Here is a 247,227-nt window from a genome sequence, read left to right as displayed (position 1 = left end):
TATAATTTTCACTGCAGAAAATCACCCTCTTAAGTTTTAACAATTTTGCAGTCCGGACAGAGGGAGCGTGCTGTGCAGCTTCGTGCTGCACAGCGTGCTGCACGGCCTCCGGCGAGGCTTTTCCGGCATCGGTCCGACGATCGGAGACGTTCACCGCGTAGAGCTCGTCGAGTTCTACATGTGCACCAAAAATCAGCTCGATCAAATATTGTTAAGGTCCTCATCCGAACATATATAACTTGAAAAAAATGAATTTAGTAGTTTTGATCCAGTGTTTCGTATCCATTAGGATTCATTTTTTTTCAAGTTATATATGTTCGGATGAGGCTCTTAACGATATTTGATCAAGCTGATTTTTGGTCCACATGTAGAACTCGACGAACTCTACGCGGTGAACGTCTTCGATCGTCGGACCGATGCCGGAAAAGCCTCGCCGGAGACTGTGCAGCACGCTGTGCAGCACAAGCTGCACAGCACGCTCCCTCTGTCCTTGCAGTCCACTAGTTATTTTCTTATTTGAAAAGTAGTGACCAAGCAAAATTATTACAGTAGCCACGAACTTTGGTTTTACATAGGCCTACAAAAATAAGAAACACGCGGCTCCGTTGGTTTTGGGTTTTGAATGAGGTTTTTAGAGTAAAGAGTGGAGAGAGGTAGATATAAAAAAATTATTGAAAACTGTGACCAGAATTTTTGAGAACTCACAAATTTCCATTTATGAGCCATAATCTTGTCGATTTTGTTATGGTTATTTATTGTCAAGTTATCAAATTCTTTTGGTTAAATTATAGTAATAAATTTAGGGGTAAATTTCATTGACATCTCCTGAGGTTTGTCTTGATGACAGATACATCATTCACGCATGAGAAATAATAATGAACTCTCTGTGCTTTTCATGTGCGTTTCACCGACAGGCCAATTTACAATTATCAATCCAAACACGTGATGGAATGAGCCAAACGTGACTTATATTTAAATATTCACACTTTCTAATAATAAAGAAGTTATAAAAAAAAAACTATCAGCTCTCAGTTATTTTCGATCAAAATTACATTCTTTTACCCGTCAAAGGAGCTGTTTTGATAATAAAAAAAAAGGGGTAAAACTTGTTAATGACTATTTATTTTAACTACTACAATGAACCGTTTTTTGGTCAAGAATGATAAATTTATTACTTTGGGTCATAAATTGAAAATTGATAGCTTCTTATTATTTATTCTCTTATTAAAAATGGTGAATTCATTAATAGAAGACGTATTCAAAATGGTGAATTCGTTAATAGAAGACATTTTGGGGTAACTCTATCACGTATTTGGTCGAACGGTTACTGTTGGGTGTCGATAAAATAAACATTAAAATTAAAAAGGGTTTATAGTCATTTCTCAAACGTGAGAGGTATCTTTCTTTAAGACAAAACCTCAGTGGTTGTCGATGATTATAACCCATCTCTTGTGATAGAGTATATGCTGTGAATGTTTTTATTTTTTTGGTGTGTGCGAAGGGGCAAGAACTCTTAGTTGTAGTTAGTGAGAATTGAGTACAAGGTGCCTTTCATTAGGCCACCACTACATTAGCTATAGTCTGAATTATGAGAATAACTTATTAACGGAAGAGCCGTAAATAAGTAATTCACGGAAACGCTCAGTCTTTACTGTCCAAAAGTGTTTTGAATGATCCGGATTAAAAACAATCTCTTGCGATCGTTTATTAGAAGTTCCCATAAGCTGTACTAAATTACTTTTTGCTATCAGTGTTGTTTGCATTGTTGACACTCCTTATGCAATTGGTCAATGCGATACAAAATAATTCTCTTGCGATGCTTTATAATTTATTGGTGGTTAAGTAAATAAATACACTTGTTATCGTTGTGACCAAAAAAAAAAAAAAGGTAAATAAATACACTAGTAAATAAAATTCAGTATCGGTAAAATTGCCATGCATGAGAACAGGACTAAATCCAAATTAAAGAACAACACATCAAAAATTCCAATCCGATGGAGAATCGTTTACTGTATTTCTCATGTGGTTTAGATACTAGAACAGTGTACCACAAGAAAATCAACTAAAATCCCATGGCCTATAAAAGCATCCCTAGTACGTCTAAATGTAAATGGACCCCCGGAAACTCCATCGATCGGTCTCCATTACCGGTGGAGTATTCCACTGTTAGAAACAAGCAGGAAATGCAAGCTGTATCTTCCAATCCAGGTTTCCCAGCTTCAATCTTTACTAGGGTCTCTTGCGATTTCTCCTACTCAAAATACCGCCAATATGGACAACTGCATCTTGAAATTTACGGATTTTCATCAACCCCATGATCCCAGAGACCTCGTTTTCGGTGAAGAAGTCCATCTTGATAAACCTTTCAACAAGCATAACTAAAGTGTCCTCCATGGATAAAGCACAAAGCCCATCTGCCAGCATATGAAACGAATCGGAGTCAGGCGTAATTCTTTTCTCAGTCATTTCAACTAAGAGATCAATGGTCTCTCCAATAGGTCCGCCACCAGAACAAAACCCTCGAAAAACAGTTCTATATGACATGGCATCTGGAGGCGTACCCTTTTCTTCCATTTCTCTAAACAGTCTCATGGCTTCTTTTGTTCTCTTCTGTTGGAAGAGCGCGTGGATCAACGGGTTATAGGCTTGTGGGGAGAGAGTCATTCCTTTGGTCTCAATAGTTCGGAGGAGCCTACTTGCATTATCGATTAGACCCACTTTACACCATCCCTTTATTAGGCTTCCATAAGTGACTACATTAGGTTGAAGTCCTTCCAATATCATCTGATCCACAAGCTCCTCGGCCTTTTCCATTCTTTTACTCATACAAAGGCCCTCAATCATGGAGTTATAAACCGATGTATCTCTTGGAACAGCTTGTAGTTCCATTTGATAAAAAATCTCCTCCGCTTGCTCAATCTTCCTGTTTTTGCAAAATCCGGCTATCAGAGTGGCATACGTTACTTCATCTCGAGCGCAACCACTAGATTCCATATCCCTCCATAGACCCAAAGCTCTGTCTAGTTTTCCACTCGAACAAAGACCGTCGATTAATATATTTAATGTGTATTCATTAGGCCGGCACCCTAGTCTTTTCATTCCGTGGAGCAAGTCAATTGCCAAATCGTCATTCTTGGTCAAGCAGAGCCCTCGTATGAGGGAATTAAACGTATAAACATCAGGTTGAATTCCCTTGTCCGCCATAATACAAGCAATTTCAATGGCTTGTTCCATTTGTTTCTCCTTGCACAAGTTGCTAATCAGAGTGTTAAATGTCACTGTATCAGGGGAACAATCCCTTGAAATCATCTGATTGAGAACTTCCATGGCTTCATCACCTTGACCAGATTTACACAATCCGGATATCAATGTGTTAAACATGAAGATATCCAGATCAAACCCCTCCTGAAGCATTAAATCCAAAAGCTCTAAAGCTTGCTTAACATGTCCAGACTTCCACAAACCAAGCACCAAATAATTAAACGTAAATTGATCGGGACGAAATCCCTCAACCCACATCTCTTCTAAAAAATTAAAACCTTCCTTAATTCTACCCTCTTTACAATACCCAAGAATCAAAACATTGACAGTTTTTTTGCTCAGTGGGCATTGAGCTGCTATCATTTCCTCCTTGATTCTAAGCGCAGTTTCCAAATTCCCTTCCTCAATATATCCTTTCATTATGGTGGTATAAGTTATCTCATCCGGTGCCAAACCGTAGTTAGACATATCTTCGATCAACAAAATAGCATGCCTAATTTGATGGGATTTACACAGAGCCTTTATCGATATATTAAACGTGAAAACATCAGGTCTAACTCCTCTTGTAAACATCATGGAGCGAACACTTTCGACTAGTTTGAACTTGTTTCCATTAACAAGAACCTCTAACAGAGAATTATAAGTATCCCTCCCCGGTTTCATCCCAAATGCTTGTTCAATCATATCAAGAACCCCAATAGCATCATCATACAAATCTCGTTTCGCGTAACTCTCAATGAAAATCAAGAAAGTACCTTTCTTGGGCCTGCAATTGGAAGCCCTCATATCCTCCAAGATTTGCTTCATTGAATCGAATGATCCAAGGTGTCCAAGCTTTCGAATGATTTCCTCATATACGGGCAAAGTGGGTTTGAAATTGGGCTGTTTGGAAGCCCAATGGAAGAGGTTAAGCGCAGAGGTTTCATCATTTCGTTGGCTGAGGGCGTGGAGGAGCTGCTTTGTGGTGAAGTCTGGTGGGAGTTTGTGGGTTAGGGAAGCTGAGATTGAAGGGAGTTCTCTACGGGGAATGCTGCAAATGGGTTTGAGGGATCTGGAAGAGAGATTAAGTGGTGGGAGGTTTAGACGGTAGGGGAGAGTGAAAGGGTGGGACTGAAGAAGGCAACAAGATAAAGCCATTCAGACAATTCAACAAACACGTAGAGTGCTACATAATTTCATTGACTCCGCGGACAACGGAGACAGCAGTGAGATTGGAACGATTGAATACACCGTGGGATTGGCAAAGGCAGATTATAAGCAACAAATGAGATTTCAACAAATCGACAAACCAGGGTTGGGTTCTAGGAAAATATTTTGTTCAGTTAGAACTTGTGCGCTTCTACTTATCAAAAAAAAAAAAAAACTTGTGCGCTTCGACTGTTGGGGTAATTTCGGCAGATCCCCAGCTAATGTCCAAGCCCAACCAAAACCACGGTAGGCCTGTTTAGAGGACTTGGGCTGGGTTCCAGAAACAAAAACAAGAACTTATTTTTTGTTGAATAAGAAGGGTTGTTCCGGAAAATAAGAAGAAGGGTAATTATTTTGGTAGAATTTATATAGGTACCAATGGGCGGCGGGAGAGAAATCGTACCGGCGGCCGCGCTGGGCCGTCTCCGGCCACCGGAAGGCCGATCCGAGCCGTCCAAAAATTCTAAAAAAAAAAACCAAGGGGGCTAGCGCGGGAATCAACGGCATCCAAGGTGTGTAGAGTGCTTGATCCGAGCACCTCTTTTCCGTGTATATATGAATCATCATATATACACGAAAAATAGGTGCTCGGATCAAGCACCCTATACAGCTCGGATGCCATTGATTCCTGCGCAAGCCCCTTTGGTTTTTTTTTATAGAATTTTTGGACGGCTCGGATCGGCCGTCCGGTGGTCTGAGACAGCTCAGCGCTGCCGCCGGTACGATTTCCTTTCGCCGGAGCCCATTATCATAGCAACAGTCTTTTTTTTGTATGAGGCAACTTCAAGCTCAAAAATCATGTGTTTACGCAAATAATTTTCCTACTACTATGGATTTTGTTTGATAGATCTCATTGAGATCTTTAATACGGTGCAAAAAAAATTAAATTTTTTTTTCATTTACATTATTTTTGAGTTTGAAAATGTGAAATGAACTTTTTAAGAAGAATTTTGTGGAATGCCCCTTCTTATTTTTGAATTAGAAGTGGCAAAATAAGTACTTATTTTTTAAGAAGGTTTCCGGAACGGAGCCCTGGACATTTAAGGCCCTTCCGTTACTTTTTAGTTTTTACAGTAACTACTTATTTTCCCGTTTTACGAGTACATCATTTTTAATTCAAAAAATAAATTATTTTAGATGGTAGAACAAACTCTAAAACCAATACTCCTATAATCCTATGCACGCGTACAAAATCCATTTTGGACCCGTATTGGATTTCACAAAGATGATCGGACCGCTCATTTTTGTGTAAAATACTATGTATGAGATCCTTATAAAAAAATCCAATAAAGCTATGGGTACATACGAAACTACTTAATTGTTTAATTTCGCCCCTATAAATTCAGGAAAAAAAAATCTTTACCAATATTAGGTTGAGCTGATTTTTTACAGGGTTCCATAAAAAAATATTGTAAAAATAATGCACTGTTCGAATCATCTTAGTAGGACCCGAAGTGAACCCCACAAAATCTATATGTACATGGTAGGTATATTTTATATGTACATATAGCAGCATTTAAAAAATCAACTCAATCGAATAGTATTTCAAAACATCTAATTTTGTCTTAGAAGTTAGGCATGTACGCGAAGGTACATTTTTCCAAATCTGTACTTAGGGCATCCCTAGTGGGTGATGTTGGTGATGTTAACCCATTATTAGGGTCAGATTTTACTGACAAAAATCAGGTAGCTAACTTTTGCTTAATTTTTTGCTTCTTATGGTTGTGCCAAGGGCTTGATAACTTTAACAAAAGCTAACTGCACTGATAACTGTAGCAACGCAGCTAGCAATACGAATAGTAATGCTACCTGCACATACATCAGGAACAGCAGCCAACGTGGCAAAAAAAAAGGCCCCCACCCCCCCCCCCCCCCCCCCTCCCTCTCTCTCATTCTGAAAGATTCAAAATTTTTAGAATACTGTATAATTTTTGACTCCCAAAATCTTCCAAAATCCATTTCTGCTCCATCTCCCCGCACCAGCACCAGAAATCACCGCCACCAACAACTGCAAACCATCCGAGATGCAACCGACCGCCATCCAACGCAAGTGTTCTCTCTCTCTCTCTCTCTCTCTCTCTCTCTCCACTGACGACCCCCACTCCATCACATCTGAATCGCACGACCACTCCTACCACTGATGCCGATAACGACCACCACCCTTTCTCCGTCCCCTACTTCCATCTCTCACAAGGCTTCTCTGTCTCTATTTTTCATACGAAGGTTGTGAGGGCGCCGAGCACCTCCATCCCGCCGGAGAAGAGGGGCGAGTTTGGAGGTGAATATCGGGGATTTGGGGGAAGTTCTTTTTTTCTCTCCCCTGTTTCCAATCTTTAAGTTTTTCGTTTCAATTTTGGGAGAAAATGGGCGGGAGTTGGAATTGGCAGGGAGAGAATGGGCCCCACTTTTTCCCACTTGGACAGCCACGTTGGCTTGCTGTGTAAAATCTGTTCCAAATGTATGTGTGGGTAGCATTACTCAATACGAAAAGAAGAGAGAGAATAGGAGAAAGGGCGCTGGCATGGTAAAGGAGAGAGAAGGGACGGATGAGGAGAGAGAGGAGGCAAGGGATGGGTCCACATGAATACATATATATATATATATATATATATATATATATATATATATATATATATATATATATATATATATATTTATACAGTCAGTTTCAAATGAAGGAGTCCTTATTTTAGTTAAAATGTGGGCCTCCTCATTTCTCCCATTTTCTGATCGAATTTCGATGATCCGAGCCGCTCAATGTGTTCAGAACGTGATTTTAAGGGTACTGGCGAGAAATCGGCAAAAAAAATGACCGGGAAGAGCTTCATCTGAGCAGTTTTTGTTTGAACCGTTCAATAAAAAACAAACAAAAATTGCTCGGATGAAGCCCTTTCCGGTTATTTTTTTTGCTGATTTCTCTCAATTACCTTTAAAATCACGTTCTGAACACATTGAGCGGCTCGGATCATCAAAATTCAATCGGGAAAGGGAGATCCGCATTTTATTAAAATGAGGTGGTCCTTACAGGAGACGGACTGTATATTTACATCTCTTAACTTACACTATCACACATCTTTATCTACACCATTACAACACACATTCACTTATTTAATTTATACACTCTTAACAAACAATAAATGGGACCCACTTCATACGCTTTATGTCATATATATAACACACAATTTTTAACCAACCCACTAGAGATGCTCTTATATCGTTAGGCTACATTCTTCTCAACTTTTTTGGTTTTGTTTGTTTTTTCTAAATTTTGTTAGATTTGTTTTATATTTTTCTGATTAATCTTCCGTCTCAGCAAGAGAAGTTTAAAAAGTAAAAAAGTATAACCAAACTAAAAAAAGTTCAGTAAAAACGAATAAATTACCAAACATTTGTCTCTTTTGTCTAAAATATCGTCTTATATGAACTTTTTTTATATTTGGTTCACATTTTTATATTTTTCTGATTCATTTCAGCAAGACGAATGATTAATCTCAAAAATTATGATGAAAAATTAGAAAGTTATCAAAGGAAAAAGATACCAAAAAAAAAAGTTACCGTGGTAATTAGTAAAACTCTTGTTATTTGGAAGGGTTTTAACTTTTAAGATGCAGGGATTGGATAGCCAAAATACAATGGTTCAATATTTGTTTCCATTGAAGCTCTTCCTTTGTTTGTTGACGTACATGTTTTCATGTTGCTATTCTGCATCCAACTGGGGAAAGTGCTATCTATATATCCATCTTTCAAAATGAAATTAAAAGGATAAGTTATTGGACTGGCCTATCTAGCCATCTATCTCGGCAATGGACGGCTCGAATTTTCATCTGAATAAAAAACGGTTAAGATTTGTTGGAGCTAAAGCCCTTGAGGCATTTTCTTTCGGATAAAAAAAAAAAAGATTTGTCGGAGTTCGAATTAAATCCAAGCCGGTCAGTCGGATCGGCCGAGTGCAGCAGCAACCCCCAATCCTAGGAATGCACAATTTGGAAAAAAAAAAATGGTGGAATGAAAAATATAGCATATTTTTTTGTAAAGAAAAATTTAGGGAAATAATTTTCACACTTCCTCGTTGATATCCACTTTTTTTTGTTGTCTTTTACTAAAAAAAATACATACACTTTCAATACTTAAAAACAAAAAAATAGAGTGTGGATATCAAAAATCCAAAAATTACAGTTGTCCTTTCTAATGTCAACCTGTGAACCAAATTAGTTGGCAATGACTCCACACTCTATATTTTCCGGTTGAAAAAGGATAAAACCTGCTTCATCTTCTTTTTTCTTTTTCTTTTTTTTTTGTCATTTGTTAAATCTAATCTACTCTATCCTAGGGGACTTGGGGAGGGGGTGCTTACGGGAATCGAACTCTATCCAGAGACACCAACTGCACTCCACTCCACTCCACTTGCAAAACCCTTGCTTCACGTGTGCGTTTTATTTAGTCAGCAGAAGCATGGCCAAAAGTGTGTTATTATTTAGCCAAAACTATATGCATCGAATGCACAAGTACGGAAAAATTGTTACTCCATTAAAATGGGAATCAGCGGCGCGTAGGCAAACAGAAGAAGAGAGAAAAGGGAGGAGCAACAATAAGTGAGAGAAGTAACTTTGATACTGACTTGATCGTTGGAGGACATTCTCGGCCAACAACCCCGGCCGGAGCCTCCCTAACGACTTTCTTTCTTGTGTGCGCAGCTAACAGGGTTTGGTCATAGGTAGCAGGAGCATGAAAAAAGTTCTAAAACCATAAACTTGTCCGTTGTCATTTTGCCGAATGCTATGCATGAAAGTAAGAACAGAATTATGCGACATTGAATAATATTTTTACCCTTTATCGATTTACAATTAAATATCAAATGTGAAATTTTTACCTATTTTTCGGTATATTAAGCAGTAAAAGGAAACCTGTTGATATGGGATTAGTTCAATTTTGGGTAGCAATCGCAGCCCTCCAACATGGACGGCGCATCTCGTAACAATTCCACTCAAGCCGCTGCAGGGGGTTTAGTTCGGGATCACAATGAAAACTGGATAACGGAGTTCTGCAGGAATATCGGAACAGCTACAAGTCTAGCCGCAGAAATTTGGAGGTTGCGTGACGGATTACAGTTAGCGACTGGTCTTCAACTACCAAATTTGGAAGTTGAATCAGACTCCATGGTCATGATCCAGTTACTTGCTACAAATTGATATGAAACACACCAATTGAGTGCTCGATCTATTGAATGATTGCAGGTACCTCTTGCAGCAGTTAGGAGTGATGGAAGTGAAACATACCTTTCGAGAGGGCAATGTATGTGTGGACCGGTTGACAGATTTGGAACTTCAAATGGATGTGGGGTTTTATGTTTTAGATAATATGCCTAATTGTATTTCTATTCAATTAAGGGCGGACAACGCCCAGAGGGTTGCATACCCTAGACTCGTGTACTCTTCTAATTAGTTTTTTTCTATAATTCCAGTTTACCAACAAAAAAAAAAACCCTCCATCGTGCCACGTAAGACAGTTTGTAAGTGAGACATTTTACAAAACCGTTGTACAATATAATATAGAATAGGACGTCATGCGTGTATTTAAACACTGGCCTTTATTTTATTTTAATTTGAAATGTTGAAACATTTGCCGTTCACCAATGTCATTTTATCCACAGTTGTATTACGGAGCGCAAGTGTTTGTTTCGGGTGCTCTCATGTTGTGTATGGTTTCTTATACATCGGACACTCCAAATACAATTATGTCCGGAAATTTTGTCCTAGACTTTTTGGCGGTAAAAGCATATGTATACATATATATATGTATAGAAAAGGAACCAGAAACTGTTTAACAATTGGTTTACTGTGACCATGTGACTGCTTTCGGTGGAAAGTAATGGAGTTACTGTTGGGAGATGCTGCTGGTCCGGACTGTATCCTTGTGACTGATGGGAATCTTTTCTTTCGGTGGTTGAATAGTAAAAGTGGTTGAATGATGACTTCTATTTGTAATTAATGACTAATCTAGGTACACCTCTTTCAATTTCAGCATTTTTATTCACATAAAAAGCTGAGCATCCAGATAATGCTGGATCATGTACAAGTGTACAACATAAATGTACTAAAGTAGTACACAAATAAAAGAAACTAAGAAAATAAACTTACTGGTGAAGGATGAGGCTCAGTTCCTTCTAAAACCTGAAAATCTAGAGAGAAGGGGGAGAACAGAGTTGAAACTGAAAAAAACAACGAAGTTTTAGCCTGCCTATTACTGAAGTCTGTGGTTCCTTTTATAGAATAAGGAACCAGAAACTGTTTAACAATTGGTTTACTGTGACCATGTGACTGTTTTCGGTGGAAAGTAATGGAGTTACTGTTGGGAGATGCTGCTGGTCCGGACTGTATCCTTGTGACTGATGGGAATCTTTTCTTTCGGTGGTTGAATAGTAAAAGTGGTTGAATGATGACTTCTACTTTTGACTTTTGGAAATTTGTCCAAAGCAGAATGATTTCTTCGTGGCTTTGGATAATCAGGCAAATGGATCCTGAGCATCCTGGAATAGCGAATCATAGGGACTTTTACTGGTGACTGATTCTTCGGATGATAGAGTCTGAAGCTTGACTGGCCTGAGCAATTAGCTGTTGTGCTAACTCTAGTAATTTGGTGCTCTTAGATTTACTGGTCTTGGATTTGGATGTTCCAATTATACTTGGCGAAGGACTTCCAAGTCTGATTGTAGAAACCTCCGAAGGACTTGGGTGAATTGCTCTGACTGGTGTAGCCATAGTGTTGACTGGAAATTCTTGCTTAACTTGGTCAATCACTCTCTGATGTTTGTAAGTATCCCACCATTTGACTAGCATTTGGCGGGTGAGTATGTCTGACTGGATGTGGTATCTCCATTTGAAGATCCAAGGGACTTTGTACTTGGCCATGAATAGCAAAAATGTTGGTATTTTGCTAGTATGTTGATCTGTGGGATACACAGTTTTAAAATAGTTGACTTGTTCTGATAAATCAGAAGGTAATAATTCTGGGGTAGCTCCATGCTGTGACCACCATCGGAGAAACCAAGATGGTATTTGTGACTTGAATTTGTGGTCAAAAGATAAGAACCACGAATGACTGAAGGTTTCATTCTCATAGTAAAGAACTTTAGAGAATGCATCAATATAATCATAGTAACTATATGGTACTGGATGATTTGGGAGTTCTTTGAGTTGGGATGGGTGTCCCCATTCTTTTAGGCTGACTATATTGTGAATATAAAAAGAGTGGTAAATTGTCACGACCCTAGCCCGCCTCTAAAGGCTCTAGTCACAACAAGGCGCCAGTGATCACATCACTAAGGCCATATTAAAGTTAAACACCTCATTAGCAAATGACTAAAGGGACTTAATTAACGACAAGCGGAAGCAAATTCTATTTTATTACATATGCCAAACCAAAAGTCTTTACAAGGATCTCTACATTGCAACCACCCAGAGCTGTGCATTTTTACATGTCAAAAAAGTGTTTACCAAGAGCAACTCCCTATCTACAAGTCCATATCTACATAGCACGTCCAAAAGAAAGCTATATGCCACCACTCTACGTCCCGTTGCCTGAAAGGTGGGAAAATTCATAAGCCAAAGCTCGTATGGATGATTAATACACAATTCACATGCTTTCCATGGACAATGATAAAACCATTTAAAAAACGAATCAATTCTCATAGCAACATAGCATAGTAATGCACATCCTCTATTCATTTCATGTCTACCAGGCGTCCCCGGTAGTGGATAAGTTAAGACGTCTTTCGTTATCCGAAATAATAGCCATGCCTTGCTAGCCTTTTAGCACGTGTCCCCTAGCAAGCTGGGACGTGGGAGCATGCCATTAATAGATGTAAAACATGTCCACCTTCCATTGATATTCCATGGAGTTCATATCAAATTATAAAACATCATTGAAGCGTAAAGCTTATAACAAACCATGTGTTTTGGGTATTAATCACTCACCTCGTAGCCACGTGTCACCCGAACCTCCTAAGACAATTAGGCAACAAAACATGATTAGAGAATGTCAAACAAGCCTATTTTAAATGAACATAAGGTCCTATGGTAAGAATATGAAATTAGATAGCTAGCCTTAAAAAATTAGTCATAGAATCTGCAAGTTCATAACCTTTAACCTAAAATCTGACTTTGCACAAGAATAAATAAGACACAATCTTCATGCATTTTTTTAGGTCTATGAGTCTAGTTTCATAATCAGAAATCGGATCGCAATTTCATCGCCTGAGCTCAAAATTACAGCCGTTCCCGTAAAGTGCGACGATGCTGTCAGCACTGCAGATACCACAACAGCAGGTCGGTTAACGAATTTTAACTTCTTCCACATTATGAATCAGGTTCTGAAAATTTTACACAGTAAAGTAGACACATACAGGCATCTTCAGTAAAAATATCAAAAAATAACAAGGTCAGGAAGATGGTGAGAAAAATTCCTCAAGAACAAGGCAGATTCAATTCTGTTGGAGCTCTAAATAGCCTACCCACAAGCTATACGAATTTCTGAGGTAAAACCCTAAAATCCACATCAAAACCAACTCTAGAACTTCACAAAACATACTTAAACATGTAGATACAGTAGAGCTATTCTAGAAACATCAAATTCATGGATCAAAGTAAGATGTAAACATGAAATTCAAGGAATTCAATTAGGGTTCTTGAATTTCTTTAGGAGTTCTACCTAATTCAACTTGTGATTAAACTAAGACCCATAAAATTCATCACTTAGACATGGAATTCAAATACCCTAACATGTGATCAAGGAGGGAGAAGCATAAATTACCAAGTCAAGTCTTCAATTCAAAGCCAACAGGTTTCCCTAATTTTCCCCTTCTTCTTCTCTTCACCGCTTCTCTTTCTCTCTCTGTCTCTTTACGTTTTTTGATAAGAATAAGGGAAGACCGTAGTTTTGTTTTGCTAGGCTTAGAAAAATTATTAAGTGTGTGTGTGCCATATGCCAACTTATGCTCCAATTTCTTTTAGCTAGCAAATTAAACCCAATAACTCACATATTAAACCTAAAACACATCACATAATTAACTTAAAACATAATTAAAGATTAGGGGTATTACATAAATGGTGACATTTGGTTATTCCTATCTTGAATTGGTTTGATGACTATTGATTGGTGGTGGAGTAAAATATCTCTATAGTAAGCTAGAGTTTTTTGTGGATGTGAAGGGATGAAATGCCAATCAGGGGGAAAATAGGCTTTTGCAAGTTGAATAGGGTCAGTGATGGAGGCATGGACTGGTTCAATATGGAATAGATTAGAAAACTGGGGTTTTAATATGTATTCCGTTTTCCTTGCTAGGTAAGGGAATTTGGGTTGACTTGATTGAATTTGGGAAGCAAATGGGTCAGTTATTTGTTTTTGGTCTGAAGAGGAAGTTGTGGCTAATGCTGACTTGTAATTGGTGACTTGGTTGGGTGGTTGGTATCGATTGGTATGTGCTGGTGGAAGGGCAAGTTGCTTCTTCCTTTCTGCCATACCTGTCAATAAAATTGTTAGAAGCAAAACAATTACTAAATCCTTACTGCTCCCTCGATGCAAATGAGATTAATGTATCTTGCTAAATCCTCACTGCTCCCTTGATGCAAATGAGACGAATGGTTATTTATTGTGGAGAAGGAACTCTCTAGTGAGAAAATCTGGGATTGAATTTTGACTTCCTTTAATATATGTAATATCAAAATCAAAGATACTTAAAATAGCTTGCCATCTAGCAAAGATTTGTTTACTGGCTATATTTTGGACATCTTGTTCTAAAACATATTTTGCACTTTTGCAATCAACTCTGATTAAAAATTTTTTGTTTAATATATCATTCTGGAATTTTGAAACACACAAAACAATTGCTAAAATTTCTTTTTTAATAGTACTATAGTTTACTTGGGTTTTATTCCATAACCCAGAATGAAATCGAACAAGTTGTTCTGGAGAAGAGGGATCTATCTGTTGTAGAAGGATTCCTCCATAACCTGCATCAGAAGCGTCAGTCTGAATAATTTTAAAACTATGATTAGTAGGAATACCAAGGCAAGGTAGAAATTTAATATATTTTTTGACTTTTTGGACAATTGAAGTATGATTATTTATCCAGGGAGGAGGATTATCTTTTAATCTTTCAAATAATGGTTGACAAATTCTCCTAAGATCTTTGTAGAATTCTGTTACATAATTTAGTGATCCTAAAAACCTTTGAAGTTGATTCTTGTCAGTAATTGTGTCTGGAAATTTATCTGCGAATTGAATAGCCCTACTAATTGGGGTGATGGTTGACTGGTAAATATCATATCCTAAAAATCTAATTTTAGTCTGAAATAATTTAATTTTTGGGGCAGAAATAACTAATCCATTTTTCTTAATTATTTCTAAAAATGACTTTAAATGTTTCCAGTGTTCTTCTAAAGATTTAGAAAATACAAGTACATCATCAATATAAACTATGATATAATAACTAAATGGGTTAAATATTTCATTCATTATATTTTGGAATTCACTTGGGGCATTTTTTTAATCCAAAGGGCATGACATTCCATTCGTAATGTCCAAATGGTGTAACAAAAGCTATTTTGTATGTGTCATTGGGATGTAACTGAATTTGCCAAAATCCACTTTTTAAATCAAATTTGGAAAATATGACTGCAGCATGAATTCTGTTAATTAAATCTTTTTTATTAGGGATTGGATACCTAATCCATTCTAATACATCATTTAATGGTTTGTAATTAATGACTAATCTAGGTACACGTCTTTCAATTTCAGCATTTTCATTCACATAAAAAGCTGAGCAGGACCAAGGGGATTTACTTTTCTTAATAATGTTATTTTCTAGTAGAGTGTTAATCTCTTGCTTGCAAATTTCCATTAATTCAGCATTCATTTGAATTGGCCTGGCTCTAGTGGGTATCTGTTTTTCACTAAAGGTCTTAATGTATGGGAGGGTGACTATGTGCTTTTTCCTATACCAAAAAGTACTAGGAAGGTTAGTGTAACGACCCTGATTTTTGGTAAATAAAAATTTCGTTAAATATTTAAATTTTATTTTAATTACTTGGATTTGCTACTAAAAATTTCTTTTTAATTTTAATAATCCGTCATAATTAGATTTGAGATTTATAAAATTATATATTTTCACGCCAAGCAATCTAGTCATTTTCTAAAGACAAGTATGCTTGTAGAAGCACTTGTATTTTTTCTAGTGAGTTAAATAAAATCTTTAAATTATATTTCTTGGCTGGAAATCCTACTTGGCAAGTAGAATTAGTTTCCAATCCATTCGTTAGAAAACCCTAATTACCGTTTTAATCTAGTTACAATTTTCTAACCCTAGATGGACCTTTTTGACCGTCTTTGAGCATTATGAAACCCTTCGAACCCTATTGAACCATTAGACCATAGGAGTAATCATTTTATTCCTATGTTTAGTCATTTCAAACCTTAATTATTACCAATATTCCTTTACCCCTTGGTCCATAATTGTTAGGGGAATTTTTGTTCATTGGTTAATAGACCTTTGACTTGCCAATAAGCTTGACAAGACAAGTCATACATGGAATCTCATCATTTTGCTTTCAAAGGAAGCAAGACTAGCCTTGCCATGCATGCACATCTATGTTATAGCCTTAAGCCTAATTATCTTAGGTTTTACTTTCCTAGATGAATATATACATGTACTTATATATATATACCTATATATGTCTATACATAGAACAAGAGAGAGAGAGAGAGAGAGAGAGAGAGAGAGAGAGAGAGAGAGAGAGAGAGAGAGAGAGAGAGAGAGCCGAATGGGGAGAGAGAGAGAGAGGGCCGGATGGGAGAGAGTGAGATGGAGTGTGTGCTTGTGTTTTGATTACTTACACAAGTAACCCTTATAGCCTTAAGCCTATTTTTGACCATGCCAACCCATTTCTAGTCTTCCAAAGTGCAATGATGTTATTCTTTCTTACAAGCCAACCCATTCTAGGATTTGACAAGCCATAGAACCTTCATTATAACCTAAGATTTGGCCTATTATTGGATTGACATATGAGGAAAGGCTAAGACTTTGACTAAGACTTGAAATGACCACTCAATGGAGCAAATCCATGGGAGAGAGGGAGAGAGATATGGCTGGCCATAAAGGAGGGAGGGGGAGCTCAAGTGTTGGCTATAAATAGCACCCCATGCCTTCCATTCAACTCACACCCTCACTCAATTGCCATTTCCATTTTTCAGACAGCTTACTGCCCTCCACGAATCTCCATTTTTCTCCTGCTTAAAGTAGTTTTTAGCACCAACTCCCTTCGAAAAAGTTGTAGAGCACTTCGAAACCTTCAAGTTAGACCCAAGAACCATCCAAATCGGTGAAGAAATGACAAAGATATTGGCATCCAAAGTTCAGTAAAAATCTCGGATTCCTATTTCCAGACAGCATACTCTCTTCTCATTTATCACCATTTTTCTCCTACCTAAAGTAGTTTCTAGGACCAACTTCCTTCCCGAAAGTCGTAGAGCACTTCGAGATCTTCGATTTCAACCCAAGAACGATCGTATTCGGCCAAATATTGACCGAGTTACTGCCGTCCGAAGTTCGGTCCAGATTGCAAGTTTTCACTGCCCGTAGGAAATTTCCAAACTAGCTTATTCGGCCCCGACTAAGTTTCGGATCAAGGTAGATTTTCTCTACTCACTTCCCTAAAGTATAAGTAGGAATTCTAGTCCAATAACTCTACGTATAGTATAGAATCATATATTGAAAAGTAGTATGTCCGTAAGTTCAACGTACAACTTTCTTGATCGTTTTCTTTAGAATAGATAAAGTTATCTTTCGTTGATATCATTTGAAACGCATGATAGTTGACGAACCTATTTTCACTAATGGAGGTATAAGTACGTTAGAACAATCGATTGGTAACTCCAAATAAACATATGTTGTTTAGAATTTCTCAAAAAGTACGATCGAACGATTTTCAAAAGATAAGATTTTAACGCTTGATTTGAAGTATTCATATTTTGATCTTTTCAAGCATGCTTAGTAATATTGAGTTGAATGATCTTGCTAGTGTAGTTTCAATGAAGGATCTATGCTTATTTTTGTGAAAAGTCCTACCGCGGAGTCTATGCATGAAAACGTGACACGGAAATCGAGAAAGTTAGAAACATGACACCTAGGGTGTGGTTAACGAAGAGGCGTGTTTTAAAAGGGTGAAATATTTTGGAAACCACAATGTGGCCGGACATGGTAGCCCATTGTGTGGTGTGTGTTTTGTGTGCCAATGGGAACCCGGTGCGGCGGAACCATTGTGAGGATACTCGGGAACCCGGAACGGCGGAACCGAGGTTGGGTGTGTGGCTTGGTTATCCACGGAGAGGAGCCAATGCAAATGTGTGCCAATGGGAACCCGGGACGGCGGAACCATTGTGAGGATACTCGGGAACCCGGAACGGCGGAACCGAGGTTGGGTGTGTTAAAAACGGATTTTTGAAAATGTTGATTTGGTGATGAAAAGTGAAAATGGAGACACGGTCTACGATGAGTTGCGTAGGAGAAACACAGAAAAAAAAAAAAAAAAAAAACATGGACACCAACGATATTTGAATAGTGAATGTGGATGTGTGATTGTTACTATTCGTCGTATATGATTTACTGTTTGTAAGTTATGAGTTAGTGGGAAGGGTTTACTCTATTGAGCGTTGTAGCTCACGGTGTTGCCTTTTTGGTGACCCTGACATATTATATGGGTGGCGACGCCGGTATAATGTGTCAGATTTCTTAGATGAACAGGATAAGATGTACACCGTGGAAGCTTTTGGAGCAGAGGAGCTTGCTAGGATGGAAGAGCAAGCAAAGTAGTATTAGGAACCCTAGTTTCCTTCCTTGTTGAATAAATGTACCTCTTCCTTATGATGTATTTATGATGTAATAATGAGCCAGACTCTCTTTATTATATAATAAATGCCTCATTTAACGTACCCAAAATTGGGGGCGTTACAACTTGGTATCAGAGCTTTAGGTTCAAAACCTCGGCCATGGGTAGAATGGGTAGAACCATGAGATAGATTGACCATTGCACAAACGTGAATTGAGTTTAAGTTTACCGTCCCAAATTGGGTGGAATTCTGTCAAAACAATCCTCGGATTGAAGCAAGGCGCGGAAATTGGCAGTACCGCCGAGCTGGGAATTCCCGAACAATTGGATGATGACTTAAATCAAAAATCGAATGTGGAACTTAGAAATTCGAAATATATTTTTTGTGTTGGTAAACCTTTGCTAATTGAGCAAATTTTATTTACTAGTTTGTGGAGGAGCCGTTCTTGAATTAATATTTTAAGGGACGAGAGTAGGGGCCTAGCACCGAGTGAGTACCGGGCATAGCCCCATTAGGCCGGCAAACCCCACTCCCCCCCTAAACTTCAATTTTCAAATTTTAACCTCCAAAAACTCAAATTTCAAAATTTTAAACTTCAAATCTTTTCCCTCCTCCACCCACCTTTTCGGCCCCTATATATACCCCACCACCACTTCCATTTCTTCATCCCTCTCACCATCTTAACTCCTCCAAATCTCCATCCTATCCTATCGAACCGAACCGAACCGAGCTGAGCCATGGCAACCCGACGACGAGGATTTCCGGAAGACGCCATATTCCGAGAAATCGAGCGAGGCGAAATAACCCTAACAATCCAAACCCTATGGTTGCAACTTTTCGCCCTCATCATATTTTGTGCGGTGCTCACAATAGGCATGCCACGGTGGTTCGCCGTGAATAACCGCCTCAACACCTTCTGGTACGGGACTCTCGTCGTGGCCGTCGCACTCGCCGCAGTCATAAAGGAGTACGAACGTCAGTTGCGCCAAGCTTACAACGAAAGATGGTAGAGAATCTCGAGGATGGGCGAGACCCGAACCCAACGACGCCATTTAGACATATATTAGGCCGATTGTAATCCTTCGGGATGTAGGATGTTAAGGATTAAGATCGTGTTCAACTTGTATTAGGAATCTTGTTCTAATCTATTTGTTTTATAGTAGAACTCTATGTTTATGTTTGTAATTCTATGCTTATGTTGTATGATGTTCTTATCTATGAAAAACCTGCTTTACTTTTAAAAGAGTACCGTTGCATACTATGTTATTAAGCTACTTTTGACTTTTGAAAGATAGACCATTTGCAAAAGAAAATTTGTTTTAGTAAAAACCCCTTTCAATTTTCCCTCGTAGATCATGAATACGCGCCACGGATTTGGATACGATAACGGAGGACCCTCTGAACGCAGAATAGGTCTAACTAAGCTATGGTAGCCATTCTTAGCACTAACCAACCCTAGGCCTAAGCGGCCGGAACCATAGCCGAATTCAAATTGCATCCTATTTCATTGCTGCTTTGAAAATTGGTTCCCGTTTCAAAATCTCGATGGTTTTTTTCTCACCTCATAGCCCTTTCACTAGGAGTAAGAACCTTGCGATTTCGAGTTACGCGCCGTTAGGAAACTAGATTGTGAATAACTCCCTACTAACTCTAAAAAGGAAGGACTACGAGAACAAGTCAAGATGCCAGCACCAACGGTGAGGCCGCTACCGCAAGCAACAAGAGCGACATTGATGCAGAAGTTAAAAGAACATCCCAACGCAACGTTTAAAGCCAACAAGATCAACCAATACTCCTAGAGCTTCCGTTTTAACCCCTAACATCGTGAGATTCCTTAGAATCATAAACCATCAAGGGAAGGCGTGAAATTGTTCGAGGGCTGCGGACGCTAACCACCTATACCTGACGCAAACCGGAAACACTTAGATCGAAGAGTTCGTTTAGATTGGGAATACTCGAAGGAAACGACAATTTCTTCTGCCGGTTAAATTTTGGTAGGAAGCATATACCAATTGGCTAGTTATATCCGTACTATTTCCTAACTACATTGCTTCTCTCAAATCTTTGTTTGAAATTGACATTCTTGTGAAGAAAACCCTCATTGTTTCAAGTAATGAAATCATTAATTTTTTTTTTAACTCCTTACGACACTTGTTGATAAGAGTGGCGTAATCTTGGGTATCTCGTGTGACCCGACCTTATTGGCCAAGCGATGCACCCTATAGTGTTACTGATCCTAACTATTATCATTTAGAACCTTTCACTATCCCTCGAATTTTTCGTAACTCTTGATATTAACTCTGGAGTTTTGAACCTTGAGAATCATATCAACCATGTTCTTTCGATATAACTTTTATTGACACTTTTGATAATGATTGGCAATACCATTTCGCAATAACTAAGATTTGATGACTGGTCCATTCAATCATTGATAACTGTTCCATTTCGTCCGTAATCAGTAAATTCAAATCATCTCTTGATGATATTCAAATCATTTCGGAAAAACTCCTTGTTTCATTCTTATCATACGATCATTTCCTTATGAGATGGATACCCTTTCTTGAACTAACTAGGTATCATCGATTTCTTATCAAAAGCTTGCGCTACTTGAGGGCAACTTAACTCAGTCATTCCCGTCCCGACATCTAGGATTATCTTGGATTTTTGAAATTTTGTTTTCAAGATAGCCGTACCTCTGAAATTACTTCTAGAAGTCGATGCCATCCAGGTTTATTTTCCCGTGACTGCATAGGTTCTTTCAATGCCTTTGCTAAAATATTTGAACTTTTAGAATATAGTAGGGCTTGCTGATGTACGATTTCCCCCTGAATGAGAATGGAGTACTCATGCTTTACGTTTTTGGAGTGATCCTGTTCGAGTTAATCCGTTGTCTCATAATTTTGAAAACGAGATAGATGGAGAAGGATCGTGCGTAGGTGGAGAAGGAACGTGCTAAGGAAACGTTTGTGGGATACGAGTCCGCATGATGATTTGGTAGAAGTTTTGCATTTGACGTTGGTATCTACAATGGAAACTTCATCAAAGGCGTACTACGAGGCAAATTGTTCGATGACTGCAGCAACTTCAACCCGTCTTGTTAAGCAAGTGATGAGGCTTAATTTGATTAACAAAACATGCAGAAGATTGTGAGAGATGCCTGAAACGCTGTCGTCTTACTTCGAGATACTTCTACGACCTGCCGGAGCCTTAGACAGTAGTCGTGTGATGCCAAAGCGTTTTGTGGGTTGCCAGAGTATTCGAATCTTGATTAGATCGCTGATTAGCTTAAAACATACCTATAGGGTCCTTCCTGATTTTGCAGGGGCATTTTTTTTCATTCCTTGACATCACCCCTCTCCGTTTAGTCATAAGTTGAAATCCTAATTTTCGAGCCTAATCAACACTGCAAGGGTACCTATACCCATGTAGCATATTCTATTCTCTTCCAATCGAGAATCTACCCTTGGAATGAGAAGGTTTTTCCTCAGCTGTTTATGACTGCATACCTAGAAACTGAACCCATAGGATCGTTGTTGAACCTGTTATCACTTCAGGAGGAAGAATAACTGTCAACCTAGTCTACGAAGGTTACGCGATGGAGATATCCTCATGTGGCAAAGATGATCATTTCTACATCACGCTAGTAATTGGAGGTGACCTACTCCTATTTTAAGGGGGATAGACAATGATTCCAAGACCGATAAGCGACGAGATCTGATCCATAGCCACGCACCAATTTCGAGGACGAAATTATTTTAAGGGGGATAGTTTGTAACGACCCTGATTTTTGGTAAATAAAAATTTCGTTAAATATTTAAATTTTATTTTAATTACTTGGATTTGCTACTAAAAATTTCTTTTTAATTTTAATAATCCGTCATAATTAGATTTGAGATTTATAAAATTATATATTTTCACGCCAAGCAATCTAGTCATTTTCTAAAGACAAGTATGCTTGTAGAAGCACTTGTATTTTTTCTAGTGAGTTAAATAAAATCTTTAAATTATATTTCTTGGCTGGAAATCCTACTTGGCAAGTAGAATTAGTTTCCAATCCATTCGTTAGAAAACCCTAATTACCGTTTTAATCTAGTTACAATTTTCTAACCCTAGATGGACCTTTTTGACCGTTTTTGAGCATTATGAAACCCTTCGAACCCTATTGAACCATTAGACCATAGGAGTAATCATTTTATTCCTATGTTTAGTCATTTCAAACCTTAATTATTACCAATATTCCTTTACCCCTTGGTCCATAATTGTTAGGGGAATTTTTGTTCATTGGTTAATAGACCTTTGACTTGCCAATAAGCTTGACAAGACAAGTCATACATGGAATCTCATCATTTTGCTTTCAAAGGAAGCAAGACTAGCCTTGCCATGCATGCACATCTATGTTATAGCCTTAAGCCTAATTATCTTAGGTTTTACTTTCCTAGATGAATATATACATGTACTTATATATATATACCTATATATGTCTATACATAGAACAAGAGAGAGAGAGAGAGAGAGAGAGAGAGAGAGAGAGAGAGAGAGAGAGAGAGCCGAATGGGGAGAGAGAGAGAGAGGGCCGGATGGGAGAGAGTGAGATGGAGTGTGTGCTTGTGTTTTGATTACTTACACAAGTAACCCTTATAGCCTTAAGCCTATTTTTGACCATGCCAACCCATTTCTAGTCTTCCAAAGTGCAATGATGTTATTCTTTCTTACAAGCCAACCCATTCTAGGATTTGACAAGCCATAGAACCTTCATTATAACCTAAGATTTGGCCTATTATTGGATTGACATATGAGGAAAGGCTAAGACTTTGACTAAGACTTGAAATGACCACTCAATGGAGCAAATCCATGGGAGAGAGGGAGAGAGATATGGCTGGCCATAAAGGAGGGAGGGGGAGCTCAAGTGTTGGCTATAAATAGCACCCCATGCCTTCCATTCAACTCACACCCTCACTCAATTGCCATTTCCATTTTTCAGACAGCTTACTGCCCTCCACGAATCTCCATTTTTCTCCTGCTTAAAGTAGTTTTTAGCACCAACTCCCTTCGAAAAAGTTGTAGAGCACTTCGAAACCTTCAAGTTAGACCCAAGAACCATCCAAATCGGTGAAGAAATGACAAAGATATTGGCATCCAAAGTTCAGTAAAAATCTCGGATTCCTATTTCCAGACAGCATACTCTCTTCTCATTTATCACCATTTTTCTCCTACCTAAAGTAGTTTCTAGGACCAACTTCCTTCCCGAAAGTCGTAGAGCACTTCGAGAGCTTCGATTTCAACCCAAGAACGATCGTATTCGGCCAAATATTGACCGAGTTACTGCCGTCCGAAGTTCGGTCCAGATTGCAAGTTTTCACTGCCCGTAGGAAATTTCCAAACTAGCTTATTCGGCCCCGACTAAGTTTCGGATCAAGGTAGATTTTCTCTACTCACTTCCCTAAAGTATAAGTAGGAATTCTAGTCCAATAACTCTACGTATAGTATAGAATCATATATTGAAAAGTAGTATGTCCGTAAGTTCAACGTACAACTTTCTTGATCGTTTTCTTTAGAATAGATAAAGTTATCTTTCGTTGATATCATTTGAAACGCATGATAGTTGACGAACCTATTTTCACTAATGGAGGTATAAGTACGTTAGAACAATCGATTGGTAACTCCAAATAAACATATGTTGTTTAGAATTTCTCAAAAAGTACGATCGAACGATTTTCAAAAGATAAGATTTTAACGCTTGATTTGAAGTATTCATATTTTGATCTTTTCAAGCATGCTTAGTAATATTGAGTTGAATGATCTTACTAGTGTAGTTTCAATGAAGGATCTATGCTTATTTTTGTGAAAAGTCCTACCGCGGAGTCTATGCATGAAAACGTGACACGGAAATCGAGAAAGTTAGAAACATGACACCTAGGGTGTGGTTAACGAAGAGGCGTGTTTTAAAAGGGTGAAATATTTTGGAAACCACAATGTGGCCGGACATGGTAGCCCATTGTGTGGTGTGTGTTTTGTGTGCCAATGGGAACCCGGTGCGGCGGAACCATTGTGAGGATACTCGGGAACCCGGAACGGCGGAACCGAGGTTGGGTGTGTGGCTTGGTTATCCACGGAGAGGAGCCAATGCAAATGTGTGCCAATGGGAACCCGGGACGGCGGAACCATTGTGAGGATACTCGGGAATCCGGAACGGCGGAACCGAGGTTGGGTGTGTTAAAAACGGATTTTTGAAAATGTTGATTTGGTGATGAAAAGTGAAAATGGAGACACGGTCTACGATGAGTTGCGTAGGAGAAACACAGGAAAAAAAAAAAAAAAAAACATGGACACCAACGATATTTGAATAGTGAATGTGGATGTGTGATTGTTACTATTCGTCGTATATGATTTACTGTTTGTAAGTTATGAGTTAGTGGGAAGGGTTTACTCTATTGAGCGTTGTAGCTCACGGTGTTGCCTTTTTGGTGACCCTGACATATTATATGGGTGGCGACGCCGGTATAATGTGTCAGATTTCTTAGATGAACAGGATAAGATGTACACCGTGGAAGCTTTTGGAGCAGAGGAGCTTGCTAGGATGGAAGAGCAAGCAAAGTAGTATTAGGAACCCTAGTTTCCTTCCTTGTTGAATAAATGTACCTCTTCCTTATGATGTATTTATGATGTAATAATGAGCCAGACTCTCTTTATTATATAATAAATGCCTCATTTAACGTACCCAAAATTGGGGGCGTTACAGTTAGAGCATACTTCTTCTTCTAATTTTTCCTTAAAAGTAGAGATACGTTGGACAACTATTGGATCTTGCAGTTGTAGTTCAATTCTTTTTTGTTTGACTTCTTGTTGTAGCTGTTTTAATTGGTTATTTTTAATATCTAATTGTTTTAATTGTCTTTGTTGCTGTTTTTCCATGAAATGGAAGAATACCTGTTTGTTAAAATGATGAGTAGTGATACCAGAGTTATTAATTGTGAATGGGTATAGTAACTTAAGAAAAGGGGTTCCTGAAATTATATTTTCTGTAAGATTCCTGACTAGTAAGAAGGATGTTTTGAAGCAAACATTATTCTGACAAATGTGTACTTTGGGTAACTTGTACTCAATTTGCATTTGACTGCCATTAGCTGAGCTTAATTGTTCAGTAGTTTTATGATAATATTTGACTGGTATTAACTCTTCTTTAATACAGTTTAAGTCTGCTCCTGAATCTACTAGTGCTGGGATTTCTAAAGTATAATTTTGGATCACTATTTTGGGTTGAACATACCACTTATGAATGTTGATTGAAGTAGTAGGTGAGTCTTCTTTTTTCAACGAAATGATTTCTCTTTTGACCTTTTTTACTTGGTTTTGTAAAGTTTGGATTGATTCTTCATTCTGGGAAAAAACGGACAAAGAAGTATCAAAGTTCTTTAGTTTCTAGTATGGTGACTTTGGTAGTAGTACTGATATTTTTTTTATAATAATTTTTCAAATATGTAAAGAATTTAATTTGACTTCTAGTATCATTCATAAATTCTTTCCATTGACTACGAATTTCTGAACGCTGTTTCGTACTGTAATGGTTGCGGAATTTTTCTCTTTTTTGTTCATTTTTTGCCGACTTGTAATCTTTTTGTAATTTTGTAAGATTAATGGAAAAAGGTTTATGCAGGACTCTAAGGGAATTATCAATTGGATTTGACTGCGGAATGGTTGATTCAAAATCGGACTGTGTAGGGGACCCTTGAGGAGTTTCATCATCTTCTAATTTTGACTGTGTTGAATAACATGGTTTACTAATTTGGGAACTGGAATCTATTCCTCTAAGAGTGACTCTTGGGTTTAGTAATTCTGAATCTTGTCTAGGAATACTGGATGTACTATGTCTAGGTATGCTCGTAGTACTACTTGTTCTGCTTAATTCTCTAATTCTAAGAGGATTGAGTCTCTGTTGGTCAAAGCTGATCCTAACTGTGCCATCTAAATATTGTTGAATATAATCAAGGTTGACTGTGTCATTTTGTATTACCTGTGGGAAACTTTCATTTTCTGTAATCCAACTTGTGGGTAACTGGATATCATTCCAAGAAATTGTTTTGGGAACTTGTATATTAGCTTCTGAACTACTTTGAATTAAGACAGTTTTTATCTTTTGAACTTTTGACTAAGGCATGAATATTTAAATTAGTTTTCATACACTTATAATATAATCTGTAAATTAATGCAATTGAATGACTTCCTTCTAGCATATTGGTGATTGCTCCAGAAGTTTGAATATTCAAAGTTAATGATTTCAATAAGTTTTTATCTCTTAAGCTTAAAGGTAAGTCGGGGTAACAGTTGAAATAAACTGGTCCATTGTATAGGCTTGACTCCATTAATCCTAACAGACTATCATTAAAATTGGTGAATCTACTATCTCTTAATGACAGTAATATTGCAGAATTCAATCCTGTTCTAGTGAGTGGTTTGACTGCTACTTGTACTAACCCTACATGGATGTAATTGTAACCTCGTTCTAAGTGTCTTCTGATAGACTCCTTACTAAGAAGAGTACATTTTTCTTGCTTTTTAGTGAGAGCATAGACTTGCTCTGTAGTTTTTACAACTTGATCAGTTTTAAAAGTATCATTTAAAAAACTAGTTTTATATATATCTTTAATAGAGACCTTTGGTATATTCCAATATCCCAATTCACTATCTAAATTCTAATATTCACATTCTTCTTCGTGCACTGTATCCGGAATTTCTGACAACGAAGCCATAGAGGAAGAACTGGCGGAAGAATTACACCTAAATAATCTATTCATTATTCTTTAACTTCAAAATTCTAGACTAGTATTCCAATTTGTAATTGTTTATGTTTTGGAACATACCCCTATTCACACATACCCGATTCCGACCTAGCTCATACCGTCACATACACACATGCCATTTCGGTCTAATCCAAACCCTCAACTGCCCTACCCTGGGACTTACCAACGGGACTTTTACTGGGAGACCTACCCGAGGCGGCTTAAGTGAAACGGTGTCTAGACGATGGGTGGCTTTACTGGGTGCCCAAACTCATAATATTACAAACCAGACGACTTATCCAAAATTCTAAAATCAAGAACATAAACAGACAGCAGTAAGTGCAATTAAACTACCAAGAACCTCAACCTGGCTTTGATACCAAAAGGGGGCGGAAGCACAGATACAGTAGAAGAACAGAAGAAACAGAAGAAGAAAATACAGACAGTGTATTCAAAGGGATAATTCCAGATAATGCTGGATCATGTACAAGTGTACAACATAAATGTACAACAATCGCAGTCCTCTTCTGACAGTGACATTTCCCAAATCCAGCAACAATTCTCCGCTCACAAAATAAATAAATTAGTTACACCCACATTCAACCCAACAAGTCTAACAAAAAATTGGTATTCTCACCCCACCCCACCTGATTTACAATATGAAGAAATAACCAATCAGTTCTCAGTTTCTTCCAGTAAGCTTTATGAATGGAAGATAGATGGACTAAGTGAAAATCAAATCTTAGAAAAACTAAATCATATGTCAATGGTAGCAAATAGTTATCTTAGTAACCTTGATCATGGTCAGCCATAAATAGTAGAATTATTAACTTCTGGTTTCACTGGAATGCTAAAGGCATGGTGGGATAAATATCTCACCCATGAGTCAAGACAGGAAATAATACATGCCACCCAAATAGGTGAAGATGGTCTCCCAATTTTTGATAATGAAATAGGATAAGGAGTGCCAGACGGAATTAACACATTAATTTACACTATAATTAAACATTTTGTTGGTCAACCTAGTAACATTACCTCTAGAATCCATGACCAGCTAAGTAATCTGTATTGTCCAACATTAAATGACTTTAGATGGTACAAAGATGTTTTTATGTCTAGAGTAATGCTTAGAGACGACTGTACAAAGTCGTTTTGGAAAGAAAAATTCATTAATGGACTTCCCAATTTATTTGCTCACAAAATTAGAGATGTATTAAGTCAACCTACTGGAATAATAGAATATGATAAACTCACTTATGGTGACATAGTAAGTATTATCCAAAAAGAAGGATTAAGAATGTCTATTGATATGAAAATTAGTAAACAAGCACAAAAAGATAAGAATAAAGCTAAATACGAATTAGGAAATTTCTGCCAACAGTATGGTCTACCCCCTGTAGCTCCTTCCAGAAGTAAAAAGAAATCAAATAGGCAAATACAAAAGAGTTAGAAATACTCTAGAAATAAAACCCAGTCCTCAAAAGACAAATATTATGAAAAACCCAAAAATCACCAATCAAAGAATAAAAAGAAAATTACTACAAATGACAAAAGTCAAATTACATGTTATAACTGTGGCAAACAAGGACATTATAAAACCGAATGTAAAGTTAAAGAAAAAATTAATCAGCTTAATATCCCAGAAACTGATAAAAAACATATTTTAGAAATTTTCAGACTAGCAAATACAACTGAGTCAGAAGATAACCTAGAAGAATCATCCAATTCATCTGAATACCATTCTCTCGATGAAAGCTCTAGTGATAATCCAATTCAAATAGGATGCACCAATAATTGTTGTAATAAAGTCATAAGTACACTCAACCGAGAATTACCTGAAGAAGAATTATTAATTAATTTAATTAGTAAAATAGATGATTCTGAGTTAAAAAGACAATATATTGACAAGCTTAAAAAAGTAATGATTCAACAGAATAGAAAACAACCACAATACACTAAACCAGTAATAAATCTCAATGCTACCATAGAAAGATTCAACAAGACCCATAAAGAGGTCACTATCCAAGATTTAACATAAGAAGTAAACTTTATTAAAACCGAAATAACTAAATTGAAGGAAACAAGTCAGAGATTAGAATTAAGAATTCAACCAAGAAAATCAAAATCTCCCAAAAGTGATTTGTCCACTCCTACTGACCAAGATTTATCTGAATCATCTAATTCTAATAACTCTAATCATAGTAAACATACAGAATATTTCATGGAAGGATTAAACAATCAAGAAAATGAAGATATTAGAATAAAGATCATAAGTAGCATAAATATCCAAAAGTGGTATGCAAAAGTTAAACTCATAATAAATAATTTCGTTATAGAAGTAATAGCTCTAATTGACACTGGAGCAGATCTCAATTGTATTCAGGAAAGTTTAATACCTGATAAGTATTACCAATCAACAGCAGAAATGCTAAGTTCAGCAAACGGTAGTGCTATGAAAATAGCATATAAACTACCCAAGGTAATTGTTCAACAGAATAAAACAAATTTCATTACCTCATTTGTTTTAGTAAAAAATTTATCTGATAAAGTAATTCTAGGAGTACCTTTTATCTGTTTACTTTACCCATTTACAGTTTCCAGTAACAAGATCACTACTACTTTAAATAAACAGAACATACAATTTGAATTTCTTACTAAACCAAAACAAAACGAATTACAAAAACTCAAAGCTTATTCGATTTATCCCACTAACGATTTCTTGGATTGTTCTACAGATGACTCAGAAAGGAATAGCTTTCGGAGCAACCACACTACCAGTCATCCCTGAGAGAGCTAGTATTAAATTTAGAAAGCTTAGTCATTTAGAAAGCATAGACGAAACCCAACAATGTCTCTTGGATGCTCTCTGGAACTTGTGTGGGGATTATCGTTATAATAGTCATTACATCAATGCTTTAAATAGTTTAAATTATTACTTTTGTGAGCAAAATAAAATTAGAGAAAATAATGATAAATCTTTTATTTCAGTGATTACCGAATTACAGCATTCAACTACTAAACTTTCAAAAGTCTCACAGGAAAATGTTCAGCTCAAAGCTAAAAATTATATTTTACAGCATGAAGTTAAAAATATTCAAAAACAGTTTTCCTTGCATGTGCATCGAGGGAGCAGTGAGGTTGTAGAAAGACACATCAAAATGCATCGAGGGAGCAGTGAGGTTGTAGAAAGACACATTTTAGATAGCAGCATACATCATCTGCAGATGCCGCATGTGGCAAACAGTCATCTACCAATTCTATTACAAAATATTTCAACTAACCTCCTATCTCCCAAAAGCCATTTGTTTTTTCCCAAAAATGGCTATTTGTTGTAGAAAGCCACTTGTTCTGATAAATCAGAAGGTAATAAATCAGAAGGTTCTTGGTAGTTTAATTGCACTTACTGCTGTCTGTTTATGTTCTTGATTTTAGATAAAGAACATAAACAGACAGCAGTAAGTGCAATTACAGATCAACATACTAGTTGACTTGTGCAATTACAGATGGTATCATCCAGTCATTCGTGGTTCTTATCTTTTGACCACAAATTCAAGTCACAAATACCATCTTGGTTTCTCCGATGGTGGTCACAGCATGGAGCTACCCCAGAATTATTACCTTCTGATTTATCAGAACAAGTGGCTTTCTACAACAAATGGCCACTTTTGGGAAAAAACAAATGGCTTTTGGGAGATAGGAGGTTAGTTGAAATATTTTGTAATAGAATTGGTAGATGACTGTTTGCCACATGCGGCATCTGCAGATGATGTATGCTGCTATCTAAAATGTGTCTTTCTACAACCTCACTGCTCCCTCGATGCATTTTGATGTGTCTTTCTACAACCTCACTGCTCCCTCGATGCACATGCAAGGAAAACTGTTTTTGAATATTTTTAACTTCATGCTGTAAAATATAATTTTTAGCTTTGAGCTGAACATTTTCCTGTGAGACTTTTGAAAGTTTAGTAGTTGAATGCTGTAATTCGGTAATCACTGAAATAAAAGATTTATCATTATTTTCTCTAATTTTATTTTGCTCACAAAAGTAATAATTTAAACTATTTAAAGCATTGATGTAATGACTATTATAACGATAATCCCCACACAAGTTCCAGAGAGCATCCAAGAGACATTGTTGGGTTTCGTCTATGCTTTCTAAATGACTAAGCTTTCTAAATTTAATACTAGCTCTCTCAGGGATGACTGGTAGTGTGGTTGCTCCGAAAGCTATTCCTTTCTGAGTCATCTGTAGAACAATCCAAGAAATCGTTAGTGGGATAAATCGAATAAGCTTTGAGTTTTTGTAATTCGTTTTGTTTTGGTTTAGTAAGAAATTCAAATTGTATGTTCTGTTTATTTAAAGTAGTAGTGATCTTGTTACTGAAAACTGTAAATGCGGAAGCACAAGTCAACTATTTAGGTGTAAGAACAAGTGTAATTATATATGTGTGTGTGTACATTTTTTTTAAAGGAGATTATTGTCATCATCATTGTAATCGGATCCTCTTTATAAGTAATAGGATGCTCTCTACAAAAAAGATCCGAGAGGATCCTGTTACATATTAAAAAAGGACAATGATACACCCACCGCTCCGGCCACCGCACGCTTGTCGGGCCCACTCCGGCGGGAATCGAGTGGGCTCTCGCAGGAATAAACGGCATCCAACGTGTGTAAGTGCTCGATCCGAACTTCCAAAAATCAGATGATCCGAGACATTAAAAAATGGAAGATTGGTTCGAGTACTTATACACTTCGGATGCCGTTAATTCTCACGTAGGCCCACTCGGTTTTTTTTTTAGAATTTTTGAAAGGTTTGGATCGGCCGTCCGGTGGCCTGAATGGGCTCGGCGAGCGTGCTGTGGCCAGAACGGTGGTTGGTGGGCGGTGGGTGTATCATTTTCGATTAAAAAAACAAGACAATAAGTCACAGCAGGAAAAAGCACCCCGAAACAAACATCGATAGCTTCGTAATGCAACCACGGATATTATCAAAAAATTCAGAACACAATTGTATTTTGAAACCGTCTTATGTACCCGAGGAACCGCATGTATGGAATGATTCTAGATGAAGTTCTGTCCGGAGCTGTGTTATTGAAGACCTTCTCTCATTGGATTATCCAATTTCCCCTTTAAGCTAAGAACAGGACGTGTATTCTCTCGAGATTCTCCTGTCTCCACCAGGATTTTTTCCGTACCTCATATTTTCCATATGAGCTCATAATTCCCCTAAGCCAATCCCCCCCCCTGTAATTCTTCTCTCTCTTTCGAATTGAGTCGCTCTAATCTCACTTTTTTCTAAATGAAGTTATGTAGCAATCTACATGTTTGTTGAATTGTCTAAATGGCTTTCTCTTCTTGCCTTCTTCAATTCTACCCTTTCACTCTCCCCCACACTCTAAGCCTCCCACCTCGTTCTCTCTCTTCCAAATCCCTCAAACCCATTTACACCATACCCCATAGGGAACTACTCACTTCCATCTCAGCCTCAACTTCACCTTCTCCCTCCCTAACCCATAAACTCCCACCGGACTTCTCCACAGAGCAGCTCCTCCACGCCCTCAGCCAACAAAATGATGAAACTTCTGCGGTTAACCTCTTCCGTTGGGCCTCCAAACAGCCCAATTTCAAACCCACTTTGCCCGTATACGAGGAAATCATTCGGAAGCTTGGACACCTTGGATCATTCGATTCAATGAAGCGAATCTTGAAGGATATGAGGGTTTCCAATTGCAGGCCCGACGAAGGTACTTTCTTGATTTTCATTGAGAGTTACGCGAAACGAGATTTGTATGATGATGCTATTGGGGTTCTTGATATGATGGAACAAGAATTTGGGTTGAAACCGGGAGGGTATACTTACAATTTTCTGTTAAATGTTCTTGTTGATGGAAACAAGTTAAAATTAGTGGCTAGCGTTCACTCCATGATGTTTGCTAGAGGCGTTGAACCTGATGTTTCAACATTTAATATAGTGATAAAGGCTCTGTGTAACTCCCATCAAATTAGGCATGCTATTTTAATGATTGAAGATATGTTTAACTATGGTTTGGCACCAGATGAGATAACATATACCACCATAATGCAAGGATATATTGAGGAAGGGAATTTGGAAACTGCGATTAGAATCAGGGAGGAAATGAAAGCAGCTCAATGCCCACTGAGCAAAGTAACTGTTAATGTTTTGATTCATGGGTATTGTAAAGAGGGTAGAATTGAGGAAGCTTTGAAATATGCAGAAGAGATGTGGGTTGAGGGATTTCGTCCCGATCAATTTACTTTTAATACTTTGGTGCATGGTTTGTGCAAGTCTGGACATGTTGAGCACGCGTTAGAGCTTTTGGATTTAATGCTTCAGGAGGGGTTTGATCCGGATGTCGTCACTTATAACACTTTGATATCCGAACTGTGTAAATCTGGTCAAGATGATGAAGCCGTGGAAGTTCTCAATCAGATGATTTCAAGGGATTGTTCCCCTGATACAGTGACATATAACACTTTGCTTAGCAACTTGTGCAAGGAGAAACAAATGGAAAAGGCCGCTGAATTTGCTCATATTATTATGAAGAAGGGAATTCTACTGGATGTTTCTACGCTAAATTCCCTCGTAGAAGGACTCTGCTTGACGAAGAATCACAAATTTGCAATTGAATTGTTCCATGAATTGAAAAACCAAGGGTGCCAGCCTGATGAGTTTACTTACAATATGCTAGTCGACAGCCTTTGTTTGAGAGGAAAACTAGACGAAGCTTTGCGCCTATTTAAAGAAATGGAAACATGTGGCTTCACACCAAATGTAATATTGTATAACACTCTCATAGCCGAATTTTGCAAGAAGAAGAGGATTGAAGAAGCGGGGGAGATTTTTGATCAGATGGAACTCGAAGGTGTTTCAAGAAATAAGGTGACTTATAACTCCCTTATTGATGGCCTTCGTATGAGTAAGAGAATGAATGAGGCCGCGGAGCTTATGGATCAGATGATAACGGAAGGACTTCAACCTGATAAGTTCACCTATGACTCAATACTCTCTCATTTCTGCAGAGCTGGCAATATGAAGAAGGCGGCGGACATAGTCCAAACCATGGCTTCAAATGGGTGTGAACTGGATCATCTCACCTACGGAACCCTAATACAGGGATTTTGTAAAGCGCGTAAAATCAAGCCTGCAACTAGGCTCCTTAGAACTATGCAGTTGAATGGAATGGCTTTGACCCCGCAAATCTATAATCCCCTAATCGAAGCCCTCTTCAAAGAGAATACAGAAGAAGCCATGACACTGTTTAGAGAAATGGAAGAGAATGGTCACCCTCCAGACGCCGTTTCATATAAAATTGTTTTTCGCGGGCTATGTTCTGGCGGAGGACCTATTGGAGAGGCTGTCGATTTCCTGGTTGAAATGACTGATAACAGACTAACACCGGAATTCTCTACGTTCTGTCTGCTGGCTAAAGGACTTTGTGTTTTATCCATGGAGGACACTTTAGTTATGCTTGTTGAAAGGATCATGAAGGCGGACAACTTCTCCGAAAATGAGGTGTCTGTGGTAATGGGGTTGATAAAAATCCGTAACTTTCAAGATGCATTGGGCACTCTTGGCAGGATTTTGAATAGGAGATATCCCAAGAGAGGTTACTAGGGAAGATTGATGCTGGGAAACCAGTATTGCAAGGTACAGCTTGCATTCCTGCTTGTTTCTAACAACGGAATATGCCAAGGGGAATGGTGGATTTTGAAACTATGGAGTACTCCACAGGATGAACAGAGTTCCCGGGATCCATTTGCTTTCAGATGTACTGGGAATGCGTTTATCGGCACTGGTATTCATGCAATTTGACTTTTGTCTAAATTCAAACTCAGTTTCTTTTTTCCTTACCAGCAACGGAATTTTAGTTGCTTTTCTTGTGGTACATAAATCTAATATCTGAACCACATGATTGTGTGTGAAATGACATAATGGCGATACGGATAATGAACAATTTTCCTCGTATTGAAATTTTTGATGGGTTGTTCTCAGGCCCATCCCTAAGATTTTCGGGGCCCTAGGCGAGCTTGAAAGTTGGGCCCTATGTATATTTTTCAAATTAAAAAAAAAAAGTTCACTCAAAATACAATTTTCCTACAGACTATAAAACATGAAACATGTTTTGTTACTTATCAAAAATAAATAAAAAAAATTGAAACTTGTTTTGTTAGTTCACATTTGAATGATTTAATTTAGAACTCGATACTAAAAGTTTAAGCTGAGTAATTTTAGGAACTTTGTTGAATGTAGTAGTGATTTTATAAAAACAAGTATTTCCAATTATGTGTACCATTTATCTCATAAGACCTTAAAAGATTATGTTTAAAGAGAAAATACCTACGAACTTTACTAAAATGTTGCTTGAGTAAAAAGTAGTACATCCAAGTTTAACCCTTTTTTTTCATCATGTTCGCTTCATGTAGTGTAAATCGAGTTTCTAAAGAAGATACAAATATGCTATTGAATATCTGACCAACTAATAGTTGTGAAAAAACAAACAATCAAGAAAGAAAACAAAATATTAATTAATTGTAGAGGAAAAAAAAAGAAGAAGAGATCATTTGAACCACTACATGAGAAAAAAAAACAGTAGTGAGTCATAAAGATACAGTAATATATGAAAATTAGGTGTCTTCTTTACAAAGATAGTCACCCCATTCCACAAGTCCTCCACAGCTATCAAAGGTTATTCGTTTGCATTCGAAGGAAAATCCTTTATACCTGACATTTTCGTACACACCAAATACCACAACTGAGGTGTTGTTTCTCATAGCTTTTTGGATTTTTTTGGGCGTTTTGCCTTTATTCAAAAAAATTCGCGTTAATTAGTTTTGCGTCAATTTTTTGTAAATTATTGATTCATCTCAACGAGAGGAATCAAAAAAGGGTAAAATAATTTTAGTTATACACTGATATTTGTGGAAATATCCAAGTTTTACCCAATATAATATATATAAACCTATATTCTCAAAAAGCATGTGGAGAGAGAGAGAGAGAGAGAGAGAGAGAGAGAGAGAGAGAGAGAGAACTAAATACAAAAACATAACTGAGGAATTTGAGTATGCAAATTGGGTGAGGCATGTAGATTAATTTTTATATATGTACACGTGGAGAGAGAGACACATGGGCGATAGCCAGGGGTAGAATAACAGCCAGGGGGAAGGTTTAATATTTTGCTTCAACTGTGTGCTAGTATGTGTGTTATAGAGAGAGAGAGAGAGAGAGAGAGAGAGAGAGAGAGAGAGAGAGAGAGAGGAGCGCACTTGGAGTTTCACGGAAATAAAATGAATTTAGGAGAGGAGGACGGAAGGTGGTTGGGACAAAAGAGTTTCAGGTATGCATGACCAAAAGCTAATCAACAACAAAAACCTACCTTCGCAAAATACAACAGCTGATGCTACGAAAGAGTTTCAGAGACTAAAAGCTACAAGATGTTCACGGGAAAGGCTCGAAACACAGATCCCAGAACAAAAATAGAGCCAGGACCAATGCACGAGAATATTAACAGGGATACGTGCTTGGAACACAGACTAGGACGCAAATATATCCCAAAACTATCCCCATGCGCATTACCGCTCCAAACACATCAAACTCTAGCGGCTTAAAAAGGCATCACCATTACCAACCACAGTCCCAAAAGTTTAGTGTTCAACTCCGGAACATGCCCTGTCACGGTCACCTAGAATGCAGTCATACAAATGAGTTTGCCGCCGCCCAAGTCCACTGTGCCCCATGTGCCCGACGTTAAGGAAAAATTCCCTACACGGTTGCTCAAACTAACAGCTATCTTTAGCATAAAACACATTCCAAACAACTATGGACCACAGATAAAATCTCATCTGGGAATTGAAAAAAGGGTAAATCAATGATCTAGGAGGAAGAACATACAGCTGTTTTCCCAACTTCTTGACAAAATTCTCGCAACAAAAAGCATGCCATCTTACCACTCCAAAAGGGGAAAACAACAGGGACCAATAAACCTTTCAGCTTGTAGAACAACAGGAGTCAATAATTTTCAAAACAAACTAAAGGTTTTCCTACCCCACAATCTGCAACATATTAGCTTGTAGAAGACCTCTACAAGTGAGACATTAAAACGTTTTACAAATAACAAGCCAACATAATATACCGGAAACCACAAATGTTGTTCAAATAAATAGGACACTGCACTTGGATAACCAATACCATATGTAGCCAAGTTCACCATCCCATAAACTATAAGCATCCACTCGAGTAAGGAAACTGCACGGAGATCTCCGTTTCAAGCCAACAAATCTTATTCAGTTGACACGGCTTTTAAAAACATCAAGACCCATCTCAGTTGGATCAGTAGCTTGCAACTCTACCTGAATCCCATCTAGCTCTCTCTTGAACCTGTCCTTGGAGCTAGCGTAAATCATTTTGCTTCTGACCCTTGACGTATCGGGTGACCTTCATAACTCAAAAAGGAACAAATCAATTAAGAAGAAGAATTTGAATGCTATTCTAAAAGCAAGAACAGACATACCATGCAATGAAGAAAATCCTGCTTTTGGGAACATTCTCCTCAGTGAAGTAGTCAAAGTCAAAGACAGCATAGCGGCACTCATCCGCAGGAAGACAAGCGGTGAAATCTTCGTAGCTTTGGCCCGGTTCACCAACCTTTTCCACAATAACTTGCTTCTGCTTCTCCTCTATCTTGTAAACTATGAAGCGGTAAGTTCTTTTTGCCTTCAGCTCCATGAACCTTAATTTGCAGTCATCGTGCACAGCCATCCCAGAAGCTGCATTAGCCTGCAGAATGTATAACCAGCACCGATATCCATTACCTCTAATAACTTAGAACATGTTCTAGTGATCCAGGAATGTTAGCTAGTTGTAAGTTGAAACCTTAACGGTATTTGAAAACCAGATCCATCCACCATTTAAAACAATCTTAACTCCCAAGACCAGTTCCATAGTAAAATCAAGCACTAAAATAGGGTTAGTTAGAGTTCCTAGCATACATGGGTTAAGGGCAGCCATATAGCAGAAAGAATTATCCATTGTGCTCAATTTGATCGACGAGAAAATATAAAAGCAATCAACTGCCTTGACTCGTTTGCATCACAAACCAACTACAAAAGACTTGCAGCTATATGATAATCCAAAGAGCAGCAACTCCTTTGGAGATCAGGAGGATGTTAACTATGTCACATGCATATACCGATTGCAGCACATTTTAGGATACAACTACTCAAAAGAAATGCACAAATGGCATTCCTTAATAAAAGGTCCGTTAAAACTTCAGGATCATAGTGCTTATCTTTGTCAGTAGATACATGAAACTCCTGATCATTCACGTTGGTTTCATGAGAAATTCACAATGCTGTTTTTGAAACATTGTGGGGCCAAGAAAGCAACAAGCTACACCCAGTTGAACTCAAAGCAGCTATGAAGGAGATCGAAACAGGGGGGGAGCCAAGTTACATTTTCCCAAATAACTATCCAAATAGGGGGGAGCCAAGTTACGTTTTTCCAAATAAATATTACGCACCCGCAAGAAGCATATTAACAGCGGGAAAACCAATAAATCTGTACAAGCCATTTCCTCCAATGCAACAACATTTTTCAATTATTTAATATAATTTTGAATTAGGTAATTACTAATTAGAATCCCCGTGTATAATATATTAGACCGCCATTTTTGGCATTTCATTGTAACATAGAGTATACAAAAATCCAAAAATCAGAACATAACATCCGACTCATGCTAGTTATATAGAGGTTAATTTATAATACGTGAAATAGGGGGGGCCTCCCATCAGGGGTGGACAAAAGGGGGTACCGGCACGTGCCCGGGCCCCTGCACAACTCTAAATACTCCCACTAGTTGTACTAGTTTTTTAGGTCAATTTGAAAAAGTTCTAAGCAATTGACTCCCTTTAATGCATAAAAATTCTTAAAATTACACTTTTGTGTGGGGAAAAAGCCCGTAAAATTCCATGTTATCGTCCATTTTTTGGTCACCCGTATAAAATTAAATGACATATCCATATATACAATTTTGTCTCTTCATCAAACCTAGCAATGACAATATATACCTATAAGTCATAAAAACTAGACTTTATTATTAATGTGAAAATACATGTGATTCGGGCTCCCCGCTAAGTTCAAATCACATGTCCGCCAGTGCCTCCCATTACCATACAGAAAAGATCATTAACTCGAGGGCCAGGAAACTAATAGTATTTCAAAACGTTGGAGACCATTACTCGTAAGGGATAACATGAAACATAGAATCATTAGAAGAATTTTCTAAAAATCATCGGAGCGTCACGGCCACCTGAGGCAATACAGCTCCGTCACCGTATCCAAAACACCACAAATATCGCTTTCTTATCTTACTTTTCATTTCCCAGTAATCAGCAAATAAAAGAAGAAACACGTAAAATAAAAATAAAAACTCAGCACAAATTTTCAGATCCATTTTCCAAATAAAACCACATGACAACAAAAAAAGAAAAGAAAAGAAAAGAAGATCGATATCCTAAAGAAAAATCCAACCAGATGATGAAACTCGACAGATCAAACTCAACTGATCACAAACGAACTACGGTACACAAAAACATCAAAGAAATCAGATACATCTGGTCAAATAAATCGGCAGATCTGAGAGCAAGCAAAGCATCAGCAGTAAAAACAACGATCGGCTACAGACACACATAAACCAGTTCAGTTTACAACGGATAGCATCATCGACAGCCAGATCGAACACAGATCAACACAGCAATCACCAGACCTACTTACAGACGAATAAACGTAAAAAAAAAAAGGGCAAATAAGTAAAATCGTAGCAAGGAGGAAGCATCGGTCTCACCATTTTCGGAAGACAACTAGATCGACGGAGATTTGAGGAGGAGAAAATCTAGAGAGAGGAGAGAGAGAGTAGTCCGATAACGAGGGCTCTGTGAATGAAATCGTTTGCCCCTTTTTAATCGGTGGCTCTTTTCCTTGGGAGGGGTACGCGTAAGGTAGGAACGAGCGTAGCGAAAGGACGCGGTGTGAGTGACTCGTCGGACGAATAAGACCACGCCACGTCAATTTTTTTTTTTTTGGTTGAGTGAGTGGAAGTCTTGGGTGTGAGGAGGGGAGTCGCGGCTTCGGTGGAGCCGGCTGACGAAGATCAAACAACCGACACGGCGCCGCCAGACCGTTGCTAATGGTACTGCTTATTTTACTAATGAAATTTGGGTAACCTTTTTTTATAGTCCAACGTATGGTGTCCCAAACAGACTTGCACACTTGGGACGAATCTCTATTAGACCGTTCCATTTCCGTTTCACTGGCTTATGCGCGGCGTAAAGTGGTTCCATGAGTTATATTGATGATGAGCTGTTTTGACTAAATAAGTTAGTTGGCTTACTTTTTGTCACTATTTAACAAAATTTACATTTATTATTTTCGCGTCAAATGTTTTTGAATTATTGATTTGTTTCAACAAAAGAAATCAAAAAGTAAAAAATTATGATCAATACTCAAATTTTTTGAATAAAAACAAAAAAAAATTAACTTATTTTTGTTTTTATTCAAAATTTGACAGCCAAAATTTGCATTTCGATTATAATTTTTTACTTTTTCAATTTTTCTCGTCGAAACGAACGAATAATTTACAAAAATTTAATACAAAATTAATAAATGTGAAATAAAAAAATAAAGACACAAAATAAGCCAAGTTAGCTTATTTAGCCAAAATAGCCTTTGGGATTCAAACTAAAACCAAAGAGGGAGCCAAGTGGCTTGGGATGAAATCATCAAGGTGTGAATTATGTTGCCAAACCAAGACAAAGGTGTTACATCATTTCTTTATCGTCGGGGTGTTAACTCATCCCCTCATTTACCTGCATCCAATCGGGTCTTATGAGGATAAAAAAAAAATATTTCGGGGTCTTATGTTATCAAGACCACCGGATCAACCCATGGGATGTGGGTAATTATATTGGACCCCTTATGTCTTAAGTTTTCTAGATATCATTAAACTAGGTACCTTTAAATTTTAGAGGAGCAAACTCCCACAGTGTGAGTCAACCAGTAAAATTGACCAAATTGAAACTACTACTTGCTTTTTAAGTCTTTACTATTACTATTTTTTGCTAAACGCCATATTCTCATTTGGACAACTTTCTTTTGTGAAAAAAATTCTCGTAAATAAATGTCTGGTCAGTAAACCTAGGCCTTCAAATAGATGCATTCTTTTCGTTCAAAAAAATTGGAAAAAAATGCATGTTTTCAAAGGCTTAGATTTCAATCCGGATATTTAGTTAGGGATGGAGGGAGTAACACAAATCCTATCTTACTCGTCTCTTCCTCTCTCTATTTTCAAAGCATTGTGGTTGCATTCATCATCTAAAATTCACCAAATCCATGCGAACATCACAAGAAATGTCACCTCCTATTGAGGTTAGCCTTAAAACCTTTTACCCATTGAGATTTCAAGAGCATTCTCTATTTTGTAGTACAAATTTTCAAGTGAAACGACCCTCATGCAGTCATGCTCAAGGGCATACATGAAGGTCTTTTGCAAAAATTTCTAAAAGATGAGGTTTCAAGCTTAAAGAATTCTTTATTTTGTGTAAAAGACCCTTACTTTTTTGGAAATTTCATAATAAAAAATATTTAAAGATTTTGGATCCAACTTTAGAGCTAGCTACAATGGAGTAGTACTATCTAAATTTAACAAATGTGTTAGGAGACATGTTTAGAAGTCATCACATGGAGCTTGTTTGGGGAACCCATTGAAAGCCACAATCAGGCAAATGGTTTGTTAAACTATTAGGTGTCTCGCTCTACACTAGTAATTAACTTATGCAGCATAATTTTTTGGATTTGTTTTTATTCAAATTTTTTTTGCATTTAAGTTTTTGGATTTTTTCTTGGATACTTCTCAAAATACTTGTGTAAAATCATAATTTTTTACTTTTCCAGTTCTTCTCGTCGAGACAAACCAATATTTCATAAAAGTTTAGCGTAAAACTAACAAATGCAAAAAACTTGAATAAAGACAAGACCAAAAAGTTATGGTGCATAAATTAATCATTGACGGAAACGGGGAGTCGTCTTAAGATTGCATTGTGGATGCTCTAAGTCATCAGGTAATCGTGGAACACGCAGTTAGGGAGAGGGATAGAGGAGAAGAGGGGGGAAAAGAGAAAGATGTGCTCATTTATATTTCATATTCGTATTGTTTGAACTACGTAACAGTAAAACGTGCTTCAACCACACCGTTGAATCGTCCATTGGCTATTGTAAATTAACAAACAATTGTCCCATTAAAATACATGACTTTTTTTTTTCATATTTTTAATCAAAATAACAGTTAGTTTTAAGACGATCCGGACAAGTTATGATTTCCACAATAATTTGTCTGAGATCGTCTTCAAGCTATGATTCCAGATCTACCAAAACATACAAAGAGGCCCATTTAGTTTTTGTTAAGGAAAATTCTAAAATCTAGTGAGTATGTGAATGTGTATTAAAGGGTATAAACAGTACTCAGAAATACGTGTTTTTTTTGTCTTCTAGTGTATTTATCGTCAGCCTAATGGGCTGACAACAGCAAAACCGTTTTGTTAATAGGTTAATAGGCTTGGCTTGAGCGGCTGAGTCAGAAAATTAGTACTGTAGATCTATTGATTGGCATTCACATTTCTCTGGATCTTTTCTTTCTTCTTTTGTGACCAAACATTTCTCTGGATCAACAGTGGCAAATTTGGATTTTTTCTCTTTTACAAAACTTTTCTGAAAGTTTTATAAGAGATTGGAATGTCATTTGGGCCCATAAAATGGCTCTCGTTCAACCAGCGTCAACCCAACGCTACCCTCTCTCTCTCTCTCTCTCTCTCTCTCTCTCACAGATTTCCTATTCCACTAATTAGTTGGCAAGCACATTCATTAATAGGGAAGAACACGGGGTGTTTCCGCTGATTAACAAGTTGCATGTGGGGCTACAAGTTATTGGTTTTATCATCATTCAGATTTTTTTGTGTTTGTTAGTTTTATGTCAAAATTTTTGAGAAATGATATTTATACTTCAAAAATTGATGTAGATATTCTAAAAAATAAAGGAAAGTGGCTTTGGAGTTACATTGATTTGGAGTGCCCACATCAATTTTTGGGGTGCCAATATCATTTTTCAAATTTTAATGTAATATTGGTTTGTCTTGACGAGAAAAATCGAAAAAAAAAATTATGACTTTTACACAAGTATTTTAAAAAATAGCTAAGGAAAAACTCAAAAAGATAGCTTTTGGACATTTTCAAAAACTTGTGTAAAAGTCATAATTTTTTATTGTTCCGATTATTCTCGTCAAGACGAATCAATAATACATAAAAATTTGACACAAAACTAACAAATGCGATTTTTTTTAATAAGGACAACAACAAAATTATGGTCCACAATTTGTCGGTTAGTGAAAACACCCTTTGAGTCGACTCAGGGTTACTAGAAAAGAAATGAATTTACGCACATGGGCTGAATACGGGTCAACTCATTATCTTTTAAAATTCTTGGGTGTTGATCATTCATCAATATCATTTGTTTAAGCACTAAGATAATTATATCCTGACATTTTATTAAGGTTAAATTTAGCCTAGTGTAATGAATTTTATTTGATTTCTTTTAGACTTTTGTTAGTTTTAGGTCAAATTACATAATTATCTACTCTTGAAAAGGACATTTAAAAATAAGAAATAATAATTTTTTAAGAATACCAAAAGAAAGGTCAAAAACAAAAATGTTACTACTTGTTTTTATCTTTTCTGAACTTTTTTGAAAAATATTTACCTTTTTTCTCTCAATGAGAAAAATTCAAATATTTTTATCCAACATTAGTAAACAAATATAAAAATAATTAATTAATTATATTTTAATTAATTTAATTTAAAATTAACAAAATCCTAAAAAGACAAAAATAAACTCAATTTTAATTAATTAGGTCAAACTTTAAAGGTGCTTTTATGATGACTAAAATTTGGATTTCGTGGTGAGTTCAAAGCAAGGTTATGAGTCTCATATCGTAATAGTTGGTACCTGTCATGATCCAAATTCGATGGGTAGAAATTTGTGACATGGCTAGTGATTTAAAAATCACCCCAGCCTGGATATCACACAACAAAAAAAAAATATTATCATTATTATTATTTTTTTATTCAAAACTCCCAGGACCGTAAATTAAAAATAAAATATTATATTCAGAGCTATCTAGCGTGCTAACCAATTACAACTTTAGAATTACATAATTGTGGCTCGCACACATAAACGCCACTTATTAACACATTATTTCCTTATTTAGCCATAACAACTGATATTTTTCGCACGTAACGGATAAGCCTTCTTTAACCCTGATTTCCTGAAAAGGTTTTATGAAACACAAAACCAATTCAATAAGTTACGATATACTAAGACCACATATAAACATATGATTAATAAGAAAAAAGCATAACATAATAATCTATCAGCTTGCAAAATCATAAGAGATGGAACAAACATATTCCAGTTGTAATTACCACAAGTGAGACAAAGAGAGATATATCAATCATCATCATAATCATCATATTATCATTTTAACCATCATAGTTTCACCTTGACCATCATCTTGGGCGGTAATCCGGTAGCCCGGGGAGCGACCCCAGCAAAATAATGGAATTGATATCAATCCAATGGCTACCCGGCCGTATCCTTTCCACAATCCATAAGCGCCAATTCAAACTTAGCTCGTTAGAGCTCTTCGCCCAGATGTTACACCAATATCCATTAAACTTCCTTTTAAGAAAATAAATCCCATGTCTTTTTATAAAAATCTTTTTCTTTTCACAATTATACTTATATAATTTATTTTTATTCAACATAAGTTTTAATAAAACAATCACAAAACGAGTTTTAAAAAAATAATATGTACCCAGAGTATATTCGTAACTCACCTTTTTGCATCCGAAATTTACCGTAAAATCTAGCGAGGCGTAATGGTCCCTCTCGTTTTAATTCTTTTTCCCTTCCTCCCCTATTTTCCTTTCTTTCTCTCTTTTTTTTTTTTCCTTTTTTTTTCTTTGCTCGGTGGTTGGGTGCCTTGTGTGCAAGTATGGTTTGTGTGGTATGATGTGTGAAGGGGAGGGGAGGGGGCCTATTTATACTTATAAACTACAAGATCTAGAACATTCTATCATATCTAGCCATATCTTATATTATCTAACAAAATCTAGAATTATCTAATAAAATCTAGAGAAAATCTTATATAATCTAACCATATCTTATATTATCTAACAAAATCTAGAATTATCTAATAAAATCTAGAGAGAATCTTATATAATCTAATAATATCTAATAAAATCCAATATTATCTCACAAAATCTATATCAAATCTTAGTGAATCCAAGTGTATCCATATCAAATCAAATAAAATCTCCATATCAAATCTTAATGAATCTAATAAAATCCAAGTGTATCTATTAGATTTCTAGTCTAGAATAATCCCACAAGGTCTAATTCGATTCCTTCCAGATAATTCTTTGAACTTTACGATTATCCGTCTCGCGGGGATTCTTGCCTCACACTCCTGTGCTGCGATGAAGTTTTAGAGGATTGGAACTATATCGAAAAATACGCTAATTCTAACGGTAAGTGGGCCTCCAAATATTAACTCTCTATTCTCTTTTTATTCTTTTTATCGTCTTATTGCTTGTAAAATTCGGGGTGTTACAGTACCGTATGGTACATATTGGTATTGTTCAAATTCGGTATCCTACACCTCTAATTTTATTTCGGTTCAAATACCGGCTAGTTTCAGTCAGTACTGAAGATACGAGTTAGTACCGGCCAATAGCGGACAGTACCAGACTACTTTAAATTTTTTTTTCTTCAAGTACCAGACAATACCGGATAAATATCGAACTGCTTTTTTTTTTTTAATAAATGCGTATATTATATTGTACTATAAATTCTTTTATGCGAGAAAATAACACTAATAGCGATAAATCCAAAACAGTACCCGGTATCTCAATGGTACCGGCATGTATCGTACCAGTAGAAAAATCTGTACAATATTCAGAACCTTGGTTCAAAGTGTATTATTGTTGCGCAAGATTATCGTTTCTCTGCTTTCTCTCTATCTTTTCTCAAACTAGGGTTTGGTTGGGTGGGTGGGTGGGTGGGTGGGTGGGGGGGGCTACTGCCTCTCACTTCCCCCTCCATCCTCCAGCCGACCACCCTCCTGCACCATGCTGCCTCCTTTAACCCTTTCATTTGCCCCTTTCTTCCCCTCTACCCCAGATCTACTCTCTATTGGAATCGAGATTCATTTATCTCTGGAAATATGCAACATACCAAAAATAAACAAGATCAGAAACTTAATGGACCAATTTCAGGCGTTCGAAAATTGGCAATCGAGACTAGTATTTTTATGAATAATACTATATCCTTAAAACAAATTCGTCCCCCACACTGGTGCTCTTGGGTCTCTTGAACGTTTTCCTCCCAGGATTACCCGATTTTCGAAGAATGGAAGTAGCACTACAATCTGTTCAACGGGCAAGCGTAATTAAACTTGTGCAGTACTCTTTCTCAGACTCAATATGAATTCAATGTATGTGCTTTATAATTTTTTCGGTGTCCAAAAAGAATGCAAATCAGCCCTATTTATAGTACATATGGTGACCTTTCATAGAAGGGAGGTGACTGATCGAAGACACACAATCAATTGGGATACAATGGTTAACGGCGAATGGATGTGAAAAAGAGACACACCACTTCGGCAACCCACGAGGTAATTGCTACCATGAAAAGTTACACCCATTGGGAAAATCACTTTTACCTTTAGAAATGATAAGTTCTACACTTAAAATTTCCAAACAATTTTTGTAACAAGAATACATGTTTAATGGGTCCACCATTAAACTATAAACCCATGTATATTCTTTTGTTTCCCACCAACGTGAATTTGACGTCCACCCATACCTCAACCAAACATCATGTGATTGTTTTGGAGGTCAATTCTTATTCACTCCCTGATTGGCACCCAAAATTGTATAATCTTGGTGCTCAAATCCTCTAACTTGTGTCTTTATTCTATTTAAGTAGTCGTTTTTTATCTCATAATGCACGTAAGGTATTTTTGTGTGTGGTTCACGTAAAACGTACTAATAAGGCAATTTTGGACGCCAATGGATGTTCCGGGATGTAACCAAGTGTTCAAGTGCCCGCGGTACATATTTCATCGTCACCGGATCCTAACGGCATCATAATGAGCCTCGAAGGACGTTCGGTGGAGAAGATGGCGAGGAGCATGCCAAAGTGTTTCAAGCGACGCATGAGCATGGAGGATGGCCATTAAGGGTAACCAAGAGACCAAGGCCACATAGCACACCTCCGCTAAGTCCCGTGGATCGAGCAATGAAGCATCGAAAGGTCGACGGGGCACCACAAGCCATGATGGGCCGAGCTAGACTTGTTCTGCAGTTCTCACACAGAGGTACCGGTATCTCGTTTTCATGGTACCAGTACCATGTTGCTGAAATGGAAGACAATTGAGTTGGTACCGGTACCTTATTTTTGTGGTACCGGTACCAATGCCCTTTGACCAGCTTTTTGTGCTGAACATTTCAACCTTCCATATATGGAAAGTTTCTACTTTAGGCATGTTTTTAGGATATTTTGGGGGGTCTTATGTCCATTGTTTAGCTGATTTGTAAGACTTATAAATAGCCTTTTATGCCATATTTGGCCATTATGTAATTTTCTACACTTTAAGTTTTTTTTTTTTGTATTTTGAGAGCACCATAGTTATTGCTTCCAAGCTTTGTCTTTAATTCCTCAACAACTCAAGTAAATAGTGGTTATATGTTTAATTCTCAAGAGTTAATGTTATAGCTACTTGTTGGATCTATTCATAAATCAAGTTTATTTCCGTATTTATCGGTTAATCATGTTTACCTTTCCAAGCATAATTTCTAGTCTTTTTGCTATGTGTGAGTAGTTGATTAGGCTCAGCCATGGGGTGATTAACGCTTCATGACTTAGGTTACTCTTGCCTTTCTCAACTCAAGACTTGAAGTTTGGTATGAAAAATGAGAAGGGTTCACCTTTTATGTAACAAAACTTGCCGATGTTAATCTTTGGTGATCATGTGCTTGCTCACATGGTTCCGGAGCGATGTATCGGTTCGTGTTTGCCAAGAGAATGAAAGAGCTCAATCGTTTTCCATATTACACTTCTAGTCTTTAATGGTTTCATAGCTAAATCTTCCGGTTGATAGCCTATGCCGTGCGATTCAACCAAGTTGTCATTGTGAATAGTTAGATGACTTAAGTTACGAGTGTTATGAACTTCTATGCCTTGCCGCTTGTTTAATTTAGTAAAAACTCATTTTCTAGTCTTTTTCATAAGAGTATTTTCCACCTTTCAAAGCAAAACCAAAAATTGGCCGTCTAAACGCCGCAAACTCTTACATCTAAAAATCCTAGCAAGCTATAAAGATTATCTCTGTGGGAACGATTTCGGACTTTTCGGTTATTATGCTTTCAACGACCTAGCCCTATGCTCGGGGTAAATCAACCTTTTTCAACGGTTAGGTTTTGGCACAGCACTCCCAATCTGCTTTGTTCTCTTCACAATTCAAAAAGAATTTTTCAAAAAATACCTCCTAGATTCCCTCTAGATTTCCCCTACTTCTAACATTTCTCTCTCTATCTCTCTCCACTTATTACCCCTACTATTTTTCAAAAAAAATTTCAAAAACCAAACCAAACATAGCAATTTCCAACACTCTCTGCCACCACCCACGCTCGAAACCCTCTGTTGGTCATTACAGATCCCCTTCCGCCATCCCCTCTTCCCCTCTTCCACCTCTCTTTCGCGGGTTAGGGCTTAGTCCGATTAGGCATTATGGTGTAGTGAGGGTGGCTTGAATCCTCCTCTGGAGAATAGTGACGGTGACCGGAGTTTTTTTTTGTCTTTATTCCCTCCGATTTTGGAGCGGTCTATTCCTTGCGTGAAACCTTTTCCACCCTTTGTGGGAGTTTCTGTTCCCTTAGTGAGTTGCGCGAATGGGAGGATGATGAGGTTGGTCAAATTACCGTTGCCATCTTCATTACCGTTCGCCTATTATCTTTGCGTGGAACTTCTTTTCATGTGCAAGATGAGTGCCTACCCAACCCATATGGATAACCCGAATGTTGAGGTTTTGTTACCTAACAGGGGGTTTCGGAATTTTTGCATTTGTAGCCTCCAGACAATTTGTTGTTCTATAGGAGCATACGATTGTCTGTTTAAAAAAACAACCAAAAAAGGTGAGTTCAAAGTGAGCTTACAAGTTGTCAATGGTACTATATAGGCTAATATAGGGACAGTAGGAAGCATGTTCTCATCAGAAAGGGTGGCGGGGAATAAGTAATAGTACTAGATTCAATTGGTAAACTAGATTTATTTTTTTTTTTATCCGCATTGGTATACTAGATTAGCGGATCGAAAAAAAAAAAAATGGAAGTTCTGGATTAGAGGCGAAATGAGGCTTTCAAAATGGGTAGTGATAATACCAAAATTATTTTTATTGATACCAAAATTTCAACACATAAAAGTCTTGTACACTGCATATGGTGCATTTCTTTTGTACGCTAGAGATTTGACACCAACAGAAATAATTTTGGCATTATTATTTCCCCTCATAATTATTTAGAGAATAATTTTTTGAGGGCAATGTTCATGCCTTACTCCTTATCAAAATTGTTTATAGAAAAGGGCGATTGATTTTGACACTTCTTTAACTTTCCCTACTCCTTATCAAAATTGTTCGCACTGTATTGCACTGCGCACTGTCTCATCCGTTGGGAACAATTGAAGTGGGCGCGCACATGCAGTTCCCAGATGGAATCGGATCCTCTCCCGTCCAAATTTTGGACCGAAGGAAAAAGTTGTACAATCTAAATCATACATTGGAACTATCAATAGTTCGGATTTCCTCAATGAATCTCTGAACAAATCTAAACTATTGATTGCAGTAATAGACGGTCTAAATTGCGACTTTCTCCTCCAGTCCAAATGAGAGGATCCGTCTCCTTACTTGATAGTCTCGCCTTCAACATAATCTTTCAAAATGACTCGCGCTCTTGCTGTCAACTTTTGTACCATACTGACACTCTCAATCCTTACTCTTATGAATTTTAGTAGGTTATGATGTGTTTCAAAGACATTGTTACGCTCGCACTTCCGCTCACGCACGCGCAAACAAATTATGGGCTTAGAGCATTCACAATGTAATAATCAAAATTAAAAAATTGTTAAAATTAGCAATATGTGCTTAAAAAAGTGTTCACATTGTAATAATCAAAATTAGCAACCTCCTAACCAATAATCAAATTTGGGCATTTGAATAATCAAAAGTAATAATGTGAGACTTCACACTGCTAACTTTAACAACCCTCTAAATGAATAATCAAAAACTGACATGGCAAGTTTTGATTATTCACTTTTGATTATTATATTGCGGATGCTCTTAGGTCACACCCTTCTATTTTGTTTGCTTCGTACTCCCTCGTCGTCTTATATTACTTGATTATCCTATATTTTATTTTGAGTGTCTCATAGTAAAATGAGGCCCTATGCATTTTATAACAAGTTAGGCTCCGTTTCCCTAACCCAAAAGTAGTATAGATCACAACTTTTTGGTTATTCCTTTTGTCGAGACAATCAATGATACATGAAAGTTTGGTGCAAAATTAAAAATTAAAAAACAAACGCTTATTAATAAGGACAAAACCAAAAAATTGTAGTCAACTTTTTGGTTCGCACTATAACTTTGCGAAAAGGGGATCTCATATATAGTAGTAATAAATTAACTGCAAATTGATAGTAGTATTTATTAATTAAAAATCGTGTAATATCTTTCTGTTGATTCCTGTTACGTCGTCATCTCCGGTATTAAAGATTCATCCTCCATAATTTTGATTAGATATTCATGCACCAAGATTCGAACGATCTATGTGCCAGTTCTTCAAATTCTTCTTCCAAAAACTCTCAGATCTGGAGGATGGAAAGTGATGGAGGAGAGGGGAAAACTCTCAGATATGGGATCGAGAGAAGAACATCCACGCGTAAAGCCTTCTCCTTCCGCTCACGTATTAGAGTGGTTAAAACCCGGGGGTGAAAAAAACAAGAAGAAAAAAGAGGGGGTGCCGCAAGGGTTTCTTTGGGTTTCAAAGGGACACAGCTCCTCCCCAGTTCGTGTAAATGGATTGGACTGTCCTGTTAGCCCACTTTTTGGCGCATTGTAATGATTGAAATTGTTTACTTTTTAGATCTCGTTGAGAGCATTAACCACGTCAAAAATTAAGTTACTTGAATATCGTTTGATACAATTTCTGAGCATATTTATTTATATTGAAAAAAAAGAAGAAGGATTACGACACAGGATCAGTACCCATGAAGGATACAACACGAGAGTGGAGAGTTTTAAGAATGTCTAGAGAGAGAGAGAGAGAGAGAGAGAGAGGACAGGCCAGAGATGGAGGTGGATGGATCCCTGTGATCAAGAGCCACAGGGTTCAAACTACCAATGGAGGCGGGGCTCCGGAGATCTTTACGCTGTTTGTCGACAATATTCCGGACAACAAAGATGTACAGTGGTTACAACGAACATTCAACAAGTTCGGAGTAGTTAAGGATGCTTTTATCCCATGGAAGAGAAGCAAACGTACGGGGAATAGATTTGGGTTTGTCAGGTTTCATTGTCATGTTTCAGCTTCCATGGCAGTGTCTAGATTGAATGGGTTATGGGTGGAGGACAAAAAGCTATTTGTCAAGGAGGCAAGCTTCGGTCGGATTGCTAAGATGAAGGAATCTATGGTTCCTGAAAGCAGAGAGCTGGCTTACAGGAACAGGGGCGGACCAAACCAAACGGCTAATCAAGGGATGATTAAGAAGGCTGGCCAATTGGGGCCAGTGGGGTTTTGTAAGCCTACTGGCTTGTCTTTTGCCGATGTGGTAAATGGCGAGTCCTCTAAACAACCCAGCACTAATGTCTCGATTAAGATCAATCCCGTCGGGAATGGGTGGCTTTTCCGGAGCGCGGTGGCGGTTATGCACAGAGTGGTTCCATTGATGACTTTAAAGGTAAGTTTCGGATTGGAAACGGATAAGGTTGCTGATTTCAGAGCTCTAGGAGGGAGGTCTGTTCTAATAACTTTCCAAAGCCAAGAAGTTAGGGACGATCTTATTAAAGGGCCGTGGATGAAAAGATGGTTCGAGGTGGTGAAACCATGGAGTGGAGAACCAGCTAGCCATGAACGGTTTGTTTGGTTAGGCTGTCATGGGATTCCTCTCAATGCATGGGACAACACCACTTTTCAGAGAATTGGTGAAATTTGGGGTCATTTTATCTCAGTGCATGAGGATACATTGAGAAGTTTGTCTTTTGCACAAGGGAAAATTTTAATAGCAACGGAAGAAGTTTCCAAGATAGAACGGTGGATCCAACTGGTGGTTCAAGGAGTTCAGTATGACATTTTGGTTAAGGAAATCTCTTCGTTTGTTAACCCAGATGACGTTGAACTCCCAAGTCAGGTGATTCATCTTGCTCACAAATCGAGTTTCAAAACCCAGGAGCAGGTTGGCAATGGCTCTGTTGCAAAAAGGGTGGTGGAAGAAGATGATGACATGGCAATACTTCCAAAGGGCAGAACCAATGATATAGAAGGGGTAGGTGAGGGTGCAGGGGACTCTGACTATGCTACGGTTCAAGGGGAGGAAAAAGGTCATAGGGTTGGTGGCCCTAAGCATGTGGCAACAGATGGGCATTTAATGGTTGACAAAGGGGACATGGAGTTGGTTTCAGAAGATTTTGAATTGCTGGCAGAGGAGTCAGTTGGTCAAGAATCTAAGGTGGGCCTCTCGGTTGGTCAAGAATCGGAATTGGGCATCTCAGTGGTCCAAGAAACTGAATTGGGCCTCCTGGCCCACTTAGACTTAATTCCTCCATCCAAAGTCCAAAACAAAATTCAGACTTCTATTAAACCAACTGAGGGGCCAGCGGGTCATTTAGGAGTGGATGAAGAGCTGGATTGTAGTCAGAGGGGATGCTCTCCTTTAGGGCTTCGAACTGCTAGCCCTCAGTTGGGCATGTTGTCTCCAGTCTTGAAGTCAATAGAGGGCAGCTCTTCGAACCAGTTGGCGGTGAGAGCTTCTCAAATTCCTGGCATTAACCTCCTGGTGGACCTCAACAATATGGAATGCAGGAAAAGAAGGCGAAGACAGCTGAAGAATCTGCTAAGGATCCGTGAGGATTTGGATCGAGATCCTAGCTCGGAGGAAAGGTCTCATTCGTCTTCAGAGGATTTCAGCGAAGTAAGCCCGACAATTGTTAACGAGGTCAGAGCTACTATGGCCATTGGAGGTGAGTTGGATATCAATTTCTTACCTGATGATTCTGAAACTTTAAAAAGAATGATAGAAATGGAGATTAAGGAATACTCTCTAGTGAAGGAGAGGGCGGAAGGGAATTAGTTATCTGTGTAACTAATTTGTGGAGCTGTAAGAAAGGTATTATTTGTTTTAAATGCAGATTATAACTTGGAATATTAGAGGGTTAGGGAGTATTGTTAAAAAACGTTTTTTGGCTAAGCTTATTAAGAAACGGAAACCGGATATGATGTTCGTCCAAGAGACCAAATTGGAGGTAGTGGAGAGTTTGGCTATTCAAAAAATCTGGGGTAATGCCAATATGGAGTTTGTGTGTTCCAACTCGGTGGGTGCGTCGGGGGGTTTGCTAATTATTTGGAGTAAGGATTTCTTTATTGCTTCGAATGTTGTGGTCCAAAGATCATTTATTCTCATGACTGGACTGCTATACAATGAATTTCCGTGTTCGATTGTAAATGTGTACGCTCCTAGTGATTCTGTGGCTAGAAGGGTACTCTGGGGGGAATTGGTAGAGCTTAAGGCTGGTTCAAATGTCCCATGGTGCGTAGGAGGGGATTTCAATGAGATAAGGGCGATTTCTGAAAGGGTGGGATGCTCACGTCTCGATAGGGGTATGAGGGAGTTCATAGATTTTTGCAATGGCATGGAGCTGATAGACATTCCCATGCTTGGCAGAAAATACACCTGGACCAATTATCAAAACCATGCTATTCATAGCCGGCTGGACAGATTCTTGGTTTCTCAACAGTGGCTTGAAAAGTTTAATATTCTGCAATGGGGCTTGCCGAGGCCAATCTCTGATCATTGCCCGGTTACAATTAGAGATGATAGTAGGGATTGGGGTCCTAAGCCTTTTAAGTTTATGGATATTTGGCTCTCCAACCCGAAATGTATGAGTTTGGCCAAAGAAACATGGAATGAGGTACAAGTGGTAGGGTGGGCTGGATTTGTTCTCGTCCAGAAATTGAAGGCCATGAAAGCTAGGCTGCGAGTCTGGAACAAAGAGGAATTTGGGGATGTCAACTCTGCCCTTCAGGACAATGAAGCTAAACTCCATCAGCTTGATATTGTGGCTGAAGGCAGACCACTTGATCCAGAGGAAAAGGCATTGAGATGCAAAACCAAAGCAGAATATTGGAGACTCTATAAACTTTCTGAATCATTATGGAGGCAGAAATCACGAGTTAGGTGGCTCAAATTGGGGGATAAGAATACAAGATACTTCCAGATTATGGCAAATAACAGATTTAAGAGGAATTTGGTTGGGTCCATCAAATTTGATGGCAGAGTAATGGAGGACCCAATGGAAATTAAGGAAGCTGCCGTAGTCCATTTCCAAAATAACTTCGCAGAAGCAAGGAAGGTGAGGCCAACGTTAGGGGGACAGTTTCAGAGACATTTGCCCGGTGATGTATCATTACAGTTGGAAAGACCGTTTGAGGAAAGGGAAATTGTGGCGGCTCTAAAAGGGTGTAACAGTCTAAAGGCTCCAGGTCCGGATGGTTTCAACTTCTCGTTTATCAAGAAATGGTGGGAATTCATGAAGGACCTCATAACTCAATTCTTCTCAGAATTCCATCAGAATGGAAAGCTCACGAAAGGTATTAACTCTACTTTTGTAGCTTTGATTCCTAAGATTGATTGTCCCACTACCTTTAAGGATTTTAGGCCTATAAGTATGGTGGGAAGCATTTACAAGATCCTATCCAAAGTGTTAGCTAATAGGCTTAAAGAACCGCTATCTACTATCATTGGTGAGGCTCAAGCTGCGTTTGTTGGGGGTAAACAAATATTGGATGGGGTCTTGATTGCCAATGAAGCTATTCATAGTTGGAAACACTCTGTTCAAGGAGGTCTCATTCTTAAATTGGATTTTGAAAAAGCATATGACTGTGTAAATTGGGGTTTTCTACTTTATATGCTTAAGAAGGCAGGTTTTGGGGATAAGTGGTGTGGGTGGATCAGAGAGTGTTGTTCCACAGTTTCTATGTCTGTTTTGATTAATGGGTCAGCTACACAGGAGTTCCAAACTCAGAAAGGATTGAGGCAGGGGGACCCCTTATCTCCTTTTTTGTTTAACGTAGTAGCTGAAGCACTCAATATTTTGTTGGAAAGAGCTCGAGAGAAAAACATAATTAAAGGCGTCAAGCTAGGGAGTAATGGAGTGACTATTTCTCACCTTCAGTTTGCCGATGACACAATCCTTTTTTGCAACAATGATTTGGAGGAGATGGGGAACATTAAGAGAATTCTCAGGTGCTTTCAGTTAATGTCCGGTTTGAAGATCAACTATTCTAAAAGCTCCGTTTGTGGTGTAAAGATTCAACGGGAGGATGTTCAAGCACTTGCACGAGTGATGGGGTGTAGGGTGGAATCTTTGCCAATTAAATACCTTGGGCTTCCGTTGGGTGCTAATCCGAGGAGAATCAAAACGTGGGAGCCTGTTCTAGAACGAACTCAAAAGCGGCTAAGTATTTGGAGAACGAGAACCATCTCTACAGGGGGCAGGCTTACGCTTATCAACCACAACTCTAGCACTCTGCCTATTTATTTCATGTCCCTCTTCAAAATGCCAGTGGCAGTTGCAAAAATGCTGGAGAAGTTACAAAGGCAATTTTTTTGGGGAGATACACCGGATAAAAAGAAAATGCACCTGGTCCATTGGGAGAGGATTACTCTGAAGAAGGAAAATGGGGGATTAGGGATTAAAAGATTGCTTCAACAGAACTTGGCTCTACTTGCTAAGTGGTGGTGGCGATTTAGTAACGATAAAAATTCCTTGTGGGTAAAGGTTATTCGTGGGAAATATAATCTGGATCGGAGGAGTTGGCTCCCATATACTCCACTCTCTGGATCAGTTTCTAATATATGGAAGGACATATGCTCAGTTGGGGAAAATGACTCGGTTCTTGGGTTTTCTATTCGGGAGGGGTTCAAGGTGCAAGTAAACTCTGGCTGCGATACACTATTCTGGGAGCATATGTGGTTGGGCAATACTGCGATTAAGGATGAATTCCCAAGACTATATGGTCGTTCTACCCAACAGAATGAGGTACTAAGTAATATTTGTGGAGGAGGGAGTCATGGTGACTGGAATCTGTTGTTTAGGGGATCTTTGCGTGTACGGGAGCATCACCAATTTGAGGAGTTGAAACAAAGATTGAATGGGGTGACCTTAGATCCTTCAAAATCTGACTTGATGCAGTGGAACTGGACGGCAAACAAAATTTTCTCTGTTAAGTCGGTCTATCAGAAGTGGGAAATGCAGTCGCAATCACGCCATACTACTCTGGGATCGGTGTGGAGAAATTTGAGCCCTCCTAAAGTGGAAATCTTCTCATGGATGGCCATTCAGAATAGAATTGCAACACGGTCGATTCTTCTTGATAGGAATCTAATCCCCGAGGTTCACTTGGCTGCATGCCCCTTGTGTGCCCTTCATGTGGAAACTCCTCAACACTTGCTATTACATTGTCGATTTTCGTGGGTGGTATGGTCCGAAATTCTGAATTGGTGGCACATCCAGTGGGTTTGTCCAGCCTCATTGGAAGAGTTAGCAAGTTGGTGGTTTGGGAATAGATTCCGAAACTTGGAGAAAAATATTTGGGAAGTGTGTTTTTTTGCAACGTTATGGTCAATTTGGTTAACAAGGAATGGGTATATCTTTAACAGGGTAACAACTGAGGCTGTGGAGGTGGCGGACCTAATTAAAACTAAGGTAGCCATGTGGACGAAGGCCAAATTTGACATCAAGCTCTACACGGTAGAGGACTTCAAAGGATATTTGGATGGGATCCGAAAAGTGAAATTGTAGGGTGAGGTAGACAAGGAGGGTAGTCAGTGAGGTGTTCCTATCCAATCTTGGTTGGATATAGCTCTGTAGTTTCATGTAATAGTTACTGTTTTTGATCGATGTACCCCGTCGAATTTAATAAAAAGTTTCGTTTGCCGAGCAAAAAAAAAAAAGGATACAACACGAGATCAGTACATACCCATTTAACCTATTTACCAGTATAAATGTGCTCTGAAATTGTATCAAACGTTATGCAAGCAACTTGATTTTTGACGTAATTAATGATCTCAATGAAATCTAAAAATTAAAAAGTATCGATCATCGAAGTGGGCCCGGAGTGAGTCCAAAAGGGGCCGAATATCTAGAGATATCAGTTTATTCACACAATTTTTTGTTTTTGCAGATATGTGGTAGGTATGTGTTGGCCTATATCTGCACATGGTGGAGTCAAACCAAATACGAGTTTTTGAGTCTTTTACATGAAATGATGAGACCAAGCAATAAAAATTAAAAAATTGTTTACCTTTCTTCTTTTAACCAAAAAAAATTCCAAGAGCGAACATCAATTGTGGGGCAAAATCAAGTTTAAATAAAAGTATCTTATTTTTTAACATATAGTCATCAAAACATAAACGTTTGTTTGTTGAGCCAAATTTGAGTTAAAGAGTTGTATAGAGTACAGAGAGTCTTAAAATCAATGCGTTTAACTTACAAATAACGAGTCAAATTTTAAATAAGCTTCAACAAAAAAACTTGTTTATTTGAGTCGTACCTGACATTTTTGGGGCTCAAAGTGGACTCGTAAAATGAAACCTTATGTATTTTATATAACAACATCTCTATTATAAAACAGAAGGGTGTGGGGACAAGTTGTTAGAACGGCCTAGATTCATTTGATCCAATGGCTGTAGTGCATCTTCTCACTTCCCGGTTAAGTGCACATGGTTTTCACCTAAATCACACAACTGCCATGCCCTTCCAACCGGGATGCGTAGTGCCGTAGGCACGAGGTAACACTATATAGTAATAATCTCTATTATAAAACAGAAGGGTGTGGGGACAAGTTGTTAGAACGGCCTAGATTCATTTGATCCAATGGCTGTAGTGCATCTTCTCACTTTCCGGTTAAGTGCACATGGTTTTCACCTAAATCACGCAACTGCCATGCCCTTCCAACCGGGATGCGTAGTGCCGTAGGCACGGGGTAACACTATATAGTAATAAATTAACTGCAAATTGATATTATTTACTACTAATTAAAATCTACGTACTAATTTTCTGTCAATTCCTATTACATCGTAATCCGGTATTAAAAATTCATCTTATTTTGTTGTTTAAACAGATGTTCGTGCCCCAAGATCCGAACCATCCACGTGCTACTTCTTCAAATTTTTCTTCCAAAAAAAGTCAGCTCCCGCAAGTGAACCAGCAATTAATTTTATACTATTATAATACTGAATTTTAATACATAATATTTCATATCACTTTAATTAATTGGGGCCCCAATTTTTGGTAAAATTTTGAAGGTCCGAAGCGACCGCTTTGCCTCAGGGACGATCTAGTGTTTATTTTCTTACTTTCTCCCTAATGTTGTTTTTTGGAAAACAACCATCATATCTGCGATGATCGGCCATATTATTGTTATCAATAATAGAAAAAAATATTTACGTATTTATATAACAGATGCTTACGAAAGTTAATAAGCGATCTCGTCATTAATACTAAATTCTTCACAATGCGACAGAATGCAGACTTTTCCCTCGAAGAAAAACGTATCAGATTTTCATAAATCCTAATGGTCTCGGCGGACTGGTAGAATTTTCTATATAACTTTCTCGTTGGGAAAATAATTTCCTAGCATTCAACATTCTATTGATCTGAAAAAATGAAAAGAACTTCACATTCAAAACAGAACAACCAGAGGATTAATGCCATATTATTAGCAAACTAGAATAGAATCTCAAATTTTCTTGAAACGCATTAAACTGCAAACCATTCCAACGAAACCGAAATCGAAAAAAGGTACGGAGTACTAGACAACTTATTTCACGCTTTTTCTCGACGCCTTCTGATCAACGACACCTTTCTTCCCCTGGTCGGAAAACTCCGGCGGCGGCGGCTGAGCAACGTGACTTTCATGATGCAGCTGAGACTGGCCCTGACGCGGCGGAGAAACCTTGAACTCGCCACCTGTGTTTGGCGGCGGTGGAGCGGAGAGGTCGTCCGGCAGCGCGAACACGCTCTGGGATGCCCTCCTCTGGTGGCGGCTCACTTTCTGAGACATTTTGCTTTCAGATGAAGTGAAGAGAGAAGAGTGTGATGAGAGAAATAAGTACAGTGGGTGAATTTGGGTTGACTCTTTGTTTATATAGGCAAAAAATGGTGGTTAATGTTTGCGATTTAGGAGGCTTGTCCTATTGTATGGCACTAGTTAATACGGGACTTTGCTCTGATTTTTAATAAGTTGGAGTTTAGTGCTTTAAAAATTAATCAAATTTTGCATACGCTGGCTCGGACCCGTTGAATTTTCAAAAAAGAAATCTAGTTGTGTGTTTATCCACAGGCAGGGCTATAAACAAACTGAGCGACTCGCGAGCTAGGCTCGGCTCAACTCGAGTTTTTGGCGCGTTTAGTAAATGAACCAAGCCAACAAAAACTCGGCTCGTTGAGGGCGGCTCGGCTTAATTAAAGAGATAGACCTATTTAGTAAATCTGTAAATTACTAAACTTGAGTCGTTAAGGCTCGAGTTTGAAATTTTAGTCACTTAGTAAACTAGCCGAGCTTAGATGGGTTCAAAATTACTTAAGTGGGTTTATTGTAGTTGATAATATCTGTAGTGCCCTTCAAATCTTCAAAAGGTCATCTGCAATAACGAACTCGAACAATTTAATGCGGTCTTATCCACTAGTACTACTATGTTTCCTAAAATTGAAAAGCTATGTTATCTTTGTCAGACCTAACTAATTTTGTCATGTTAGTCAATGTGTTTGAGCCACTAAAAAACAAAAAAGAAGGCCGAAAAGCAAGGTTGGCTTTACCGTGATTGACGGGTTCAAATAATGTACTAAAATTTTGTAATTTTTGCAAATGTAAATTGATTGTTTTTGGTTACTGTCTGCGGTGAGTCATTCGTATGTAGCCAATATAAATAAACCTACTTAAATTTATTAATAAGTAGATAGTATAGGTCAACAAAACTAAATAAATCAGGCTCAATAAATTTTTAACCAAATAAAAGGCTTTAATTTAAAGAGTTACCGGTTACAAGGATTTTTAAGTGCGATTTTGCCGCAGCTAAACCGGAAGCTTCAGGGCTCAGGCTCCCCCCTGTCGATGTGTCGCGTAACTCGAGTTCATGGTGACCAATTTGTCAATTTGCATGTACTCCTACTCTGAAATTTGCATGTATTGGGCAGACCTGTAAAGGATAAGATCTTCACATGTACAATTTTCCTAAAAAAATGGGTTCACATATGGTTTGACCGCATGGAAAAAAAAAAACAGTAAGTGCTTGTCAATTAGGAGGGACGGAGCCAGGATTTTTACTTAATAGTGGCGGAGATGTATACAGAAAATAACATACTAGAAAATTTAACAATATATAAACATTTAACGACTTAGAAAGTTGATATAAAATCTATGTATATAGTAAATTTCGGGGCCCCAGAATAAATGGAGATGCGCACAAGCTGGTCCGGGTACATCCGATTATTTAAAAAAAAGAAGATCCACATGTAATATCATTCAACTAAAACGGTATTTGGGCTAAAGAAAATCATGCATTTTTTTTTTCAAAGATGGAAATCTATGTACTTTAAAGGGGAGTGATTTTCGCACTTTCCGAATTGTTAACTTTGCTTTGTACAAAAATCAATATAGAGTTGATTTTCGAACAATTTGAAGAATGCGAAAATCACTCCTCTACTTTGAAAAGAAACATTAATGAGGTTGGGAAATTGTGAGGAACGCGGGGGGAATTGGTAAAGCTTTTACTCCGCAGGAACATTGTCCTCACGCCGTTAATCGCGTGGGATATTAAATAGACGGTCACGTTCCAGATGAGGCGAACGTAAATGAACGAAAATTGATAACGATCCGTGACGATTACGTGATACAGTGAACGTGGGCTTCAACCCTCCGTTTCATGGGATCGGGTTGGCCAGTTGGGGACATGCATCCCTTTATTTGCTCGTTTCTCAATTCGGTCTCACTCTCCATTTGTTGCGTTATGATTTTTCGTGTTTACTACTCCTATTATTATTTTTTTAATCCGAAATTCATTTCATTAACAGCCATGAACAGCTAAACAACGAATCCATCAAAGTACAATAAAAGGGAAACATACAACAAACCATCACAAAAAAAATAACAAGAAAAACTTGTGACAAAGGGGCTACGACACAGCCATCACGAAAATTAGAGACTTGACCTGAGCACGACTCACCGCCTCAAAGGGTAGCCATCTATCACCTAGCTGCCCCGACCTAAAACACGATCCCAAACAGAGATATACAATATCGAACGAGCACACTACAAAACAGAGAAACAAAACGCAGCCACCGTGGAAAACCTCCACTGATGCACGTCGGTCAAGCCCCGGTCGAGAGAAGACCACCCGCCGCCTCCCGAACCAGACCAGTGGAGAAAAGACATCTCCGGCAAGCCCCCGCTGACATGAGCATGCTCCGGGCACAGAGGGACGAAGAAATTCGCTACAGGCTACGACCTCCGATCGAACCGGCCCACGGTGCCAATGACTGTGATTCTCCCCTGCGTAGATACTCCCCACAGTTGAAAACTGGAAACACCGGGCACTAGGGCCAAGCCTCCGCCCTTATTCGCCTACTCCGAAGCCAAGCCCCGCAAGTATTATTTGCCCACCATCACTACCCACCAGATCCGAGAGAGCCTCATGTTGGAAATTTTACGGAATTTCAGATGAATGAAATCGAGGCTACCGGAGGGTCTCTCGAGGCAACCGAGCATGTACCGGGTTCGTTGTATATGGACGCCCCATAATCAATAGACGTATTGATGTGTGAGATTTCGTAACTCCCGTAACCCCTGCCCATGATTGTGAATTCAAATCCCGTTACCTCCCTATTCATTGGCAGATTTGATTGGCAGAATTCATTGGAGAATTCATGGCTGCATTCATCATCTTGGAGTTACAATTGTCACCCTCCCTCTATAAAAGGAGGATCACGGTTTTGGAGAAAGAACAAGCAAACTCACAACATTCTAGCACACTCTGAAAATCGTTCTTGAGAGAGAGAGGTAGGCGGTAGTCAGTTCGCCAAGGCGGTCGACGGCGGTGTTCCGATGGCTTGCGGTTTAGCGGAGCCAACCCTGGGAGGAAGACACCAAACAAGAACCTACAACACCGACGGTAGGCGGCGAATCTTTCTTAAGGAGACTATAGTATCACACAGGACTCGGTTTGATTTTCTGAAAATTCAGTTTGTATCTCGACTATTTTATTCTGCTCTGCATTTGTATTTTTGTTTTGATTATGTAATTGTTACAATATCAATGAAGTTGTTCTCTGGAATTATGTATTATGCCGAAATTTTCCCAACACCTCGGACTAGTAACAAAATCGAACTGGGGAAATCAGTCGGTGAGAAACCGACCACGCCGGAGAAAAACAAATTAAACACATAGCAAAAACAAAACCCCAACACCACTCACCTCCTCCACCGAAAAATCCCAAACCCTCACCACCTCACAACCCATACCCCAACGCCACCACCAACACACTGGCAGATTTGAAAGGCCCAGAGGGGACTAAGCAAAATGGAGGATCACTGGCAAACGCCATGAACACCACGCCTGTCGCACCAGCACGAAACCCCCAAATCAAAGGGTGAAAAACAGATGCTAAGAGAAGAAGAGAGGAGAGAAAGAGAGAGATGGAAGAAAGGAGGAGGAGGAGAGATAGGAGAGGGGGGGAGACCGGGGGAGGAGGCAGAGGCGGAGCCTTCCCAAACCCTAATAAACCCTAATTAGAGGCGACTGTTGTTTCTAGAGAGAGAGAAGATTTCTAGAGAGAGAAAGGGGGCTTCGGCTAGGAGTATTGTTTACTACTAGTTTTTAGTCAACGAGATTTATATCTAGGCCTATCCCTACCTTAAAAATTAGGCATTAAAGTAGTAACCTCAAAAATTAGGCATTAAAGTAGTAACAGTGATTTCTCCAAAAAACTGTAAACAGATCATGGTATCAAACAAAAAAGAAGATAGGGATAGGCCTAGATGTAAATCTCATTGACTAAAAAATAGTAACCGTGATTTAAAACTGTAACAGATCATAGTATCAAACAAAAAAGACGATAGGGGTAGGCCTAGATGTAAATCTCGTTGACTAAAGAATAGTAACCGTGATTTCTCCAAAAAAAATTGTACAAAAATGATGCTCACGCAATAATCCAAACATAACACCAAACACCACCTTTCACATACATGTGGACTCCACACACACTACTATATATGGACCCCACATGTATGTGAGAGGTTGTGTAAATTATTGTGTTGGGATCGTTGTGTGAATAACATTGTTGAAAACTATAACAGATCATAGTATCAAACAAAAAAGAAGAAACCAAATTATTAATTGTTTTCTTCATCAAATCAAATAAATTGGTTTTGAATCTTTTGTTGAGTCTCTTTTTTTATAATCAGACGTTTGGGCCAGAATTTTTTTTCCTTTTGACCAAAATGTTCAGATTAGATTGTGCACACCTTGTTTAATTCTGAATCGTGTTTGATGGAGTTCCAAAATCAATATACAGTCTCTCCGTCCCACAGTTATTAGACAAAGGGTTTTATTTTTTATTTTTATGGATTAGACAAAGGTTTTAAAATACAAACAAGGATATTATAAATTACAAATTATAACAAATATTTTTGAAAAGTATATATATAGTAGAAATGGAATAATTATTTTGGGACGGAGGGAGTAGAATTCAATCGTCCTTTGGTGCAAAATGCACTCCAACCGAACTGTTTATGCCCATTATGAGGATGGTGTGAACTGTGATTTTTATTTTTAGAGCATGTTGTAATAGCTCACATATTTATATAAAATCTACCATTAATTGTGCACCAATTTGAAGTTTTCTCTCCGGTCTGTTGGGAGTTGTATTTCTATAATGCACAAATAGTTGTATTTAAATTTTTTGTTTTGTTTTGTTTTTATAAGCCAGAACATCACATGGATCAGAGTACGTAACGGCCCATTTAATATCGGACGAATAAGCCATTCACAGATTTGGATAACCTGAATAAGCTTATTCCGGTTTCACCCATATCCAAGGTTTGTTAGAGTCAACAATCAAGGATTGCTTATTCAGGTGGATAAGGAAGACCCCTGCATCTCCTCAAGTGAAACAGACCCCCCACCCCCATCACTAGCTTAATTTGGGTAGTACAAATTCCTGACGTGCCCCTTAAGCATACCAAATCGGCAAATCCTTTCTAAGACAGAGACTGGTTATTCACTTTTTCATCCAAAACCAGGCAGAGAGTGAGAGCTAGGGGGATGAAACCCGGCCACCGCGTGCCCTGTCACTGATTTCCAGCGACATCTCCGTCAAGGCACCCCATATCCCTTTGTTCTCTCATTCTTCCCCAATCTGTAACAAAAGAAGACACCGCAACAAAAGTCGACTTCCCCCAATGCACTGAGATATGCAACTATGGCCTTATGAATTTTATTACTCCTACTTAACAATAGATAGTTTTTGAAGTGTTTTGAGTCAGGGAGCTTTTACGTGAAATTGTTTTTTGTTCGTGCTCAAGTGGTATTTAGAGAAAAAGGTTGGGTGGAATAATTGTTGGGTGGTATTGAAAAAAGGTTGGGTATGAAAAAGGCTTGTACCTGAATAAGCTATGGGTGATGAAGAGAAAATTTCATGATAGTTGAAGAGTGATGAAGATCTCGACAATTGAAAAGTGATGAAGACAATTGAAGAGCGATAAGGACAAACACAGTTATCTTTTTGCATAATGTGACATTGTAAAGCACCCCTTTTTTTGTTACATACGCGTATGGGTTTGACTCTTATTTAGTGTTTTTGATTTCATGTCTAAACTTGGATCCTATAAATGCAACATGGTAGAGGTATGAATTTTGTGTGTTGGATTATAGTTGAATTTGAATCCTATCAATGCAACTTGGAATTTACGTGATTTGGACAATTTTTGGTATGTCGTGGGCACAGATCATCTACTAGTTAAACTACGAGTTTTCATATTGGGCTCATTTTGAATTCGGAACTTTGCTCTCTCTCTCTCTCTTAGCACGTATAAGAAATTAAAAAAATTCCTCAAAATCTACATAAAATTATACTATCAACGTATGAGTTATACATTCTTTGCTAACAACTTATATGTTGAAAAATATTTCAGTCATTCTTGTGATATAGTACGTAATCAGCAAAATCTCTCGAACAAGCTAGTAAAATTGAAGAAAAAATAGTTTTATATATAATATTGTAGGCTATAATTTTTTATGAACCTGCTCAATATGATATTTTTTTATAAGAAAAAATTTATTCAAGAAAACTTGACAAATGGTACATTAAGTCAGGGGAGAAAGAGGGAAATTCAATCAAAAATTAAATAAAAAAAAATCCAAATGGAATAAAGCTTAAAACACCCGGTGAGTCCAACCCGAAACACATAAAAGGATAAAGTCCTTACAACACCTTAGGGCCAAGCCCCAAATGCCCAATGGGCAAAACTAGACCGGCTCGTAAATTTGCCCTTAGAAAGGGTCATTTGGACCGGAGTGTTTTGGGAGCCCAAGGGACGCATTCCTGGGCTTCTCTTGCAAATGGTCCTTGGGCTTTTCTTGGATATGGGATTTTTTCGGCAGGCTAGGAAATCTTGGGAACACCAGTTTTTTTTATCAAAATACTTCATGAGTCGTCATTTTCCCTTTTTATTTTGCTTTTTAGGCGACAGCTTAAATTGTTTTGGGGTTTCACCCATTGGGTGTCTGGGCTTGGCCTATTAGGTTTTTTACGGGCTTTGTCCCTTGGGTTTATGAGCTTTTGCCAAGTGAGAGGGAGAGAGAAAAAATAAAGAAAAGAAAAGGAAGAGGGAAGCCAAAGTAATGGGGGATAGAGAAAGGAAGTGGCGGAAAACATTTTAACGTACTTTAATTCTACCACTATAATACTCATCTTCTCCCTAACTTAACGCATTCTTTAAACACAAAAGTGGAGCCCACTTTTTACACTTTTTTTGTCATGTAACAAACCTTTTTAACGCACCACTAGAGATGCCCTTTGGAGACGGTGCGTAGCGAAGTTGTGAAATCCGTTCCGTACCGGTCGGTACGTATCGTACCGGTATTTAAACAGAATACAAAGACTCAAGATCCATTCCGGTTGAAATACCGGCCTATTCCGGCCAATACCGGATGTACCGGACGATACCAGTCTGTTCCGGACATTTTCTGGTGTTCCGGATGGTACAAAATTACCTTCTCTCTCTCTCTTTTTTTTATGACATAAGTTGTGGGTTCTAAACTAATTAAAAAAAACTTATGGGCTTATATATGATTTTCTTCGATTAAGATCACAATGGAATCCTGATCTGTTTCATAACTTTGTTTTGAGTGTTTTTAGATAATTTTTTGTTGCCATATGTTTCACGGAAATGGTTTTGCAACCTGGTAGATATATATTAAATATATATAAAATATTAATTGCGGTAAATCCGGAACGGTACTGAGATACAGTCCGGTATTGGTACATACCATTTCAATAGTGAAAACGGTACGCTGACCGGTACGAGATTGACAACTTTGGTGCGTAGCAATGGTTGAGGCCTGAAGGGTGAAAGTGTACAGTTGTCTGTTAACATCGTTGAATCTGTTTTATACTCCTACTAGTGCTTGTTCGTGCCTACGGCACTACCCACCTCGATTGAAATTGGAATTACCTACCCCGATTGGAATTCCTAAAAATTAACTTGGTATGAAGAACTCTGCTATCAAAACCTAGGGCTGTAAACGAGCCCAAAATTTGAGCTCAAGCTCGGCTCAAGTCTTAACGAGCCAAGTTGAGTCATTTACTAAACGAGTCTCTTTAATCGAGCCGAGCCACCCTAAACAAGCCGAGCTTTTGTTAAACGAGTCAAGATGAAAACTCGGGTTCGAGCTCGGCTCGTTTAGTAAACGAGTCAAGCCGAACGGAGCCTTAACTAGCCAAGCTAGTGAGCTGCTCGGTTCATTTACAGCTCTATCAAAACCGTATTTTTCAATTTCCATGGAGAAGGCATTAACAAAGTACAAAATGACCAAATACAACCAAATAAATCAGCTTCAATATTCCATATTTATGACTTCCCCCTTCATACTACTACACTATTTCAATCGCGGTGGGTAGTGCCATAGGCACGGACAAACCCTTAAAGAAGTGTTTTCACACATAGCAAAGTAACTCGACGTAGGCCTAACGTACCCATGAAGTTATTGCTCTGATGGAGAAAAAGGAAACACACATCCAATGGCGGAGCCAGAAATTTGGTACAGATGGGGCACTTATTGTTCATGTTCTCGATTTCTTTTTCACAATCAAGTCCAATGTTATTTCCGGTCTTGTTCAAATTGAAAAACCTTAAGTTATAACATGCAGTCTACATATAAATTTTAAAAAAAAAAATCAAAAGTACATATTGTAATAGATCAACTTTGGAATTAAAACCATACATACCTTTCAAGAACACTTTATAAGTAATAGATTTGAGATGAAAATCAAAATCAAGCAAACAAACCGTAATTATTAGATATTCATAAAAAAAATGACTTGTAAAACTAAAGATGAGAGGTGAATTTGGAGAGAAAAATGGTGAAGCAAATTAATTTAGGCTACTTTTATGGGTTTTGAGGCTTATGAGAGTTGATGAATTATAATTTCTAACTATATAGGGCACTAGTGTAAGCATTTTAGGTTGTGAATGAAATTATACAAATAAATAGAGGACTAAAGTGTAATAGTTCAAAACCCCGAAGGGGGGGGGGGGGGGGGGGGGGGGGGGGCACACATGACCCCCTGGTCCTTCTTTAAATCTGCCTTTGCACACATCAATCCGGGGATGTTGCCAAGTTCGTGGAGAGCGACTGAAAACACACGACACTACTAAACTTTCAAGAAGAGTCAAAATAACAAAATTCGAATTGCAAATAAATCACCCACCCACACCAAAAAAATCATCAAAATTTCTTGAACACTTATCTTGGAACATGATTGAACAACAACTAGAATGAAATATCCCAATAGACAAATAACTCCCAAAAAATTTCACATGGCTTTCAAAAATTAGACGCATTACCTTTGCTTTCACAGAGGTTTCTAGGCCTAGCTTTTTGCTTAGGACGGGATTGCAGATCTCGGTGGGAATTCGAAAGATGACAGGAAAGAGAGCGGGCGGGGGGGGGGGGGGGGGCGGAACCCAAACGACAAACGACATGGGTTTTCTTTTTTATTGCCATCAACAAATGAAAGATCGTGGCATTTTAGTAAATTTTTTGAAAGATTGTGGGCACTTTCTTAAGAGAGTTGGAGAGAACACATCAATCATTGGATCAAATGAATCTAAGCCCTTCTAACAGTTTGTGTTTATATGGGATCCACACCCTTGTGTTTTATTAAGAGTGTGTATGTGTGTCTATATACACACACACTCTGAGGGGGCTAAGTGTCTGACTCTAAACGGTAAAGGGTAACTTGAAAATAAAAGGTAGTTGAAGGGGGTCTAATCTAAAATTCCCAAAATTCGAAACCTCTTTTGTCTCCCCTCTCCTGTATCGATCCCAAAGCCCTTCCTTCCTTTCATTCAAATTTGTTCTTTCCCTCTGAAAAACCTCTCTCTCTCTCTGGCGCGAAAATGGCGGAAGAAGGCTCAACCTTGAAGCTAATCATGGAGAAAGGGCCGCGAGAGGGCGAAACCCTAGAATTCCCACCCGGATCCACGTTCCAAATCGGCCGGGGCCGAGGCCGAGTACTCCGCAACGGCAAACTCCCCATCAACGACGATGGAATCTCCACCAGCCACCTCTCCATTGAGTCCACCGAATCCGGAGAATGGCTCGTCACCGACATCGGCTCCTCAAACGGCACCGTATTAAACGGCTCCGACCTCACGCCCAAGACCCCCTCGCATCTCGGAAACGGTGACGTTATCAAAATCGGCGAGTACACGTCCATCAAGGTGACGATCGAGGCGGCGGACCACGGAGGCGTCCGTGCTAGTCAGTTGCGGCGGAACCCTAGGCGCGGTGGTGGTTCAAAGGCGAATTTGGCTTCGATTGGTGAAGATAGAGAGGTAGGGTTAGGGTTTGGGGGAGAATTAGGAAAGCCTGTGGAGAATCCGAGGCGGCGAGGTCGGCCGATGAAAGAGAAGGTTGTAGAGAGTGATCCTCGAGAGAGCTTGTGTAATGTCTACGATGTCGGAGAATATGACAATATGGGTCCTAGTGGAACAAAACAGGGGCGGCAATTGAGTACTAGGATCACTCGCAGTTCGAAGAAGAAAGAGAATTCCAATCTGGAAGTTAAGATATCGGATCAAGTTGCTGATAAAAAGACCCGAGGGGGGAGGAGTCGAAAGAAGGTTTTACAGGATGAGCCATTGGAGAGTGTGAAAAATGAGATCTTAGATGAGAAAGAAGAGAACGAGCGGGAAAAAGTTGGAAAGGATTCAAAGAACAAAGAGAATTCCAGTGTAGGTGGAAATGGGTGTCAAGAAGTTGAGATTTCCGGTAAAATTGTCGGTAAAATGGCCGAAGAAGAGGGTACGAGGAGAAAGAGGAATTTACAGGGTGAGCCATTGGAGAGTGTAGAAAATGAGGTTCTAGACGAGAAGGGAGATGAGGAGTGTGAAAGAGTTGAAGAGAGTTTACTGGATGAGCAGTCGGAAGCTGCTCGAGGTGAAGTAGGAGAAGCTGGTGGGCTGGACTTAGAGAAGATGACATTGGATGAGTGGTTTGATTATTTAGAGGTGTATTTGCCAAAACACATACGTGATGAGACTGAAGAGATGATTTTGCAGATGAATCAGATGGCACAGCGAGTTCAGCAGTTTATTTTGGAGCAGAAAAGTGCAAAAGAAAAGGGTAAACTACCTTTAAGCTAGTAGGCGATTGACAAAAGCAGTTGTACTTTATGTTAATTGGTAACTGAAATTTTCAGCCTCTGATGTATTTTCTGGATTGCATTTTGTGTTCGCTTGTTTTGACATAAAAAATGCTTCAGTGTCTGATTATTTTGTACTGGTACAGTGGTACTAACAACAGCAATGGAACTATCTATTGAAAAGGTCACAAGAACTGTGAGTTCCAATTCTTTTGTTCATTAATTGATTGATCGGTCATATAGATGTCCAAAATGTGTCATTTTGTTGTCACTTGCTTAGCTCAAAGTCATTATGTTTCTGAGCTATATGATTATTTCTGTTCTTAGTTTTGTAATTTGTTGTATGTGAATTGTGAACTGGTCATGGTAGTTGGACTTGGTTAACATTAGTGTTCTTTTCTATTTTCATTACGTGTTGAACTCATGTGGTCATCTGGTTTTCTAGGCAATTTGTGAATTAAAGTATCAAGTATGTACTTGTCCTACTGATCCATGTTATTAGACTAACATTTCTACCTACTTAAATTCCTACAGTAGTCTTGTAAAATCCCTATTTTAAATGCCATATTAGATAAAGCTTAATTGATAAATAGACCCACTTCTCTGTTTAGTGTCTCATTAAGTTATGTGGGAAATTTTGGAAGACTGATCCGGACTGGTATGCCAATACCGGACAGAATTTTAGAAAATGGTGCACATGACATGTCATGCTTGCCATGTGTCTCGTTGGAATTAAAATGCAATGACATATGTGTGCTTGCTTCATTAGAAGCTCCTAAAAGTTCTATACAGGACTTGTGCTCAGTGATTGGAAAGAAACGAAAATCAAAAGGAAAAAGTGAACCTGTGAACCCAAATTCTATCTGACGCATAGCTTGCCAGCCTTGCCGGAAAACTTTCCTCTGTGGATTCTTTTCCCCTCCCTCTCGGTACAAGTTCAATGGAGTAGATCGCACGCATGATGAGCTAGATACTTCATTAGGTGAGGTACTCTAACCATACTACCATAGTTACATTGTTTTTTTCAAGCAAATTATGTTATGTGTTTCATATGCTCAAAGTTATTATATATGAACATGTTATCAAGAAAGCATGATTTGATAAAATGATTTATGCCCTCTCATTTTATGCCCATGGAAATATGTCATGAACTGTTTATTCAAAGATGATTTTATGAGAATGACTATGATTAAGAAGCGACGATTCTTTGAACTCCTTGCCATCTAAAGGTGAAGATGCTATGACATTATGATTCTATGATCTCAAAGAAATATTGATGCATCGGATTGCATCAAAACACTGTCAAGGGTCTGTGGGGATGGATTTTAAAGATACCATGACCAACGAAGGGGTTATAAGGGAGGAATATTATGTGGCACCACCTGTTAGTGACTTGATCATTTCACACCATGTGGGGTCACTCCCCTATATTCATGTTAAGTTGTTGGATGTTCATCCCAAGACTATGCAAGGTTTATATGATGCAAGTTTTCTTATGAACTTTATGATATAATTATGATATGCTATGTCCAAGAAGTTTACAAAGATTACTTCCATGGTAAAACTTATCACTTTGATATAGTATCTCACACGAGTGGTCGGCTTGTGAAAATTAATTATTTTCCTACAGGTATTGCCAAGTAGGAACAAGGTAGGATGCTTCCCAGGGGACATGTATATATCGTGTATATTCAGCATTTTTCTTGGACATTCCAAGGTTGGGAAATTGACTTTTTCCTGTTTTGTGTAAGGTCATATGTTTTAAAGTTTTTAAATCCTTAAGGCTCCGACGTTTTTTTTTATTTTTTTTATGTCAATAATGCTTCCACACTTCTAAATTTTTACAGTCTTTGCATCTTTTTCACTGAGTAATGAGACCTTGGGTGGAAGTAAGATCCACTGGCCGGTCACTATAATCCTATCATTTTATAGATAATAGATTGCAAATTTGATGTTCTGTTTCCATTGTTCCTTTATTTTGCAGATGTAGAAGTCCCAGTTGCTTGTATCATATTGGTATTCTTGTTTGCGCTCCAATATTATGGGACCCATCAATTAGGATTCCTTTTTGCTTCGATTGTGATAGCATGGCTTGTATGCATAAGCCCTACTGGAATCCCCATGTTTACAAAGCACTCTCTCCTTACTACATGTACAAGTTTTTGAAGAAGACCCAAAGGGGAGGTTGGATGTCCTTGGGTGGCATTTTGTTTTGTATAACAGGTAAAAGAGCAAAGTGAAACTGTGTCCTCTTGCCCAATAGACAAAGTGTTCTTATTTTTTTTGTTTTTAATTCTAATTCAGGTTCAGAAGCGATGTTTGCTAATCTTGGACACTTTTCACAGTTGTCTATCAAGGTAAATAAACTTGGTTATGTTTCCTGTCAAGTACTGCAGTTGATATGCCTCTTTTGTGGGATGAAATTGTGGATCAAACATAAAGTAGGCGCCCATAGAGTTTCAGTCAAAGTGATTTTTGTGTTTTCTAAATACAGTCGTTGAACTTTTCGGATAAAAGTATGCTTATTTTTTCCAGATACGGCATGTAGTTTCTGTTTTCAGTCAATGCAATCACTGAGACTAGAATTGAGAATCTTGTGTGCTCATAAAATTTACCGATCAAAAGTGTTTGCAGTAGTTTCTTTATTGTTGTCGTCCATGTTTGAAGGTCAGCCACTTATTTGGGTGTAAAATTTATCCCCTGCGCTGAATCCAACAGTTCACAAGGGATCTCACATCCATTGGGTTACCAATCCCTCAAGGATTTAGAATATCTAATAGACTAATACTGAGGGTGGTGTAGGAATTTTCTTCGACCACTACTTTGTAATCATGCTTTACACGTAGTCCCTTAATCAAATAGTCTCCCATCTGGCAAACCGCTCCTGCCCAGGAATAGAATATGGCAAGGTTTTGTGGGTTGTGTTGTCAAGCAGGCAACCGACAATCAAGAGTTAAAGTTGCATGCAAATGAGGATGATGTGGGGCCTGCCAGAATGTACTCCCAATCTCAACACCTAATCTGGTAATTAAACAGTGCTAGAAGTTCAAGCACTTCAAGGACAAACGCATCAAATCTGAAACAAATAGTGCTAATTCAGGAGAGAGTTGTTAATACACTGAAGACTACATTATTTCTCCTGCTGTCCTTAACATTTCGTTGATATAATCATTTGCTAAAGAAGCATTTCTTGCTAACTGCATCAGTGAAATCAACTCCTCACGGAGAGCTTACTTAATTGAAGGTTGCTTTCACGGTTTCACCTTTGTAGTTTACCCAGCCTTGATCCTTGCGTATATGGCGCAAGCAGCTTATCTTTCCAAGCACCATATTATTGAAAGTGATTACCACATTGGATTCTATGTATCAGTACCTGGTAGGTACTATGTTTTTGCTCTTTCTACTAGCCGTTTCTAGATTTTTCTCATGATAATTTGTGTTGGTATTTGTAGGCGATAACTAATCCAAGAGCCTTTAAGTTGAGTTTTAGCTGATTTTCATTACCTACTTGCTTTGTCCAAGCTAATACAATGGCCTGTTCTAGCATTAGCCATACTCGCAGCAGTTGTGGAAGCCAATCCATCATCACCGGGACTTTCTCCATTATCCGACAGTGTTCTGCTTTGGGTTGCTTCCCAAGGGTCAAAATAGTACACACCTCGCCCAGTATCCATGGCCGATCTACATTTCGGAGATCAACTGGACTTCAATGGTGTTATGTTTGGCTGTTACTATTGGTTTCAGAAACATGAAACACATAAGCAATGCAGCAGGTACTTTCTCTGAAATGGTTTCCTTTTTTTTGCAAATAAGAAGGCATTGCTCAATTGTTCTTCCCTTCCCTCTCTTGTGTTCTCTTTTTCAAATTCTTTAGTTTGGAAGGAATCTGTATTTCTTGACTGAGGGACTACAACGTACTAGTTCTATCGTGCATGGTAAGTCCCTATAAAGGACTAAATTTTATGCTACTTATTGATGAAATGAAACTCTTCAGTCCCCTATATTTTAATGACAAGCACCTCGAAATGGTGGAATCAAATGATCAGAATAGCTTTTCTTCTATTTGTATTATGACTTACCCGTATATATAATTATGATTGTTGTAAGTGGTGATCTATGAAGCACGGATACTCTATTTTGGCCTTTGTATCATGTACCGTACGCGCATCAGATATCGATACACTCGGATACACTCCGGATACATATCGGATACATTTTCTAGAGTATCCAGATTTTGGAATTAATTTTTGGTATCCTGATACGTTTCGGATACTCTTGGATACATTTCGGATATGCACGGGGTAAATTTGTTATTTCTTATGTCTGTCATCTCTCTTTTCTCTCTTTTCTCTCTCTCGTTGTTTTACTATGTATATATATACTGTATATATCTCGTCTCTTGTCTCTCTCTCTCTCTCGTCTGTCATTTCTTTAATCATTAATGGAATTTTAGGAATGAAAAATTATATATATATATATATATATATATATATATATATATATATATATATATATATATATATATATATATATGGAGAGAGAGAGAGAGAGAGAGAGAGAGAGAGAGTTAGGTTCCGGTGAGGGATCCCTCATTTTAATAAAATGAGGGACTCTCCTTCCCGATTGAATTTCGATGATCCGAGCAGCTCAAAGTGATCAGAACGTGATTTTAAGGGTCCCCGTGAGAAATCAGCAAAAAAAATGACCGGAAAGGGCTTCATCCGAGCAGTTTTCATTGAACGGTTCAAAAAAAACTGCTCGGATGACGCCCTTCCCAATCATTTTTTTTGCTAATTTCTTGCGGGGCCCTTTAAAATTACGTTCTGCACACATTGAACGGTTCGGATTTTCAAAATTTGATCGGGAAATGAAAGTCCCTCATTTTAACAAAATGAGGGATCCCTTACTTGAAAATTATATATATATATATATATATATATATATATATATATATATATATATATATATATATATATATATCGGGGCGGTTCCGGAGACACTTAAAAAAACCCTCCAAATCTTAATCTCATAGTTCCCGATCAAATTTTGATGTTCCGAGCCGCTCAATGTGTTCAGAACGTGATTTTAAGGGTGCCCGCGAGAAACTGACAAAAAAACTAATTGGGAAGGGCTTGATTTGAGCAGTTTTTTATTGAACCGTTCAATAAAGTTCAATAAAAAACTGTTCGGATGAAGCCCTTCATGGTCATTTTTTTTGCTGATTTCTCACGGGCACTCTTAAAATCACGTTCTGATTACATTGAGCGGCTCGGGTCATCAAAATTCGATCGGGAACTTGGGGGTTTTTTTTAAGTGTCTCCGGAACCGCCCCTTATATATATATATATATATATATATATATATAACCGCCCCAATATATACATATATATGTATATATATATACATATATATGTATATATTGGGGCGGTTCAAGGGACACCCAAAAAAGCACCCCAAATCTCAATCTCATAGTTCCCGATCAAATTTTTATGATCCGAACCGTTAAATGTCTGCAGAATGTGATTTTAAGGTGCCCGCTAGAAATTAGCCAAAAAAATGACCGGGAAAGGCTTGATTTGAACTGTTCAATAAAAAACTGTTCGGATCAAGCCCTTCCCGGTCATTTTTTTTGCTAATTTCTCGCGGGTACCCTTAAAATCACGTTCTAATCACATTGAGCGGCTCAGATCATCAAATTTTGATCGGGAACTATGAGTTGTTTTTTTAGGTGTTTTTTTGAGTGTCCCTGGAACCGCCCCGTGCATATATATATATATATATATATATATATATATTTTATATTCAACGTATCCCAAACGTATTGTATCCTACTTTTCGGAAAAATCACGTATCCGTATCCGTGCTTCTTAGGTGGTGATTGGTGCTTCAGTTTTCAAAGTCCCACCCTATGAACCTCCTCTAGGTTGTAGGATCGAGTCTAAGGACAACCACTTTGTGCATTTAGTGCCAAGGTTAGGTATGTACCCAGTCTAACCATCGTAGACACCCATTTATTTGGTTAGTAACTGGTCTTATTTTTTACCAATGATTTTGGTAAACTTATTACAGGTGCTTCTTTCATGGAGCAGGTTTGGCGGTTATAACTGTTATGCTGGTAATTACCCGCCTAATGTCTCTGGTTATTGTCTTTTGCTGGCGCAGAAATGTATTCATAGCCCTTTGCTTTATATTCTTCTTCGGTTCCATAAAAGCGCGCTACTTCTCAGCTTCACTCATCAAGTTCCTTGACGGTGCATGGGTGCCTATCGATCTCTAGCTCACAGACATATTCGTAGGTTGGTATCCTATGTCGTTTTGCATCTCTGGTTACTATATGATGTAGTAATTAAAGGACAATTAAAGGACATTTTGTGACTCTCTAACCCTTTTCTATTGGGGGTTGATTAGGATCCCTTGTAGGCTTCTACACCTGATAAAAGCTACAAAAAATTAGGATGTAAGGGCATTAACAAATTTTACACGTGATTCTGAAAATTTTGTTTACAAAATCCTCACTGTTTTCCTTCAAATATAGCTAATCACAAAGATCTTTATGGTTAGCTCTTTCTAAAGCTTCAACAAAGATTTGCCCAAGACAGTCATGATAGGGCGTAACCTGTACAGTCTTCTTTCAGAACTTCAACAAAAAAAGAAAAAAAAAACACACCTGAAATTGGGGAAAAGAGGTTGAAACCGTCGATATATCAGTCCTTTCAATTGAAATGATTCAATGATTAGCTCTTTTGGAGATCTGTTTTGCAGTACTTCATCATAGTGATTGGATATGGCTCTGGTCTTTCCTTGTTTCAGTAGCTTATTGTTTGCATATGAGGCCTGAATCTTGGAAAGGAACTTGTTTTCCTTAATGTTGACGCCAATATTAAGTAGGGTGGTGTTAGCTTCGCACAGTTGCGTTGGTTTGCTGCTTGAGTTTGGGCTCAACTGATGTTTTTTTAGTTATTTGGTTTTAAGTTGGAGCTTCCCACGTCAGATAGCTTGCCTTTCTTAGTGTCCGGCATATAAATCTTTAGTCACTAAAAAAAAGAACAAAATTAAGAGTGTCGATAAATTATTGTTCCACTGCTTTTTTTGTTCTTTACTCTTGAAGCACAGGTAAGTGGAAAGGGATTTAAGTAGAAATTGCAAATATAACATGCTTGGGGGTTGATTTGGAATTTGGGATTAGATTATGGGATTAGACAACTTCTGTACTTCCTTGTGGAAATAGAAAAGTAGAAACTTTTGAACTGAGTGTGCTGCTGGCCACTGATAAATGCGAGTGTAAAACTTTTAGGCTTCGTGGAATAATAGCTAAATGGTAGTGACAAAAAATTTTCAATATGACTTTTATAATGTTTCCTGATGCTTCAAAGTTACTATATTTGATTAAGAATCATGAGTCACTTCGAACAACTCATTTTGATTTTATTGTCATGGTTCAGTTTGGAGTGTTTTTACCGATTTCAAACATTTTCGTCAGGTTGGCAAAAGTCTTAGTGTGCGAAAATAGCATGCTGCTTTTTCTTCAGATGACTATCCTTATATAAGCAGGACGCTTAGTCTGCGGGATTCGTGTTCATCTCCTTTGTTTCAACTACCATAACAATATTACCTAAGCATGTGAAAAGCAGTATGCTTGACATGATAACATGCTTCTTGGAATTAATTAACAAATATTAACTCTAAGTGCAAAACTATTACTCCAAACAACTTACCATTCCCGCTTGGAAGTATAACTGAGAGATGAATATCATAATTCCTATCAATCCAGTCATCAACTGAGAGATGAATATCTCCCTGTGGATAATCACACACCCAAGTGAGTGAATCTTCTGATGGGTTGGGCAATCCATTAAACAGATACTCCGAGCATTATCAAGCTCGAATTGGCTGTCTTTTAAACCACTCTGGTAAACCTGATTGGGGTTCAACCAATATCTGAGTTCTAATTCACGAAGGTCAGGATTTGCATGCCTATCGCCGCATGCATTTCCTTTGTAGTCGAGTCCGTATGTAAGCCTAATGATTCACGTGACAACTTATCATCACAATCCCTAAGAAATTAAACAAGAAAATGAAGTCATGCATGATGCAAGCAGCAAAATGGGAAGAATGACAACAGTTAGTTCATGAATCCCTTTTTCTGTATCTATCTTTAAATTGACCATTGAGGAAGAATGACTGAGTAAGAAGAGGAGGTGTTATCAAGGACGTGCCATAAGTTACAAGTCTGACAGTATAAGGCTATATAAGATGCATTTTTGGAATGCACCTAAGATTAAAGTAACCGGTAACTATTACCCCAAATAATCCTTGGAAGAGCACAACACTACATTTCAATACCATTAACTTATGTTAACTTGTTGGATCTTAGATAGCAGAAAACTCCAGCAATCTATCTAAACTTGATAATTTTGGAAGCTTAGTATACTGTATACGCCATAACTAGAAGCTCTGACAATGCTAAATTCTGCATCTTTATAACTAATAGCCTTAAACAGGAGTATAATAGTGCTGAACGCATTCATATCCCAAAAACATGGGGATGTAGGAGAAAATTCTTCACTCAAAAATTAAGCAAAAAGTACCGGTTCAATTAAATTAATTTCACAAGCCCTAATTTTTTTTGGTTTGAACAAGTTACAGTTAAATTGAAGGCTAGAATCGACTGAAATTGTAGGGGTCCGACAACCCACAGAGAGGGAGACCTTGGTGGTTGGTAATGGCGCCGGTGTTGGCGTCGTTGCTGGGCCGGGGAGATTTTCGCTGTTGGTGGTGGTCGCCGGAGGTGGAGGGTGAGGCTTGTGGGAGTCGCAGGTGATGGGGGTTGCCGGTGGTAACCCCGTCATATTCCTCCTCTTTCTCTCTCTCCGTTCCTTCCTCTAGATCTGGGGAAACAAAAATTTTCAACGATTTTGTATATTTTTTTTTTGGTAGCTGCTGACGTAGGGCCCACCCGCCATGTCAGCATCAGGAGCCAAGTCGGGAAATAGGGTCGGGAACCGTAGACTTATTGTAAGCCAAACCCAATACTTCTTCCCCCTTCCCATCGAGGCTCGAGCAGTCTATATAAACCTCTTCTATCCCTTTTTTTTTTCTGTTGCGTAGACTACAAATTTCTTGAGGTTCTCCGTGTGCCGCACTACCACTCGTTTGTGTCATCAGCATACTCCACTTTAGCGGCTGTGTACATCCGGCGAATCCATTGACGCTATTGACGACTTTTGAGTTCACTGCGGCATCACCGGAGCCGGTGGCAGAGTTCTGGCATGAATTGCCGGTTGCGGAGTTCTCGCATGAGTTGGAGAAGGCCTTGGTGTTTTGACATTTCGGAGGCTACCGAACCAGATCCGCTGGTGTGCTACAATTCCACCTCTGAAAATCTCACTGCGGCGACGTGCGCTCCTACTCTATGCTGACATTTTAAAGGTGAAACATAGGGCAACATGGCACAGAAGGCCTTTCCGAAGCCGCCGACGAACAAGCAGCCGTCGCGGCTGTTCCATCTCGGATCTCTGTTGTCTTCTGAATCTCTGCCGTCATCTGAATCTCCCTCGACTCCTCTCAGACAACGGCAGAGATTCAGAAGACGGCGAAGATCCGGGATGGAACGGCCGCCCCGGCTGCTTGTTCGTTGGCGACTTTGAAAAGGCCTTCCGTGATGCCCTATGTTTCACCTTCAAAATGTCAGCATAGAGTAGGAGCGCATGTCGCCGCATGAGATTTTCAGAGGTGGAATTATAGCACACCAGTGGATCTAGTTCGGTAGCTCTGGAATGTCAAACACCAAGGCCTTCTCCAACTCATGCGAAAACTCCGCAGCGGCGATTCATGCGAGAACTTTGCTGTCGGCGACGTCGCCGTGAACTCAAAAGTCGTCGGTAGCGCCAATGAATTCGCCAGATGTACACAGCCGCTGAAGGGGAGTATGCTGATGACACAAACGAGTGGTAGTGCGGTACACAGGAGAACCTGAAGAAATTTGCTGTCTACATGACAGATAAAAGAGGGAAAGAAGAGGTTTATATAGACGGCTAGAGCCTCGATGGGGGAAGGAGTATTGGGTTTGGCTTACAATAAATCTACGGTTCTCGACATGGTGGGTGGGCCCAGCAGCTGCCAAAAAATACAAAATCGCTGAAAATTTTTGTTTCCCTAGATTTGGAGGAGGGAAAGAACGAACGAATACGACGCGGTTACCACCTTCGGTGACCATTAGCAGTAGCGAAAATCTCTTGGGCCCAGCAACGACGCCACCACCAGCGCCATTACCGACCACCAAGGTCTCATTCTCTCTCTGGTTGTTAGACCCCTACAATTTTAGTCGATTCTAGCCTTTAATTTAACTGTAACTTGTTCAAACCAAAAAAATTTAGGGCTTGTGAAATTAATTTAATTGAACCGATTCTTTTTGCTTAATTTTTGAGTGAAGAATTTTTTCCTACATCCCCCATGTTTTGGGCATATGAATATGTTAAGCACTGTTATAGACTCCTATTTAAGGCTATTAGTTATAAAGATGTAGAATTTAGCATTGTTAGAGCTTCTGGTTATGGCGTATACAGTATATTAAGCTTCCGAAATTATCAAGTTTAGGTGGATTGCTGGAGCTTTCTTCTATCTAAGATCGAAGAAGCTATCATAAGTTAATAGTATTGAAATGTAGTGTTGTGCTCTTCTAAGGATTATTTGGGGTAATAGTTGCCTGTTACTTTAATCTTAGGTGCATTCCAAAAATGCATCTTATATAGCCTTAAACTGTCAGACTTGTAACTTATGGTGCGTCCTTGATAACACCTCCTCTTCTTACTCAGTCATTCTTCCTTGATAGGTCATTTTAAAGATAGATACAGAAAAATGGATTCATGAACTTACTGTTGTCAATTCTCAACATTGGCATAAAGAAGTGTAACTTGAGCGAATCTATGCAATAGGCTTGTTTTTTTGAGTGCATGTTGATTCATTCTATTTGTTCCCATTTTGGTGCTTGCATCATGCATGACTTCATTTTCTTGTTTAATTTCTTTGTGATTGTGATGATAAGTTGTCATGTGAATCATTAGGCTTACCTACGGACTGGAATACAAAGGAAATGTGTGCGGCGATAGGCATTCAAATCCTGACCTTTGTGAATTAGAACTCAGATATTAGTTGAACCCCAATCAGGTTTACCAGTTTAAAAGACAGCCCCCCGCTTTACTGGAGGCTCTGATTTTTAAGGTAATTGTCAATGCAACTCACAGAAAATGAGACAAGAATGTGTCCAACTGATTGTGTAAGGTAATTGTCAAGGCAACTCATAGAAGATGAGACAAGAATGTGTCCTGTAAGGTAATTGTCAAGGCAACTCACAGAAGATGAGACAAGAATGTGTCCAACTGATTGTGTAAGAGAGTAGGTTCTTTCTATTTGTAAAGGAAATCACTACAGCTACTGATGTGTAAAACAGCAGAGACTTCTCTTTGTATATCATTGAACAAAGAATATGAGATCCATTTGTTTCTCTCTCTACTCTCATTTCCCTCTCTTCTTCTTTTGTAAGCAATGAACGACCATAATCAACTACGAGTGATTTTGTTATTTTCCTGCGTTTGAACAATTTGTAAGTCCGCTATTGCCCCAGGACTCATAGATTTTGCTGATGTGGAGGAAATTTTATGGCAGAAGCATGATCGCATAAATATTGTGAGAATTTAGTTAATTAACTTGAAAATTCAGAACTTTGGACAATCTCCTTATGTGAATTATGTCTAGAGAGTCTGACAAGCTTAGTTTTCCGTGTAATATCACCAGTTATTCTTTTCCCCTAGTTTAACTTGTAATCCATATCAATGTATGACAGGAATGAGTATTTAACATTGCTTACATTGTTGGGTTTTGCCCATGTGGTGTTAATGCTGTTTTGAAAAAGAAAAGGCCATAGTGGTTTGTTTGGTGTTGGCTGAGTTAATTAAATGTTTAAGGGAATTAAGTGGGCAAGTTTGTGCTTTGTTCCAAAGAGGAGCATTTGTGGCTAGTTCCAGAAGCATCTCGGCAGGTGAAGAGGCTTTGTGTGCCAGCCTTTGTCAAGCCAATTAATAGGGACATCCTGTGCCGAGAATTGGGTAAGAGTAAAAAAAAGGCAGAAAACAATCACCAAGAAAAGTCAATACTTTGTGTGTGACTGTGTGAGAGCCGAGAGAAAAGGGGTTGTAACAGTGAAGAAAAAGAGTGTGGGAAAAATATCAAGTGAGGGTGTATTTGTATCTCACCATTGTACTCTTTATTGTTATAGTGGATTACTCTATCTCTCCGTGGACGTACCCGAGTTTGGGGAACCACGTAATCTTGTGTCTCTTTTGTGTGTGATTATTTTTCATTACGCTTTCGTTGTGCGGGTGATCGGGTATTTTTACCCAACATACATTATGTTGCTAATGCCCTTTGCACTCCGTCAGAATAACCAGTCTGCTCCCGTATACATTACCATTGGTGATGGAGGAAACGTTTAAGGGTTGGCAACCACATAAGATCAATGGCCAGAAATTTTGCATTATTAACTTAACTGTCCACATTTTGAATGTTTGAGGGATTATCTAACATTTAAATCTTTCGCACTAGCAATATATAATTCAAGTTACTTGCAAAATCTTGGTAATACAGATTAATATGTGCAATGGTTTCTACTGCGATTATTTCTCTCCAAACAAACCTTACAAACCCGCAATGTGGACCGAGGCTTGGATTGGCTGATAAGTTGAAAAGCTAAGGTCTATCTTAAACCTACTCCGTTAGATCACGTATTTACTTGCTCTCTGGTCAATTTATAGATGGCCCAATTCAGCAGCGCCCAGCATATGCAGTGGCCTGCTTCATTCAAAAGGGAGGCACATTTGTGAATATCACATGGTCAGTGTCAATCCCATGTTATGTTGAAAGTTGAAACAACGTATTGTTGTGAATTTTTCAAGTGAGAAAAAGTAAAGAAAGGAGTTAAAAGGGGACTAACTTTCTTTATTTTCTAAGAAAAACATACCAGAAAATGAAGCTTGAAATCTAAGTCAGCTGTTATATTAAAAGATAATTGTTCAAATGTTACTAACCAATCACAGTTTGAAACTATGATCTTGTCAGCTATTTTTTGTGTCATTGTCGTTTTTTAGGTTTATTAGTCAGAAATCGAGAGGCTATTGCTCTTCGAAGCTCTCTCTGTGCATTTTGTTTCTTGTTATGTGCATTTCATCTTTTCATCAGGATGTGATCTTGTTGCTTTGACAGTATCAAGGAGGGACCAACTTTGGAAGAACAGCAGGAAGCCCTTTCATCACTACTAGCTATGACTATGATGCTCCAATTAGTGAATATGGTGAGAAAAGCTAAACACATCTACTAGACAACAATGGAAACTGCATTCTTAAATGTGTCTTAAATGTGAAGGAGCTGCATAGAGTTATTAAGCTGTGCGAGCGAGCTTTAGTTTCTGCTAATCCTACTGCTACTATGTTAGGAAGTGATGAACAGGGTTGTCACCTTCTTCAATTTCAAGGATGCTTAGCTTAGCAACTTTGAGTGAGAATGTATTCTAATGATGTGTTTGGATCATGGATTTTTGGAGAAGGAAAAGGAAAAGATAAGAAGATAATGAAGCTGAAAGCATTTCTTGTTAATTTCTCTTCAGTTCCCTTGGTCCACTAATCCATGATGCAAATTCGCTGACAGTTGCGAGGGTTAGATTTAATAACATGTACTATGACCTCCCTCCTTGGTCCATCAGCATTCTTCCGGATTGCAAAAATATCGTCTTTAACACTGCCAAGGTAATTAGAAAAAGACACACCTACTAATTTAAGAGTACTGCTATTTACACCGACCGGAGCATACCGACGGCCGATCCGAGCCGTCCAAAATTTTTTAAAAAAAAAACCGAGGGGCCTAACGCGGGAATCAACGGCATCCGATGTGTGTAGGGTGCTTGATCTAAACACCCTATTTTTCGTGTATTAAATTTTTGGACGGCTCGGATCGGCCGTCTGGTGGCCGGAGACGGCCGCGCGCGGCCGTCGGTACGGTTTCCCTACAAAAATGGTCGGTACATATAGGATTTCTCCTAATTTAAGGTGGAACTGTTTTGTGTTTCCCCAAAATTTCTTGATCTAATATGATGCCTTCCTTATATTGCCTTATTTCACTTGGAGCATCCTCTCTTCACCACCTTCAGTACATCCTATGTTCTTCACATCAATAGACTGTCCTTTTCCAGCCTAACAGTTTGGAAACTAATTGATTTAAGACTAACGTTCCACATAGATTAATCTTGGACAAATTTATATACTGAAGTTTTACGAGTATGAGGTGGTTCAAACATCGCAGATGTTGCTAACTAATGCTAAGCTTCTCTCTTGGGAAACATTCAGTGAAGATTTGACTTCTGCTAATGATGATACCAACAATTGATCTATTGGACAACAGATCAACTAAATGTTAGCAGAGATATCAGAGACTACCTCTGGTACACGACTAGTTGAGAGATTGAACAGAATTGAAAGTGTATTGCATTTTGGAAGGTTTCATAACCTGCATTGGTGCTAAGTTTTCTGATAAGATGAACATTCCAGTGTTGATTCCGCCTGAATCATTTCTTCGTCGAGGCCAGCATATCACACTCACTGTGTAGTCATCTGGTGATGCATTGCATGTGTTTGCAAATGGACACCTATCCGGTAAATCGTTGAATTCTTCGTCTTTTAACTAATCAGTACTAAACTAATTCCAACTAGTACTCACATACATTATCAAGAAGAGACAATAATTTAGACGAATTTTTTGTTACCCTTGAGCGATAGTTATGTTACCCTTGAACTATAGGGTCTGCTTTTGGATCTGGGGAGAACAGAAGATTTACTTTTACAGGAAAAGTCAATCTGCATGCTGGAAGAATCAGAATTTCCCTTCTCGGTGTAGTTGTTGGATTGCCGGTTAGTTTGATAAATCTTACGTATCTGAATGAAACTTTTATAGAAATGCACTAATTTGATACGACACGGCCTACATATGCTGCATTTAAGCATGGGAAACACCAAGAATAGTCTCAAAATATATTCATCATATTATTCATTGTCCGTCATATTTTTTTCTAAAAGAGATGTTTTGCACTTTTGCTTTCAATTAATACTGTAACTAATGACATAAGTAGTTGATGTCTTTCATTTAATTTGTTAGTTTACATGAAATTTACCAAGATTTGTTTGTTGTTGAAGAACAATGGGGCCCATTTTGAGACATGGAAAACAGGAGTACAAGGAGTTGTTCTACATGGTTTAGACAAGGGAAAGAGGGACTTATCCTGGCAGAAATGGTCATACAAGGTTAATAAATCCTATTGACTTGTGTATAATCTTGTGAAATTCCTTCTTTAGAAGCTTCACCTCATTAGTGCTTTGATTCCTCAGGTTGGGCTTAGAGGAGAAAGGATGAATCTAGGTTCTCCGATTGGAGTTTCATCTGTTGGCTGGATGCCCGAATCCTTATTTGCAAGAAGTCCACAGCCCCTTACGTGGTATATGGTATCGGAAAAATGGAATTTCTCTCATAGTATACATTTAGCAAATGTTAGGATGGCAGCGAACGGAATGTGTCCTGCTCTTTGTTGTTTCTGAGTAAAGGTTGAGATGTTGTGCCACGGGTATTAAATTGCCAAATACACATTTGAAGTAAACATGGCTATTAAATTGCCAAATACACATTTGAGGTAAACGTGGCTTATATATAACTAATCTTGTGGTATACCACTTTGAGTCCACACCCCTTTTGACCCGCCATTGCCAAGAAAGTTTTTTTTTCTTTTTCATCTGGCCATTGCAAAAAAGGTTGATAGTGTATAATATCTGCAAAAGAAACCACTAGATATGAACCAATAGGAGAAACAATCAACCTTTGCCTCTATGATCCCTCTTAATGTGCACGGGTGATCAACTATCGGTTGATTGCACAAACTGCAATAATAAACATATGTTTCTTTATTACAAAGTGATAGAAAGTATATAAGTATTTGAATTTTGAAGTATATCAAATGAGACATAAGCTCACAATCATACTAAAGCTCAATCGATACCGCATCAACCAATGTACAAATGACTAAAGAAGTAACTCATATTCAAGGAAGGAAATAATGAAATCTTTGCTCTTGAGAAGAATTGATCCCTTGATCTTTTCTATGGAAGTGTGAAGGGTTCCAATAATTCCGTTGCCACTAAAAACACACGTTAAGACTTACAATAGTTTTTTGTTTTTGTTACATTAATTGAGCTTTTGTGGCCTACGCTCGTGGGAAGGAAAGTGGTTGTAACTTGTTTATAAATGGGCAAAAAGCATCACTCCGTGATTGAATCATGATATGGGCGACTGTCAACTTGAATTGATGTCTCCCAATGAAAGATATAGATTGGCATGAAAGATACTAGATCGGTTCCTTAACTTCCTATATACGTGGATACAAATAGTCTAGATATACAACAATCCGACCACAACTCCTCACATACATGTGGGCCTCACATGTAGTGAACAATGATGGCTTTGGTGCTATCATTATGCGTTTCATCTACTGCCTCAACCGGCATTTTGATCGATCTTGATATATGAATCTATTTCTAACTTGTTACTGGACTATCACTGTTGCTGGAAGAAGTGGAATTCTAACATATGGGAGTGGTGATTTCTCTGCACAGTGTAACAGAAACATTTAAGCCATTTAGTCACCGGTGCCAAACCCCTTATAGGGCCGCCAATAGTACCTCTTCTTTTTGGTACTCAATCAAGAGAGCTTCAGCATATATCATTGTTTTATCTTCCTATTCAGCTTATGGTAAGAAGCATGTTGCTTTTATTTCGTTTCGAATGCAAATCCAACTTCTAGCCAATTCATTTCCGGTGTTCCATATAAATTCTAATGGATAATGGTAACCTCTACATATCGATGTGTTTCAAGTAAGTATACACCCCAATATCTATGGCTGCAAGCAGAGCTTCCGAAGGTCAATAGGAGTGAGACACCGTGGTTGATTGTTCTTATGCATGCGCCATGGTATAATAGCAACAATTATCACTATATGGAAGGCGAAACCATGAGAGTGCAGTTTGAGTCGTGGTTTGTACAGTACAAAGTTGATGCTGTGTTTGCTGGTCATGTTCATTCGTATGAACGATCTGTAAGTCCACTATTGCCCCAGGACTCGGAGACATTTTCCATGTGGAGGAAAATTTTACGGCAGAAGCAAAGACACATAAATGTCAAATCATGAAATTTTAGTTAATTAACTTGGAATTTATGACTTTGGAACTTCTTGCGTAAGAATTACATCTACAGTGTCAAGTTACAACTTAGTTTTCTGTTTAAAATTACCAGTTAATCCTTTCCCCCAATTTAACTTGTAATGCGTGTATGATAGGAACGATACTCGAACATTGCTTACAATATTACAAATGGCCTTTGCACTCTTGTGAAAAACACATCCGCTCCCGTATACATAACCATCGATGATGGAGGAAATATTGAAGGGTTGGCAACCATGTAAGATTAATGACACAAGCTTCTTTGATTGTCGCTTACATTTTTTAGGTCTACCCGAAACTACTTAACGTTCTTGTGTCACTGTGTTGTGCAGCTGAACACAGAGGCACAGCCAAGTAACTCTGCATTTCGCGAGGCCAGTTTTGGTCACGGTGTTTTTGAGATTAAGAACCAGACTCACGCTTACTTTGGTTGGCACCGTAATCAAGATGGTTATACCGTGGAAGCTGATTCTCAATGGTTTTTCAACTGGTACCGGTACCCGGTGCCCAATCCTGATGCCCTTATCTTTCTTGCTCTCCCAATACAGGTTTAAAAACAAAGGAAAAGGAAAACAGAAAGAACAGAAGGGGTTTCTCTGGTTTTGGTCTCTGGAACAAAACAAAGGTGATTTTTTCGATCTCCAAAGTTTTTTTTTTTTTCCGCCAATCGGTAGGAGAGATAATCATGGAGCTCTTTTACATTGGCACATGATGTGCACTTCATTCAACATGTATACAAGTAATTTCCTCCTGTTAATATAAACATCTGTGAACATCAAATATCATTGTAGTAACAGTCAAGAAAGCAAGAGTATTTTCTTTCGGGATATTGTTTAGTTTTGCGGTGGAGGTGGATAATATTATCAGATATGGCTCTTAGCCCGTTTAATTGTATCCTTCGGCTTCGAAGGAAAAGGCTTGGGGTTCGACTTTATAGAGAGATGTTGAATCTCCTTTTAGTTGTTAATGTAGTAGTAGTAATTTTCCTTTGATCTCACTGATGTATATAAATATATAATGTTAGGGGGAAAAAGAAAAAAAAAACCCGTCCCTGGGGTCAGTTTTTTTGATTGACATAACTGAAGACTAGATTATCTTTAGTTTCTTGTTTGAAGTTAGAGAATTTTTTGGGTATGGGAGTACCACGTGGCCGTGCTCGCGTGGTGTCCGACCAGCTCATCCGAGTCATCCAAAAGTGTGTTGGATGGATAAAATCTTCTCTTACCCCACCACTTCTCTCCTCTTTCTCTCTCTTCTTTCTTTCTCCAAATCTGAGCCGTCCAAAGCTAAAATAGACGGCTCGGATGCACCGAGCGGAACCATGTGATACCCACCCTAAAATGAAAAATTTCTCAACGCCAGCATAAAATTTCCCATCCTCTCCTCTCTCAACCTGTTTCAGTTTACGATCAAGCTTTTATATAGTCTTTATTCTTTATTCGTACTTCATTTAAAATGTCAACGATTATAGGTTTAATATATTATGGACTAGTAAAAATTACTGATGCACATGCGTTTTTTTTATTTTTTATTTTTTATTTTTGATCAAGCGTTCAGACTCTGCACTCCTTGTATAAGAAAAATTATTTGGTGTTCTTGAGTCTCTTTGACACATTCCCGTGAAGTCCACTGCTAAGTTTATGAACTCTACTGAAATTTGTTGTTCAAAAAGATGATGTGGCACCACGTGGCAGTGCCATAGAACCACTGAATAATTATTCGTATAAAAGTGGCTTTCACGGGAACTTCAAGGGATTGGTTTGGAGGTCGAAGCCTGAGACTTGAGAGTCTGCTTCCTCCTAGAGTCTCAAGTTCAAAACCTTTCAGGTACAATCAATTCTTTTGGGTCCAGTCCATACAGAGCACCTGCTCCGGTTTCAAGTGAGCCTCACTCTAGTAGAAGATGGATTAATGATCTCCAGAATCAGTCGTAGCGCGCGTAAGCTGGTTCGGTCCCCTAGCTATAAGAAAAGAAAGGGGAAAATGATGGCCAATGACGTGTTTTGATAATTAATACCCATCAAGAACATTTTTAGCATTAACAAATGTTCTCATCATTACGATAGGAACTGCCTCTCTATAAATTACAAACCATTCCAAGGCCACAACCACAATATCACAGCCAAAGTTCGGGCCTTGATTCTCTACCAAACACTAATTGCTTCTTTCCTAAAGTGATGGCCTCCTCCCCGCTTGTGGTGTCCCCTCTATTTCTGCTGACACTCGCCTCCTCCTGTCTTCTTTTTCTTCAACCCCATCCCTGCAATGCCAATTCACTCATTAGTTGTCTTTTTGAGAAGATTTATAATTTTGGTGACTCGCTTTCAGATACTGGGAATCTAATTCGGCTAAAGCCAATCGGTCCAGCCACACCTTTCACAAGGCTTCCCTACGGTGAAACTTTTTTCAAGCATGCGACCGGTCGAGCCTCAAACGGTCGGCTCATGATCGACTTCATCGGTATGCCATATGATATGTCAGCAACAGTATATACACACACTAGAAACGTTACACTACCTGTATATATCATGCACAACCTCCAGATACAATCGTAAAATCTTTTTGGTCGCGCGTTAAAATTTTCTTGTGTTTGACTTTGAGTGAGTGAACTGCATTTTGTTCTGTAATTACATGCAGCTAATGCATCTGGCCTTCCCTTTCTTAATCCCTACTTGGAAAAAGATGCAGACTTCACACATGGAGTCAACTTCGCCGTTGCTGGTGCCACTGCGTTACCAGCAGAGTTTCTAGCCAAAAGGAATATCGTAAACCTGTATACTAACAACTCACTCAAAGTGCAACTCGATTGGATGTCTAAACATCTCGATTGCACACGCACCATAGAAGGAGGTTATTAGTTAGTGAATTATGTTCTGTGAGAAATGAAATTATAATTAAATTTTAAATTTTAACTTTTGAATTGTATATTTATCCAATTGAGTTCAACAAACTAACAGGCTGCTTGGAGAAGCGAAAGAACTCTCTTTTTGTGCTTGGAGAGATTGGAGCAAACGATTATGCCTACTCATTAATCGAAGGAAAAACTATGCAGGAGATAAAAAATTTGGTACCTGAAGTTGTTGCAACAATAATCAGTGGTGTTCGGGTATTTTTTCCTAGCTAGCAGATCTCGTTTTTGTTTTCATCAAGATCGATCGATCAAGTAAGTAGAAACTACGTACTTCCTTAACATGAAACTTAACCTCGATCGATCTTTTATATGAGTTGCAGCGGGTGATCATGAGCTACGGAGCTGTTAGGGTGGTAGTCCCTGGCATTTTTGCAAATGGTTGTTTTCCAGCCATCCTAACATTATATCAAACAAGCAACTCAAGTGCCTATGATAAGCATGGGTGCTTGAAAGAAATCAATAGCTTCGCGTACTACCACAATAAAAAGTTACAAGAAGCCATCCAGGAATTGAAAAGAGAGTATCCTGATGTTATTATCGTTTATGTTGATTACAACCGTGCCTTCCAATGGCTTTTCAATCATGCCGTACATCTTGGTGAGCTTATTTACCTCGCAACAAGAAGAACACGCCAATAGTATCGATTTACTCATTAATCATGACTAATATTGCATTCGGTTTTTTTTTTTTTTTTTTTTTAACATCTAGGATTTGATGGCAAGTCTACGCTGAAGGCTTGTTGTGGAATTGGTGGGGATTACAATTTTGATTTGACCAATTTGTGTAGTTCCGAGGTTCCGGTCTGTCCAAATCCTAATCAATTCATAAGTTGGGATGGTATTCATCTGACAGAAGCAGCATATAAGAGGATGGCTGAATGGCTTATTGACGACATGTTGCCCAAGCTACAATGTTGTGTTTAAGTTGGTCTTATTCCAGTTTCCCAATAATTGAGAAAGTAAAAAGTAATATATATGTGATTTTTTAACTTGGCCTAAATGTAATATCTTTATCAAAGAATAATGATCAAATTTAATGGATGGTTTTACGTAGTTGTTTTTTTCACTTTACATCGAATTGAATACAATTTCTTTTGTAATATACTAGTGCATTAAAAAAAATGTAATCGTTATGTCGTGCATGTCATCAAGAATTTGTTTGATGAATGGTCTGTTGTCCCAAATTATACCGGCTTAGATTAGAAGCTATACCTGTCCATTAACTAGTGCATGTTCGGCACGGCTCGAATGATCAGCACGAACAAATAAATACTGGACATTGAACCCAATATATCAATCCCTGCCCAATGAATTTAATTTTGTGAAAAACAATAACTCAAGCATATTAATTGACATGTTTAACTTAAATCAGCAAATAAAGAATAAATTATTTTTCAATCCCTAACTTTTGCATGCACAAACTCAAATGCATAAAACTTTAATAAAACAAAAAACACCATGCAACTGATTTCAAACCGCAAGTTATTGTTGAAGAGTGTACCACGACTCTCTCTCACGCGATTTCTGAAACTGCCCTTACCAATATCAGATTGAGCTAATTTTTTTTTTAGAAACCCACAAAAAAATATTTTATGAACAACTTGCTGTTTGAATTAAAAACTATAATTGTATTTTTTCATAATTTTATATTAAATATGGATCTCGTTTGGTAGGTCCATATTTAATATAAAACTTCCCTTCCTTATTTTATAGATGATTTTGTCCAAACATGTAGATTTTTTTTTCTCAATGTGAAACTCAATTTAGAGAGAGATTTGGCTACTCGGACTCATCTTCGTGTGGGGTTTGAGCTCTCAATTTATGTTTGAACTTTAGTATATTGCAAGCTCAACCACATGATATCTATCTTTTCTAATCTTCTATCTTATGTTTTACTAATCGTCTGGACTTGACAGAAACATCAAGTGGCAGACTTGTTGTTACTAGGATATGAGGAATCTATGTGGGGTTGAAGAAGAGGACAATGATTTTAGCATTAGTAAGGATGGAGCATGCATGTAAAGGGAAAAAGCCGCTTTAGTTAGAACACACTCTTTAAGAACAACGCACGTGACAGACTTGCCAGAACCCTAAAATCTACAACACAAAACACAGTGAGCGCATCTATGCCTCTCATCGGCAAAGGCCCTCCGAAGAAAATAGTAAGCAGAATTATATCTCAAAGCGTCTCGTTTTCCATTAGGTTTACCTCGTTTTTATAGTTTTTTCGTGACTTGCTTCCCAAGCACCTTCGTTGCCTTAAGTTTCCTATCCCGTATAGGAAACTTAGCTTTCTAGGACTCTCTGCCCTTATGAGCCAAGATCCCTTTCTCGTAGGAAACTCTCCCTATATGGAATTCGTTCCATATAGCAACTCTATTCTACCTTTCATGATAGAATATACTCTTCCCTTATTCGCGGGATCCCTTCTTATCACGTAAAAAGCTCATTCTCTGGACCACTCCAGCCGCCCCTCTCGTTGGTCGGCTGAATTTGGGTTAACACCACGCGGTAATACCCTTTGCTTGGCACTCATGTTGGTCTTCGCTACACGCTAACCCCGTGCAACTGCCCTGCTCAGCCTTATGCACCCTCTCGTGGTGCTGCCGTGCTGCCACGTGCACTATCTTGCGCGCACTCTTTCATAGTGTTCCCGTGCTCCGCACGTGGTTGGCTTTTATCCCCTGTATCGCACCCTTACGTGGTGCTTACTTAGCACGTGTTTGAGTGTATTTTCCCTACCTCGGGGAAAACCCTATTACAGAGCATCTCACTTCCGTACTCCATCTCTCAAGATCCCTCCAAACTCAATTTCTTAAGACCTGACATAGTGTTTAAGCATTTTGTCTGAGAAGTTTATCTTGGGCTTTGATAGACATTCAAATGAATCATGTTCGATCTATTCTGTCAAATGCACAGTTTAAGTGTGAAATCATATTTGGTGTCCAAAAAATACGAAAAGTTTGCATTTCCATCGATGTTCATTGAAATTGATTTCTCTAAAAAAATATTCTTTTTGTAGGCATCTATAAAATAAGTTGTCTGAATTAATATATGGGAGTCTCATGAAACCCAGAAAGTTAAGTTTTAAAGGGTTGGATGGAGGTGATCTTATAAGTTATAATTTTCAGAAATGTGCCAAGAAGAGCTTGGCACTGTTAAGAGTTTTTCCACAAGTATGTTAAAGCCGCTTTGGATTTAGCAAGAATTTCCACAAATTTTGTCATTAGTGGCCGCCGCTGGGCCATTATGTTAGTGGCCGTGGAATTTTCAGCCCCTTTGTAAATCTCTGCAAATAACATTTCATCCCCTTAATTCTTTCAAATTACACCAACAACCTCCTTAAGTAACACCATGACATACATCTACTATATCAATATAAATGTATTTTGAAATGAGAGTGAATGATATTCTATCAAAGTAATTGGGGGCAAGGCTGATGTGTTTTTCTACTTTTGACGAGTTTTGACTAATGAACGATTTTGACCATCTAAACGAGGAAAGGCCCAAAAAGAACTTGACCTCAATAGGACTGTTTGAGATTAGAGAGGATCTTATCCAGTGTTAAATTCCCATTGTTAATAGTAATTGATGCATAAAAGTACACCAATTGATCTGGCTTGAATTTGTAGGAGTTCGGATTAAATTCGAGCCCTTTATATCGAGATGGACAGTCGAATTCACTGCACTACAACAACTCTCAATCCAATTGATACCGGCATTAATATTTATGTAGTTTTTAGAATCGTTGTAAATTTATTTTCGCAAATTAGCATTCTCCTAATAGTGCAAGATCTACAATCCATCAATGAATTCTATCTAGTAGAAGGCCGATCTGTGTCGAAAATTAAGTACAATGACCACGTGGAATAATATATGAGTGGTGTTAGCACCACACCCGTTTTCACACCCAAACACAAACCCACCATTCACATGAGTGATGGATCTCACACACACTACACACTCTAGTATGTGTATGGGGCCCACCACTCATGTGAGTGTGAGTGTGTGTTTTTGGGTGTGAAAATGGGTGTGGCACTAGAATTATTGATATGTAAAGAGAAAATGGAAGTCCAAGTTTTTTGTGTTTTTTGAAACAGTCAATTCATTTCAAGCCCGAAGGCAAAGATTACATCGCAAAATACAGGAGTGCACCAAACTACTTACTCCGGGATTATAGAACACCCTGCAAAAGCAAATCAACACTAGGTGCCGATATGAGAATTTCATCCGAGACTAGGCAGAGAGAAATCAAACAAAATCCCAGTACAAACCAGTAAACAAAAAGTCCAAGTTCAACCACATGATATCTATATACCAGTGCATGTTCAATTTAGGGGTAGGCATGCCTGACACGAAAAACAAAATAAATTCATATAATTGAGCTAAAAATAAATATTTTTATGGGTAATTCTATACATTGGACATTAGTTTGATGAACTGTCAACTAAAAAAAATAAAAATTTAGCGAAAAGTAGGACTTTTTGCAATGACAACACAACCCGAAAATGACACGACCCGAACTTGACATGAAAGATTTGATAAGTTGAAAAATGTCGTGGGATTTTATAAATAAGATTTTGATATATAACACGAAAATGACACGAAATTACCTATTACCCACCCCCTCACTACAAGAAAATTGGACTATGCCAACACTTTTTCTACCGGCGCTTTTGAAAAGTGCTACAATAGGGGGTCTATAGCAACGCTTGCAAAAAGCGCTCGCATAGGTGCCCTTTCCCAGCGGCCAAGTGAAAGCCCTAGCATAGTCTGCGAAATAAAATTGTGTGTTTTTATAAACGAAAAATACTCCCATTTTGTTAATCAATTTGTGTCCCAATGAACCGGTTTCTAAATCCGATCGAGCCAAAAATTTACGTGAATAATTTAATGAACAAGTAGAACAACTTACAAGAAAAGTAAAAGTTAAAATCAGTGAGGAATTTTCGCTAAATGAGTATATTTGGTAACGAAAAAATAAATTTGTCACTGTGACGAAATTATTTCGCCACTAATTACACCTATTTAGCAACGAAAAAAATATTTTACGTTGCCAAAGATACATTTTACGTTGCCAAAAGCGTAAAATGGAGACGAAATTATTTTTTGTCGCCAAAGATAACCATTGGGTGATAAAAAAAATATTTTGTCGCCAAATTGGTCCCATTTAGCGAAGAATTTTTTTTTTTTAGCACCATATGGTTATCTTTGGCAATGAAAAATAATTTCGTCTCATTTTTTACGCTTTTGGCGACGAAAAATGTATTTCATCAGCGAATGGGTTCCTTTGGTGACGAAATTTATGAATTGCGCTTTGTCACCAAATGTATTTCGGGGCATAACTCTTTGCTCAGAACTCTGATTGAGATCTAATTCAAATTGGGTTTGAATAATAACACAAAAGGTTACAACTTTCATGTTACCAAAATTTGATATTTTTAATGTTTAAAGGTTTGAAATATATTTTAATGTTAAACCTATGTGTTATCTATTAGATATTTCAAATATATGTTGAAAGGTGTGTGTGGTGCAGTTGGTAGATATTTGTGTGCTAGACCTTGGAGACTTGATTCAAAACCCAACAAGCGTGAGACTTGGATTCAAATATTTTAATGTTAAATATATTTTTTTCCTCACCCATTTCTTATATAGGCGATGAAAAATTTCGTCACCAATGGGTCACCTTTGATGACGAATTTTCTCGTCACCTATGTGCTTACATTGATCAATTGCCTATCACTATTGGTGACAAAACCGAAACTGGGTGACAAATAATTATGACAATGGTGATGAAATATTTAGTCGTCAAAATCACAATAGGCGAAGAAGAAAGTTTCGTCACCAAGTCATTTTTCCGTGACGAAATATTTCATCGTCAAAAGGCACTATAGGTGACGAAAAACAAATTTCGTCACCAGATAAGAATTCTCGACAACCTTTAGTCGACAAAATTTTTTCCGTCACCCATACTATTTGTGACGAAAAACATACAATCTGTGACGATTTCATTCGTCACCCTATGTAATTTTTCTTGTAGTGACAAAATCAACGGTCTCGATCGTCATGATTGTGTTGCACTAGTGTGGCTATTGTACATTCAATTACAACACAAGACTTAGTTCATTATCAAGTGGAACTTTCTAAACCGGATAGAGCTAAAATTTTACATAAATGATTTGATCAACAAGCACAATGAAATCAACGGCCTTGATCGTCATGATTGTGTCCTGGTTGTGAGGCTACCATACGTTCAACTACAAAACAAGACTAAGGCCCCGTTCCAGAAACCTTCTTAAAAAATAAGCAGCTTATTTCACATTTTTAAATTCAAAAATAAAGTAAATGAAAAATATTTTTTTAATTTTTTTTGCATCGTATAAAAGATCTCATTGAGATATTCCAAACAAGATTCATATTGCATATTTTTAGATTTCAATAAGCCCATAATTTTTGAGCTTGAAATTGCCTTCTTAAAAAATAAGGACTTATTTTTTGTTCCGGAATGGAGCCTAAGTTAGTTGCTCAGTAGGATGAACGTATAGATTCTGAAGGTCATTGGCAAGTCTATTATTATAACGATTGATCTGAACCGTTATTCAAATTTATAGGCTTATTTTATTTGTCATTATTCAAATTTCTTTTGCATTTGGTAGTTTTGCATCAAATTTTTATGAATTATTAATTCATTTTGACAAGAGAAATCATAAAAGTAAAAAATTATGATCCAAACTCAATTTTTTTTTGAATAGAGACAAAAAATAATCCAAAAAAGACAGATTTTTTTTTGCTTATTTTTGTACTTATTTAAAAAATTATAAGCTTTGATCATAATTTTTTACTTTTTCGATTTCTCTCGTCGAGATGAATCAATAATTTACAAAAAATTAACCCAAAACTAACAAATGAGAAAAAAATTGAATAATTGCAAAAAATAAGCCAAGTACTGACTTATTTTGACCAAACAACCTATAACTCTCATAATTTTGATTAAGATAATTCAAATTGAATTTGAACAATAATATAAAGGGTTACAACTTTAATGTTTATCAAAATTGCTAATTTTAATGTTTAAAGGTTCAAAATGACGTTCAATTCAACTTTAATTGCTAATTTTAATTTTAAATATATATGTTATAGGGTAAATATTTCAATCATATATCAAAAAATATTTGTGGTGCGGTTGGTCAATTGGTTGCGCGAGAAAGTGTGACTTGGTTCCGGTGCATGGGTTCAAAACTCGTGAGAGGCAAGAAGTTGATTTTTTTCCATATGAACACGTCTATACAAGCGGCCAAAAAGCACTGGCATAGGTCTACAGGTCACACGGGTCTATCCCAACACTTCGTGGTACCTTTGCAGCTTTGCCAGCACTTTTGGCCATTGGTGTATACTGATTTTCATATAGTACCTGAAGACACAGTTCGAACGATCAGCACATGCAAATAAATACTAGATAGCCGTTGGTGTATATTGATTTTTTTGTAGTGCCTGAAGACACAACTCGAACGATCAGCACACGCAAAGAAATATTGGACAGTTGTTGACTCGTTGGTGTATGCTGATTTCTTGTAGTGCCTGAAGACACGGCTCGAACGATCAGCACACGCAAATAAATATTGGACATTAAACCCAATATATCAACCCTTGCCCAATGAATTCAACTTTGCGGAAAACAATAACCAAAACATATTAATAGACATGTTTAAATTGAATCAGCCAGTAAATGGCAAACAAATTTTCAATCCCTAAGTTTTTCATGCACAAATTCAAACACATAAAACTTTGATAAACAAAAAACACCATCCAAATGATTTCTAACAGCAACTTATTCTCAAAGAGTGTAAACCCCTCCCCAACCAATTCTGAAATAGCTCTTACTGATAACAGATTAAGCTAATTTTTTTCAGGAACTTTCAAGAACCCATAAAAAAATATTTTAAGAATAATTTGCGGATTGAATTAAAAACAATAATCGTATTTTTACATAATTTTATATCAAATATGGATCTCACTTGATAAATCTCTTCGAATAGATTTAAAAAATAGAAAATTTATAAAAAGATTAATATGTAAAAATAAAAGTCATAAACATTTTACTAATATTTAAAATAAAGAGAGAGAGGGAGAGATGGGGAACAGAGAGAGTTTAAGTAAAGTTGTAATCTTAGCCATCAAATTCAATGGGAGAGTTTAAGTAAAGTTGTAATCTTAGCCATCAAATTCAACGGTTGAGATAGAGCGTCAAATTTTGAACCAAAACAGGAAGATGTATTTCTGGGTTTTGTTAATGTGTGCCCCTAAGGCACATGATAAAGCATTTGATAAGATTCATTAAATGAGATCAATTAAATCCCACTATTGTAGAAAGTAGTTGAAACATTGGATGAAGAGTAAAATTTATTTTGGTGACTAAAATACTCCTTAATTTTTTCCTCCACTGCATTTCATTTGTGTTCCCTTCTTTTTATTTTGCCCTTTCATCTTCTTGTCTTTTGGCATTTTGGCTTAACATTAATTTGTCTTTCGAACGTAGCATTCTTCAGCAGGTGAGGGATATTCCAACTCCTCTCTTTTTCATTTGTCTGTTTTAAAGTACATATATTTATCCATTCATTTAAATGTTCAGCAAACTAAGTTGTACAATTTTTGTTTACTGACTTGTAGCTATCATTTTATTGTAATGAGGTTAATTTGTTTATATGCCAAAATTAAAAAGAGAGCTTTTTGACTCTTTTTTTTTTTTTTTTTTGTCTTTCTCAAAAAAAAAATAAACGAGTTTCAATAAAAAAAATTGTACTTTTTCGGCTCCTCTGGTCATGACGAATCAATAAGTCACAAAAGTTCGACACAAAACTAACAAATACAAAAAAAAATTGAAAAAAGACAACAACAAAAAAAAAGAGAGCTTTTTGACTTTTCTTTTTTGTCTTTTTCAAAAAAGACATGAGTTTCGATTTAAATTTTTTTTGCTTTTTTGGCTTCTTTCGTCAAGACGAATCAATAAGTCACAAAAGTTCGACACAAAACTAACAAATACAAAAAAAAATATTGAAAAGAGAAAAAAAAAGGAAAGAAAGTCGCTGCCTACTTATTAATCCAAACCCACTCTTCATTAGCCACGTTGTTTCTCTTTACTTGCTGCTAATGGGCTATGGCGTCACTGTGTATGACTAGTACAGTAGTACTTGTAGGAAAAATGTTACTACTTGGACGCCAAAAGACAAGAAGATGAAAGGGCAAAATAAAAAAGGAGGGAACACAAATGAAATGGAGTAGTGGAAAAAATTAAGGGGTATTTTGGTCTCCTAAACAAATTTTACTCTTCATCCAATATATTGCAACTACTTTCACTACTTTTTACAATAGTGAAATTTAATTGACCTTATTTAATGAACATTATCAAGTGCTTTGTCATGTGCCTTGGGGGCACACATTAACAAAACCCTTCCAAAATATCATTGTAGAATGAAGGGTGGAGATTCATTTTCCCTAAATACCTTGAGTATCATCATAACGACCGAGCTGATCCCAATTGAGCTGGCCCATCAAAACCCCAACCAAATGGACCGACCAACAAGCAAAGAACCCAAAACAAAAGCCAGGGAAACAATAATCGAAGCCCAAACAGGAATGCTCCAGTCAAGCCCACTACAACCCAGAATGGGTCTCGCTTTTATTTATTTAATCACTAGGTGAAATGCAGAATGAATCAAGCCCACCAGTATTGGTGCCAATCAAAACAAAGCCCAACCACAATTCAATAGGTAAAGGAAAAGGAAAGGGACTGCTTCCCCAAGCCCATTTAGAGCTGGATAACCCTAAAATCCCACCACACCCTCACAACACACACTGACATTGTCATTATCACATCCACCACCACCACCACCGCTACCTCCTCCACACCACAAGCCACAAACCCCCTGATCCAAACTCCGATCTATACCTAAACCCTTAAGAAAACCGTCAAATCTAATACTTCTACCCACCCTGAGTATGGCATGACTATGATTAACTTTTGAGAAACGGGATTGAAACACAAGTGGTGGTGTAGAATGGGTGAAATTTGCGTCGTTCTCCTTGTGTTAGAGTAAAGAGTGGAATTTACCGTGATGAATTTTATTAAGTTGATTACTTAGGGTCTTTCATCCGGGCACAAAGAGGGAGTTGAATGATGCCATAGTCATAACTTAGTGGTTAAGGGTATGACAAATCTCAAGGTAGTGATCCTAGATGATACATAAGTTGAAGAATAGTAACAAAAATCAAGCGTTATCAATTGCATTGCATTTTATCTTGTTATTCGTAAGTTATGGGTTTCAGGTAGGTTTTAGCTATTGAGCATCAATTGCTCACAGTACTACATTGCCCTGGTCTTCAAACGCCAGGTACTAAATACGAAATGGAAGAGCCGTACCATCCGACTGAGTTCAACCCTGCTGTGGACGAAGTCAAGGAGCCTTGGTTATCGTACGCTTGGTTGCTCTGACTAATTTAAATCGACTTTATTTTGAGAACTTCATGGTTTATTGGGATTTGTAATATTTTGTCAAATTCAAAAACTTAAATTAAATTCGATATGGTTGTAATATGGTGACATGCTTTTGGAACGATGACAAAATAAATCTATGAATTTCTTTTGGGAAAATTGTCTTTTAAATCCTTTATTAATGTTCCGAAATTCGGGGCGTCACAGTTACAATCCAACCTGCTCAATATTTTGTTTGAACTGTTGTAGTGGTTAAACTATGCAAAATTTTGGTTGTCAAACAAGCTGGTAAGAAATAAATGGAAAATAGCAGGTGTTAATATAAAAATTATTGATTGAACTGTTCTATTGTTCTCGTGCTGATACCCAACGTATTTCTAATTTGAATAACAACATATGCATCAATGTGGTCAAATGACAAATATAATTACCCAAAAAAAAAATGACAAAATTAAAGTTTAATGTTTTATAGAATGGAAATTTCTGAATGAAAGAAAATAAATGAAGCACTAAGATTCAAATAAAATTAAGAAAGTAAAAAAATCATCATTAGCATCTTTATGAATTTTTTGTAGCATTACAATAGAAATGGTTTAAAATTGTTACTATGCGGAACTCATAGAGATATGGACAATTTGAGATTTGGAGCATTGAATACTGAAAAGTAACAAAAATATGAAAGTGATTCAGTTTTTTTCCCGCAGTATTATAATTCTTCGAATGGGTAAATAAGAGAGAGAGCAAGTGGAGTGAGTGCAGTTGGTGCCTCCTTTATACTCTCATGCACATGGTAGGATTTGATTCTCGTCAGCACCCATTCCCCTTCTGAAAGTAGATTAGGTTTAACGAATAAATAAAAAAAAAACAAGAGCGGGGTGGGGGGGAGGGATTTGTACTAGATAAACGACATAGTTTTCTTTGCTTTGGGAGGTCCCCCTTTGTGCTTGCTTCATCCTCATTAAGCACAGTGAATCAGACTAATGATTTAGGGTGCTGCTAAATACAACTGCGAATTTACTACATGTAGCCAATTCATAAAAGGAAATTTTGGGATTCCCTTTCATGAATTAACTGCATGTAGTAAATTTGCAGTTGTATTTAGCCGGGCCCATGATTTATTCATTATGTGAGGTCATTTCAGGTATCACAGAATGATTTAAATCGCTCATTATTTTTAAAATATTTTTTCATGTATTTTTGCAAAAAATTAGTTCAGACCGATATCGATAAGGTTTTTTCAGTATTCGTAGACCAAAATACTAAATTTCAAATTAATGATTTTTTGATTTTTTTTTGTGAGCCCATTTCGGTCCTGCAAAAATGATTAAACCGCTCATTATTCTTAAAATATTTTCTTATAGGTCCTTGTAAAAAATTAGTTTCATTCGGTATCGGTAAGGGTTTTTTCAGAATGTGTTACGCACCCTACAAATTTTGAAAAAGTCCTTACCGATATCGGATGGAGCTAATTTTTTGTAGGAACCCATAAATTTTTTTTTTAAAGAATAACGAGTAATTTGAATCATCTTTATGGGATCCGAAATGACCACACAAAAATCAATAAATCATTAGTCTAATTTGTTGTGCCAAACGGAGATTAGGCAAGCACAAAAGGGAACCTTTCAAAGCAAAGAAAACTACGCCGTTTTCCTGGGCGGCACCCTCTTTCGTACCAAAGGGAAAACAGAGTCCTCCAGTCCAATACTCCAGTATTTCTGCCCACCAAAACTTAGAAAATTCACGCCTCATGCCTCAATATAACACACAACTTGGAATATGCAAGGACAACCTAGAACTTTCGCAAGAGACGATGACAATTAAAACAATTCATTTGTAACCAGGACACTGTTTTAACGCCATACCAAACTAGTCTTCATTTGGTGGACCAAAAAGGTGAAAAACTATTCAGATGCACTCTTCCTCTATATATAAGGAAGATATAGTTTAAAGCGCTTGATCCTAACCTTACGACGAATCCAAGATTAAAAGGGTGTGGTGTGTAGGTTCGTACCTACTTGTGACTGTGTGGGGTGGGTCTGGGATGGGAGGGAGTGTTAATGAAGGCCATACTTGGTAGTATATGAGAGAAAATAACGTACCACATCAGCATTTTCAGTCAAGGAAATAAAACGGAACTAATAGGAGGGGGTAATCTATACAATATTATGTAAAGCAGGGGAGGTTAGTATGATTTTTTGAACCTCAGGGGAGTTTTTGCATTTGTGAGAAACTTCAAGAGAGAAATATACCCAAACTTAGTAATTTTGAAGAATGACTCCAAAAATAAATTTGTTATATAGGCAGAATCAATTTTGAGGACTCCAAAGGTTAAAAGATGAAGACTTCAAATTATTGGATTTCATAATTAAATTAAGGGTTTTCCATTGTCAATTGCTACTAAATTAGATATGATTCAATTAAGTATTCATGAATGTTGCTTAGCAAAAAAAAGAAGAAGTATTCATGAATGTTCAATCAAAACTAGAATAAATGATTTTCACAACAAGGTCAAAAGAATGATCATCTTAAATTGTCAAATATGATCATATGAGTAGTAAAAAAAAAAAAATTTTGATTTTCACTTTTTTGATTTTGTCTTTATTTGAATTTTTTTCGCGTTTGTTCGTTTCGAGCCAATTTTTTTTGACTTTTTTATTCGTGAAACAAAAAAGTAAAAAAAATTTACTTGGGCAAATTTCACTGACCTCCCCTGAGGTTTCTGACACAATCAAAAACCTTCCCTGAGATTTCTGAAATATCACTGCCCTCCCTTGCTTTTTCTGATATTACCAAGACTCCCCCTTCTGTTAATTTGTTCACAAACGGTGCTAGCTTGGTGAAAAAATGACAACTATAACCTTATCCATCTCTCTGTTGTGTGAACCCACTACCCAGCAAGAATCCTAATAGGCTAATACCATTATACCAATGTGCATCATGCCTCGGCCGCAAAAACTACTGGTAATTATACCTTTTGGCTTTTACTTGTGCTTTTCTTTTTTCTCGTGGTGGGTCTGGTTCTTCTAAAGATAACTAATGGAAAAAATTTGCTAAAGCACATCAAATTCTTACGCTGTAATCGGCAATTTAAAGCTACTAATAACTAGAAAAAGAATAAAGCTGCTAATGTTGGATTAACTTAGGCCTAATTTCCGAAAAAAAAGCTTAGGTTTTTTTTTTATTCAAATTTTTATTACATTTGTTAGTTTTGAATCAAATTTGTGTAGATTATTGGTTCGTCTCGACGAGAGAAATTAAAAAAGTAAAAATTATGACTTGTACCCAATGTATGTTAGAAACAAACAATATTTAAACTTTTAGCACTTTTACCCTAAACGGGTAAAAGTCATAATTTTCTGTTTTTCTTATTCTTTTTGTCGAGACGAACTAATAATCCAAAAAAGTTTGATGCAAAACTAACAAATGTGAAAAAAATCGAATAAAGACAAAAAACTGGCCTTAGAACAACGTTAATACAGAAGAATAATGTCTGTGATGTGCTCAATACAAAGTATGGGTTGTGCACTTAACATTTGATTACTCCCTCCGTCCCCTTTCTTTAGTTTCAATTAACACTTTCTTTCATCCCAAAAAGATTGTAGGGACCCGTATTTTTTTTTATTCTTGAAATATTTATCAAAGGGGAAATTGGAAAATGTGGTTTGTTGGGTGATTATTCGAATTGAGAACTAAAGCGAAAGAATAGAGAGTGGAGGGAGTGTAAGTGTGAATAAAAGATATATGGGTATAAATAGAGGTGTGTGAGAAGTAGGAGATCATTTTATTTCCATTCCTCATCTCTCTGCCGTCCCTCCCTCTCTCCACCGTCTCTCTCTCTCTCTCTCTCTCTCTCTCTCTCTCTCTCTCTCTCTCTCTCTCCTCTCCTTTCACTTAAAACCTCACTCAATCTTGCAAAACCTTCAAGGATTGACCACCCTCCGACCTTCCGATCGTGTTTTGAAGCTTGAATCGAAGATTAGGAGCTCGAGAAAGCTAGGGCTTGTTCAAATTTCAAAGATTTTTGTTATCGTCTTGAGGTAGGGACTTCTTTACCTATGTTGTGTGTATATATGTTGAAATGGTGTAGAAATCGTGCTTGGATCGTCCCCCTTTGGTGCTTTGAATGTCTGTCAAAACTGTAGAAAATCGCCTCGAAACAGCGGGGTATTGATACCCAAATATGGGGTATCGATACCCCATCCTTCTCTGGATTTCCAGCTGACCAGGTATTGATACCTGATTTTGGGGTATCAATACCCCTTGTTGTTCTGGACAGCTTTGATGCTAGTTGTGTTTTCTTCGATCATTTCAACCCCAATCGATTCTAAACCCTTTTGGATACCTTCTAGCCTATCTTTTGCTTATCTAATTGACGTCCTATGATTAATTGATGTTATTCGTGATCCTTAGGCCTTCCATTAGTATGAAATGATAAGGGACTAATTAATTAAAACTTGTTATTTCGCGTATTATTGATCGGTTGAATGTTTATGAATGTTTGTGACATGTTTATGATATGGTTGGCATTTTGTAACATATTTTGTGTTGGATTGTGGTCTTGGGAGAGTCATAACTTGTTAGTCGAGTGAGGAAATGATCATTTGTGTCGGGAGTTAATTTAGAAAGTCTCGTAACGCAAGGGGTGGTAATACGAAGACTTAGACGGTCTCGTAACGCAAGGGGTGGTAATACGGTGACCCGAATTGTTAGGGATCACCGTGACGCAAGGGGTGGTAACACGGTAATCCACGTGGTGTTATACGGTAACGCAAGGGGTGGAAATACCAATAGAGGTGATTGGCTATAGTGAGTTGTGTCGAGGTTACTTAAGTTGTTTAACATTGTGTGAACTCGGTGGTACATTGAGCTATAGGCATACGTTAGGACGATCACATTGAACGTTGGAATGCACTTGAATCTATTGTTACCTATCGATTGAGTCGTACTTCTTGCCTTCACTTCACCTGCACATTTTATCATGTTTACATATAGAATTGGTAAAGATTTTTCTACTGGGCTAGTGTAGCTCAACCTAATCTTTCTCTTCAGGTTCAAACGCTGGATGGTAGATTGCATATGTTGAATGCTTAAAGTGCGACTTTTGGAAGCCAACCTCATGTAGTTACTTGATCATCTTTTGTAATGGACTTTATTTTGGTAAAGATGAGTTTGTAACTATTTATTTTAGAAATTCCTTTTGACTAAATTGTTTGTAACTTAAAAGTTAGTCCGTGCAAATACTTAAGTTCTATTTGGGGTTGGAGGGCCTAAGTTTTATAACTTTAATCTTGGGGACTAATTTGTAATCTGAACAGATGGGGACTTCTTTGGGGTAATATATCTACAATAAACGAAACTTTTTATTAAAATGTATTATTTAATTATGTTGAAAATCGAGGGCGTGACAAAGATTGTCCCATATCAAAACTAAATGGGTAATAGATAAGGAATTTCCTCTTTTACCCTTTCATTTTTTAATTAATAGTACTACAAAAATAAGAAAGTGTAATGACTGAAGAGTAAAATGAGAAAAATAAGTTTTCAAAAGTGTAATGATTGTGTTCCCTTAATTAGTTGAAATCTCCAAAATGAACTAAAGAATGGGGATAGATTGAGTATTTTACTTGAATAGTTCACTTTAATCGTTTTGCCAAGTAGGTATTCTATTTAAAAATTTAGATCGATTACCAGATGGCTTAAATCAAATAATTTTTTTAAGACAAATGTGTTCTCCATCTTAAGGTTTGACTTGAATTGTTTATAGGTGTTTGTTTCATCCTAAGGTTTTACGTTTAATTTTCCTTGTCTAACAACTTTTTGGGCACTTATCAAAAAAAAAAAAACTTTTGGGGCCACCTCACCCCACGAGTATGCGTATGAAACCGATGTGGAAGAAATGTAGAGATTAGTCCGAGGTGCGCGCAAACTGGCCCGGAACAATCATATTACCAAGAAGTTTTTCACTCTTCAACAATCAGTTCCCTGTGAATTGCAAAGGATGAAGATTAAAAATTCCCCACCTTAGCAAATTCTAGAAGTACACCCTCGGCCTTTTCTTGTGGCTGTTGTTCTTTAAAAAACGAATAATTACCAAAAACACATTTACGATATTTGTGAGAAAAATTACTTCGTTTCTCAAATGAACTCTAATTATGCATTTTTTTGGAGTATATAACAGAAGATTTTTTGCTTCTTGAATGACTTTAGTCATTATCTTTAATTGTTTTTTTAAATTAAAAAAATCACATCTGCAATTGGAAAACTTATTTGTTTGCCTTTTATGATATAACATAAGAAAAAACAATGAGCATTGTCATACGAGAAATAAAAATTTTAATTGCACTGTGGTTGGAAACTCAATGGATTTTATATTAGCAAAAAAGGCTAAAGGGGTGATAAAAAAAGAAAAGAAAAGAAAAAAAGAAAAGCTAAAGGGGAATGGCATTTTTGGCAGTTTGAAGGTCATACAACATGACATTAGTATGACTCATTCATTTCTGTCAAGACACCTAACGATAAGTTAATGGAAGGATGTATTTCGGTAATGTAAGAAAAAGTAAGGGAGGACAGTGATATTTCAAAAACCTCAGGAAAGGTTTCTGCTAGTGTCAGAAGCCCCATGGGAGGTCAGTGAAATTTGCCCAAATTACTTTTACTAAAATATTTTGAAGAAGAATCACTTTTAAGTAAATTTTTTTCACTTTTTCTACTTAAAAGTAGTCATTATTTAAAATATTTGGGTAAAATTAAATTTTTTTTACTTTTCTGATTCGTCTCGTTAAGACGAATCAACAAGTCAAAAATTTTTGGAGCAAAACGAACAAACGCAAAAAAAATTCAAATAAAGACAAAACTATAACTTTTAAAAAAAGTTTAGTGGAACGCCTTGGTGGTGATTTGACCTAACTTGTTAATGGATTATTCTTTTATCTTTATTCTAATATTTTTTGTTGGAGTTACATTTTCGTTAAATATTCTTGAATTATTTGTTCACCTCGATAGGAGAAATCAGAAAAGAACCAAACATGAACCAAAATTAATAAAAATCCCAAAAAAACAAAAATAATCAAAAGAAATATATATATATATATATATATATATATATATATATATACACGTTTTGAATTATTTATCTTTAGTGAACTTTTCTAAACTTTTACTCCCTCTGTCCCAAAAAGAATGTCAATTTTTAAAATTCGTGTCATTTTTCATTCCTTATATCTTTCAATTTATAATATTTTTCATGAGTTTGAAAACTGTGCATAATAGAAGTGATCGAGATCTATCAAACAAAATTCATATTACAGATTTTTCGATATCCATATTGAAAGATAAGTATAAGTAATTGAAATTAACACGAATATTGAAAATTGACTTCCAATTTGGAATGAAAGGAGTAATCCCTCCGTTACAAATTGAGAGTCTATTATTCCATTTTGGGTTGTTCCAAAATGATAGTCCTTTTCCAAAAATGGAAAGAGAAATTTGGTGATTTTTCAAAAGTATCCCTCACAGGTGAACATAAGTGTTATAAAATTGATAGAATATAAGGGTAATGGTGAAAATAATAGATATTATAGTTATAATCAATGCATGTCTAGTTGAAATCCCCAAAAGGGACTCTCAATTTGCTTTTCACAATCCTCTCGTCCAAACAAACAAAACAAATAATCTTACAAATATAAAAAAAATACTAATATAAAAAAGTACTCCCTCCGTCCCGAAATGCTTGTCTGGTCCGCAAAACAGAGTGTTAAAAATAATACAATTTTTGCAACAAAAAATCAAAAGTTTTTTAATAACTTACTAGATATCAATGAGTATTTTTTATTTGTGAAAAAAGTTTAAATTTTTTCTTTAAAAAATTGTATTATTTTTAACACTCCGTTTTGCGGACCGGATAAACATTTTGGCACGAAGAGAGTAAAATTTGTTGAATAAAGAAAAAAAATAATTCAAGAAAAAAGTCAAGCCAAATCTCACCCTTAACAACATTAAAAAAATCACAACAAAAAAAAATGACAGCATGCGAGCAGCTATCGTCACATGAGAGAGTGCGCTCTTTGTACGAGATATTCTAAATCGACACGCTTTTCCTCATGCCACGTCGTCTCTCACACGGGTCCCAGTTTTACTACTCTAACTGCTAATCAATTCCGGTCCCATCTAATAATAATATATTGTTATTTATCCATTCACCTTCTTGCTTCTTCCAATTCTCCTCGCCATCTTCATCTCTCTCTCCCTCTCTCTCTCTCAAAATTTGGCCGGGAACCCATTTATTTCAGTTTGGTTCGTTACCAAATAAACAAGACAAAACAAAACCCTTACTGCAATTCGATCCCCACTCGAACTGTATATATTTTCTTAGATACGTATATCCTCGCGGTCTCTTTGCATGCAGATCTGTACCCTTTCAAGTCCGTTTTAGAGGCGGTTAGTGCTCGCACTTTCGGATCTTCGGGCAAAAAAAAAATAATTCCCGCTTCTAATTCAGATTCGTGCGCTTTTTTTCGTTCCAATTGGATATTCACCAGTTGCGAAAAAAGGTTGGTATGATAACCTCTCGAGAATTATATCTTTACTCTCTAATTGGAATAAAGGTTTGGGCGTTTGTTAATTAGGTTAGACTTCTGGTTTATACGGTGTTCTGTGGCGGTGTAGGTTTGTGTGTTTTGAATGACAGTGGAGTATTGTTTTCTTTAATTTGAATTGATTATCACACAATAGAGCAAGTTCGATTACTCATGTGAATTAGAATTTGGGCAGATTCTGTGATAATTGGATTAGGGTTTCGTTTTCGTACTTGGATTCTACGCTTTGAATGCCTTGGTGGAGTTTAGAACTGTTGTGTTTGGATGGGAGAAGTGGAAGTTTCCATGGAAGTGATAAACGATGGGGGAAGGAAAGAATTGAATACCCCCAAAATCGAACCAAAGCACGACCATGAAGTCGTGAGAGGGGTTGAGGAGGGAGAAGTGGAAGTTTGTATGGAAGTCGTAAACGATGGGGGAATGAGAGAATTGAACTCACCGAAAATCGAAACGAAGCATGACCATGAAGTAGCAACAGGGGACGAGGCGGAGGGAGAAGTGGAAGCTTGTATGGAGGTCGTAAACGTTGGAGGAATGAGAGAAATGAATTCCCCAAGAATCAAACCAAGGTGCGACCATGATGTCGCAAAAGGGGATGAGGCGGAGGGAGAAGTGGAAGCTTGTATGGAGGTCGTAAACGTTGGAGGAATGAGAGAATTGAATTCCCCGAGAATCGAACCAAGGCGCAACCATGAAGTCGCGACAGGGGATGAGGCAGAGGGAGAAGTGGAAGTTTGTATGGAAGTCATAAATGATGGAGGAATGGGAGAATTGAATTCCCCAAAAGTCGAACCAAAGTGGGACTATGAAGTTGCCATAGGGGACGAGGCAGAGGGAGAAGTGGAAGTTGTAAACGATGTTGGAATGAAAGAATTGAATTCCCCAAAAATCGAACCGAGACGCAACCCTGAAGTCGCGATAGGGGAGGAGGTGGAGGGAGAAGAGGAAGTTTGTATGGAAGTCATAAACGATGGAGGAATGAAGGAATTGAATTCTCCGAAAATCGAACCAAAGCGCAACCATGAAGTCGCGATAGGGGATGATAAAGAGGTGGAGCCTTGCCCTAAGAAGCAGGCAACAGAAGCTCCAATTGATACTGAATTGGAGACTTGTACTGAGAAGCAAGTTAAGGAAGCTTCAAATGATGATGTTTGCTCAGAAGTTTCGAACCCTGTTTTGTCTCCGAGAGATATTGCTTGTAGTTTTCAGACAATTAGTAGTCAACCAGTTGAGGGAGGTAGCAATAACCAAGTTGGTTCGGGTGAAGTCTCCTCCACTTGTTCTGGGAATACAAGTACTGATGAGACCCTGAGTGAAGAAGATCATATTAAAGAAGAATCGAATGATACATCTGGATCAGTTTCCACGACTCGTTTTGTGCTTGAAATTCCTGAGCATGTTAGTTCTACTGGAATTAGGAAAATTACCTTCAAATTCAACAAACCAAAGGAGGAATATGGTAATCATTTTTCTGGGTCGGCTGTGCAGCATGTAAACCATTCAGTAGTGGGTTATACGAATGCAGAAATAACTGGCGACCCGTTGTTATGCCATCCCAATGTGGAACTGAAAATGTCAAAGAAGGTTCTTCTGGATGGCTACCTTACAAATGTGAAAAAGCTTTTGTCAACAGGAATTTTAGAAGGAGCTCGAGTGAAGTATGTTTCAAACTCACCTGAGGTATGTTGTAGTTCCAATTAGGTTTTGGGACTTTTAACTCTTATGCATTGCTTATGCGGGGCTCTTACTCCGTTGGTATCATTGGCAGGGAGCACTTCCTGGAATTATAAAAGGCTGTGGATATTTGTGTGGATGTTCTTTGTGCAATTACTCTAAAGTAAGTATATTATTTCTTTATCAATTTGTTGAGGTCATTTGGATTTTATGAGTCCCCGTGGCTTACTATGCGATTGACTGGTATAAGCAGATTCTAAGTGCATATGAGTTTGAGCTGCATGCTGGTGGCAAAACTAGACACCCAAATAATCACATATACTTTGAGAATGGGAAGCCAATATATAGCATAATCCAAGAACTTAAGACCGCACCGCTCAGTGAACTGGATGAAGTGGTAAAGAATGTTGCTGGTTCATCAGTCAACGAGGAATCTTTCCTGGTTTGGAAAGGTGATTCTGATAGCAGTCATTTTGTGCTTTTTCTAGTGCTTCTATATGAAAGAGGAATGTAATGGGCATTTTTAGGTGTTTGGTTTGCATAAGCTCTCATATTTGGCAATTAGATTCTTTTTCTTAACATGTACTCTGATCTGCAGAAAGTCTCCACCAAAACAGTGTTATGGTTAAACCGGAGAAGAAACATCATATCAAGGTTGCTGGTATGCAGTATTCTGCAATAAGGTACGCATGTATTGTTTTTTTGGGGGGAGCTGATATGCGTGTAGACTCTGTAAATATTGAGGCAGTTTAGGACAGCTTAGCATTGGAAATTTTGTTAATTAGTTACCCTTTCTTGTTAAGGTGGTTTCTCTTTGGCTTTCTTGAATTCGGTTTATTTAGCTGTATCTGGCCTAGTATGTGTCTGGTTGTGAGGGTATTCTTTAGTAGGTTAGGAGTTAGGACAGATATGCCTCTTGTTTTGTAATTGCCATTCAGGCATGTCTCTATGGTGTCGTTGTATTGTGTGATGAGCATTATCATACTTCTCTTTTTTGCAAATTGGGTGTAAAAGCCCCATTACCATGAATAAATAAATTGTTTAGGGGTTCTTCTAGGTGCCATTGTCAATATCTAAAAGTAGCACCCACTCATCACTTCATTGTATTGTATTGTTTTGTTGCAAGTTGGATTTGGCCGGTGGAAGAGCTAAAGTTCCGGGTTTCCGTGGAGTGCTTAGTTGGAGAATAAGTGTGAAACATATGTGGTTCTAGCCTTCTAGGCTTTTAAAGGCTTAAAGTGTAACGCATCTATACTATATACTAAGCAAATGTAGTTTCCAAAAATAAAATCAAGCTCTCTCCTTAATTCTCTCTCCTATGTGGCATTGTCTTAATAAAGTTCATTTTCTTCTTTTTTTCCACTACACTTTTCAGAATACCACAATTTTAAAAAAAAGAAAAAGAAAAAAGAAGCTTTCAAACCTTTCATGCTCAAACATTCTCTCATTAAAACTTTTACATTTCATGTTAAATCGTAAATAATGAGGGGTAAATAATATAGCAAGACTTTACCCCTAGCTACAAATAACATTAAACACAATATAATTTTTTTTCTTGCTGACACTTGTTAAGAAAGGATAAATGTGTAAATAAGAAGATGAATTATATCTAGATTGCAGATGTGTCATTGGGTTAGATTGCATCCCCATGAGATCTTTGAAATCATCACTAGATTCGTCACTCTCTTTGTCAGCAAGTTTGCCATGTTTATTGCAGGCCAAGCTCCTACTTTTTTAGCCCAGCTGCGCACCACAGAAAAACTGCTGAAGGTCGCCCGAGGAGAAGGTAAACTCTCTCCTCTCTATTCCCTCTCCCCTCTGATCAACTGTTTAGGTCTTCACTATTTTGAAGTTTTTTTGACTTCTTTGTTCATTGATGTCAGGGATAATGATCTGCATCGAGTACTTTTCATGCCTAACGGGCTACCAGATGGGGCTGAATTGGCTTACTATGCAAAAGGACAGGTTGTCTTTTCACTATGCTTTGTTTGATTTTTGGAGGTTTATTTCTATCTTATGTTTCCATTTTTATTTAAGCTACTTCATGTTATGTTGCAGAAAATACTTGGTGGCTACAAACAAGGAAATGGAATTGTCTGTAGTTGTTGTGACACTGAGGTAAAATTGTTGGCCTGATGCATAATATCACTTAAATTTTTGTTGTTGGCCCCTGGGAAAGATAAGAAAAAAAAGGAAAGAGATAGAAAGAAAAAGTGTCTCACCAGTGAGATTATTTTCTTTTCTGAGCAGGTTAGTCCTTCACAGTTTGAAGCTCATGCCGGATGGTCTGCTAGACGTCAACCGTGAGTAGTTTTTAAAGGCTTGCCACTAGATATCTTGTTGCATGTAAAGTACAATGATTTAACCTTTTTATGTTTCTTCCAGCTATCGGAACATATATACATCTAGTGGACTGACACTTCACGATATAGCCTTGTCATTGGTCAATGGACAAAAATTGGCTACAGGCAGCAGTGATGATATGTGTGCTGTATGTGGAGATGGAGGGGATCTGATCATCTGCGATGGATGCCCTCGGGCTTTTCATGCAGGTGGATATTTTGCTCTTTGCTTAATATGCTGTTATACTATTTGGGTTTTATGAATGATTTTTTGTTCCTTTTTATTTCATACTTTGTGGTTCATCTTTACATTTCATTTTGGTTTCTAATTCGTTTCTAAGGTGGAGATCTTAGATTTTCATTCCAGTAGGAATTGACTAACTTCTCTGTTAAGTAGAACAAGATATATTGTGTTTGACAGAAATTATTGATGGGCATAGATAGCGTACTTGTTACAGTTGGGTACTTTGGTTGAATGACATGACAATTGGTTTACACGTCAGTATGGTAGCTTTTCCTTCATGGACCAAAATTGAACAAATGTGTTGGCACTTTGCTAGTTATGCTTTGATGTTGGTGTGATTACTTTTTTTTTTTAATGACAATGGGGTTTAATGTTGGTGCTTGATTATGGGATAAATTACGGGCCAGTCCGAAAACTGTCCCTTAATTTCCATTAAGGAGGATGACCCATTTTTATTTAATTGTAAGTCTAGGTAGGAAAGTGTGGGCCTCTCCTTGATGGTGCATTTTTAGATTGGGCTGGAGTTCTTGGAAATATGGGCCAATTACCTAGACTAGCCCATAATTTATCCTTGATTATGTTACCGTGCATGCATGTCTCTGTGAAAAAATTGTTATCCTTATTCTACTTGTTGAAATCTTGAAGCCTACTTTTCCTGATGTCAACTTGTCTTATGCATCTATTTTGTGTATGATAGTTTGTTGACTAGCGAATTAACATGTGTGATTAATTTTTTTTAATCGTTTATGATTAAGGTGATAAATTCTATTCTGATAGAAGTTTCTGTTGTTGGGGTTCAGGGATGTAACTTGCTTATCCTAAATATTGTTACTCTTCTTATATTTTTCTTATTGTTTTCCCTTTTTAACTCTATTGTGGGTTCTTGCAGTTTGTTTAGATCTACAATGTGCTCCTAAAGGGGATTGGCATTGCCCTTATTGTAGAGATAAGTTTGGTCCAGGGAGAAAATGTGCTGGAGAGTCCTTAAATATGGGAAGACCTATTAAAATTCGTTTGACAAGGGTAGTTGAAGCACCGGAATATGAAACAGGTGGCTGTGTTGTTTGCAGGTTGGTCATTGTACATGTAGCTATTCACTTCAATTCTGGTTATGTTTTTTCCCCTTATATTTTATAGAAATAGCTACACTTTAATGGATTTTCTATTTTGCTGCTTTCCTAGGAAAGCAGTTAATTTATTTATTTTTCCTGTGTGTGTGTGATTGCCTCTTTTGGCATTATATTTCCTGTGTTTTCTTTAGTTTGTTAACATATATGTATTTGCAAGGTATAAGGTCAAGTTTATTAGGTCAGTTTCGCGTATAGGTGATGTGTGAATGGGTTTAATTTATTGTCAGGTCCATTTATCTCTTGATTTGGACTCACATTCATGGTTTTCAAATCCAGCAATTTGCTCTCTCTCTCTCTCTCTCTCTCTCTCTCTCTCTCTCTCTCTCTCTCTCTCTGTGTAGTATTTTTATCCACGTTTTGCGTTACCCCGGGGTTTCTTCAGTTGAGGTCACAAACTGCCATTAGGCTTTAATTCTTGAATTATGTTGTTATTGTGGCGACAATGAACATGAATTGAAACAGTGAGGCGAAAATTGGTTCTTTTGGGACGTCTATGACTACTTAAGAGTGCTAGTAGTTTAGCATCACTGTTTTGGAAGGGCACAGATGGAGATAGATGGGAAAACTTTGGGAGGAAATGCAGAAGCTATGGATTAACTTCTAATTATGTTAAGTCTTTTAAGTTTAACATATTGGTTTCTCGTCATTATGTATTCACGATTTTAAGGCTGATAGCGTTCTTTCTGTTTACAGGGCTCATGATTTTAGCGTTGCGAAATTTGATGAAAGAACGGTTATGCTCTGTGACCAAGTAGGGGCACTTCCATTTCTTCTTGTGTTTTCATACCCATGGGTGTTTTCTTTATTGATTAATGTGAATGTTTAATCTTGTTTTAGTGTGAAAAGGAGTACCATGTTTGTTGTTTACGGGACAGCGGGTTATGTGATTTAAAAGTGAGTTTTGTAATTGTTGTAATGCTTTTGCTTATGTACCTATGGAGTACTCAGTATAGGTCTCTGTTTGCAGGAACTCCCCAAGGACAAGTGGTTTTGTTGTAATGACTGCAATAACATCCATGTAGCTCTACAGAATTTGGTTTTAGTTGGAGCAGAGATGATTCCGGCTTCAGTTTCGAATGCAATGAACCGGAAGCATGTAGAGAAAGGATTTGCTGATGTATCTGCAAATGATGTTCAATGGAGGATTTTGAGCGGGAAAAGTCGATATCCAGAACATCTGCCGCTATTGTCTAGGGCTGCTGCAATATTTCGAGTAAGTCTTAGCTTTATTACAGCCTTATACGCTGTTTTGCCAAATTATGAGATGTAAGTGGTCATGTGAAATTTGTAAATGTGTGGCTAATTTATGATCTTATCTCTTCTGTTTTCATTTTTTGTTGCTTGTCTACATAAGTTTTCTTTTTTGTGTCCAACACATTTATGCATGCTTTATCTCTATTTCCTATTTCACTTTATTCAAGTTGTTTCACTTGTTTTGTCCAGAATGATGTACAGGAACCATGCCAATTTAAAATGAGTAAAGCTGAATTTAGTGATTTTAAAACACTTGGATACTTCATATTCATTTTCGCTCTGAGGATTGATAAGTTAGAAGTATTTCCATTCTTCACTTTCCCTGCTTTTTGCTTGTGGAAACTCTCATCTGTCGCTATCCCCCCGTCTGTGATACACTGTTTAGTTTATTGGTGGCATTGCATATTCAAGCTTTGCTTTTAGTAGGCAAGATTGTGGATCTAAGATGCTCTTTCTTATTCTTAACTGACATCATCTCAGATTAGGATCTGTATACCTTTTTCATGAGAGGAGAAATTTCAATTGGCGCGGTAACTGAAGCTGAACCTTGTTCTTCTCTGAGCCGTGTTGCTGCTCAATCCGCTAATTTAAAGGCTTCGAGTTTTGTTATGTGTTTTTTTTTTTTTGGTTGCAAACCTATTATTACGATTCTGGCATGGTGTTGGGATATTGGGATAGTTGTGTAGTAAGATGAGGGGAAAATCAGACGCAAGAACATATCCATGAGATAATGAAATCTGACAGTAACACCAATTTGTGATGATGTATAAAAAAGTCAAGTAGAACAAAGTAGGATGGTTTGATCAGCTGCAACTAAACCAATTACTATAGTCTATACCTTTTAGGATGTGGCACGGTATGTTTTGAGGAAAATACTGAAGGAGAGGAACACTGATGCAGGATGAACGAATAAAATGATGGAACCATAGGAATCTACACTTCAGGAACCCTAGAAATCCACATATAGGGATTGTATAGGCATCCACACCATTATGAAAAGAAATCAATTCAATGTCATAAAACTAAATTAAAAGATAATCTGTAGAGTCCTTTAGATAGATTCTTCCAAATGATAACTACAAAAAAAAGATAAGATCCTAATGGTATCATCTGGTTGATAAGTTCGAAAAGATAATAGCGTTGTACAGTTAACAGTTACACAGATAGATATCCTTCGTGGTCAAATGGGCAATCCTTGGGGTGATCACTCCTCTTCCTCATGGTAGCAAATCTAATGTGGGTTAACTGATGAGGAAAACCATGGCACCACTTGATTTTAACTGCTTCATGAGCGTTTAATAGAGTAGAATGCTGAAGCAAATTCATCTATCTGACTCCAAATAGTTGGGGCAGGGGTCCGTTGGGTGGTCTTTACCATGGATATAATGTAGTTGGTTCTTTCTTACTGCTGTTTATATTTTGCTGATTTTATTTGCAATGTTCATTTTCACTCTAGAAGATGATCACAAAATTTGATATAATACTTGATAGGAGGTGTGAACTAGATGTATTATGACATGCTAGAGGAAATGACCAGCTTTGTCCTTGGATAGTCCGGCTATTATGTGTCAGACCTTTTTCTTTTACTTTTTGTCTGTCTGTCTTTTGCTGCGTGTTGTAACTCTGAGGGCAGTATATGAAGATTTTAATATTTTGCTTTATTATTGGCTAATCCCAAGTGTATGTCCCATCTTTGGCAGGAATGTTTTGACCCTATTGTGGCAAGATCTGGTCGTGATCTTATACCCGTCATGGTCTATGGGTAAGGCATAGGTGTACTGCTTTCTTCTCATTGGTATATCTGAAAAGACTGGGGCCATGATAAATCAAACTGAAGTCCTCTGTCAAATGAACTTCTTTTATGAAAGTGAACTATATGCTTTATTCAGTAACTATCAGCATTCATATCACGTAGTGAATGTGGGAAGCCAAGTGTCTCCATCTAGCAAACAAGGCGCCTGATGCCAACAACATCTGGTGATTAATTCCATCAATTCACAAGTATACAGTAGTCATATGGACTACACTTTTAAGGCGGGAAATGGGTTGGGCTGATGAAATCAGTATAACCTTTTTGTATTTTTAAGCATCTGTTATTGTTGAACTCGCATGGTGTGTTTGATGTGCTTTCAAAACTAATCATAAGATTACGTTGGGAGCAAGGTAGGCCAAATTAACAATGGTTACATTGGGAATTGGTCAGTGCAAATGCATCATTTGCTGTTGTAGTTTTTAATCTTGTGACATCTATAAGGATGTGGTTTTGCCAGAAGTATTTATATGTTATGAAGAATAAGGTAACTAACCCAGATCAGGGAACTCATTTCAATTTGCTAATTACGTAATCTAAGGAGTATTATGTTTACGTTCGGTGAACTAGTCATGCATGGATTCAAATGTGCGATGACATCATTATTTGGTGGATTCATTTGAGCTAGACTTCATTGCATGTTCACCTCGAAAGACTTCGCTTACGTGTGTTTGTAAAAAGTTAGTTGGGAAGAGGGCGTATCCCTAATCACTTTTGCTCTTGGTTAAGGTTGAGAGCTTCATTCAGTACTTCAATTCTTTTCTGTTGAGCTGAGCTAACTGGAGAGAAAGGGAAAGCCTTTTCTGTTGATGTTAATGCGAGTTTTTGCTGCACGTTGCTCCTATGTTGTTCCACGTGTCTTGATATGTGTTTCATTGGTCTATCAACTAAGCAGATTGGAATGCTGTATATTGAAACGCTATATCTTGTACTTCATGCAGGAGAAATATTTCTGGGCAAGAATTCGGTGGAATGTATTGTGTCGTATTAATTGTGAAGTAAGCTGCTCCCCTTAAAAAGGCAGTCTTTCGTCAATATTAGTTGACATCTATTATTTTACTCTGACTGTTGTAGTTTGTTCGCATACTATTTCTGTTGGACTGTTAAGCGCGTAAATTGAATTTGCAGGTCAGTTGTTGTATCAGCTGGTCTTCTGAGGATTTTCGGACGAGAGGTTGCTGAGCTTCCTCTGGTGGCTACGAGTAGAGAAAATCAAGGAAAAGTAAGTCTGTTTAATGCCTGACCAGACAAGTCCTCTTGTCTAGGTGTTGGTTTCTGTTACATAGCGTCCTCTCTATTCTTTTTTTTTTCCCCTCTTTCTTTTTGTGTCAATGCAGCTTGAGTTATTCCTTGTTTTTCCCCCTCACTGTTGTTATACAGTTATAGCATATTCCGCAAGCCTAACAGAATTGGTTTTGTCTTCGTCTGTAGGGATATTTCCAAGCACTGTTTTCTTGTATCGAGGGGCTATTGCATTCTCTGAATGTTGAAAACCTAGTGCTCCCTGCAGCTGAAGAAGCTGAATCTATCTGGACGAAAAAGTTAGGCTTCAGAAAGATGAGTGATGACCGGGTAAGTGAAGCTTATACAATATTATGTCTGAAGTTAATGTCCTACAGGCTCTTATCTCGAACTCATGCAAGCATCAGTTAAATAATTCCTGAGCTGCACTGGGCATTGCACTTTCATTATTTTCAGCAATGAATTGATTAGAAATTTAGAGTTTGAACCTTTCATTGCTATTTTATATTGGGCTAGAAGCTGGACAAAGTTTTTGGTTACAGATGATGTAGAAAAGTAATCAATGTTATTGATGAATCACATCTTGTTACGTACGAATATTATCTTTCCCTCTTGAAGCTGTTTGAAATTGTCGTTTTCCACATTTTTACAACCTTTTGGCATAATTGTGCTTTCTGGAGTAATGACCGACTCTACAGTTCCACATGCCTAGTGCGGCTGAAAAGTGGATCATAAATTGATTTATGCCAAAACAATAAATGACAAAGTTAGAATTGAATACTTGAAAGTGCGATGAAGTGGCAATAATGAATTGAACCCAATGTATAGTCCCTTGGTAGTATGCAGTATGAACAAATGGTTAAATCCCACTTTGTTTGTGGTATGTGTTTGTCTAGGGATTGTAGACATAGTCTGGCCTATATTATTTCTCGTGCTATGAGAACCTCAAGCTATTGCCTAAGAGGAGTTACTCCCAAAGAGACTTCCAAAACTCTTTAAAGAAGCCAAATGTGGGTGGCTGTTGAGTCGTTGACTTCATCAGTAGTTGTAGAAATCTGGTTTTAGATTTTATACTGTTTCGGGAATCCAGATGTGACGGATTTCAGGTATATTGGTTAGTGTAACTAAATCGGATGGCAGAACTTTTAAATAAGTGAAACGATTTTGTTGAGCTCTAACTAGTGGTTAGAGAACAAATGCTTCACCTCACAGCTGATTACAGTCAAATTATAAGTTAGTTTTCATTTAGATTTCTTTCTGAAAAGTTCCACTTCTTTACTGGAAGAAGGTGTTGACGAAAGGGCTACTTTTGGGCTTGATCGAGTATCAACTTTGATACTTTTATGTGGATCTATTAATCAATGTTGGCCGCTTGTGCATCATAATTTTTTTTACTTGGCAGTTGTTGAAGTATACGAAGCACCTCCAGCTGACGAGTTTTAAAGGGACATCGATGTTGGAGAAGGCAGTGCAGCAGCAATTAGTAGATTAGTTACAAGCTCCGTTTCCAAATGATTTAGTCTTTTTTTTTTAATCATGCCAAATGATTTAGTCACAGATGCAGGGATTAGGATTTTTTTTTTTTTTCTTCATGTAAGATTGCGGCTATTTTTTGTGGTCACAGTAGCTGGCAAACTGATTGAAGATTTGTTTGATTGTTTCTGTTCATGTACAAACTGAAAAGTGGGGAGAGAGACGGTAAATATGTCACAATCGGCAATGCATGCTGACCTTTTATTATGCATGCGGAGGCTGTTTTCATTTCTACATTTTGGCCTGGTACCGGTCGTGTATATAGATGTTTTCAGATGGACAAAAGAAGGATCTTTTAAAGAGCACATATGCCTCGCAGGAAGCTATTAGATTTTGTTGTACATACCCATGCTTATTGTTTTTTGCTAGTTAATTGACAATTTGACATGGCTTGATTCAAAGGTGTCAAATGGGTCGGGCCGGGCGGGCCCATTTAGCTGTGTTTCAGGCCAAACCGGCTTACTTAATCGTGTTGTGTCGTGCCTTTGTTAGCCTAGTCCGTTTGATACCTCTAGCTTGATTCAAGGGCAGGGGTTTCCTTATCTTGTAGTTTGATTTTAGCCGTCATTTTCCCTTTGATTTTGAGGTTGGTGGTGGTTGTATGGTTGCTCTTGGAACTTTGAGGCATGCACAGGGCTACAAAGAGAATTGTGGTGGCACCCCAAGGATTAGTGATTCATTGTTTGTTATATAATTGTTGGGAAAGTGTTGCCCAGTTGTACAATCACCAAGCCTAGTCAAGTTCTTCCTTTATTATCAACCTCTAATATAATCATGTTGTTGCTTGATTCTGGAAAAAATGGCTCCAATAGTGGCAACATCATCGGTGCCTGGGAGAGTTGAACGATACCGATATGTCATCACTTGTTAGCATAGGGATGGTCATTTCGGCCGATCTGACCCTATCCGCTCCAATCCCTGCCTCAATTGGCTAGGGATGCGGGGATTTTTGGGGGATCAGGTAGGGATGCATATCTTTAATGGTCAATATACCCTTCAACCAATTATGTGTAGCAGGTGGAATAGTAAGTCCAATTATGTATCACAGGTGGAATAGTAAGTCCAATTATATGTATTACTTCTTGGGAACCTTCCTGAGTGGTGATAAAAGTATGTTGTCGTAAGTGTGTAGTATTATTGATGAAAAGTTAGGTGTGATGTAAGCAAGAAGATATTCTTGCTATTGTTTTCTCCTTTTATGCCTAGGACTCGATGATTCAAAAAAAATTCAGGGAAGGTGTAGGGGTGGATATGTGTCTGTCCTCGCACTGCCCCAAAATCCCCGTTATATATCAATGGCGGAAAGGAAATGAAATGAAAAATCAACCATAACCAAGACAGAAAAGGAAAAAAGGAACTATGTCAATAGCATTTTCTTATTTTTTTCACAAAGAAGGTAAGTTAGAAACCATATCAACAACTCCATTACTGAAACAATGTCAAACCAATACATATCAACCCCAAAGTCATTGATGCAAATAATTGAAAATAAGAATGCTCAGTTTGATGGAGTTGGATCCACAGATACAAACGCAAGGAACTCCTGATGATCTAGTAGCAGGGCCATCTCAGGTTCATCCAATGTTATCCATGCTTCCATCCCATCCCCTTCTCCTGTTTCCAACATATGGACCAAATTCATGAACATTGATCCTGTTATCTTGTGACTACTAACCCAAACGGGTTTTCCCCACCCGAAATCAGTCTCATATATTCCAAATCTGGACCAACTCGTGAACCCGTAATAATCCACCGGACCCTTGGAGCACAACTCAGCCATCTCTTCCACATTCTTGGAAATCATGGACAACCCACCCCCATTCCGCAGTTTTCTAACGAAATCGGCATCGATTTCCGTGATTGTTTCTCTGAGCTTACCAATCAGGGAATTCAGCTCCATCTCATCTTCAATCCTGCAGTGTGTACTTGGAATCCAAAGGAGATTCCCCATTGAGTATTCTTCCAGAGGTGGCACCATTCTTCTTCGCAAATCCACTGCATGGGACAGAATAGATGGTTTTCGGATACCTGATTTTGCTTCAGAAACAGACATGGCACATTTCCAAATGAAGGCGGTCACAGCTTCGACCCGAGACGGGGACCGGATACCCGTACCCATATCGCCTTTGCTCTTGAGAGCGGACAATGCTGATGCATCGAAAAGGAATCTCCTCGTAACGGAATTTCCCATTTTGATCATGGATCTCCCCAATGAAGCGATGGAGTCCATCGGAAGTTGATTATTTGGCGGGAACAAAGATGCTGCATTGAAAGAAGGAGAGACAGTCTTGAAGCACTTGAGAGCACAAGAAGCCCAACCTCTTAGAAATGAACTAGTTGAGATTCCATCAAGGACTTTATGCGAAAGACACAAACCAATAGCAATCCCAGAGCACTCGAAAACATTGACTTGAATCATAACCGGGTAAATTCTTGCAAACGGTTCGGGCTTAGTCGGATGGCAAGGGTAGAAATCATTTAGCAAGTCGAGATCCGGTTTCCTGAGGAAGTCTAACAGATGACAATTCACCAGGGCTTCCGAGTAGTACAACCCCTCGTCGTTACAATCGATGGAATGCTGGTCGCTGTCGATTCTTCCGGCGAGGGGGTAAAAGAGGGTTAAGGCCTTTGAGAGTGATTCCTTCAATACACCGGCGACATTAGGCGGCTGGGAATTATGGGAGTTATCTGGGAGATAGTAAAGGCCAACATGACTGAAGATAGTAGGATGGAGCTGATCAAGAAAGGAGAGCTTGTGGGCTTTTAAGTGGTGGGGAGTTGGTGAAGCTGGTTTGATAGTTTCTGTGGAGGTGATTGTGACTTTCACTGTCATGGTTATATCTTTCCCTCAAGATGATGATGGCTGCTGTCTGGAAGCAATACAGCACCAATATATATATGTATGGGTGGTGGTGATAAGTGCAAAAGAAAAAAGAAACCGAAACTTGCTATTCATGACTAGAATGAATTCATTGTGGAAGTTTAGTTTGTAGAGATAGATCAACATTAATTAATTTCATGAACCCTAATCTTAATGGTCTTTCAATAACCGCTCAACTCGTACAAGGCTGAAGGCATTTGCTGCGGGCGTACACATGTCACAACCAGAAGTCCAACGTATTCCTAAAAGAGATTACTTGTGAAAGGCAAACAAAATCTAAGAAAAACACACGTTTTCGGATGAATGAATCTAGTTTCAGCAAAAGCGAACGTAAGAGAGAACCCGGATCGAGATTTTTAAAATCGAGCTTCCATAATGTAGGGCTAGAAAAAATAAGACTATGAAGTGGGGCTTTAAATTAGGTTGTTGATTTTGTCATACCTTCTTTTGTTAACAGTATTTCCTTGCAAGTGTATTTTTGTACCAAAAATACATTTGCAAGGGAGTGCCGTTAACAAAAAAAAAGAAATGGCAAAATCATTTCCCTTAAATTAGCAGAACCGGTATATTAGCCGCTTAAAACCGATTTTTTTGGTACAAGGTAATGATTTTATTGGCGGTTTACCAAAAGGGCGGGTTTTACGAAAATAGTTTTGCGCCAAAATTTGGTAGATTATTGATTTGTCCCGACGGGAGAAATCGAAAAAACACACAAAGAGAATTTAAATAAAGAAAAAAATTAAAAAGTTTAATAAAAAAAAACTAAGAACTACTAATAATAAGAAAAACCCTAAGAGAAATACTCCCAAACCTTATTCCAAATTATAGGGGTGAGCATGAACCAGATTGGTTCGATTTTATAGTTAAACTAAAAACCAAACCACTATATACGAATTATATATTTGGAGAACCAAACCAACCCAAAAAAAAAAGTATAGAACCAAACCAAACCAATCAAATCCAAACCATTAGACTACGGTTCGATTTCGGTTTCGAATCACGGTTTACTTGAAATTAAGATATCATCTTCCTAAAGTATTTAAAGTACTCAAAATTGCGAAGATAAACTAAGGATTGGTTTTTATTTATAGAAAAATTTAGGAATTAATTGAGCCGTAAAATCAATATTCACTAAATGGAGCATTATATATCTATATACTACGTGCTTTTGAGATTATAGGAATGAGTTGTAATATATAGAAATTTATACTAAATAATTTTGGTAGTAAATGAATAATGAATAAAACAGTGGATTGAATAAATTATTAATTTAAGAAATTAGTTGAATATAACTTTTATGTATACTTGGTGTATCTAAATTAAATGAGTTAAATGCGGGACTTTCATTTTCCGATCAAATTTTGAAAATCCGAACCGTTCAATGTGTGCAGAACGTGATTTTAAGGGTCCCCGCGAGAAATCAGCCAAAAAAATGACCGGGAAGGGCTTCATCCAAGCAGTTTTTTTTGAACCGTTCAATGAAAACTGCTCGGATGAAGCCCTTCCCGGTCATTTTTTTTGTTGATTTCTTGCGAGGACCCTTAAAATCACGTTCTGATCACTTTGAGCGGCTCGGATCATCGAAATTCAACCGGGAAGGGGAGTCTCGCATTTTAAAAAAATGCGGAATCCCTCACTGGAACCCGACTGTGTGTGTGTGTATATATATTATATCTATATATGGATCAAATCGATTTGGAACCGAAACCATTAACGTGACCAAACCATTTAACGCGGTTTCAAAAATTTTTTAAATCGAAACCAAACCACACTGCTGAAAAACCTAACACAACCATTCGGTTTGGATTGATTTAGATTAGATTTACAGTTTTACCCCAAATTGACTTTAAAAAAAGGATAATACGACCGATTAGGTAAACGTAAACCCTCTAAAACCCCTGCAATAAGTCCAAACATTTACTGTATGTCGTGGTGGTTGTGGCAGGTGACGTGATTCCATGGCATTTGCTTCTGCTTTCCGCCGCATCTTCACGCCTTCATCCATTCTTCAATCGCAATTCACTTCGATTCGTCAAAATTCAACCCTCGCCACTCCAAAGCTCTTCGTCAGCGGTAACTCTCTCTCTCTCTCTCTCTCTCTCTCTCTGAATAATTGATGCACTGATACCCACTTGTGTTTGTGAAACTTGTTTGAGGAGGGTTTGATTTGCATGTCTTTCTGTTTCGTAATCGAACTGGCATTACTATCCGTGTAGTAAGAGTTGTTGACGAAAATAACCACAAATATCTATACATTTACGATTTTTGGATGAATTTTTTTTCCTCCTATTTCACTCAGTAAAAGAATGGATAAGTGGTCTTGGCTTGGAACACAGCCACATAGGTTTGTGCTTCATCCTAAGTTTTTAGGTTCAATTCTCCTTACTAGCAACTATTGGGGACACCTCACCCCATGCATAACCGTGTGAAATAGCAGTGGGAGGGGCTGGAAGGATTAGTTTGAGGTGTGCGCAGGGACACCTTGCATTGCCACAAAAAAAAAATGTAAAAGTAAAATGCGGGTTCAGTCTAGATGTTCGGTGTGTTATTTGAGTTTGAATTAATCTAGACTTTTGGTTTATTAGTTCAGAGACCATATAGTAAATAAACCAGGTAAATTCAAGTTAGGAACCATTTTAGAGACTGCAGAAAAAATATGAATTAAAAAAAATTTCACTTAGTAGATGCTGGCTTGAGTTTTCTATCTCGTGGATAAAAAAAATCATATGACCGTACTGGACGAAAATCGTGGAGTGGCTGCTAGGTCTATGCTAGGGTTGCATTCATAAAATAAACCTCAAAAGGCCATGTTTGGAGGGGTTTCTGAAGGCAAATAGAGTGTATAGTACATTCTCCATAAATGGAAGTTGTTTATTCCTTCTTTTTCTTCTCCTTCCGCGAATCCTTTCGTAATTCAAGATCATAATTTTTATAGTTTCTCAATTGGAAACCCATATGTGCATCATAAGCTGAGGATTGAGTTCCTTAATGTTGGTGGTTTCCAAAAAACGATGATTGGTCATATTCAGCTATGGTGGATCTTTTTTCATTCAACTAAGAAAAGAAAAAGAAAGAGTCGAAGAGAGTGCTTCTAATTGAGCTAGGTTCATTTTGGGTCCCTCTTTGTTGTATCTTTAGGGCGACGTAGGAGTGCCTTGTAGTTTGAGGTTTCTACTGCTTTATAGTACAGAACATTGTAGGTAAGAATTAAGAATTTGCAGGTAAGAATTAAGAATTTGCCTTGAGCCTTTAAGATCTAAATAAAAATTAATTCTGGATTTCCAGTAATTATGGCTCGAATTGCATGTGATATGGGGTCAAGATGAAGCCTTAAAGCAGGAATAAAATAGAGTAAGAAATTCCCCATTCTAAATGGTTTGATATCCAAAAAGTCCCCTTTCTGAGGTATACTACAATCTTCAATATAGCTAACTAAGGATGTGCTTCATGATGAAGACTGAAGACCTAAGGGATAGTGGAAGCTAGAAGCGGTTGACGAATGACTGTGTGAAGCCGTCTTAATCACAACCTAGTGGCAAGTTAACACAAGTAGTTGATAGCTACTTGCAATCAGCTATCCGGTTACAAGTAGTGTTCAAGCACGGCCTGCTAAGGAGGTTACGTTGGACTTCGAGCTAACGAAATTAACCATAGTACACCTAATGTATTAGTCACACTACTTAATTAAGATTAATTGAAATCCGGTTTCTAAAAGTACTTTGCCCCCTTCACAAAGCACAATAACTCAATAAGCTATCTTTAGTGCCGGAAAAAAAAATCGGATCTTTAACATGTCAATTGGCGTTAGGCACTTTAGATAATAATCTTCTGTTTTCTGTGTTTTCGTTCTGTTTTTCTAAACACAATGGGACAAAAATCAAAATGCTTAACTTCTTTATTTTTCACATTAGAGTGGTCGTTTCTTTTCATTGTTTTCCTTCTAAAAAGTGCGCACTGATTTTTTTGGGTGTTTTGCGATTTTACATATGAAAAATGCTTGCCTTTTTAATTCCTTGAAGTTAAAAACTGAATATTTGCTACCTTAAGAAGCCATCTGTTCGTGATTGCCCTCTTGGAACCTTAAAAAACCAAAACCAAAAAATCATCATTGACTGCTAATATTACCCATATTAAATGTCAGGGCATGTTTCTCTCTTTTATATGATTTTATCTCCTAGTTATGCAATCTCTATATTCTATTGTATGTTCGTCAGTTACCTAGACTAATTCGATACTGGATGTGGATCCATAGAATAGCAGGTAATCGAGAAGCCTATGGGTTTCCACGCCATTGTACTTCTCTTAGCCGTAATCTTAAATGATAAGTCGTTCAAAAAAAGTTCTTTAAGGATTGTATTTTTTCTTCCTTTTTGATAGGTAAGTCCATATTGAAAAAGCACAAAGGGATTATACGCCTGCCACTTTATCCTTCTTTTAAATGCTTTCTATAAGGATAGGTGTACATATAAGTAGAAGAGTGCTGCATTGGTCTTAATTTATTCCTGCCAGGGCTCCACATTTTCTTCCCAATGAGTTTGGGTTGTGGTTTTAAAGTTTCTGAGACTAAGGTGTCCCTCTAGTGCAACTGTCAGGTGAATTTTCAACTTTTACTAGCTTCAGGCTGCAACAGCTCGCTATTTTTCACTTCCTCCATGAAATCTTAACGAAAAATGCGATAAACCAGAAGGCTCGTTAATGGTGATGAAAACAAACGTTGAAGTTTAAATAATGCTATCCCTAGGCATAAAATGGTGGTGTTGCAAGTCTACCTTTATGTTTGCTTGCTACAAGCCTACAAAGAATGACACCATCTGGTAGGGGCACAGAGATGTTCAAGGACATCTCTTAGCCTCCAACCACTATATTTTAGGGGACCACCAGCAAGGCTGCTCCTTGTCATATTAAATCATGGCTGACAACAACAACATAACAACATAACATAACCCATCTAGTCCCCGATCATTAGGGGTATGGGCGGGGGATGATTGGAGACAGACCTAACCTTTGGCAATATATACACAAAGTGGCTGCTCTCAGAATACCACTAAAACAGTGGCCCCCCTAAACCTCCAAGAACCGAGGAGCTACAAGGACGTTTTGTTGTAAAACCATGCCCTCAAATCAAAGCCAAATAGCATCAGAGAGGGCAGGTCTAGAGACCCAAATCATGGCTGACAAGATGAGAAAATTGGTTTTACAGTTCCAACTTCAGAGCTACATGGAGCGTAGTGTGGTTAAACTCCCATCATGCAAAATATCGGCCAGATCTTGTAAGAGATGAACAAGTGTACGCTGGGGTTCAATCTAAACTACTAAAAGTGGCTTAGAAAAAAGATTTTCTGAGCTATATGAGGCTGCAAGCATGCAACTGCTGGAATTGGCCTACTTTGTTGACACTAGTGGATATTTTTGCGTTTGAAATAAAATCCATGTAATCATATACTGAGATTTTAGGGCACATGTGGATCTCCTCCCTTTTGTTCTTTTTCTTTGAAGTTCTTTAAATTTTTAATGTTCTCATATTCATCAAGAAAAGTTCGTTCCAGATCAAAAAAAGAAGAAGAAGCAGAAGAAAAGAACTGTTCGTTTAGTTTTTTCCTTAATTGCCTAGAAGAATTTCATTTTCATGTGAGACATGGGATGAGAATGGCATTATGGCAACACTAATGGAACTGGAACATAATACAATGTGCTCTAGAATGTGGTATGTTAGAGATAGCTTGTGTAGTAATCACCGCATAGACTTCTTGAGGTACTTCTAAGCAGTAAGCAACCGAGCAAATTTTCTAGAAACCATTAAACATCCAATAAGACAAAGCATCGAATTAATTTTTCTTCGTGTAAAATCATATCCGGGTAAAATATCAACATTACGTCCCTTCTTTCTAAATTTAATTTGTTGTATTTGGGATTTTGAGCTGTCGATGATGTATCTGGTTGCAAATGTGGGTTGTGGGTAGATAGAGAACAGAAAATGATAGTGTGGCAAGTAAGGACTACAAGAGCTCTTTGAGGTAGGCTGGTCCGAGGTTCATTGTCACATGGAATCTTAAAGGAGAGGCTGTAATTGAACATTCATGAGTGGTTTTGTCCATTTATACCACCCCTTATCTAACCATTATTCTGACTAGGTTCAATGTATGCAGCAGAATATCTTAGAGGTCTCTCATCAAAATGTCCCTTGCCCAATAGTCGATGCTCCATATAACCACATGAAAGAAGGGGAACTCAGTATAAATAGGGGGTCCGGGTTATGATTACTCTAACAAGCAACCAAGGCATGCATAGCAAAAAATATGCCAGGTGTCCCCTGGAGTTCCCCCTTGCACTTCAGTGAGGTCTCTGAGAACCTCTTTAGTTATTGGTTGCATGTAATTACTGAAGTGTTTGGGGGAACTCTGGTTGCCATCTGACACATGATTAGCATATATCTATCCTTCCACCTTGTTGGTATCAAAATGCAATTCTAACTACCAATGCTGCCTGTTTCAGGCACTTATATGATGAGTCTAGTTTTAGTAACTTGACGAAGTTTTATCAGTATAATTGCTCTACATTTGCATGGAATCTCCATAGATTGTTTCGTTTCATGTGCCTTTTCTGATGACTTGGGATTGTTTTTTTCTAAGGTACCTACCTAACCAATAGATTGGAAGCCCGTAAAACACGACTGGCTCGAAAAGGCCATCCTGGCTGTTTATAGAGCATGTGAATTGTTTTTCCTTCTTCTTTTTCAAACTTTATTGGTTCGGTGCTTTGCAGGTCTCTCAAGGTTGACAACAGATGAAAAGCTTAAAGAAGCGTTTTCACCATTTGGTCAGCTTGTTGAAGGTACCTAACCAAGACAGTTCATAGCTTCTGTTACTTTTACGTCCCACTCTCACTTTCTTCAATGGGGCTTCATCATTAGTCCTGAACTACTTGGACATATTATCGTAAGAACAAAAAAACAATGATGATGATGATAATGGTTAACTGAGGGAAGCACTTATCGTGCTCAAACCTTCATTTTCAGCAATTTGAAATGAGAGAAATGTCCTGATCATATTCTTGTCTGACATGGTCCACTTTTCTCCCTTGCAAACCATGAGGTTGGCTTTGCCAAAACAACATTAGGGTCCATCCCCTTCATACTTCTCATCAGCGTTTTTATGCATTTTAAAGTAATATTCCTAATTCTCCTCTGTACCACTCACCATGGAATCAAATTGTTTTGGGAACTGAGACTTTTGTGCGCATCTGTAAGAGAGATTGAGTCTTGCTATGTAATGCTATTGCGGCCTCTTACCTTCATCTGCAATTTCATTTTCCTTTTTTTTTCTCCTCGTCCTTTGAGAGTGCCTATGCCAACAATTTTACATTCCTTCTTTGTTTGATTTTATGGGAAATATCATCCAATAATCTTCCCATCTATGTGATAATTGAACCTAGATAGTGTAACTATTCACTTTCTGGTATTTGATGTTTTCAATTTCACTTCTTTACACTAATCAGTTTTTGTAATTCAATCTTACACTTCTTTACTATCTCTACTTCGATCATTGCTCTATTAACATTTCATATCATTAGAAATTACAGATTTAGCATTAACTCCTCTATTAGTTTCATCGATAAAAACTATCATGATATTGTACTGATTATGTTTAATCAACCCATCTATAATCAAGGCAAAAACGTAAGGACTCTCATGGCGGCCCTTGTTGTAACCGTACTTGTCTCCTGTCAGTGATCGAATTGTAGTCATAGCGAACAAGGATTTAAACTGTTTCAGATAGTCTAAATCAAGGCAGTATTTCTCTAGATTGGCATTTGTATTTAATTTGCATAAGAATTCTAGAGGGGGGTCTTTACTGTAAATTGCGTGTTTACAAGAAAGAAAAACAAGGAAGCATAAAGTGACGCAAGGTTGCTAATTAGTAGTAAAGGGAGGTTGGAGCGTGAATACGCCAATAACTTTAATAGAGTAACGACCACGCCAGTAACCCTTAGCCTAACCACGTGGCTCAAAAGGTTAATCTCGAGTTATACAGTAGCTGCTCGCGATTCGTTATATACGAATTGCATTTCCCATTACTTTCCGATGTGAGATGTTACAAATAGAAGTAAAGGGAGTACTAGTAATTTTATATTCTGAATCTCTGATCTACTGCTTTGCTATACAGTAGCTGCTCGCAATTCGTTATATACGAATTGCATTTCCCATTACTTTCCCATGTGGGATGTTACAAATAGAAGTAAAGGGAGTACTAGTAATTTTATATTCTGAATCTCTGATCTACTGCTTTGCTAATTTGCAGCAAAAGTCGTAACGGACAGAGTCTCGGGAAGATCAAAGGGGTTTGCTTTTGTTACATATGGAACCTTAGAAGAGGCTGAGCAGGCGAGGAAGGAAATGAATGCCAAGTTTTTGGATGGTTGGGTTATTTTTGTTGATCCTGCCAAGCCTAGAGAACACAGACCCCCACCTCAACCAGAGCCACAGCCTTCTGAAACTGGTTTCAGAGTGAACAAAACCATCGGTTGGTGTGGTTGATCTGCCGAAAAGGTTTTGCCTTGTCATTGTGCCAAGAATTTGTTAGATATTGATCACTATTGTCATGGGAAATGTTTCTATAGATTTGGGATTCGAAGGGATGTTTATCATTTTGTATGTGACCTGGCAAATTGGTTCAAGGGTTAAACCATATTTTGGTACCTAAGGGGGATTTTCACTTCTACTACTGTTGTGCTTATCCATTGGCTGGTTGTTGGAAGGAATTTGAAATGCTTGGTTTTGAAATTAAATTGAGGTGAATGCGGCCTGTTTAAGGTCGTCTATGTACGACTTTGCATTTTGTGACATGGAGGCCTTGTATGACACGCGATATTTTATTTTGCCTTTTCATTGAAGAGATTGGCGGAGTATTATGTACTAGTGTTAGCTCGTGCCTACGGCACTACGTATCTTGGTTGGAAGGGGATGACAGTTGTGTGATTTAGGTGAAAATCATAGGCATTTAACCGAGAAGTGGAAGTATGCACTACAGTCTTTGGATCAAATAAATCTAAGCCGTTTCAACAACTTGTCCCTACACCATTCTGTTTTATAATAGAGATTGCACCAGATCAAATACATATAGCATGATGGTTAATGGGATAATGAGTGTAGCTTCTCTCAAGTTGGAGAGAAAAACATGTTCCGTGGACTCATTACAAGGTTCACTTCTATAAATGTGTTTGTGATGGCTGTGGATAGAGGTTTTAAATTGTAGGGGTTGAAGGTACAAGGTTCGCTTTTGTTTACACTTATTTTTTGTCAAATTTTAAAAAAGAATTTGTTATAATGGATTAATGGCCCAAAATGTTATTTTTGGGCCTTGGTTGAATTAGGCCTTGATTGAATTGAGCCTTTGGATGAATTTATAGTAAGCCACAATTGAGTCAAATTGAATTTTAAAGGGTTGAATAGAATTTGAAAATTGATTGGGCTGTATTATTTTGAAGCATGGCCTAATTAGTTAAAGCTCAAGTTAAATTTTAGGGACTAAGCTGAATTAGGTTTAAAGTAAATGAATCATAATAGCTAAAGCTCAAGTCCAAATCAATCAAAGTAAGGCCTAGGTTCATTGTCAAGTTTGGGCCCATTTAGCCCAATTGATTAAATGCCAAGATTTATTTTCAGGTTTGGGCTAATTTGGTCCAATTGAGTAAAGCCCAAGATGATTTTGGGTTTGGGCCCGATTTTTCGAATTTATTCAGGCCTGAAAAAGAAGAAGTCTAAATGAATATGGTGGGATGAGGAGTAGGAAATAAACTACCTCAAGCTTGGGGACCCACCACCTAGGATCAAAAGCCAAGAAGGATGGCCTTCAAACTAAAAAAGAAGGCCATAAGCTGCTTAGTCATGCTTGGAGGAACAGCTCAAGGCCTGAACAACCGTCATTCTTCAACGTGAAGTAAGGCCTAGAACACATGGCATTCATGTAGCCCATATGGCCTAAGCAACTCAATCAGGTCTGCACAAGCTACACACAAGCAGCTTACTTAGGCCTGCTAGGTCTTTTATTACAAGAAAAGAGGGCACAAGTTCCAAAAATTCCTTTTGTTTTGAGTCTTCTTGCATACGAACCAATTTAGAAGCATCAAGGGCCCCACAAGGGATGAGTCTTCTTGCATAATGAACCAATTTAGAACAAGAAGATTTTGGTCTTTAACATTAAAAGTCCCAAGATTCCCCTTTTGGCAAATATTCATGCAAAAAGAGGCAATTCAGGCCTGAAATGGTTCCTTTTAGCCTGAAGTAAAGCATGCAGCTGAAGTTTTGAAGTATGGAGCAAGATATAGGGACACATGGCACTCTAGCCCAAGCGGCTCAGCCCTAGAGAAGGACACTTAGCAGCCATGCAGCTCGTGCATACAAGCAGCTCAAAGCTCAAAGCTTTGTTTATAAATACTAGAATTGAAGGGCTTAGCAAAGGTCCACGACTATCAAAGCCTAGCGCTTATGCAATTTATCTTTCAATTACCTTTACTTTCTTGCAAAGTATTTTATCTTTCAGTCCAATCTAGTCCAGCCTAGATTTTATTTTCTTGTACCCGAACTTTGTTAAATCGTTAACAAAGTTCATTTACTTTTATCGTTCACTCCTACTTTTTCTTTCCATTTTTCACAACGATTGAGAAATTTTAAGTCATTTTTCATTAAAGGCAAACCACGAACCACATACGGCCTCACCCCTTAGGTCGTATGCAATCGTTTTGAATGAAGTCAGGTTTGAGGCATTCAAGCCTTAGCACAAATTCGGACTGCAATCCACTCTTGACATGCTCACTACACATGGTTACATAATTTTGCTCATTTTGAGGAAAACAACTTCTAGACGTTTATGCGACATTATAGCTTCAAATTCTCTTGTAGATTATATATTTGAGATTTTTGTAAATGTTGATAAATTTGTTTATTATAGTTGTGGAACTATTGTAAACACTAGATTTTACCCCACTCATTATTCCACTACTCCTACAAGTTAAGAACGTTAGCCCATGACATGCAGACGTAAGTCATACCGAAGAAGAGTTTGTAGCTTCCAGTAAGCATAAAATCGACGTCGAAAGCATCATAATTTCTCACGGCAAGCCGTATGATCATTCAATTTTATAAACACCCTAAAACATCTGCATGTGCATATCCTATTCATAAGGCATGTCATCTTTGGACAAGTATTATCCCCTTGTTAGTTAAACGGTCAGAAAGCAGGTCCCACTAACTCTAATCTTGACCAAACAGCCAGCATATACTTCAGAATGTCTAGACTCAGATCAACACTGATAGATGTGCTCATTTCACCATTTCTAAATGACCTGCCAAGTTTCACCATTGGATCGTCATCAGGCTTTTATCGGCTACCGGGAAATTGCCCAATTAATTTGGACTCAAAAATCCGTAAGCAGACCAAATCTTTTCTAGACCTCACCAAACATCATACATAGTTATATTATGGTATTTTAAGACCTTTAGACAAGTTTCATGGAAAACAGAGCACGTTTGATATTTTTGAGCACATTATATTTTTCAAAACGAGCAGTATTTTGTTCACATACTTCGAGATCAAATTTCTTCAATCAAGCCCTAAAAGAATCCATATTCATCATTACGAAGCTCCCAATAAAATTTCGAGTCATCTGGACTTCGTCGAACTATCTATCACACATATTGCTAGAAATCGAACAAGAACATGACGATCATTTTTCAGCTAATCTAGACATATATTGAATAAAGGAATCCCTCAAATTGACGCCTAAGATTCCATAACGAGTAGATACTTCTGCAAAAGCATAATCGATTTTCTGGTGAAGTCTTTACCCAAAAAGAGCCACAGAGAAGGATAAGAGAGCAATTCGCAGGCTATCAGCACAATTTCTTATTTGTGGAGGGAAGTTGTATAGAAGGTCATACTACGGAACGCAGATCTTCGGCCTGCTGAATAGCAGTATTGGGCGATTCATGAGAGAATCGCGCACAGTTCCGTTTGACCTTAGGGATACCCTCCCGAGTGGCGCCTAGATTCAGGCTCCGCGGAGGGGGTGTGTGTGTATATATGTGTGTGTGTGTGAAGCCCACCCTATTTCATTTCACCCCTTCTTGATCTTTCACCTTCGAAAACTCTAACTTCTTCTAGCCTTTCTTTAGCCCACGAAGTAGGAAATTCACCGAAGCCCTACAGAATTCCCCGATCCTGAACCTAGACCCTTTAAGTTCAAATCCCGAGAAAACCTTGGGCTAGGATAGCCTAATATAGCCTTTCTAGGACGAATTTTGACCTAGAAATTCTCCTATTTTTAAGGTCCTGTGGAAACTCTACCCGATTTTTGCGGGCATTTTACCAATTTTTTCAACCCAATTAATAAGCTTTTTCCAAACTCATAAAAGCAACTCGCTATCAAATGGGCCCATCTGGGCCACCCCTTTTCAAAATCATCTGAACTACGCGGACCTGATTTCTCTTGCTACCAGAGATACGTAGGCAGCCATTGACCAGGCTCGGTCCCTTCCTTTCTTTTCTTTCCTCTCTTTTATTTTTCCTTTGAAAAGGTCACTTCTAATAAAACAGATACATGAATAACTTTCTTATACTATATAATGTCCTATTTCACTTTGCTTAAAACAAGTCTTACAATTGCGTATTAAAGGATGAACGAGTTACGAGTACCGTAAGGGCTATGTGGGATGCCTAACACCTTCTCCACTCGTAACAATGAATTACCAAACCTTTTCTTTTTCTAACTTCTAACTTTGCAGATCAAAACAAAACAGAGTCACTCTTTTAAAAATCGGGTCTTCGAGCTCACAGAATTAATTTCAAAACACTTGAGGTATTCTTTTGGATAATTCAAGAGGTGAGCCGACACACCTAAATACTATGCCTTGGGGTGAATATAAGTTATTTTCTAAAATCATTTCAGCGGTCACAGCTACAAAAACCCCTTTTTACCTCGAACTACGTCAAACTTGATTCCTCCTCGACCCGGGGATACGTAGGTAGCTCGTTGAGAGCTCGGTCACAATTTGTCACACCATTGATTTTCAACATAAATATAAAGGATTTTCATAAATAAAATTTCACAATAATCCGTACAATACCCCAAAAGAGATTAACATTTCCATTTCCATAATTAGACCTCAACGTTTGATAATTCCCAAAAGATTACATCTTTGGCTCCGAGGCCCAAATCGACGTAATAACCGAATACCAAGAGAGTTAAGAACTTACAATATTACTTAATCTAAAGATTTACAAATAGAGTTACAAATAACATCTTCCAAAAATAAATTACAAAGATGACTTAGTAACTCCTCAATGTTAGCTTTCAAAAAGAATGTCCACATCCATGCACTCCAAACATGAAGCTACTGCCCTGGGTAGTACCTGAAAAATAATGTAAGATTTAAGCTACAATAGCCAAATAGGAAACTCTAATCTAACAATATATGTAAATGAAATGCGGGGATGATTTTGTGACAAACAACGATAACAAACTTCGAAGAATGGACGGTAACTACAGCCATTAATCTAGTACTTCAATTTCAGAACCAACCATATAACTCGATGAATAACCTTTGAAAGTACCACGTGTCCATTTGTGTCTCGTACATGTGTCTTGAGCCGAAGCTCCTGCCGGGCCCGTTAAAAGACTCCGATGTCCTCTGCCAGGCACCTTACCTATTGGGAGGTCCTGAAGTATCCAATACGAGCATATAGCTCATGTCGAGCCAATTAAAGGACCCTGATGTCTTCTGCTAGGCACTCACCTATCGATGAGTCCTGAATGTTTGCACTGTGTCGATAAATGTTCAAGCATCACGTATCCTTGTGTTACGTGATTTTGATTCAATCACAGTTGATATGATAATTAATGTAAAATTTCCATTGAACAAGGGTAATATATGCAACGATACTTTACAAACTCAATGATTACAATTAACCATGTAAAGCGGTGTTTTGGAAGTGTTTGGAACAAGTTAAAAGTAATCGGGGGTCAAAAAGATGAAGTTTAGAACAAAGCTGAAAAACTGTCCCTAAGCCAAAGGTATCAATATCTAGCCAAAATGGTATTAATACCATTTGACCAAGAAACTTTTGAGACGCAAGGGTATCGATACCTAGGACAAATGGTATCGATAACAAGTGATTTTCTAGGTTTTGAAACACAAAGATATCAATAAAAATGCAAATGGGATCGATAACAATTCAATTCGAGTAGATTTTCATGGGTCCAACGACAAGAACAACCTCAACAACAACAACAATGATCAATGGCAAGATTCAAGCTATTGGAAAACAGTCATTAACATATATGGATAGTTAGAATTCCCTACCTCAAGATTGAAGAACGAAATCGAAAAATTCCTTCAAGCCTTAGCTCCAAACTTGAAAACGAAAAGGAATATGCCTCCTCCGAGCTCAAACCAGCGAAATACGAGTTGCAATACGCAAATGAATGAAAGGTTGAAGGCTATTTTGTGGAGGTTTTGAGTTGTTTTGGGTGAGAGCAAGAGAGAGGGTGAGGGAGCCAAGAGAGAGGAGAACGGGGAGAATGGGGAATTTTTATTCCCTACACGTACATATATGATACACACACACACACACACACACACACACACTAAGCACTAAGCACTAAGCACAAATCACACACTCATCCCTCAAATGCAACACCTTAACACATTAACCCCAATCTCTATATTCCAAATCAATTTCCTCCTTTTATTTCTTGTAAAGCATTTAAATCAATTTTATGAATTTACGGGTCTTTACACAATTCTTTTCAACCCTTTCTCATTTTTTACTTTGCAAACATATTTTCTACGGATTTTGTCTGAAACCCCTCCTTTTATAAAACACAAAACTCTTCTTCAAAACTACGTCGCATTCAATGAACTTGGATCAATTCCTGCATCTCGACGACCCTCCCCCGAATGAGGGGGAAAATTTTGGGTGTGACAATTATGATTAAGTTGTAGTTGAAAATGTTTACTGGCAAAAGTTATAAATTAGCTTCCGAGTATCTAGAATCTAAAATCTTATAAAAAAACACCTCACATCCAACTTCTCTATAATGAGATTTTATTTCCTATTCCAATTTCTAGAAATTCGTAGATTCTTAAATTTACTGATAAGAATTTTTTACAAACACTTACAATAGCTTTTTAAAAGCTCAAATCTCAAAATTTGCTCCTCAAATTGTTCGTAACCACCTACATGACTGTGTTCACAAAAGTTTTTTTCCCTTTGCAGATTTTGAGATTCTAGCTTTTTTAAAGTGTTTATCGAAAGTTCGGGATAGCAAATTCTCGGATTTTATAGATTTTGAAAAGCTAAAGGGCGTGTTTGCTCAAGCTCGCCGTCCATGCTTGGTAATGAATGGATCATATTTTATCTTGGCTGAATAGATCTCAACCGTCTAGCTAATTTGAAATCTGAACCGTCCATTGTCGAGCATGGATAATCTGGATGGGGAGGACAACAATGTCCCTGAGTTTGATAAACATTAACAGAGATCCATGGTAAGGGTGAAACTGAATTCCATTAATAATACGGGAAATTCAGGTACTTATAAGATATTGAGTTGAAAGTTTAGGGGTTGCTTTTGAATACGTGCATAAAATTCCAGTATTCCGATAAGAAACTTTCCTCATGGGACTGCGAACAAAAAGAAAGCCGGCTCTACTGGTATGTTTGATTTGTGGACCACGTGGGGTTAGTACTTTTTGAAGTTTTGGATGCTTATCACTTAAAATAATATTTTTTCCGTGCCAATTTGTTGTGTTTGTTCTTTTTTTTATTTTTTTGGACGAAATAATGTTTTTCCACTTTGAAAAAAAAACACAAAAAACAAAAAACTTTCCCCCAGTTGCCAAAAGCAAAAGCGGAGGTGGGGAAAATCTGTCCAAAAGCAAATCCGTTCAGAAAAAACCATACCACGTGCGACCTTTTTTTTTTTTTTTTTGAAAGAGTGCGACCTTCATTTCCCTGTATAAATAAGGAAAATTTTAAAATTAACCCAATAGACTGACGATAGTAAGTGTGTAAATGTGTATTAAAGGATGTAAAAAGTGCAAAAAATACGTGTTTTTCTTGTCTTTTAATGTGTTTATCGTCAGCCCAATGGACTGACAATAGCAAGACCGTATAAACAAACATATTCCTCCTCATGTTCAGAACAAAAATACAGTAAATCACAAAAATTCAATAAATATTCCGAGTTTGCAAAACCCTGGTAGGAGTAGTACTTACTCTCAACGGTCAAAACATACAGCAGAACAATGCCTGCCTCCGTCGCACAGTACGTCTCGATCAGATTCTCTGGATTCAACAGCCGTAAGGTCAGATCCTGAGTTACGAAAGTTTGTTTTTTTTGTTCTTCTAAACCGCTTTTGTACCTCTTGTTTGGTTGCCGAGAAAACACGGGGAAATGACAGAAAACATTTGGTTTGATAAACTTAGTACGCGAAATTGCTGTAGCCTGGGTTTGTTTAACTAGAAATTTGCATGCTTTGTTTGGTGCTTTGGTACGATGGAAAAGCTGGTCAATACAAGAATATGAATCGTGAATGCTAAAAGACAAGGTTTTTAGGGCATTTCTCTTCAAATTTATTTTCTTAATTATAAAAGTCTCGATTTTTAAGATGAAAAATGGTGAATTGTTGTGAGCTTTGGGGTGTAATTGTGAAATACACCAAATTGTCAATAAAACCGGTCAGGATGATCATTTTTTTTCCCAGTTTTTTGCTTTACAAAAATTTGGAAATTTTGTAGGAGTTTACTATGTCGCAGAGCTTAAACTCAGTTGGCTATTCGCGGAGAGATTTAAGGGTATTCGCAGTTGCGTCGACTGCAAACGAGGCCTGGAATTACATACCAGCAGCTCCAATATATCTGCCCGAAGGGCCATGGAAGCAGGTGAGGGACTGTCGTGGCGTTTTCAGTTTCCCTTGTGCGCAAATGATTGGTTTTGTGATTTGAGAATGCATGCACATGTAGATTTAAAATCTTGTTGCATCGAGTTCAATGTCTGTCTGAAACCAGTGTTAGGATGGGCTTCACTTGGGTTGGTGTTGCCGTGTTGGTAAGAGCTTCACTTGAGTCTTTTTATGGCAATTGATATCGCATGAGGGGTTTGTGCATAGAGAGGTCACTATCATTGACCTTCTGTACACCAGTACATATGTACACGAAATAGTGATTGTAAAGTAGCAGCTTTTACCCCTTCTGTTTTAGAGGCTTATTCCGAGACTTACATCCTCATCCAATCTGGAAATTCTAAATCTTGTGGGGAGTTCTTTTGTTGTTCTGATTAAGAAACTAAAAGCTATGATTCTGTAGATTCCAGGTGGAGTTACTGCTGCGAATGGATTCAAAGCTGCAGGAATGTATGGCGGATTGCGTGCTAAAGGAGAGAAGCCTGATCTAGCCCTTGTTACTTGTGATGTAGATGCCATATCTGCAGGTTAGCTTCCTTTTCGGCGAAGTTCTCTTGATTTAGGTTTTGAGTGGCATTCATTTTGGGCTTTCCATCAATCATTCTGTGTTTGGATGAGTTTTTGAAAAAATTTGAGTTTTGTTTTTGGGGTAATGATTGAAAAGAGAAATTAGGGTAATAATTGGAGATAGAGGTAATAAGTGGAGAGAGATAGAGAGAGAAATGAGAATAATGATTGGAGATAGGGGTAATGAGTGGAGAGAGAAATGAGAGTAATGATTGGAAGTAGGGGTAATGAGTGTTTTTTGAGTTGGAATTTTTTCCTCCAAAAGTTGTTCCGAACAAGGCACATATGATTCACCTATTTCAGTTTCAGTTTCCGTTAGTTATTTGTTTTTTGAAAAAAATATGTAAGAGTAATTAAGGAATGATTTTTCTAGAGATAATGTATGGTTTTCCATCCGTTGAACCTTTCTTGTCAATGTTTCTAGGGGCCTTTACAACTAATGTGGTCGCCGCTGCTCCGGTAGTCTACTGCAAAAAAGCATTAGACACTTCAACTACGGTAGGTTAGAGCAACAAACTATTATATTCAACTGAAAGTGAGAGATGCTGAAGTTACAGAAGTATGATGTCCACATGTTATACAACTTCTTCACATTTGGCTCTACTCAAGTCAACAAAGTCGTGGGCCCAATAGTTCGGGCCCAGGCACAACAAACAAGATATGGTTTGTAGAGATCATAAGCATGCTACTTTCTTCTCAACAACCTATGTTTCTTTATTTAAGCTTGATGTGCAATTTTGGATTGTTTACATAAATGTGATGAGTGACCTGCTTAATTGTTTACTTGGGGGTAATATAATAGTTCTTATCTAGCAGATAGTGGTTGCCGCTGCTGATATTTGTCATCTTGATTCATAATCAAGGAAATACTATGCATAGTACCAAACTTGTTTATGTGTCAGATGAGTTCTGACGCCAAAATTTCTAGATCTTCAATTCCACTAAATTTGGTCAAAATAAGATGATGCATGCTATTCTCTGTTTTCGTATGTGTTACCAGTTCATGAAACTGATTGTTTTCAGGTTTTTTTCTCCAATTTTAAGCCTGACTAGATGGGATTCAGCTTTGTTGCGTTGGATTGACTCTTTTTCTCATAATATGTGATATGTTGCCACAAGTACTTAAGAACTCGATTCTGTCTTAGACAAACTCATGTCTAACGATTCTGAAATCTGAACCATGAGTTTCTTCTAGGAGTTATGTGCAAGTTTTGGTTCTCATGGCTAATTATTCGGTTCTATACTTGCGCCAAAAAATTTCAATGCTTTTACTTTGCTCCATTTCATTTGATTCTATACTTGCACCAAAATTTTGCAATGCTTTTACCTTGCACCATTTCATTGTCTTCTAAAGGCATCTGCAACTTTTCAGGCCCGTGCGGTGTTAATAAATGCTGGTCAAGCAAATGCAGCAACAGTAAGCTCCATCAAAAAGCTCTGAATAATTGAGTGCTACATGTTTTGTGTATAACTTATGATTTCTTGTTTTAGAGTCTACGCGTTCCTTTTTTTTTTTTTGTTAGTTTTAGTTTGAATACAGCTTGAAATGTAGAATGCGTGCTGTTCTAACCTTGGAATTGCAGCAGAAAGAAAATTTAAAATACTCTGTCATCCTGATAACTTGTTATTACTGTCATAAGAAACTGTGTTATGTACCTCATTAATCTTAAAATAAATATCAGGGTGATGTTGGTTACCAGGATGTGATAGAATGTTCAAGTGCCCTTGCTAAGGTAAACTAATTATGGAATATTGGGTGCATCATTCTCATAGATATTTATCTAGCCATGGTATTTCATTCTCTCGTTATCGATCAAGTTCGCTTTCCTCGTTATAATAGCTACTCGAACTGAAGCCAGAGGAAGTATTGATTGAATCTACCGGGGTAATTGGTCAAAGAATAAAGAAGGTAAACACAGAGTCATTTCATTGATTGGAATTACACATATGCAATCTCATTTAGCATCTTACTTTCTTGGTAGATGAACAAGTAAGCTAGAGAATTTCACAGCATCTTTATATGACGGGAACATAATGGCTTATGCAGGAGGCTCTTCTCAGTTCACTTCCAAAACTAGTTAATCTGACGTCGTCAACTATTGAGGGGTTAGTCCTTGTCTTTTTGTTTGTTAAAAAACTCTTGGCTTGAAAAATTGAAATGGCTCCATGTTTATGAAAGACCAGGTTTTATGTATATCCAATGTTCTAAAAATCGCTAGGCGCTAGTCGGGCTGAAAAGGGACGCCTAGCGCCTAGGCGGGGACTAGGCGCCCGACTAGTCGGTTGCCTAATCTAGGCGTTAGACCACCGCCTAGCGCCTAGGTGGGGACTAATCAGCCTAGGCGGCCAACTTTTAGAACACTGTATATCACCTTCAGATCTTGCACGGCAAGTTGTGTCCAGTTGTTGTTCTTTTCATTTTTCCTAATTCATGCAGCCTTTTTTAATGTTTCCATTTCGATTTAACTTATTCTAAGCTTTTACGTATTATTCCATACAAATACTTTTGAATCCCATTGGTGGGTTTGCAGAGCAGATTCTGCAGCAGTAGCAATTACAACAACTGACCTTGTCAGCAAGAGTGTGGCAGTTGAGTCTGAGGTATGCAATGACTGTTGAAATCATGTGCTCTGATATTTATGACCAGTTGATCATTGGTGTAATCTCATAGAGGGCCAATGTGCAATGTACTTGATACTTGTTTGAAATGCCAAAATATTGAAATTCCTTTGTACATTTCTTGTATTTTCTTGGAGAAATGATATTTAGAATGTGCCTCGGGCATTTCATGCATAATATAAGAGTTCTATGCATAGTTCATCACAAAGTTTGAGTTCCAATAAATACATAGTTGAATGAATAGTTTTATGTTACCAACTCTTGTTCATGGTGCATTGCATAGGTCGGAGGTACTCGGATAAGGATTGGGGGAATGGCAAAAGGTTCTGGTATGATCCACCCTAACATGGCCACAATGCTTGGTGTATGTTTCCTTCACAATCTGCTCTTCTTGGTCCCTTAGGAGTGCATATTCGCTTTAAAGTTTCAATTCTTGTACATCATACAGGTTATAACAACTGACGCCTTGGTTACCAGTACCGTTTGGAGAAAGATGGTGCAGGTTGCTGTTAGCCGAAGTTTTAACCAAATTACTGTAAGTGCAATTGCTTTCAGAGGCTTATCTGTTTCCATTCCTAGACCTCCCTAAGGAACTTGTGGCACTAGTTTTATGTGGCGCAGATACTTGTTTTCGGTCATGTGGTGAATGGTTATGTCTTTATATGTTTACATATTTACGAGTCCATCCATCAGATGATGTTTATTACATCAGGGCAAAATTCAGTGGGAAGGCGTTGAGCTCGCACAAATGATGCGTCATCTTAATTTTGGAATTCAGAGGTTGTCCTAGAAATGCCATGCAGATGCGTTGGAGATTTGTTATTCTCCATTTAGTCTCCAGTCAATTAGCACAAGTTGACAAGTTGTACAAGATTGGTTTTTCTCTCAATCAATAGATGTATGTCTGATCGTGATTATTACAAAATACAACTTGAAAAGTGTCATTGATTTGAGAATGCTGATGAATGATTTTCAGCGATGTGTTACTCCCTTTGTCACTTTTTGTTAGTCTAGATCTCCGGAATCAACCCTTGTAGATGATTATGAATAGTTTTGAAAGCTGGGAGAATGGGGCAATGTTCAAAATGAAATGTAACTTTCTAAGGAGATATGCACTAAATGCATGCCCCCCTAAAAAGTTAGCACTCCCAAAATGGACTTCAACAAGGCATTGAGGGAGTAGTGTTCAGGCTAATAAAGATGCTATTCATTCTGTTATTTGCGACTTACATGTATATTTGTGGGGGCAAACATTCTGTCAGTAGAAAACAGGCATGTAATTAATTGATGGTCTAAAGCTTGTGACTTGTACTTGGTTATTAAAGCTGGTTCTGGTGTGGAGTAACTGCAGGTAGACGGAGACACTAGTACAAACGATGCTGTCATTGCATTGGCAAGTGGGTTATCTGGATCAAACATGATTTCTTCTTTGAACAGTTCTGAGGCAAAACAGTTGCAACAGTGTCTGGATGCAGTATGTTCTTTAACTTTTGTTCTCATACCAAACAACCAAAATATCCTGTCCTAGCAGGGCGGGAGTTTGGACCTTCATTTTGGGTGATCAAACTGAGAGATAGATTTTTATCCATCATATTTATGCATTCTTTTTGTTCCTATGTTGTAAGTTGTAGAAAAGTACATTGTTCTATTTTAGGAACCAAACATGCCTTTAATTATATTTGGCTATTAGATAAAAAAACATTGTGAGAAATACATCAAACGAGATTTTTTAGAGATCAATTTACTGATTACATCAAGATCTGTAAAATATACATGTATGTAGTACCTTTAAAGATGTGTAGATTTGTGGGATGCTGCGTCCCCTGCTTGTCTAGGTTAGCTCCACCCCTGTGTCCTTTAACAAAAGCACTCAATACATGTCCCAATACCTCCTGCGAGATTTTGATTCAATGTTGTTTCTACTGGATAGCCAACCCCAAGTAATAGGGACACAAGGCTTGGTTTGGTTTGGTTTTGTTGTTTCTACTGGATGGAAAAGTTTCATCGTTTACTTTATCTATTATTATCATCCATCTTCAGGGAAAACGTTATACGACTTTGAGAGCAGTATGATTTCAGGGCATCATATAAGATAATGAAGTGTTTTTTTTCGGCTTCCACCTGCATTGGCCTTTGTTTTTTGCTTTACTCTGACCATGATAAGGGGGTTTCAATTTTTCAACGGAGGCATACGTAGTTGCAATGCTTCCTGTTGGCAGGGTTGTTAATGATATGGGCCATCATAGTTTGGACACCTTAATTTCTTTAGTTTTGACTTACTCTTGTGCAGAATTTACAAGGAATTTGGCATTTTCCTTTTCCAGGTAATGCAAGGTCTTGCAAAATCAATAGCTTGGGATGGAGAAGGAGCAACGTGCCTGATTGAGGTCTATATCCTTTTCTAAAGATAAAAAAAATTTGAGCCCAATTCTATCTTATGGATGTTGGAAAAATGGAATTTGACCAAAGAGTATTTGGTTATTTTTGACCCTAAAAATAGTGGGACCCATGCCGCGTGAGGTGGGCCAAGTGGGTTTAGATACTCCTGAGTAAGGGGTTTAAACCAGTGAAAGAATGAACAAATTATATTAAGAGAAACAAGAAAAATTGTCTCTTCAAAGTGGGTGTGGCTTGAAGATGGAAAATCTTGATTTACGCCTTATCCTACATTGTTCAAAGTTATGAACTTTGATGGGTAATTTAACCCAAGTTGGACCTTTGGGGGTACCCAAATTTTCAAAATGAGGGAGTGCGAACGTTATGTGGGCTTTGGGCTTCGACCCATCAAACCACATGCACAAGTGTGCTACTGCCCGCCCAGACCGTGGTCCTTAGGCTTGGGCCTTCTCTTATCTTCTTACAACCCAAATGTTTTGGGTTTGGATTAGGGCGTACAAAATTGTGCACGGCTGATTAATTTTGGGTTCAATAACCAGAACAATACCCACGTCTTTTAATCAATTGCTGGATTAAATAGCCGTATTAGTTTTTCTTCCAGACATTAATTTCCCCTATTGAATACTGAGTCCCAGTCCCTTATTGAATTCTGGTATTAAATGGAAAGGCTCCTCCTTCACCTATAAAAAGGGAGCTTTTGCCTCTATTTTAGTTACATTGAAATCCACAGTTCATTCTTCATTTCTCCAATTCTTCTTTCATTCTAAGAGAGAGCACTAACATAGTTGGTTCAACGGGCAGTCCAGACGGTGCTTCTGCGATTGAGTTTCAGCCGACCCTCGAAGATGAACTCCGACGATACCTTGAGCACCTCCGATGAGGCAGTGAATTTGTCTCAAGGGCAACGTGTGAAATACGGGCCCCTGCTTGCCTTCCTTGTTCCTTACAATTTTTGTTTTGTTTAAATTCAGTTTCTATAATCTCTGTTCAATTTGTTAATTTCCAGAAACTTGTAAATTGTAGCTAGCAAGGGAGGATGGAACTCTCCTCCTTTCGCTTGCTATATATTTCCCACCTGCGCGTAGGATAGCCCCCAAGACAGGGCATAAAGAGGATGGCATTAGCGCAACCGAAGAGAAATTATTGTAATCTCTGTTCACTCTTATGATCACTTGCCTTGATCTGAAACTTTGGTTTCTTGGCAATGCCACCTTTAGGTCGTTCCCGAAGACTGGCCATGGTCCACCACATTGGCCTTGGCTGCATAGGTGCTCCCTACTTCCTTTCAGCAATCTTATTTGCCTCCTCAATGCAGAGCTTGACAATGAGATCCTCCATAGTCATGGCTTGCATTTGTGCTTCAAGTATTTGTTGATGTCTTTCCGACCAGGGGACATCTTCTCAATCATACATGTCACATGGAAAGGCTCACACAGAATCATCCGTTTGGCAAAGATCTTGTGCTGGATCACTTGGATTTCCTGGACCTGACTGATCAGTCTTTGAGTCTTTCATCTTGTAGTCCAAAAACCGGCAAACAACAAATTTCTTTGATCCAACGTCATCAATTTTGTACTTCTTCTCTAGGGACTCCCACAGTTCCTTAGCCGTCTTCTTGACACTATGCATGTTGTAAAATGCATCGTGTAACGTGTTCAGAGCATAGTTTTGGCACAAGAAGTCCGAGTTCTTCCAAGAATCCAATGCAATGAACACTTGATTGTCTTGCTCACCTTCGACAACAAGAAGAGCTTCCTCGTTAAAAACCTTGCAAGGTTAAGAGTCGTGAGGTAAAACATCTTTTGCCACCTTTTGGAGTGCACACAATTGAACTTCTCGGATTTCTCCCTGTGCTTCACAGAATCCGAAGGAACGGCTGTCAAGATTGGACAATTATGAGCCATCGTCATGGGGGTTCGACTTGCCATTGGTCCTATATTTTAATCTCAGCCGTTGGTTTTAAGGGTTTGAGATGGAGTGTCAAAACTTATGTCCCCGGAACCGGCATATATATATATATATATATATATATATATATATATATATATATACGAGTGTAATGCTCGTGCTTCGCTTCTGTGTGCACACTACTATTTGAGAAACTAGAAATTGTTTAGTTACCCAAAATTGTTTCAAAAACAATTCAAAGCTAGAAAAAAGGTTTTATTTCCCAGAAGCCAAACCAATATGTTCGAAACCAAATTCAGAAACAGTTTTCCAAAGAAAACAAAACTGTTAGGCAAAACAGTTTTCAAGAAAATAAAATTTCCTAAGATTGTAGGAAAACCAATGCTAAAAACAATAAACAATTTACTAGTTTATGGAAATTAAAAAATTGAACAGAGACTACAGAAACTGAATTTAAACAAAATAGAACTATAAGGAACAAGGAAAAGCATACCGAGGCCTTATTTTGCACGTTGCCCTTAAGACAAATTAGCCACCTTACCAGGGGTGCTGGAGGTATCGTCGGCGTTCGTCTCCTTGGATAGCTCAGCTGAAACTCAGTCACAGAAGCACTGTGTAGATTGCCCGTCGAACAAACTGTGTTAGTACTCTCTCTCTTTCTCTCGCTCTCTCTCTCTCTCTCTGAACGGAAGAAGAATTGAAGGAAGGACGAATGAGCAGTGGATTTCGATGCATCTAAAACAGTAGTCGAAGGATGAGCCTTTCCATTCAATACCAGAATTCAATAGGGGAATTAGAATTCAATAGGGGAAATCAATTTCTGGAAGAAAAAAAACTGATGCAGCTATTTAATCCAGCTAATTAGACGCGCACAATTGATTTTGTAGCTGGACCATCCAAATGCAAATCGAATCCAAAACCCAATAACGTCTGTGCTATAAAAAGAAAAGGGAATGGCCAAGCCCGCCCACCAGCCAAGCCCAGGCCCAAAGACCACTGTTTGGGCGGGCAGCAGGAAGGTGTGGTTGATGGGCTGAAGCCCAAAGCCCACATAGCGTGCGCGCTCCATCTTTCGGAAAACTTGGGTACCCCCAAAGGGTCCATCCCTTTAGGTCCAACTTGGGTTAAATATACCCATCAAAGTTCGCGATTTTGAGCAATGTGGGACAAGGTGTAAATCAAGATTTTCCACCTTCAAACCACACTCAGTTTGAGAGAATTTCTCATTCATCTCTTAATGGAATTTGTTCATTTCTTTCATTGGTTTAAATGCCCTACTTAGGAATATCTAAACCCACTAGAGCCCACCTCATGCGGTGTGGGTCCCCCCATAATTTTTATCTCTTTGGTCAAATTCTATTTTTCCAACAATGGATGCATATGTTTGTATCTTTTACATTCCTGCAAAGACAAACAGTATAACAGTAACTGGCATAGATAGGCAAATACAAAGCTGAATCAAGCAGTACATAAGGAAAGGTTACGTTCCTGAAACGTATTTTTCCTCCAGGCCCAATATAGTTCAGAAACTAAACTTTTGTCTTCACTTTTTTTAATGTGTTCTGATTGGCTTTATTTTTTTGCTTTAACGTTCCTCTTTTCCAAATAGCTTGGATGACCTTTCCATAATATTCCGTATGATCATTTCTTTCCTTGTCAGTCTTTCTTTCTGTTCTTTCTTTCTTTCTTTTTTTTCGGCTTTTCTTGTTAGTCTTCAATCTTACAGTAGTTAAGTGTAACTTTGTCTGTTTGCTAGTCTCTCTGTTTTGGATTGGGTTGTAGTTCTCCAATAAATTATAAAATGTTTTATCTTTTGAGTTATCTGATTAAGCATTTTGTTATTTGTCCCTTCCGTTTTGTTGTTAGGGCATACAGGTCATTATATTTTTTCACCTAGTTCTGAGTTAGATGTACAGGTCACGGTAACTGGTGCAGGCAGTGAAACTGAAGCAGCAAAAGTTGCACGTTCAGTGGCTTCTTCTTCGCTTACCAAGGCATGAATGTGTAAACGACATCTTTGATGATTGAACTATTTTTTGCGTCAGCGTAAAGCTAACTTATGTGAACTATGATGTTATTAGGCTGCGGTATATGGTAGGGATCCAAATTGGGGACGCATTGCCTGTGCAGCTGGATATGCAGGGATTCCTTTCGATGCAAATAAGCTCCGTATATCACTTGGAGATATTTTGCTAATGGATGGTGGGCAACCGCTTCCATTTGACAGGTACTTAGCAACCTATCTTCTATTTCGTTCTTTTTTGCATTTTTTTAATAATTGGGGGGAGTAGAGAGGGGGATTGGAAGTAAAATATTGACAGGCTTAATATCGGGCTCTCTGATTTTTACAATTTCACCACTATTAACAGCTAACTCTGCAGCATGCACGTGCGCCTGCGAATGTTATATAGATAAGGATCCTCCACTGGTTCTTGGAGAGCGGAAGGATTACTAAAGCTGAGGCCTTCCGATCCAATATAGGAGCCATCACTTTAATAAAACCTCCTCATAGTCGTGATATCCTCCCTAGACAAATGATTGTCTTGACCCAAATCACTTCTTTCAACTAGACTTTTTAGCCAATGCCAAACTTTGCATACCCTCCATCCTTTAGCCTCTCACCAGTCCCCTTTCTCTCTCCGAACACCCTTGGACATACAGCCACAACTTTTTGGAACAATCCTTGTCGATTTTCCCATCGCTTCAATCATTAGATCACAGACCTGTCTTGCTCACAATAAACCAGAAACAATTGGCATATTAGCCCGTACCCTCTCTACCACTCAACATCTAGACGCAGCAGTCTTCGGTCATTAGGTCCTTTTCATTTTCTGTCAAACTACTAGCTATCCAAGCTCTTCAGAACCTGACTAAACTGTTTGTATCTTTTTGAGTATTTTGCATGCACAGTGTATGTGCATGTGGGCATGTGTACAAGTGAGAGAAAGAGAGGGATAACATATTGGCTTTATCTTTGGTTGCACCGTGAGAAAGGAAGTGTTATGAGCTGTTTTACCTTTTTCTTTGTTGATTTTTATCTTGTCGTCTTCTCTTCATTCATTCTTTCTTTGATTTTCTTCCATCTATTTCTTAGCATACTCCTGTAATCTGTGAATTTCAAAATTTTCCAGGGCTTCAGCTAGTAATTATCTCAGAAAGGCTGGCGAGACGCATGGCACAGTTGAAATTCAAATCTCTATTGGTAAGCTTCCAAGAAGATGCAAAATATGCGTATTCCATCATGCACATTTTATCCGTAGACTGTGTTGCATATCTTTAAAAAAAAGTTGAATTACAATGCTTTTTTACCAAAGAAAAACTGTAGGCACGACCACTAGTTGATCCTGAATTACATTCACGCAGAAATAGCCATCTTCTTGCTCTCCAGGATTTTTATTCTGAATATTTTCGTTAATCTGCGTTGTTGATTTGTTGTTACAGGTGATGGGCCAGGAAGTGGGTTAGCCTGGGGCTGTGATTTAAGTTATGACTACGTCAAAATAAATGCTGAATACACAACATAGGCTCGGGTACTCCAGATGCTCGCTACACCTTTTTACCTCAACTTTCCCTTGTCCTGCTGCTCTGATTGTATAATGTATCGGCCAAGGTTGCCTTGTTACGAGGTCCATTAGACCATAGTCCTTTCCGGATCCGCAAACTGTCAATGTTAGATCCAGAATAGCTGATTCTTGGCTCGTTCAGTTCAATATAATACTAGTATTTAACTGAAAAATTCTCTTCTTTTTTTTGTTGATGCTTCTCCATGCAAGCCAATTGTAGACGCCGAGATTCTCAAACTTCGCATGATGTTAAGCTTGGGAGGAGAAATGGCGTAAATATGGTTAAGGGCCATAAAAAGTGCCATTAGTCAACAAAAATACTATAGCACAATATTCAATCCAAGTGCCATTAGCTAACAAAAATACTAAAACCCAAAAAAGAAAGAGAAATAATAATGTCAAAACTGTTTTTGTTTGTGCTCAAATTCCAGTGCATGAAAGTTTTGTACATTGCAAATGGTACACGCTTTTTGTGCACTACAATTTTGGTACCAACAAAAACGGTTTTGACATAATCATTTCCCAGAAAGAGAAGGTATTATTCCGACCCTCTCGATGCTAAACGTCCCCATTGTCATTCCAAGTGACATGCACCATGATCCAAAATGAAACACCTAATTGGATCCAAAATGAAACACCTCATTTTGGTTTTATATTAGCCGGTTTAGTAGCTGCAACCATTTGAATAATAGGGAAAAGGCTCACTAAACTTACGAAAAGGCAAACCTAAAGTGTCATACATTAGGTTCGAGAAGGGTACATTGCCAACACCAACTGAAACAGCTAAACCCCTCATGAAACAAGAAGGCAAACCTCAAACTATCATACAAACAAAACCTGAGGCTCGTTAAGGGTCCATTGCCAACAGAAGGAACAACAGAAAATATAACACAAGTCTCCGACATAGTAGTAGTCTTTTGTTCTGCCAGTGATCAACAAGGCCTCGAACTTATTTATGAACACTCAAAGAAAGGGACTGGAAACCTATGTAGCCTCTGCAATAGACAGGTGCAACCTTGTCGCAGATTTCTTCAGGAAACTACTCCCGCAATACGATTCTGGGCTCCCATCATCAAAATCCCCCAGCTTTGCAAAAGGATCATTGAATTCAACCACTTTGTTATAATAATCCAGCGATTGATAGAATTTGTTAGAACTCCCACCATGTTTTCGGACCTGCTTCTTGTCCTTGCTGCTGATCCCTTTAGAAGATTTGCCCTTGTGCTTGTTCTTTCCATTCTTCTTACTTTCATTCTTGGGCCGTGGTTTTATAAATCCCATGGTTGGGGTTGGGGATGGTGATGTAGGGGGATCATACACATCAGGGGCCCATTTCACATTCAGCCTTTTTGGTGGCATCCCTTGTTTCTCCCGGCTACCTTTCATGGCAGAAACAGGCTTCAAAGGAGTCTGCAAATGAGAAAATAAATACTGAACAGGGAAGAAAAAAAAAAAGACTTGAGGGATACACTAATACTCAGCATAGTCCCTTAACCAGATTCTCTGATCGATGATTGACAGCTATTCTCTATATCTGAAGCACAAGGATACTTCTGGCCATATTTACTACAGTAGTTACTACAGTACCTCTCACCACCATATCCTCAGAAATCACAATAATCTGAAAGATGTGGAAGCCATGGGGTGAATTCTCATAAGCCCAAATCTGTTATGGGAACGAAATTTCCTATGCGGCGTCTATTCTGGCAATATAGGTTGTCACTTACTGGTCACTTGGACCCAAACAATCTCTAATTCTACTGAAATTTGGCTCATAGTGAAGAACAAAATGGGATTGAGCAACATTTAAAAACCACCAATATGGACTCCCACAAGGGTGCACCAGCAACCATCCTCAACCACCTCCAATACCTCTAGGAAGCTAGAAGGCACGCCCCCCTGAAATCGCCCACCCCTCGAAAACAAAAAGGGAACATAACGAAATTACAGAAATCCTGATTGTGTTAAAAGTACACGCTACTGAGGTAAGCACCACACAAATACTCTTACCATTGAGGGAAGTGGACAAATGGTCTTGGGTCAAACCAGCATGAAACACACATGATCGCGAGACAAGCACCATGATGTTACCATATTGGAAGAAGTGAAACATGCAGTGAATGAGGGCTAATTCCATAATTCATGGACAAAACTAGGGCAAACCTACCGGCAATGAAAGGGGTTGAGGGTGAGCTGGTTTAACATATTCACAACCATTTTGGTTCCAGACTGCAGAAACTAAGTCATCTTTCTCCTTCTCATCTTCCACTTCCTCGTCTTCACCATCAACAGCCACGGCCAATGGAGCTTTCCCACCCTTCCCACTACCGCATGCAAGTGTTGCACCCTCCGATAAGAACTCTTCAGAGGTTAGGCAGGTTGATTCAGTCTGATGCCGTTCTTCACATTCATCCTTCTTCTCTAGAGTTGTATTTTCTTTTTCGCCAGAAGATAGAGGAAAAGTGGATTTCAGTTCCAATTTATGGCCATCCTCAATACGTAGAAACTCAGCCAGGTCATTCCCAAGGTCTTCCGGTGATGCATGTTTTATGATACATTGAGATGGGTCTGGAAACAGGTGCTTCAACTCAGGAGAGCTATTTACATCTGAAACTGATGTGGCCACCGGAGGATCGATGTCTGTCATTGAAATCAGTAGCTAGGAGAGAAAACTGCCAAAATACATTTAATCAGAAATTAGTAAACTTGCAAAGAAAACAAATGAACAAAAGCCAAAAAACTATACCACATAATGACACCAAGGTTTATGAACCATACATACAAAGTCAATTAACAGCATGGCAGCAAAAATCCAGACATTGGCAGTAATATATGGGCTACATTGTATAACAAGATGCTCACATTTTCTCTATTGTTACAAGTAGATAAAACTTCGAAAAAATACTCAAGTGAAGATAAGGAACCGATTAATCAGTCTGTCAAACTCTATTGGCCATTTGTCGAATTATGGTTTTACACAATCTTTGCAAGGGTGGAGGAACAGCTGACGGTTCCTCCTCAAGAGGTTCCAAATGTCATCTAATTGGCTTTCGCTGACTTTTGACAGCAACAAACAAAATGCCCACCTCATGGCAGCTGATGGTTTGTTCACCACCACATCCATCACAATGTCGACGTTTTAAAAGTAAGGCAGGGCTCATAACAGGCCTCTTCCAAGAATTCAACCGACTTTTTCAACCTACACGAGTAACTAATCATAAGAAAACCTCTCATAGACTAGAAACCAACCCATCCAAATTATCAATACCTTATATTAACAATGATCAGTGGCACCATCCATCTTAGCTTGATGTAGGACAACATGGAGGATGTTAGGACTTCGAAGGCGAGTCAGCTGACCAAAGGACAAGGGTTTCAGAATGAAACCAAGATTTTCTGGGTGCTGTGAATAGTAACCTTGCTCTTCTGCGTTCTTTTTCCCACAGGATTCTAGGTTCAAGAATTACTTAAGTGATGAATTTTGAATAACTACAATGCTTGAGGGACAAACTAATGTTAGAAGACATGTAATAAGGGCTGTAAAGCTATTCCGAATCCGAAATGGCCATAGCAGCCCTAACATTATCAGCTATAATTTGACAACAGAGGAAAATAAGTTAGGCCGGACTGAAAATTCATTTAGGTTTTTTACATAGCTGGGAATGCCAACGAGACTCCTAATTATTCAAACAAAAGAAAATGAATATCACATCAGAAAACATATAACCACCTTTACAATCAATGAATTATCCACAGGATGACACCATGGGGAATCTCCAAGCAACAAAAATATACAGGAAAAGGAAACCAATGAGAGGGAAATACTAGCATAGAAAAAACAAACAATAACAAAACAACTAACGCCCTTCTACTGCTTCTCCCTCATTAATTCCCTGAACTGACTCTTTACACCAAATAAATGCAGATTGACTATAATTAACACAAAAATACAAATTACCAGAAGTGGTAGTAGAAATTGAAAACTAGAATTAATTATTTATATCACAAGATAAAGGACGGATACATGGTTTTTGACGTGATACATACAAGATAACTAGGGCTGCAAACAATATGAGACGAGCTTTTTGACGTGATCAAGCTTGTTCATTGTTGAGGTTTTCGAGCTCGGTTTATTCACTACACGAGCCTCCACAAATGAGCTGAACTTCTATAATCAAGCCGAGTTACAACTTACAACTAACGGCTTGTTTACAAATCGAGCTCAAAACTCGAGTTGCTCGACTCATTTCCTAACCAGCTGAACCGAACCGAGCCAAGAGTTGCTCACATTCAGCTTGGTTCGTTTGCAGCCCTAATCAGATAACCGAGATTATATATCATGTCATACCAAAGTAAGAAACGATGAACACAGCACTAAAAATAACTACCTTTCTTCAACGACGAATCCAAAGGCAAGCGTAGTCCTAGTGCAGTACAGAGGTTTCACAAGCAGATCACTCTTTCCAACGGCTGGATCGCCGATTCGTTAAAGACTGATTAGGTTACTCACTAGACAAGATCCAGAAAAACAAAAGCCCAAATACGACACGAGAAACGGAGAAAGGAAGGAGCGTTAACTAAGATTACCACGGCGATCACCCTTTTCAAGACGTTTCAGACGGTGAGAGCTTGAACCAACGCCACAGAAGGAGGTCAGGTACGGAGCCAAAGGAATGGTGAGGGAGACAACGGGGAGCACCGAAGGCATTGTTCGATGCTCTTCCAAAACCTACCAAGGCCTACAGTACTGATATACTAATGGGAACGAAACCCTAGAGAGAGAGAGAGAGAGACTAGCCCATCGGAACGCCTAGACACGATGATGGGAATTGACACTAGCGTCACGATCCAAAAACAAAACAAAGGTCAGAGAGAGAGAGAGAGAGAGAGACACCGACGTCCTCTGCTGACAGACAGGCACTCCGGAGTTCTAAAATGGGCAGAAAGGCCAGGAAGCCGGGTCCCTGCGGACTGGGGGAGCTGCTGTCCCTTGAAGGGACAGCTGTCCCGGCCGAGGGGCCCTGCTTCGGTTTTGCTTCAATGATCGAAAATGTTCAACTTGTAGAGCTCGTCGAGTTGAACAAGTATGCAAACAATCAGTTGATCGGATATCATTAAGTGCCTGATCGGAACACATATAACTTGCCAATAATGGGCTCTAGTAGATTTGATCCAGTGTTTTAGATCCATTCTTTTCAAGACAAAAAGGTTTCGATTAGGCACTTAATGATATCCGATTGAGCTGATATCTATATATTTATCAACTCGACGAGCTCTACAAAGTGAACGTTTCCGATCCTTGAAACGAGACCGGAGCATACCCCCCTTGACCGAGACAATAGGCTGTTGTCCTTTTTAAGGGATAACAGCTCCCCCAACTCCGGTCCTGCAATGAGGCCTTTTGCGCTCTCTCCCTCTCTCTCTCTCATTTACTTGAGTCTGTGCCTGTTCAATGCACGCTAGTACGGGATAAAAAAAATCACATTAGTAGTTTTTGGTCCTTGTACATCGAACGGGCACAAGTCTTATTCTATGCATTGAAAGACACATGTTCGGTGTCTTTTTTCCGGTTCCGTGTTCGAAAAATAATTTTGGAGTACCACGTAATGATATTCCAGATGCATAGAATAATTTTTTCTCTATGTTCAACTCCGAGAGTCTCTCCCTCACTCTCCCACGTTCCCCTCTCTCTCTCCCCCACATTTGTCTCTCTCTATTTTTTTTTTTTTATAAAGATTCAAAACATAGAAAATTAGGATTTCAAGTTTGGAGGCTCACATACATTTTTATAATATATTACTAATAGATAGATAGATAAGCTCACTTCGAGATCTCATACGAATGATTTGAGCCGTTGAATAAGTTTAAAATAAATTTTTAAATAGCCTTGTAAAAAATTAGTTCACTTGGATAATTATAAATAATTGATCAAATCCTTAAAATTTTCATTCAAAATTTAGGATCTTAAATATTGAATTAATACTAAAGAAATGTTAGACAATTGTGTGCTCGACATCCTTGTGATCTGAATCGCTGATATAGAAGAAATTGTTGAGAAGAATCTTCGGGGGTTTTACGTGTAGCTCTTGTTTTGGACTCTCCAAAAAAAAAAAATGAAAATGCACCATTAAGGATTTTTGGTATATTTTCTCAAAATTGCCCCTATAAAAGTGTCTAAATACTAAAACTCTATAATAGAAAATTGAACTATAAAATTCTATGAAAGTGCATAACCTAAAACCTAGGGTACCCTATGAAAGTGCCTAAAACTCTAAACTCTATGAAAGTGCTTCATGGGATGGTTGTGAGTAGTTTTTCACATAGATGATGCTAAGTTAATGAAAAATATGGTAAAGTGTTGGAGTTGTGAGATTGTGGATAATGATTTGGGCTATGGCTATGGCAAGGGTTACCAGTTGGGCCCTATATCGAAACGGATTACCTGCGGGACCTAGTGATGTTAATTGTGGCGACTCTAACTTATGGTACGCAATGAGAAGTTCCAAAGGGTAATCATGCCCTTGCAGAATAAGCAAGGGGATTATCCCATGACATGGTCATAGTTAATGTTTTAAGTATTGTGGCGACCCTAACTTATGGTACACCATGGGAAGTTCTAAAGGGTAATCGTGCCATTTGCTATGGTCTTAAATGAATTCATGTTACGTACATAATTTAGGTGTACTTATTTAGAACCCCAGGTGCAAGACAAGCAAGGGGAGATTGTCTCATGACATAGTCATGGCTAGTGGATATGGGAAGAAAAGATCTTATGGAGAAGATTTTAGATTTCTAAGTTAATGGATAGTAAGAAAAAGATGGTGTGTTATGTTTTTGCAACTTTTTGGTATCAACTGTTATAAATGTTTAGTTGTAAAATATGGGGTTGGTAGGATAGGGATTATCTACTGAGTGTCGACTCGTGGCATTTTTACGCCAGGTACCGAGGAAGAGCAGTACATTCAACCTAAGGAACAGTACCCCGTTGAAAACCTCTCGAACTAGGAAGGGGAGTTCGTAGAACCGTGGGTGAACTACTAGATGAAGCTCTGTTTATTTTTAGTATTGTAATTTCAAATCCAAAAGTGCTTGCACAATTGTCAAACTCTATTACATTTTAGAATATGTAAGACCTAATTATGTCAACTTTAATTTTAATGACTAAAGACTTCCGCTGTTTAACTCTATTATTTATTTTAAATTTTGTTTTAAAATATTAAATCATTTAAAAAGATTTAATTAACGTTTCCGAAAATCGGGGCGTAACAATTATAGTCATTTACTTTAGTTGACAAATCTAATCAATTGATATTAAAGTAAAATATAAAATTAAAAAAAATATCTCCTGCATAATTTAAATTTAAAACAGTGCTATTACTGCTGATAAGCACCCAATATTATGCAATCTTGGTGCTTTAGTGCTCTTTTATGTCTTGCTTTTATGCTTAACTAGCTTGTTTTGAATAGAATTGCACGTAAGGTTTGTTTGAGGATGTTTTAGGTAAAACATGCTAATAATGCATGTTTGAACGCCAAGGAATACTCCGGGTGCAACCAAGTATCCAAATGCCTGAAGGCATGTGCCTCATCGTCACCGAAACCTATCGGCGGGAGGATGCCCAGAGACTCAAGTGTCAAATGGGCATTTCGAGGCTAAGGAAGTGAAGTCAAAGCATCAAGGATAGCTCTCGAGGGCATCCGAGAGACCAAGGCCACATGACAACACTTCGTCAAGTCTCGATGATCAAGTGAAGAAGCATCGAAAGGTCGTCGGGGTTGTCTAAGGAGTTTTGCTCCTGGCTGTGCTGATTTGCAGTTTTGCAGTAGAGGTACCAATACCTCAAAACATAGGTATCGGTACCTTTTGACTCCAGAAGTGAACAGACATGTAGGTATCGGTACCTCAGCTGTTCGTCCAAATTTTTGTGCTGACTTGTTCAATCTTCCATTTATGAAAAGTTTCCACTTTTGGCTTATTTTTGGGATATTTTGGGGTCCTTTTGGTCTTTTATAAGGCTGATTTTCAAGCCATGTAAATAGGATTGTAAGCCATTTATGGCCATATCTAGTTTTTCATGTTTTTAAGTCTTTTATTTGGCAAGAACTCCATAGCTTTTCTTTCAAGCTTTTCAAGTGTAATTCCTTAAGAACTCAAGTAAGTATTGTTAGTTTGTTAATATCTCAAGTACTAAAGTTGTTTGTACAGTTGAGATCCTTTATAATATGGTTAAATCTTTCCTAGCATGCTTCAATTTCCTAGCATGCTTCATCTTTCTAGTATGGTTGAGTAGTCACTTAGGCTTGGTTATGTGGTGATTTCTTTCCCATGACTTAGTGGTTTTGACGGTTTTTTCTATAACTTGATCATGGTTTTAGCAAGGAAAGACTTAATCTCTTATTATCGGCCAAACCAAAAAGCTGTTACCCTTTTTGATCGTGTATTGGTTGGAGTTTTAACCTTCGTGTCGCACATGATGCCTGGAGCTTTAAACGCTCTCGGTGTTTGAAGTAAACGTTTGCCAAATGAGTTTAAGCCATTTCCGAACTAAGACCATGATTATGCTTGGCTTTTAACGTTGAGTGCTTTGGGTTCAAGAGTGTCTATGTCTTGTCCTTGAGTTGTTAGAAAGAAATGGTTAAAACGGCTAAGTCACGGGTGGTTTAATCCCCAAGACCTTGCCGCCTTTTTATCAAGTTTAAAACCTCATTTCTATTCTTTTCATTAGAGTATTTCCACTTTAAAAGCAAAACTGACAGTTGGCCGTCTAAACGCCGCAAACCTTACATAAAGCCTACAATCCGAATTAGCTATATTCAAGCTCCCTGTGGTACGATCTCGGTCTTACCGAGTTATTCTACAAACGATTAGAAGCCCTACACTTCGGGCTAGACATCCAAGAGTACCATCTTCCGTCGTAAGCAACTGCGCAATAAGCATAGGTATCTTTCAAACTAGAATCTTTTGGCCAAATCGGTTGAGTTTGAATAATAAAAACAACAGAGAACTTTCTCTACATTATGAGTTTGTGAGTTTTGTTCTCGTGTTTGTTCTTGTTTTCATTCGCTTTCCTACATCAGTAGCAATGACGCTTTTAGATCATAGGTATCTTGTGCAGCCGTGGCTCGTGGATCCCTAATGCAGTAGTTCGTTAATGTGATACACATTTGAGCTCCTCATTCGCAGTGTACCAGTGGTCAATGCAAGTTCATCACTTTTTTTTATCCTTGATCTATTTTGTTATCCCACGAAATCATTCTTATGTTTTTTTTTTATCAACAAAATTATTTTATTAAAGGGAATAAGGGGAAGTGAATTCTAACCAAAAGTTAGAAGTACAGCCACCTTCGAGTTTGTTGCTAAACAACAGGGAAGAGTTTCAAATCTTTCGATCCAGGTCCAAAGGCAGTTCGGCCCTAAAACTTCGTGGAAGGAACACTATGGTCCTTGGAAAATCAAAAGCTGCAATCTACACCCTTAGGAGTTTTTATTTTTATTTTTAAATACAATCAAACCAAACCAAAATGATCCCAAAACAATCCTGGCCCTAAGACACATTATCTGCAAATCCAGGGACGTTTCTCCACAATCTTATTAACCAAGGAATTCAAAACCATACCAATCTGCTTGAAGATTCTGCAATTCCTCTTTTTCCATATGAAGTAAATAGAAGCAGCCAACCACAACTTATAGACGGAAGATCTCATAGACTCCCCTTTATCAAAGAGGAGTCCCTAATCGAAACTCAAAATCTAAGTCCAAAAAATGGAAAGCGAGGCCATATTTATGCTTAATATGTTGCCATACTAAAGCTACAAATTGGCAGCCAAAAAATGTGAGAATGCGCTTCAACACCCTTACGACACAAAGTGCAAGAACTATCAGAAGTGACACCCTAAGCACACAATTTATCTCAGGTAGAAAGCCTACCAAGCATAGCCGCCCATTGAATAATGTTTCATGTAGGAACAACCTTTTTGTGCCAAACCATTTTCTACCAAATTTCCCAATCCCTCTAGTTTGGAGGACCTGCGCGTTAGTCAGACTTAGTAGAACATTCCGTAATCCATCCATACTACAAATGACGAGAAGGTTTCAACCATTATTTGGGGAAATTCTGTTCGCATCACCTTTTTTTCCTTAGTAGTCACACATTCTTAATACACTAAAAACAAAAATTATCAGCCTAATTGTCATTGAAGATATCTAATTCCAAATCTAATAGTTTGTCACAGTCACGCAGACCACTATCATCGATTAAAATCGAAATGTCGAACATCATCCACAATTAATTAGTTCCATGAATACCCTCCAAAACATATAGGCGAATATAAAAAAAACTAGTATAGATTAGAAGTCGTGGCATACGCAACGCGTGTGCAAAGTTTATAAAAACAAATGTAACACTTCTCGAATCACTTAAGTTATTGCAACAAAGTTTTATAAATTCATGAGATATAATCACAAAATCGATACAAGAGGTGTAAAATTAAGTAAAGACAAAGCAGAAGCAAATAAAGTTGAGGACGACTACTTTAAAAAACGCTCATACAAAATGAAATGCAGACCTTCAGTCGAAAGAAGGCTACATGTAAGTCTTTAGGATTTCTATCTTGGTTCTGGACTTCAACCTAATTTGGGTAAGAGTGCTGTTCATTTTGTTTGTGTTAATATTCCTACTACTAAAAGCATCTTGCAGTCTATCCTTCCTATTCCTCAGGTGATCACCATTAGACTCAGTTGATTAATAAACAACTTTCATATGGTGGCAGAATTTAGTTGATTAATTCAGTTATGTTTAGCATTCAAATATATTGGAGTTCTATAATGGTAAGTTGTTCTTATTGTCTATGTGGATGACATGATAATGACGGGCAATGATGTGAATGAAATACTTCACCTTAAGGCTCGTCTCGCTCAAGAGGTCGAGATTGAAGATTTGGGATAATTGAGGTACTTTCATGGGATGGAGGTGGCCAGATCTGATAAAGATATTTTTATCTCTCAAAGGAAGTATATTCTTGATCTATTGGAAGCGACATGTATTTTGGGTTGTAGGCCTGCTAACTCACCTATTGAGGCTTTTTTTTTTAGTCAACAACTCACCTATTGAGGCTAATCATCATCTTAGTGAAGATGTTGGGCAGCATATAGATAAGGAAAGATATCAGAGACTTGTGGGCTGACTGATATACTTATCTCACACTAGACTAGATATTACATATGCCGTGTGAGTTGTCAGTCAATTTATGCATGATCCACATAGGGTGCATCTTGATGCAGTTTATCATATTTTGAGATATCTCAAATTAGCTCCATGTAAAGGAATTTTGCTCTCTAATCATGGCCACTTGAGGTTGGAAGCGTTTACTGATGCAGACCAGGCTAGTTCAATGGATGATAGGCACTCCACTTCCGGCTACTGTACTTTCTATGGAGGATATCTAGTTACTTGGCGAAATAAGAAGCAATACGTGGGCAACTGGATCCAGTACAGAAGCTGAATATAAAACTATGGCTCATGGTTTTTATGAGCTTTTGTAGCTCTAAACCTTGTTGAGCGATTTGGGGATTTCTGATGGTGGTCCTTTGAAGCTTTACTGTGACAATAAAACTGTCATAAACATTACTCATAATCCTATGCAGGATAATAGAACAAAGCATATATAGAGATTGACAAGCATTTCATTAAAGAGAAGCTGAGCAAGGGTTTAATATGTATGCCGTTTGTGAGCTAAGGACTTAGTAGTAAGAGTTTTCACATCATTGTGTTTAAGTTGGAATTGATAGATATCTTGCACCAACTTGAGAGAGTGTTATGCATATATTTGGTTATTTAACTTATTTGTTTGTTACCTAAGGGTGTATTTGTACTTACCATTCTTCATATAAATACAAAGTGAGAGAGAGACCTAAATTTGGGTTGACTCTCTTTTCCCCAAAGTTCACAATTTGCAATAGATATGTTTCCCCCAGTTCTACTAGAAAATGGAAATTTAACACAAGCATCGTCAACATACACTGATGAGACACAGAAAATAACAAACAAAGAACATAAAGACACCCATGAAACAGGTCCATCACCAATAAACTTAAATGGTACTGAACATTTCCATGTTTCAGATCAACAAGTTATCACATATTGTTATACAAACATCAAGATCGCAAAGTATAGGCATTGTAATGGATATAGATGTAACAGAACCAACATGTATTAACGGGTAGGGGGAAGCACAACAGGAAGACTCGAATCAACAACCTGAAGAGTACCCGCAGCTAACCTTGTTGTCAGATTCTCCACAGACATTTTCACCACATCCCTTCGCATGCCTATGTCAGCAGCATAGCGGCTTGCACAATACACTCCAACAGCAGTCGCTGCCATACCATAGACATTTGTGGTTACAAGACGTAAAGGCGTAGAAAAAACTGCCGCAAGGGGCCCACCAATTATGGAAACTGCCTGCCCACTCTGCCCCATTGTATTTTGGTCGAGAACCAATAGTCCTGTCTTGCAGTAAATTGCAAAGTCTTCACAGTTGTTCTTAAATACATTATAGCACCCAAACCCATTGTTAAGGAGGTGGTTTGCCCTATGGACCACGATATCAGGGGGATCAGAAACTGCTAGAGTGCAAGTTCCACCGCGTGCTTTTGCAAGAAAGAGAGTGGGACTCACAGAATACTCGAAGCGGTAAAGCACGCCGCCCAAAAGGAAACAGTTCAAGCATGAGGAGACAACACCGTGAGCTTCTTCTGGTGGGGTGCACGTGGAACAGGGGACTTGAGATCGGGCAGGCTCTGAGCTTACCAAAAGGATATCTAGAAATGTCCCCGTTCCAAATTCTTGCCCATGTCTTGTGAAATGAATGACTTTATTATCGCCAACGTATATGCCTGCGTTTGTATATATTAAAGGATGAAGCAATGAATAGTTGTCATATGGCTAGCATTATCATCACAATCTAATTTAATCTAGATAGCGAGAGAATGAAACCAAAATCAATGACACAATTATCATGACAGAATCAACAAACAATAGAGTAAATTAAGGTAAATGATATTGGCACTCCATAACCAGTGTAATTCCAAAGTCACTTTCCTTTGTTTTTTGGAGTGCCTCCATCAATTTTTGGAGTGTCAATATCATTTTCCTAAATTAATCTCTCCAGATATGTCTAATACAAGGAAGTATCTATCAAGAATAATCCGGAATAGAATGAGGACCCAAATGACTATGTTACAGTTAGAACACCTACATACCACTTGAGTTTCACGTGACTTTCCTTTATCTTTGATTGGTAAAGACGAGCAAGTATTCTCAACAAGAAACCCTATAAAACCCCAAGGGGTTGGCCTAGTGGTCAAGGCTTGGGACTTAAGGATTTTGCTCCCTCCTAAGGTCTCAGGTTCGAAACCCCTCTTAGGTGCTATCAACTTCTTTGGAGCCAGTCCATACAGAGCTTTGCTCTAACTTTAATTGAAACCCCACAAGTGGGTGATGGGATTGGTCCCCCAGGATTAGTCGAGGTGCGCGAGAGCTGGCCCGGACACCTGAGTTATCAAAAAATAATAATAATAAGCCCTATAATGGCGCTACATATTCTACTCCGCATGTTTAAATAGCCCAGCAGTCAACCACTTGATGTAGATACGTAAATCTAAGGACTACAAATGAAGTATCAAAGCAGATCATGAAAGAAGGTTAAGCACCACTAGATTTGAAGGGAAGCACTACATCAATTCTCAGAATATAATTTTATCCTGATGTGAAAACTATATCAAGATATCTCATTCTTATCATCTTTCGTCTTTGCATCTTATCTAAGAATCAATCTTCACAGATGTGCACAATGGTATAAACAAAACTGACAGTCACACAATGGGAATAGGAAGTATAGCTATGCAAAAGTAGCACATAATTATAGCTATGCAAAAGTAGCACATTATTGGTCAAAATGATGTATATAATATCTTGTTGAACTAGTAGTTCACTGACCTGCTAGTGATTCGAGGGAAGTTACCAAAACATAATGCATGTCCAGCATTATGTAGAAACTAGACACCAATATTATTGCATATACTTAATTTTGACCCCTTTTACTCCAAATTTCCCTTAGAGTAGTAAATGGAGTTTTAGAAGGCTTGGGGAAGAGCTTGTTCATTCATCTGACCTAATTTTGGAAACTAATTAGAAAGACTTTTCACATCGTGCTTTATGGGCAGAACAGAGCAACAAAGTGCACTGAATATAGTCCTTTATCAATTGATCTATAAGACAAGGTTCCAGAAAATTAAAAATAAGAAAAACTAAGCACAAAAACAAACACGGCACAGAGAAATGACAAGGACACGCAGAATACATGTATTTGCATAAAAAAATCTACAACCAAATATAAAAGAGCGAGCTGATGGTTTCTCCTACATAGAGATGAAAAGACTATTATGCTCTTAGAGTTATCCTTAATGGCATCCAATGCATTTAGTTAGCATACAATAGTCAATCTTTGTGGGTCCAACATAATTAAACTTAATATTCAATCTAGAATTTAGTATAGCAATATTGTGCCCAAAAAATTTAGTTGGATAGTCACTATAAAAAAAAACCTGATGTTACATTGATAATGATACAGATTGAATGTACTAAAATATGAGTCCTGACTAGTGGGACTCCATGTTTAAATTGAGATGCAACATGAAAAACTACACAACTATTTGAGGTGACCGAGATTAGAAATGGAGAAAATAGAAGCAACAATATTTATCACGTTTACGGGTAAAAGAAAAGTGAAAAATATGATGAATGTCACACTGATTGAGCGAATTGACCGTGTTTATAACCAAACATGGTGATAAGTTTTTAACACAATTGAATCCGCAATATCTGCATTTAAACCATAATTCTAGTAATATATCGTGACTAGTATCAAGCACGTGCGGAGTACTTGCCCAAAGCTATTAAAACTAAAAAAAGAACCGACAAGGAAATAGAAGCCAACACATAAGCGAGTTGTGGTACACTACAACTACATTTATAATTTATAAATCACAACTCATATTTTTGTGTGGTATTCGCTACAAAAAAGAGTAAACAACACTTCCCAGATAAAAATCACAAGGTCCCTTCAAAATGAAATGGAAACTTTAGCATCCAGTCCCAAAATTTAATTTACTGCACAGACACAGCGAGGCCAGCAGCTTAAGTTTGTGTAATGATTACATGGTTCCGATAACAGTAAAGAATTCAGCGTCAAGTTTCCCCAATTAAGTATCAACAATCTTGCTGGAGACGCTACCCAAAAAAAGAACTAGGGAATTTAGAATACCTAAAAAGGCTTAAATTTAAACATCTGAAAGAAGATGGTTTTTCGTCTGGTCCCAAATCTGGTTTTCCTTTCCCATGCATGGGGTCTAGGAATGGCATCCTCTAATGGGCACCCAATCAAGTCCACATTGATCTCTTGAATCTTGATTAGGCAGCGGCTAAGATGCACAGATAAGACAAGGTACACAGTCACAACGTGACACTTGGACATCATTTTTCAATAACAAGGACAAGAACATTGGGGACACTTTGAACATAAAACTACGAAGTGCATATTCTATAAGTGTCTCTAATAAAGTCATATAAAAATAAAAAACTTTATTTCTGTTGTCTTAGGAATAGGAGAATACAAATTACATTAACTTCATTAAGTCACAAATCAATAGTCATCCATATTCATGAATTGCATCAATGAAAATTTCAACTCTGGCCCAACTTTTAAAATTGCCTTGTGACTTCCTAACGAGACCCTAACATGTCCTATCATGGCCCCAACGTATCTATCGTGTCCCCAAAGTCTCCAACTGAAAGAATAATACTTATGAATTGGACATGCATTCAAGCACGTTTGATAGACTGACACATGGCCGAAGCGCGTCTTTTATCAACAAACAAAGTGAATTGATCAAGAGCTATGTTCCAGTGATCCTTCAGAATGTATACCATACCCATGTTGGACACTCGACACTTGAACAAAGGTATGGATCTGGGCTGGTCATGTTTAGTTGTACAATAAGTCAATAACCTAGCAAGCATATGTTCTAACTCATTTTTTTCATGAGCTATGCATCAAACTCCTACAATATGCATGAAAAGAGGTCTAAGACAAGTAGTAAACATCGGTTTTGAATCAACAAAATAATATTAAGAATTTCAAATATCCACGCGTTCTTGTATATCCTTGATATGAAAATTTGATGAATCTGCTACATAGACATATAGCCGCACCCAAAACATTCATACATAAATCCATGCAACATAGGCTTAACAGAGAAACAAAATAAGAGAGACCAGAAAGAATAGGCTAAGCTAAAGGAATGAAATCCTGTCACACATTAGCCATAGGCACACTAGACTCAGCAAGGAAAAAGTTGCTTCACAGATAAACTGTTTTAAATATCTTTTAATCTTTCCTCTTCCCAAGACCCCTAGCATTCCACATGAATGCTAAGTCCGTTACCAACAGCACTTCCATCTCTTTACTCCTAATAAAATACAGTTTTTAGCTTGATCCCATCTTCCACTAAACTTATCTGTCACAATCTCCTTTAATCTTTCTCCATAATTTTGATCATGCCTTCTTCCTCTGGCCAAAATTCCATAACCCAAGCAATTCTCTAATAGATCATACTGCCTGAGCTTCATTTAGCAATAAGTGATTCCTATTTCTGATCCCTTGGAAGAAACTGAGAGTGATATCACGGTTGCTCTAAACTCGGCTTGCTTTGGCTTTCCTTCCTTTAAATGTAAATGTAAAGAGGGGTGTTTCTAAAGGTGAATGCACATTGCAAGGCGTTTTATCCCTCTTGACAAGTAAGACTTTTAATTTTAAGTTTAAGTGAACTACAAAAATTATTTATAAACTAAAAAAATAGAGAAACATACCAAACCAAACCAAAATTGAGCCTTAGTTCCAATTAATTTGGGTCACCTACATGAATCGGTTTTCTCAAATGAGCTCTGTCGCCGTGTTCCATGAAATCCAAAAAACCTAGAACCATTGGAACAAGGTCTACTCCAACCCTTAGTGGTACCATCTACTATAACCATATCACTACTCCTAACTAACGCATCAACAACAGACATGTCCAAACCACGTAATTTATTTTGTGGTATCTTTTACCGGTGTTAACCCTACCATTCCACGAAGACTTTCGTTTACAATTCTCTTCGAAAACAATATGCTTGGTTTCTTGGCGGAAGGGAGTGGTGTGGTCAGCGTGTTGTTGCTGCTATAATCGGTGTCCATGGATGGAGGTGGCAGCATTTCGGCTCCAATGGTGGCTGCAGACAATGGATAGGGTTAGGGTTTTTGGCTTCCATGGGTTTAGGCTTGGACCAGTTAGGTGCTTGGGCTTCGACCATTAGGTGTGGGCTTCGGCCCTTAGGTGTGGTCTTTGGTTGGTTCCTTACCAATCGAGGGATTGCGTCTAAGACTGGGCAAAGGATTATTCTTAGCTTTGTTAGGAATATTCTTAGCTTTGTTAGGAATACAATGCCGTCTCCTTTGCCCAATACTTTGTATCTTTTTTCAAAGATAAATGAAATTTTTTCTTTTGCCATTCAAAAAAGAAAACAATAATGCTAGGGTCACTCCTCTCCACCACTCCCCCAACCACTCCTCCTAAGCTGGCTCCAGCTCAGCCCAATTACTCCCTCCGTTCCAATTTAAATGTCCCCTACGGTTTTCCGTGCATTTTCAAACTGCAACGTCCCATGCAGACTACTGACCCAATACCTTGATTTTAATCCACAAGCCACACCACATGACCCAAAAGCTTAAGCACAAGGTACTAGTAGTAGCCCACAAGGTTTATTATATGCCCAAGATCATCTATGTAGACTTCCGATGTGGGACGGGGTGTTACACAAATCCCCAAAAAATATACTTCTATATATTATTTTTTTATTTTTTTAAACCAAATTAAGTGCTTCCTCTGTCTCAATTTAAATGTCCCCTACGGTTTTCCGTGCATTTTCAAACCCTTAAAAATATACTTCTACGTATTAATTTTAAAAAAATGCACGGAAGGGGACATTTAAATTGGGACGGAGGGAATAAAAAAAAAAAACTAAAATCAAAAGCAAAATCAAAGATGTTCAATAATCCTTCCCTTCCACTTCCCCTTCCCTCTTTGCCTAGCTCGTCGCCGTCACCACAAAGTGATACCGCTCTCTAACTTCCCTCACCCTCTTTATCACTGCGTCTTTCCCCACGCCACTTGGCCCACTGATCACTATAATCAAAGGGTTTGGGTTTGGTGCTAATGGGTCAGAACTGAATGCAGACCCAACTGAAGCTTCAAGTGCTCTATACAACTCGGCCCGGCCAGCCGTCTCTGGGTTAGGAATTGGCACCGCCAGAGGCCGCCAGGTATCACCCATTTTGCAACTCAATGAATTTGAGGCCTGAGATAGGATTTTGAAGGTGCATGGGTTGAGAAATTTGGGGTTTGAGTGGAAAACAAGAAATGGGTTTGTGGGTTTTGTATGGAAAATCGAATATGCATTTTTGTATAAAGGGCTTTGAGAAAGGTCTTTGATTTGATCAAATGGAGCAATATGATCAATGGGAATGAGAAAAAGAAGGGGAATTTTGCTAGTTTTTGGTAGTTTGGAAGGGGAACTGGTCGATTCTAAAAGTAGGGAAAGCGCTAATGGTGGTGGGGGTCGTTGGCTGGTGATGGTAGCGGTCATGGTCTAGCTGGTCTGGTCGCTCCTCCTCCTCCTCCTCGTCTCTCTCTCTCTCTCTCTCTCTCTCTCTCTCTCTCTCTCTCTCTCTCTCTCTCTCTCTCTCTCTCTTCTTCGTTTTAGAACAGAACTAAACGTCTTTGATTTTGATTTTAGTTTTTTCTTCTTTTTTTTACTAGGCTGAGTAGGCGCCAACACAGCAGGAGCGGTTGGGGGAGTGATGGAGAGGAGTGACCCTGGCATTATTGCTTTGAAAATCTTACCACACATCCATCTCAATAGAGAGGAAACTTTTAATAGTTGATAAAACTTATAATAGTGTTGACACCCCCTTTGAGAGGCGTCTCCACACAGTGATGGGCGGATGAGCAAGACTACTTTGCTAGATTGAATGCGCCAAAACTGTGGACACCCCGGACAGTAATGAGCGTGCTTGTTTAGAGTCGCCACTTAGTTTTAGGAACCAAGAAACCAAACAGATATTCTGGACTTGAAAGTCAAATGTACGGTGAAGGGAAGGTGTTAGGCACCCCTCTCCGTCCAGCCAAAAAAGCTGGCCCGCACTCGTTCAACATGAAGCCTTCCATTGTTTTATTTGATTCCGCAAAATTAATTAATTATTAAGCCATTAAACAACTAATATGGTGATCACGATAGTAAATAAACCACATGGGATAGGGGAGGGTGACACCATCCAAAGCAAACAAAAAACAACAAACTAGCAAACTGTCCCAGCGGGTCTGTCGGCCAGCAGATCATGCTGGTTTAATGTATCGGCCGGCACATCGAAGTGCCGGCCAGTATTCTTCCTCATGCCAGAACAAAAAATACAAAAGTGCAGAAACAAGATTAAAATAAGAACGAGACAGAAATTAAATAAACCGAAGTCCCGTGGCCTTCCCACCTTGATCCCTTTGCTCGGATTTGAGGTTGATTGTTGTGATTGGTTCACAAAACCCTAAGAACTAGGTGGGTTCTTTGGGGGTTCTCTCTCTTGGATGCGGCTACTCACGGGTGATTAGGGTTTTTGCAGAGGGAGTATGATAGATGAATTTGGCAGAGTATTGGAGAAGGAGGTAAGACGAAAAGGTCTTGTATTTATAGGCTTTGGGAGGATAATCACAGCCAATTAAATTGCGAGATAAATATGGTACATTAGGGTTCAATCTCTATCTCTATGAGAACCCTAATCGTGCCCACCAAGTCAGCCGATTGATGCGAAGAGTTTGAGTTCATATCAAACACTCAAAGAATGTTCCAGAATTCCTGGGAAATCAATTTGGTAGCTGGTGGAAAGATCTACAGGCCGAGAAAACTCACTGAGAGATTTGAACTAAAAAGATTCCTCTGGGGGAAAATTGAACTGGCGGCCGATAGAAAGATGTCCGCAAGCAGAAAGATTTGCCTTGGAAACTGGATTTCAGCCTTTTGGGCTTTTTGACTCTGGATTGGGCTTTCTAATGTACTACAAAGACACACAAAGCTCCTCATGGCTTACATGAAGCCAACCACAACTACTGAAAACCTGCCCATCAGTGGGATTGTCCCAAGGTGGGACCCAAAATATCTGTCGAGCCAAATTAGGGTATCTACACATAGCTCTTCTAAACCTAGAAACACACACGTAACACCACACCCCCCCCCCCCCCCCCCCCCCCACACACACACACACACACACACCCCCACCCACTTATATATAAGACGAGTATGTAATTAAAGCATATTCGTTCTAAAATCAAAGTTATTTCCTATGCTATATGGATCCTTAAAATTATACAAAGTACCAGTGCCACACATGTAAGCCAATGACTTAGTAAGAATATTTTCTGATTTAAATTATTCAAGAGCTACGCATAAAACTCCTATAATATGCATGAAAGGGTCTAAGACAACTAGTGAACACCATTTAAGCTAGAAACTAAAAACAATAACCAAGAATTTTAGATATGGCGGCATGCCTTGTATCTTTGAAATGAAAATTATATGAACCCGATACTTAAAGACCCGCACCCAAAATCTGCACCGAGTCAATGTGACATAGGCTATGTGACTTATGTCTATCTCTCACCTCTAATAGTACACCATTTTTATAATGGAAAACATACCTACAACACTGGGCCAACGGTGACTTTGGTCACCTCTCTCTCTCTCTCTCTCTCTCTCTCTCTCTCTCTCTCTCTCTCTCTCTCTCTCTCTCTCGGGTAGTATACTTTATCAGCTACTAAATAGGTACCATATCACTTCCTATAATGATCGACATGATAGAGAGGGAGAAAGTTTGGAAATATCTATAGATCATGTGTTCATTAAAATTGCACACTTTTCATGAAATGCATAACAATACACAAAGGCATACCTTGTACAAATGCCCGAAAGAAAGGGATACACTTATGGAGAGTAACGAACTACTTCAAAAGCTTGAAGCATTTTGACATACTCTACCCTCAATGCGAGGCTCGGCTCAGCTCAGCTTTCGGAGAGTAAAGCACTACTTTGTTTTGATTAAATAGAGTTGATTTAACTTAGCGTTGGAAAGGTTGTGGCCATTGTAGTTCGAGTTGTGGTCGTACAATACAACCTAACTCTTGCGAGGTTCAAGCACCTCTTCAGCCTCTTGTTTTTCCCTCCTCTTTTTTTGCGCAAATAAGCCAAATAATATTCTTGGTTCTTACCCAAAACCACCATGATTCGTTATTTGTATTGTAGGCAGCGACACCCCAAGTTTCCTAAAGTTGAATTGCACCACAGCATTGCCTGCCCACAAAAACTAATGATACCCAATCCATGAAATTACTTTTCATTCATAAAAAAGTAAAAGAATAGTAAAACCCTCACACCGTGGAACTAAATGATTCCCAATTTTAAATCTGGACATTCAGATGTTACCTACTTGTCCCAGCAAAACTATCATCATTACGTCATATATAGGGGTATACAATTGCTTGTCTTTCTCGGACTTCTTTACTCTCTCATTCACACGAAATATGCACCCTAGTTCTCTCTTGCATGCTAATTCATTAACCAAGCACCCTAGCAAGCGAGAATGTAGTCCGTAGCTTGCATTTGGAAAAATGATTGTAGAAGTTTATAATTTCTCATTATGTAGCCATTTGCAAACCCAACAGCACAATTTGGCTGCATCAGATTCTATTGCCTCAGCAGCACAACTTCGCTGGAAGCCACAAACCCCTATTTGCCTTGGTTAATTCCGAAAAACCCAAAAGGCAAATGCCCAATCTCAAATCCGATACTGCACCTAGGATGTCAGAAGCTCCAACAACACAAGAATCACACAGAAATAAGGGGGCAGGTGACTTGGAACAGACAACACAAACAAAATGGGACAAGCATGTTAAAAGTAAAATCCCTAAAGCCATATCAACAATTTAGAGGATTAACAACAGGATCAAGCTAACAAGGGGTGGGTGTGTGTGTGTGTGAGTTCAGGGGTATGTATGAGAATGACCGTATGTATATTATAGCTCTGTTTGTTTGGACGTGAAATGTTTTCCGGTAAAATGTTTTACCTATTTTCGAGTGTTTGGTTGTATAAAAAATGAGAAAAACATTTTAATTAATTGGATGAAAATGACTTACCCTAAAATCTTTCATAAGTTATTTTCCGAAATGAACCCCTTCTACTACAATTTTCACTGCTTAGTTTTCTCGATCGCCAGTCTAGACCCATGTTTAATTCTCTTATTCTCAGATCTCTCTCTCTCTCTCTCTCTCTCTCTCTCTGGAATTGAATTCCACCATCTTATCCTCTCTTTCTGAAAATATTTTTCATGTGCCAACCAAACACAAGAAAATAAAATAAAAGTTTGAAGTTTGTTTTCTAAAAAAACATTTTACATCAAAACAAACGAAGCCTTATATCAATACCACAACATGCATTCATAACAGATACAAGTAAATAACATATAGACGGAGAGAGAGAGAGAAACCATGATGGGCGTAGATATAGGCAGACCTCCAGGAATAGATGTGATCGCCTGGTTTGAGGCTATCCCTATCAACTCTGTTTCATTTCCCATTCATTTATTAATGAGTAGATGGAACCGAAGAAAAGAGTTGTAATTGGGTTGCCGGAATTGAAAATCCATCGAAACCATACCTGTTAGAGAGAAGTCCCATTTTCTATCAACTTTCTTCTCTCTCCTCTTTCTCTCTCTCTCCAAAACGTACAAAGAGTTCCTCCGACGGACGGGTATTCTCTCCTGCTGAAAGGGAGATTCGGACAAGCAAGTGGGGAAATGAAACCGCTAGATCAAAAGATTACCAATGTGGAAGAACCAATTCAGCAATAGAATGAGAAACCGGAATAGGTAATAATATCAATAGAAGAAACAATAGACAAAAAAACCTACACGTACACGTTGGCTGTAATCAAGGAGTTTCCCCAAATTCTACGAACCCTAACTCGAAAGAAAAAAACTATACAGATTCGAAAAGAGAGAGAGATGTACCTTCAAATCGAGCCCTAATCGAGCCCTAATCTTCTGTAATCAAGCCCTAGTTACAAAAGGGAAAAATCGAAGGGTTAGGGTTTCTGGAACGAGAGAGATCGAGATAAAGAACGCGCGCGCGAGCGAGAGAGAGAGAGAGATATATATATATATACACACACCTGGAGTTCTGATTTCCGTTGGAGTGCTCTTCTTCTTCTTCTTCGTTAGAATCGTTACTGTCGCCCCTCTTCTCTCTCTCTCTCTTCGTTTGAACGAGGAAGGGAAAGTGGGAGGTTATAACCCGCGTGTTCTTGACCCGCAACCACTTGACCCGACTTGGGTCTTTTCGACCCGCGAATTGGCTTTTAAAATCAGAGCCGTTGGATGAGATCTAACCGCTGTGGCTGGACATCCGCACTTTAACTTGTTTGAGGTCGGTCTCACACAGAAGTTGACACAAGTTTTTCGTGGGATTCATTTTCGAGTTCCATGCAAATAATCGAAACCTTTCAATTCGTTTAAAACGTATTTTTAAGGGTTCTGGTAAAAAATCAACTCATGTGGATATCAGTAAGTACTTGATCGGTTCGTTCAGTTGGTCCTTGTCAAATTTTATAAGATAAAATTGAATAACTGACCCTTACTGATATCGAAATGAATTTATTTTTTACGGAGACTCTTGAAAACCTATTTAAATGATTTTTTTTTTCAACAATGTTTTTTAAAAAAATATTTTACTAAAAAAAACTTTTTTCCCTCAAAATTTGTTTTTTTAATGTTTTTATACAAAGAAATGTTATTTTTTTGGAAAAACTATTTTTTCAAGAGAGAATTTTTGAGAGGTTCACTATAGTATGTTTCTAACCCCACTAATCCACTTCTTAAGTTTCTAACCCCTCTAGTCCGCTCACCTAATAAATAATTCCTATGACAAAAATACACATTCAATATAACCACTCATAAAAAGAGAATTCCTATAAATATTTCTAAATTTGGACTCTCTCTCTCTCTCTCTCTCTCCGTCGTCCATAAACTCTTTGTTTTCCGTGGCCGCCGTCGATCTGTATCCAATCTCTCTCTCTCTCTCTCCACCGTCCATAAACTCTTTGTCTTCCGTGGCCGCCGTCGATCTGTATCCACAAACTCGTCGTCGTCCTTGGCCGTTACCACCATAGCCGAGTTCCCACCCTTCATTGCCGCTCGACGGTGATTGTGATCGACTACTCTTCGTTTTCCGTTTCTGTTTCTATTTGTGTTTTCTGCTTTTAGTGCTCTCTGCAAATCGACTCCTAAGTTTGTGAATGTTTCTCTTTGTGATCTGTGCGATCGACTGATTTTCATGTTCATCCAAGGTGCGTACGTTTCAGTTTAGTTGATCTTGTTCTATTTTTGTGATTGCTTTTGTTGTTGAATAGTGGTTCACGGTTCTGATTTTAGTATCGATTGATCTCGATCTTGTTTTTGTGGTTGAAGTTGTTGTTATCGATCTATTTCACTGCTTCAACCACAAAACCAAGGGAGAAGAACCATACTAGACCTCCGATTTCGTTTGGCGACTGAAACCCCAACAGATGCTGTTGTGAAGCATGTTATTTTGACCTCCAAAAACTACTTGGGGATAGCGACCATTGAGATTCTTAACGCTAGCACCGTCCACCATTGTCGTCGTCGCCGACCAACTCGATGCTTATGCCGATTGTTTTGAAAAAGAAAAAAAAGGAGAGAAAAAGGAACGCAATTGAGGAAAACTAAAATGAGAGAAAGGAAAGGGGGCATAGACAGAGGAGGAGAGGGGCAGGCAGCGCCGCCTCCCCTTATCGGAAACGTCGATTATTTTTTTAGAAAGAGTAAGATAGAGAGAGAGAGAAATCAAACTTTTGTTATTTCTAGATTGTAGATATTGTATACATAGGTATGTGTCTTTATGTGTATGGGCGTATCTCTATGTGTGAGAGGAAGAAGACAAGGACATTAAGGTCATTTACAAGTTCTGTTTAACAGATGTTGACGGTGCACTTTGGTCCAACAATCACATGGTGGTTATATGCTGATAATCGAACGTGGGAGGGTCAAGCCGCACATAAGCCAAACCACAAGGTTCAAGCTGAATTTATTTATTTTAATTCAAGTAGCGTGTCAATTCCTTATTGGTCAATCTCATAGCACAAGGATCGAAGTTGATTCACCCGCAACCGTCGATGATATTCCAATCCAAGGGCCACAACCACACACGATCCCCGTCCACAGCCAAACCAGATGTGCCAGTATTTATCTGACCCTCACGCGCTCAATCCCCTCCTTCACTCGGACAAAAATAGAAAGGCCCGTGACTCGGCTGTTTGTTGCCCGAGAAAATCGTTTTCTGGCCGAAACCCTTAGGAAAAATGGAGACTGGTGGAAAGGCCAAGAAGGGTGCGGCAGGAAGAAGGGGCGGCGGCCCGAAGAAGAAGCCGGTTTCCCGTTCCGTCAAAGCCGGTTTGCAGTTTCCGGTCGGGAGGATCGGCCGGTACTTGAAGAAAGGCCGTTACGCTCAGCGTGTCGGGACCGGTGCTCCGGTTTACCTCGCCGCCGTGCTTGAGTATCTCGCTGCTGAGGTTTACTCTCTCTCTCTCTCCAAATTTTTTAGGGTTTATTTGCTGGTTTTGGTCTTGCGTTTATGTTAATGTGATTTGAGTCTGGTGTTGAATTGTTGGGTTTTTTTTCTAGTATTTGTTTGGATTGAATTGAATTGAAGTTGACTGTGAGTATGGTTGTTGCTGTTTTTTATATGAGCTTTTGGTACTGTACGATTAGATCTGGTAGTGCTGCCCCTTTTTTCTAGGGCGCAATATGTTCTGTTTCGCCGAAATAAATGATCTAAAGTAAAGTGATTTTTGGAGAGAAATTAAAAAGATGCGACACTCTACAAGTTCTATGCTGACCATAAAAACAAAAATTGTCTTTCAAAACCTGAGGCCTAGTTCAAATGCTTTTTATGATTGCTTCTCTTGTTTAGAAATAAATTATAAAAAAATAAAAAAAAAAACTGCTGTGAAATATGCTCTAATGCTATTTAGAAATTATGATTTTCTTAAGATGGATCAGTTAAAATGGGATTAGTTACTCCATAAGAGTTACCAAAGCAGAAATCCATGTATTTGAGCCATGTTCTAAAAGTCGTTAGGTGTTGGTCAGGTGGTCGGCCACCTTCGAGTGATTAATTGAATTAATTGGCGATTAATTAGTGTATATTAATTAGTAATCGGCGATTAAGTGTTAGTCAGACCTAATTAGTCAGACCTAATCCGATAGGCTCCGCAGCAATTCATTGCTGATTAATTCCTTGTTTTAGAACATTGGCTTTGAGCCATGATTATTCACTCTATTTCAAGCTCAAACAACATAAAAGTAAAACCAGAGAATTTGGCTTCTCTCACTTTGTTTTCCTTTCCCGCAACAAATCATGGAACCAAATAATGTGTTAAGATAAAATTTGTTTCAAGCTCCTGCTATTCCAGGAGCGTTTTAACAATTCTACCATTGATATTTAGCTGGGATTGGTCTCCTTTTTTTTCCCTATATGATTTGGCAATGAAGCTGCACGTCCCTTGTTTTTTTGATCAGTCAAGCAACACATCCCTTGTAGTGGATTGCGTATCCTATGGCGATTGCTTAGATGTTGTGTGTGCTCAATTGTGTTAGGTTTTGGAATTGGCTGGGAATGCTGCAAGAGACAACAAGAAGAACAGGATTGTACCCAGACACTTGCTTCTGGCTATTAGGAACGATGAGGAACTTGGAAAGCTGCTTGCTGGCGTGACAATCGCTCATGGAGGGGTGCTTCCCAACATAAACCCTGTTCTTCTCCCCAAGAAGAATGAGAAAGCAGCGGCAAAGGAGTCTAAGTCTCCATCCAAGGCCACCAAGTCGCCGAAGAAAGCTTAACTTCTCAGAGTGCATAGGAAACCTTATCTAATTTTTAGATTGGTCTCTTTTTCTTGTTGTAAGTAAGTTTCATTTATGTTGTCTTGTGTAGGAGAGTTCATGTTGTCAGGAAAAAATTGTACTCTCGTGTTGGAAATGATTCTTGAAATTGATTGTTTCAAATCTCAGTTGTCAACTGAACGGATTGGTGTTTGTGTATCTGCTGTGTTCTCTTTAAGAGGATTTGGCTCTCTGGTGCTGATTTATTTGGTTGTTTTGTTTTCTTCTTTTGAACCTTATGAGTAGCTTGAATACTTGTTTTACGTGGATTTAACCGAGGAAAAAGTTTGAAGGCTGTTCAAGTTTGAAAACTTATTTATGACGAACTAACTGCTCATGCATTTGGAGCATCTGAGAATGTCATTGTATGTAAATCTGTGTACAATTATCAAACAGTATTAGAAAGAGTAGTACCTAATCCAAATGAGTTTTGATGTTCGTGATTGCCAGCACAAGCCGGAGAATGTTTTTATGCTGGATTTAATTGATCATATCCCGGATTGTTTTGACTTCGTTGGGTAGTTAAGGAAATGCATGCACTGCACGGGGTCTGATCATATTCATATTCATAACCTTGTGTAGAGACTTGGGAAGAATTTGCTTTAAAAGTGAGTTGTTTGCTAAATATATTTAGTTTCCTTAATATCTGTGAAACTTACAAAACGCTTATCAGCTTTGTCTATTGTAAATCAACAACGTAAACGCAATCAAACTCTCAAACAAGAAGAGCTTTTGTGGTGCATCGTGTGCGAGAGAGCTCCAATGTGGGGACAGCAACACAAGTTTCTTTCACACCTCCAAGGCTCTATCGTTGTTTGAAGAAGAAGAAGAAGAAACAAGGTTGAGGGCTTGGAGTACGTAAATGGACAGAGCGAGGCCAACTAAAGCTAATAGCTACTGACTACTGCAAAGAGCCATATTCCAACAATAGCAGGCTAGATCTTGGTCGCACCCATCTTATTTCCCCTCTCATGCACGAAGCTCAAGCTGCCTTTGCTAGAGGGGTAATTTTGCGAATTCTCCCCAGAATTGTAAGATCATTTCGGGCGCTGAAGATGCCAGCGGCTTGGCATTCCGGTAGGACATTGTTTGTGTTCAGAATAATTTTCAAGAGAACATATACTTTTCCAGAAAACCATTTGTGAAACTGTAACTACTCATCTTTCCACCCTGTAGTACTCTTGAGTAAACTTTAATTTTTTATCAAAAACATATTTTTCCCGACATGTCAGCCAAATGAATACACTGGAAAATGTTTTGCAAAAGAAATTCAGAACATAAGAACAGACTCTGTTTTTTTCATTTAATTTTTCCCTTGCGTGCCTAATTTTATTCTTCTTATAAATAGTGTAGAAGAAAACTTCGGCTTTTGTGCATTTTCAGGAGCTTCGGAAATAAAAACATAGATAAGAGTTCAAATTACAAACAACCAAATCATCTCAAGCAGATCCATCACCATGCTATGCCCGGCCAAGTGGTCTGCGCATAGTTTAGCTCGACTGTAAACGTGAGATAGGAGGAAGTTCCGACTTCCGCATCTTTCACCATTGCTCTACAGGGGCTGCTCGGGTTCGACATCAAAGAACATGACATTTTATAATTTTAAGAGTCCACTTCGGGGGACATCCGATAAAATGGAACAATCTTAGAGAGAGAGAGAGAGAGTCGAACAACAAATACAGATGGGGCTTCATCAGCTGATATTTTGGAGCCTCACAGATTTACCATCTCAACACTAAAAAAATAGTACTCCTATCAGGTCATGGAGAGTCATGGAGAGAGAGAGAGAGAGAGAGAGAGAGAGAGAGAGAGAGAGAGAGAGAGAGAGAGAGAGTCGGACAACAAATGCAGATGGGGCTTCATCAGCTGAAATTTTGGAGCCTCACACATATACCATTTCAACACTAAAAATAGTAAAATCTTATCGGTCATGAAGTCAAATCCATAACACATTTCTACTAAAATCATCCGGACAAGTAGAATGGATATTCTGATGCTTCATTTGAAAAAAATAGAAGAAACCAAAAACGCAACCAAAAACTTCAATTCTGGCAAGGTCTCTGTTTTCCTTGACTTCTTTATCATTCAGCTTATTCTGAAATAGCAAAAACAACTAAGGGATGCCAACAGAACCCTTCAAACTGCCGAAAGATGCTCAAGAAAAGAAGGCACTGTAAACCAAAATCTCTGTGCTGCCTTCCTCTTTGATATCAGGGCTTCTTTGCTTGACTCGCACCAAACCTCGACTAAACCCTGGGGATTTCAAAAGGAAAGACCACGAAACAAGCAAAAAAAGATGCTTAAGAAAATGGACGTGGCTCGGTGAAAATTAGTACAGCTACAATATAAAATCTTTCACAAATATTCAAGCATCTACATTTTTAGAATGTAGTATAGGTTGATAAGCAAGTACAAGGAGACTCCAATACTCATTTAAGTATCGTGTTGGACTCTTCCAAATGTAGAGAAGTACATGTATCGGATAACCGATCCGATGCTTGGGAAAGTTGTGGGACAATATGGGATATGTTATTGACGATCGCACTCAATTTAGACAACAGAATTCTACAATTTTTATCATATTAGGAAACAGAATAAACACAGATTAGCTAGAAAAGAAAAAATTTTAAACTTTCACAAGAATGAGAAACAGAAAAATACTCATCTTATCTCCATTTGATTTCGATGACATTTCTTAATAACTACAATATATGATTCAAGAATTATTCTACACTACAAGTGTGTGTTCATGACATTTCCCCCTACTCATATCTAACTTTTGGACACATCTCAATATCCTAAAATAGACCTGACCTTCTGAAGATTATCTTGTGGTTTCAGCTCATGTCATTGATTTCATTGATTTGTAGGCGAAAACACTAATTTGGTCAAAGAAATAACCAAGATACTTCCCAATGTCAGTCGCATCTTACTTTAAGGACAAGACTGAATGCTACAGAGGGAACAAGATCTTTCATGAACGCCCCATCTCTATCTAGGTTGTACACTCCAGTAACATGTTGAATCCAGTTTCTATCTTCGTCAGAGACCATGTTTCCATTAAGAGGTTAACAAAAAGAAACCGCTTACGCAGTGCCAATTGCCAAACCAAGTATATCCAAGATTATCAGAGAGATAGACAAATGCATAAAACAATACTTGATTACATCTAGAATGCATCTGAACTACTTTTCAAATACAGAAAGTCTTATAGCTAGTTTGGTGATGAAAAAGGAGCCAATCACATATGACTCTCAACCATCAATCTCCCGAAGTTCACCATGATATCCACTTCCTCTCGTAGGAAGCAAAAAGGCGGTCAATTTGAAGAAGTGAAAATTCATATCTTATGGTTCACAATCTTACAAACTAGCCTAATGAAGCACAAATGACTTCCAAATTGGGAATAACCATTTCGCAAGAGCCTTCTCAATTCTCAAATATAGACAAAATCATGATAAACAACTTGGACTCGAAGAGTATGACCAGCAAGGTTTCTAATGGATCCACATGTTCAGTTCAGGATCATGTTTCTACACACTTTAAAATGTTTCCAAGAGAATCTCTCGCAGGATTAGAGCTCACTTTTAAAACAGCTCTATGGTTACCAAGTTACCATGCATAAGAGGAATTGAGAAGTTCTTGCTATAAGCTAAACAAATCTGCAAAGATTACCACAAGACTTCAATCCACCACAACGTGGTATGTTCATTAATATCCAACACAAGAAAATCCATACGACTCTTTCATTTGTCCACAAACTAACTCGAGGATAATGGGGCTCGCCCTAGGCCCCCTAGCTCATTCGAGGCCTAAAGTGAAAAGCTGAAAATTCTACAAGAGGCTTTCCTTTCTCTCTTTCTTTTTTGTGCAAACGTCTGTTTCCTGATATTCTATCTTGCACGCGATATGAAAATACAATTTAAGCTCTTGTATTCAAGCTTTGCAAACATCTTTAATAAAGGGATCCATTTAAGAATGTGACCGTAGGAATTAGGCTCTAACATCCATATGGGCTTTCACAGATAACAAATAAATAATTTATCTTTGAATTTGAAGTCATAAATAGGGTAATTATTTAGAAACTAGAATGAGCCTCTGTTTAGGCCCAAATAAATACTTGACCTCAAATTAAGATTGTGCCTTATTGGGGGTATTATTCGTAATGCTAGGATATTTATGGTGGCGGCATGAGGTCACCGCTTGGGTGGCTTTATGTTTGAGCCGACACTGAGGGAGAGCAAGAAGTTACCATCCTTGATACCAAATATACTATTACTCTTGTGTAATGATTCCTTTTATTGGTATAATGTCATTTCATCATAGCAAAGAAGTTACCATCCTTTCACAAATTTTCACATTCAACTTGGGCATGTATGCCCCAACTACTAATAAGGGGAAACTGTTAGACTTGTCCCACATCACTCATCTAAGTCACCCAAGCTTGGTTAATAAATTCTAGAGGCTACTCCACCTATTGCCAATTGGTTTTAGGTTGGAACCCTCTAAGAAATCTAACATGGTATCAAAGTGGGTTCCGAAACCCTGACCTGTTTTCCAATCAGTCTTCTATCCTCAGATCTCTCTCCCTCTGTCAGCTACTATCGTTTCCTCTCTCTCTGTTTTTCAGCAACCCAAATCACAAAAAATATCCACAGCAATTGACACCCATCCCTTTCCAACCGCCGGTAACCTACCCACACTCCGACAACCTCCAGCAGCACTTGCCGGCACTGTAATAGCTCCGGCGACCTCTGTTACAACTCCGACGAACCAGTCTAAGGCAGATTGGTACTCTGATTTCGTGAGGAGCTACGACTTGTTCAGTTTCTCATGGCGCTTCGGACTCAGTTTGAGCCTCTTCGTGGGGCTATCTTGCATCGGTCTCCATTGCCCTCAGTAGATGGTGCTGTTCATGAGCTTATCGCTGAGGAAACGCGGTTCAAAGTACCTAATCTTGCACCTCCCTCACAGTCTGTCTTTGCTGCTCCATTTGCTCCATCTGGCCAATATCCGGCACATCACTCGCCCACTCCAGCATCTCATCCTGTCCAATTTGCGGCCAAGCCAAGGCCTCAAATTCCTAAAGATGAGTGTAACTATTGCCATCATAAGGGTCATTAGAAGCATCAATGCCCTAACCGTCCCAAGCCAAAGAGACGAAATGTTACTCAGTCGACTGGTTCTCACGCCCCTCATCAGTCTCGAGCACCACAACAGTATTCTCGCCCTCCTACAACCTTGGCAGCACCGGCCTCCAGTAGTGCACCTTCAGAATTTGATTATGAGCAATTTCAGTAGTTTCAGGCTTACATGGAAGCCATTCGAGGGGGTTCCCCCCAAGCTTCTACCATGACTATCACTCACTCAAGTTTGCGTGGTTTTCCCACCGCAGGTATCCAACCCACCACTTGGATCTTTGATTCTGGCTCTTCTCATCATATGACTCCTGATATGTCTCTTCTTAGTAATTGTGTGCCACCTGTTTTTCCTATTAGTATTGCCACAGCCAATGGTTCTCCCATGCATGTTGCTTCTATTGATTCCATTCTATCTTTTACTGCACCTTCACTGTCTATTCCTAATGTCTTTTATGTTCCTCAGGTGTCTTTAAGCCTACTTTCAATCAGCCAATTATCCGACTCTGGTTTTGATGTTGTTTTGTCTTCCTCTGGTTTTGTTGTGTAGGATCGGGATTCTAAGAAGCAGATTGGGGCAAGCCATAGAGTTGGTGATCTCTATCTTTTGGAGCACTTGCATCTCCCAATAAAACCTTCTTCCACTGCTGCGTCATCTTTTTGTTTAGATCATAAGTCATCTCCGTTTTATCTTTGGCATTCTAGATTAGGACATCTGTCTAGTGAACGTCCAAAACTTTTAGTTAAGTCAGGTCATTTGGGTCATATTTCAGCCAGTAAGAAACCACTAACATAGTAGCAGTGATTAAAAAATCGCGCCTAGGCGAGGCGAGCGACAAGGCGAGGCGAGAATGGAAGAAGCGACTGACTAGGCGGTGACGTGGCGCCTAGGCGCGAAGCGTGAGGCGAACAAAAAGCTCGCCTAGGCGTCGTCCAGGTCACAAACATAATAAAAGGGCAAAATTAGACTTACACAAGTAACACACCCACATCGATCGAAGCCGCCTCTCTGCCTCTGAGCTCCGAAGTCCTCTGTCTCTCTCTCCTCTGCGATCCAAAGCCCACTCTCTCTGCTCTGTGATCCGAAGCCCACACACACCCAGGTAAGCTCTCTGCTCTCTCTCTCTCTCTCTTCTGATCGATTGATCCCTCTCTCTTTCTCTCTTCTGATCGACCTCTCTCCCTCTCTATTCTGATCGATCTCTCTCTCTGTTCTGATCTCTCTCTCTCTCTCTCTCCGTTCTGATCTCTCTCTCTCGTTCTTAGAAACCATGTGCAGCATGTCTTCTTGTCGGTCAGTCCGTGAGTGTACTGACTGCTGAGTTTTTTTTTTGTGTTTTACATGTTCAGTGTTCACAGTTTACTGGTTAGTCAGTTAGTGGGTGTATATAATATAGTATATTCTATGAATCTATATACTCTACAGTTTTGGTCCATCTCTTTTCCGAACAGTTTCTGCATTTGCCATCTCTATACTCTACGGTTTCTGCATTTTGTGAATTATGTTTTATCTCCTTTGTTTGTATAGATATTGTAGATGTCGAATAGAACCGATCCTGCTTGGAAGTATTCGAAGAGACATGAAGATAATAAGTTCAGGTTCACATGTAATTTTTGTAACAAAGTGGTTACTGGGAGTGTTTACCGAGTGAAGCTACATCTTGCTGGAGGATACCCTGATGTGACTTCATGTTCTAATTGCCCAGAACCAGTTAAAGAGGAGATTAGGGCATTTATGTGTAAAAAAAAGGAGACGGCGTCTAGCATAACTCCTCTTCCAGATTTTGATGAAATGGGCAATGAGGAGGACATTGATGAGGATGAGTTTTATGTACAATCGAAGCCCCCTCCTAAGAGGCCTGCTGCCACTGCTACCTCCGGCTCCAAGTTCCAACTTAAGAAGCCCAAGACCAAAGGGTCTATGGATGCTTACATCACCCCTGACCTAGAGATCGAGGTAGGGAATAGGAGAAGTGGTAAACAACCTAAAGTTGACGATAATACACCGCAAAAGAAGTTATTGAAAGAGCGGGCTCATCAAGCTATTGCGAGGTGGATTTACGATGCTGGAATACCTCTCAATGTTGTCAATGTGGAGTCCTTTGAACCGATGATTGAGGCTATTGGGCAATATGGCCCTGGTTTAGCACCGCCGACTTATTATCAAGTGCGTGTCCCTCTTCTTAAAAAAGAGGTGGAAAATGTGAACAAACAAATGGAGGACCACAAGAAGGAGAGAGAGGAAAATGGATGCACTCTTATGTGTGATGGATGGACGGATCGAAAGAATAGGTCATTGATAAATTTTTTGGTTAACTGTCCTAAAGGTAGCATGTTTATTGAATCGGTTGATGCATCGAGTCGTTCCACAACTGGGGACAGCATGTATAGGTTGCTTAACGAGTATGTGGAGCGAATCGGAGAAGCTAATGTGGTCCAAGTTGTCATGGATAGTGCCGCATACAATAAGATGGCAGGTAACAATGAATTGCCATATGTTATTTACTAGTTACTACTCAAAGTCTCAAATATATTATTTCTTACTTTATTACTTACTCTTAGAATCTTATTGTACTTGTTCTAACTTATGATAGGGAAGTTGTTAATGGCAAAAAGACCACATTTGTATTGGACTCCATGTGCTGCCCATTGTTTGGATTTAATGTTAGAAGACATTTTTAAGTTGCCATATTTGAAGAGGACATGGGAAAGGGCAATCAAGGTACACGGTTATATCTATAACCGTTCGACATTGTTGAACATGATGAGACACTTTACCCAAAGAAAAGAATTGATTAAGCCAGCAAAGACTCGTTTTGCAACAGCTTGTTTGACTTTACAAAGGGTTCATCAACAAAAGAATAACCTAAGAAAGATGTTCACATCAGAGGCTTGGAGTAAAAGCAAGTGGGCAAAGGAGGCGGATGGTAAAAAGGTAGCAGAAATAATGTTGTCGCCATCATTTTGGAACAATGTCTTGCTGGCCCTAAGATTTGCATGTCCTCTTGTTAAAGTACTTTGTTTGGTTGATGGTGAAGAAAAACCCGCAATGGGATACATCTACGAGGCCATGGATAGGGCCAAAGAAACTATTATAAACACGTTTGGCGGAGACGAAGACAAGTATAAAACTGTGTTTGAAATCATTGATGCGAGGTGGGAAGTGCAATTGCATCAACCTTTGCATGCAGCAAGCTACTATTTGAACCCTGCATTTTTTTACAAGGATGGTGCAAGGATGAAAGCTGATAAAGAGGTATGGAAGGGTTTGGTGGATTGTATTGAAAGGCTGGTACCAACTGAGAGGATGCAAGATGAAATTCTTCATCTGATAGCATTATATGAGGAGGAGGAGGGAATCTTCAAAAAAGACATGGCAATTAGGCAAAGAGTTACAAGGTCACCAGGTGATCACAATTTTTTACTCTTTGTGCTTAAAAGCCTTAAATACTACCTCTTTATTCTTTATCCTTTGCGACAATATAACTAATGGATAATGTGCAGTTGAGTGGTGGAAGTTATTTGGTCGTGAAACTCCTGAATTGCAAAAATTTGCCGTCAAGATCCTTAGCCTTACTTGCAGTTCATCCGGATGCGAGAGAAATTGGAGTGTGTTCGAACATGTGAGTATTACATTAAGGGATTTCTAATCGTTTTGAAGGTGTGAATCGTGTGATATGAACTTAAATCCCTTTTAACTTTATTTTGCAGCTTCACACCAAAAAAAGAAATAAGCTAGATCAAAAGCGCCTCAACGACTTGGTGTTTGTTAAGTACAATAGAGCATTGAGGCATCGATATATGAACCGCGGCAAATTTGACCCGATTTCCTTGAAGAACATTGATGAGAGCAATGAATGGTTGATTGGGAAATTGGAAGATGAGCTTGTATTTGAAGGTGAAGATTTGGATTGGAATGTTGTTGTGGAGGCTAGTGGGGTAGAACAACCTAGCAAAGTAACTAGGTCAACTCATAAACCAACAAGTTCAAAGAAGCGTTCAAAAGCATCAAGTTTTTGTGCAGATGATTGGGAAGAAGAAGAATTTGATGACACTGTTTCAGATGAAGGAGAAGAGGAAGATGTGGATGGATATCGGTCAAATGATGATGAAGAAGATGAAGATATTGGTGATGAGTGATGAAAGGATGACTGATGATGTCTTGTTTGGAATATCTGGATTGTTAGTTTGTTACATTTTATGAGCGTATTTTATTAGTAATTCGTAAGTTGGAATGTTGGATTGTTGGTTATTATGCAATATGGTGATGTTTGTTCTTGTTTTAATGGTAGGAGTGAATATTGGTCGTTTATATAGTTTCTATTACTTTTTTTTTAAAACGCTCGCCTCGCTTCAATGAGGCGCTCGCCTCGCTCCGATGAGGGCTTTGTCGCCTCGCGTACGCCTCGCGTATTTAAATCACTGCATAGGAGAACATGAGCTTCCATTCTTATCTGAGATCCCAATTCGACGAAAGTATAAACTGAAGCATAGGCTTAACCAAGAGAGATGCAATTCTAATTATTGCTTACCTTGCCTGCCAATGGTAGTCTCAGTCAACATAACTAGGACTTGCTCACACTAACCTCATAATTTTCTATGACGAAGAGAGGCACACACGCACAGAAACAGAATCAAGAAGAAAAACTAACCACTTTTGCTTACGAAAACACAAACATCATAAAAGCCATTATCGAAATCAAAGCACAATGTGCCCCAAAACTCGATATCAGTCAACATTCAAAACACCGTGTAACCAATCAATACTCGTGAACGTTTACAACAGAGTAATAAACATGTAGCAATGCAAAAATAAGTGCATTCTTCTCACATGGCAACAAAGAAAGTAATGCAACAGACCCTGAAATTATAAGAAATGCTAACTTGACGAAAGTAAGCAGAGGCTTAACCAAGAGAAATGCAATTATAATTATTGCTTACCTTGCTGGCCTCAATGGTAGTATCAGCCAACATAACTTTAACTTGCTCACATCAACCTTAAAATTTACTATTAAGAAGAGACACAATTATGGGCAAAAATAAAATCAAGAAGAAAAACAAACTATTTTTACTTACTTTTTTTTGGAAGGCAAAAAAATTTCATTGATCTTTGAAGTTGCTACAAAGACAATAGGAACAAGGAGTCAACATCATATTCAAAGAATAATCCTGTGCTTAGTCCAAGACCCAAACCGCCGATTGACAAGAAACCAACTGAGGACACCCATAAGGACGAAGCCCACACCACAAAGGCCGAAGCCCAGCCTAGGAAAACAACCTAGGATACCCAAAGGCCTAAAAGCCTAAATTTGAAAATACAGCTCAAAAGAAAAACGGGCCAGGCCCAGCCCAAAACAGGCCAGGCCTAGACCAAACACCCAAAACCCTAATCTCATGCAGAACACCACAGCCACCGCACAAACACACGGGACTGACCACCTCCCCCGCAAGCAGCCCACCACCACCAGAAACCGCACCCCCCCCCCCCCCCCCAACGAAAACCACCGGACACCAAGGAAAACAGAACCACATCGAACAATCATAAAAGCCATTATTGATGTCAAAGAACAATGTGCCCCAAAACTCAATATTACTTAACATTCAAAAAAACCGCCTAACCAATCAATACACTTGAACATTTACAACAGAGTTAATAAACATGTAAACACCACGGAAATATATCCGTTCTTGCTCACATGACAACAACAAAAAAGCAATTCAACAGACCCAGAAACTATAAGAAATGCAAACAGAATAATACCAATAAATACAAAGCTTAAACAAAAACTGAAAGGTGGTGTATATCCAAACCTTGGAGACCCAGCATTCAGATTCCGATGAAGTATCCTCCCGCTTCCCGAATCGACCGATCCAATCAACTCCCTCAATCCCAAGTTACCCATTTCCTTTTCACACTCATCACCCTTTTCACTCTCCTCGTTCTTTTCCCTCTCATCACTTTTCTCCACACCAACAACCACCTTACCCCGAGGCATCCTCTCAAAGTAATTCCCATAAATGTACTCAGGGGTATACCCGTTTTCCTCATCAAACAACATTATGTGCCCGTGCCACTCCCACACCCGGTAATCCGAATCGCTCTCCCGGTGGAACCCGACGCATATGTGGTGGTCCCCGATCGCGACGGCCTGGCCGGAGTTGGGTTTGAGGGTTTCGATGTCTCCGCTGAGGATGGTCTTGATCACGTCCTTTTCGAGCTTGGATTCTTCTTTCGCTAGCTGGGTTTTGTTGCTGTTGGAGTGATGGTCGTCGGTTTTGTCGTCGTCATCGTCGGTGTCCGAGAGGGAGAGGTGGTTGGTGGTGGCGTCGAAGAGGAGGTCTTCTAGGGTTTGGTTGAGGAGTGGGGAGGAGGAGGAATGGAGGTGGTTTGGTGGTGGGCCGATTTGGAGGCGGCCCATTAGGGCTTGGAGGAGGAGGTTGTCGAAGTTCGGGGTGCTGCTGAATGAACTCATGGTTTGTTGGATTGATGATGACGAATACTGTATCTGGCGAGAGAGAGAGAGAGAGAGGTGTTCAGGGGGGGAGGGACAAGAGGGGTTTTGCGGTGGGAATGGGTTTATGCTTGGACCAAATGGAGGTTAACACTGTGTTTGGAACTTGGGAAAACAGAAATGCTACACACACATACAATCTGTGCACAGATTGTGTACAGATTTTGTTGTGGGGCCCACTACGGATCCCACACAAATTATCCAAGCCGTTCATTAAATGTAAAATATTTTTTCAAGGGTCCCCGTAAAAAATAATCTCAATCCGATACCTATAGATGCTCGATCCAATCGTATAACTTTTCATTATCTGAAAATCTGAATGAAAAGTTAGATGGTTGGGTGAAGTACCTATAGGTATTGGATTGAGCTTATTTTTTACGGGGACCCTTGAAAAAATGTTTTACATTTAATGAACGGCTTAGATAATTTGTGTGGGACCCGTGGTGGGCCCCACAACGAAATCTGTGCACAATCTGTGCACAAAAATCTGTACCGGTAGCAGGACTCGAAGGGAAAATGAGAAGAAAAATGTACAGTAAAAGGCTAGAAAATGAGAGGAAAATATAGAAGATAAAAGTGAGGAAAATTTCGCTGTGCATGATACTTGAATTTGCTATTTCTCCTTTCTTTCTCTCCAAAACAAATAATGGAGGAGAAATTAATTTAAATTTTATTTTATTTTATATGTTCCAAACAAACCCTCAATCCTAGTGTGTAGAGTAACCTATGGTTGAATCGTTTTTTCTAAAAAATTCTTATAAGCTCATGACAACTACATCAATTTGGATATTCAAAAATCATGTAAAAAATCAACATTAACTTTTCATAGGCACTGTAAATTGTAATATGTCTACTATTACGAGCACAACTCCAAGTGACGAGAGTCTTCAAACGAAGGAAAGACTCGAATCATTTATTTTTTATTGTCGTGTAAGCACTCTTGACAAACTGAATTAGCCTTGTTTGTTGGACGGAATCTTGGAGGCTATGAATGGAAAATGTGGACGTTTTATTACTGACGATGTAGTCAAGAAATGGTGACAAACTACTACAAACAATGGAGCAACAGGCTGTCACATGAAGTTAGCAGAATCTAACCATTTGGGTGATGGGTAAGAGAATCTGTCGAAAAAGATCTCTCAGGTAACTGTGCGTATTTTAGTTTTTGTCATGACAATTAATTATGTAAAAATAAATAATAGCTTTCATATTGAGGGAAAATGATTATTGAACACATTTATTATAATTTTTTTTTGTCACACATGATCAAATCTATTTACATCAAGATAAATCCATTCCCGTCATTTGTTAACCGAGAATAAATCTTTCCATCGCCGGTGTAAACATTTGTTTCCTCCAAATCAATTGCATTACAACACGTATCAAAACAGTAGTCTCAATTAATAAAACACGGCGACGTGGCGCAATGCAATTGATTTGAAGGAAACAAATGTTTACACCGGCGGTGTAAAGAATTTATTCTCTTGTTAACCTAATTGGTAGCATGATTGTTGATCTCGATAGATTTTATATGAGAATAAATTCTTTACATTGCCGGTGTAAACATTTGTTTCCTCCAAATCAATTATATTGCGTCATGTTGCAAAATAGTGGTCTCAATCAATAAAACATGGCGACGTAATGCAATATAATTAATTTAGAGGAAACAAATGTTTACACCGAAGGTGTAAAAAATTTAATCTCATTTTATATAGAAATAAAGAGTTGTGATTGTACTAAAAGGGGATCCACAAATAAAGAATAGTTGACAATCTAGCAACACTAGATTGACAAAGAAATAGAAAACTTGGGATTAGAAGTGGACAGACTGTTCAAGCAAGTCCACAAATAAAGAATAGTTGACAATCTAGCAACACTAGATTGACAAAGAAATAGAAAACTTGGGATTAGAAGTGGACAGACTGTTCAAGCAAATCCATTGGTTGCATTAACGAGTAGAGCAGTGCAGAGCGACCAATTTGACCGCTCATCTCTGCAATCGACGGCTCGAATCTTAACTGAGCAATGAACGATTCAGATTTGTATGCTATTTGTATGTGTTCATATTTGATTCGAGCAGTCCGTGCCAAGATAAACGGTTGGATCGGCCGCTCGGCAGCATCCCGGGTCCGCATTAACCAGGGGACACAGTGAAATACTGAAAAAAGGAAACTTTTGCGGCATTAAAAAATGAGTGGAGTGAAACATACAATTCCTTTCTACATTTTTATGCAAATAATACGACTTTATACGTTGATTGAAATAGATGTGCGCAAAAATATGTCCAAGAAAAAAAGAAAAGAAAAGCAGCGGATAAAGATCCGCCTGTGGAAAAACAAGAAAAAGAAAAAGAGATAAGCTTGACACACAAGCATGAAAAAGATATACTTGCAAGTTGCAACTTGGTCCCAGGCACAATGATTTGGAGTTTGGGCAGAATCAAAACTTCTAAATAGTGCACTGATGCCTGAAGCTTGGGTTGCAGATAGAACCTTCCAAAGGAGAGTGCAAAATTAACAGCAAAAAGAGAGACACACACACACAGGGAGAGAGAGAGAGAGAGAGAGAGAGAGAGAGAGAGAGAGAGAGAGAGAGTGAAATATTTTTTGTTGTAGGATCTCAAATTTCACCGCAAAGTAATTCAATCGACTAAGCAAGCGTTTGCATCTTCCCCATTTGCAAAAGACCTTTTCGGGGATATTTTTCAAGGTGAAGTCGAGAAAATGTCATTCAAGATTAATTATTTGAGTGTCGACCTTGTAGGCATGGAATTGCTGCTTTGTGGACGATTTCACAAAAACCGACAAGTGTGCAAATCGTTTTTGAAGAGAAGAAATAAGCTCATAATTCATAATGAGCTAAACCCTCCACCAACCTCTCTAGGCCTCATTCATGACATATAACTGAAAAACAAGCTACGTTTTGGAGACATTAGCCAGTCCAGTGGCAAAATGCACTTTGATTAGATATAAACAAACAGACAAGGCTTGTGTTTGGTACAGGTAATGGCAACAAATATGCAACAAGAAGAATATTATAAAAAACACTTATCCTTACAAGTTTCTCATTACAGCCATAACGAAGGAAAAGTACTTTTCGACATTATCACCATTTATATTTGAAACAATCCATCAAAGAAGAAAAAAAGAATGTATTGTGAACACACATGCAAAACCATGTGTGGAAGAACGTCAAGATTTTGAATCTTCAAGGTAACAAACAGGGGCCTGTGCAACTGCATCACTGCCCAACATGTGTGCGAGAACATGTGTGCGAGAATGAACTACCGCCTCAAGCTCTCCACGATGTAGTCAGCGTAGAGATCCCTTCATAGTACAAATAAAAGAGAGTAATGAGATCAACACCGGTAACATGTACATGAGATTGACGAAATCAAAGCAACTTTTATTCTTCCAAATAATTGTTTTTAAGAGTACAGGAAGTAACCCTAAGGCTGGGTTGTGAAGCTCTCAAGAGGGACGCTAAGGTTGTGTTTCGATCATGAATTGTGAGGAATATGGAATTAAAAGAAACTGTGAAGAAAAAGAAAAGAAATGAAGAGCAAATATTTTTCATTGCCATGTCATTGGCTTTCCCATGGTAATCTTTTACGAATCCATTATCCATAGAGATAGCGAGACTCATTCCTTGGGTGATTGTGTGCAGCAAAAACTCGAGTAAAAAAGGAGTGATTTAAGATGTATTGGGTAATCTGATCAAAACTGTGCAAATTAATATGGGAAAAAGAAGATAATTAAGGAGAGAAAAATCTTACATGGAATGCTGGACTACTTCAAAAGCATCAGAGGCAGGCAGAAAATCATTAACTGCAACTTCCTTGTTCTCATTTTTCTTGTCTAATTACTCGTTAAGAGAAACTAACACAATTTTTTCTCTAATTTTGCACCATTAGAAAGAGAAACCAAGCAGAAGAAATTGCTGTTGTTATCAAATGCATATGCACTCTCGATTACTCCTTAAATAATGGGAAGTTGGGAACTATTAAAAGGATACAGTCCTCAAAGAAACGGCGGATCTCAGCCAACCGATGTGGTGGGAGCTCATTGATATCAGTGTAGTGTCGGTACTCAGGATCATCAGCACATACTGCAATTATCTTGTCGTCTTTTTCACCCTATGTTCAGACCAAGGTTAAAATGCCTTCTAAGGGTAGAAAGAAAATCAATCCCGAGTACAGATCACACACAGTCACATACCTGATCAATCATAGGCATGAGGCCTATTGCTTTAGCCCGAAGAAAGCATCCTGGAAGAACTGGTTCCTGGACATGTTGTAAAGGGTTGCAAGCATTAGAAACCAAAGTTCTGTTTGCAAATTATAGTAACACAAATTCAAATTCTATGCGCATAACCTTTAACATTGTTTTGGATATTGGACCACAAGCTACATAAGATTTGGCATAATTCACATTGATAAGGAAAATATTAGAAAACAAGGTGCCCGCCTCAGCAGATTACGGCCACTTACATGTGATGCACCTCTAATTTTGCATCGATTAGGTCAGTTCCCAATACTACACAAGACCGGAAGTACATCTGGTTTTTTGAGCACCAGCTACTAAAGATTTGGCACAACCATCCTAAACTCTGCATGTCAGCCAAGACTTTAAAATGCATGTCCCATAATATACCTGTGGGATCAGCTAAATTTCCCTACTCATGTTGACTACGATAATTTATAGTTGGGCACGTTTGATTTAATAGGAGAGAAATTACTTACCAAAAAAAAAAAAAAAGGAGAGAAATTAGCTACAGTTAATATAATTAGTCCTCAACCCTTTCTAAGGAATTTGTTAACAAGGAATAAGGATGGAGTCCAGAATCCAAGATTATTAAGGCCAATAAGAAGGTACTAAACAATCAGATTTTCTCAAGGGCTTTTCCTTTCCTTATTTGGATTTTTTTTGGCAGAGTGAAAAACTTAGAATATAACTAAGATCAAAAGGGCCTCATTACCTCATATTTGGTACCTTTCCCTTATGATGCTCGCGACTCTAGATTATATAACCAAAAATGTTTGTGATTCTCATCATCAGTAATAACCAAGCAAATAAATTGATAACATATGCGTGAAAAATTCCTTGGCATGGTTATAGCATGACTCAAATTACATTCAGTGCACTAATGAAAGGATATGGCTAGTACTCCCAGCTATGCATAGATAATATGCAATCCTAAAAGGTGCAAAACTGCAAATGTAACAAAATGAGTATCAAATGGCATACCTGCATGATAACCAACACATCCAGGGGGTCATTATCCTCACAGAGAGTACGAGGGATGAAGCCATAGTTATGTGGGTAAACAACTGATGAGTAAAGGATACGGTCAACCTGCACATGTGAACAGGTTTCAGCAACCCATTGTGACCAATAAAGGCTCACTCCATTGAATTTTACGCATAATTACCTTGATCATTCCTGTTTTCTTGTCGAGTTCATATTTCACCTTACTCCCCTTGCTAATTTCAACCACCTGCAAAAATGAAACGATGATTATACTAGATCCTCTGTTAAGGAAGAGTTGATAGACATTCCTTTTCACATTGAGCATAGTTTATTGAAAGTGAAATCTAACTGAAACATCCAAAAACTAGATATTCAGAACAGCAAACTTCTACAAGGAAACTCAAACGAAACTGTGTGATTATGGGCTTGAACGGGAAAAACAAATTACCAGTTTCACAAGTTTCTCTAGAACATAACCGTATATAGATATGCAAACTGCAAGCTTATTCATATTATCAAGTAAAAGTTTTCTGAGGACATGAGAACCAAAAATGCTTTGTAATGCTGAGTCTCTTAACCATTGGAAATATTAATCCTTCAAAGCTATCAAACCAGGAAAAGGAGAGCAAGTAAGGGGTTATGTCACAACTCACACCATTATCATATGTGGTAACTGCCTCTGAATATATTTGTAATACCAAGGTACACAAAATTGGTTGTAATACCAAGGTACACAAAATTGGTTCTCAAATGAAAACAGAAGGTTAAAGTTGCCAGCTTGTTCTATGCATTCCAATTGTAGACTGCAGAACTTCATACACAGTTGTAATGTCAATGCAGTATTTTAATGCTGTGTATGAGCATCATTTAGTGCAATAATAACAAAAAAGTTGTATCTAGGATTCATGCAAATGGACCATGTGACAGTACCAAAGTACGCCCAGTTTGGTACCCGTTAACTGGTGTCTCCGACGGGTAGATAGGGTGCAAATTTAATCTTTGGCATACAATGCACAAAGTGGTTATCTTCAGGCTCCAACCCACAACCTCAAGGTTAGCAGGCTATCAACCACTGAAGTAGGGGAATATACTTCACATAGTACGATGTTCAAACTCTGCACTGAAATATATTCCAAATACAAGACCTACCTACATCTACTTATGTCATACAGGTAGTTACGCATGTTAATATTTTAAAAACTTGTTTGGTCCAATAATTAGAGCAAGTGCCTACTGTTTATATTTAAGGTATTGTTTCCAGCAACCTTTAATCAGTACTGCAACTGACCACAGTGTTGAAACTTCGAACAACCTTACTTTTTGTCAAGTAATGTCATAGCAAGAGAAAAATATCAATGCAGGCAAAAGTTGACCATTGAACTGTGAGCTGTATATTGTTAAGTATATGCTTACACAGTTGAAGATCGTGGGAGCTCCAGGTCCTGCATTGTCAAGAAAATTACATGCCAAATGGTTAATACATCTGCAATGGAAGCCATCTTCTAGAATTAACATCTGTCGCTTATAGTGAAGTTCAGTACCTATCTCAAGATCATGCCAAGGATGTGCAGCAACTGATTTTCTGGTCATTGACGAGAGTATTCTTTCATTTAAAGGTGGATGTGAAGTTTTGTGAGTGCTGACAGGTTTGTTTGGAGCCTCAATAGGTGGAGTCATGTTCAAAAGCTGCACAAAAAACAATAACGAATTGAAAATAAGGCACTTTTTCTTTCCCAGATGAAACCAGTGAACTAGTGAAGTTTGCTAGCAATTGCTGAGTAATATAGGACAAAACATAAATATAAAATGCATCAAAATGAACTTCTGGCTCGGTGTCCACTAACCAGCTCAAAAACAGAGACACAACCAATAACTATGGCACTATTCAGTGTTGTATTCAAGGTCATGTCGATTTAGGAGCAACCATTTTAGCTTATTGAAAGTTGCACAAAAATATTGAAGACAGGGCCTTCGATTGATCCCGTCTGAAGTATGAAATATGGGAAAACGATTATTGTATGAGTGGTGAGCCATAAACACAAGGCTTTATTATGCTTCTTTCCCTTGCTATTCTTGTTGTGGGCTTCTGGTTGACCCTTCATCCCAATACACAACTACAAGAAGTACACTAAATTTCTTAAACATAAACTTGTACCATCCTAGACAAGACATGTAGTTCACTTTAAGACTGAAATCTAATTTGTAGTCCAGCCATTTGGAACAGAAACACAATTGGAAAGTCAACTATACATTTCCTCATATCAAAGTATTAGGACCGGAGGATGTAGGAAAATAATGAACCCCTTGCATATTCGCATCTACAATTATGATATCAAGAAAATATGCAAATGCTACAGTTAATCACTTCCTCAAGACTTTCCAATGTGAACACGTGATATAGACAAGTCAATGAATATTTAAAATCAAATCTGCACATGATTAAACAGTTCGTGGACAGCCTAAATTACAACCTACGCAAAACAAAATAAGAATTAAAATAGTAAATAGAATCATGCCCAAAAAATTCGCTGCATTACAGATAGAACAAAGGTATGTCAGACTTCCACCCAGCATAAACTGAAAGTGTCCCACTGCAAGCAAGAGTATATTAACAAATCTGATCTTGAATGGTTTTGCATATTTACAGGACCATGAGAATTTCTAAAATGTCCTAAACTATTCAATGATCACTATCAAGCACCTATCCAATTGTTGTTGAAACGAACCAAATAACTAGGCTTGCATTTAAACATGAGCATCTCCAATTGGGGGGAAGTCAAACCCATGTGGAGCTCCACTTGTCGAAATTGGCACCACCAATTTGCTTCAAAATTGGCATCAAGTGCCAAATGCAAATTTGTGGTTTTTTGGAGTTAAAAAAAATTAGCGTTTTGGGGTTTTTAGAGCATGTGAGCAAATTTGACACCACGATTGGAGAGCACAATGTTGTGGATGTCCAATTAAAGGTGTCAAATTGCCACATAAGCCTACCAAAAAAACTTTACATCTCTAAATTTGAAGTAAATGTCAGTGATGCCCTGACATTTCCTCTTTTTCTTTCAACCCTCCAAACCAAGATTTTTGCGTTACTATTTTAACACAGATCTGCGAAACTGAAAGCAAATTACTACCTATTCAACGTCAAACAAAAATTACCAAAAAGACAGAGAGTATATGAACGTCTATAAGACTACATTGACGTCTACGAGTCTCACGTCAAAGATGAAATTGCAGCGATCAGCATTTACAGAAATTCAGAGAAACGTAAACATATGCAACTCAAACAAAAAGAACACAACACCAAATCGGTAGATATAGAAACCAGAAACCCTAGAAACAACGACCTGTTCCTACGAAACCGAGCTCCAAACGTACCTAGTGGAAATGATCAACGTCGTGAACAGCGAGGAATGGAACAAAAGACTCGAGGAAAGGCTCAGATCTCGAGACGAGAGAGAGAGAATGTAAAAATAAAGAAGGCGAGTGAATAATGCTTCTAGAGGTGCGAATTTATATAGACGGATACCTACGTAAATGTAGAGAGAGAGAGAGAGAGAGAGAGAGAGAGAGAGACCTTGCACTTGCAGCTCCGTGGTGGAAAGCTCAAGCTGTACGCGTTCCCGCTCTATGTTCAACTTGGACTTGACCATTTAAAGGCATAAAGCAAAAACTGAAATGGCCTTAATTACGCACGCACCCCTTTAAACTTCTCACCTTAGTTTTGTAAAATGGTATTTGTATCCCTTTGAAAAGTACATCATAACAATTTAACTCTTCTAGTCAACGTCCGGTGACCAATCAAACGTATACCAGTTCAACGTTAGTATCCTTAATACGAGGGCGGCTCTAGTATTTTAGTTCCTAACAATTAAAATTATACTACAATATTATGATGACTCAATATAATTTATGTCGCAAAATTTATTGGGCTTATTTTATTGATTTTTTTGGGTTATATTATATAGCTTCTCACAAATTTAATCAGACCTTCAATTGTTTTGGCATAGAATAAATGACACTAAAATTTTCTTTTCTAGTTATATGTACAGATATTTTATGATTGTATTCTTTGAGCCCAAACTATTCAAGCTTAATCAATTCATGTGTAAAAAAAGTTAAAGTATATTTTGAGCCCGAAAGGTTTACGCTCAATCCAATCGTATGTAGAGAAAAGTTGTTTATTTTTTGAGCCGAAACTATTCAAGCTTAATCAAATTACGCGTATAAATTTAATTACTAAACTCGTAAATAAGACTATAGCTGCCCCTGCCTAATATATATTGCGTGGAATGCCAATTTGGCCTAAAAACAATCTCTCATTCTCTCTTTTTCTCTCTCTAGTCACTATATCCACCACTATCAAACTGCGTGGAAATGACGATGTCAAGGAAGAAGTGGATAGGGTTAAAAGGTGGAGGTGGCGGGGGATAGAGCTATTCATTGTCTATTGGAGGCAAGAATTCTTTTTTAATGCTTTTATGGATTGTATGTATTGGACCGAAAGAGCGAAGGTGAAGGAGGAGAGGGAAATAATAACTTGTTAAAAATATTTCCTCCGTTCCAAATTGTGTACTTCCTCTGTCCCAAATTATATACTTATGTTCATAACAGTTAGATCTAAATGTATGTATGTATAGTATAGTTATTAATATTTGTGAAAATGAATATAATCTTTTAAATTTACACGAGGATTAAGTTTCGGTTATTGACTATTATAAAATTGAACCCTTCTGCAGCCACCGACAGTCACATGGGGCCCACTATGGGTCTCCCACGGAAAATTCGAGTCGTTCAATAAGTTAAAAAGAAACCAAGTGGCTTCATGAAAAATCAGCTCAAGCCAATATTTGTAGGTAATCGATCTAATCTTACCCTTTTGATTCAAATAACAAAAAAATCAGCTCAATTCGATATGTGTAGGTAATTCAGCTATCTGAATGAGCCTTTTTGGCTTCAAGGATGTCCGTCTAGTGGGAGAAGTGGTCCAAAGCAAGAGTCTTTCGGGTCTATACCCATAGCCCTTCTTTTAGTACAGTGCAAGAGTCCCGGGCGGAATTCCTTTCTATCTATCATCCCGTACTCTCATTCCAACTTCTCTTAGTCAGTCTTTTATTTGATCCTGTCTTATCTTTGTTAGGATTGGTTGCCTTTTCCCTTTCGTCTGTCGTTTGTCCTTCATTTGGTAAGTAGATCGGGCCTATCTTCTTTCAGATCGCATTGAAAGTTGCTCCTTCTTACTATGCTTTGATCTTTCTTCAATCTGAACGGTAAGGGCCTGACAATACAATTCTACCATATGCTAACTCGTTTGGAGTTCATAGTGTAAGAATAGCAAATTGCCTTGAAATAAAAAGATTAGATCGAGCACTTACACAAATCGGATTGAAGTGATTTTAAACATGACCACTCGGTTTTTAAAAAAAATTATTAAACGACTTGAATTTTTCGTGCGAAACCTGCAGTGGACTCTGCGTAGCCGTCGTACAAAATTGGTGAAGCCACCGCCGGTGGCCATGGCATTTTCGTATAAAATTTGGCCCATCTAGTCATCTCTCTGCTGGATTCGGCTACAATCAATTGTTTAATTTTCAAAAGTATTTGGGAGTTGTCGGTGTAATTTGCTCCGAAGGAAATTCTTACGTCTCTCTCTCTCTCTCTCTCCTCTCTGCGTGCACGAAGAAAATGCCATTTGGAATCAATTATACAGATTCTACGGGGAGCGACTATGACGTGAAGCCAGTTGGGTAATTGGGTGGTCCGGTGACGCGCGTTGGAAAATCGTTGGATAGTAGGTGGGCCACCCAGTGGGGACTGAGACGGAGTTCCTAACGGTCATGAGGCTCAGTTTTCTCGGTTCGGCAATGTCGTGAACGTACGGCCGGTGAGAAGTCTCCGTTACGTATTCAACTTTCTTGTCCACATTTTATACTTTTCTAATTCCTTACGTTGAAGAGAATGATTAATCAAAAAAATTACTAAAAATTTTATTTTAAAAAGGTTGCGAAAAGTAAAAACTATCGAGAAAATTCTAGACAAAAAAGTATACTAGATGTTTCCCGAAGTGGAACAAAATTAAGGATATGACAACCAACAACACTAGGGACACATACAAATTGCACAAATACTTACGAAAAACTCATATAAATAAATTGTGGGCTCCTTTCACACTACACATGTGAATGGGCGAATGGTTCGTGTCTTTGAACTTATTCCATGCTCACAGAGGTTCGGCCCGGTCGTCTTTGAAAAGAAAATCATAGAGTTGTGAATGAATTAGGCTGGGTTCCAGAAACAAGTTAAGAACTTATTTTTTGTTGAATAAGAAGGGTTGTTCCGGAAAATAAAAAATGTGATACTTATTTTGGAAGAATTTAATCGTACCGGCGGCCGCGCCGGGCCGTCTCCGGCCACCGGACAGCTGATCCGAGCCGTCCAAAAATTCTTAAAAAAAAAACCGAGGGGCTCACACGGAAAAGGAGTGCTCGGATCAAGCACCATACACACCTCGGGATGCCGTTGATTTCCCGCGGAAAAGCCCCCTCGGTTTTTTTTTTAAAGAATTTTTTGGACGGCTCGGAATCGGGCCGTCTGGTGGGCCCGGAGACGGGCCCGGCGCGGCCGCCGGTACGATTTTCCTCTCCCGGCGCCCATTATCAATAGCAAACAGTCCTTATTTTTTGTATAAGGCAACTTCAAGCTCAAAAAATTATGTGTTGTAACGCAAATAATTTTCTTATAACTATGGATCTTATTTGATAGATCTCATTGAGATCTTTAATACGATGCAAAAAAAATTGATTTTTTTTTTCATTTACATTATTTTTGAGTTTGAAAATGTGAAAGAAACTTTTTATTTGGATTTTGTGGAATGGCCCTTCTTTTTTTTTGAATAAAAAGTGGCAAAATAAGTACTTATTTTTAAAAAGGTTTCTGGAACGGAGCGTTAGTAACTCCTTGACAATGACTTTTTCCTGTATACGTATCTATTAATCTATGAGTATTCGCAATTTTGCATCCCATGCTGCATATATCAAGTATTTATCAAACTTGAAGTTACGAGGCCTCAAAAGAATGTTACTAGTAACGATATAGAGTTTTTCTCACGCAGGCTCCGTAAAAAGCATTTTGTTCATGCGCGATTTACATTGCGTATTTTGGTAATGTGCGAAGGGTTATTTTTACAAAACGTTTCAGAAGATAGACATTCATCCAATACGTTTCCAAAACGTGGACAGATCGACGAAAAACTCTTAATAGTCATCCTCTAGAAGTTTTCAAAGTTCAAACTTATAACAACATCTCTCAATTACTAGGTCCACCTCTTAAAGTTCAAACTTAGAAGTTATAACTGCTCATTTGGAAGTTATACTTGACTTTATATGAATGGTCTTGCTATTGTCAACCCACTAAGCTTTTTTTTTTTTTTTTTGAAAATGTCAAATATCATTTCATAAGCCCGAAGGCGAAGATTACATCGCAAATACAGGAATGCACCAAAACTACCTACTCCAGGATTAACGGACACCCTGCAAAAGCAAATCAGCACTAGGTGCCGACATGAGAATCCCGTCCGGGACTAGGCAGAAAGAAAATCGAAACGACATCCCAGTACAAACCATTAAACAATGAAAACAGATGTAATTAGAAAACAACCAACAGATCTCAAGCGAAAAAGAATCTAATCCCAACATTTGTCGACTGAAAAGAGAAGCTCGACGGTCGGAGACCAAAACCTCCTTCGCCCCTGACCTGCAGCCGTCTTCGCTAGCGCAAGCCGGCCCTCGACGGAAATCACCCAAATAGGCAGCCTTCCGGTTCCATGGACTGCTCGACTGGTAACCGCTAGGCAGACTATCCGATGAAACCCATCCACAAACCAAACCAGAACAAGAATGGAAAAAAAAGATTATTTGCCCACCACCACTACCTCACCAGATCCGGGGGAAACCCAAAGATGATAAGTACACTAGAAGATAAGGAAAATATATATTTTTGTGTACCTTTTATACCGTTTAATACACATTTACACACTTAGTATTGTCAGCTCATTGGACTGATTTTAGAATTTTCCTTATACGAATAATGGGGCATTTGAGGTTCCAAGGTTTGTGTTCAACTTCTCTTCTTCCAGTGCTTTAAAATTAAATTATATTCTACACGAAATTCTTGCTTTTACACTTTCAAAAAGAAAAATACATTTTATGAATATGCGATTGCTGCATAATCCATTTTTTAAAATCAATTCTTATGTCTCGAAAGTATATTTCATCCTTATTTTTCTTACTTTTGAAACTTTGGTTGAGCAATTGACTAATTTGCCTATAAAATAAGAGGCTACGACACTTAAAAAACATAACCGTTGCATGTAGAAAGTGACTAACAAATTGAAAGACGGACAAAAAATAATTCGGATATTGATTATATCTTCTTTTTGCCGATCAAAAAAAAGAAAAACTTAAAATTGATCAATCGATCAGTTACTTGAGATTTTACCAGACGCTGAGAAATATTGTTGCATCAGTCAATTTTAATCTGTCCTACAAAACTGGTCATCGTGGAATGATAGTAGTAACATTTTTGAAACTTTAGCATGCAAAATGACAATAGAAACCAAAATTGAGGTGGTGTAAAATGCAATTTACTAATTAGAAAGTGTTGAAGCAACCCCAAGAATTTCTTTTGGTTTTTGCATGTGATCGGGTGGAGGGGACATAATGAATATATATCGAATGAATGCACCACTCATTACTCAAGCCTGGCAATTTTGTTTTTGAATTCTACAAACCCGAACCTACCAGTCTTTCAATTTGAAGGTTTTTTTTTTTTTTTTTTTGGGGGGGGGGGGGGGGGGGGGTGGGGGTTACTGTCAAAATAACGCATTAAAGCATTAGTATGCCGCTGCAAAATTCAAATATTTGATCGAAATTGTTCATTTTCAGGCGTTAACGTGTTAGTCCATCTCCGCAAAATTCAAGTTGACCGGCAGCATCAACTAGCGCGAGATTGAATAGATTTATTTTTAAGTGCGTTTCCAAAATGGCAATTTGCATTTATTTACCGGATAACAATATCGTTTTGAGCGTCGAGTTAAAGATGTTTGATGCTACCTATTTGGTTTCGTACGTATGTTCTACCCATCGAGCTCTACAAATAAATCATGCGGATCAAATTTTGAAAATCAAGCTCCGTTCTGTTAAGTTTTTTATTTTTTAAGTACTTATTTTTTACTTTACGAAACAGATCAGTCTTTTATAATACATCATTTTTAATTTTAAAAAATATTTATTTATTTTAGCGGAACGGAGGCTAGAGGTAACCATTGAACTCACAGCACCCCCTAATTAAGTCGGTCTTTGGACAGGACAATTTCATTCGGCATAGAACAACTATAATTCTAATTGACCTGGGCAGAGTTGACTGGCCGATTTCTGAGATCTAGAAAGAGTTGTGGCCCCTTCAATGACAGGTCTCCATCGGCTGTCTTACCTAAAGTACTGGAGTAATATTCTATTTACATATAGTATATAAAAAGAAAGTACAAATTGTTATCCACACCAATAATACTTTCTTGACATGTACACTCTCGGCCGTTCCGATTTAATAATTTATATTTTTTGACATGTACTCTCTATCAAATAAAGATTTATATTGCATATAAAATTTTATTCCGATTTAAAAATATACAAACTCATTTTTTATTTGGTTAGAAGGGAACGAGGAAGCGTTAAATAAAAAGGGGGACAGGAACTAAATATGCTAAACAATCCAACCGACAAAACTTGAATATGTACTTTATTCCATGTTTACAGCACTTCCAAAAGAATATGCTCTTTTATATGGTATCTAAGTTATGATGCAACAATGATTTTTAATTTGGTGTATATATATAGTAACACGATTTTGACATGGACCCACTACCAATCCATTGTTAACACTTTTTCTGTTTTTTTTTTTTGGTTTCTTTCTTTTGGGCAATGAAATGAGGGTATTCTATTGGTTACGTGCAATTTCCAGTTCCTTACACACTGAGAATAGGTATTGGATCTGATAAATGTTTTCAATAGCGTAAAGCTGATCCAGCTATGCGCTTACGCATTTCATGAGTTATTGTAGGTTCAGTTTGCAGTAAGATTAGTCGAAATGCACGTAAAATGCCTTTTGTATTTGATTGATGAAATGAAAAGTAGTTGAATGGCCTCGAGGGAATCAAGTTTGTCGCGAGATTCAAACACCTATGCTTAGGAGTTAGGGGTGGACATCGTGTCGTGTCGTGTCATCTCGTGTTCGTGTTAGAATTCTCTAAACCCTAATCCGAACTGTTTAGCTTTTCGTGTTATCGTGTCGTGTCATATTCATGTTCCGTGTTAGAAATAACCGACTTTATTTGACCTGCTAACTTCGTGTCCGGTTCATATCGTGTTATTGTTGTCCTTTTATAAATTCCCATACCGCGTCGTGTCATGTCATCTCGTGTTCGTGTCAGAATTCTTTCAATCTTAACTCAACCTATTTAGCTTTTTGTGTTATTATATCGTGTCATATTCGTGTCCAAATTTTTTTCGTCTTCAGTCAATTCTCTTTTTTTTTTTTTTTTTGGACTTAATTTTTAACTTTAGACTCTTCTCGATGATCACCAATCCAAAAAGTTCAGCGAATGTTACAAAAATTCATAAAAGACTGAAAATACCAAAACAATATTTAGGAAGATCAAGGTCAAAATAAATAAATTTTTTTAATGAAATTGATATTATTGGTCCTTGGTGAATTTTTTTGAGCTTTTCCTAATTTTTTTTTAGAATTATTCATTTGTCTCAACGAGAAGAATAAAACATTATGAAATTACAGACCAAAGTTTTAAAAATTAAGACACAATAACACAAAGACGGTAATTAGTGTTGTTACGTCTTTAGCTTCTTCTTTTTTGGGTCATAGTTTTTAACTTTCACATTCTGCTTTTCTGCTTGTCAAATGAATGATTAATTCAAAAAAAATTATCAACAAAAAATTAAAATAGACGGAAAAAGAAAAGTGAAATTTTTTTTTGCCCACACTATTATTATTGATATTCTTTACGTTGCCGAAGATCACAAAATTAAGTTGGAACAACGTATCTCTTGGGATGTTAATTGCTTACTAGCAACATGAAATAACGTTGTCTCTATTTGTCAATACAAATTGGGAATTTGGTGGATCCATTAGAAGCAATGTTACACTTCCAATTTTATTTAAGAATATTGGCAGGTTCATTAAGTTGCCCGAACCATTAATTACTTAAATTTTGCATGACTATGACATATTGCCTGTCATGACAAAACATAGCACCAGTCAACAATAATTTGTTTGCGATACTCCGGGCAGTTTTTTTTCTCTCTTAAGAGCATGTTGGGCACAGTTCGTGAACCTCACATGCATCGTACGGTTTTGATGAACAAATTTGCATTCGAATCTGTGCACACAAACCTCCACTTTTCTTTGTGTAATCTAGTATCTAGATCACCTTGACTACCCCAGATACCCAAATATTGAAGACTGGCGGTGAGAGCCAAAATTGTGAGTAAGGTTTTACTTACTATAATTCTCCCACTCGAGTAACCCCTTGGAGTCCGTACTCCACGCCTCAAATGCCATATGTGTCGTACCAAAGGTTTCTTGGTAGCCTCAATAACCCATCTAGGCAGTTCAATAGTTTGAGCTCATTACTGTTATCGATCAATGGTAAAATCCAGATGTTGTGTTTGATTCTGCTGGTAATACATTACTCTCTCACATAGAGCACAGGTCTTGCAGCGGGATTTCCAAACCTTCGCGAGTGTGTCGGTCCCGGGTTTAAAAAGGAAATTATAACCAGCTTCTGAGAATTCCTAGCACACACAAGACCACAATCTAGCTTGGAGCCGTCTTTGTACGTAATAGGTAGTTTGTTAGAGGTGTTAACTTGTGTTTTCTGTTCTCCAAAAAAAGAGACACAGACCGGTACGTACTTATTTTTTGGTGATCAGAAACAGGAGCAAGAAAACCAAGAGATGAATCCTGAATACCTAGTCTTCCCTGCTAACACCACTTCTATTTTTCGAGATAGATCTTAATGATTCATGTTAAAAAAAAAAAAAAACCCCGTTGATCCTAAGGGCATCCTATAAGATTTCATACGTTTATCATACAAATGGCCATGGAAAACAGGGCAGCATTCAATGTGGCTATGCCAATGGGTTTATCTGATTTGGGAGATATTGACGGGCCCTTTGTCCATTTTCCCCTGATCCTGCTGCTGCTTATTTCGTGTTTAACGGAGAATCGAAGGGCTGCAATTTTCGGGGTTCTTCGTTTCTGAACAGGTTTTCGAGTTCAATTCGATTTTTTCTACCGTGAGATTGAAATTGGATTTGGAGACGACGGTGTTTGGGTTTCGAGTTCAATTCGATTTTTTCTACCGTGAGATTGAATTTGGATTTGGAGACGACGGCGTTCGGGTTTTTGGTGGGGTTTTCGTGGGCGTGGGGTTATCATTAGTGGGTCAGGGTCGGCAGCCATGTACGACAACGGTGGATGTGGTGGCGATAGCGACGGAGGATGTGGTGGTTGTGACGGCAACAGTTGTGTTTCTTGAATTAGGGCTTCAGGAGAGAGAGAGAGAGAGAGAGAGAGAGAGAGAGAGAGAGAGAGAGAGAGAGAGAATGGGCTCCACTTGCTGAGTTGGCACACCACATATGTGAGGTGCGGTTAGGGTGTGGTGGAGAGAGGTGTCTGCAGTTTCGGTAAGACAAGACTAAAATGTTGATCCACTGATTAAGGAAAGGTCTTACCAAAATTGCTAAAGTACCAAATCCGACACCAAGTTTAATTTTCCACAAACCTTGCCATATCAGCGACAACATTCCTAATTTCAATGCCTTTACATACGACGACAGTGGAAAATGAGTAGTTCCTAATTTCAATGCCTTTACATACGACGACAGTGGAAAATGAGTAGTCGTGCGGAAGTAGCATCGAACAGATGGAGCATCATAGCAAAAAGTATAGCATGGCACAATTATATTGTAGAAAGCCAATTTCTGTTAAAAACACAGCCAAAAAAGCACAAACCAATGGAGATGCTCTCACCACATTGATGAAGAATTTTACCACATGAAATACGCATTACAGATGAGCTTAACAGCCCCATATTCTTTCGCTTGAGGAAAAAAAGATCCACCGAGACCAGTATAGGTACATAACACTAGCTAAGGCCACAGACACAAATTTCTGAACCTCTAGCACCGACACAAATTCATTGAAAATCCAGCGCAATACATATGATAATAATATACACGATGCAGTTAACTAAGAAAACACGGCCGTGATTCCAAGAACATGCATGTCTCATGAACATGCACCAACTTATTGCGGAAGAATCCCCTTTTCGCTTTAACTGAGCGAGAGACCATTATTGAAGCAGATTTCATGGAGTTCCAAATAGGATGTAGAATGTGTAGTGCAAAATGATAAAAGCACACGAGGTAAATAATAACAAAAACTGGACTCAGTATTGGGAACATGTACTTAATTGGGTTGTTAATATTACTCACTGTTTGGTTACCTGCAATAGGGCAATGAGAACATGATGCGAAAGCTTCTTATGCCTAATTTACATCTATTCATCACCCAAACTTTTTTTACATCTTCCCACCAAAACGTATGAGCACAAAATAAGCCTTTTGCTCGATACTCCAAGAGCCCTGCGGCTGCATTTGCTAGAAGAGACCTTAGTAATCCGGTCCTGTAGATCAAAGGCGATTGCAATAAGTACTTAATACAGGAATCTTTAACTACAGAGTTCAGTCTCATCAATACACAAGAATGATCCACATCGGAAGTACAATAAAACTAGCTGTCTAAAAGGGAATCCGCCATTGAAAGTAGTAAGGATGTGGTGAACTAATCACAAAGCCACCTAAGGAAGCTCTAAATGTGAAACAGAAACTCTACAACGCTTAGTAGCATCAAGAACTGTAACGAAAAGGAAGAAAATAACTTGCGCATTTTGTTTGGTTGAAGGTGGATAAAACAACAGATTTGACCGACCGAAGACACTTCATCTGTGTGTTTGGTGTCTGGTGGAATGCCCAATTGTACAGTATATGTACGAAAATGAAGCCTTTCTTTGCGGTCATTTTTGCAATTTGGACTGCGTGTATGAGTATCCTCTAGTAAAATTGAACACAAGATGGAGTAACCGTATGTTGTTTGCCACAAGGCAATCGTCACTACAGTCACAAAACTTCTAGAGGCCCTAGCACTCCCCTCGCTTCAGTGCAATGTGACGCTTTCCCATGAGCTGCAATGGGACAAGGCCCTTGGTCCGAATGGTTTTACTTCAGCCTTTCTTTAAAAATGTCGGGATAGTCATGAGGGATGTCTTAGCATCTTTACATGACTTTTTGGCTAATGGAAATTTTGAGAAGTGCTAGAATGCATCCTTCGTTGTTTTTGTTTGATTTTTATGGAAACTGGATTAGCCTTATGCTGATGCATCCAGTTTTATCCCAACTAGGCTTCCTCGCCTTGAGATGTCACATGGTAAGTTTCTTATGTGACTATCGCTGTTGGCTTCTTATTAGCCGGGGAGTTTGATCGTGTGAATGACACTTTGAGGAGTCCATTCGTAGCTTGCTGCAATGACATTCTCTTCTTATTGTTACTTTGGTAGTGATTCCGGCTAGCCGATCTTTTAGGGCTGTTACCTTATACTTTACGATCGTACTAGTATCTTACGCTTTTGAGACTTATTCTGCTAGGATGGATGTAATTCGGGTTGTCAATATGTATATTCTGTTGAAGATTGGCTATCATGCTGAATGCTATCAGCCTGTCACATTCTTCAACCATTATGCCATTCATAGGTTCAAAATATGCTTTTCTTATTGCCTCATGTTTTATCTCCCTTCATTACGACTTTTCCATTTTCCTTTGTTACGTGTCACAGGGGAGTGGTTTAGGTTGTGCAGTTGCTGTGAGATACAGTGTTTTTAATGCTTGCTAACTGTTGGCAGCTAATTTGGTATTCCGGCTTGTCATAACTCACCACTGAGTTCCTTGAGCATTTTCGCTTTGGGAATGAGATTGTGATTGTGATTTATTGCTACAGGTGTTTTGTCCCAAAATTGATAAAGCGGTAACACTCAAAGGTTCCAAAGTCCACTTAGTGTAAATTGGTTGGACAAACAATTTAAGTTGTATCATTCATTCAAAGAAGTAAGTTCTTACTTTGAGTTGTACTCTTCTTTAGTAGTTGTGTGTTAATCCTTCATTGCATAAGCCCACTAAACAGTATAAGTAGTGCCAAAACAGTGCAACAACCAGAAAGGTTTTGGAGCTCACTCCAGAGAATGCTTCGACTTTGTTTTGAGAAGAATTTTTGAGTTGGCAAAGGTTTTCATTCCCAAGCTCAAAAAGGCCTGAGGTAAGGTGAACCATTGTCCACGTTCTTCTTCCCTTAGGAGATGGAGGCTTTTAACTAGATGATCAGGAAAGTTGTTACTGATGGTCTTCTCAGGAATTAGAGAAAGATCCACCATCTTGGTTTCCCACTTGCTTCTTGTCCACGACGTGATGTCTTTAACGGAGCTAGTGAGACAGGTTCAGGGCTGAGAGTCAACCTTGCCAAGAACAAGCTCATTCTAGTGGGTTAGGTAAATAGAGCCTCAGCTTTGTACCATAGTTGTTGGATTGGAGACCGACCTTCCTCTATTTTGGGCTTCCCACAGGGGCGATCTCTAATGCCAAGGCAGTGTGAGATCTGGTGGTTGAGAAATTTCAGAGGTTAGCTTATTGGAAGGGACCAAAACTTTCCAAGGGTGGTAGGGGTACCCTTGTAAAGCGCACTTCGTCAAGTTTACCCAGTGGCGACTCCAAGAATTACTATGGGTGGGGTCACACTTATCCCAATTCCAATTGTTCTGTAGGAAAATTACTTCACATTAATAAATAAATAAAATCATTTATTTCCAACAGAAAACATAGTTTTGGAATATGTCCATATAACTATATCGATCTGTACATAAGGTCAATTCAGAGCACTAATCAAAATCCATAACTACACACCCAAGGCTTTTTTTGGTAACTTGGGTGTACGGGTCAACTTACTCGCACATCAACTAATTCTGGGGGCCAGTCCTATGTTACTGGGGAATGCTACTGCCCTAGCAAATTACGTTTTGGTACGAAAGTTCCAAAACATGGTACACTACCGTTTTGGAACAGTAAATTTAGCGGTCCAAAGCGATCCCCTTAGTTTTCCCCTAAATGTCAACTTATTATGGTCAAAATCGAGAGAAAATAGAATTTCGGTGGGAGAAATTGTAAAAAGTTTTGTCGTTATGCTCCTAGAAATGTATTTTATCACTTGAAAGAGTAAGTTCTAGTTTGTTATCTATAGAAGCCTATCCCTAGCGTACCACAATTTAAGCATGTGGCATACTACGTTCCCGTTCCCGTTCCCGTTCCTCATACCGGAACGATCCGCATTCTAGGTAACATAGGGCCAGTCCCACCATCCACTAGCACAAGTGTATGGATTGGCCTTAAAGAAGTTGGTAACACCTAGAAGGTTTTGAACCTGAGACTTTAAGAGGGAGCAAACCCCTAAATATACCCGTACTTTTAATGAAAGAAGAGAAAATACGTTACCACAACACTCAAGATTTATATATTCCCAAAATCTTAAACAAGTAAATCCTTGCCAAGTGTAGATGGCGTTTCTTGCCTAAATTCTTGAGGGGCAAGGTTTCTTGGGTGAGAGGTACAGAATAAAAGAGAATTGCCGTTCAAAAAATATAAAATAGCACTTCCAAAAAAAACAGAACAAAGGAGTCTCTTTGGAGAGAGAGACCAAAGTAATCACGGCTGTGGATCCTCAAGGGAAATATTATCTAGTGGACTGGACATGGGGTCATATGAATAATGGATATGGGGTCGTACTAAATTTTATACTACAGCTGTAGCTTTAATTTTTTTCCCAAGGTGTCATGTGACCCCATGGATTATACGTTGGCGTCGTCCCTGAGTTTACCTACTTCATCTAGTATTCACTACTCCTATTTCAGTGGTTCAAAGGCCAGAGAGTAGGATTAAGAGTTTATCTTGGAAGTGGTTGGGTGAAGAGATCAAGTATCATCAAGTTGATTGGCAGAAAGTCCGGTAGCCAGAGGAAGGGTGAGGGTTGGGTGTCGTTGACTTCCCCTCTTTCAATAAGAGCCAACTGGGGAAGTATTTGCCGACGTTTCTATTGATAAGAAAAGTGTTTAGTGGAAGGTGGTTGTTGGCAAATATGGGTGTGTGCTAGCAAAGGGTGGCCTTCAAGTGTTGTTAGAGGACCTTATGGCAGAGTGGTTTGCAAGGGGACTATAAGGATTTGGAACGACATCTTTACTTTGTCCTCTTTCAAAAGGGGCAAGGTGTGTGTTGTTTTAGCAGGACAATTTGTGTGGTTCTTAAGGGAAGCTTTCCGACATCTTCACCACGGCAAGTGATAACAAGGCTTCAGTTGACAAGTACAAGTCAGAGGTTCTCGATGGCAGTGTTCGCACTCCTATGATTTAGAGTGTTCACACTTCAATATCCTTCGCGAATCATTATGTTTGACCCCTAATGTACTTGTAAACCATGAATAGCCAAGACTGGGAAGTAAACTGGACTATGAATGGAGTCAACAACAAATCAGTAGCCGTATCTCTCTTCCCTCATGTTTTCTTGCATAAGACCCACCGAAGACCATTGCTCTGATAAAAACACAAACGCCATTTTCAGTGGCAAGGGGAATAGGAAGACAAGTAAGAAGAATATGCACACAAACCAATCTCCAGTAAAGAATATTTCATCCCATAATGAGATACTTGGGTGAGTTCATGCTATATTTTGTCTTCGGATAGTCGTCAAAATACCACTTGTTTCCACTACAAATACCAAAAATGGCAACAAAGTTAAGGAAAATGAGTCATCTTGAATAGAGGGTATTTGGACTAAAATACCAAAAATACCGTTTAGACAATAGTGTGCACTCACCCTCAGGGTTAACAAGATAGTTTAACTTCAGAATCAATTCTATGCCTCACAAAAGCAGCAGGGAAGTGGTGTGACTCAGCTTAGTCCAACACAATATAAGTTATAAGGTCAACAATTTTGTCAAGTCCAAAAAACCCTTCAATTGGAGGTTTGACATGTTCGACTCCTAGATAGCATTCCTGAACCTGACACCAGTACACGAGTCCACATAACATATGAAAGGTGTATACAACTCAGGTAAATTACACCTCACAATGTCAAATAAAATTAGGAACACAAAATGAAGTAAGAAAAAGGGCTTCAAGCAAATTCCACGTGTTCTATTGGAAACAATAGACTTGACAAAAGTAAGTAACAGAGAATGTAACTTGCAGTTGTCGTTCAATAAATTAAGATTGTGTGCAGTGGAAGTGTGGAACCTTAAGTGGGAGCGACTGGATTAAAAAGGTTCTTCATTGTTGTGCAGTAAAAATTTCCTACTACCACAAAAAACTTTTGTCTTCAAACCATAACGATACTTGACCTCTTACTACTTTGTTTGACGTTAATTAGGATAAATAGCAAGATATTCACCAAAAACACAATGTAATTAGCTGCACAAGCAAAGATTTTTCTACCTTTATATTAGAACAAGGCAACTTTACGACAACTGTTTCTCTTCATCCTTCGCATATATACGTTGAAGTTCTCGAGAAGCAGCCAGGAATGAATCTAAAAGAACAGGAAAAGGGTGCATGTGAGAAGGTATTGCATATTGCAATTGACAAAAGTTTCCAGAAAATTAAAGCGCAATTGGTTACTAAACCAAATAACTTGAATTACCTTTCCAAACTCGGAATGATTTCTGGTTAATTGGCGATCCAGTAATCGTCTGCATAACTTCAAACAACCGAGTCTGAGGGGTGCTCCTGAGCTCTTGAACTATGCCATACACAGTCTTCCCGTTCTCGAAGTATATGTGATTATTTGGGTGTTTGGTTTTACAACCAGCATGACGCTCGAACTCATATGCATTAATCACCTGAACAAAACAATTGTCCACAATTAGCTAAACAGGATGCTCAACAAAAGACTCTTCATGAAACAAAATTTAATACTCAACTGACCTTAGAATAATTGCATGCCTGACAGCCACACAGATAACCAGAACCTTTTATAATACCATGTACCTCCTTCTATCATGCAGAGAAGAACCATGAGTCACCAAATGAAAAGCTTATCAGAAAGATGAATACATGTAAATAAAATTTACCTCCCGCGACCAGGCAATATACTTCACGGGCACCCCATCCAGCATACCAGTTGAAAGCAAACTTCTAACGTTGGAAGGGAAATTGTTTGAAGTAGGCTTTTTAGACCCTTTCTTATCCTCCTTAGAAACATTTTCAACTGCGGTGGAAGTTACCTTCGAGGTATTTGCAGTGGCATCAACATTTGACTCAACCAAACCTTCCTCACTCAATGATTCTTGTCTTTGTGCTGAAGACTGACCCATCATCAAGTTATAAGTGCCTATAAGCTTTTCTGAAGAGTTTATATCATCCTCGTCCTGAAAGCCTCCAAAGGATATGATATTACTTTCTCCCTTCCCGAAAGAGTGACCCAAAGATAAGGTGTTGTTTTCGACTTTGTTGTAGGTGTGACCAATTGATATGGCATTATCATCCACCTTGGTGTATGAGTTAACCATTGATACTGTATTACTGTCACCTTGGTTGAAGGTTTGACCTATGGATGGGATAGAGCCATCACTCTTAATGAAAGGCTGACCCATTGATATGGTACCATTGTCCTTGAAAGTGTTGCCCATTGATAGGCCATTGCCATCATCGCTGTGGAAGGTTTGACCCATAATTGTAATATTGTCCACAGCCTTGCTGAAAGGCTGACCCATTGAGATGGCGTTATTATTCTCCTTATAGGGGTGACCCAATGATATGCTGTTGTCATCCCTTTTGCTATATGGTTGGCTCATCGATATGAAGTTATTATCCACCCTGTCATCTGCCTTGCCAAAAGCATGAGGGGTTAACATGGTACTGTTATAGGCGTTTCCCATTGATATGAAGTTGTCATTGACTCTATTAAATGAGAGGCCCATTGATATGGAATTGTCATCTGCCTTGGCAAAAGAATGAGGTGTTAACATGGTACTGTTATAGGCGTTGCCCATTGATACAATGCTCTCATTGCCTCTGTTATACGACAGGCCCATTGATATGGTATTGTCATCTGCCCTGCCATAAGCATGAGGCGTTGTTACATTACTGTTATCTACTCTGTTATAGGCATGTCCTACGGATCCTGGCATGAAATTCTCAGAGTCCTTAACCTCACTGACTTTAACTTTTCTGATCCCGCCATAGTTAAGACCTAATCTAGGATCCTCCAGCGGATGAGATATAGACAACCCAAATGAGGAGTCGTTCCCAAAAGGATCCTCAATGACCCTTCTTCCCATATTAATGCTGCCCATGCCAAGTGATGGAAAGTTCCTATCATCAACATTGACTGTCCTTGCATTTTCAGGCTCAAACAAGCGTTCAGTAAATTGGCCTGTGGTAGACTGAAAACTGGAAGGATTTCCCCAAGAAGAAACATTTGAATTTAGAAGTCCTGAAAATAAATTCTGGCTTGGGACCTCAACTGCTTGTTTCTTGATGGGGAATAGCTCAGCCTCGGTACCATCCATAAACCACTGATGCGAGCGCTTTGGCTCAATTCTGGAGTTGTCATAGGCCATCTCACCATCGGTTAAACAACCAGGACCCTTTTCCATCCAATATCCCTGGAAAGACTATCAGAAACAAGAACTCAGATTTTTCCCATACTACTATTATTAGCAAAATAAAATGAACCTTGAAACGTTCAATATAAACACTTAACAGTTACAATAAACCCTGAAAATTATATGCATCCGTCTTCTACCCTGTCCAGACATAGCACCTAACTCCAGTCTTACATATAGAAGTCTTTGTAATTTGTAAAGGCAAATTAAACTTTTTAACATAGGCTACATAGCTACCGTCAGATTAGAAACAAGTGATATATGGAATAGAGCTCATCACCGTGATAAATAGTTGAATGCAATTCACACAATGCTTTTCACAGCATGCTCACAAAATTACTTATAAGATAAATCTAATTGTTATTGACTCTTCAAAGTATCCAACATTGCCTCAATGTTGTTAAACAGAAAATGATCCGGCCACTCACTCTTTAAACTTCCAATCCAATACTATACTAACATTGACAGCTTGTCACCTAAGGGCTCAAGGCTAGTATTTCTACCAAACTCGCACATTTTCATGCAAATAGAATTAGGCTTAGAGTGAGACTAAATCAGATGATTCCACACAAAAACACAAAGTAAAGTTTCTTTTGGACTGCTTTAGGATTTGTCGCACATAAAAGATTTCACTAAAGTAACATACAATAAGTTTATGCAGAATTTAGAAGAGCCACATTTAGACACTAAAACAAGCATATGAACAAGTTGACTTATTTGCTGCGCGTATGTAGTTTTTGAGGGCTGCATACCAGTACATACATCTATAGGTATAAGACGAACACCACAAATACACAGTTATTTTATCAGTACAACAAAAAGAAACTGTAGTGGCCCAGAATAACTGGCTTGGACCATGACTGGGCCGTGTGGCTCAGTCAGGCCCGTTCGGACCCATCAGGCGGACAGGATCCTCCTTGTGGGGACAGATCGCTCGGTGTAACCTGCTTGCTCGGGTGTCTTGCAAGAGTCCTCTCCGGTGCGTCTGGTTCCACATTGCCTAGCTGTATGTTGGGTGCAATCAGCTCGGATTCAATTGGCATGACCTGCATGATTCACAGGAAGCATCTCGCTCACATGCACCTAACCGCCTGGCTACGTGCGTCATCGTGACGTAGGCCGAGGAGGTTACAACCACGTGGCGAGTGTTATCATTACAGCCAGCTTAGATCATGTGCGCCATAACTACCTTATACAGCGCGTCATATGTGACGTCACCTAAGGCGGTTACCGAGCGTGCCATGTACATGCCTACTTGGCCAGCAAGTCAAGGGAGTTCTATATAAAGGAAGGATCGAAACCCCAATAAAGTATGCTGTTCCCACTGAATCGTGCTTTCCTTTCCCTCTTCCTAGACTAACTTGATCGTCAGAGGGTCACTGGGCTGAACCCAGCCCTAGTGACTTGGTGTAGGTAGCAAGGAGGAGGAAGAACGGAGCGAGCAGGAGTGAACCAGAGAGTCAAAGCCAACCCCACTGATCATAACCAGACCCAAACAGAAACATATAGAACCGACTTTCTATGAAACCACCAATACATATTAACCTTTTCAAGACAGAGTACATCAAACTATGATCCCATTCGATTTTATACTATAATATGCATTAAAAAAAAATCCTTTTGTACTCGCTACTCAGTATATCCCACAACTCAAAAGGCGTGCACAATGCCCAGTGAAACTTCAAATTCCATGTAAGAGTTAAAAGCATACCATCTCTGATTGCTTCCTTCCACTATCTTTCGCGTTCAAGTACTCAATCAAGCAATTTGGAGTCCTCAACTTTACCAGCGGATTTCTCGGAGTGCCAAATTCACCCTGGTTAAGTGAATTACAAACTCACAGCTACGTTTGCTTAAAATAGCGTTCCAAACAGCCCCAAATTCTTTCCACACGCTCCATCTGCAGTCTGCAGAGCAGCAAAGAAAGAAATAACATCAAATTCAAAATTACGAAAAAAAATTCATTTAAATTTCTCACATTTTTGTCAAAAACCTTCATATGGTAAATTGAAACTAACTGAAGACACACACTCAAAAGCTCTATTTTCATACGCAATCGTCTTCTTTTCAGCAACCAAACGCTCCGTTGGAACTTTGCTCCACCACACACCAAAACGAGCAAAACCCCACCAGAGACATCAACAAAGCCCTAATTCTGTTTGGAAGTCGAAGAAAATGGGAGGAAAATGAAAGGGTAATTGTACTGTGCAGATACTAGATTTTTCTATTTTTCTCTCCTCTTTCTCTCCAAACCAAACAATGGGAGAGAATTTTTTTTTAATTTTCCCTTCTTTTCCACAAATTCCAAATAAACCCTTAGGTTTCTGAAAAATATGCACGGGAGGAAAAAAAAATCCCATTTCTTTAGGTTCACATAGAGATTTCACCATTAGGGCTTCAAAACAATCGCTAGAAAAACTCACTCCTCCATCGAGCTTAACTCTTAAAACCTAACACAGATGAACATAGCTGAGCTCATCATTTGCTGAAAATGGAACTGGCAGAATACAGAAACACTCAAAATCGCTACTTTCTTCTACTTTCCCCAATTTCTCGACGAACATAGCTTACTTCAATAAAAAGTCCCATTCTTTTTTTAGGTTTACACACAGATTCCATCATAAGGCTTCAAAACAATCGCTCGAAGAAAATTTCACTCCTTAATCGAGCTTAACTCTAGAAACCTAACTGAGATTAACTAAGCCGAGCTCATTTTTTGCTAAAAATTGAACTAACAGAAGACAAAAACACTCAAAATCGCTTCTTTCTTCTACTTCCCTCATTTTCTCGACGACCATAGCTTACTTCAATAAAAACCTAGAAATTACAGCGACGGAACCCTACTCTATCAAAACAATCGCAAGCAAGATCGAACTCCGATACACACACGTATACATATGCATGTATATACATATACCTCTGGTTCGAATTTCCGCCGACAATACACCGGCGGCTGGACGGCGAGATCTGGTATAGAGAGAGAGAGAGAGAGAGAGAGAGAGAGAGAGTGGTGGGTTTGTTTGGGGTTTTGTACTTGGACAAATTTTTGATGTGTATTGCTGTGTCGCACGCTCGAAATTTGTGGATATACCATCCGATGAACCACAACTAACTTTATTAGTACTTGAGTAGGCGTTTGACTCGTTAAGATTAAAAATTGGACCGGCGTCCATGAAAATGAACTGGACCGTCCACCTTACCTATTTGTGAGCTTTTTTCGGTATCAGCTCGATAATCCAAATTATTCATATTTTGAAGCTTATCGAGAATTTTAGTCACATTAATAAATCCGTAAATCGAATATCATTTGATATGATTTCGAAATGCACTTGTCTCAGGACATAACAAGATTACAACAACGAATTGGAACCCATTTGACCTTTATCTCTCAAGACAAATGTATTCCGAAATTATGTCAACCAGTATTCGATCAATCTATTTATGACGAGCTCTAAAATATTAAAGGTTTGGATTATCAAAATGGACTTAGGAAAAGCCAACAATAGGCCAACTTGATGATGCTGTCAATATTTCTAAACCGGAGAGGATCCTCCTCCTTAATTTACTCACTCTCTTCCATATTGTTTGTCTTGTATTCTATTTTAAGACCCAAAATGATTATCTCCTCTTTAAAAAGTCAAACTGAAAAAATGTAGTATAAACTTACACAAACTAACCATTATAAATGATTAAAAGAGATACTGTAACATTGAAAATCTAATCAAACTTTCCAATAAAAAATGCATTAATTTATGTCACATTTAAAATTGGGTTCGCAATCCAAGACAAGCAATATGGGACAAAGCGAATATTTGAGATCGATAAAGCCTCAATTGGATGCATAATGAGTTTTAGAAGTATTATTTATGGATGGGGGTAAGATAGTAGAGAATATTATTTATAGAGAGTGAATCCACATTTATGTGACTTTTATATGGAGAGTGAATCAACATGTTGTGCATACCGATACTCTGGACTATCAATGAAGGAAGCATGGTAATGTGCAAATAAATTGATTTGGGTCTCTAGGCTTGCTCTATCTGATGCCATTTAGCTTTGATTTGGGGGCATGGTTCTACAACAAAAACGTCCCTGTAGCTCCTCGGTTCTTGGAGGTTGGGGGGGCCACTATTTCAGTGGTATTCTGAGAGCAGCTACTTTGTGCATATATTGCCAAAAGGTTAGGTCTGTCTCCAATCATCCTCCGCTCATACCCCCAATGATTGGGGACTAGATGGGTTATGTTATGTTGTTGTTGTTGTATGAATGATGTATAACAAATAGTTGATTTGATTTGAATGAGGAATAAAATAGTATTTGGTTTGAATGAAATGTAAAATAGGAATAATGTTATTTTGTAGCTGAAATGGAGGAATAAGGTGGGGAAGGGGATGAGGAAGGCATCATCCGCCCTCACTTAATTAATAACTGGTGGTGGTGGAGAGGGTTTTTGTACCCAAAAAAAAAAACTGGTGGAGAGGGTTCCAAAAAGTTTGGCCCGAATTTCGGTTGCACCCGGATTAATTGGGAAAGGGAATCAGTTAATCAATAATTCTAACACCACACTCATTTATACATCCTATTCACATACCTACACTTATAACAAGGGTGACGCCCACACACACTGGATGTAGTGTGTGCGGACTCCACCTTTATTATAAGTGTAGGTGTATCAATAAATGTGTAAATGAGTGTAGTGGTAGAAGGACTTATCAGTTAATACCCCTGCAAATGGACCATCCAAACCATGCCAAGGCTGTCGCATCTCCCCTAATCCTTCTAATGAGCATCCAAACCAAGCCTCCTTCCTAATGCAGCATCCAATCAGGGGCCTAAGGGTTATTAGGAAATTAAGATTGAGTATTTTTTAAGTTTGTTAGCTTGTTTAAACAAAGTTTGAACAGGTTTCTATTTGACTCAACAATTTTATTATGTTTAAAAAATTCAAACTACTCATAATTAGTTCAATTGAAGCTTGTCTGGGATAAATTTTCTTAATAAATAAACTAAATTCAAAATATATTTTGAACTTGTTAAGTAGCCAACCAAGTTTAAATAAACTATTGCTCGACTTGTTCGACTCATTTTATTAATGCGATTTGAATCCCTTTCAAGCTATCATTGTTGGATCACATTCAAAACCTACAATGATTAGTCTCTTAGATTCTGCAATAATAACATCTTTACTATAATCGATTAGATTAAACAATGATAACAACGTAAATAATATCACTTTTTTAAACATATTATTTGATGGAACAAAATGTATCATTTTGTTCATGCCTTTTTAATTCCTGGTCAAAGCGATAAATTAAATCATACGTAGTTCTGAAACAAACCTCTACTTACGTTTCTATCTCTGACATTATCACGGGTTAAGTTTTCATCCTGTAATTTTATAAATGTCTTTTCAACTTTTTAATTTCATATATATATATATATATATATATATATATATATATATATATACACACACACACACACACATGCGCGCGCGCGAATGCCCGTTTCTAAAGACACGGGTGAACGTGACGTAATATTGAGAAAAATGTATACATGTCTATTTCAACCCGCGTGCAATATTTCTACCCCGGTCCAACAAATTCAACCAATTCAAACGCATAAAACTTGAACCAATCAAAAAATATCATCCAAAACACCAATGAAAATAAAAAAACGATACACATTAACGAAAATGTATATCCAAAAAGAGTCAAATGATAAAAAGAGGACGCAAAGGTTATATCTAGAAAAGTCTGTTCACAATCACAACTAATGTCGAACGTGTCCAAGCATCCTCACCATAACTTTCCAAAACATCTTTGTACCAACTTCTACATACCAATTCCGAGCATGCATAACAATCTGAATTTAAGTATGAGAATAAGCGTTTGATAACACTAAAAATGTTCAAGAGTATAGCTACCTTATTAGTCCGCCAATATCTTATTGGGGACAAAACTGAAATAGTCCCTGTAGTTAAGTATTTGTGTCAATTTGGTCCCTGTAGTTGTAATTGACTCGATTTACACTCTGTACTTTTCATTTTGTTTCAATTTGGTCCAATTACTAACTTCCGTTAGTCCGCCGTTAGTCCTTTAAACAACAAAATCATATGGCCCCCTTTTTTGGGGTTAAAATAGACTCGTTCGGCTAAATAAGCCAATTGGATTATTTTTTTTATCCTTATTGAATTTTTTTTCGTATTTGTTAGTTTTTCGTCAATTTTTTTGGGGTTATTGCATCATCATGATGAGAGGAATCTAAAAAGTAAAAAATTATGATCGAAATCCAATTTTTTTTGAATAAAGACGAAAAAATTGGCTTATTGGCTTATTTTTGTCTTTATTCAAAAAAATTAAGTTTCGATCGTAATTTTTTACTTTTTAGATTCATCTTGTTATGACGATACAATAATTCTAAAAAAAATGATGAAAAACTAACAAATACGAAAAAAATTTGAATAAGGACAAAAAAATAAGCCAATTGGTTTATTTAGCTGAATAGGGTTACTCATTTCCCTCTTGCCCTAATATACATCTGAACCAAAACACAACTCATTCTTCCATTCTCCACTGATAAGGAGGCACTTGGGAAGAAATTTGGTTATAATTTTCAACAAAAAGTTGCCATCGAATTCAGCATTTTCATGATCAGCCATGAGACATCATGTAACAACTCCGATTTTCATTCAATAAAAATCTCGTTGTTATTCGAAATTTCTTAATTTCTCTTAATTGCTCGATGGTTTTCTTATTGATTTCCTAGTAGTTTGTCTTCAAGCAATTGAACGCCTTATCACCGTATTCCTCGACTAGAAACTCTAATTACACTTTAATCCCTTAGAGATCGTTTCTTGACTTTAAGGCCCTACTTAGCAAGTCTAGTTAGCTTCTAACCGACTTGTTGGAGAAACTAAACTAGGAAGTCACCTAGTTACTTTTCCCTAACCGTAGATGGACCATTTTGCCCATCTTGAGCCTCTTGAACCTTTTCAAACCCTAGACTAAAAATTGTTTAATTATTTCTTTTATTGTTTTGGTTTTATTTTTTATCTTTTGGACGATAAAAGTTAGGGAAACTATTACCCATTGGATAATAGAAATCCAATTCTTTATATTAAAAAGATTTAATGAAAGATTTGAACAAAGTACTATTATAGACTTTTTAAATGTTTTAAAGTACTTTTTGATTCCCTAGTCACCATTAACCTTTGAACAATAACCGTTTGGGTAATCTTTACCCATTGGACAATAGCTTTCCTTTATTATATTTTGTTAAGTATATGTATATATATATATATACACACACACATGTGTATTTACCTCATTACAAAGGACATGTAGTCTTTTTATAAAACTTAGTTTATTATTTAAAGTACTCGTCCTTTATTATCCCTTGGTTATTAACATTAGGGGATTTATTACCCATTGGTCAATAGGTCCATCTTTCAACTAAGTACTAGGCCTATTAAACTAATATTTTGTTAAGATTCCCGAGAGTACAAAGTACACTATTATATTAATTAAGTACTAGTACCTTTTGGATTAGTTTAATGGGAAATCTTGACCTTTAAGTCATTTTGGATTTCAATTACCAAAGTACCCATTAATTTATTTTGTGTTCTTGCATTGTAGAACATACATATATAGCTAGTACATGAGAAAGAGAGAGAGAGGAGAGGGAGAGAGAGAGGCCGTGGGAGAGAGAGAGAGGAGAGAGGAGCCGAGAGGGAGAGAGAGAGAAGGAGAAAGAAGAGGGATTGATGTGTACCTTGACATTGGTCTTCCAATGTACTTCAAATCTTTGGTGATTTCTCTTCCTAGCCAAAGCTTAACCATTGTCCTCCTTTGTACATCTTTCAATTGTTTAAGACAAGAATCTTGTACCAATGTCTCCTTTCCTTCCAACAAATCTTCCAAAATCCCATCCAAGGTACTAAAACTAGCCATGCAAGCCTAAATCTAGGTGGTTAGTGTGCAAGCAAGCCTTAACTTCACCCATCAACCTATCAATCCACCTTGACATGTGAAAGAAAAGTGAGACTTAGAGAGAGAGAGAGAGAGGGGGCCGGCCAAAGGAGAGAGGGAGGGAGAGTTTGCCTATAAATAGAAGCTCACTCCAAGCTTTGAACTCACACCTTCAACCATTGCTCTTCATTCTCTCTAGAAATTCTAAGTGTTCTTGCTTCCAAAGTTCTAGTTTTCTTGAAAGAAACCACCCAACCACTCCCAAAACCACCAATAGATCTTTAAAGTAGTCCACATTAGTTAGTAAAGTTGTTTCTAGGAAAAGAAAGTACATCTCTTTTCCTTTCGAAGCAAAACGACGCCGTTACGCCGCCGAAATCCAAAACCGACAACCAAATCTTCGTAGCCGACCACCGCCAAGAAGAACGGTAGTTATCCTTATCTACTATCCCAAAGTATAAAGTAGTTTTGTATCCTAACTCTAAATATAAGTTCATTAAGAAGTAACTTCAATCATTTTATTTAAAGTAGATAATGTTATCTTTTGTTGGAAACGTATGAAATGCATGATGTTCGTTATTAAGTGATTCAAGCATGTCAAGTAGTTTAGAATGGATGATCTTGTCAGATCGGACATTACACTGAATGATATCGTATATGAAAAAGTCCTACCGCGGAGTCTATGCATGAGAACGAGACACGAAAATCGAGAAAGTAGAAACATGACACCTAGGGTGTGGTTTATGAAAAGGCGTGTTTTGAAAAGTATGAAATGTTTTGGAAACCGCAATGTGGCCGGACGTAGAAGGCCATTGTGTGGTGTGTGTTTTGTGTGCCAATAGGAACCCGGGACGGCGGAACCATTGTGAGGATACTCGGGAGACCGGAACGGCGGAACCGAGGTTGGGTGTGTGCTTGGTTATCCGCGGAGAGGAGCCAATGCAATGTGTGCCAATGGGAACCCGGGACGGCGGAACCACTATGAGGATACTCGGGAACCCGGAATGGCGGAACCGAGGTTGGGTGTGTTAAAAAAAAGTGGTTTTTGAAAAGGCGATACGTGGAAAATAATGACACGGTCTACGATGAGTCACGTAGGAGAAACTCACAAATCTTGGACACCAACGTTGATTGATTGTCGAATACGGATGTGTTGTTGATAAATTGGCTAGATAAGCATGCTATGTGGAAATCTTTGACTATATTTTGTATTGTTAAGGGTTAGAGGGTTTGGATTATTCTATTGAGCGTTGTAGCTCACGGTGTTGCCTTTTTGGTGACCTTGACCTATTATATTGGTGGCGACGCCGGTATAATATGTCAGACCTCATAGATGAACAGGGTGAACTTTACACCTTGGAGGCCTTTGGAGCCGAAGAGCTAGCCCGGATGGAAGAACAAGCGGAGCAGTAGTTAGGAACCTTAGTTCCCTTCCGTTTGTAATAAAAGTACTTCTTTTAAGCTTTATTGTAATAAAGAGCACGACTCAGTTTATTTTTCGATAAAATTACTTATTTAACGTACCCAAAATTCGGGGCGTTACACATCATAACCACTGATATATCTACATGTTCATCTTGTGGACAAATACTGAGATGTCTTATTTTTCTACATAGTACTGAAAATGCATATAGAACCATGTCCAAAAGTCACAACATGATAAATAACCATGTAGAAAAGTCAGAATATTGTATAAACTCAGTTCCAAATTTACCATGTCATAACCTAATACATAAACATAACAAACCACTCAACTAGGTTACAATAAACCTAACTTAACAGCCCAAGTGGTTACAAAAAATAGTGCCCTGTCATTCCATTCATTTTCCTACCCTTGGCCTATGCACTGATTCCTGACCAGGAATGTTGAAAAATAAACCTAAGCCAATTTTTTCGTCTTTATTCAAAAAAAATTGAATTTCAATAATAATTTTTTACTTTTTAGATTCTTCTCGTCATGACGATACAATAACCCCCAAAAATTGACGAAAAACTAACAAATACGAAGAAAAAAAATTGAATAAGGACAAAAAATAAGGAAGTTGGCTTATTTAGCCAAACGGGTCTATTTCAACCCCAAAAAAGGGGGCCATATGATTTTGCTATTTAAAGGACTAACGGAAGTTAGTAATCAGACCGAATTGAAACAAAATGGAAAGTACAGAGTGTAAATCGAGCTAATTATAACTACATGGACCAAATTGACACGAACACTTAACTACAATGACTATTACAGTTTTTTTCCCTATCTTATTCTAGTTGTATTGATCCTTTTGAGCTTCGAGGATTCTCGAACACAATCCTAAAAAAGACTGATATGTCAACAGAAGCCCAGTTAGTACGCCAAGTTATATGTTTAAGGGATTATATATGGTAACAGAGGAAAACTAAATTGTAATACTCTGCAACCTATTGTACTTGGTATGGTAAAGCAAACTATGGTAGAATTTCAGGATAAACAATATTGGTAGTAGAATCTATTTTTTCTTCGGGGAGGACAATTATATGATCAAAAGACGTGCACTTTGATAATGCCACATATAGTTACCCATGACTAAACACAGGTGTACGCAAATCGACCCCAATGAATTTTATAGATTGTCCTTGTGATTTGTTAATAGCCATAGCATAGGCCAAGCGAATTGAAAGTTGACGTCTTGTCATGTGAAAGGAAAAATCTGCAGATGATGGTGATAAAGATATTCTTGGTATGAAGGCCAATTTGTCAAATTTTTCGCCTGTTAAAATCTTAATTTCAATTTTAGCTATAAGTTGTTTGGAAAAAAAAAGCTATAAAATGCATGAATTAGTTCAAATAATATTATCAAATAAAGGCTTGGTTGCTGTTTAGACATCTTCACGTCCGTAGTGATTACATACAAACCAGTCATACTGATCTTCAATTTTCTTAAAGCACGTCTTGCATAAATCAATCCATAGGTGTTCAACGTATATTTTCTCGATGCGGCCAAAAATGCGATAATGTTGAACCTATGAAATAAAATCATAAATTTGAAGTACTGTAGGTATATAATCGAACAAAAATATCAACCATAGAATCAGGTATGGAAAAATCTTACATTGGGCATGCACTCAAATTGATTTATTCGAATTATCTTAACATTTGATATTTTTAGTGCCTGTGAAATTGAAAATCCATATGTGCGATTCCATGCTACCAACTTTTATACATATTTATCATCGGCGAACATAGATTAGCACGTATTTGTTTAGAACAACTAAATGAATAAATAATACCCATCTCGATCTATATCCAACTTTCGCTCAATATCTAACTTACCATTCAAGAAAGCCATCTATGCAAAATGGGTAGTTAACATATAATTTGCTCTTCATGCAAGAGCTAAGGTATGGACCTAGAAATTACAATATTAAAATTATTAGATTCTTATTTTTGGTAAAAAAATGTTTAAAAAGATTGAGAGTAGTATTACCGTGAAAGTAGACGCGTACAAAACATTATTATTCTGCAAATTTTCAAGTAGACACATCACATCTCTTGTCGCTACTTCATTCCCATAAACTAAACCGAACAAATATCATACTGTTTATCAAACAGTGAGCAGCTATTAAATTCATATCGTATAAATATATTTTATGCACAAATAAGTTAGAGTAACACCGTACCTTCTATCAAGTAGCACCACATCTCTGACCATAGATTCTTGATTTCCAGCATTTCGACACTCAGTGAAGTTAACAACCAATCCAACCACATCTGCATAATATAATAACACAAGTAGAAATAAAAAATGTAGAAAAATATATTGAAGTCCAAAATTAGTAGACGATGCTTTGCACATATTGGAACACATACGGAAACGTACCTATCAATTGCACATAGTTGTTAAAATTATGGATGTCCCATAATCTCTTATACTAAAATCCCAATGAAAAGGGGTTTTATCACATTTTGATGCAAATTGATATTTTAGTTATTTAAGAAATATAAGAATTTTAGTTTATTATTTTGCAATTAGTATTTTATTAAAAATCTTTCCAATTTAGCATAAATTGCATAAGATATTGGGTTTTCTAAATTAAGTTGATTCTATTTCCTCTTTATTGTTTTCTTGTTCTCTAAGACGTAGATTTAGTTTTTCCTTATTTAGGTTTCCTTTTTAGTATTTCTAGTTTATTATAAATTGAGTTGTAAGCCCTAGGGCTAAGCGCTTATTTTTTTGATGATTATTAATGAAAATTGAGAGTTTTTCTCTATTCGTGTTTGTGTTTCAAAGAGAGAATCTTTTACAGGTTGTATTTAAAATTTGCCTACTGCAAATTATCTGGTACCCATAACGTTAATGTGCACGTTAAGAAAAAAAATTACAAATCAACCAAAAAAAATTAACTTATCATAATTTTTTATATGCAACCTTCATAAATTTTGTTATCAAAGGTACCCATTGGCGATGAAATACATTTTTTGTCACCAAAAGCATAAAAAAGGAGACAAAATTATTTTTTGTCGCTAAAGATAACATTTGGCGACAAAAATAATATTTCATCGCCAAATGGTCACCTTTGGTGGCAAAAATATTTTATCGTCGATTTTTTTTTTGTCATCAATTGGTACATTTAGAGATGAAATTTGGAGACAAAATTTTATATTTTGTTGCTAAATAGGTATAATTGGATGGAAGTTGTCAAAACAGTGACGAATTTATTTTTCGTCACCAAATATACTTTTTCTTATAGGGTCTCTTTTATGTGGAAGACGCAAAAAACCAAATTACCCTTGACAAAATTTTAGAAATTACCATCCCTCACTATTATTTTTGCATTCTCCTCTTTTTTTTATTGGCTATAGTAACATTTTATTAAAGAAAATTTGACAAATGATACATCAAGTTAGGGGATAGGGGAAGGGAATCTAACCAAAGGTTGGACGAAAACCAAAGGTTGAATAAAATAAAAACACTAGTTTGGACAAAACCCAAAAACACCCAGGGGCCAAACCCAAAACACCTAAAAATGCAAAGCCCATGCAAAGTATGGGCCAAGCCCAACCCAAGAAATCCAAAACCTAACCATAACCATGTGCAAACCCTTCAGACACCACCACCCCAAAATAGTTGGCCACCACAAACATGCAGGCAACCCACCACCATCGCTCAAGCGCCTACCACTACTAGAATTGCACCGCCACACGTCCGTGCATACCACCATCGCCGCTAGTGGACATCACCCTACAACGCCTAGAGATGCTGTCGTGCCAACGTTAGCCGCAAAGACTCCACCTTACCGTTAAGCTAGATCCAATTACACCTATGAGAAATAACTAGCGCGAGACCACGCAAACATCGCCACTATCTGCCGCCAGGATTGCACCTTGCCGTTAAGCTAATCGATTAAACCCAAGAGTGGTAATTCGTAGGCAATTGACAAAACAGAGCGGAGACGAAGCCATAGAAAGGGAGACGACGATGAAGAAAGCGACGGTGAGAAAAGGTAGTAGAATGGCTAGGGAAAGGGGGATCAAAAACAAGTCGACGAAACTGAAGAAAGACTACTGGCGACCAGTGCCGACCCCATCATTTGGGTTGCCCAAGCCCGACCTCACGCTTGGTTGCCCACTTAGTATTAATTCATAAAAAAGAAGAACAAACAAGTAAAAAATTAAAAAGAAAAACAAAGTTATATTGTGCTTTTAGCTTGAATTACATCAGAAATTCAAAGTCAAAATGTAATCCCGGTTATGGTGCTTTATAATTTTTTTTTAACTTTTCGTTGTCATTTTTGAAATTAATTATGGATCTCAATGAAAGGAACAAGAAATATATAAAGAAAGTTGCTAATGCCAAAACTTCTCCTTGTGACTAACTAAGAAAGACTACTCTCTAAAGATAAATTAAGTAGGTTGGATTTCGCTGTCGAAGGGGGCTCTCCCTTCTCTCTTCTTTCTCTCTTTAAAATTTTATCAGAGAAACCCTAGCCGTCGTTGTTTGCTTAGGGGGGAGGCACCACCTCCTCCCCCGGGCGCCTCTCTCTCTCTCTTCCTTTTTCTTCTCCCATTCCCTTGCCAGCGCTCCCCTCCTCTGTGGGCTATTGTTCCCCCCCCCCCCCCTCCACCCCCTCCGGTAAGATCCCGCTGGATACTCTGTTGGGTGTATCCTGTTCCGTCGGCCTTCTGGATCCCGTTGTGAACGATCGTTTTACCTTGTTAGAGGTAGCCGGTCTCTTGCCTAGCAGCGCTTTGGCCGTTTCGGGTGGTGGATGGTGTGATTTTGCTTGGTTATTGGTGGTGATGCTGTGAGTGGATATGGTGTGTTGGGACTGGGCATGGCGACAGTAAGGGCTGTCGTGATTCTTGTGGTTGGTCCAGTGGTCGTGTCGGCAGTACTGCGGTGGCTATTTTGAATGTTTCGATAGGTTAGGATTTTGGTTTTGTGTTTCATTTTTATTTTGTCTGGACTCTTGTCCGGTTTATGTCCGGATATTGAGGCTAGTTTTTGTTCAAATGTTGGGTCCGATTTTTGTCCTGGTGGGTCTTTCCAGGTTGTTTTGTTCCAATCTGGAAAACCAGATCGATCGAGTGACTGATTTCCACATATTTAATGTTATCTTTGATTCAAAGCTCGCCATCCCGAGACGGTGGTGTCTGGGTACTAACTCCACGTTAGCCGGCCATGTTGACAGTGTGAAGAAGTGAGCATTTGGCTCTTACATAGTCGCTAGGCACTAATTTCGTTTTTTACTCTTTTCTTGTATTGTGTCTCTTTTTCTCTGTATTTGGGTGGAAATCTGTACTTGTCGTATGTATCTGTAGATGCCGTATGACTTGATTAATGAATTTGCTTCTTCTGTTGAAAAAAAAAAAATTAAGTTATTGTACTTTGACTTATTCATATACTTATTTTTAATTGAGATTATAACCAATCCATTTAATATCTCGTGTGACATAGTAGTCCGAAGATAAATTTCTATGTGATTTCAACTAAGAAAAACTACTCTCCGTCGAAGCAACTATTTTTATAAATCCTTTTTGGCAAAAAAGCTTACCATATAAGGTTAAAATTAAGCGAGTACTAATATTTACCAATATAGACTTCCTAACGTCTATTTCAGTTACTGTAATGAAAAATAATATAAAAGTAAAATAGTTTGACCAAAACAAATAGGGGAATAATTTTGTACTCCCCAAATTATTAATTGTGCCCTTTAACTTTTAATTGTAGAGGTCACGTGAAAAAATAAAACGACAAAAAAAATAGTTGGAGGCTTAAGCAAGGAAAATAAAAAAAAAGTTCTATGGACAGACAATAAAAAAGAGGGGCTCCCTTGGGAAAATAAAAAATGAAAAAAGGAACTATCATAGGCAAGGACTTGAATCTGTGCCGCTGTGCGAGTGATGCGGAAAGACACAGAGCCCGTTCCACTTTCTTTTGAAATTTTTTTTTTAAAAAAAGAGGTAATTTTAAGTTCAAAAATTATGTATTTATGCAAATAATTTTTCTACCAATATAGATTTTGTTTAAAAGATCTCATTGAAATCTTTTAAACGGTGCAAAAAAAAATCAAAAATTTATTTTTCATTGTCGTTGTATTTGAATTTGAAATTACATTTTTTTGAAAAAGAAGGTTTAAAAAGAAAGCGATACAGGGCCACAACCTTTCCACTTGGCCGAAGCCGCTAACTATATAAATGGCCCTATATTAAATATTTACAGGAACCCTCCAAAAAATATTTTAAAAAAGATGAGCGGTTTGAATCATTTTGTGAGACCTCGATATGGGACCCACAAAAATGTATGTACAAGATATGTGAAAAACATATGTGTAAGTAGCATGGTTGATATTTAATACATACTTCATGGTTATTTCGTTTTTGGACGCTGCTACAGGTATAGCAGCGGTTGCCGTGCAGCAGCGCACAGACCAGTTTCGCGTCCGTCTCGGGTCCCGCAAAGATGATTGGAGCTGTTCATTTTGTTTAAAATGCTTCGTTTAGGGTCCCTGTAAAAAATCATCTCAATCCGATATCAAGAAAAATGTTTACGAATCATCCAACTTTGCTTGCGGGACCCGAGACGGACGCGAAACTGATCTGTGTGCGGCTGCTGTGCAGCCACTGCTGTACCTTTAGCATTTCTGTTTTTTTTTTTTTTTTTGTCCCATGACAGGGGATTGCCCAAGCCTAAGGACTTATTGGGTTCACCCTGGGACCGGCCCTGCCGGCGACCCTCGCCGTTGCAAAACCTAATAGGATCCAAATCCGAATGTTGATCACCGAGAAACCACCATTTCGAAACTTATAATAATTTGTGAAAATCGGCAACCGAGATTCCATCCTGCCGTTGCAAGCCACCGTTGTCAGTTGTCACCTACTACAACACCGCAGCTAGAAACTGCAAGAAAGAGAGCGAAGAGAAAAGGAGAGGAGGAGAAAGAGAGAGAAAGGGAGACGAAAGGAAGAAAAAGTCGAGGGGGAAAGGCTGGGGGGGGGGGGGGGTTTCGAAACCCTGTTTCCAGTTATTGTTAAGGATAAAAAAAGAAAAGAAAAGAAGAAGCTGTTGTAATAGTATTTTTGCATTCTCCTGTTGGAGGTTTGCAAGATTACTTCCACTTTTCATCCGTCATTATCATGTCTTAAGGATTTTTTTCTACTATGTATTCTTGTTGTTCAAAACTTTAGTGTTAATCAAATCATATTAGTTTTTGTCCGTGCTATTATGGTTGGTTCTTATACGATCTTATGTAAGCATTTGATCTTCGCCCTCTATGATTTTATTTTCAATTTCCATAACGAAATAATGACTCAAAATACATTGTAAAAAAATGATATGTTTGTGACGTATTTTGGTGAAGTGGAAAAATCAAAAGATATTTTAATTAGCGAGTATCTAAAAAAATGTCTAAAATGGTTATTCATACATGTTTGATACAATAATATATAGTAAAGGGCAACATGGTAAAAAATTAACCCATCATCCATTGGAAATTTGTAATGATCATACTCCCAAACATTATTTCTGTTGTAAAATGCATTCTGCACATATTTTCTAAACACTCTACAGATTCAAAATATATTCTAATCATAATAAAAAGAAAATGCAAAAAGTAGAATGTAAAAAGTGGGGCTTCCAAACACCCATAACCCAAACATGAGACTAACCACATGTCGAAGCCCAGCAAAAAGCCCAATCGCGTCCCTTTGAATGAACCATATTCCTCATAAGGCAGTTGCACGACCAGTGCCTCTTAAGTCTCCATTGATCTTCGATCAACCAATTTCTTCGAATAAAACAAGCCTCAATAAAAGAAACTGCAACGGATTAACTAGCCATGAGATTGAACTCTTGTAAAAACTAGGAAAATATACACTATTTCTATCTATATCTTAGTATATTGTATCTTAGCAATATTCTACAAAGAAAATTCATTTGAGTTCATCCGACAAATGTCCTTTGATGAGTAATAAAAATAAAAAATTAAGAATAATAAAAAAATAAGAATTTTAGTAATATTAGATTAGAAAAACAAGCTGAAAATTACTCAAATTTGGTATAAAAAGAAAGAAAGAAGAAGAAGCTTATTTACCATGCCGAACGGAAATAAGTCGGAAAAATTGTCTGCTGCAAGGCATGATGGGCTTGGGCTTCGTCTGGGCTCAAAGTTCGTAAGCTCGGTTTGGTCAGAGTCCAACAATATTCACGTTTTGGCCCATTGAGATTTTGGCATAAACAATAATAAACAACAACGAATTACTATTCATCAAATCATTTCATTCTAGTAAATAAATAAAGTAAAACTATACCTTTAGTTTTGTTGGGGGTTCAAACAATATCATTATATTGTTTCGACGATAAAAAAAAAAACCGTATGCAGGAGCGGATGTGGACCAACAAATATATCTACATACGATGAGATGCACCGAGAGTTTTACATTATACTTTATTTCCTTCAAACTTTGAAAGTCATTGTGTATGTCTGTTTTTGATGAAGTCTATCGGTTTCGAAACCTAACAATTGAGAGTGGAGTATCAATTATCAAATAAGATCCATACGAACAATTGAAAATATGCTGAAGGAAAATTTTTTGGAAATTTCTCGTTCTCCAAGTTTCACATTATATAATGTTTAAAATCTCCCTAGGCGGGCTTTTGGGATTTTATAGGCCTTGTTTCACTTAGCGGATTTTCGGGATTTTTAGATTTCGTCCTTATTAAAATTTCTTTTTGTATTTTTAAATTTTGCGTCTAATTTCTGTGGATTATTGATTAATCTTAGTGGGATTTTTGGACTTTATCTTATATATTTTTCAAAATATTTGGGTAAAAGTTATAATTTTTTTAATTTTTTGATCCCTCTCATTGAGACGAACCAATAATCTACAAAAGTTTGATACAAAACTAACAAATGCGATTTTTTTTGAATAATGACAAAAAATCTAAAAAGCCCAAAAAGGTATGTGAGATAAGCCGGTTACGTGGGAGACACAACCTTGCTAGAAGTACATACATGTGCGTACATACCTCGAGTACATACACCTTTGGGACCCATTTGTGCTCCACAAACATGATCGAATCCGCTCATTTTGTTCAAAATATATTGTTTAGATTTTCTGTAAAATATCAGCTCAATCCGATATCGGTAAGAGGGTCTACGAATATCTAACTTTCCTTCAGTTTTTAGGCTAAATTCTAAAGGAAAGTTTGAATGTTTCGTAAACGTTCTTACCGATATCGGATTGAACTGATATTTTGTATGGGCCCTAAACAATATATTTTAAACAAAATTAGCGACTCGGATCATATTTGTGGGACTCGAGACGGGTTCCAAAGGCATATGTACACGAGGTATGTACGCACATGTCGTACGGATATTCTTTTTGTGGGAGACAAATGTTAAAGCTCACATTAGGAAAAACTTGCGGGGAAGGGCAACTTTGGTCATCCTCAAGGAAGGTCATTGTCGTTAGGTGCAGCTAATTTTCCTTTTTGTCAAACGGAAAACAAGAGAACAATTTTTTTATTTTACTTTTGCCAAATATTGAGTGTTAGTATGTTAGTCAACATGAGGTCTAGAGATTGTTCATAGCTCTGAACCCTAAATTCGCCACACGTGGGGCTCGAACCTCTGCCTCCACTGTGGAAGGAGGGTGAGATAACCAACTTCACTAGGAAGGGTTTCTCTCAAGGGAACAAATTTACCACAATAGTTTTACATTATTTGGGATTTATATATACAGTATCAATTAGCCTTCTAGTTTTTCAAATATATGTTAAAAAAAATTAGATTTCTTATGAAAGAATTTGAATAAATTTTAAGGAATTGTAATTGCTAAAGTCATTTGGGCCATCTTTTAAGTACTTAACTAATAACGAAACATTTGACTAACTTTGTGGTGCAATTTTTTTTGAGCTTAATATTCCTAGCCGACATTTCCTAGTCTCAGACTCAGACTTTGATTTTGATTTGATTTTGATTTTGATTTTGATTAGAACAAGCTGTACGGACGGCCGACACCGTAACTTAAGTTGAAGATGACTTTACAACTACTGCCAGTAAAGTAGGCGGATGCATTAATTTAAATATTTAATCGTGAAAATCAATCCAAAAAGACTTTTGAGATCGATGTCCTTAATTATTGTGGACGTTGCTACCCCTAAACCAGGAATAATTACGAATATCCTGTCTAATTCCTGGTTTAGTTTGGGGTTTGACGGTGAATGAAGGCGGTGGCGATGGGGTTTGACCATGGAGGGCGTTTGGGGTGACTAGATTTGGATGTTGGTGGTGTCACTCTTGTTTTTCGCCGCCCTTGGTGCTTCTGCCCATCATGCTTGGTTTCTTGGCAGGAGGGAGTGGTGTTGTCGACATGTTGTGGCGGCTATTATTGGTGGTTGGCGGTGGTAGTGCTACGGCTCTAGCTTGGTGGCTGCAAAAGTTGATTAGGGTTAGGGTTTTTTGGTTTCCATGGGTTTGGGCTTGGCCCATTTAGGAGTTCGGGTTTCGGCCCTTTGGGTGTGGGCTTCGGCCCTTAGGTGTGCTCTTCATTTGGTTTCTTACCAATTCGAGGGATTGGGTCTCGGATTGGGTAAAGGATTATTCTTATTTGTTAGGAATACGATGCCGTTTCTCCTTACTCTATTAGTCTTTGTATCTTCTTTCAAAGATTAATGAAATTTTCTTTTGCCATTAAAAAAAGAAGAAAAATATCCTGTCTAAGTGATATCCTCTAACGCAATTTTCATGTGATTGCAAAATCAAGTTGATCGGACACCGGTAGAGACTTGATCAAATCGTAGTATTGGTCACAAGAAAAAGGAGTTGTGTATATGATAGTATGTTTCATTCAAGTGAATACTTAAGTTCGATTTTTTTTCCCTTTGACATGGATATTGATGAATACATTGATGCCTACAAAATTCATGGCTCGAATCGTCAAGTAAAACCGTGATGGGTTATATTTTATGTCATATAAGAGTCACATTGGAGGATATGAGATATATATATATATATATATATATATATATATATATATATATATATATATATATTCATTTGTTGAACCTTCTCTCTATGATTTATTTTCATTTATGATTGAGGTTGAGTCAATGAACAGACTGCAACTTGGGCAAGACCAATAAGATGTCGGTCTGAAATTGTATGTGTCATTTCAGAGCTTAATTCTTTTTTTATTGTGCATTTTGAGTTGTGAAGTGTAGATTTTAGATTGTGCTCAGATCTAGTTTATGAATTTATAAAGTGTGGGAGTGATATATGCAGAATAAATTTTGAAATAGAGTAGTGTTTGAGTGGATAAAATTTGAAAATAAATTATGTATTGATTTGTTATCATGTTGCCCTCAGTTATGTATTAAGCTATTATAATGTTTATGAATAACCCTTTTAGATTGACAATAATTTATAGATAATTAAAATATAGAAAATTAGAGGTCGGTCTTCTTTTTTAGGTTGGGTTTCATCCCAACTCCGAATATTGTTCCCAATCTAGGCTTGGTTATATAGCTTAATGTCTTTTTTGCCCTTTTTTCGACTACATGAATTGTTCCCTGTACTCTTTCTCTCTCTACCAAACCCACTATCTCTCAACTCATCCAGCTCTCTCCGGCGGCTAGATGCAGGTCCCCGTTGAGCGACGAGAGCGCCTTTGCCGTCGAGTACGTGGTCTGTCCACCACTACCTCCGCCTAGGCGACACCGTCATCCTCCTCCATGCCCGCCCCACCAAAAGCGTAGGCTTCAAAAAACCATCCTCCGAAAGATCTGAGATTTCTGCTTCGACCAATGGCATATGCGATGGTAGCCAATGGCAACCTCTCCATCGTTAAATTCCCCGCGCCGGCAATAGGCCGCTTCACCGCCGTGTACAACGAGGTCCGGAACAGTCGTCTCGACCACGCTTTTCTTGTCCCTTCCGTCCTCAAATACCCCTTCAAGGTAGTTGAGGGCCCCCAGCTCCGTCGCCGGCCATCCAAGTCATCACCGCCTCTATATATACTCGTTCACATTTACTCGTATTTAATGCCTGTGTCATGTGTAAGTGAATCGATCGAATAATTGACTACAGTTGCGCCGTTGACCTCTCCGTCGATATTCAATCCTCAAAAAATGCGAATCCAACCATTAATGGATGGTTCTGATGTGTGAAATAAACAAAGGTAAAGTTAGTTTGAATCTTGTATTTTCATTTTCATTTTCTCTCTCTCTCTCTCTCGCATTGGGCTTGATGTTGATTTTCAATGTTAAAACCATGTGAATTGTGTTTGTGAACCGTATATATTTACTATGTGAAGTGTATATGTGAACCGTATAGAATTGTGTATTGTTCATATTTTTTATGAGAATTGTGTATTGTCTATGAGAACTGTGTATTTTTCTATGAGAACTGTGTATTTTTCATGAGAACTGTTTATGAGAATTGTGTATTTTTTATGAGAATTATATATTTTCTATGAGAACTGTATTTTAGTGTATATTGAAGCTATGTGAACTGTGTATTTTTCGGTTCACATAGACACAGTTCTCATAGACACAAACATAGTTCTGATAGAATTAACTATGAAAATTGGCAGTTCTCATAGAACTGACTATGAGAATTGACAGTTCACATAGTCAGTTCTCATAGCTCAGTTCACATATCAGTTCGCTATGAGAACTGAACAGTTCTCATAGAACTGACTATGAGACTTGGCATTAAAAATTCAATTCTAAATTAATTTATTTTCTGTGTGAAGTATTACTTTTTTACTTTGATTACTTTTTTAAGACATGGCGGTGAGAACATTTATAACTATATTTGATTTTGATTACCTTTTTTTGTTCATTTTTTATTCGTGTGTGTATTTTCTATGAGAATTGTGTATTTTTCTATGAGAATTGTGTATTGTTAATGAAAACTGTCTATGAGAACTATGTATTTTTCTATGAGAACTGCGTATTTTTCTAGGGTAAATTATAGTTACCCCCCTCTAACTAACCCTCGCGTACACTTACCCTCCTCTAACTTTTTTTTTTGGCACTCAACTCCCTCAAACTAACTGAAATTCAAACAGTCATAACTTCAAACGGTCATAACTTCTTCGTCCAAAATCGAAAATATACAAATTATATATCGATTTCGAGGTCTTGAAGTCAGCTTTCTAATGACATCAAAATCACATCACGATTCAAAGCACACAGAAAGTTATGATCAAAACGGTCTTTCTGTCTACCAGCCCTTACTCTTTTGATCATAACTTTCTGTGTGCTTTGAATCGTGATGTGATTTTGGTGTCATTAGAAAGCTGACTTCAAGACCTCAAAATCGATATATAATTTGTATATTTTTGATTTTGGACGAAGAAGTTATGACCATTTGAATTTCAATTAGTTTGAGGGGGTTAAGTGCCAAAAAAAAAGTTAGAAGGGGGTAAGTGTACGCGAGGGTTAGTTAGAGGGGGGTAACTATACTTTGCCCATTTTTCTATGAGAACTGTGTATCGTCCATGAGAATTGTTTATTAGAACCGTGTATTTTCTATGAGAATTATATATTTTTTATGAGAACTGTGTATTTTAGTGTGTGGTAAGATTATGTGAAATGTCTATTTTTCAGTTCACATAATTCAGTTCTCATAACCAAATAAAGTTAATTTTATATGAGAACAGTCACTTCTCATAGCCAATATTCATAGAATTGATTGTGAAAACTGGTAGTTCTCATAAAACTGACTATGAAAATTGGCAGTTCATATAGCCAGTTCACATAACCAAGGGTATTTTTATCCGAAATAATATGATTCAGAAATTGATTCTAAAAATGTAGCTCTCATAACCTCAATTCTCATGGCCATAGTTCAAAAATTTTTGTCAGTACTAAATTAAATCCGAACCTACTTTTTGGGGCTGGCCTCGAAATTCCCCATTAACATATCTTTGCAAAGACTTGTGCTCATATTTAAAAGTCTCCACTTTTTTAGATGGCAAATTCTACGGGCAGTCCAAAGTGTCTTCCACGCTCTAAATTATTCGTTGCCCCAAGGGCAACACGTCATTTTGCCAAGTGGTGCCTCTTACCAATCAAAAACAGCCTTGGAGAAAATTGTCAGTTTGTCTACCAGGCATTAAATACTAATATGCACTGACACATACTTTTCTCTCTCCACTCCACTAAGACACAGCCTAGCTTGTCCCTCTAAAATAGTCTGTAGGCCAAATATTCAAGAGAAATACTTATTTCTGGAGAAGTCGGAAATAACTTGTTTATAATAGTAATTCATCGCAATTGTATTTTGGACGGTCCGGATTTTAATAAAACGTTTTCGGAAATTTTTTTAACTCTTTCCCGAAAATGTTTTATTAACATCTAGACCGCCAAAACACTTTTGAACGGTTGCGGTAAACTCTTATTACGGTTGCTCCAGAAATAAGTATTTTTGAATTCAAACTACAAGACTTTCCTAAGATTTTTGAATTTTTTCTTGTTTTTTTTATTCAATTTTTTTTTGCGTTTATTAGTTTTGTGCCTAATTTTTATAAATTATTGATTCGTCTCGCCTAGACGAATAAAAAAAAGTAAAAAGTTAAGACTTTTAACCAAATATTCGTTGAAATATGGCTTTTGGGTTTTATTTTGGATATTTTAAAAAAATATTTGGGTAAAAATCATAATTTTATTTTTTCAATTTGTCTTGATGAGACAAATCAATAATCCGTAAAAGTTAGGCGCAAAACTAACAAACGCGAAAGTTTTTTGAACAAGGACAAAACAAGAAAAAACTCAAAATCCGTTGAGTTTCGCTAAGGGCTTTTTGGGGTTTTTTCGTTTTGTTGTTATTTATATTTTTCGTGTTTGTTAATTTTTGAGACAAACTTTTGTAGATTATTGATTCGTCTCGACAAGAAAAATCAAAAAAATAATATTTTTTTAATTTTACCCTAATATTTTTTTTTGTAATATCCAAGATAAAGCCCACAAAACTAGGCTTTATTTTGTTTATTTTCAAAAATGGGTAAAAGTCGTAATTTTTACTTTAAACCGGTTTTTTCGGCTTTATCTTGGATATTTGAAAAAATATTGCATAAAAGTCATAATTTTTATTTTTTTGATTCCTCTCTTTGAGACGAATCAATAATCCATAAAAGTTTGTCCCAAAAAACTAACAAACGCGAAAAATATGAATAATAGCAAAACCAAAAAAAAAAAACCAAATAGCTCTTAGCGGAACTCAACAAATTTTGGATTTTTTCTTGTTTTGTCCTTATAAAAGAAATCTCGTTTGTTAGTTTTGCACCTACATTTTAAGAATTATTGATTCTTGTTGTCTAGAAAAATCAAAAAAATAAAAATAATATTTTTATCCAAATATTTTTTTAAATAAAAACAAAACAAAATAAATTCCAAAATTAATGTTGTGGGTCTTTGCTTCTTTTGCTTTTACAAAACAGAACTTTGAGTTTGAATTTTTAGGTGTACACGTCTAGTTTGAATTTTTAGGTGTACAGGTCTATTTTAGAGAGAGAAAGGCTATGTCATGGTGGAGAGAGAGAAATGTGTGTCAGTGGATATTTTACTGCCCCAAGTAGACTTTCAGACTATAATTAACTCACATGGTTGATTTTGATTGGTGAGTGGCACCACCTTGGCAAAAATGACGTGTTGCCCTTGGGCAACGAATAATTTCTCCTTCCATGCGCTTAATAGGCCAGTCCTTTCCTGTCAGTTCAAATGCAAGGGCAGCCTTTCTCCCCTATGCTGAAGAGAGCCTGAAGTGATGTATGTTGCGAAGTGAAATGACAAAATTGACCCATCACCATTTTCTCCAATCTAAATTGTGGGTCTTCACGTCTTAACTCCAAAAAATGAAGTGCTTATTAAAAAAAAAAATTTGCCTTTCTCCTTCATCACCCAAATTCACCATATGTGTTTTAATATTTCAATCTTCATTTTATCGTTGATTCTCATTTCAGCTAAATTTTTATTGTCTTTTTGTTAGTGTTTTCTAATTGTCTTTCTTTAAAGTCCTATCAAATTTGTGCCAAAAATTGTGAATTAATCACTCGTTTTGATAAATAAAATTTTAAAAGTAAAAAAGTACTGTATTATAAAGACTCAAATAATTATTAAAATGAAAAAATTTGAAAGAATAATTTTTACCTTTAATGTCTTTATATTGTAAAGAAAAGCCAGATTACTTTTGTTACTCAAATTTTTTTTTTCATTTGTTACTTTTGCGTTAAGTGAATTATTGATATGTCTTGACGATGAATTATTAGAATAGGTCTCGTTTTGCTAAGGTTCATATTTTTTGAGTATTTATTTTTTGTTTTACGAGACAAATCATTCTCTAACCATATATCACATTTAATTCAAAAAATAAATACTTATTTTATTTTAGTTAGTGGAACTCAGTCTAAAAACAAAAAACTAATCCAGCATTTTCATTAGGCGAAACCAGACCTTATTGATTCCCAATTTCATATAAGCATAAGTGTTTTTGTCGATCCATGGGAAGTTCAGAACATGCACCATTCTTTTTCTGAATCGCTAGCTAGTTGCAATAATGAATTGATTGTCCGCAGTTCGGCTCTAATTTGACTATATCACAGTTTTGAAAGGATATGTTTTTTTTTTGTACATGTTTTTTTTTTTTTTTTTGTACTTCGGTATGATTTGAAAGGACTTCGAGTTAGTGTTGTGCAGTGAGTTCACAGCATTGTGTTGTGCGCCTCCGAGCCATCGAATCGTGCATCTAACGGCTCGGATCTCATCTTGACAACCAACGATCTGACGACTCGGAGGTGCACAGCACGGTGCTGCGCACACCACTGCACAACACCATCCCCCAATTCAATTTGAAAGGATATGTGATTGAATTTGAAACTTGAATTTTCTTGGGGGAATTACATTTAAGTGGTAAGAGGGGCAAAAAACTCCCCACTCATGGACCAGTTTTTCGGAATTCCCAACTCATGGAAAGGAAAACAATAATTCCCAAGACATGGTGTTGAAGACAAAAATATCCCTCCCTCCTGTCTTGAATCAGGGGCAACTTAGGTTCATATACAGGGCAACTTAGGTTCATAAACGGGGCAACTTATGTTCATAAACGAGGTAACTTAGGTTCATACACGAGACAACTTCTGGGGCAACTTGAGTTCATACACAGGGCAACTTAGGTTCATACATGGGGCAACTTCTGGGGCAATTTAGGTTCATATACAGGGCAACTTAGGTTCATAAACGGGGCAACTTATGTTCATAAACAGGTCAATTTAGGTTCATACACGAGACAACTTCTAGGGCAACTTGAGTTCATACATAGGGCAACTTAGGTTTATACACGGGGCAACTTAGGTTCATACATGAGACAACTTCTGGGGCAACTTAGGTTCATATACATGGCAACTTAGGTTCATAAACGGGACAACTTCTGAGGCAACTTATGTTCATAAATGGGTCAACTTAGGTTCATACACGAGACAACTTCTGAGGCAACTTGGGTTCATACACGGGGCAACTTAGGTTCATAAACCAAACAACTTAGATTTATACACGGGACAACTTAAGTTCATACACGGGGCAACTTAAGTCCATACACGGGGATAGATTTTTTATATTATCGAAAACCCACTTCACCGAAGTCCAGTCTCTCTATCTGATCGTCGGCGGCTGAAAAACTTCAATAATCGACTACGGTTCTCAGATTACATCCCATTTTCTTCCATTATTTCTTCAATTTCTTGTTTGTTTTAATTTTTTGGGACTTGAAGAAATACAGAAAAAGTACGGGGCCAAAGATATCCTTGTCTCTGCAATCTTAAACCCCCAAAAGTCTCTCTCGTCTCTGTATTCAGTCCATGTGAGATTTTGATATCTTGGCAAAGGCTGAAAATAGAGTCCTAATAAATTAACATGAGAGATTTGTGAGGAGAAAAAGGGGTCTTGCCATTTGAATTAGAAATTGAAGAGTTAATGTTGACAAAACAGGGAATATAATCAATTAATCGCTTCAAATAGAGGTATGTTTGTTCCAGATTGATAATGGCAGCCCAATTTCTATGTTTGGATTAGAAGGACCCATTTATTTTTGCAAGCTATGAGAGAGAGAGAGAGAGAGAGAGAGAGAGAGAGAGAGAGAGAGAGAGATTGGGTCGCTGGAGATGAGGGCTGTCGGAGATGGTGTCGCTGGAGATGGCGTTGCCGGCGTGGGGAGGGAAGGCAGTCGGCTGGTGGTTTTTGATGAGGGCAGAGAAAGAGAATGAGGGTGTAATAGTCATTTTAGGTGGTTCTCTCCATGTATTGAGAATTACTTTTATCCTTTTCATATTTAGATGAATTTCTGAAAAAGTTGTCCATGAGTTAAGCATTTTTTACCCCTTTGTTCACTGAAAAGCAATTCCCCCATTTTTCTTATTGTTTCTAAAAGGGGTTTCTTGTCTAGCCAATAAACAAAAACAATTATACACTCACATTTCCATCAGTTTTGAAGAGGGTTTGGAAAAAGAGAGGTAAGAGGGTCAAGTTATTTTAGGAAAAAAAAATGAGGAAGGAAAAGGGTTTTCGGCAAGATGGGAGGGATTTTGCTGCCATTATTGTAGAGAGGGAGAGGTGTTCAAAAAAATTGTAGAGAGAGAGGGGGGAGGCCAAGCGGGGTTTTCTCAAGGGGCAGAAAAAAAGAAGGTTAAAATTGTCATTCCATCTAAGAAAAGATGAGCGCCCACACTACAATGATGTAAACTAAATGCTGAATTAGATGGGATGGGAAGAGGGACTGGTGGTTGCTCCTTGATTTAAGAACCTTTATTTGTTCTCAAAAGTTGACTGCCCAATGGGTGTTATCTAGCAGGAACCCTTTTTAGATTGACATTAGTTTTTAAATATCATTCCTATGAATTAAAATATCTTCTTTAATACATGTGTCCCATATTTATAAGTCTTCAATTTTTTTCTAACTAAATTGTCTTAAATATTTTCTTAGAAAATTTTAAGGTAATATTAATTTATTATAACATCGATCCCATAGGTCTAATACGTTGGGAGAGGATAAGGGCTAGGGTGACAATAACATGCGAGCAATTTCAAAAAATGTGATAAAAAGGCAGGGGTAATTAGGTCTTTTCATCCCTACCGAAAAACTAGAATGCAAAAATGAGATTTCAAAAACTCTTGCAGATCCCATCTCCTTTCCAATCCATTCTCATTACAATCTCAATCCTAATCCCATCTTCTTATGAATCTTAACCATTTATCACTGTTATCAAACGAGGCCTCAAAGTATAGTTTTGAGAATGTATTTTGAAAATATGTATTCCATAATCTGGCAGGGTGGTCAACAGTAGAGAGTGATAATTCGTTTAAATTGTGTTTCAAAACGCGTTGCTTCATGCCTTTAGGCATAGACAATCCCTAGTATTATATAGGGAATTAATATTCACACTTTTTTTTTGGTTATACATACTCTTTTTGTGTCTTTTATAAAAAAAAAAAATCAACACTAACAAACAAATTAGAGAGTGGGGATAACAAAAAGGGAGCGTGAATATCAATTCCCTATTATATAATACTATATATGCAACTCTCAAATGTTATAGGAAGTAAAATATTGACATTGAACCTAATTCAAGACTAGGGCTGTCCACGCTCCAGATCGGTTCGGATGCTTATGAATCCTAGAATTGAACTGTGAGTCACACGTGGTTCTAAGAAAATGCAATTCGTGTCTAGACCAAAAGTCCTATGATCTGGTTTCGAACCAATCCATGGGGCACGGTTCTCCCGATTTTATCCATAGATTACGTTTCGTAAAGCAAACAAAATTGGCACAAAGTGAAAAGGACAATTCATGGATCAAATAAATTTGACACTGTAAACTAGAAGACTTTTTTTTTTGGGGGGGGGTCAAACAGAAATATAACTGGAAGACTTTTTCTTGCATGTCCAGTTACGGAAAAAAACAAGTTTAATCTGTACAGAATTGATTTTATTCAATCAATTATTTTTGTAGGGCCATCCAATTCCTCCCATTTTACAACAGTTCAGTCCTCCCTCCCCCCAAAAAAAGAAAATCATAAAGCTTGATCACCTAAATTTACAACCAAAGGAAATTATTTCCTGTCTTCGATTAATGCAAAAAAGTGGTCCTCGTTCGGAGAAGAAATAACTATCCACTTCGGATTGCACGCGGATGTTTGCTTTAACTGACCCTTCGGTATTTTCCTGACTCGGCGTGACTCTTTTTCCGGTGATATCACAGTCATGGATTTAAGAGCAACTGACTGCCTTAGCAAAAGATTCATTAGCATCATCAACTGATCATCCTCTTCATTTGTAAAACCTTCCAATTGAATGATTTTCAGATGTTCAAGTTGACAAGCATGCGACATCACTGTTTCGTAGTCCATCCACAAGTGAGGCTCGTGCCAGTATTGGTGGAAATATGGGCAGGAAATGGAGCTCAAATTTTGATCAATCTGCACATAATTCCAATGGGTTAAGAAGAAGAGAAAAAATGGGGAGAAAATGAAGTGGAAGAAAGGTAATGAGAAGAAAATTTTATTTTCCTTCAAAATAAGGTATATGCAAAAAGAGGAATAAATTTCGGGTGGCGCTAATGCCACGAGGGTATTTGTTAATGGCACAACTGTGTATTTACTCTGACAGGTTTACCCTTAACTAGTTGACTGTTTCTTGACTCTTCCACTAGACCCATTTTCTCTCACATCAATACACCCATTTAGGCCATTCCCTCTCTTCTCTCCGAACTCCTCTCCTCTACTCTCGATTGTTTCCTCATATTTCTTGTCTTTAATCTCAGTTCTCTTTATTTTGTGGATCGTTATCTCGAGGAAACCAAAAACAAAAAAAAAATTTAACATCCAAGGAAACAAATCCGGGATGTAGAAATTTTGAGTTCACAAATCAAAAACTTCTTGCGACTTGCCCCATGCGCAAAAGACCATATTATTGCCGACCACTTTTCACCGATGACAACGTCACAGCCGAAAC

The 247,227-nt window shown here is 38.0% G+C and overlaps 18 protein-coding genes, 1 long non-coding RNA gene, 1 other non-coding gene and 1 pseudogene across 37 annotated transcripts in view; 12 read left to right on the top strand and 9 right to left on the bottom strand.

Annotated features, from left to right (window-relative positions):
• Positions 1 to 1,886: 1,886 nt before the first annotated feature.
• Positions 1,887 to 4,671, bottom strand: LOC131324360 (pentatricopeptide repeat-containing protein At3g53700, chloroplastic-like). The gene has a single exon (XM_058356305.1). The coding sequence runs from the start codon at positions 4,396 to 4,398 to the stop codon at positions 2,230 to 2,232; it is 2,169 nt and encodes a 722-aa protein (XP_058212288.1). The 5' UTR covers positions 4,399 to 4,671; the 3' UTR covers positions 1,887 to 2,229.
• Positions 4,672 to 32,125: 27,454 nt separating this feature from the next.
• On the top strand, positions 32,126 to 35,039 carry LOC131322790 (pentatricopeptide repeat-containing protein At3g53700, chloroplastic). The gene has a single exon (XM_058354258.1). The coding sequence runs from the start codon at positions 32,450 to 32,452 to the stop codon at positions 34,742 to 34,744; it is 2,295 nt and encodes a 764-aa protein (XP_058210241.1). The 5' UTR covers positions 32,126 to 32,449; the 3' UTR covers positions 34,745 to 35,039.
• A 2,060-nt stretch (positions 35,040 to 37,099) lies between these two features.
• On the bottom strand, positions 37,100 to 40,310 carry LOC131322789 (actin-depolymerizing factor 2-like). The gene is made up of 3 exons (XM_058354257.1): positions 39,969 to 40,310; positions 37,638 to 37,903; positions 37,100 to 37,561 (listed from the first exon to the last, which is right to left on the bottom strand). The coding sequence occupies exons 1-3, from the start codon at positions 39,969 to 39,971 to the stop codon at positions 37,411 to 37,413; spliced, it is 420 nt and encodes a 139-aa protein (XP_058210240.1). The 5' UTR covers positions 39,972 to 40,310; the 3' UTR covers positions 37,100 to 37,410.
• A 28,867-nt stretch (positions 40,311 to 69,177) lies between these two features.
• Positions 69,178 to 70,676, top strand: LOC131323530 (FHA domain-containing protein At4g14490-like). Its single transcript, XM_058355372.1, has one exon. It carries the CDS (start codon positions 69,241 to 69,243, stop codon positions 70,486 to 70,488), a length of 1,248 nt encoding a protein of 415 aa, XP_058211355.1. The 5' UTR covers positions 69,178 to 69,240; the 3' UTR covers positions 70,489 to 70,676.
• Positions 70,677 to 72,272: 1,596 nt separating this feature from the next.
• On the top strand, positions 72,273 to 78,531 carry LOC131323531 (uncharacterized). Its single transcript, XR_009199199.1, has 3 exons — positions 72,273 to 72,710; positions 72,792 to 74,593; positions 76,359 to 78,531. It is a non-coding gene; the product is annotated as an uncharacterized LOC131323531 (long non-coding RNA).
• Positions 78,532 to 82,961: 4,430 nt separating this feature from the next.
• Positions 82,962 to 86,918, top strand: LOC131323918 (beta-galactosidase 3-like; annotated as a pseudogene).
• Positions 86,919 to 87,077: 159 nt separating this feature from the next.
• On the top strand, positions 87,078 to 88,477 carry LOC131322873 (purple acid phosphatase 10-like). The gene is made up of 4 exons (XM_058354422.1): positions 87,078 to 87,338; positions 87,455 to 87,670; positions 87,911 to 88,024; positions 88,127 to 88,477. The coding sequence occupies exons 1-4, from the start codon at positions 87,165 to 87,167 to the stop codon at positions 88,346 to 88,348; spliced, it is 726 nt and encodes a 241-aa protein (XP_058210405.1). The 5' UTR covers positions 87,078 to 87,164; the 3' UTR covers positions 88,349 to 88,477.
• A 1,418-nt stretch (positions 88,478 to 89,895) lies between these two features.
• LOC131322454 (acetylajmalan esterase-like) lies at positions 89,896 to 91,757 on the top strand. Its single transcript, XM_058353778.1, has 5 exons — positions 89,896 to 90,254; positions 90,432 to 90,644; positions 90,752 to 90,900; positions 91,026 to 91,302; positions 91,414 to 91,757. The coding sequence occupies exons 1-5, from the start codon at positions 89,972 to 89,974 to the stop codon at positions 91,626 to 91,628; spliced, it is 1,137 nt and encodes a 378-aa protein (XP_058209761.1). The 5' UTR covers positions 89,896 to 89,971; the 3' UTR covers positions 91,629 to 91,757.
• A 17,634-nt stretch (positions 91,758 to 109,391) lies between these two features.
• Positions 109,392 to 121,359, top strand: LOC131321697 (uncharacterized). Its single transcript, XM_058352589.1, has 18 exons — positions 109,392 to 111,467; positions 111,556 to 111,624; positions 111,715 to 111,913; positions 112,060 to 112,144; positions 113,179 to 113,247; positions 113,345 to 113,426; positions 113,520 to 113,579; positions 113,712 to 113,764; positions 113,847 to 114,013; positions 114,937 to 115,117; positions 115,871 to 115,928; positions 116,015 to 116,071; positions 116,145 to 116,390; positions 118,132 to 118,193; positions 119,183 to 119,239; positions 119,370 to 119,463; positions 119,673 to 119,813; positions 120,886 to 121,359. The coding sequence occupies exons 1-18, from the start codon at positions 110,052 to 110,054 to the stop codon at positions 120,973 to 120,975; spliced, it is 3,186 nt and encodes a 1,061-aa protein (XP_058208572.1). The 5' UTR covers positions 109,392 to 110,051; the 3' UTR covers positions 120,976 to 121,359.
• Positions 121,360 to 122,514: 1,155 nt separating this feature from the next.
• Positions 122,515 to 123,849, bottom strand: LOC131323917 (stemmadenine O-acetyltransferase-like). The gene has a single exon (XM_058355753.1). It carries the CDS (start codon positions 123,847 to 123,849, stop codon positions 122,515 to 122,517), a length of 1,335 nt encoding a protein of 444 aa, XP_058211736.1.
• Positions 123,850 to 125,771: 1,922 nt separating this feature from the next.
• Positions 125,772 to 132,681, top strand: LOC131323259 (organelle RRM domain-containing protein 2, mitochondrial). Its single transcript, XM_058354959.1, has 3 exons — positions 125,772 to 125,970; positions 130,660 to 130,728; positions 132,195 to 132,681. The coding sequence occupies exons 1-3, from the start codon at positions 125,856 to 125,858 to the stop codon at positions 132,428 to 132,430; spliced, it is 420 nt and encodes a 139-aa protein (XP_058210942.1). The 5' UTR covers positions 125,772 to 125,855; the 3' UTR covers positions 132,431 to 132,681.
• Positions 132,682 to 139,835: 7,154 nt separating this feature from the next.
• On the top strand, positions 139,836 to 152,081 carry LOC131322819 (arginine biosynthesis bifunctional protein ArgJ, chloroplastic). 3 transcript variants are annotated; one of them, XM_058354320.1, is made up of 18 exons: positions 139,836 to 139,856; positions 140,194 to 140,257; positions 140,691 to 140,834; positions 141,258 to 141,381; positions 141,846 to 141,919; positions 142,794 to 142,838; positions 143,104 to 143,154; positions 143,262 to 143,330; positions 143,469 to 143,527; positions 143,953 to 144,022; positions 144,324 to 144,404; positions 144,489 to 144,575; positions 145,392 to 145,514; positions 146,365 to 146,427; positions 150,262 to 150,339; positions 150,427 to 150,572; positions 151,477 to 151,547; positions 151,787 to 152,081. In XM_058354320.1, the coding sequence occupies exons 2-18, from the start codon at positions 140,198 to 140,200 to the stop codon at positions 151,867 to 151,869; spliced, it is 1,428 nt and encodes a 475-aa protein (XP_058210303.1). In that variant the 5' UTR covers positions 139,836 to 139,856; positions 140,194 to 140,197; the 3' UTR covers positions 151,870 to 152,081. The 3 variants fall into 3 exon arrangements, with proteins under 3 accessions (XP_058210303.1, XP_058210304.1, XP_058210305.1); XM_058354321.1 differs by lacking the exon at positions 139,836 to 139,856 and having other exon boundaries at positions 140,097 to 140,257; positions 140,709 to 140,834; XM_058354322.1 differs by lacking the exons at positions 139,836 to 139,856; positions 140,194 to 140,257 and adding an exon at positions 140,380 to 140,500.
• Positions 152,082 to 152,594: 513 nt separating this feature from the next.
• On the bottom strand, positions 152,595 to 156,931 carry LOC131322477 (uncharacterized). 5 transcript variants are annotated; one of them, XM_058353808.1, is made up of 4 exons: positions 156,297 to 156,830; positions 155,956 to 156,220; positions 154,076 to 154,580; positions 152,595 to 153,318 (listed from the first exon to the last, which is right to left on the bottom strand). In XM_058353808.1, the coding sequence occupies exons 3-4, from the start codon at positions 154,553 to 154,555 to the stop codon at positions 152,893 to 152,895; spliced, it is 906 nt and encodes a 301-aa protein (XP_058209791.1). In that variant the 5' UTR covers positions 154,556 to 154,580; positions 155,956 to 156,220; positions 156,297 to 156,830; the 3' UTR covers positions 152,595 to 152,892. The 5 variants fall into 5 exon arrangements, with proteins under 5 accessions (XP_058209791.1, XP_058209794.1, XP_058209790.1 ...); XM_058353811.1 differs by having other exon boundaries at positions 155,956 to 156,076; XM_058353807.1 differs by lacking the exon at positions 155,956 to 156,220 and having other exon boundaries at positions 156,297 to 156,931.
• Positions 156,932 to 163,973: 7,042 nt separating this feature from the next.
• On the bottom strand, positions 163,974 to 175,372 carry LOC131322828 (protein LEAD-SENSITIVE 1). 4 transcript variants are annotated; one of them, XM_058354339.1, is made up of 5 exons: positions 175,273 to 175,372; positions 175,112 to 175,157; positions 174,760 to 174,865; positions 174,590 to 174,663; positions 163,974 to 164,803 (listed from the first exon to the last, which is right to left on the bottom strand). In XM_058354339.1, the coding sequence occupies exons 3-5, from the start codon at positions 174,777 to 174,779 to the stop codon at positions 164,121 to 164,123; spliced, it is 777 nt and encodes a 258-aa protein (XP_058210322.1). In that variant the 5' UTR covers positions 174,780 to 174,865; positions 175,112 to 175,157; positions 175,273 to 175,372; the 3' UTR covers positions 163,974 to 164,120. The 4 variants fall into 4 exon arrangements, with proteins under 4 accessions (XP_058210322.1, XP_058210324.1, XP_058210323.1 ...); XM_058354341.1 differs by having other exon boundaries at positions 174,760 to 174,862; XM_058354340.1 differs by having other exon boundaries at positions 174,760 to 174,907; positions 175,273 to 175,359.
• A 1,956-nt stretch (positions 175,373 to 177,328) lies between these two features.
• On the top strand, positions 177,329 to 179,262 carry LOC131322832 (histone H2A). Its single transcript, XM_058354348.1, has 2 exons — positions 177,329 to 177,687; positions 178,775 to 179,262. Exons 1-2 carry the CDS (start codon positions 177,478 to 177,480, stop codon positions 179,015 to 179,017), a joined length of 453 nt encoding a protein of 150 aa, XP_058210331.1. The 5' UTR covers positions 177,329 to 177,477; the 3' UTR covers positions 179,018 to 179,262.
• Positions 179,263 to 180,893: 1,631 nt separating this feature from the next.
• Positions 180,894 to 190,802, bottom strand: LOC131322829 (uncharacterized). The gene is made up of 2 exons (XM_058354343.1): positions 190,006 to 190,802; positions 180,894 to 181,309 (listed from the first exon to the last, which is right to left on the bottom strand). Exons 1-2 carry the CDS (start codon positions 190,665 to 190,667, stop codon positions 181,303 to 181,305), a joined length of 669 nt encoding a protein of 222 aa, XP_058210326.1. The 5' UTR covers positions 190,668 to 190,802; the 3' UTR covers positions 180,894 to 181,302.
• LOC131322823 (uncharacterized) lies at positions 185,346 to 189,270 on the top strand. Its single transcript, XM_058354328.1, has 4 exons — positions 185,346 to 186,671; positions 186,789 to 187,601; positions 187,699 to 187,817; positions 187,906 to 189,270. Exons 1-4 carry the CDS (start codon positions 185,732 to 185,734, stop codon positions 188,332 to 188,334), a joined length of 2,301 nt encoding a protein of 766 aa, XP_058210311.1. The 5' UTR covers positions 185,346 to 185,731; the 3' UTR covers positions 188,335 to 189,270.
• Positions 190,803 to 193,724: 2,922 nt separating the features above from the next.
• Positions 193,725 to 208,632, bottom strand: LOC131322830 (soluble inorganic pyrophosphatase 4). 4 transcript variants are annotated; one of them, XM_058354345.1, is made up of 10 exons: positions 208,620 to 208,632; positions 199,331 to 199,417; positions 197,497 to 197,641; positions 197,369 to 197,397; positions 196,137 to 196,202; positions 195,953 to 196,060; positions 194,924 to 194,989; positions 194,721 to 194,841; positions 194,482 to 194,563; positions 193,725 to 194,032 (listed from the first exon to the last, which is right to left on the bottom strand). In XM_058354345.1, the coding sequence occupies exons 3-10, from the start codon at positions 197,630 to 197,632 to the stop codon at positions 193,990 to 193,992; spliced, it is 651 nt and encodes a 216-aa protein (XP_058210328.1). In that variant the 5' UTR covers positions 197,633 to 197,641; positions 199,331 to 199,417; positions 208,620 to 208,632; the 3' UTR covers positions 193,725 to 193,989. The 4 variants fall into 4 exon arrangements, with proteins under 4 accessions (XP_058210328.1, XP_058210327.1, XP_058210329.1 ...); XM_058354344.1 differs by lacking the exons at positions 199,331 to 199,417; positions 208,620 to 208,632 and adding an exon at positions 199,530 to 199,670; XM_058354346.1 differs by lacking the exons at positions 199,331 to 199,417; positions 208,620 to 208,632 and adding an exon at positions 199,300 to 199,323.
• An 802-nt stretch (positions 208,633 to 209,434) lies between these two features.
• Positions 209,435 to 219,893, bottom strand: LOC131322824 (uncharacterized). 6 transcript variants are annotated; one of them, XM_058354330.1, is made up of 7 exons: positions 219,700 to 219,893; positions 218,494 to 218,689; positions 215,247 to 216,791; positions 215,101 to 215,169; positions 214,817 to 215,015; positions 214,612 to 214,705; positions 209,435 to 209,711 (listed from the first exon to the last, which is right to left on the bottom strand). In XM_058354330.1, exons 2-6 carry the CDS (start codon positions 218,494 to 218,496, stop codon positions 214,635 to 214,637), a joined length of 1,887 nt encoding a protein of 628 aa, XP_058210313.1. In that variant the 5' UTR covers positions 218,497 to 218,689; positions 219,700 to 219,893; the 3' UTR covers positions 209,435 to 209,711; positions 214,612 to 214,634. The 6 variants fall into 6 exon arrangements, with proteins under 6 accessions (XP_058210313.1, XP_058210315.1, XP_058210317.1 ...); XM_058354332.1 differs by having other exon boundaries at positions 215,101 to 215,166; XM_058354334.1 differs by having other exon boundaries at positions 215,101 to 215,166; positions 215,247 to 216,782; positions 219,700 to 219,870.
• Positions 219,894 to 220,762: 869 nt separating this feature from the next.
• On the top strand, positions 220,763 to 220,870 carry LOC131324927 (small nucleolar RNA snoR100). Its single transcript, XR_009199512.1, has one exon. It is a non-coding gene; the product is annotated as a small nucleolar RNA snoR100 (small nucleolar RNA).
• A 25,317-nt stretch (positions 220,871 to 246,187) lies between these two features.
• LOC131322827 (F-box protein At2g39490-like) overlaps positions 246,188 to 247,227 on the bottom strand; it is a 4,538-nt gene continuing 3,498 nt past the window's right edge. The window contains exon 3 of the mRNA XM_058354338.1: positions 246,188 to 246,692. Within this exon, the coding sequence (XP_058210321.1) occupies positions 246,327 to 246,692 (366 nt within the window). The 3' untranslated portion in view covers positions 246,188 to 246,326. The remainder of the gene's footprint in view (positions 246,693 to 247,227) is intronic.

This window comes from Rhododendron vialii, chromosome 4a, assembly GCF_030253575.1.
Source record: "Rhododendron vialii isolate Sample 1 chromosome 4a, ASM3025357v1".
NCBI classification, from domain to species: domain Eukaryota; kingdom Viridiplantae; phylum Streptophyta; class Magnoliopsida; order Ericales; family Ericaceae; genus Rhododendron; species Rhododendron vialii.
This window is presented reverse-complemented; position numbering and strand designations above follow the sequence as displayed.

What these genes read in the sequence shown, in the direction of transcription:
- LOC131323917 (XM_058355753.1), bottom strand. Translation starts at nt 123,849, where the DNA reads ATGACAGTGAAAGTCACAATCACCTCCACAGAAACTATCAAACCAGCT.
- LOC131322829 (XM_058354343.1), bottom strand. Translation starts at nt 190,667, where the DNA reads ATGAGTTCATTCAGCAGCACCCCGAACTTCGACAACCTCCTCCTCCAA.
- LOC131323530 (XM_058355372.1), top strand. Translation starts at nt 69,241, where the DNA reads ATGGCGGAAGAAGGCTCAACCTTGAAGCTAATCATGGAGAAAGGGCCG.
- LOC131322477 (XM_058353807.1), bottom strand. Translation starts at nt 154,555, where the DNA reads ATGACAGACATCGATCCTCCGGTGGCCACATCAGTTTCAGATGTAAAT. An exon ending in CTCAACCCCTTTCATTGCCG is followed by an intron (nt 153,319 to 154,075) that starts GTAGGTTTGCCC and finishes TCTCATTTGCAG; the next exon opens with ACTCCTTTGAAGCCTGTTTC.
- LOC131322828 (XM_058354339.1), bottom strand. Translation starts at nt 174,779, where the DNA reads ATGGGACTTCTCTCTAACAG. An exon ending in ATGGGACTTCTCTCTAACAG is followed by an intron (nt 174,664 to 174,759) that starts GTATGGTTTCGA and finishes GAAATGAAACAG; the next exon opens with AGTTGATAGGGATAGCCTCA. An exon ending in CTATATCTACGCCCATCATG is followed by an intron (nt 164,804 to 174,589) that starts GTTTCTCTCTCT and finishes ATACAAACGCAG; the next exon opens with GCATATACGTTGGCGATAAT.
- LOC131321697 (XM_058352589.1), top strand. Translation starts at nt 110,052, where the DNA reads ATGGGAGAAGTGGAAGTTTCCATGGAAGTGATAAACGATGGGGGAAGG. An exon ending in CTTTGTGCAATTACTCTAAA is followed by an intron (nt 111,625 to 111,714) that starts GTAAGTATATTA and finishes TGGTATAAGCAG; the next exon opens with ATTCTAAGTGCATATGAGTT. An exon ending in GAAAGATGAGTGATGACCGG is followed by an intron (nt 119,814 to 120,885) that starts GTAAGTGAAGCT and finishes TTTACTTGGCAG; the next exon opens with TTGTTGAAGTATACGAAGCA.
- LOC131322790 (XM_058354258.1), top strand. Translation starts at nt 32,450, where the DNA reads ATGGCTTTCTCTTCTTGCCTTCTTCAATTCTACCCTTTCACTCTCCCC.
- LOC131322789 (XM_058354257.1), bottom strand. An exon ending in AGGATTTTCTTCATTGCATG is followed by an intron (nt 37,562 to 37,637) that starts GTATGTCTGTTC and finishes TGAGTTATGAAG; the next exon opens with GTCACCCGATACGTCAAGGG.
- LOC131322830 (XM_058354345.1), bottom strand. Translation starts at nt 197,632, where the DNA reads ATGACTCCACCTATTGAGGCTCCAAACAAACCTGTCAGCACTCACAAA. An exon ending in AGAAAACAGGAATGATCAAG is followed by an intron (nt 196,061 to 196,136) that starts GTAATTATGCGT and finishes TCACATGTGCAG; the next exon opens with GTTGACCGTATCCTTTACTC. An exon ending in GAAGTAGTCCAGCATTCCAT is followed by an intron (nt 194,033 to 194,481) that starts GTAAGATTTTTC and finishes TGTACTATGAAG; the next exon opens with GGATCTCTACGCTGACTACA.
- LOC131322454 (XM_058353778.1), top strand. Translation starts at nt 89,972, where the DNA reads ATGGCCTCCTCCCCGCTTGTGGTGTCCCCTCTATTTCTGCTGACACTC. An exon ending in CACACGCACCATAGAAGGAG is followed by an intron (nt 90,645 to 90,751) that starts GTTATTAGTTAG and finishes ACAAACTAACAG; the next exon opens with GCTGCTTGGAGAAGCGAAAG. An exon ending in CAATAATCAGTGGTGTTCGG is followed by an intron (nt 90,901 to 91,025) that starts GTATTTTTTCCT and finishes TATGAGTTGCAG; the next exon opens with CGGGTGATCATGAGCTACGG.
- LOC131322832 (XM_058354348.1), top strand. Translation starts at nt 177,478, where the DNA reads ATGGAGACTGGTGGAAAGGCCAAGAAGGGTGCGGCAGGAAGAAGGGGC. An exon ending in TTGAGTATCTCGCTGCTGAG is followed by an intron (nt 177,688 to 178,774) that starts GTTTACTCTCTC and finishes CAATTGTGTTAG; the next exon opens with GTTTTGGAATTGGCTGGGAA.
- LOC131322873 (XM_058354422.1), top strand. Translation starts at nt 87,165, where the DNA reads ATGGGAGTGGTGATTTCTCTGCACAGTGTAACAGAAACATTTAAGCCA. An exon ending in CAGCTTATGGTAAGAAGCAT is followed by an intron (nt 87,339 to 87,454) that starts GTTGCTTTTATT and finishes GTTTCAAGTAAG; the next exon opens with TATACACCCCAATATCTATG. An exon ending in GAGGAAATATTGAAGGGTTG is followed by an intron (nt 88,025 to 88,126) that starts GCAACCATGTAA and finishes TGTGTTGTGCAG; the next exon opens with CTGAACACAGAGGCACAGCC.
- LOC131322819 (XM_058354320.1), top strand. Translation starts at nt 140,198, where the DNA reads ATGCCTGCCTCCGTCGCACAGTACGTCTCGATCAGATTCTCTGGATTC. An exon ending in GTCAAGCAAATGCAGCAACA is followed by an intron (nt 142,839 to 143,103) that starts GTAAGCTCCATC and finishes AATAAATATCAG; the next exon opens with GGTGATGTTGGTTACCAGGA. An exon ending in ACATGGCCACAATGCTTGGT is followed by an intron (nt 144,405 to 144,488) that starts GTATGTTTCCTT and finishes TACATCATACAG; the next exon opens with GTTATAACAACTGACGCCTT.
- LOC131323259 (XM_058354959.1), top strand. Translation starts at nt 125,856, where the DNA reads ATGGCATTTGCTTCTGCTTTCCGCCGCATCTTCACGCCTTCATCCATT. An exon ending in TCCAAAGCTCTTCGTCAGCG is followed by an intron (nt 125,971 to 130,659) that starts GTAACTCTCTCT and finishes GGTGCTTTGCAG; the next exon opens with GTCTCTCAAGGTTGACAACA. An exon ending in ATTTGGTCAGCTTGTTGAAG is followed by an intron (nt 130,729 to 132,194) that starts GTACCTAACCAA and finishes GCTAATTTGCAG; the next exon opens with CAAAAGTCGTAACGGACAGA.
- LOC131322823 (XM_058354328.1), top strand. Translation starts at nt 185,732, where the DNA reads ATGTCGAATAGAACCGATCCTGCTTGGAAGTATTCGAAGAGACATGAA. An exon ending in CGCATACAATAAGATGGCAG is followed by an intron (nt 186,672 to 186,788) that starts GTAACAATGAAT and finishes AACTTATGATAG; the next exon opens with GGAAGTTGTTAATGGCAAAA. An exon ending in AAGAGTTACAAGGTCACCAG is followed by an intron (nt 187,602 to 187,698) that starts GTGATCACAATT and finishes GATAATGTGCAG; the next exon opens with TTGAGTGGTGGAAGTTATTT.
- LOC131322824 (XM_058354330.1), bottom strand. An exon ending in AGGCATGCAATTATTCTAAG is followed by an intron (nt 215,016 to 215,100) that starts GTCAGTTGAGTA and finishes TGTTTTGTTCAG; the next exon opens with GTGATTAATGCATATGAGTT. An exon ending in ATCATTCCGAGTTTGGAAAG is followed by an intron (nt 214,706 to 214,816) that starts GTAATTCAAGTT and finishes CTGTTCTTTTAG; the next exon opens with ATTCATTCCTGGCTGCTTCT.
- LOC131324360 (XM_058356305.1), bottom strand. Translation starts at nt 4,398, where the DNA reads ATGGCTTTATCTTGTTGCCTTCTTCAGTCCCACCCTTTCACTCTCCCC.